Source organism: Manacus candei, unplaced genomic scaffold, assembly GCF_025592945.1.
Source record: "Manacus candei isolate 608988 ecotype Guabito, Panama unplaced genomic scaffold, ASM2559294v1 h1tg000119l, whole genome shotgun sequence".
Taxonomy (NCBI): domain Eukaryota; kingdom Metazoa; phylum Chordata; class Aves; order Passeriformes; family Pipridae; genus Manacus; species Manacus candei.
This window is the reverse complement of record NW_026138167.1, coordinates 3,432,213-3,681,986: the sequence shown is the minus strand read 5'-3', so window position 1 is coordinate 3,681,986 and position 249,774 is coordinate 3,432,213. Positions and strand designations below refer to the sequence as shown.

Genomic DNA, 249,774 nt, shown 5'->3' with positions numbered 1-249,774 from the left:
GAGTGAGTCAGTATGTGCATGTGTTAACAATAAAATGCAAAAATAAAATGTCAGAGTGATAGGAGAATGAGACATGTCTAAGAATACAGCAGCTTGGCAGGGATGCTCCATGTTGCATCACCCTTTTCCCACTCGAGGGCAGGATCTTCTCTGCTCTCCCAAACCTCCCACCAACTTAGGAAAAAGAAAGGTTACGGCTGAGCCCGCCAAACGTCTCCAAACTGGCACAAAGCTGTGCTGCAGGCACACCTGTGTCAGTACAGAGCATTGTGCCCTGTACACCAGGCAGGTACGTTTGGACTGGACTCACTTCAGGGCCAGGCAGGCAGGAACAGGGTAGGCAGTGCAGCACAGGCACTTTAGTAGAAAATCCGAAAAAAAATTACCTGCCAGGGAAACTCTGAAGCTCCTCTATGTGATGTACAAAAATCTTTAAAATGACTACAGGTACAAGAGGCGTTGAAGCAGCTCGATAGCACCATGTTTTACGAACAAGTCAATTGTTGGTTCATCTGAGGGGGGGTAAGGGAAAGCACATCATAAAATCACAGAATAAATCAGGCCAGGAGGGACCTCTGGAAAATTGCTTTCAGGTCACTTGGAACTGCTGGAAGCATTTGCTAGTCAAAGCCAAACGCAATCTCTCCTGCCACGCTGATTGCTCCGTGCTCTCCTCCACCCAGTGCTCAGCGTTCCCAATGGCTTTTGGGGCAATTCCGCTTGGCTTTGGTGCGAGAGCTGGCAGGGGCTGCCTGGCCAGGGCCTGCTAACGGCACTTCCTGCTCTCCACACGGCAGCTCTGCCTTATGCTCCCAAAGAGAAATGCAAGTTCCTCTAGAAAGGGGAAACGGTAACAATTTTTTTGTTTGCAGCAGATTGCAAAGGCAGTAAATGCTGATTCTTTCAGAGCCAGCCATGGATTAAGTCCATTATAAAATTAAAACAGATGGAACGCAATTTCACTTACATTACAAAAAAGGACAGGAACCATCTGCAATAAGATTTAGCATTGCAAAGCTATTGTTATCATGTTACCATTAAAACCTTTGATGAAGGGTTTTCTTTCTTTCATAAACTTGTTCGCATGAAACAAATGTTTTATTTATCCATCTTCCTAAGATAATCATATTTTATTTAAAAAGATGACATCTCTCAAAAAAACCAGCTCTTAGTTCTAATAGAATATGGAAAAACAAAGAAATGTTGTAAAACTCCAACGTTGAACCACTGGGGGCTTCGATGGGGTGGCTGCAGCACAAGGAGAATTCCCTATGCATTTTCCTTGAAAAAACATTTCCTTGTGTTTGGGCACAATGTCTGATACTGAAAATAGATAATTAATGAGATAATGGGATACTGCATGTCACCTCCTGTCCAATGGGATTATCTGATGGCTAATTATGGACAGATTGTGATTAATGTGATTATGGATTGGATATTAATCTGATTCTGGATTGATCTAGTTATGTTTTAGTCTGCTCCAAATGGTTAATTGGATCTGAGATAATAGAAATGCAGCTTGCACCAGATTTTGCCACATCAGTTGATGAAGTATCTTTTGATCTGGGTGGGTTGCGAACAATAAATTATTTACAGCTGTTGAGAAAATGACTCTTCCTTAGAATGTAGTCATTCATTTTATTTTCAAGAGCCTTTGAAAACAAAATCAATATCCTTTCTAAAAGGAGATGTTGACAAAAGAAAGGCACGTACATAACTCACAAACAAATGTGACGAAATTAAACAGTGGTTAACCCGGTGGCCTAATGTCTGGTGATGCATTTGAATTGCTATGTGGAGCTTTGGGCTCAATTCTTCTGAGACCAGCAGGGGTTGGGAGCATTGCAGGGGAACAGGGCCCAGCGCTGGGGAAAGTGGTGTTGCACAAGAGCTACTGCCAGCCCTGCTAGTGATTAAGAATCAGCCATGGTAACATGGCAAAGGGAGCCTTTGCCATTTTTCCCCTCCGGATAAGAAGGGTTCTGAAAGTTCATGGGTGCAGAAAGGACTCATTGGCCCATTTCCTCTGGCCTCCTTCATATCAGACCATGCAATTGGACCCAGTATTATTATTATTATTTTTTTCCCTCACAGTGAGCCTGTTAATTTATGGTTTACCTCAGTCATGTCTCCCAGAGATGCATCTGGTATTGATGTCGCCTGCCAGTGCGGGAGAGACTGCTCTACTCCCCTCATTCCTGCTTGTTAACTACTTTCACTGAAAAGGCAAACTAAGTGTATAGTTTCGGTTCAGCCCTCAGACACTGGATCTTGTTATGCCATTATCTGCAGGATTAAAGGCAATGGTTAAGTTGTAGACTTTGCAGACTTCATCTTAGACTTTGTGGCGGGGCAAGCAGGAGGCACATTAGTCTTTGTCACCAGGTACCCTAAGCTGCAGGTAACTTCTCCAGGAGGTGCTCCTCTCTAACAGCCTTTGCAACGTCAAAAATCAAGAAGGTCCCAAAACACTGAAAACGAGGCCTAGTGCAGCTGCTGTGCTTACACCGAAGTGTTAGTGAGTGAGGTGAAATGGAAAGAAAAAAGGAGACAGCAACTTTCCCTGAAAAGTGCTTGAAGGCGTGGAAAGGGCTGTTCCCCTGGGGTGATTTCGTGGGGTGGCTCTTCCTGCTACTGCAGGAATGGCTTGGGCTGGCATAGTGGGAACACAGTGGCATCTGGGTTCCTTTCCAGCAGTATAATGGGCAGAAAAAGCAGCTACCTGTTTAAAAAATAATGCTGCTACAACCTGGCAGAGAATTTTACACAGATCTGCCATTAGTGACCAGGCGAGCTGTGTGCAGGAGGAGGGTGGCAGATCACAAAACACCCACTGCAGGTGTCTGCACTGGGAGGGGACCAGAGCTCTCCCCACCAGCATCACGTCCCTTGTCCTGTGCACAAACTGCCACCACTCCTGGGCAGGACAAGCTGCCTTCCAAGGTAACCTGAGCCTTTGCTTTCAGGAGGTTATGAGGGTCTCTTTTCGCCTGTGACCTCGGCAGGAAAGGGTTTCTTGAACTCCTCTGGTGATCTTGTTCTCTAGGAATATGCAGCAAATGGGATGAGATGTGGTGTGATGTCGCTCCCTAACTCCCTTGTCACTTGACTGGCACATGGAAATGATTAGCAAGTGAGAGGAGTTTATAAGAAAGGGAAAACACCTACCTGTGGTGGTTTTGTAGGCTCAGTATAAGGAGGAGGATTGTTTCTGCTATGGGGTGGATTTGGGGTAGCTCTTTTCTCTGTACCCCACTTTGTAAGTAGGACTTGTGGCATTCTCCCCTTCCAGAGGTGGCTGTAAGGCCTCATGAAGACCAGCTGCTGCTCTGAGACATGCGGGTGAGTGGTTGTAAGGTGATCTGGGCAGAGCATTAGGTACATCTGTGGTGGTGTTCTGTTATAAAGGAACTCCAGTGTCAGACATGTTCAGGTGATTTTTTGTGCCAGTGATGAGGAGGGGCAGAGAGTAGGACTCTGTGGAGACATGTCCCACCTTGTGTACAACCTGTGGCTGTGGGGAAGGGGGTGTGTGGGGGACTGGCAATGTCCTGGGGTGGCTGAACCAGGACATGTGAGCTCACAGCACTTAACACAGAATATTTCAGCAGCAGAGATCTCTCCTGCTGCTCCTTCTGAGGTGGGTTTTTGTCCCATCCAGTGCTGGGCCGTTGGGTCCCTGGGTCCTGCCCGTTGGCTCGGGAGCCCTGCTGAGCTGTAAGCAGGTTGCAGTTGCTTTAACATTATTGGATTTTGACAGATTAGGAGGCGAATCCTTTCGTGTGTTGGGGAAGCTTCCCAAATGAAGCTCTTTTAATTTATCTGAGTCAGCTATCCCCAGAGTGATTGCAGGAGGAGTAAGCTAGGGATGACCCATGACAGAGGGGACCATCATAGCACTAATAAAAAAAATTCCTGCTCTTCTCTAAATCCCTTAGTCATGAGGCTGTATTAGCTGGATTCCATATGTTTTAATTAGGAATTATGTATTTTAAGAGAACCAATATCTGATTCTAGTGAAGACATGATTATGTATTTGTAATGGTCCTTGTTTCATTTGGCTTTTGTAGAGATACCAATACAGGTACCTGCCCTTGTTTGCAACCGTATTTTTAAAAGTTTGAGTAATCTGTATTATTATTTTTTCTTTCCCCCTCAATAGTGTGAAAAAATGTAATTCTCTTTCCAATGCAGAAATTGGGTCAACAGATCCTAATGAAATAATCCTGGATAACAATGCACAATACGAAGATCTGCTTCCACTAATTAATGAGTATTTTTTCTTTTAAAATATGACGTACTATCCTCTGCCTGCGGTGGAAAGTGACTCCACCTTCGGTGGCACCTGTTTGTTGCATGTTTTACCATTTTTATTATTGTCATGCCCTAGGTGGGAAGGTCAAACAGAAAAAAAGCTTTTTGCCATGGTTCAGCTAGTATGGATCATGCTGATATAATCCCCACCTGATTACAGTTATAAGCTCCTAAAACACTGGCCATAAGTGATAAAGACTTCCTTTGTGCTTCAGGCTGTAATCCGCATCAAGCCAGTTTCAATAAGGATTATGTGCATCTGAAGTGTTGCTGAGGTTTTGAATCAAAATTATAAACAGAAAATATAATAAAAAACTGTCACATCTCTGAATTGGTGACGCCACACCTTAAAATGTGACCTAAAGAGTGGTGATGTCACTCTGCTTATGAAAATATGATGCATGCTGTTATGCCAGATACACAGTGAAAGGATCAATTCATTCTGAGCTGTGATGCAATTAGGTCAATTTTGATAGTAGCTCACTTTTGTTTTAGTCTGAGGTACTAAAAAACAAATTTGAATGAGATCACTTTGTTTATTTTTGTGGTTTGGGTTTTTTAGGTGTGCATGTGTTGTTTCTTTTTGCTAAAGATTTCATCCCCATGAGACATGCATGTTGGAAGCTTAGTTTTGGAGCCTAAAATAGGATTATGAAATTACATGCCACGCTTTTAATGAGTAAAACACCCCAATTAAAAAGACATAATGGGCAAATTAAGGATGCCCAGGACATTCTTATTTGGCGACAAAGAGCTGCTTCAATTACTTATCCTCTTTTCAAACTCATCTCAGGGTACTGTGACTTCAGCAAAACCATTCTCCCCTCATCTTCATGAAAACATTTGGGATTTTTTCACCTGGTCATTTGTTCAACTCAGACAATGCACAGGCAGGTCCAAACACTCATTTTGCTTCCTTCCTTTTTTTGGGACTGGCTGAAGGCTGGAGCCAGACCGGGCAGAAGGTAGAGCAGCCATGGAGCTACTTTAAACTGTGTAATCAGACACAGGCCCCAGAGGAGCTTTGTCACCTCCTTTAGCTCTTCCCTTCACAGCTCTCCTTTGGGGCCTGAGGAGTTAAAGTAGTGCTTGGGGCCAGGAAGCTGGAATATGCAGTGCAGCTGCTTTTTTTCTGTTACAGAGACTTTTGAGATTTGAGACAAAGTAAATTGTCCATTTAGATTCTTGAGTTGCTGGACCTGGTTAGCTTTTGCTGTAAAGCAGTACTTTTTGGCATCCGATGTGAAAATCATGTGGCAGAATAAATTTTAGAGGTGATCCTGTGCCAAGGCTGTGGCAAAGTGGAAGAGCCTTTTTGATCAATTTGCTTTTTGCTTTCCTGTAGAGCTCCTCAGCAATGCAGAACGAATCACTGACAAGCTGCAGATCACCGCTGATTCTCGGAGGAACAGTCCAATGGCCATAATTGTTCAGGGGTTTTTGTGTTTGGGTTTTGTTGTTGGTTTTTTTTTTTTTCCTCCTCTAAACGACTTCAGGATGGGAAAGAAGAAACTGCATTCATGGCTCGCTATCTTGTGATTTCTGGGATGGGATTTCCATCATCAGTATCCCAAATCCAGGAGTGCTTGGGGCTCCTGGGCTGGCAGGACTAATTGCTCCAGTGTGAGAGCTCCTGCCAGCTTCTCCAGGACACCAGGTTTTCAGAGAACCACAGCACATATTTTAGCAGTGAATTTGACCTGAAACATTTTACTTCATTGATTTTTAAATCCCTCTCCTTGCCACCCAGAAAAAAATCCAGAGGTATGGAGAAAAACGGCAAGTCCCAGTCTGGCCCTGGGGCACCCTGGTGCCACAGAAGTGGCAAGCACAAAATGTTTTGCGTTAGTTCTGGGAAATCAGAATAATAATAATGAAATAGATCTATAAATTATTCAGAGCTAATGAGCTCTTGCCTAATGCTGCGTGGGGCCAAGCACGGGCTGGGTGAGGCAGCAGGAAATCTGTCCCACTGAGGGGTTGCCGTCCGGGGCTGGAGGCACCGGAGCGGTTTTTGAAGCTGTCGCGTCGTTCCGACAACCGGTGGATCGTGACACTAGGGAAGCACTGTGATGTTTCGCCTCTCCTGTGTGCCACACGCTCTCCCCCCACATTGTCTCCTTCACTCTTGCTGGGTCTAGTGGTGTGGGGAGTGTGGCCGGGGGACCTGGCAGCTCACGGGCACCCCCAGGCCGGGGCATGGCCTGGGGGTTGGGGCCGGGGCCGGGAGCTGTCCGCACCGGCCATCGTCTCCGGGCTTCCGCTGGCTCCACAGCCGCAAATTAAGACTTTTCCCTTCTTTTTCTTTGCAAGGCGCATTTTCTTTGGCTTGGGATAGGATCTGGCGCGGACCGAGCATTTGCAGGCAAAACTCTTCTTTCTGTTGTTTTCTTCTCTTCCAGGTATTTAGCCCCTTGCAGAAGCAGTGTCGGGGAGCAGGGAAAAGGCGGACGGAGGAGGCTGGCGCTGGTGACGGGCGGGAAGGGGCCCGAGCTGCGGAACGGACCGGGACCCGCTCCCCTCGAGTGCTCCGATGGAGCTGGACCGGCACCGCCGCGGCAGCGGCGACTGCGCCCTGCCCTCCGGTACGGCACGGACCGGCCGGCGGGGGGACAGCGAGGGCACGGGGGGGACAGCGGGCAGTGCACATGGGCACAGCCGGGCGGGGGTCAGTGGCCGAGCGGTGGGTCAGCAGGAGGTGCGGGGGGACACAGCCGGCTGTGCGGGCGGTGGGTGCGCTGTGTGCGGGGGGACACAGTGGTGCGGTGTGTGCGGGGTCAGCGGTGTGTGCGGTGTGGCACACCATTCGCTGTGCAGTGTGTGCGGTGCGGTATGACACAGCAGTCCCTGTGCGGTGTGCGGTGTGGTGTATGCGATGAGGTGTGTGTGCGGTGCGGTGTGACAGCCCGGTCCGTGTGCCGTGTGTGCAGTGTGATACCCTGGTCCCTGTGCGGTGTGACACCCCGGTCCCGGTCCCTGTGCGGTGTGACACCCCGGTCCCGGTCCCTGTGCGGTGTGTGCGGTGTGACACCCCGGTCCCGGTCCCGGTCCCTGTGCGGTGTGTGCGGTGTGTGCGGTGTGTGCGGTGTGACACCCCGGTCCCGGTCCCTGTGCCGTCCGTGCGGTGTGTGCGGTGTGACACCCCGGTCCCGGTCCCTGTGCCGTCCGTGCGGTGTGTGCGGTGTGACACCCCGGTCCCGGTCCCTGTGCCGTCCGTGCGGTGTGTGCGGTGTGTCACCCCGGTCCCTGTGCGGTGTGACACCCCGGTCCCGGTCCCGGTCCGTCCGTGCGGTGCCGCCGCCCCGCTGTCCCCGCTCACCCGCGGGGTTCCCGCGCCGGCGCTGCCCATTGGCCGCGGGCCGGGCCAATGAGGCGGCGGGGTGGGGCGCGGCGCTGCTCTCGCGAGATCTGCGCTGAGGGCCCGACGGAACCATGTTGCGGGCGGCGGCGGCGCAGCGGCTGCGGCGGGCGGTGAGTGCGGGGCAGCGGGGAGTGCGGGACCCCCGGGCCGCGCCCCGGGCACACGGGCCGGGGCCTTCCCGCCGAGGCCTTCGCGCCGCCCTTGCCGTGTGGAGCCTGCCCAGTGGGGCAAAGGTGGCGCGGGGCGGGGCGGGGCTGAGCTCCGCCCGCCCGGCAGCGGCGGCCGAGGGGTGTCCGGGGGGGAGTGCTTGGTGCCACTGGGGCCGGACTCCCCCGCTGGACTCCTCTCCCACTCCCTGGCTGTTATCAATAAAGTTTCCGAGCGGACGCCGGGTGTTTCGGGAGCCCTCTCCGGCGGTCAGGAGTTGCGGGCTGTTGTCCCGGTGGAAAGCTGCCGGAGGCATCAGGGCAGTCGTGAGCCCCCGGGAGTCCTCCCTCACATCCACCCGCCAGCGGGGTGAGCCCAGCAACAGGGTGCTTTCCTTACCACTGGAGAAGACCCCTAAAGGTTGTTACTGCAAACCCTAAACAACACTTGAAAAATATTTGTGGCTCAAGGAGAGGCTTTCTGGGGTATTGAGGGGTTGATACAGCGTTTCTCAGTCACAGCTGTGCAGAAATGTGATTGCTTTAACTATCCCAACCTGTGGACGAAGCTAATGCGAAACACTTGTTGCTTTTCCAGTTTGACCGTCATATGGCTCAGCTGGGAGGAGTGGGGCTTTTGGAGGCCGTTTGCTGCCTGGTGTGTCATTGTGGCTGTGTTACCAAGGTCTAGGTGACCTCAAGGTTAACTGGAGTGGATGATTGATGAAATGTCTCTGAATATCTACTTGAACTCTTAGCATCCACTGAGAGATACTCCCTCCACTAAAAATGTGTGTAAATAACCCATGTACACAACTTTAAATCTTGCAAGTTTCTTTTTGAGCTCTCCAAGGCTTTTATAGGTATTGCAGTTATGTAGAGCTCTAAAAGAGGAGTTATGGATATATTAAATGGTTTCAGATAATAAGCATCTCTTATAAGAGCAGCACAGGTAGACTAGGTCAGACGTGACAAAATTAATCAGAAAGTTCTAACTGTTGTAAGCATGGACATCTCGGTTGTTAGGCTGCAGGCTTTGTGGAGCAAAGGTCTTGATGATCTCTGAAGCTCCCGGGTCATATGGTACTGCTGTGTAAATAGTACTTTACTCACATGATCACTGCTCAATTCAGTTCTGTGTAATGGAAACGTGAGGTCAGCTCCTTGGTTTTCAGCCATACACATTTAAGCTCATAACTATAAAATAAAGCCAGTAAAGCGCCCTGTGCACCTTCAGTATGTGGGTAACAGTGTAGTCTGTGAGAGAAGTGAAACAAATTGCAAGTTTGTTTCACTTTTTGAAAAGTGCAAAGTTTTTCCCTGCTGACACTGTTCAATGGTCCGTGGAGTCTGGAGAGAAGCAGGAGGTATGAACCGTAAGGAGAGGTTGGAGTTCTGCATAACTTAAAGATGGGAGGACTGAGGAGAAGTGAGACTGCAAGTGCACGAAAATTGGTGCAGGGATGGGAATAAGCCACTTAGGGAGTTTGCTGTCAGTGTTGTCTGTGTTTCAAAATAGCTTTGTTGATTTTTACTAATGGTTTGCAAGGGATATGTCTGGAGAAGTTTATTCTGTGTTACATCTTCCTACTGCTGCTTCAATTCCTTTGTAATTTTATGTCTTTATTGTGATTGCAAAATCCTTTTTACAAAGTGTTTTTTTTTCTTTCTTTTTTTTACTTTTTTCCCTTGTTCTTTGCTGCAGTTGTAGCTCCTTTTCAGTTCAGGTGCCTTTATTGTTGTTTCTGTAGTTAGTGTTTCCTGAAGTTGTCTCTTAGACCTCTTCTGTAGGCAGATCTGTAGAGAGATTCTAGAAGTACATCCTTTATTGCTGGAGTTCCCTCCTCTCCCTGAACATACCAAAACTTTTTTTTTTTTGGTTTAAAGTTTTGCAGCTTAAAGACTGTCTCTTACTAGAATTAAGCATTGCTTTCCTTATTAAGCCATTATCTTTAGTAATACCCCAATTCCTAGTTCTTGGAGTCCCCTCCTGGGAACTTTACCCAGTGTTAATGATTCTCTATGAGATACAGAATTTCTGCTAAGCAGTTTTAAAACTTTATTTCCTAGCCAGTTTGCTTTTACAGCTAAGAAAATCAGCTCTAGAGATACCTTTGTGGGTCCAGCTGTTAGATGCTTTTGCCTTGTGAATGTCTATTCTGGTTTAGGTCTTGAAACTTCCAGAGGCTCCTCTAAAGAGGTTGGGAGACAAACTGCAGTTTCCCAGGTGAAGTGTCTGGCAGCCTGCTTTGTATTCATGCATGTTTGGAGCACGGGGCCGTGTAGAATTCACCTGCTGCAGCTCCTGCATTTTCTGGATGGCTTTTTGGCTGACCCATCTTGTGTCCCTGTGCTGGCCACACGTGTTACCCACAGAGCTGATTTCCTAATTCTTGTGTTATGTGTGTCCTTGGAGCAGGCTGCAGGCACCTGGCCATGACTGTTGCTACAGGGCCATCAGTGCTGCCACCAGTCTCACCCAGCAGCAAGCAAAGATCTGCAGCACTTCTCTCAGGGCTTTTCCAGCTGTTCATGCATTGTTTTTAGCATGTGAGCAACAAATCTGTATTTAAGAAGTGCTGGACATGTGCTGTCCAGGCAGCCTGTCCATAGCAATGCTGAAAGAGCAGCCCAGTTCAGTTTGCAGGGTGTTGTGTGAGGAGCCTTGTGAAGGTGTTGTGTGCAGGTGGGTGGGGACCTGGGGTGTCCGAGGTGTGACTTTACCTGGGCAGGTGTACTGGGCATGTCCAGATTGCTCAGGTTTTACTGGGACAGTAGCAGTTATTTTGTTGTTGTTTTGTCTGAAGCCTAGAAACCCAGATATTATGCTGACATTTTTCATGTTCTGCTTGGAAAGTATTACTGAGTGTCTCAGGTGGGGAGCAAAGAGATGCTTTGGAGAAACTTGATAGATTCAGTGAATCCTTTGGTACTTTTCAAGTGGCTTAATTGACCTGTACTGCACATCTAGGTTAATCTTAGCAACTTTCAGACATCTGGAAGTCAGAGGCCAGGTTTGCTCTACAGTAAACGCTGGGGTGGAGGGGGAAGTTGGGAACTCTGGACGGTTTTCATTCACAAATGTTTATTTTGGTACAAACTGAATCAGTGTCTGGAGTTTCCACCAGAGAGGACGTGCAGATGTTTCAGCTGTGGAGGAAGTGTGGGTGCCTGGCTGTGATTTGTATCTAAACCTAGGCAAAATAGACTTCCCAGTTCTACCTGTTGCTGCCACATCATTATCTGTTGTTGTGCTGCAGGAGCTACTCAGTGGCCCAAGTCTGTAGGATGTTTATCTGTAGCTGATTTCTTTGGATAGCCTGATTTTTCCAGAGCTTGGTTTTCACCAGGAACTTTCTGTGGCACAAGCACTGAGTGCTGTTCCCTCTCAAGGCATTATTTTCAGTGGTTTAATTAGTCTGTGTGTCTTATTTCTTGTGCTTTCTTCCCTTGCTGCCAGCTGGTCAGATTTATTCTCCACTTTCCTGGTTTATCTGGGCTTCAAAGTAGACATCCTGCCCAAATGCAGAAATTATGTCAGTGAAATAACAGGCTGTTCTCACACATGTGCAGCTGGACAAGTAACTTCATCAAAATAACTACCTGTCCTCTTCATTGACTCATGGCAGGTTCTTAGTTTTCAGGACCATATGTGACTGCATGAATTACCCTCTGGTTTTACTGCAGATTCTTTATTATAACCAACAAAAGTCAGTTTGGTTTTTTTTATTGAAAAAATTATTTAATGTGTGTTAGTGTATTAAAATTCAGACTCAGAAAGGAATCTTATTTGTCATCTAGGATTTTTACCCAAGATCTATAATGTGACTTTTGGTTTATTTTAAATCTGGTCTTATCTTTATGTTCAGAAATGTCATGCATAAAGTGACCTTCTGGTATTAATGTTGTGTATATTCCCTCAAATATAAAATGTAGGATTATTGGTTTAGAAATAATACCTAATTAGTGCTAATATAATACCTAATATCCAGTCTGCTCAAGCAACATCCATTGCTCTTATTCTTTTTGGCTAAAACCCAATTATTTCTCAGTTTATTCTAGAATAGTTTGACAGAATGATAGAGCTCCTCTGGTGGTGCAGCACTTATTTAGAGAAAAGATGATAATATAGTCAGAAATAAGTGTGTTTAAAATGCATGTGGCTCCCTTTGGAAATTTGAAAACTTCAGGATCTTCCAGGAGCATGGTCCACTTTACCCTGTGACATGAGTATAAATCACTGGAGAAGTGGGCTTTTTGCCACAAAAGCATGGATTTATTCCTCAAATGGTGACTAACATTTCATAACTTTTATTGCAAATGATGTATGAAACATAATCAAAAATACAGTGTCTGATCTATATTGGCAATAAATATTTTGTTACTGGCAATTGGTTTCAAACGAGCTCAGAGTATTTAATCACAGCAAGAAACCTTGAGCATCAAAGATGAAATGCAGAGCACTTTTACAAGAATCCTCATTGTTTTAATGTAAAGGGCAAATCACAATCCAGATTCTGGAAAAACTTCTCTTTGTATTTATATTTTTGCACTGTGATGAGGTTCAGGGAAGTGCTCAGGATTTACTCTCTCTGTGTGAAGTTGAGCATGGTGCAGGCTTTGTGGGGCTGAAGTCCAGATCCAAATTTTAGCCTCTCAGATTTTCTGGAGCTTTTTTTTATTATAAGCTGTAGATAAGTGCATGTTTGGCACGAGGGGAGATGGAGTTGGAATGTGTATGTTTAAAAAAGCAGTGTTTGGCTGTGCAGTCTTCAGTGTTGTGTTAGTGTTTGTGCCTTGGTCATATTAATGAATATATTTGGTTTTCCATGTGTTCCATATTACATTGATTGTAACTTGAGTCTTCAGTTAGGCCTTATGGAGGGTAAACAAAGTCTTGAAGAATAATATTCCTGTTCCCATCCCAAATGTTTTCCCTACCCTAGTTATTAGTCTTGGAGGAATAACGCTTTTCTCGTGTTCACCTGAATATTAGAGAGGAAAGTCTGAGTTTAGAATATTCTAGTTTGGTTTCATGGCAATTCTTTGCCTCACTTTTTATCTTTTTTTTTTTCTTTCATTTTTGCTTTAGGAGTTAAAGTTTGTATGTGGATGGTGAATTGCTCAGAATTATTATTTAAGGACCGTGAAATTGTGGTGGTAGACTACGTGCTCAAGTGTCAAATGTTTTAAAGGAAAAAGGGGAAAAAATAGAACCTGATGTTTGTAAAGATTTCTATTAGTGTGTTTTCAGGCTGTGAGCCCTTACTGCTTGATTATCACGCAGCCACTGCGTGCAATTTTACCTCTGCGTGCAATTTTACCTCTGCATGTAACTAAATATAAAAGTGGGTTCTGTAGCTAGATTTTGGTTAAAAGCTGTAATAAAACACCACCAGAGAACCACCCTAAAAAAACCAAGTATTTATTTGCAACCCTTGATTTCCTTGTGTCTTAGTCTCGGTGGTCTAATCTTTGTTCTTCAGGGTACTTGGTTAAGTTGCTCAACTGAACTTGAATGTAATGTGTGAAAATGTTTTTCTTTATTTTGTTCGGTATTTTCATGTGGATGTTTTAGTTTAAACACAGCATGTTATAGATTAGCTGAAGCCAAGCAAGTTTATGCCTTTTTGTTTTTTTTTAACACCTTGTATATTCTCCTTACTTATTAAAAATTCTCTAGAATTAGCCTGTTTGGTTTGCCAGCAGTGCTTCACGGTTTGCATAGCTGAAGAATTTCTGTCAAGCAGAACTGCTCCAAGGACAGTTTTTTATTTCAAAGCTGAGTACCAAACTCCTGTCTCTCTCCCTTCCTTTCAAGGCCTCGGTGCTGCAGAGGTTTCAGAGTACACTGGTCGTAGCCGAGCACAACAACGAGTCTCTCACGCCCATTACGCTCAACTCCATCGCCGCAGCAAAGAAACTGGGAGGGGAAGTTTCATGTTTAGTAGCTGGTACCAGCTGTGACAAGGTAGGAAATGCTGTTTTCATACTAATCAGTGAAACAATACTTGGTCAGCCTGAAAAATAACCTGTAGTGCAGAGGAACTGTACCAGGAATTGCTAATCTGCCGGAAACGTCCTGCACTTGAGCTGCTTCTCTTCTGAGGAGAAAATACGGGTTTAGATTTCATTTCACAGGGCACAGTGGCAGTACCAGTTCTCACGAGCTTGAGCGAGCACATTTTTATAGGACTGAAGGACAGTTAACTTCTAAAACAAGATTTCTCTGTGAAGTTCGAAAGACAAATATTGCAGTGCTAAGAATTTGGAAAGAAGGTTGCACTTGCTCAAATGGAAACCAGCAGAAGTAAAACAGCCCAGTGACAAATTTGACTTCTGAGCAACTTGCTTTTACTAGTCAACTACTAGTTCCATAGAAAGAGTGTGTCTGCATCCTAAAATTCTGAAATTAATGCTTCTTGACTTTGTCACATATCTCACGTACGAAAAAAGTTCTTTGTATGTCGGCTGTGTATTGTTAGTGTGATTTTTTTGTGTGCAAAATTTAGAGACAATGTGGTTAGTACGTTAGTGGCACTTTTATTCCAGCAGGATTTACTCTTGTGTGAGCAGTGGAAGTGCAGAAAACTATGCCTAATATTTTACATACTGTTTATGAACTGTTATTTTGAAAGCAACAGGTAGTATCTCATGAAGGAGGCACGCTTAGGGCAGCTAATTCACTAAGAGGTGGAGAAACCTCAGTGGCTACTCAGGTGTCTGAGGTGGAGACAAAGCAAATATTTGTCTAAATCAAGAAAATTAAAAAAAAACATTGCCCGAAAAATCTGTCTTTAATTTTCCTTATTCTCTGGCACTTGCATAGTAGAAAAATGATTGTGAATGTTTTGTTTGGTTGGGTTTTCTTAATGCTAAGTATATGGTGTCTGTTTGGCAAGGTATGCTATGCTGGGAAAAAGTATTTTACAAAAAATGAAGGTTTGGGGTTTTTTTTAAGAGCCAGTGACTCAAAGGGATGTTCTGCAGCAGCTATGAGGGAGTTCTCTATTTATTTCCTTTTGTTAATTTTTGAGGGTAAACTGATACTCATCAAACTCAGTAAAACTACCCTGGTTCTGGGACAATGCATGTGGTCTCCAGACCTTGCTGTCAGTCCTCTTCTCTCTGATCTGTAATAACCCTTTTATCATTTAAACTTCACTTGTGCTAATTTAAAGGGAAAAAAAATGCATAAATATAAATTGAAAATACACATCGTGTCAGGGGCAAAAAGTCAGATGCAAATACGGGATTGCTCCTAAAATTTGGACGAAGATCATAACATTGCTGTACATTTGTATTTGCTTGTGTGGTAGACAGTGACTGATTTTAAAAGAAAGTAGGATTGGTTTCTTGCTGCTTACACTGGAATACTGAGCAATAATCCTCACTCGTGACTGTTACTGGCTGCAGGAATAACTGAGGAGATCAGTGTGTGATCCTGAAGGCAGGAGACAAGCTTTCCTCTGGTTGATTTGCTTTGTAGTTTTCTTATTCACAAGTCCATTTGCATTATCCCATAAGGCACTATGCTGTGAGTTAGGAGAGCTATATTTTATTCCATCAGGTTCGTTCTGATTTTGAAATTCATGTACTTTAGGTTCTGGTTTTAACTAATCTATAGGCTGTGAGCTCTTTGCCACGGGGATTCTCCTGTTATTTGTTTGTGGTGCCTGTTATAACACAAACTAATAATAATTCACTTGTGATCATAGGTAGCACAAGAAGTCAGCAAAGTGCAGGGTGTTGCAAAAGTTCTCGTGGCTCAGCACGATGTGTACAAGGGATTTCTGGCAGGTGAGAGTTGTTCTGACCTATTAACAAAAGAAATTGTATTTATATTTGTGCTTGAAAAGAAGATAGTTGTGAATTCTGAGCAATATATTTTTATTCTCAGAGGAGCTGACTCCCTTGATTGTGGAAACTCATAAAAAATTTAAGTACACCCACATTTGTGCTGGAGCATCTGCCTTTGGGAAGGTAAGTAGATCAAAGTCCATCCAAAAGTTCTTGTAGAAAAGAGACAGACACTGCTGTAGGTAAGAGTTGTGAATCAAAGGCGTGAGAGAAGTCAGCCATGGACACTTCTGAGTCTGCAAACAATGTTACAGCAGTTCACTTAAGAGGTCATTAGTTAGAAACACTGAGTGATGTTTGATTTTTATTATGGGCTGATGTGGACAAAAGAACAGCGTAGAAGAAATATTCCGTGGTAACAATATAGGACTGGGTACAAGAGGCAAAATAGGTTGTGATCTGAGAGCATGAAAATTGTAAAGAAAAGCACAGCAAATCAGGATGAAAAATGTATTATTTGCATATTAAAATGAAAGTGGGCAGACCTATTGGAAGCAAATTTTTTTTTGGAGGGAGAATTGCATCTGCGATCTAAGTCATGTACATTGAAATGTCTGTAAGCATATATAAATAACACAGATCTAAGTCTCAGCCAAGATGTTTTTTAATGAAAATATGATTTTTCAAAACTTGTTTTCTCAAGGAATATGTTTTTAAGTGCATGGAGAGCCTCAGTGCTAACAATCTGGGCAACATCGTGGTGCAGCAAATTAGGGAGAAAGGGTACTTGAGAAATCCTGCCGCTGTAGGATGAATAATGACATCAGCCTCCCATCTGACTACTTTCACTTCCAATCAATATCAATCTGTATACTTCTATTTTTGCTAAGAGAAATCTTTTATGTACCTTTTTTGCTAAGAGAAATCTTCTATGTGCCTTAAGTCTTAGGGGTTTGACTTTTTTTTTTATATTTGAGCTGTGGTGTCGTAGTAAAAGTTAATAGCTTTTGCTTTAAAGCTTACACTGCCATTTTTGAGTGCTTCATGTGAGTAAAGATTTCAGAACTGGGCCCCTTTGTGTTGTACCAGATTAGGAGGCAGACAAAGAGCAAGCAATCATCTTGTTATCATTGATTTGTTCATCATTTTTGCTGCTCTTTTTTTCCCTCTTTCCCACTCATAAAGGTGCTAAGTAATGTTAGGTAAATTTCAAAGCAAAAGAATATGTATTTTAATATCAAAAATAAATTTTTGTCTTTTGGAAGAAGATTGTAGGGTTTTTTTTTTTACTGCCTCTGGCAACTACCTTCCAAAAGTACCTTTTTTTTTTCTTGAAGTGCTAAGAGCTCAGCAATCCATAATTGTCAATTTTCTGAGTAAATGGCATCTATATTCAGTTTTAAACTATTTGAAGCAAATAAGCCTCCTAATTTAAGATATTGAATTAAGGGTTTACTTACAGTAAGTCTCATAAAACGTCTAATGTTATTACAGTAATGGGATTTTATTTGGCTGCTAAAGCTACATGAGAAGCCCCACGAAAATCTTAGTTCTGTGTGTCTTTTTTACTTAAAGACAGCATTATATGAAGTTAAAGTCGGGTCAGCAGGTGTTCTTTTACTGACCATGTGTATTTTAGTTAGCATTTGCTCTGCTAATTTTTCATCTCTAACTTCTAGAATCTCATTCCCAGAGTGGCTGGTAAACTTGGTGTTGCCCCTGTTTCTGACATTATTGAAATTAAGTCCCCAGACACTTTTGTGAGAACTATCTATGCAGGTGGGTAATCACAAAAGGTGTGTGGTATTTATGCAATAACAGACCCAATTCTACTAACTTTCCTACATGATCCTGTTGTTAGAACCCTGGAAAATGATAGGAATTTTCACTCTACCATCCGAAATGCTGTGGTTCATAAAAAATGAAGCCTGGGGATGGACATGATGCTCCCTGGGTGAGAAAGCAAGTAAGCCCAACAGCTTTGGGACTAGCATGTCAAACCCAGGTCTGTCACCTTCATGAATAGAATTTGGTCAGATCCTTTGTACATGTTTCTTTGTTAATGCCCTGCTGATCAGATTTTGCAGAGCGTAAGACATGAAGTTAATTGTCCAGCTGTATTTAATAGGACCAGCATTAGTTCTGATTTAAGATACCCCAGGGTTATTTTTTTCCAATTATGAAGACATTGAACAAATTATTTATAATATTTAATTGGATTAATTTGCAATTCTTTTTTCACTCTTGTTTCTCTAATGCTTGGCTGACACTGTGTTTTATTTTAGATATGAGCTCATTAGCTTGTGTTTCTTAATTTTACGGTACAGGACTGTACCACATGTACCAGCATGGTGTTACATTTTGAGTTACGTTACCAGAATGTGGTTTTTAAGTTTTTAACTTAAAATATGGTTTTTAAGTTTTTAAGTTGCTTCCCAGTAATTCGCAGTTTCAAGATGACTTCGTTTATGAATAGTTTGTTTAGAAAAATGTTGCAGCATTTTTTTTCTTTTAGTGTTCCCTGCAGCCTGCAGTGTGAAGTATTGTATTATATTATAAGAGAAACACAGTCCCACAGATACTTGGGGGAGGCCTCATTGTCTTCAGTTCTGATGAGTTCATGCAACAGGATAAAAGATCTACTTTGAATTATAGACAAAGTTGGTTTTTTTTGTCCTTTCTGAAATTTAAAAGCTCATCCATAAGAGATGATTTGAATGCTTTGTATCCTTTAAAAATAGAGCATTTGTCATTATACTTCTGAAACATGGGGCTAAAAAGTAAATTAAACTATTTGTAATCTGTATTTATTAAGTGCCAGGTTTTGGTCACCTAAAACTGCAATTTTGGGAAGTACCTTTGTGGATATTGTTCTAGTACAACAGCTAACGTGTTTTTGATATTAGGTTGTGTTGTTTTGTGGGGTTTTTTTAAGCCCAATATGTCTGATAATCATCTTTAAATTTTCAATGTGCCTTTTTTGTTAGGAAATATTCTTTGCACTGTGCAGTGTGATGAAGCAGTTAAAGTGTTCACTGTACGAGGAACTTCGTTTGAGGCTGCACCAGCAAGTGGTGGCAGTGCCAGTGTAGAAAAGTGTGAGTATTTGTTCTGGGATTCTGTTGTTTTATGTAATGGTTAGTTTTGCCCACTGCATGGTGATGTTTTGTAGAAGCATCTGTCAAAACAAACTGATTGTTGTAATGTTAGCTTTATACTTTTAGTACAGGTACTTGTGCTGTTTAGTGATGTCTGCTATGGATTATCTGCTCAGTTCCTCCCTTTTCTTTGACTTGAAAAGGAGATTGTCTCTGCTGAAATCTCTGCTTGTTGTGCTCGCTGCTTAAACTTCTGCTACTGTAATCTTGAAACTTCAAGTAAGGACAAGTTACAGCTGTTTGAATAACCAGATTGGTTTTCAAAACAAGACTGAGCAAAAATAAAAGTGGCTGGCTCTCCACAGTTTTGGTTTAATCATATTGCAATCGAGATGGGTCATTACATCACCAAGCTAAATTAGAAGCGGTTTAAATTGATTTGAGAACACCCAGTTGTTGATCAGTTTTAACTATCTCAGTTTAAATTACTATTTAATGAAGCCAGTGTAGCTTTCATAGTAGAGAGATCCAGTCACAGAATGACAAAGTAGTTGAGGTTGGAAGGGATCTCTAGACATCATAGTCCAGCCCCTGCGAGAAGTTGCCTGGGACTGTGTCTAGTCAGGCTTTGAGTATCTCCACATGTGGAGACTTCACAGCCACTCTGGGCAACCTGTTTGATCACTTCTGCTGTTTTTCACTGTGGGCCTTTTTCCTTGTGATGTAGTGCCTGCCTCTGAACCTTCCTGTATTTCTTATGTCTGTTAATGTTAGAAATGTTACTTCAGATCAGTATATTGCACTGTCAGTGCATCACCTAAGTGACTTCTTTGCCTGTCTGAGTAAGAAGCACAGGTCTTGTGCTGGGTTCCTGTCAATGTGTAGCATTTATACAACAGAACTTCATTTCAGTGCAGCTGGTAGTGAATGAGACTTGTACCCAGAGCCACAGAGCAACTACTGACAGTGGTTAAAGCTTGCAGTAGAGTTGGTTGGAGAATGAACTGTGCTTTAAGTTTAAGCTCAGATTTAAAAGGTTGAAAATACCTGCTTTCTCATTTTTCTTGTGGGTGTTTTTGTTTATCTGATGAATGCAGTGACCCCTCCACCCCCCGTTGGTCTCTCTGAATGGATTGAGCAGAAGTTGACAAAAAGCGATCGGCCGGAGCTCACCAGTGCAAAAGTGGTGGTGTCAGGGGGTGAGTTAGATAATATGGAAACTGTCTTGTGATGCATTTAAGTACCTCTTCCTAAATAGTGTCTGTAGCAGAACACTGTAATGTGATACATTTAAAAAAAAAATTATGATGTAATTCTGAAATATGCCATAGGGGCTGCTGGGAAGGCACTCAACATGTATGCTTTGTGGGGAGGGAGAACATGAGTTTAACATATGCTGGTTGGCTTTGTAAGAACATTGTCATATTTGGTGAGTCCCTTTCAAATTTTAGCAATATGAAGTGCTATTAGATGGAAATCTATCATATTTAAAATTACTGCTAATTATTACAGGCAGTCCAACCATTATTATGCAGTGACTTTAATGATTTTAAACCCCATTATGTTTGTATTCTGCTCCTCGGGTATTGAGTGATGGACTGTGATTTTTACTGTATGCCTATGGCTAAAATGATTCCTTAGTTATCCCACTACAGAATTTTGTACCTAAAGCCAGCAGAGGGAGCACAAATTAGTTGAAAAAAATGCTGTTTCCCTGATTTTGGAGGATGATGTGGACGGTGCTGTGTGCCGGAAGGAAACAAGACAGTGGTGTTGGTTTATACATATAAAATATTAATCACAAAGACAAAAGCTAAATCTCCAAGTATTACATACTGGTTAGTAATGCATCCAAAAATACCCTGTGCAGGCGTGTCTTCGAGTCTTTGCAAACTCAAATATTCCTATGGAAAGTGGGCAATAAAATAAATATAGGCAATAAACATAACAAAAAATAAACATAGCAAAAAAATAAGCATAGGCAATAAGAAAATCTTAAAGCATATTATGTTCTTCTTTCTTGATCTTTTTTTTGTTCTTAACTTTTAAGGGAGGGGGATGAAGAGTGGTGAAAATTTCAAGTTATTATATGACCTTGCAGATCAACTGCATGCTGCAGGTAAACTTGTTTTTCTCTGTTTCTGTTTAACCCTGTTCATTATATTTTAAAATGTCACATTAAAAACAATGTTCATCTTGAGTCTTTTATTTTCATGTATTAAATAAACTCTTAGAATCCTCTTACTTTAGTAACAGATGAAGTTTTGTCAACTGTATTTACATGCCTGTGTAGGCAGCAAAATGCTGAACTGTAATATTCCCTGTCCTTCTCAAGTCTCCAGAACAGAAGCTTGCAGACAGAAAGTGAAGTTGTCTTAGGTCACTTTGAAGAGCTGATATTTTGTTCATACATCCTTTTATACCACTCCTTTACAGAATCCTGTTCACATTTGTTGTAGTTCGAGTGACTCTGTCCTTTTGCTGTGCTCTTGTGTGAATAGGAGCAAACCAACCATATACAGTGTTGAGCTAAGTATTTTTATGTAAAGGCTGGGGGAGAAGGAGGAACTGTTTGCTTTAACGTTTCAATTTCATTAATTTTAGCTTTCACAAGTGTATAAATTTATAGTTTTACATGACTGGCTTTGTTTTTAAATTGGTGTCTTCGTTAACTAAATGTCCATATGGCATTTTCAAGTTTACTTTGATATTTTTCTTTACCATGCCTGACTTCTGAGATTCACAGCAATTCAAGATGCCACATATGTTCTATTCAAACTTGAAGGAACATTTTGGGAAGGCATTTATGGGAAAATCCTCTTGACAAAGCAACAAGAAAAAATAATGGAAATGTGCCAGACTGAAATCCTTGGGTTTAAATATATGGCCCTTTGGTGCTGGGAGTAAGGATTTCCTGTTGCTTATGAAGTGCATTAGCACTCAGTATTTGGAAGTTTTTAGCTAGTGGTATAGAGAAGGATTACCATAAGAGCTTTTAAGAGGGAAGTTTCTAAATACGTGCCCTTAGAGTGTGGGACTCTTCAGTAAAACCCATGTGCTTTTATGGTGATAGAAATTTGGCTCGCTAATATTTAAAAAAAAAAACCCATTGGAAATATTTTCTTTCAACTAGTTGGAGCTTCCCGTGCAGCTGTTGACGCTGGCTTTGTTCCTAATGACTTGCAAGTCGGACAGACGGGCAAAATAGTAGCACCAGTAAGTATGGAAATGTCTCTCATAACAGAGCTGTGATGTTTTCTAGTGTGCATTTTCCTTCAGAGCACGCACTGAGAGGTGAGCTGAGCCTTGGTACTGAGCCTGACAGGAAAATCTGAGTGTGCCCAGTGTGATACTTGCCCACGCGTTCCCAGAGCGACAGAAGCAGGCTGTGATGGAGATCTCTCCCAGGGGTCAATCAGATGTGTCCTGCCAGGGGTTTTGCACTATGGACTTTTTCACAGTTGCCTGTGCTGAACATTTTCTAGCTTTCTAGCAGCCAACATTGATACACTAAAAGATGGCGTTACCAACAGAAACTTGAAATTATATTGATCAGGGCTTGATCTCTGGCAATTGTGCGTTCTAGGTTTTTACAGGTGATGGTTTTTTAAAAACTTCTTGTAACTGGATGATGGCAGTACAGTCTAAGCAAAATTTTTGTAAGATATGAAAGTGCAAGAAGTTTAAGAGATAAATAATCTGCAGGTTGGCAGCCATACTCTAATGAGTGTCTTAATATTGGGTCACAACCTGCTGCACATCTTTTTCTGCTATTTTTGCATCGTGCTGTCACTGGCAACTGATTTCTGTGTCTTTTTGTATCTGTGCAGGGCTTTCTGTCCTGTAGGGGTCTGAGACTACTTTCATTGTTGTTTGTGGCCTGAGGAGATGAGAGGAAAGCAGTGGACAGATAAAGCACTTGAGTGTTTGTAAATAAGAAGGTACAGCTGTAGCTCGTCTGAGTGTGGGGCAGGGTGTGCAGTACGGTCTGAGCTGTGATGATCATGGCCATGAGCAGGGAATTGTGACCAAGGACACGGGCAGGTGTGGCCATCTGTCAGGGGTATCTGAGCTACAGAGTGCAGTAAAGGTTTAGCCTCTCAGTAAGCAGTTCTTTGTGTATGGCAACAGAAGGCACTGAGGAACAACTTTTTACTTGAGACCAGAAAGGAAGAATGAGCTGGAACTTACTAGAGAAACTTTTCATATGTCAACTGCTGCATTAACTGATTTGTAATAATTTAAATAATACTAAAAAGCTGTCCAAAACCTTGCTAAGATCTGAAAAGTTTTGCCTTTCTATCATTATGAGCTGCAAATTCAAGAAATTCAAACCCTGTCCATTATTTTGCTCGTGATTCATCTGTCAAGACAGAGCAATACTTGGGTATCAAAGACAGGAACTTGTGATTCCTGGAGTCTGTTGTCAGTTCTGCCTACTGTGTTTTCTTGAACAAGATGCTTTGTGCTCCTGATTCCTTTTGTCTTGAATTGTGGATAAGGATGTTTGCTGCTTTTCTCAAAGTCCTCATCAGAGGCCATCTGAGGGATAGCCCTGTGGGGCTGAGTGGAGCTATTTCTAGGCATGCTAATGTAAATAACCTGTAAATCTATATGGTAACCAACTTCTACAAAAAATAGCTTCTGAGAAGTAGGCCTATTGATAAGACAAGGTCTGCCTGTTTGCAGAGTGTGTCCTTCTACAGTATTGATAGCAATATTAAACTCTGTGCAAGGAAATTGTGAGGCTCTGCAGATTATAAATGCAACCCTAACTCTTTCTGCTTACCAGGGTGTAAGCCAAGTGTCATTTAACTGTGTCTTTTGAAAGGACATGAGATGAGGCTGACCATCCTTAGTTCTCCACTACCCAAATATCCATTAATGAGGTGGAGAATACTAATTTGAAGACAGCTCAGCTCTGGTTTATGTGTCTCAAGGCTCAACAATGAGCATTCTTTCCAGAGTCAAGGGCATATAAACAATTATGTTGAAACAAAAAAGGCTACTTTTTGATGAAGATACAATGCCATTTTTTGCCACAGATGGCCCATAGCGACATGTGAAAGTCATAAGAACATACAACCACAGCACAGGGTCACATCAGTGTTGTCATTGTCATCTTCTGGAGGTTGTTGGAACAGCCATTAGTCGGGACTGACGAATGAATGTGTCAATAAATGATCCGAACTGGCACAATTGTGTGGTGCTGCATCTGTTTGTCAGCAGGGCTGATGCATTTTTCTCTCATCTCCCTTCTTAACAAATAGTTATTAAACAGTGAGTTCTGCAGAGTGCTGAAAATTATATGTCCCTTCTTTGAAATCGTTCAGATCTTTCATCAGAATCTTGAAATACGTGCAAGGACAACCTACGGTGGTTTAAAAGTATGGAAAATATTATATGTTAACTGTAATGAAAGTGCAAGTTGAATTGAGACTAAGCCCACAAAGCTGCTGACTAGAACTAATTTTTCAGTGTGCTGGATAGGTATCTTAAATATGAGGCAATTGAAAGCTGCAAATTCTTAATTTAACATTCCTAATTCTATTTCACTGTGTTTTTGGTACTTTAGTGAGAAAATTATTCTGTGCAGTGGAAGATAGAGTTGACTTGGAGGAGTAGAACTGAGCTTTTTTGATCAGATCAGGATGACACTGGCTGTTTTAACAGTTCTCAAGATGCTGCTTTTCTCCTGTATATGCTTGGTACCAGCAGTTCAGGGAGAGCTTGTGATGTTCTACCTGGAGAATTGCAGAGCAGGTTTGTCCTTTGGTCAGTTATATTTGCTGAGACCCAAGGTTTGTGTGCAGTTTTGGGCTCCAGTTGACACGGTGCCCTTGTGGGTGTGTGGGTTTTAAGGAGGGGAAGAGTCTGGGATATGGAAAACTGTTGTAGTTGGAGACCCGACTGCTCTCCCGTGCAGCTGCTCCTTCCTGATGGGAAAGTGTCTCAGTGCCTGCTCTTACCCTTCTATTAATAGTCTCTTGCCCGGTCTCAGTGGAGGATTGGAATGCATTGTTTTTAAAGGACTCTGGAATTGGGTCATTTTTGAGCCTGCAGAGGGAAAAGGGTTAGTTACAAGCTCAGGAAGAGGGGAGGTGCTTCTGCTGCTTTTTCTGTGTGACTGCTGTGGAGTATTTCTGTGCTCATCACTGGGTAAGAAGAGAATAGTCTAAAAGGTCTGCTTAATTCTTCCACTTGTCTTTGACTGTAGATCTGGGGGAAGGAGGGGTAATTTTCAACATTGGTCCTTCAGTAGTTCTGTGACTGGCTTCAGTTTTTAAGATGCAGCCCAGCCAGTGCATCACAGGACACAAGAACCTCAGAGCCACAGCAGCTTTCCCAAAATCCCCAGGTATTAATGCAACACACAGAACAGTTAATACTCACAGAACAGTTGGAGTTCATTTTGCTTAGGTGATGGAAGAATGCAGTTAATTAAGGAGTACAGATTTCACCTTCTTTCTGTCTGAGACTTGATTCTACCTCTCTCTTCCAGAATAGCCTTGGATCACTCAGCTTCAAGGTTTTGTTCATGTTGGTAGTCATGCAGATTGTTGGGGTTTCTTTGGTAATTTTTCTCTTGTACAATTTTATTCCAGTGAAAGTATTCAGTGTATTATTTTTGCTTCTGTTTGTAGCTTTTTTTACCTATTGATTTCAAGTGATTGCAGCTCCTATTTGAACATTCTGTCTTATGAAAGAGAAGGCTGATTTGTATTATATGATGAGATGGAAGGAAGGAAGTTTTTAGGCATAAGTGGATATATTAAAATATAAAATGTTGCCTTCCTAATGAAAAAAGCAGTTCAGTATATTCAGTGTCTTTAATCAGTGACAACTATTTTAGCATATTTTTTAAAATTAGAAGCCAGTTGTTTTCCACTATTTCTTATATGCAGGTGTTCTGCAGAGAAATGAAATTCAGTTCTCAGATTTTAAGCACTGTGTGTAGTTTCTGTTTAAGAAAAAAACCCTTGTAAGGATGCTCAAATTATCTGATTTTGGATGAAAATATCCTTCCCATGAGTGTCTACTATTAAATATTAGTTAAGTATGTCCAGTTAGAAAATACTGAATTCCCTACACAAATCAAGCCTCCCACCACTACCCCAGAGCAACTGCTATTTTTAGATAAGAAATTTAAGATAGTCAGGGGTGTTAGTTTTCACAGTAAAAATCTTTCTAGTTCTCTGTCTCATGTTCACAAAAAAAGAAAGAAACAAGAACAAAAAGGAGGACGAGAAGAAAGTAAAAAATGTTTTTTTAGTTATTTAAAACTTTTGTAAATGGAACATGAATGCTTCATTTATTAGTTCAGTATTAGCTTTCCCAATTATGGTGTAATTAGTGACTTTTCTAACATGCAAAGTAGTAGGTAATCTTTCTCAGGAACTTGTGTAATTTGTCTGATATTTAAGCAAAAAAAGTTCTGATCCAGGTGGGAAATCCTGCACTCTCTGCAATTCCAAGAAGTGCCTGTCTTTGGACACCCGAAATGTTCCCGTGGTTTCCCAGGTTTTCCCTTGTGTCCTATTCTAATTAATTATATTCTCCCTTCAGCTTTGGAAGGGAGATGGGGCTGTGCTGGGATCATCTCGCTCTCAACTCCTTGCCTCTAAAAACCAGCCAAAACCTCAATGGCACTGAGAGTTGCTTTTTTTGGCAAGTGTGTGTGAATTTAGGCTGTTTATTTAGTTATCCTCTGACCTTGGGGAGGATCTGCTGCTGCTTGATAGACATCTTTCTGGTTTAATCTCTTCAGAGTTTAGATGTTCACTCTTTTGAAATTTATTTTCCTCTGAAGTCTCTGTTCTTTCAAGGTCTAGTTCTGTCACTGTCTTAGTTTTCCTTGTAGGTTTTCCTAGCTGGCAGAATGCCTTTTTTTTTTTTTTTAGGTGCTCAGTTGCTGCTGTCTTGTTACTTTGAACACTGGGCACAGGACTCTCAACAGATGACAAGAATGAGATGGAAAACTCAGGAAGGCACAAGTTAGGAAATATGTGATGTAGCAATAATTGACACTGGATTAAATGATTGTGCTAGAAATGTGATATGATTGCACTGAAGGCAGGTGTGTGTGCTGAGAAACCTCGGGTGGGGAAGGCAGATGGGAATTCAGTGTAGTTCTGATATGATTGCCAGGAGTAAACTGCTTGGCTTCCCTGCTTGAGCTTCACTTTCCTACTGGAGGCTCTCTCTGGCTCTACAGATTGCAGGAACTTCAGAAGGGAGGCAGATTCACAACTGTCAGGAATTGACAGGAATAATGAGGGAAAAAGAGGCATGTTAGAGGTGCAGCAGCTTCAGGTGAGATGCTGAGGAGTGAGATGTTGGCTCAGTTAAAAGGCACCAAAGCAGTGGAATTATTGTTGCTCCACCTCTTCTGCAAGAGGATGGGATGCTTTCTGAGCTTCTCTGTACCTCAGTATTTTACCAGGCATCCCTTTCACTCCAGTGAGTGGCATTTTTGCACTAAGTAGTCATCACCTTGCTTTGAGAGTGGCACAGTATCAAATCATTTACATAATTCCTGTATTTTGTATTTCTTTGTATTTGGTGGCAAAGCAAACACTCCACCAAGCCTGGGTTTTTTTTCTAAAATTCCTGGGTGACTCCTGGTTTCTTTGCATAGTAAATGGGTGCTAACTGCTCTTGAGTGTTACTTCCCATCACTTTCTTAGGGATCCTTTGCTTGCTCAGGTTTGCTTATCTGTTTTTTCCTTTCACTCTTTTGTAAGGAAGTGTAGGGAAAGTGAAACAAAGCATATTTTATTCCAGTATTTTTGTTCTTATTTTGTTCTCTGCCTCTTATCTAAAATTACTGACAATGAACTAATTAAATTCTCTTACCTTCATGAGGAGTGTCACTCCTCTCATCTTGATTGTACTCACTTTAAAAATGTTCTACTCCTTGCTTATCAGTGAGAAGATCCTAATTACATCCTCATTTGTTACACATACAAGGGAATATTGAGATGCCAGAGTTTCTCTCTTCAAAACCATGGTACATAATTTCATAATTTCTCCTACCCTGCGCTGTAGGAATGTGTTATTTGGACATTAGGTTTGCACTGTAGAAATGGCTGAGGCTGTTAGGCAGCCAGCAGATGGGAATAGCACTGGGAAAACTGACCATGCCTGGGAAATTGTTTTTGGAATATCTCCTCTGATAATTCACTATTGTTGAAAAGTAGCTTTATAGTGGCAAACTTTAGAGAGCTGTTTGTATGCAGCTGGGACTGAATTTACAGACTGTGTTTCTCTGACTTGCTAAAAAGCTGAGGATTGACAACCCCTTTCATCCTGCATTATCCAGCGTAGCTTTTAACTCCAAGAAAACTATGTTCACAAATTGATGCTCTGCTCCTCTGGGGTTGGTGCAGAAACATTAAATTGTACTAAAATATTCATATGTGAGTGCATTTAGCTGAAAGCAATTGATGTGCTTTTCCCTGGAGAGAGGAAAAAAAAATTGCTGTATGGCCCTGCACTCCAGCAGACACCCTAACCACGCTTAAGAGTAATTACACAGCTTGGCTGATCAAAGGTTCTTAAAGTGAAAAAGAAACTGTAGCTGGGCTGCAGTTTAGTGATGTGTGCTCCTTGAATGGAACAACTGCATCAAAGCAGTACATACTGGAGGATTGTTTGATATACAGTGTAATACAGATGAACCAGTGTCAAGGCAGAAAATATTTTATTGGGTTAATAGCTTGTAATTGGAAGGAATCTCTTGTACAAAGCAATTTTCGTCACAAAGATTTCTTTCTAATTTCATTGTCCTTTCACTCTTGCAAAGAAAATAAAATATCTGAGCTGCCTTTAAAAAGAGTATGTGTGCCAGAGGGGTTTATTAAACTGGCCTGTTTAAAAGCATGCCACTGGTAGGATGATAAATTGATGTGTGCTGAAGGTTTTCAGCATAATTCAGAAATTGGCATAAAAATCAATAGGAGCTGACGACATGCTTGCAAAGTAGCTGCCTCAGCTTGGGGTGCACCTGTGGCTGCTCTGAGCTCTGTCACAGCAGCCTCCAAAGGCACTGGGAGTTGCAGTAAAAACTGTTCTTGTACTTCTCTTGAGTCCCTTAACTGCCCCAAGACAGCCTAAGACATATTTAAATATTCTCATAAGCATAAATGAAGTAATATCATATGCCACGAATTATTCTATAAGTAATTGGAAGAGTCTGTGTGCACAGGAAAATAACTGCACTGGTAGATTGGTAATTATAATCACCCCCATATAGCTCTCTTGTGCATTTATCCAAACTGGCTGCATGGATTCTGGAGCCAGGAGTGCAGATTGCTGCACATGAAGTCTCATGGACTTGCAGTAGATGCCAATATGTAAATTGGGTATGTTTGAAGCAGAAATAGAGTTTAGGGAATGGCTGAGGAGGATTTTTTCATTTTCATGATTAGCGTGCAATGACTCTGTAAGACACACAGTTTTTCAACAAAAATGACAATGGTAAGGCTAGATGAATACTTTAACTAGCAACAGAGAAGCTGGATTCTTGACTTGGAATCTTGTCTTTGAATAGGATAAATCTGGGAGTTGGAGTTGTGTTTCTTTTTAGGGTGGTTGGGATGCAAATCTCTGCTTACAAACTCGGAGGTCTCTGTCAGGGTTCTGGCTGCCACTGTGGGATATTGTGTGGCCACATTAAAGCACTTCTGGCCTTTGTGCCAGTCTGCTGGCAGAATCACCTTGGGCTGCTGCTGTAGTCACTGTGAGAAGCCTCATCTTCCCACTGCTGGCCAAGCCCTTCCTGCAGCAGCACATCTGGAGTGTTGGTGCCTCCTGATGGTGCCTCCTTCCCCTCTGCTCCTGGGCTCTTTGGTCCATTCAGCTTCTTGTGCTGTGTTACTGCACTGTGCTCTTCCCTGCTGGCAGCTCTCTTCTCTGGTGTCCCTTCCCCTGTGCTGATGTCTGCCAGCCACTTCATAAAAAAGTTGTGGCATGACTGTGACACGTGTACACCAATTATTTCCTATGTGAAATGAAGTTACTGCAAGGCAAGGCAATTGTCTAACCTGATGCCATGCCCTTTATATCACCAAAACTTTCTCTTTCCTTGACTTCAGTTGCTTTTGGAAGTTCATTTGTATCAGGCAGTGCAGTGAGCCCCTTGGTGTGGAACCTCTGTGCTGTTTTGTTTTCCATTCTCCTGTGGCACAGTGCTGGCAGCAGCCCTTCAGTGAAAACCTGCCTGTGCACAGCACCAGGGAGCTGAGAAACACCACTCCATGTCCTAGACTTAGATGTAAGTGCCTGTAACTGTGGGCTGTGGATCAGCTGCCTGACAGCAGTAATCAGAGCAGCTTCCAGGGTTCCAGAAAAGCTGGAACTTGAAGTTGGTGTAAAGCCATGTTTGGCCCCTGAGAGGTGCGATCCAGACTCTGATTCGTGCTGTTTGTGCCTCATCTCCTGCACAGATGAGCTCTCAAGGACTGAGGGCTCCTTCCAGACCTCGTGTGCTCTCTGTGAGGGCAGATGTGTCACACTGTGCAGTTGGAAGGGACACTGCTCTGTGGGACCCATCTGCTTCCTCCATCCCTCCCTCACTCTCTCCATGTTGCTTGGGGCCACAGTCCCGACTCAGGCTGTGAGCACTAACAAAGGAGGGATGATAGGACTCGGCAGAAGGCTTGGCAGAAGTTAGTGATTTCAGGGAAAACATCAAAGCAAGGGTATGACTCTGAAAATAACTTAGAAATTTGAATTTCTCAGTCCTTTATGACATCCCTGGATGACTTTCTGAATTTGCTCCTCAGAGAACACTGATCAGACCTGAATCTTTGTCATTCAGACCTTGTGGGTCCTTTGTGTCCCTCCTGCTGAACTGTAGATTAGAACTAGTATTTAAGCAGTCAAGTCTCTTTACAGCACAGAACTGTTGATAAGAACTGTCCCTGTGTTATCTGCCTGAGAACATTGCTGAGGTGATCTCCCATCAGTGTTAGAGCCAACAGAAGGGACCAGTTGTCTGGACCAGGGAGCCAAAGGCACATAACCTAGAAGGGCATGGCTTAGATGCATAATAAATGATTTTTAGACAAGCCTGGTGATTTACAAATGTCCTTTTAATGAAACATCCTTGTCTTTCCTAAATGTTTTAATAGAATATATTCATAGGCATCTGGCTCCTGGTTAGCTGGATTCTTTCCAAAGGCTGAACTTCACAATGTTAAGCAGACTGATAAGAGTATCTGGTAGTCTGGATGACTGGTACTTAATGAATTGCTCTGAAAAAAATCAAATTACAGTAATGTGTCTTTATAAAGAACTTGTATTTAAAGACAGTATGATGTTAGAATAATTTCTTCTGTAACATCTGTTCTTTTATTTGGTATAATTAAAATATTGCATTCTTACCATGAGTTCTTATATGGACATATTATGTTACCTTGCAGCTGTGGTTAAAATGGATTGACCTCCAATATTAATCCACTCGGTAAAAACCTACAGAGGCTGAGGAGTTTGAGTGTGTTCAACAGCTGTGTGGTTTTGTGGAAATGCATGGGCTAAATTCTGTGTTTCAATTTCAAAGGAAGCCTTTTTAATAGGAAATACTTTGTTCCTGCTCTGTTTTCCCTCCCTTTCGGTTTTTACAGGAGAGAGTGTTCGTGTTAAAGCATAGAAGAAGTCATAGCTTTTATTTATCTATTCCTATTTAAAAAAACAATAATAACAGGTGAAATCTGTAGCTGTAGAAACATCAGCAAGCAATCACCTTTCTTTCTTTAATTGCTGTAATGACTCTCAGGCCTGCGTGGTCTGTACTGGAACACCTTAGTTTGCAGCCCCCTCTGTGGGTCTGTGCTGTCCCCCAGCTGTGCTTGGCTCTGCCATGTTAAAGCCACCTCACTGCAATGCACACCTTCAGTTGCACAGCAATAAGATGATTTTTTTTTTTTTTGACCCCCTTACCCTCCCTGGCCCCCAGAATAATTTCTTGAATTGGACTTGTATGTTCTTAAATATGGACTAGCCTTGGTATTTTTAAAGGAGAAATTGTTATTATTGGAGGTTGTGTCTTTTCTAATCATGTGGGAAGTACCACCTTTTAGTTGGTCTAGACAGATGAGCCATTAATTAATTTTGTGTGTGAGTTTTCTGTTGTTGAATGAGTTGGTGAAAAGTACTTTCTTTGGTTTTCTTCTGTAACATTAGTTAGCTGAACTGCACAGCTGTGACTGCTGCCTGCACTGGTGGTGGTGGGAAAACTGTCAGGGAACTCAAATACTCTTGGTTTTGGATAGATTACAGAATGGATGGTTTTCAGCATGAGGGGAAGTAATACCTTTGTGCTGTGACTAACCCAGTCAGTACAGATCTATGTGCCTGTACATTTTAATCTGTTTTGAATGTAAGACTCTGGATGTGAACTGGGAGCCCTGAGGTGCAAAGCTGTTGGTGTACCTGGGAAGCACTTCTGTGCTCCTGTGTGGGAGTGGGCAGTGCCTGGGAGAAGAAAAGTTTCAGGGCATGTGGTCATGGAAGGTTGGGGTAAAGAACAGAACCTACAAGTGTATAATGCACCAGCCCACTTTGGCACCTGAAATGTTTTATCCTGCCGTTTTCACCTTTTAAAGGTGTAAACACCTGAATTTCAGCATTGAATGTTCTGTCTTGGTGAAAGGCTCTGAGAGACTCCAAACAAAAGCCTTGGTTTGCTCTTCAGGCCCTGCATTATCCATTTGGAGGTTACCTTAACACTTGCATTGGGAATCTGCAGGGTAACACTGCCCTGTCCCCTGCTGAGCAGTGCTGGATGGTTTTCAGGCAGACTTCTTCAATTTGTTTTTTCTCTCGTGTGTCTTTGCCAGATGCTCCTTTGGGATTCTCCTTTTGTAGTTACGTTGCATCCCCAGGTCAGGAAGGGAACCAGTTGTCAGCTGCCTTCAGTATTGAAAACTACTGTAAAAACTGCTGCACGTGATAGATTCTGAGCAGGGTGTGTGAGGGGTTACTGAAACTGTGTTGTGGGTACCAAAAATGCCTCTCTCTTGTTTCCTTCTAGGAACTTTATATTGCCGTGGGAATATCTGGAGCAATCCAACACTTGGCTGGAATGAAAGACAGCAAGGTAAATAAAGGTGGAGGTGCTAGAAGAGATTTTTGAGGAAGGAAATGAGTTGACTTCCTTGCTTTTGCATCAGCGCTTCAGATGGTTTTCCACCTTTTTTTAATGTTAAAATTGCCCATTTCTCTGCTGCTTTAAAACACACTTGGACAGAAAAAAATATACTGTGGCAAAACATCTCACATAGTAGGAAAACATTTGCACTACAACCCAAAGTGATAAGTTGAAGCAGCTAATTGACTTTGTTTAAAAAAAACCCCAACCCAAACCACGTATGCCTGAATTCTATACAATAGTTCCATTTGCCTTTATTCCAGAGTATGACATATTAATTCATGCATAACAATGTGCAATTTGAATTATGAACTTACTATTCCATAAAGTAAAAGATGTCTCTGACATTCCTGCATTTAGCCATTCAAATGGAAACCTATTATAAAATGGCAGTAAAACTTTAAAAGGTTTAACTCGTTACTTGCCAAAGCAAATAATCCAAAATTGGAATTGCCAGTTTGGTCTACAGTGCAGTGTTTGGAAAGAGGAGCAGAGTTACCTGCTGATTTATACTATCCAATGTCAGACATCAAAAACTGGAGGTTGTCCTGCCTCCCCACAGGAATTTTAAAAAGAGGATATAATTTTTTTTTTCTATTTCCAGTGAATGAAATTAGCCAAGCCAGAACTTTGATTAGCTTATAAAGCTGAGGAAAAGGGTTGCAAAACTTTACAGGTAGTTTCTTGTGTTCAACCAGTGACAGACCAGTGAGTTTGTGACTGACAACTGTCCTCACAAACCAACCTGTGTGGTAGGATGATCTCTGCTTTCCTAAAATTTTTTTGCCATGTATTACTGAAATATTTTGGAGGGAAAGTCAAGTAAGCTGCATTTGGGGCCTCAGCCTTGTAGGAGCAGAGACTCAGGTGGTGTTTGCATTAGTTTTATAGTGGAGAAAAACCCACCAAACGTGGAACTGTGATGGTGAATGCTGGGCAGGGATGAGGTGCTCTGAGGGTGTGGGTGGCAGTGTCTGTGCTCTCAGCAGAGCAGGGTCACTGTGCTGTGTCCTGCTCTCAGAGCAGGAACCAGGGGCTTTGTCTCCAGCTGTTCAGTCTCCAGCCATGGGCAGGTGGGATGAGGAGCAGCTGAGAACTGGGTATTTAAAGCTGCTTCAGACTTGTTCTGACCCTGTTTGTGTTTCTCTCCTGCCTTATCTCAGTTCAGACTGCCAGCAACACTGGGAACTTCTTACTTGAAGTGCTAGAATTTCCTTTGATATATATTGAGCAGTAATATTGTCCTGAACTGTAACAGCAAAACTAGATTTTTTTGGCTTTTCCAATGCTATGTTTGATATTTTGAGATGTTTTCTTATAGGAAATAAGAACAGATTAAATTTGCTGATATGAGATGCATACTTAACACTTCCATTTCTCCCATATCTCATAAACAAATGTGTTTTAAAATTCAGATTCAGTTACTTGTGTTTGGAATGCATTCTGCCTTCCTTTTAGCTGAAGGATATAGATGGAGTAGTTATGGAAAAGATCCAGTTTTCACAAACAAAGCATTATGCAGCCTGGGAGCTCTGGAGTGTCCCCCATCCTCCCTCAGCACTCTGAATTATCTGGCATTGTGAACTTGTACACTTCAGGATACGTTTTCCAAAGCAGTCAGATGCTTTCTACCAAGTGAAATGTATAATTTATTTGTTCTTTACAGCAAGGTAGGAAATGCAGCTTTTGAGGAGACCTGGAGAATCGTTGGTGCTTTCTTTCCTTATTTCCAATTCCCTCGGGAGACAGTTACTGTATCTGTTCTTTCTGAGAGATTTAACTCACAAAGTTCTGTTGTGAGCGAGGTGATGCTCTTGCTGCTTAAAGTCTGAGTTAGTAATGAGGTAGGGAACCAAATCTTACTAAAAGGTTGCCCAGGATGCCCAACTAAAGCTTCAGATAGGTTTGCAAGCAGTGGGTGTTGTGCCAGGAGCAGAGCTGGCAGCTCCTGTGGTGGCACTGACTGCTGGCCTCGGCCAGCCCTCAGCACTGGCCCCTGTAGGTGGTTCTGCAAGACATGGCAGGGCCTCAGTAGGGTCAGAGAAGAGTCTTGACTGACAGAATCCTCGGGGATCACAGCCTGGATTTGCTTCCTGCACTGCAGCTTGTCAGGGGAGGTTTGCATTTGCAAACAGTCACTGAAATAAAACCAATCAGCTGTGGGACAAACACTGAAGGGCAGCGTTGCTGCAGGACCTGCAGGGCCTCGGCAGGGGCAGCACTGCTGTGGGCACTGCCTGCTGCCAGGTAGGATGGGGTCCCTTACAGGGTACAGCCACCTGTGAAGAAACAACAGTTCTGTGGGCCTGGAATCACAGGATTTGCAAACTTTCCTGCCAGTACACCTGAGGCAGTGATTTTGCTGGACAAGTACTTTCCGTGGAGCAGTAAAACAGTGACAGGTGAAGTGCTGCTCTCTGGGCGTGGCCCGTGAGCTCCTCAGCTGCCTGTTGGGTTGGAGCTGTCCTGGATGGAGAGGTTGGTGCCTCGAGTCAGTGTTTAGGTGGGCAGGCAGGACCAGAGTGCTGTGGTTTGGGCCCTGCTTGGTGTAAGGCTCCTTCTATGAGCTGCTGGGTTTTGTTTAAAATTCTTTTCCCTTCCTTTATGAGTGTTCCCCATCCTGTTGTAGATTTTGATGTGGACACCCACCATGCTTATTTTGCTGAAAGCTGTCACAGTTACAGGATGATTTACTTGTATGGCACAGTTTAAATCAAGACATTTTCTGGATCATTGTGCTGGGATTTGTCACATGCCATTTTCTATGGTCTGACAAACTAAATGCTATGTCCTACAGTAAGTACAGAAGCCTTTGGGCAGGGCTTTATTGTGCTTGTTGCAACTGCTGCCCTTTGAGTTAGTTCTGCAACGGAATGGCTTAGAATGCACAGATAATCCTTTGTAGTAATTGTTTTTTCTAGGCTTTTCAACAGGGAAGGAGAGCCAAGATGAGCAGGGAAGGGAGCGTTGTTTTTTTGGGGTGTGGTGGTGGGGTCTTTGTTTTTGAGATGGAAAGGAAAAATGTTAAATGCTCTGATCCATATCTTCTGCTTCTGGGGGGCTTGGAAAGACTAAAGCCCATGTTTCCTGGATAAGACATGGCACTGTAATCCAGCCCCAGATATTAATCAATATATAGATTCACGTGGTGCTTTACCTTTGCTTGCAGACCATTGTTGCTATTAACAAGGATCCAGAAGCTCCAATTTTCCAAGTGGCAGATTATGGACTGGTGGCAGACTTATTTCAGGTGAGGCTAAACTTGATGTGCAGGATGACTTTGGGAGAGCGGACAGCAGCTTGCGTAATATAATCTAATGAGTGTTAACGATGTCTGTGTGTGTTTGCTTTGGTTGTTGTTAAAGAATTTGTTTTCTAAATTTATTTGCACACTCAAAATTCAATCCCTGCAAGTGGAAGTGTGTTGGGGGCAGGGGTGTCACTGCCAGCCTGCCTTGATTCTGGTTTCCTGAATATGAACCACTTTGGAAATAACTGCACAGAGGCGCTTGCCTCTGTTTTTAACCTTCAGAAAGTTTGGAAGCAGAGAGTTGGCAGGAGAGTGCTTATTGCTGCCTGGGCTTGCTGCCTCACTGACTGATGCCCAGGAGGAGCTTGCAGTTCCCTCTGGAACAGGGAGCCATGAGCCAGCCCCTGTCCAAGTGCCTGCAGCTCACATGTGTGACTCCGTGTGCGTGGCCACACGTGTGACTGGCGGGGCACGGGCAGAGCCTGTGCCAGCACTTAATGCCATTCCTGAAATGCTGCCCGCTGGCTCCACAGTGAGCACGGGCCTCTTTGTGAGCCACAGACAAAGTCACATTCTGAAGAAACACCATGTAGACAATTTCCTTAATAAATTTTGTACGAATGCATTATTTCCACCTAATGGAAATGTAGCTCTCTTAAATAATTAAGAGGCTTTATTCAGCAGGAGAGAAGTGGGGAGTGCTGTGAGCTGGGGTGACCCACAGCCCCTGGAGTGGTGTGGTGGGTGGGGAGTGTAACTGCGGGGTTTGGTACTGCCCAGGGTGAGTCTGGGGGGGTCACAGGGGAAGATGCACTACCCTGGCACTGGTGTTTGCAGGCGGTGCCAGAGATGACGGAGCTCCTGAAGAAGAAGTGACTGCTGGTGATGGACCCTGTACTGTGGAGTAAGGACAAATAAAGGATTGTACTGGAAAGAGGTGGGGTCACTGGTGTTGGGGTTTTGTGGGTTTTTTTGGTTTTTTTTTTTTTTTGATGGTCAGTTGGATGGCACGTGGAGTGGTGGGGTGTAAGAAAGGAAGACGGAAGGCAGGTAAGAGAAGAAAGGAAGGGAAGAATGAAAAAGGAATGGAAGAGGGATAGAAGGCAGGAGGCAGCATGGATTTGTCAGTATTTATTCCCATCTCCTCACCCCTCCCAGCCATGCTCAGCCCCTGGGTAGGGTCAGGCCAGGGGGCCAGGCTGGGCCCAGGCTGTCCAGCAGCTCTGTCTGTGGGGCTGTGCTGGCCCTGGACTGGTGGCAGTTCCATGGTGTTCCCAGGCATAGTTTGTTTGCCCCCCCAGGCACTGTGGGTCCATGTCAGCCCAAGTCTGCTGGAAGGTCCTTTGTGCCCAGACAGTCACCACAGGTCCCAGCTGGCCCAGAGCTGGTGGCAGGGCAGGTGGATCATGTGCCACGGACGCTGGTGAGCAGAGGTGGCACTGGCCTCGCCCTGGTGGCCACTGCAGGAGATGCCACAGGTTGCCTTCGGCGCTGCCACGTCACCCGTGGCAGCCTCGTGACCCAGCGCGGTGAGCGTGTCCCCGCAGGAGTCCCCATTCCCCCAGGCTGTCCCTATGCCTCGGGAACCCTGCCCAGCCGTGGCTCTGGGGGCCCCAGCGCTCCATATTTCTCCTCAATCATCGGGGCGCTCGGTGGGCAGTCGATGAGTGGCTTGAGCTGGAAGACGTCGAGGCTCTCCTGGTTCCTGCGGTTGTAGACGCTGAGCCGGTGGCCCAGGTCGGGGCTGGCCCCCACCGAGCCCGCGGGGCTGGGCAGCTTCAGGTTGACGGGATCCAGCCCCTTCTGCGCCAGACACGCCTCTTCCGACAGGGACGAGAGCAGCTCCTGCACCACGGCGTGGGTCACCCGCTGCCGGGCGGGCGCCGGGGCCGCCGGGGCGGGCTCCTCGCAGGCCGTGCTGCAGTCCGGGGAGGAGCCCAGCGTGTGGCTGCTCTCGCTGCAGGCCTGGGTGCCCGAGCTGACGGTGGAGCGCGAGGCGCTGCCCGACGTGATGCTGGCCGAGGTCCCGGTGCTGCCCAGGCGCAGCGGCACCTCCACCGTGAACAGCTCCGAGGAGATGTTGGGCCGGTGCACGTCGATGGCGGCCGTGGTGACCACGCAGATGGCGGCCTCGGGGACACCGCTGTCTGCAGGGAACAGAGCACACACTCAGACCGTGGCAGGAGGTGCCTATGCAGTGCCTACAGAGGGGTGAATATACCTGTGGTACACTACAGCTGGGTGCACAAAGGCAGGTGGGACACACACACTATAGCACAGTCCCCCTTTAACACACAGCACTGCCTGTCTGTCTCAAAGGGAATAGTAACACAATTGAAGCCTTTTTCTGTACAAAATGTATCTATATATGTTTGTATATAGGGGGAGCAGATGTAGAGGGATACACAGCTACAACTAATACTGTATACCTATATGTGTGTGTATAGGTCACACACAAACATCTCTAGTTTTATCATGTAGATAGATAAAGGGCAGGTATGTATAGATGTGTAATATATATGTATAATATAGACACACCTATAATCCATTCTACCTGCATATCTACACAGTCAGTCAATAGATACTTATTGGCCACAGCCCCTCCCTTTAAATACTCGTAATTAGCTACTGTTAAAACAGAATGCAAACACACCCACACTCCTACTTGTCTTTATATATATATATGTGTGTGTGTGTGTGTATCTATAGGGGTATACATATATATATATATATATATACACACACACATTATACCTATAGGTGAACACCCCCCACTATATGCAGACAGTCTTTAAATTTTGCATGCACACATATGGATACATAAAAGGTGTGTGTGGCTCCTTATTTGTATGCTGGGGGTGTCTTTACAGGGATACACAGCTGTACATAATGCCATTTACCTGCATAGCTATGTGAACACACACTACATACACTACAAAGGTGTATATATGTAGTGTCTCACACATCCAATCATCATCTTTTTATATAGACATGAGGAATTGTGTCTGTGTGAGCCCCAGATAGTGTACATTATACACACGATATGTAGTGCCCTGCACAACCCTCATGTTTCTCTGTATCTGTATTTATGGGACAGATATGTATGTAACAGATTACACCTATGCATGAACACGTCCTGCTACATTTATGTAGCTGTTCATACACAGGTAGGGACAGTCTTTATACCCAGTACCATTCTATAATGGGGATGAACATAGATAGCTCTGTAATATATACACCTCTATAAGCAATGCCATATACCAACCTGCCTCTGTCTCTATATACATTGCACATTTTCTACAATGTAGGTATGTCTATATAGTCTCCTGTCACACACACATATATATGTAATACATATATATAGATTTATCTTTAAGACCCATATATAACACAGTGTATATACATATGACAGACTATGTAATACAGGGTCCCCCCTTAAATACATTTAATTACCTATAAATAGAACACACATGTTCTCACACACCTGTACTTACCTTTATGTATAAGTACATGTGTTTTTCATTGTGTGTGTATAGCTGGGGAATGTATGTACAGGGATACAGAGAATACACTGTACCTATACAGGAACACCCCCTCTTTACAGACTTTAAGTGTGTGTGTGTGTGTGTGTGTGTGTGTGTGTGTGTATATGTATATATATATATAAATTTTATATATATATACATACACACACATACACATGTACCTTTTTATAGCCTTCCAAGTATGTTATGGGGATGTATACAGAGGGAAACACATCTCTATATAATACCACATAACCTCTCTATACATGTGTGTGCACACATACGTGTAATAGTTATATACACAGTCTCTTGCCCACCTTATTTTATATACACATAATTTTTATATATAGATTTAACCATATAGATGTGGGAAGAGCTGTTGCTATGTGTATACATACAACTAAAGTAATACATTAGACCTATACACGGATACATGCAGATAGTATATATACAGAGAGAGAGAGAGAGTACATAGTTGTCATCCCCCCCCTTTGAAAACATAATTATCACTCTTTATAAATAGAGTATATACACTTATACACAGGTACACTTATCTTTGTGTATAAATATTTACATATTATGGTCTGTATATGTGAATCTGGAATGTATATACAGGAATATACATATATAACATGTATCAAATAACATATACATATTATAAATAACACATTATATATGACACCTCCAACCTTTATACATCTTTTAAATTGTATACATACACCGTCTTATATATAGCCAAGTTTACTATGGGGATATATATACAGCAATGTACCATATATAATACAACATATACCTATAAACGTGTGCACAAATGTACACATGGGTGTTTGATAAATAAAATACTCCCTTTAAATACATAAATTTTTTTGTCTTTAACTAGAATACACCCCCCATATACTTTATGTAGAAATATATATATGTGTGTGTGTGTGTGCATACATACACAGGGAATGCCTATATAGAAATCTACATATATATATATATATATAATACATTATACTTAATCACAGCCACATCCACGTTACACTTAACACCTGTTAGACATATAAAATTATATGTACCCCCCTTTTAATGTCTCTTGATGTATATTATGGGCATATACATCTATAAATTATACCATATACCTGTATCTGTGTGTATATATAAATATATATATATATATACACACATACATATGTTATATACAGTGTCTCTCACAGACCTATTTTTATATATACATAATCTTTTATATATACATAATCTTTACACATACATTTATCCATATAGCTAGGGGGAATAGTTGTGTATATACTTGCCCCGTATATGGTACATAATGCATGTATATATATGATGCTTACATATTTATATGTCTGTATCTCTGTATATAGGTGTGGAACGTATATACAGGGATGTATGAGAACACACACACATATAATGTTATGTATACAGGTACACAGACATGGTCCCTCACACCTCTTCCTCCTTTTCTTAGCCATACATACACCTAAACCTATGTAGAGATTCATCCATCTTTATATGTATAGTCCTGTATAGACTGGGGATGTATATAGAGGGAGATACACAAATAAAGACAATACTTTATACCTCCTACATGTGTGCATGTACATTTTTTAAAAAGGTATGTATCATTTACGTGTGTATGGATACAGAGGTTTTCTCTCACACACACACAGATTTTATTTACCCCCATACACAACTTCCTATAGACACATCCATATTTATAGAGGGAACATCTCTAAGTTTCCCCTTCACAATATATCTACATATGTACATGCATTTTATGTATTATAATATATGTCTCTATATACACTGAAGTATTTTCTCTTTTATATACACTATATATGTATGTAAAGAGGCTCTCACATACCTACCCATATCTATATCTTTACATATATTTATACATATATAAAATACCTATGTAGGTCCACACAGATCTTGATCTGCATTTTTATCTGTCTGCATACACACACATAAACTGCTTTATTTATACACACATAGTTCAGATATAAAATATATCCATAATACAGATTACAAAGACATGTATATGCAGTCTCACACCTTTCTAAATATCTATATAATTGTGCTTTAGAATAAGATATATGCACACACATACACCTACAGATATATCCATGCTATAGGTAAAATATACATATTAAAAATACATGTATATAGTCACACACCTTTTTTTTGTTTTATATATATATATAAAATCTAAAATATGTATATACAGTTTCTGTCATACATATCTATATGTATTTATTCCCATATATATAGGACAGACATATATACACACATCCCCCACTTTATGTATCTTTATATAGACTAATACATGTATCCACACATAGCCATGTCTTTATATGTAAGTACATATATCCATGTATGTATGTGCATAGATACATGATACATTACAGCTGTATATGCACACACATTCATGTATGTACAGACACAGTCATGCACAAACACCTTTAGAGATCTTTAAATCTATAGAAACACATGCAGCCATACTCATATACACATACACATAGCTTAGTCTGTAAATAGCTGTAGGGAAGCTCTCTTTAGCAAGCACCTGTATCTCCCCATGTGTATCAGTGTGGGGATGTATCTACACATATACACAATATACAGATACCACAGAAGCACCTTCAGAATCACCTCGGTCCCCCCTGCCACGGGCAGGGACACCTTCCACTACACCAGGCTGCTCCAAGCCCCATCCACCCTGGCCTTGGGCACTTCCAGAAATGGGGCAGCCCGTGCCAGGGCCTCCCCACCCTGCCAGCTCTCCCAGCCTGGCTCCAGAGCAGAGGGGCTCCAGCCCTTGGAGCAGCTCCGTGGCCTCCTCTGGACTCGCTCCAGCAGCTCCACATCCTTGTACTGTGGGGCCCAGAGCTGAGGCAGCTCTGCAGGGGGGTCTCACCTGAGCAGAGCAGGGGCATGGCCAGGTCACATCGAGCTGCTCATCCCTGACACTGCCGGGTCCTTGTCCTTGTCCTTGTGCTCAGGCTGCTCTCGATCCCTTCAGCCCCCAGCCTGTGCCTGTGCTTGGATTGCCTGGCCCTGATGAATTCCAGGAGGTTTGGCTCCTGGATGCCATCCCTGTTTACAGCCACACACGCTTCTATTTATGCTTCAGTTACATACACAACTACATCTGTCTCCATGGGTGTGGATGTGTACATGGGAATAGAAATATATAATACATTATACATAGATACACATTTTTATTTCTGTAATTATATACACATGTATTCAGACCATCTCTCCTCTCAAACCTCCCACTCCTTTACATAGATCTTTATGTATTTTATATATCTAATATATGGAGTTTAATAAAATATCTGTGTATGTACACAGACACAGCCTCTCACACATCTTTATCTGTGTAAAGATATATATATGTATATCTTGATCTATATAGAAAAGGCACACCTACATATATATGTATATAAATCCGCTCACATATACACACATGTATGTTTGTATGTGTTGTGTGTGTTTGGAGACATGTACCTCATACATCTCACACACAAACACACACATATATATATTTACATACATCTTTATATATGTATGTGTATCCAGGTTTGTGTGCCTATATGGGATATATAATACATTATAGATTTATATGCATACACATATACACACATTTTATATATAACACATATATACAAAGACACATCCTTATATAGATATCTCTATATAGATATATCTATAGATATCTATATATGCCTATATTTCACTGTATGCATACTATATATATGGATGAATATGAGATAAACACATGTAATACATTATAATCATATATATATACACACACACTCATATGTGTGTATATATATATAAATACCCACTTGTATATATGTACATGTATATGCAGGCACACACATCTTTTTTTTTTTCCCTATATATGGGGACGTGTATATGGAGATATACATTTATAACACACTATACTTCAAACATTTTCTAATATATGTACAACATTTTAGGTACATAAGGGGAGTGTGCACCCCTGTGCCTGCGGGACTCCTGCCAGGGGACATCCATTTGAAGGCTGCCCTGGGGTCACAGACCCTGCTAGCTGCTGAGGTTTCTTACCATTCAGTTTAACCTTTCTGAAAGGTTCCCAGCATGGTGCTGGGCTAAGCTGCCTCCCCACTGCTTTTCTCTTCATTTATTTTGTCCATGCTTTTCATTCTTGGGTCCATTTGAACTGCTCTGGGGGCTGGACAGCCTGGCTTAGGGGGAATTAACCTCTCCCAGATCTCCAAACTATTCTGAGTGCCTTCAGCAGGAGCAAACTTGGGGCCCTTCAACCTTCAGAGAACTGCTGACACACACTTCATGGAGCAAACCAAGAGACTCTATGGTAGGTTTCCTTTCCAGGACAGATCTACGTCCCTGCTCAGTCTCTCCTGGCTTACAGCACACAGTGCAATGCAAACACAGAGTTCATGTTTGTGTTTTCAAGCAAAACTTACCAGTGCTGGGCTCGTTGTAGTATCGACTGATGTAATTGTTCATGTCATCCTCTGAAAGGATAAAAAGGCAGCTGTTAGAAGACAGTTTGTGTCATTAAATGAACTGCATCCCATGGAAGGCTCTCCTCAGCCCTGCACACCCAGAGCACCACCTGTTCTGTGTCTTAGGCCACAAGACCTCAATGCACTAAAGCCCCCATCCCATCCATGCTGTGGCTACAAGCCAACATAGGGTTGGACTATCATTTGTCACAGTTCTTCACGGCACCACACTGGGAATGAGGCATTCTGGGTTCCAAAGGAAACGTGCTCTGTGGTCTTTCCAGAGACTGGCACGGGGCTGACCAGTTCCCCAGGCCCAGCCCCTCACTGTTGTAAAGACAAGTCTAACACTGGTTTTTCCCTGGGCAGCAGGGCCCTCCCCTCCTGCACAGGGCACACGGAGAAACCTGGTATTTATCCTGACCCAAGGGCACTGGCACAGACAGACCCACTCCTGCTGTACATTGACACCTCCGAGTTACCTCCTTCCCCATGGTGACACCTCAGAAAAGGAGGCACCATGTACCAGTTTAATGTGTAATTCTCTACTTCTAAGATAAAGTCTTTTTTTTTCATTTTGAATGAATGGAGAGTTATTTTGGTGTATATAACACATACATACAAAATATACAGCATAATGTTAACATTACATTCTAACCTACTAAAAAGAATTGTACAAATCAAGGGTGTAGTACATACACAAGAGCTACAGCTGTACTTCAGTAACAGCAAGTTACAGACGATGATGTGACCACAGAAGGGAAAGAAGCAGCCCTACTGCATGTACAGATTTTAGATGCTGCAGATGACACTGGGATTTTGTGTTATTTTACAGAAAAGCAGAACATTTTACTGTTGTGGAAAAAGCAAATAACAAACTCCTCTTGTTGCAGTTCTGAGCAGAAGGCAAACAGCATTGGCAGTCCAGGAGAATGTCAAGCTTACAAGCAACCTGACCTGCCCAATTTGCGGTGTATCTGCGCTCTAAAAGCATTCTCTCCTTTTAAGTGCTCTTTTTGATACCATGTTTCAGAAACCCATGCTCATCCCTTTGAGCCAGATTTCCTTCGTCCCCCTGGGTCTCTGTGGCTACAGTCCTGCCTCATCACAGCACATTGCGGTTTGCAGGTGAAAGAAACAGATGTTTTCTGGGGAACACTTTCCTCACACAACAAGACCCAAACCACCAAGCACTCTGTACCTGAAATAGCTGCACTCATAAGAAGGCAATCTAACCTGACACTGAAAGGCAATGTGGTTGTTTTCCTGGTTTCATTGGATCTTAAAAGCTTTTTCGGCCCTTGTTGATCTTTAAATGCCTGCAGTCAGAGGTGTGCTTTGTGCTAATGTCTGAGTTTAAAAAAGAGGCCTCAGAGTAGCTCAAGGCAATGCCGCTGAATTAGGAGTACATTGCGAGGCTTTCCAGCTATCTGCTGCTAAAATACACTTCATTTCAATCATGCATAATTGATACTCTCAGTGCCACCAAACCTTCCAGCCGTACAGACACAGGTTCGAGTTCAGGCATGGAGCCTTCACTACATCAGGAAATACCTGTGTGGATGTACTTCTGGCAGGGTACTTTCAGCATATTTAACTTGGAGTCCAATTCTAAGCAGCCAAACAAGGAAAACAGCACTGCAGTGTGGCTGGATGAGGGCACGCTCTGTGTGCAGGGTCACCCTCCTTGTCACCTGGCAAGAGCCACGAAAGGGTTCCTCTGGCTCCCACTACAGTCTGCCCCAAATGCCAAGATGCTTTGCACCAAAGACAGAAAACAACTTGGAAAAGTTACTCACCTGCTTTTCAAGCCTTAAGACAAGGCTCAAATCAAGTCCTCTTTAGGACTGCACACGTTTACTGGCCACCTGTCTGTCAACTAAACAATGTACCAGGGCACTATTTCCAAAGAGATCAGTTGTGTTCAAACCAAAGAGGATCCAACTGGTCCTTATGTCAGCAATGCCAAGGCCCTGGGAAGGAAATCCAGTAATGCACTGCCTCAGCTCCCTTTGAGTGCTGAGGAGAATCACCACTGTCCTGACCCTGCATGTGACCACTTGCACACAAGGCTGGGGGAGCTGCCCAGCTGCCACTGTTACATTACTATGTGATGGCCTTATTAATGCAATTGCTTATCATTGCTTATCTATTTAGATACAAATAAAATATATATGCATAAATAGACTGCATGTGTATATAAAATATAAAACATACACATTTTTTAACCTTGAATAGTTTCTTATTAATAAAACCCAATAAAGAGTAATGGAATAACAACAGCAGAATAAATATTTCAACAACAGATTAAGTTTCTGAATCATTACATTAAAGCAAACTGACAATTAACAAACTCAGCTGAGCCATATGGGAGTCTCAACTGCTTTGGGCATTGAAGGCTATAAACAATTCCAGTTACCTCCCATTATATTCTACATTGCTGAAAAAAAGGAGCTCAAAACAATGCAACAAATATACAACTGAAAGCACCTACTTGTGCATATGAAATGTATACACAAAGCCAGAGTACAGTAGTGCACATTCCCATGGGACACTGCTGAAGTGTTCCTGGTGATTCCAAGGAGATGAAGACCCTGCTGCTTGGTGTGAGTCTCATGGGGTCAGGAGTGCAGCTGGTGGCACACGGGAAGTTTGTAGGAGCAAGCAGGGGAGACCAGTTTTTACAAGAGGGGCAGATGACTTCTATTATTTAAATTCTACACAGTGTTTTCTGCTGTTGGTCTATTTTAGTTTCAGCTCCAGAAAGGGAGTTGTCTTAAGATGTAGTTCATTCTTCATAGTTACCCTGTTTGCTTAAAGCTTTTTTTTATTTCTACCACCTTAGAATTTTCAAGATCCAGAAAATTTAATTTTTCTCCTTTCCTAGAAAGAAGTCCATCTCCTCCAATACACAGAAATGTTACCTGCACTTCCTTTTCCAAAGACAAACTTTGCATCCTTAGCCATAAGGATGCCCTAATGATATTTATAGTAAATTAAAGGACTGGCAGTAAGTAGAAAGGAAAAGCATTTTCCTCTTAATTCCCCTGAAAACGGCAATCTTAGGAAAATGTCTATGGATGGTGATTGGGATCCTCTTGTTGTACCAAGAGGAATCACAGAAACATTTCTGTTGGAAAAGGCCTTTAAGATCGAGTCCAACAGTAAATCTAACACTGCCAAGCCCTCTGTGCCACATCTGCCCAGCATGAGTGACCCCCAGGAAATCTGTGTGACAGGAAATGTGGTGACAAGTCCGGTGATGAAGATCTAGAAGTTGTGAGCGGAGAGGGCAGAAGGGCAAGAGTGAGGCAGCTCTTCCCTGTTGTGAACACGGATGGTTCTACAATCTTCCCTGGAAAGGGGAGTGATGGGAAGCAGCACTGTGGAGGAATTCAGCTGAGAGATTCTGCTGAGCAGGGTCAGGAGGGAGCAGAACAGGCTGCTCTCTGTGGTCCACGAGCAGCAGTTGCTCAAGCTGTGTGGGGTGACAACTGTAAGGGGTGAGGCAGCCGCGTAAGGCGGGACCACAAACGGGTGGTGGGGCTGACTCCAGCATGATCAGGACTTGCACTAGACAGAAGGGAATGTCTGGTTGGGAAGGTGTCTCAGACTCTGACTTACCTCACACAAAACCAGCCTCCCCTGACACTGTAACCAACCCCCTCTGCAAGGCTGTGAAGTGCAGTGAAGTGAAGTCCCATCTCAGCCTGCTGTCCAAAATCTCTGTTATTGAAAAAACGTGTGGTTCTTGGTCAGGATCTGTCTGACAGCCACTGGATTTTGTCTGATGAAGGTTTCCAAGTTATCTGCTTGTACTTTTCCTGCAGGACTCAAAACACACACTGCAATGGTTCAGGGAGTAATAAACTATTTAGAGTACAGTGCCATATAATCTCATCTGACCCAAGAGACAACATTGCAATCTCTCTCTCTTGGCCCTATAAAAACCTAATAAATTTGGTGAAACACATAAATGACATTCCACCCAAGGCAGATATCTTCCAGTTCTATAATGCCTCAATAGTGATCTTTAATTGTTTCATCAATGCCTTTAGTGAATGATCTGCAACTCCCCTGCATACAATAAATACCATTTACACATCTTTCAGATTAGAGGTCTTAAAAATGGGGATTTATTTTGAAATATTTCATTATTATTTTATTGCCACTGATTGTGCTGCCTTCTGTTTCTCCAAGCTGAATTTTCTGAACTGGAAGGTTATTTTTGCTGCTGTGTAGCCTCCCCCTGAGGTAGTAATGTCTTACCCCAACTTCCCTCCAGAAAGCAATCTTTGCTAGGAGGTTTCTAAAGAAGCAGATCTTTCATCTGTTTGTGCCAAAAGGAACCAGGAGTAGCCAGCTGGCACTTTCCAGGAGACTTCCCTTGCTTCTGGTTTTAAGGCAGGTTGCCACATCAGTGCAGGCTGCAGTACTGAACAACTGTTAATTCACACCGATATCCAGTCCCTGCAGGGGCTGGATGGATGCCTGAGCACATGGATAATCCATCTCGAGAGGAACTGTAAACTCAGCGTGCACAGAAAACAGAGCAACAGATTCAGCCTGGTTCTAAGTAAGAAATCAACCTGAGATGGAAGTCACTGTGCAAAGGGAAATCCTGGGATTTGGAACTGGGTCTGTTATCAGCAGATGCTGCTGGGACAGAAAACCAAAATCCAAAGGCCCTTGCTTCAGCAGATCATGCAGCAAGAACACCACGTGCTGACCTGAGCAGGGCTGAGGTGCAGCACAGCTGTGCCAGCGTGGCTGGTGGCTGTGGGTACAGGGTGGCCTGGGGGACCTCTCACTGCTCTTTTCAACCTTGTTCTCTATGAATAGGGATCAGCAGATCCACATCTGAGTTGGCTCATTACAGACAGCCCAAAGCATTCAGAGGAACTTGAGTCTGTCTCTGAAACAGCCACATTTGTTGAGTTTAAAACACAAAGGTTGAGAAAGGACATGGCTACCATCAAAACAATTATCTGCTGGGTAATCATCAGGGAAAGAGAAGAATAAATTAAGCAGAAGGATTCAAGAACAAATTGTTGTAAACTGGCAACAAATAAATGTACTCTGAGAATTAGGAAAAGAGTTCCAATACTTTAGAAAATGAGCTGGTGGAACTGCTCTGATGGTGGAGGAGGGCAGAACACATCCCTGTTGTCACATGGAGCACCATCTGCTTATGAAAGGGGCTGCACACTTGGACAGTGGAAAACATTCCAGTTCTGTGTTCCTTTACCTGTCAGCAATGTCTTCACACCTCTTCACATTAATGATGAGAGACAACTCCAGCCTCACATGCGTGACTGTGCACTCACCACTTCTGGAAGTGAGGAGTTTCTACTCCACCCATTTGGTGAATATGGAATGCAAGAGCCAAACTTCACTAACTGCACACACATTTATGTAAGTGTTGCTTAAGGTTTACTTCCTTTGATTCCTGCCTGGATGCTCAGTGCACAGAGAACCACAAAGCCTGAAGGAGGCACCTAGAGAGAAGCCAAATTGAAGGGGAGTGCACTTAGGATACAACTATTTCCAGGACTAGGCTTCAAAGTAGATACATTTCAACATTTGAAAATAACCATAAACTATTTTTTATCTATTGTTTTGCACTAGCAGGACTCTCTCAGAGCACTAACAGATGATCACCAAAGAAACTGGCTTAGAGTTTAAAAGCATCCAACCAGCTCAGACTGCCTTGCAAGGAACAACTGACACAATCCTGACAAAAAAAGTGCCCTGCTTTGCCTTCTCAAACAGCTTATGAATAATCTTAGGAGAAGCCCTCTGAAGCTCCAGAATTTTTCACGCTCCCCTCCCAATATCCTACTTTCTTCACTTACAAAACATGGGTATCTACAGGGAGAGTAAGCTTTACTTTTCTCTAAAGCATGATCATAAATTGCAGCAGTCCCCCAAAGCAAAAGACTTAGTGCTAACCCCATAAAAATGGAAATTTGACTCAGAACAGTTAAAATAAGCTTTTGGCGATGTGAAGTCCCAGTTCTTGCTCAAAGGAATAGAAGGGTGGCATATTAATCTTACACTATGGCAGTACTGTAGAATTTCAAAAACTGAAATGATATATGCAGGAAAATGAGGAATTTCCACTAGGGACTCTAATTCATATATTATGGGAGAGATTAAAGAATAATAAATTTTGGAAGGAAGTATTAATGGCTAGATGGGGCACTGTGAACCTGGCATTCCCTGAAGCCTGGAACTTTGTATACCAAACACTAAAAATGATTTGTGCAGGACCAGAAAACATTAGTTGTTATTCTGACCATGACCAGTTACATACTGTATGAGGTAAGAAGTCCTTTATAATTTAGAACTTCCTTTATAATTTAGAGATTAATAGATAGGATAATATTTGCCATTATGTCAAATGGCAACCATGTCTGGGAAGAAGAAAGGAGCACTTAGGATACTTCCCTTGCTCTTAGAGAAAGGCTGACCACAATGAAAATCATTAGTGATGCTGCATTCACATGCAGCAGCTCTCAGCCCAAGCTCTTCACAAACAGAGGCAGGGAAGGTAAAGTGCTCCCAGTGCAGCAAATGTCAGAGCTCTGCCCTGGGCCTGCAGCTCCTCAAGCCCTGCCCTTCTCTTGGGTCTGTCATCCTTCCTGGTGTCGATACTGGTACCTTTTGACTTGCAGGCTGAAGCCTGTGTTTCAGCCTTCACCTTTGTCTGCTCTGGAGATCAAGTTTTTGGCAAGAGAAATAAAATGTCAATTCGAAGCAAGTTAAAGGTGAAAAAAATTCCTGCTTCTTAACTAAATTAATTAGGAAATACCCTATATTCATATATTTTCCACAGAGTTATTCCTGCTATGTCAGGAGGTCTCTTGTGAACTGCTGTGGGGAGACAGAAGCGTGTGAGGCAGCACCCAGCTCACTGTTCACAGAATTAGCACAGAGACATCTTGCAGCTGTATGGCCTCAAGACATGATCCCTCAAAAGGAGGCATGAAATGTTTGCTGGGGAGTTATGGGAGGGCCCACTGTCCATCTGACCAGAGCTCTTGCTTCTCCTGGTCTGGTACCTGCAATTAGGGCACTTTAAAGTAAGAGATCTGCAGAAGGAAAAGCAAGGTGAAAACAGACACTGAAAGTTCCCAAATCAGCCAGAACAGCTCTCCTGGTGCAGGTCACAGTGGGTGTCTCTGCACAAATTCCCTGAGGTGCTACATGTACCACGTGATATTGGGGTAACCTGACTTACTTTACTGAATGCTGTCATAAATGGTTGCACAAAATCCAGTGTAAATACCAGAGTACAAGCTACAGTTGCCCCTGAGGAGCTTTAACTTATGCACTATCCCATAAAACTTCCAGGTAGGGAAATGTGTAAAAAGTCTCAATGCTTTCTTACTCCATAAGTATGGAGTGGTGAGGTATTCTGCACTGAATGTTTCCATTGTTCCATACAGATGGGGGAAATAAGATTAGCCTGAGATGGAATATCCCATCTTCTCATGCAGTATGTTCTCTAGCCAACTTTAAGCTTGCTGCTTTGGCAGCATTCAGTGCTCTCAGAAGACAGTGATTTTTTGAAGGCTGACAAAGTTACGTTTGGCAAAAACACATGCATTCCATTCCATCCCCGAGCCTCAGGTGTTATATGTAGGGCTAATGTTCTGCCAGAGCGTAAAAGAACAGCACATCAGAGCCTGTTCTGCCAAACAGCTGAATCGTGGCTTTGAACTGTTGCTTTTCTTTTGACAGTATTAGTGACTTGGTCCCTTATTTCTCCTCTAACTAATCAGTGCAACAGGCAACTGCAGATATGTTTCAAAGCTCACAAGTGCCATGTGGCACACAGGATGATTAACTGCAGCCATCACTCTGGATTCTTTTAAGGAGGAAAAACACAGCTTCGAGAAAATGGATGCAAAGCAATCCCTAATGTGGTCTGACACAGAGGGTAACTTGCAAAACGTAACACTTGACCCAAAAGTCAGGAGTTAAAACATTGGTGGCTGAATTCCCAGGCAGAGCAAGTGGTGTGGAAAGCCCTGAAGACAGCCCAGCCAGTGTAACTGCAGCACGGGAGAATGGGAGGGTACAGGAACTGTCTGGATGGTCTGTGCTCCGCAAAGCCACGTCTCAGGAGTACTGCACATGCCTCAGCAGGGGGGGAGATGGAAGATCCTACACCAGCTGGATATCCCCTTCCCACAGAGTGCACACAGAGGCACCTTCTGCCAAAGCCATGCCCTTCTTCCATCCCACACACCACTGGCAGCTTTGGCTAATATATGGTCAGAATGGCCATGGTGAAGAAGATACTGGTAGCAAAGTGATGATGGTGAAAGCTGCTGTAGCAACTGCCAGAATATTACTGGGAGTAGAAGTTGGTGCTGGGAGAGCAAGCCCCAGCTGAGGTGGGGAGGGAGAAAAATGAGGCAGGACTGGCTCATGATCCTTCCTCCCCAGAGGTAACTGCCTTCTCAAGCTGTGAGGTGAGGTTTCAAAGTTACACAGAAGCACTGCTAGTGCAGGATTCAGAGCCTGGATAGCTTACTACTTCTTTCTTTGCAAAACAGTCCAGGAAATTACATGCAAAATCCTCTATCTCAATTGCCTGTTACCTGGATTATGAACTAAAGCACTGAATGCTACTGCTGAGTGTGTGGTTTCTTATGCAGAACTGGGCCCCTTCTCAGCAGCTCAGTGTGATGGCAGAGACCACAGACTGCTGTCCCTTGCTAGAGGAACACAGGGAAATTTTTTCTGTCCAACTCCTGCCTCATTCAACATAAACCTATTAAAATTGTTAAAACAGAGTCACCCTAATTTAGGTTGCAATAAGACAAGCACCCAATGCATCTACAAAGACTTTGTATGTAATATATGATACAATGCACCAGATAAATGTCCTCTGGTACTTTCAGATGATTTCTGGGAATCAGAAATTAATTCTGCCTACTCAGTATAAATATAACCCAAACATAACATAACTGCACCTCACCCAATCTATAAAGTAATGCATGTTTTCTTATTTGCTGAATATCTTTTTTCAGTGAAAAGTATGAGTCTCTCTCATCAAGCAACCTAACTCAATGCAGAAATCAATCTTGAAGATCGTGTGTCTACTTTGTTGCAAGTGTGGGCAGAATTTTACAGGGAGACACAAATAATGAGTAACCATGTTAATCTGGACGTTAATCTGGACGTTAATCTGGACGTTAATCTGGAATAAATACCTTGGACAGAAGAATTTTTAGATGATCTCCACAGCACTAAAATTTCAGCAAGCCTCCTTACAATGTGAGCAACACTTCATTTCCAAATGTAACCCTCAAGGAACACATACATAAATTATAATATATCCACTGGGAAAACCTCTGAAATACTACAAAAAAGGGGGAAATGCATTTTAGGGGGCAGTCTGCTCAACTGTCTGCTTTTAAATACAATTTCATATCAGGAATAATTAATGGCTTCACTGTGGTTAGTACTTAGATATTATAAAGAGAAAAAAACAAAACAATTTCTACATGCTTTCATTACTCTGTAGAGAAAGGAAAGGATGATAATTTGAAAATGTCTGGTGTGCTTTTTCTCTTACAGATTTTGATTGAAGTATCTGTGCCTTGAATTTTAAGGAGTTTGACTGATGTAAAGATAACATGCAAACCTCTAATTCCAACATATTCACATACTGCTCATCTACCAAAATAATCAAGCTAAGATGTCCAAGGAAGACTAACATACCACTAAGGTAAACAGGGTTGTCTCCTCTGGAATATTACATTAAATGTTACCAAAAGCAGGACACATCCTGCACTCCATTGTAAGGGCTGCAGGATCACAGGAAAAAGAGCTATGTCTTGTGCAGAAAAAACTTCAGGTCTAATACTTATATAATAAAAACTGATCCAAGCAAATATAACTCTTGGTATTTCCCTGAACCACACATCTACAGACACCAGAGTGCTCCTCACCACAGCCACACGGCACTCAGACATGAGATGCCTACGCTGCACATCCCTCCTTCCCTGGCACCACAGCTGCCTGTCCAACACTGGCAGTTTTAAGCAGCCTGGTGAGAGCAAAGCCTCCAGGCAAGGCAAGCCCCACAGCTTGGGTCCTCTCCAAACCACAGAAATGCAAGTGGCCAAAGACCAAAACTGTTTTTCAGTGTTCTTCTCCATTTCCCTGCTTTTACCTCTGAGTGATTATCCTTTGGCCAATTCTCATTTGGCTTCTGCTTCTTTAGTGTTTGATGGATCTAATCATGAGGACACCGGGAAGGTACATCATAGTCATTTTCTTCCCGAGGCATTTCTTTGGCTCTGTTTAGAACCTGCTCACAAATACAACAACAGCTCCTGCCACTTTGGAGCAGATGTGGCCTCTCTGTAAGGGTGGGAAACTGCAGTCCCCAGCGACGAAATCAATTCCCCGCCACAGTGGAGGTGTTTAGAGGGCTCAGTAACTCCCTGTAAGGGCTCAGCTGTGCAGCACTCACCTCGGGGAGGTCGCAGCTCCGTGATGTTCTCGGTGGCTTCGTCGTCCGAATCGTCCGTCGCCACCACCTTGTACCTCTTGCTGCTCTGCTTGTTCAGGACGTGTGGGACCTGCAGCGCGGCCTCTCTCTCTGCAGCGAGGTCCAGATCCTGCTGAGCAAGGTGGGCCCTCAGCTGCCTGATTTCAAACTAGAGCGAAAAACAACACCACATACTGATGTCATATGAGCATGGCCAGAGGTTTATATTCTACAGGTGGGGACCTATTACTCATTTGATCACTAAACCACTACAGTCTGGTGAAACAGATACAGTGTGGTTGGGCCAGGACACGAGTCCAGGCTGCTCCCCCAGAGCCCATAGGAGTGGGACCACTGCTCACACAATCTAAAGGTAAGGACTGTCTCATGCTGGTCTTCTATTTTGTACAGCTACCTCCTGAAGATAAGATTTTGGCCAATTTTTAACAAATCTAACTGCTAAATCAAATGTAACCTTTATACAAAAAGACCACTCTTAACAGGCATTTAGAGATTTAGGTTCATGACAAATACCCCTAACACACTAGACTTCGTAATGAGGGTTTCAGTGGAGGGGAGGTTCTCTGAGCAGCACCTGGAATGGTCCTCTCTCACTAACTGGGCAAGGAGAGGGACACCACAGTCCTCTTCTGTCTTGAAATCTTCTGTACTCAACAGTGTGCAGGAAACCCTGAGGAAGGTTACCACTTTTCTGGCCACGCCTCTCAAATATGTGAGCCATGGCAGTTGAACACTTTCTGCAACCAGAATGGGATTTGCCTCACGACTGGTGTTATAAAGCAGACACCTGACAAAAAGACAGAAGCTACCAGGTACCATCTGACTGATGGACACAGCACATTTCTCTTGTATTTGACAACCACACGTCTTCCACCAGGCAAAAAGAAAAACAGTTTTTCTGGAGAGGCTGCAGAGACCCTTTAAACCTTTATGTAAGCACTATAAAATCCCCGCTGCCACGCAGCACAGCTATAGAGATGCAAGGCAGAGTTTCTCTTTTCTAAACTCTTTTTAAGATCGGCAGTACAGCAGTGATCAAATCATGTGTAATTACAGCGAGTCTGAGAGGGAAAAGCAAATGAGGCAAGTAATAGGCTCAGGCATTCAAAATCCAGCATTGCTGGGCCTCCCCTAGTTCAGGGCCTGAGGATCCTTTACCGAGCATGATGCTGTGTCGAGCCTCGCTGCACCTGCCACTGCACATTCACAGCACAGATGGGATTAGCACCTCCACGCCTGAAAACTGGTGTGCAACAGCATGTAGGCTAAATGAACCCGCTTCTGGCTCTCCCCTCTCAGATGCTGACTCAAATCTACTCTGCTGTCAGATTTTGGAACCCATCAGCAGACCCAGCCTGTTCAGACAGGGCGCAAACACCAGACATGCTGCAGAGCACCAGTAGCTCCTCCAAGCTGTGTAAGCAACTGCAGGGGAAACAAGACAGAGTTTCCACAGATTTTGGAAAGAAAAAAAGGATTCCAGTTTGCCACACCTAGAGACTATCTGCTTTCCAGAGCATACAGGAAGAAACTACAACTGGAAGGCCCACTGCAGGACACAAATCTAGAAAGCAAAGGGGCAGTTCAAACTTTCCAGGTCACATTCAAACCACCTAATACAGGGATCTAACAAAGCACACAGCTTTTCCTCTGTCTTTAAATCTGCGAACAGAGGCCTGGCAGCTGCAAACAGCTGGCTGCATGGAATGCTCATTGCTCTTAACCAAAGGTCTGCAGTGGCAGTCAGGAGTCAGGTGGAATCAGCAAATGTCAAAACACAGCCCTGCCCCTTGATTTCCTGCTGGTGGGTTTGTGTTAACCTATTAGCTAGGAGGAATTAGCAAACTGGTACTGCTAACTCTGTTCCCAGCCAGCCCAAAGCTCCCTGAGGATTAAGGTGCTTGTGCCATACCCAGAAGTGCCAGTATGGACATAGGGAATTTCAGGTTTCATCCTTGACTTGAAAAAAAAAAAAAAAGGAATGACAAAAGAGCTTACATTCCACCTTTGAAGGGAAAAAGATACCCCTTCAGACACTCCTTTGGTTTAATGGAAATAATGCACTTAAACATGAGAAGCAAAAAACACATCTGGAGATTTTTTCTTTATGCTGCCTAGCTCAAACCAAAAGGCAGTAAGAATTAGGGATAATTTCTGTTTTTCTACATTTCATGCTTCATCCTTCAAAAACATTCCTGTGTGTCAGAAAAAGAAATACTGCTACTAAAATGCTTAATTCTGGCCTAGAAGCAGGATACGATTTCCTATTTTCAGGGAACACAAAAAAATTGGCAGGTATCTTTTAACACCAATGGATAGAACTAGCCAGGAGTCAGCTCAATAACTATTTCTGCATCCTACCCAATTTAAGGAGCTTAAGTATTTACAAAGATTGGCTGAAGATGGTAACAATCAAAAGCCTGGAGGGCATCACTGCGTTATAGAGATGTGAAAGGGAACCATCTCAAGTGATCTTTCCTGCTACTGGGAGCCCACAGCAGGAACGGGGGAGAGAGCACACTCCTCCTGCCCACTCCCATGTCCCAGTGGATAAAGCCAACATTTCCAAATATCTACAGGTTATTTCCAGTCCTTAAACTCTCCGTGCCGGGTGCCCAGGCAGTTTTTATGAGCGGTTTTATTGTTGATCGCGGCTCTGTTCGACCTCCAGCCGTGAGGGGCCCGCGCGAGGCCGCGGGACGGGCTCTGCTGCCCCCTGCCGGGGGCGGCGGGAACGGCACGGACCGCGGGCCTGAGGGAGCCATGGCAGCGGGCAGGGACACTGCGGGGACAGGGGGAGCCATGGCAGGGACACTGAGGGGACAGGGGGAGCCATGGCAGCCGGCAGGGACACTGGGGGACAGGGGGAGCCATGGCAGGGACACTGAGGGGACAGGGGGAGCCATGGCAGCCGGCAGGGACACTGAGGGGACAGGGGGAGCCATGGCAGCCGGCAGGGACACTGAGGGGCCTGAGGGAGCCATGGCAGCCGGCAGGGACACTGAGGGGCCTGAGGGAGCCATGGCAGCCGGCAGGGACACTGCGGGGACAGGGACACTGCGGGGACAGGGACATCTCAGTGACAGGGACATCACAGGGACAGGGACATCTCAGTGACAGGGACACCGCAGGGGCAGGGACACCGCAGTGACAGGGACACCGCAGTGACAGGGACACCGGGACTGGCCACTAATGGCCCCCTGACAGGGACACTGCCCCGACAGGGAAACCACACTGACAGGGACATCACCCTGACAGGGACACAGTGACAGGGACACCGGGACCGGGCACCGATAGCACCCTGACAGAGACATCACAGTGACAGGGACACTGGGACCGGGCACTGATGACACCCTGACACAGACACCGCCCTGACACAGACATCATCTTGACAAAGACACTGGGACCAGGCACCAATGGCACCCTGACAGTGATACTGAGACCAGGCACTAATGCCACACTGTCAGTGACACTGGAAACTGGGGACTAATGTCACCCTGTCAGTCACACTGGGACTGGGCACTGATGTCACACTATCAGTGACGCTGGGACCCAGCCTGGAAAATGTGGCACTACTGTAACACTGCCACAGACGTTGGAACCTGGGCTGGATACCTTGGCACTAATGTCACACTCTGTCACAGACACTGGGACCTGGGCCTTGGCTCATGCACTGCTGAGGGTGAGAGGTGCATGCAGCACTTGCAACTTTTTAGTTGGTCTGTGATCCCTCCATTCCTGAGCTGCAAACACAACCCACGTCCTTGTCTCTTTTTCAGCTTTTAACACTGAGCTCTTTCAGCTGGTCTCAAATCCAGAACTGAACAGGAGACTGTCAAAAGCAGATAGGAGGATCAAATTCCTGGGCACAATAAAGCAGCCTAGTGCTCTGGACTTTGGCATCAAGTGCAAGGTAACAGCACACAGATGTTCCAAGGTAACAGCAGAGACTGATGTTGCCTACAAACCCACGCAGCTGCAGCTGGTTAACACAGGCTCTCCCTTCCACTTTTCCATTACCTCAGATGCTGAGCTTCCAGATCCCATTCATGTTTGCCCTGAAGTCTATGTGGTCATTTAAACAGTGGAAAGCTGGAATTAAATAGTTGTGTGTGTAACTGTCATTTTTTATATTGACAGAGAAGAGGGTATTCATTGTACAAATGGTGGTGTCTCACTCCCACACTGACCATTCCTCCTGCAAAGTGCTCCACACAACATGTTGCACAGAGATGCAGAACCCTGACTCTGTCACAAACACACAGCTCTTGCCTGTTCAAAAAAGGACTCTATGGGATAGAAAATCCCTGTTTACCACAAAGACTGATTTAATAAAATGAAAGACATTCAATAAAGTTAAACAAAGACCAGATTTTTGTTCATAAAAGGCACAGATCTACTTAGGATATCAGTTCTATGTTAATTGTTTCTTGACAGTTATCCCAAGATCTGCAGAAGCTGGAATACACTTTTAGCCACTAAAACCAAACCCCTACAAACAAAGGTTAAATCTAAGGGAGTGTTTCTTATGGGTGAAACGCAACGAGAGGCTGAATGAGCAAATTAGGTTGGAGGTGCTTATATCTATTGAACATTAGATTGAACACTGACCTCAGGCAGTTCTAATGCGTAAAAGAGCTAATGAGATTGCTCTGACTGCATGTCAGGCAGTCCAGGGCAGCTTAAATCAATCATTAAAAGGTATAAAATATAACAGTCTTTTTAAGTAAAAAATTCTGGGCCAAGTTAAACACATGAAATTTCTATTTGCAGTAGGAGCTGATGTAGCTCTCTGAGTGTACACCTGGGCCCCTCCAACACCAAGTCCTGCAGGAGTCCTCCTGGACTGAGGAGACCCTGGTTCCTCTTTTCAGATGGACAGACCATCCCTCCCTCAGCCTGTAAGGCAGGATGCATTTTATGCATATCATGAGGGGACAAAAAAAAAAGGGAAAAAAGGCATATAAACATATATACATGGTTTGATACCAGCTCTGTGTAAGAACCTTGTAAATCTCACAGAGAGCCAGTGAGCAAAAAATGCTGTTGTGTGGAAGATACTCTGTTGTGATCAAGGAGACTAAGGTAAACCATCTCCTGACTCCTGATAATTACAAACAGAGCACTGGCCCAGTTGAGGTTGCTACTGACTCTATTTATCAGGACACCTGTGACATTCATCATCTTTAATTACATATACTTCAGTGGGTATTTCTCAGTAAGTTCCAACATACTTTGCAATGGAAAAAATATATTTGAAGACTTCATAGAATCACAGCTGAAATGGACCCGTGAGGGTCATCTAGTCCAACACCCTGCTCAAAGCCAGTCCATTTAGCTCAGGTTGCTAAAAGCCCGTCCTCTCAAATTTTGACTATCTCCAAGGCTGTATGCATGTGGCACAGCCTCCCTGGCAATCTGCTCCAGTGCTTGACCGTTCCCATAGGGAAAATGTTTGTTGTTATATTTAATAGGAATTTTGCACATTCCATGCTTGTGTACAGTCACTGTGCACCTCTGAGAACTGCCTGGGTACACCCTGCCAGGAGGGAGCTGAGGACAGCAATAAAGGTGTCATACACGTGGCTAATGTGCAAATACACTTATTACCAAGAAAAAGGGAGAAATAGACTGTCTCATAGGAGAATGAGTAACCAGACTGACAGACATGAAGAGGAAGTTCATCAATGGTAAATTTACTGTACCATTTTCAAGAAACAAACCAGAAAGAATGATGGGCACTCCTGTGCACTTCCTCACCCCAATAATGCATTAGTGATTATTTCTAAGCAGGTAAATTGACAGACCTACCCAGAGCTCTAGAAAACATCTCAGTTTACATACCTGGTTTTACAAAGTGTGCCACCCATCCTATCTGATATTTCACAGCATGCATGGAAGACTCAGAAAGGGACTTAGCAGTGAATCATACTGTACTTCCCTTTAATGGTCTAGCAACAGAGTATGATTGACATAGTTTCAGAGAGATCAATGAACATTTTAGCCAGAAGCTTACTTGTGTCTAATGCAGGAGCAATAACTTTGCTCAATTCTATTAGTGCTGTCTGTACAGAATGCCCTGCCCTAAAACTCATCTGCCACTGGGATACAATCCAATGTTTATTTCCATTAGTTTAGCCATTGTTGGTAACAATAAAAATCAGGAGACAGTTGCAAACTAATGATTTACGGGCAGAATGAAACACGGGATGACCTTGGCTGCCTTCCATCCACCAAGAAAATGACTGGTAGTTAGAAATAAATTAAAATTATTGCAAAAGGATAACATAAGTTATTTCTCCGATAGGTAATTTTACCAGCTAAATAGCCCTGTCATTAAACTAGCAGCTGTTGTACAAATTATATTCCAAGATAAAAAAAAGAAATTACAGCTTCCATGGTTGTTGCAGCTTTAAGAATGATGAAAAACCCAATTCTATAGGAGTCGACAGAAAAGGAGCTCTTGTGATAAGGCTGAACACAGAGTCTTGGCTGGACTGTGCTCAGCTGAATTACTCTTAGGAAAGTTAAGCAGAAAAGATCAAGTAAGTAGATCTATTATCAGAAATGAAATTCCTTTACAGGTGATTCCAGAGGAAAAAACCAATCTTCCCTGACTGGGATTTGTAGTTAATGAAACTTCAGAACTTTGTTTTGCAATTTATGTTACTCTGATAAAACAAAACCATATACTCTGTGCATAATTTTTGATAGTGACTGCACTGAGACTTCTTTTCCTTTTACCTTTACCCATTTTAGACAATTCTTGTTACTGTGGTTGTTAATGTTTCTCATATTTTGTGATGTCCTGTACCACTTTTCAGTATTTTTTGCCTTGACTGCCCTCATGCTCCACTCCTGTTTAATGACCTCTTTTTTGGTCAATGGAGAATAAATAAAAAGGCAATCTATTCAAACAGTTGCAGTGGGGTACTACAGAGAACAAAGTGGTGGTCCGTGCAACTATGATTTATAAAATATATTCTGGTTTTCAGATGTATGGCCAGCCAAAAATCCACATCTGGAAAGAGTTTTCACATTTGCAAAAGTACATCTCCAATGTCAGTCAGGAATGGAAATGTACTTATAGTTGTGATACCCTGTCACTGGTCAAAATATACAACTGACAAAAGAAATTCAAAAAGATGAGGGGAGGTTGCATCTTTCCTGCTTTTTCCACGAACAAGCAATCCTTTAAAAAGGTCAAGGAAGATGATCAAACGAAAAAGCAAAAAGCTGGCAGAATTTTAGACATTAAATACCATTAGGAGCCATTTCTCCCATCAGATGCTGTACACAATGTTAATGTGAATATTATAATGCTGACAACTTGTTCTTGACTGAATTATGAAGCTAATAATTCACAAATAAAGAATGCAGCACTTGTGTCAATGTCTACTGTTGCTAACTGTAGTGAATCAGTACATTTACCTGATATTATACAGCTGAGGCATTTGTTTGGCAGCAAGTCAGGCCAGAAAGAAGGATTAGCATGCTGTCATTTTTCTACACACCATATTTTTCCATAGCTGATGACACTTGAAAGCTACAAGAGAACCTGCCCTGTTTTGTCAGATTTACTCCTCTCCCAGTGCAGTATTTCTTTGTGTTTGATGCACAGGTTGCTGTAACCATCAGAGCTCAGATATTTGGCAAGCCAGGCTCAGAATGGAGAGCAGCAAGGGCAGCTCCTGAACCTCACCTGGGATAACGAGCCCACCTCTACTATGAAATAATAACACCACAAATTGTTTAGAGAGTGTTGTCTGGCTGTATAACACAGTTCCTAAAAATTAATGTTTTAAAATTTATGATTGTAAAGAACTTCAGTATGGTCTGACAGACAAATTACTGTACTGGGACTCAAGAAATCACTGATTTGCTTAACATGTTTGGCCAAAGGATAATCTCTCCCCTTTAAAATGGGGTATATACCATTTACCTGGTAATTTCACAATTAGACAGAACCCTGAATCACTAAATATCATTGTGCAAAGGTGTCAAGAAGAGAACTGCAGTTTTGCCACTGAAGACACACAGTTGGAAGTAACTAATTTTCGGTAATTTTGTCAAGCCTAAGGTTTAGAAATTTGTTATGCTTAACGTGAGAGACTCAAAAATGATACACTGTCAACAGGTCTTCATAATTTTTCACACAGACAGGGCAACTCACCACCACACCAAGAGTTCATTGCAGAATCTTAGGCTGAGATCCAGGAGACCTCGAACTAAATCTAAAAAGACAATTGGGGACCTGAATACTGACTGATGGTTTGACAAGAACTTTAGGGTTCCTCTGGAAAAGATGGGCATCTTAATCTCTGCTTCAGATTATGCCCCTTTTGGGGGAGTTGGTCTGTTCTGGGACAAGCTGCTTCTCCTGTCTGCACAGGCCCTTCAGCTTTTTGACTGCCTGAGCCGTTCAGACTTACAGGTCTCCCCATTTTGTATTTGAAAGGTACCTACCACAAGCCAGGCGTGGGAGTTGAAGCTAGAAATCTCCAGGATTTATTTGAACATCTATCTCATAGTTACCCCTACAACTGAAACAAGAAGTAAATCCCCTGGGGGGCTCACTGTGTTGTGGTTTGATGGTCACCTGAACACTTGCTTATCCTGAGCCTCAACATCCATCCCCGGCTCCTACTTTAACACAAGTTAGTCAAGAACTCGTTTGCATGAGACAAACTGCAAAAACTCCTGGCTCATTGCCCAAACAATGGTTTTACACCTTTTTCATGTAGATATATTTGAGATATTTTAAGCTTCACCTTTCCTTACCTCATAACTGAATCACTGAACATTTAGGGGCCTGGGAAGAGTCTTAAATCTTGACTCGTTTCCAGGAACTAGAAGCTTCTCTTGCAACATTTTGAGCTTGCCAAGAGTCTCTGACTAACCTACAGGGAAGCTGCCTTCTGCATTTAAAACAGGGAGATTCATTAGTTTTTAACTGCATATAATTTTCCTAGGAATACAGCCTTAATGCAGCTGCAGTCTCCAACAATGGCAGTGCCTTTTGCACGTTCTCAGTACTGTGTCAAGCTAGCTGCACTCACTCAATAAATTACACACTGGAACCGTTCATTTGCTGTTCCTCATATTTGTTTCCCTCACCTTAAAGAACACAAGCCCAGCAGCAGAGGCAGCCACTGCTGTTTGACAAACACCATGCTGACAAGATCCTGGCTGCAGCCACTGCCTCCTTAGCACCGAGACCTGTCACCCTACAACAGAAGTCCCAGTGGTACTTCTCAAACCAGCAGTACATGAACTGTTTGATTTGCCTTGACAAGCTATGTGTAAATAAAGACATAACTGAACTTTACCCCTTGTTCTTGGCAGATCTGGGTTAGTCTTTCCAGCTGCTCATCTTGAATAACCTTTGCCTTCTCATATTGCTGAATCATCATCTCCATCTCCACTTTCACTGGAAGGACATACGCTGGAAAACACAAACAACACTTAAAGCAATCCAGCTGTGATTCGTTTTTTTATCAGAGAGAAAACCTTTACAGGCCAAAGAACATCACCCTTCTCCCTTGCATCCAGACAACTAGAGTATTTCTAATAGAAACAGCATGAGGGTACTTTTTCCAGGGATGGATTTCTAACAGGGGAAATGCAAGGACTAGATCTTGTTTAGTCAGATCTCCCTTTGCCTGGACGAGCTGAAATAGATGCTGCATGCTCTTCCCAGCTTCTGTGGCACTAACATAGATCTTTCCCAGTGTTTACCACAGATTTCCTGAATTGCTGGGTAGGAGGATTTTCTCTTTAGAGTCAAGACCCATCCCCTCTAAACCTGAACAGCATGGCTCCCTCAGGAAAAGAACTATTCCAGAGCCCTAAGCATTTAATTCCTAGACTTTGCGGTAAGAAATAAATCCTTAATGGAAACACCAGACTAAGAAGGGTATTTTTAAAAAACAAAAAAGGCATTTATCTTCTATTGCTTTGCAATCTACAGACCAGTTTTCAATAGATCTTCTGAATGCCTCTAGAAATTTTGCTCCTGTCTTAACTATGGCAAACTCAGACTGAACAGAATAACTGTTCAATACATGCTGCAATCCTTGATGCTCTCTGAAGTCACACAAGATCCTGAACTTTTCTTGTATGCTTCAATCAGAGGCTATGACCTGTACTCAACTCTGAATACAAAGTTTCCCGGGCATTTAAACCCAAAATAATAACTTGACTTTGATCTTTCACACATGAGCAAAGTGACCCTTCATTTATTCCCTTTCCACCTCTTTTCCCTGACACAAAGCACCAAAGTCCTTCCTTCCAGGCACAGCCACAGACTCTGCTCTCTGCAACCTTGACTTGCTGGGGCTTTATCGTCTTCCCTGGTGCTTCCCCACAGAGGTCTGTGCAAAACACCACCAATACACACTTCATTATCATGCTGTAGAGCACACCAGCACTGCAGAGAGCACCTTCAGCTGGGAACCCCCATGGTAAGAAAATGCTGCTGGAATCTGACCTGAAACTTGGAAAAGAAAGTCTCAAGATGGAGCTGGCTGTATGGTTATGGGGAGGGTGCAGCAAATATCAGAAAAGCAATTATATCAGGAAGCAATTATTTTGCAGAATCAGGAATGATATCTGGTGGCAAGAGGCATGAAGCAGGACAGGGCATCTGGTTTACAGGACAGGGGATGGGATGGTGCCTAACAGCAAAACAAACCCCTGGATTATACAGGCTCCCAGGGAGCAGGAGATGCAGCCATGATCTTGGGACCTACTCTCCTTCATGGGAATTGTAACTCTCTTCTGTTCAGTGCTAGCAAAATGTAAGAGAAAGGAGAACGACAGAAACAGTGGTGGCAAGCAATCTTTCTGTATTTTTAAAATCTCTTTTCCCAGCCTGCCAGGTAATGCTTGGAGTCACAAACTGAGTCACCACTCACCATCAATGATCCTCTTCACTCTCCATATCCGCAGGGTGATAATTAGGCTGATAGCATCCCATGGGCTGCTGGGGCCATTAGCCACTGTTGAGGCCACCATTGGTGCCAAGGACAAGATTATGACAGCACCATCAAACACCTAGAGAGAAATCACTTTTTTTCAAACCTTTCCTTAAAATCATATCCCTGCCATTCCTCCTTGGAATCTTGAAGGACTCCCTCTTTGCCCAAAAGAAATGCAATTATGGCACGTATTTGAAAGGCATATGAGAGGTGGCCAAGACCCAGCCAGGCTGCATCCTGTTTAGGTAGCACAACAGAATTCCTCACTGCTTTTTATGAGGTGAGGAGAGATAAACTGTTGTTAGCAGGGCAAGGAGAGAGAAAGGTATTTGGAAATACTGGCCAAGATCCCCAAGGAGAAGTGGTAGCCTAAATGCTATTACAGCCAAAGAGTTTTATCATCATTGGTATTTATTACCTGTTACTTGGCATAATGTCATCCAAAAAAAAAAAAAGGATGCAGTCCCTGTCCATAGATCTTACTGTCTAAATGAAGAGATCAAGAAGACAAGTAGAAAAAGATGGAGCAAAGAGACTTGATGGCTCTTGGCCACATCCTGACTACACAACACGTGTGCATCTAGACAGAAAGACTGCCTGCTCTCACTTTTATAGGGCAGAGAGGTTTTCAAGGATTCTGACAACTGGGACCATTCAGAATGATTTATATGACATTGGTTACATTGGGATTAGATCAGAAAAAGCAATTGTGCAAAGCATTAGACAGAAATGAGCTAGTAAATACATTTCAGAGCAAACTGGCAATAGAGTTGTGTCTGTCCCACACTGGCCTAGCAGGGTAGAAGAGAATTCCATGTTCCCATTCCTACTGAGAACCCTTCCCTGCTGCCAAAGACCACTGATTAATGGTTTGCATAAGGAGGCAGGACATAGATTTTTATAAGAATTATGTATTTGGAATTGTGCATAACAATTCATGTGTATTGAAAAGAAACACTCCTTACTGCTGCCACTTGATGGGCAGTAAACAGTATCACTCTATTCCAAATTATCAAAATGAATTATCAGAAACTGCTGCATTCAGCCTTAATAAGAAGAGTCTCTGAATCAACATTTAAGTTTCACTTCAGTTTTTTAGCAAAACAATTTAAAAGGTTTACAACTTTATTACAAAAATGTGCAAGCCTCTAGACTTGCTTAAGCTCCAAGAACACCCAGATTTTCTTCTGGTACATCCTGTACAGTATTATTTTATCAGACAGTATCAAGAAGGAGGTTTTAATTCTCCTGATCTCCAGATTTGTGCTCAAGATTATGTGTTACTTATAACACATGCATTTCCTTATCTGTCTATGCACATTCTACCTAATTTTTAATTTGAGGTACAAATTAGTGTTTATCATAATTCAATTTAATTAAAAGAAATTTCACAATAAAAATAGGGGGTTTGCCAAACCAGTACTTTCTATCAGAAAACCACATACAATTTTTCAGCCAGTTCTAATTTCACTGATCACAGGAACAGGGACACACAACTCACGTGACAATTTTTATTCCTATTGCTCATTATCCCAGGGCAGCAGTATCACCAGATTAGCACAGCTCAAGAACAAAATAAATACACACAAAGAGCAAGAATGCCACAATCCCTCCCTTCATAAAATATTTTCAAATATTGCACTCTCCTGAGTCTCTCACAGAAAAAGGGACTCCATCACACAAACTAGGGATACTTGCATATAAGATGAATGTGTGTATTTATCTGGTTAAAAGACATTGTATTGCATCAGGTTAATAACAAAGCCACCCAAAGCAGTTCTTCATAGTCTTACTGGGTCTGCCTGGAAAACAGCACCAAGAGTCAGAGTTCTTACCTCTATTTTGTTTTCAATGTAATCCCATATGCCAAGGACCACAATCCTCAAAATAGTCTAGTAAAATAGATTAGGGGGAAAAAAGATGATGAATGTTATTGTAATTTTAGATAAACATTTAAGCCCTTTATTCATTCAGGGAATCATTTTTTGTCTTATTTAAGCATTATGCATTTCTTATAAATAATAATGAGGCCCTAGAAATAGCTCCACTTCTGTATTATACAAGCAGGCATTGTTTTCCAACCACTATATTGACTCAGTGAAACCTCCATGAACAAGCTCCAAGTTGAAACGTTCATCAGTCTTTCCCATCCTCCTAAAAATCTGCTTTCAGATCTGTGTGATTTCGATTACCAGCCCTCCCCACACTGCCCCCTTGACCCAAGCCTACATAAGATCAACTGTGGGGCCTCCTCAGTTAGAATGGGGGAAGATTCTCTTTTCTGGCCATCTTTGATACACCAGTGACTACTTATTTTCTAAGAGAAGAGACACTGTCCTCTCCTGATGCCTTAAAATACTAACATGTCATCAGTCTGAAGAGCAGATGCTCTTATCTGGAGTACAGGACATTTGTCTTATTATAAGATCCCAGAAAGTCACAGGGTAAGGGAGAAAAATATCTCTGTGATCCTCCTCTATGAAGCAAAACAGCTATAAGTAGCCTCAATAGCCAGAAAAGAGGAATAAAGAAAGAACACAGAATGAACCAATGGTGAATTCCCATTAAAAAAAAAATCCAATGGCACCTTTCCTTATTTTTAACCTGGCTTTCAGAAGACACAATAAACGAAAAAATCAGTCAACTCATGATTGAAATGGAACTCACATAAAAGCATAACTGGTAGGGATGTTTTCTGCCAACAGCAACACAGAGGTCAGATTTTGATAGACATGACAGACATGATGAGTCCACCTGCAGATGTGAGCCTTGCAAAGATCACCAAAATGCCACTTTCTCCCTTAAAGAACAGCATAAGGACTGAGGGCTCAGCAGGCCTATGTTTGAGGGGTAACCATGCCAAGAACTGTGCAGAAAAAAGTGACTCCTCTTCATTACAAATACAAATCCCAAGCAACTGAATTTATGCCAAACATACCAGCACTAACTAATTGCAGAACAACACTGAATTTCTCAGTGATGTTCCAATGCATGGTTTTGCCAAACCCCATGAGTCCAATTGCCTCATTTGGCCTGGGATGACTGTGCTGAGTTCTCTCTTGGCACTCCAAACCTGTGTAACAGCACTTAATTCTGTTTTGCAGAGGGAGACATTGCTGTGGGGAATATGGTGCTTCCAGAGCCCAGCCTCCTACCATCAGCAAGCAAGAAAATGAACCAGGCAACACTTAGTCAGAAATGGTGTATGCAAAAGCACTGGCCAAGTCTGGTTGAGAAAGAGGGTCACCAGCCAGAAGAAAAAATGCAGCTCTCTCTTTTCTCTACAAAAAATTATGAGACTCTACGTAGACAGCAAGAACTGCCAATGCTTGCTCCTCCTAAAACCAACATTTTACTTCCAAAGCATTTTACAAATGCAGCATAGGAATAAGGCTGACATCCCTTTCCCTGTTAACGTCTGCTCTCGAGGTTTATTTGCTTTGTGGAGGGAGAGATGCACAACAGCAGCTGCTCAAATCCCTTAATGACCCCAAACTGGCCAGCATGATGTGATGGCATGTAGGTGTAAGTGCACGTGCTGCTGACCAGCCAAGGCACTCCTGCAGCCCCAAACTCGAGGCTGAACACTGCCAGACAAAGCATCCCTGCTCCTCTGTCAGCACCTCCCTCACTCCCCACTGAGAAGCTGCACAAAATAGTCAAGTCCAAGTTAGCCATGAACCTGTAAGTTCAGCTGTATTAGTTAATCAGGGATACACCACAGCAAGGCAGCCCTGGGGAGACACATGAGGAAAAGCAGAGCCTTTTATAAAGCTTGGGATGCCACCCTTCCTACAGCCACACTGCTGAGGGCACAGGGAGATCTGGCTCATTCTCTGCCAGGCTTAGGCAGGGTTTATGAAGTGCTAGGTGGGTGAGTAACTAACTACAGGATGGCTGAACACTTAACACCTTCAAAGAAACTGAGGGTGAAAATCTTCCTTTGGACAGGTGTGCACAAAGGGATTTTCACTGAAATAAGGCATATCTGCACAAAGGAAACAGAAACACCATCTCACAACCCTAAATATGATTTAATATGGGACTGTTGAGGGAACATAAAATCGGATTTGCCTTTCTGCCTTTTTAGTTCCTCACTGCAGTGTTTAAATCAGACTGTGCTACTGTCGCATCACCGGGTCTGAGCAGCTCCAAGGGCTGGCAGTTGGCACAAATATTGTCATTTGCAGTCTGCTGCTGAGAGTCAGCACACGTCAGCAGTGACTGGAAGTCCACTTGGCAGTCATTTAATGCAGGATTGGTTGTTGGTGCTACCTCTGGAAGAGAGGTCTCCTCCTCCCAACACATGCCTTGCTGATTAGCACCTTGGCTCCCACCTAGAGCAGACACACTGCAGGAAGGTGAGTGTAAGGGTGGAACGAGCCCAGCTCCCCATCCCAGAGAGACTCTGCAGAACAAGCTGGGCACAACTTGGGGGGGAGCTGAGAAAACATTTGTTCTGTATGGGAGGTCTCAAAGCCACTCTTAAAAGCCCTCCCATCACCAGTGAAGTGACAAAAGCCACGAGAGGCAGCCTGTCCTTGGTTCCCTGAGAAAGCCCCATGAGTGAGTCCCACAGGTGCCCCAGGGTGGCTGTCCCTGCCCACCCTGCACCAGCACAGCTCCAAACCAGCCCTGGCTGTCCCCACGCTGCCTCTCTGTGCACAAGCTACTAAATGACACCCACTGCTGCTGCCACAACTCTTACCCAGAGCAGGCTGAATCAAGCAAATCTGGGCATATCCCTGATTGCTCAGTATAATAAACACTTTGACTGCAACGAAAACATTGGTACTACTTATATACAACATTTTCGTGTTTTTCCAAAAGCAATCAAAAATATGTTTCAAACAAATAAATATAGTGCATTTGCTTGTATACTGTCTCTGTACAGAACTTAAAAAAATGAGAACCTGTAGCAGAATCTGAAAAAAACAGAGACAGAAATTAATAATCCAGGAAACTTCCTATGCACTGTACAAGGACCAAACTGAAAAAAGCATATGAATTAAAAGAGAATTGCAAGTGTAACATCCATCACAGACAAAACAAATGTTACTTACGACTCTACCATTTGTAGGCACAAGAATCTACAAGAAATAGGGAAAAAATGAAGCAGCACTGCTGTTTCCTACTGATGTGCAGGCATTTTTCAGCACTGTAGCAAATGCACACACATAGTTTTGCATTGCACTACAGGCATTCTGCATTTTTGAACACACAGATTGGAAAAAAAGCCATTAAGTATCAATGTGAGCACTTTTCTGTTAAAGGCCACTGCCAGCTTGTTTTTTTGTCCTTGAAAAAGAAGGCTTTAACATTTTTAGACTGGAAATCTTTTAATTAGAAAGTCCTTAACACACACATTTTTTAGTTGTATCAGAAATGCATTGTTTGGTTTCTGCTAAAAGCTAAATTACTACGTAAGAGTCTGTCCAGTGCACTAATAAAAGGTAAATGATTGAACAGTTCTATTTATTTATTTAAGTTGGAGTAAATCCAGGTAAAATTTTAAACCATTTTTCAGACAGAAATGCAGTTTCAGAATTGACAGTGTCTCTTGGTGACACACAGTCATTTGCATGACATTAACTGTCTGCAGCAAAGTTGGGATGGGACTGTGTGATGCTGCAGGTTTTCTCTCTAATTTTGTAGGGAAGCTTGGCCAAGTCCTTTGCTGAGCCAGCAGTGTGAACTCCCACAATCTGCACGAGTTTGCTACATTTGTCAGCTGACTGCATGGTACATTAGGTAATTTTAAGTACTTTTCTGCTTGCACAGTTAATATACAACTTACTACTCAGTGAGTCACTGTGTCAGATTCACCTGTAGAGTGAAGAAATCAGAAATCACAAGGTGGCAGCACAGGAGGAGAAGCTGGTCCAGCAGGGTTTGGCAAAGGAGAGCAACTCTGCATTTTGAGATGGGGTAGTGATTGTACAAGAGAGAGACAGGATGGAGACGGGTGGAAAGGATGCTCCTTCCACTGCCACAAAACTAATCTATCTGCTACAGAGGTTCCAGAAACTCCGCAGATTAAGCTTCTGCTTTTGGATATATCTCATAAGACCAAATATTTATTGAAAGCTTTTCCAGAACAGGGTGTACCCAATCTGTAATTTACAACTCCCCCTTATTTGGGTCACTCCACAGAGGCCTTAGTTCACCCACTCATTAAAAGAATCTTCTTTTGCCATCTTCTGGTGTGCCTGTCCTGAGCCACAGCATTAGCTGTCCCAGCACACGCTGCCCCCAGGCCAGCAGAGCCCAGGGGAACGTGCTGGCACATTTAAACCAACACAGTCCTTGTGTTTGCAGGGCACAGGCACCCTCCTCACACGGCTTCTCTTCCACCAGGGCTCTGAAATGAAATGTGGACCTGCTGACCTCACCTCACCATCACCCAGCACAAACCATTCCCTGTGCCTGTGCTCTGTAGCTGCTGGGCTCTATCAGCACACGTGGTCACACAGAAAGAATTAAGTGCCAAGGCTTGGTGGCACTAACAGACACAAACCCAGTTTATTCTCTCATTAAACCACCAGGATATCATGTAGTATCCAAATGCACCTTTGCACAAACACTGCAGTTCTATTTGTTCTTTTGTTCTCCCATAATATTCCTTCTTCAAATATGAAGAAAAACAGGGAGTTTTCAACTGACAATTCTGTACAGATGTATTTTCAGGAAAAAAAATGGCTTCCCAGAGACTCAACAGACTACCACAGATGGAGGCTGGGCAGAGAACTGGCCTTGCAACACAAGTTCCCTCTGGGTACAGTCACACCAGCACTGATGCTTATCTCTGAAACACAGGTGTAGGAGGTGCTGCAGGGCCACTGTCAAGAGATGAAAGCACAGATGAAGCACTGATAGAGCACACCCTAAGTCAGGTACACCCTTGAAAATTAAATGGGCAGACTAGTGTTTCAGGCAGATGTCTAGCTAGATTCCTGGAACTCTATAGAACCACTTTCCCTGGTAATTATTTGTTTGAGAAGCAAGAAAAGTGGTTAGGAAAGAAATTTCCCAGTATATTAAATATTTTTTTAACACACTAGCAAAGAAGGAAGCTTAAATTTACCTTTATAAATTATATTAATACATAAAATCCCTATCTTTGTTCCTAGCCCCCACTAATCAACCCATTTAAAAACCAAAACATACACAACCAGCAGTACAGTGCATTTATGCACCATGAGAAAAGTTGTGGACATGGAATAAAAATAAATATCCAGAAGAGAAGCCACAGTTTCTAGAAGAATTATAGAATTAACAGAAGATTATCTTTCTGCTCAGCTCTTTCAATCTCACAAAAAATGTAACAAAAGTAACATAACTATTTTCTCTAACATAAAATAATGAATTTGTTATAGGAAAGACATTTACTTAGTTCTGTCATTTGGAATGTTTTTCCTTTTTAACAGAACCCTCACAGCAGAGCTTTCCTTCAGAAGCTTTACTCCTTTCAAGGGTTGGTGTTAACAAGCAGCAAAGTGCTAGGATACTATGAACACTTCCTTTTATCATGCAGGATGAGGAAAGCCTTGGAGTTTTTTCCTCCTAAAAGCAAAAAATCTAAAATGCACCTGTGAGCCACAGCTAATGAAACAGATTGTTTATGAGCTCAGATCCCAGACTTTACTCCATTTGAGAGCTCGTTTCTTGGACACGGGTGCAGGACAAAAGCCGTGATTCTGTGCTGGCCTAACTTTCAGCACATCAAGGCTTGGTTACTGCCAGGGAAACACTCAAGTGCTGAAAGCAAGCAGAATGCCTGAGTGCTTGGCTGACTGAAGCACATAGAGAGCAATGCAAACAACTAATACCAAGGAACTCAATTCTTGCACGCAAACAGTCTCATCGATCCGAGTGGAGAAGCAGAACTGAACAACAGCTACAGAGTCACGTATTTGTGGCAATGGGAGAAGACTATTAAAACACAAGCAGACTCCAATCCACTTACCAAAACACTGTGACATTCCCCATCTTCCTTTTCTCAGCCAATTATTACCAAGGCTGAATTTGCCCTCTTGATAGGGTGTAACCCCGGCCTTGCCTTGCTGTTGATACTGGGATTTCCCCCCCAGTGTCTTTCTCTTCTCTTCTGTCTTAACATCTGGGTAACATTTCGTGCACAGACAAATCATAGTGATGTATGTAAACAGAGACAAACATACACAATCATCACCACTAGTAAACCCTGTTCAAATACTCGGAAAAAAGCAAACAGAGCTGATGTGCACTTCACTTGAATAAGGATATTTTAATGCTGGAAAGTCACAGACAGTGACAGGGAATATAAAATTAACTGAGTGCCTCTAAGGCTTGTGGCTATAACACAAGCACAGGGAGAGCAGGAAGATGCTGTGAAAGTAGCTACTCAATTTTTTTGGCAGCTGTTCTGGTGGCATTTGCCAGCTGCTGGCATGTTTGTGCCCTTCATTTTAACCAAGCAGAAAGGCAGTGCCTGTTTAACTCCAACACGATTGGAATGCAATTACTTGCAGTGCTGTGAGAGCACCTCCTTCAATCAGTTGTATTCTTCCAAAACATTCAGATTTTGTGCTGAAAGTTTTCTGGTTTTTAACAAGTCTTTTACAAGTTTGTATTGTTTGTTCTCTGAAGAATTGTGTACCCACACGTACAACTAATGGGAACCAAAGCACAGAATAAACAATAAACATCCAAACTTGGGACATGGTACTTGCTATGGAAACCTTTTCTGAACACCAGAAACCCTGAATCCTTGCCTAGGAAAAAAAGCACTGTCTGAAGGACTAATCAATCCCCAGCAGTTGCCTGTTATATCCAGGCAAACTAATTAAACCTGCTCATCTCTGGAAAATCATCCTGGCACGAACAGTCAAATTCTCACTGTAACACATGATCTTCTCAACAAATGATCCCAAAGACAGCTGACTTTGTTAGGGGAATCAGAGAGAAAAAAAATCCACTGAAGGGACCAAAGAAGTAAATAAAATTAAGGTGGATGGGGAAAAAAAAGTGACTTGCATTTTTCGCAGTTATTTTGTAACCTCTCGGAAAAAAAAAAAGTTTTTTATTTGGATGACAGAAAATTAAATCTGTTTTCCCTCTCCTCAGACACAATTCAACATGAACAGATGTGGTATTGCTTATTAAACCAAGGCACAAGGCCAACCCCAGCAAACCCAGTAGGAAAGGTACATCTGAGCTACCTTCCAGATTGGTGGTCTCTGAAGCACATCCAGTTGCTCTGTGGAGCCACCTCTGTTGTTTTAACCCAGGACTCTGAGCCACAAAATGAACCCAGCTCCAAAAATCTACCCTCCTCTGTTCACCTCAATGGCTGCCTTGTGGCCTCCTTTTTCTTTGCTCTAAATTCAAACCATAATCAAATAGGTGAAAGAAGATACTTCGGAAGACAGAAACAGATAATAAACTGAGTGATAAGAGGTTTATAATAAATGAGAACAGCAAGTAGACAAAGCAGTTCCAAATACCTAACAGAGAGAGGAGAAAAGCCAACACAGCTCCAAAATGAGGATGGTGAGTCAGGGAACCTGTTTTGGCTCTGTGAAGTATTTCTGTTACTGTTTTCCCGTAAAATACTTCGGAACCAGTTCATCCACTTATAAGGGCACTCTGTCTCAGCAGAACTGAAACAACTAATCCCTCCTTGAGACAGATGAGTACAGGCCTTGAGGATCTGCCTACACTGCCACAAACAGGCAAACAACAGCTGAACTCTGGAAGGGATCCGGGAGCAGGGCACTGCATCAAGGTGTGAGCAGAGTGGCTGGTGGTGGAAGGGAATGAAAACAGAACCTGAGACTACACAGCAAGGGAATTGAGGATCCCAGGAGAAGCTTTTGGTGAAACAAGCTCCAGAAAGCAAAGCAAAGCAGGTGAGTGTGGTTGTGCAGCCCCACTCTAGCAGCAGTCACAAGCTGGTCCTGCTGGGAAGCTCAGGATTACAGGGAGCTCCAGGGTGCTAATGCTGGGGGAGAAAGTATTTCTTTGCAGGGAATGGACACCATCTAACAAACCTGAGTCTTTGGGAATTAGGATGTGTAACTCACAAAGGAAAGACTGCAAAAAAATTGAGATTCTTTTCAGAGAGTTTACATGGAACCTACAACCCACAATCACCACCAGAGGGTGGGGACAGTAATGGCACCTATCTGGGTAACTGCAGCACCAGAAGGCTCAGATGAAGAGCAGCCAGAGACCCCTGCCTGCTATCAAACAATCCTTTCAGAAAGCACCCACTGACAACACCAGCTAAAAAAAAAACCCTGGGTAGAAATACAAGGACATATGTAAATAAATGCATTTCATTAAGAGCACCATGGAAATAAGCAATGCATGAATTCAACACAAGTGATCCAACAAATCATTTGCAGATATCACAGATTTTTGGGTTTTGATTTTTTTTTTGTAACCTTCATCTAAATTTACCATTTAGTAAAGACTTTCACATCTGTCTGGATGATAATATTTTCTAATATGGAACTAGAAAAAATATTTTTAAATATTTAAGTCCAAGCTGTCTTCCAACTTAACAAACATAAAACTTGTTTTTGTAACAAGTAACATATTATGACCTGAAAAATAGCCATAAAAGCATTTTGGAGTATTTCAGGAGCAGTCTATAAGTCTCAATACCAATGACTTCCTTTTGGAATAAAGTTGAAAACTCTAACAGATCATCCCAGTTTGGTCATTTGTTACATCATACAACACATACATCCATACACATTTTGGCCCAGAAATTCACCATTTGTTTCATTCTCTTACTGGGTCTGTATGCAGCAACCTGGAACACCTAAACTACCTAGATAAATTGTGAGAGGGGATAATGCCACTCTCAAAACAGAACTCTTTGTAGAAAAACTCCTGTGGTTCTTTATTCTCAAAGAACATGTCTTAATCCTATGCCTTATACCCAGTGACACTGATAACAAATGGATGAAACTAGTTCTGTCCAGTGCCTCTAGTGAGTCTAATTATTTCTTTCTGCAGCTTTCCAATTATAATTTGTAAGACAGTATCTTCCACATTTCCTTACCAATTCCAGGCAAATGACAAACAGTGCTAATCTATATTGCATTTTTTAGTTTGTTGCATAGGAACACAACAGTACATTATTTTGTTGTTTTTTTTTCTTAAAACACACCGTGCTACATTTATTTACAGTCAAATTACTGTTAAAACTCTTGCTAATTCCACTGACAACATAAAAATAACTTTGAAGTTCTGTATGTGGTGAAAGACTGGTTATACATACCTCTGAAAAGAAAACAGAGAGGATGACTAGGCTGATCCAGTGAATTACTCCTGCAAACTGTGAAGCACTTGAAACTGCAATTAACACAATACAATGAAGGGTCATTATAGTAGCAAAGTGCAACTCAGGTTTAATATAATTAGAACTTCCACAACTTACACATGGTAAAGTTTGCTTTCTTAAATTTTGTAATGGAAGTACCAGAAGGAGGATGGGATGCAATGGGACATGGAACTCCAGCCCTGCCAGCTGCTCATCCTAATTCAGGCAGCTCGTTGGCAGCTGCAGCAGCTCTTCACTGGAGCATTTACAGGTAACTCTGCTGGTAAGCAAGGACACACTCAGGCCTTGGCTGCTCTGTCACCTGTCCATGCTCTCACCCCATGCGCTGCTTTAGCTCGGAATGTGTGACTAAATCCTGTACACCTAAAAATCCAGAGTTAGGATTCAGTAAGGAAACAGAATGCTCCACTATTGCCACATTACTCCTTGTATTCAGTCTTTGACAATTCAGCTCAGATGGTCAGTATTTGTCTGGAACAGGTGCTTAAAAACTAGTGCTCAGAATGGGCTCCAAATACATTTCATGCTGACAGAAAAGCACAGAAAGCTGACAGGGTCCCGTATCTGAACTGCTGGCAGCTCCTACTCCCAAGTCTGGAAGAAGGGAATGAAGAGAAAACATCCTCTCCTTACTTCAGGGTATTTGTGAGTCTGCCATCTCCACAGCAGACAGACCAACCCAGCCTGTGTGGTTTGCAGTGCCAAAGAACGGCTGTGTGACAGCCGAGGGTAAGGCAGTCGATGGCTGTGTGCACAGAGGTGCAAGGCTGTGGGTCGTGTCCCAAGAACACACAGGGGACACGCTAAATAAAGCATTTGATTTTTAAATCAAAATCGATTAAAATGGGAAGCAGAGGAGAGGGATGTAGGAGGAAATCAGGATAGAAATAAAACTGTGAGTACGGGCTGCCACTGGAACTCTCACTGCTGAGGTTCTTCTGGGGCTCGATGAGAGAATGTTTGCTGTGGTGCAGCACAGAAACTACTTGATGAAACAAATGGGCAAAATATAACATATTTAACTTTCCCAAGGCAGTGGAAACCGTTTGGATGCTGTTTTTCCAGCAGTGTCGATTGACCTACAAGGCTCCAGCTGCCCCCCGGTGGAAAAAAAAGATACAGCAACCAGAATTTGGGGAGAAAACCCATTTCTGATGCCACAGTAACTGAGCACTAGCTGTGCTGTACGCCCTGCCAGACAGGGGGCAATTAAATTGCCAGTAAAACAGTAAACCTGAAAAAGCCTTCCAAACAAGCAGCTTTTGCACAGGAATTGAATCAGCAGCCCATACACGGAATCTGGATGTTTGCCTCTTCCAAAACACTCCCTTTAAAAAATGCTGTGAAAAGCTACAAAACCAGAAGGGGCTTTACAAGAGGTGCTCATTCCTGCCCTGTGGTGGTTTGGGTACATCACTGGGATTCAGTTTGAGGCAAATCACCTATGCTATTCAGCTTTTACTTTAATCTGGAACCCAGTTTCACATTTGCTGAACTTCTAACTTTTTTTTCCCCCTAAAAGCCAAAAAGTTTTGCTTTGCTTCACATTTTTCTTGTCTGGTGCTATAGGGAAGAAGTGAATGCAAATCCAGGCGCTTTTTAGTCATGAAGAAGGATAAAGAATAAATCGATATAAAATGCAGAGTACAGCCAAACTCAGTTCACCTCCTCCCCCTTTCCCTCACTTTCACATCTCCTCAAAACGTATATCCAGAGGTGAGGGATGAAGGATACACCCTGACAAACCCTAAGTGACCACCACAGAAGCTTGTACTACCAGCACCTGCTTTCAGTGGCTGTTCCTGAGGGTGGTTTCCTGGCAGACACTCACTGCAGGGAGTCGGGAGCCCTGAAGCCCCTCTTTCTGAGGCGCTGCTGCACCAGCCCCTGTGTTTCCTTTGGCAGCTCTGCAGGCACTCAGCCAGGAACCAGATCCAGCAGCCAAACTGACAGGAGTGGAGCTTCTCAGTTTCAGGGCCTTCAGGGAGGCCTGTTACAGATCCACCTGCTGCAGCTCATTGCAGGAGGAGGGCAATATAAGATCATTTCCTGAGTTGCTTTCCCCTTCTGAGGTGTTAGGGTTGGAAACTGCCACAATCCTCTTTTTTTTTTTTTTTTTTTAAATGAGGTGCAAGTGAGTTAATATACATCTATTTCTGCATTTGCAGAACATCACTGTTGAGATGTTATTTTGTTAATGCTTGTGAGCAGCTTTGAAGACAGAACTTAAAAAGCAGATTGTAGGACAGAGACTCATCATAAATAAGACCTATTATGTGTCCCCTGCTTTCTGAGGTTTCTAATTCTGGTATGAATATGCTTTGTGATAAAATACCCTACAAGGTCTCTGTACTTTTCATGTGTGTGACCCCCAGTTTGCAAATGTGGTGTCCATCTCTGCAACCGGCAGCTTTGTGCACTGTGCAACCAAAGATTGCACTGAAACCATGGAGGAAAATGATGCTCTAAAAATGTCACAGCTAAAGAAAACACCAGGGTTTCTTTTGTTGCATTTTTTTTTTAATAAAGGGAGGCTTCCTAAGGAATTACAGTCTATAATGTGGATTAGCAGTTGTCATTACAAACAAAATCAGCAGTGATGTGCTGTGACATACCCTAATGTACTGGTTGATTTTATATAGAACAAGGAATCCTTTAAAACTGTAATTACATTTTTGAAAAACATAATTATGGGCTAATGGCTTTTCAAAACCTTAATGTAAGCGACACATATAGCACAACTGCAATACTTATAACATCAGCCCCACCAAGACAGCCTTTATCTGATTTAAAACAAGATAGAAGGTATTGAAACAAGGCAAAGACAAAAGGCCTGATGGGAAGATTCATTAGTTAAAATGTAAAGTAGCAACACAAGTGGAATGGGTCCTTCCTCAGGTGCTGAGAAAATCCACACAGGCAGGGGCCACCTCTGAACAAGGAAGTCACCTGGCCCAGCCAAACACCTACAGCTCATGCACACGGTGTAAGCTGCAGAGCTTTTAAGAGTGTCACATGCACCAGACACACAGAGGAGGAATGAGTCCTAAAATAAAGCCTTCTTCAGAAAATGCTTCAGAAAATAAACAGTAAGAAAACAGGTGCTTCCAGAGGAGAGTGTCCAAAACTGTCAAAACTCTATGAGAAATGAACAAAAACAATTTTTAAACTCTCTGGCTCTACAGGGAGTGATAATTCCTACATCGACAGAAAGATGTGACATCTCAATAAATATTGTTGAAAGCCTCTTCCTCATTCATTTCTTAAGGACTTACACCCGTAATTAGCATTCCTGACTTTTTTGAAAGCAGCAGACTTGTCCAAATGCTGGGCTTCCTCATCCAAAATGGGAAGTGACCAGAGACTACAGAAAATAACAACTGGAACGGAGTGGCCATGTCAGAACAGCGTGTGCAGCATGGACAGACAGGTGTAAATGGTGAGCAACAGTGGGGGGTGACAGCTCAGCCATTTATTCATCTCACAGAGTGTATGAAATGGCTGCAATTATCAACAAAGTCCCCTAAAATAATCTTAATACATTTGCAATACCTAAGTCTTTGCTCCACTACAATTGGTTGACAAATCACAACAGTAAAAGGACTTTAAAAATTTGGTTTGTTCAGTTTAAAGTTGCCATGGAAGAAGACACCAGGCCACGACTCTTTTGTGCTACGTGTTCTTGCATTTAAGGGATTGTCTGAACCCCAACTGCCATTTCAGCACATTTGAGATTGTATGGAGATGGGAGAGGCTGCTCCTCAACACTTAGCAGAGGCAAAAGTGTAGCTGATATTTGTGTTCATGTCAACTTTGTATCATAAAAGAAAAAAGGGGAAAAAAAAAGAAGAAAAAACGGGTGGAATGGAGGAAAAGAGCAGAAGGGGAAAAAAGAAGATGAATTAGGAAGCAAAACAGAAGCATTAAAATTTCCACTGTGGAACCTGTGCAGAGTGAATTCAGATAAAGCGAAACTCCATTTAAGCTATTATTTGACTCACAGTGCATCAGCAAAGTAGAATGAAAATCTGTATCATTTCAGTGCATTACAAGCTAGAAAACTGTAATTTCAATTCCTATCCACCTCAGTAGAAGTAAATTAATAATAGAAGTAGCACCAAAACGCCTGGTATGTTCATCACTTCTGTCTACCCATATGTGATAAGCATCAGAGATTAATGAGGCACAGGTTTTTTTTCTGTGCATATGTAGCATGTCTGTAAAAGACAGACCTTTTCAAGTACTAATGACAGCACATGTGAACCTCTGCATGTACACTCTGCTTGTAGCCTTTGAAAATTTGTCCTATACTGAATTTGTTAGTTGACCTGAATTTGGTCAGCAAAATAAGGAAGAGACTGACTTCACTGTACCAGGGTTCCACAAAAACACATTTCTTACCTAACCTAGTAATAATTTAAATGGTAGGAAAAAAAATCCCCACCATCCTCCCCCCTTCAAAAACCTCCCAGCAAGTTAAGCCTTTATTTTATCAAAATTAAAAAAAAAAAAGAAAGAGAAAAAAAAAGAAAAAGAAAAAAAAATCCTCCTACTCACACTGGAGAAGCTTTATATCTATTAGGAGTTCCAGAGTCAGAAGAATCACCACCAATACTACACAGGCTACCAGGAAACTGTTGAGACTTGCACTGAGCAAAAATACCTGCCACACAGCTGCTCGTCTCCCACAGCACGGTTTTAGCCAGTTAGATCTAAAGAAATAAAATTAGGGGAAAAACAAGAAAAGAAAAGAAAAGAAGAAGAAGTGAAAAAGGAAAAGAGCTAAAGAGCAGTGAACTCAAAATTACAAGTTCTGCTGTTATGGATACACTCAGCAATAATGCACAAAGACTTTGCAAAATTCACTTTCACTGGTTTCCTGACCAAGAAAAACACATAAAAAACCCCTTTCCCCTGGGGATTTTGTGTGTCCCCCCAGCTGTGCAGTGCACTGGTGTTCAAGTGCCTTCAGTGCATGGAGTGATGCAGCCCTAATTATCACACACACACTTCTACTTTCTTCCTGTCTGCCCCTTTTCCACGTGCTCTCACTTTGACAGACACGCTGCATTCCCTTCTCTGGGAGCACCAAGGCACAGCAGGGCTCTGCTATTCATAAGTCAATGATGCTTTTTTTTAAGAATTTCTCTGCTGTTGAATTTTATGGTCATTCCCCTTTATCCCTGCTCTGCTATGAGACGGATCTGACAAGGGCTGCCAAATTTAGTTTGCAACAATCAGTCCACGACCTCGTGGAAAGGAGCAATAGGAATGTGGAAAACACCAAAGAATGATTCCATAGCTACACCTGCAGTAGCAAAGGCACACACCTGGCTAAGTGTCAAACCTCTGACCAAGGCTCTCTCACTTGCCTATCTGTCTAACTCTCACCACTCTGCTCGTGGATCAGGCCAAAAATTACTTTCCTGGAGTTTGGGGTAACACAGTTTTGGGGACAACATGCACCAGGGACTGCTCCCAAACCTAGTTTAGATGACATCACCTTGTTTTAGAGGAAAAATAAGGTTTAGGCAGGATGCAGTTAGGAGGAGGCTCCGAGGACCAGAACTCTGGACAGAGGTTGATGGATCTGCAAAGGTTGCACTAATGCAGATACAAAATTACAAGGGGGCTGCTAAAAAATAATTTTTTTTTCTTTTGAGAGTATTGGTAATGACAATACCAGTAGCATGGACTTCAGAAGCATAAAGCACATCCTGATACTTTTTTCCTCCTAAACCACCCCCACACCCCTCCAGTTTCACTTTGATACATATAATTTCTCATCAGAGTGCTCTCAGTGTTCCTGTCCTGGCTCACCTCAGGAAGTTCTGGTGGGGTATTGCCTGACACTTCAGATTTTCCAAGCACTGTAAATACACTTTAGGTAATGAAAAGCTGACATGATTTATTGACTAGGCTTAAAAAGCTGCAAGCACACGAGTGTGGTGCAGTAACCCCACCGAACTAAAATGACAATACACAGAAACCATTGGTACAGAAGAAGATATGATGGTACTGATCAATTCCAAATAAACAGCTCTAGACTCAATAACTCCTGTTATAATCAAACACTTGGAAAAACATCACAAAATGTTCTCTGACGTACCCACACTCAGAGATGGGGGAGAAAGTGATGCCAAGCAGTGCTCAGAGACTTGACACTTTCAAGCAGCTTCTCAGAATTAAGCACATCAACACTTGCCTCAGATTGCCTGATTACCTGACTGTGAGAGACCTCCTCAACTGACTCTTAAAACTTCAGAGAAGATTTGACAAGTGTTACTATCAGGAACTTGCCCTTACGTTAAACTTGGTTATGCTTCAAGCCTGAATACAGAATGCACTACGTTTTAAACAGGTAGTTTTAAAACATAAGGCAAAATAAAAAAGGCATTGGGATAGGGCCTTTTTTCCAATTTGATCTTTTAATGGATTTTATTTTACATCACCTCAAAATAGGTCAACTTGTTTTTAACGCAACTACGATTTTGGGCTTGGGGTTTTTTTTTTTAGATTTTCTAAAACAACGAGGGGGCATGGCCCTGTTTAAACAGAACAAACTTTAGTTTGATTCTCCACTTACATTTATCTTCCCTATTCCAACAGTCCCGTTATCCAGCATTTTAATGTTGCAGGGCAGCTTTTCCTATTCTCAGAATGATCAGTAGAGGGCCCAAGTACAATCCTTTAAAAGCTCTACAGAGTCAAGATTTTCAAATATACAAACTGTACCAGTAAAAATAAACCAAAAGTTTATTATATAAACAATTACATATAGCCATGATAATCATTACTCAAGCTATTAATTACTTACAGAATCCTAAAGCACACAGAGTTATTCTCTCTGTTCAGTGTTATCATTCAGTATCAACAACATTGATTCTAAAAAGCTCCTGAATGAAACTGTGAGCTTACAATTGCAAAAAGCAATCAGCTTAAGAGGTCAATGGCAGCTCATCTGCATGTTTACACCCATATTTCACTCTAAAAAGGGCCCTGTGTGGTTTTTTTCCTGGGTGCTGCTTAGCTACTTCTTACTCCTGCTACTTCTCTTCCCTGCTACTTCTACACTCCTGTACAGTCCAGTCCTGATCTTGTCTTGAATTGCTGGTTTTTTTTATTTTTACTTCTTACCTCTTGCAAAGGATGGACATAAATAACAAAAGGAACTATAATCCAACTAGAAATATATTTTAGATCAACCTGATGACCTGCTAACCACACTGACTCCTAATACCCAAATCTCCTCATCTCTTCAACCCTGTAACCTGTTTAGTAGAGTAGCACTAATTTCTCCCTTCTGAGGTGGAAGGGCTCATCCATTCAACAGATGAAAAATCCAGTTTTGGAGAAAAACAGATCCCTACTAGAATTAGTGTGGGTTTAAACTTACCTTCCAAATTCTGGCTAATTCTGTGACCCTGCAAAGCTGCACTTAAATTTAAAGCTCAGATTAGAAATGTAGCTACACAGACTTTTCAAAAAAAACACCAAAACCCCCAGAACTCACAGAGCTCTTCATAAATTTATGAGATTACACACTAGCCACAGACAAGGAAAACATCTTTTTCCCTCACTTCCGACAGAAATGAGAAAAAAAACCCAATTTCCCCCATCCTCCAAAAAACCAAACCAAACCAAACCAAACCAAAAAAACCACACCATCAAAAAACCTCAAACCAATAAAATAGTCCTCAATTTTGTTCAGAGAACAAGCACACATTCTCCTGGTGTCCTGACTGTGTTTGCTTGAATCCACAGACAAGTATGACTTAGGAGAACTTTCCTGTGTGAAAGTTCAAACATGTTCATCAGGTACCTCAGCTACTTCATCTCTAAAACAGGAATATTATTGACCTTTCTTGCAATTAATGGATGAATTAAATAACTGCACTAGCACAGGAATTTTGTGGTTGATGGTGACACAGGGCTGTAAAGTTTTGTTCTGAGACATTAAAATATATTTAGTGGAATTTTACCAGGGGTAATTCTTTTTAAAGATACTTTCACACATGGCTTTGTGCAAAACCAATCTGTCATCATCACTGCTAGTCTTATTAATAAACAGCTTGGAAAAAAAGAACATAAGGCAAAACTGGGAAAGGTTGAACATATTTATTTGGTAAGGAATCACTACAAACAATTTCTTCAAGCTGTTAACAGCTGTCATTGTTTCTATTTTCTGTTCTTGTAAACAAATACCCCCAAATCTGCATTATACCTGACCCTGTTTTTTGTTTTTCTTTTGGCTAAACAGCAAGTGTTTGCATCTCACAAGATGGCTAGGATCAGACAACAGAAGGATGGAGGAGATCCAAATCCCTATCTGAAGAGTAGAAAGGCCATGGTCAGGAAGTGACAGGAACACAGAAAGGCTAAATAACAATACAAAATCTGGCTGAGAAGCACAGACAGCAGAACCTCACAGCAGGCAAGAGGAGCTGGAGGCCTCGAGCAACTCACTCCAAGGAACAGACAGAGCTCTGCACCCCTTTCCCAGACTTCTCCTACAAGCTTGGTTTAACTACTGACAACACCCTCATCTTTTTTTCCCTAAAACTTTTACTATTCCAAACCCCACAACGCTTCTTGTAAGACTGCAGCAAAACTGCTGCTAAAAGGGTAGGAAAGATTGCCCCAGTTTTCTCCCTAAACTCACCCATGGCCAGTTTACACACACTTGTTCTTGTGCCAACATTATTCTTTAGCTTGATTAGTTCTCTTCCCTTGCTGGCATTTTGTCTGTGATGCATTTCCACACAGTAATGGCAGCCACTCATGTAATTCAATTAAAGCCCACGCTTTTTGTAGAACAGACACTCAGGCTCAGTAACTATCCTGGTGGCCTCTTCTGCATGTGAATACAGACTACTGGAGCAGTGCATAATATTTTGGAATAGGTTTAATTAATTACATGAATGCTTCCCAGCTCTATTTGAAGCACTTTATGCTTTCTAGGATCATTTGTGCCTTCTTTATAGGTGTGTAACACACCATTTGCCCACAGATAACCTGTGATTACCTGGCCTATTACTTCTCTCACTTGAAAATTGCTTATTAGGCTTTTTCTTTTTATGCTAAAATCTTTAGTGAAGTATCCACATCAGGCTGAAAAACTACCTTTAAGAAACATAAGAACAGCTGTACTAAGCCAGAACAAAGGCTTGGCATCCTGTCTCCAACAGTGGCCATGAGCAGATGTCTCAAGATGAGTAAGAACATAGCAAACATATAAATACTTCCCCTTAACATTCTCACAGCATCCAACTATTTTCAATTTGGTGACTTCCTGAGATAGATGTGTTTTCTCAGACTGTACTTAGCAACCTTCAATGAATTTCTCTTCCACAAACTTGTCCAACCTCCCCTTAGGGAGATGAGTTATTAGCAGCCACACAGCCTTTAGAAAGTAGCTCCAGGCATCTACTGCCCCCTGTGCAAAGAGCAACCTCTTTTTGCTTCTTTGGAACCCGGCCTTAATCTATTAATGTACCCTAGAGACTGTGCTGGGAGAGGGGAGTGTGGGTGTCTAACCTTATTTTAACCTCTCTGTGTCACAGACTTTGTAATGTCAATCAAATCTCACATCAACCTTCTCTTCTCCAGACTGAAGAGTCCTAGTTTACATAGTCATCTCCAGTGAGATGTTGTATCACACCTTTGATCACTGTTTGCCTTTGATTCTTTTCCAGTTCTTTTATATCTACCATATCCTTTTTGACAGGGACCAGAACTACACTCATGTTCAAGATGTGGGCAAAACCTGGATATCTACAGAGGCACAACAACGGCCTCTCTTTTATTCTCTGCTCCTTTTCCTTAGCAATGCTAAGATCTGATTTGCTTTCATAGTGCTGCTCAGTATTTAGCTGATTTTTTTTACAGTTTTGCCTTCCAGACAAATATTCATCTTTTCCACATTTCCCCCTTGTCCCATTGCTTATCCACATTTCCATTTTTGCACCAAGTCATATCTTCTCCAACTCAGACAACTAATTCCAGTATCAAGCCAGACAAATTAGATCCATTTCATTCCCAGTCTCCAAGGAAGCACTTTGCTAACAGTGGTCTGTGGGCTACAATTATTACACTTCTACCCACAAAAAGTATGTGGGAAAAGTAAGTTTGCTGGAAAAATACAGCAAGATCTCCAAAGCAAAAAAGTCTGAAAATCACTGAGCTAGAAAATTAATTCTTTGTCTTACTTCTAGCAGTGCTCCCTCTACCAAGTGATAAGATGTTGGAGGGATCCACTCAAAGGATTTAGGTACAAGGATAAACACAGTAATGAGCTATTCTGGAAACCAAAACTTACAAAGATAAACACTTAAAAGGCTTAAAAATTCTAAATCACCGAACGTCCCCATAACATAGCCCAAAATTTCATGTAGTCTCTAGTGAAGAGCTGGGCACCTCACAGGTTCTGTGGTGCTGAATGCTCATTTTCTGCTGCAGTGCAGGTCTCAGTTTTGGACCACAGCACTGAGAGCAGCAGTGATATAGTACTGCCCAAAGAACAAATCAGCACTACAGTCTCATTTCACTGTATCCTGATGTTAGGATTTTGCACCATCTTTCTGGATTCAGACTATGACTGGCAGCTAAAAATAAATTACAAGTCACTTTTGTAAATACAAGGAGCTCGCTCGCTATGTGAAATACTTCTGCCCTCCAAAACCTTTGCAATTTATCTTGAGCTTAAACCTCATTATTCACCATGTATCAACATCATGCATTCCAGGATCTGCACGAGGTGCACAGAACTTTTGAGAAAAGGGACTATTTCTTATTATGCTGCCAGATAAAGACCAGAAAAGCAGAAAGCAAGAGAAATGTAAGAACTCGATCAAGTTCTTTTAGTTAAAGCAACTTTAAGTAAAATACCTCAACAAGATCAAATATCTGAAAGATAAATACGAAGACCAAAATAAGTGCATCTACTCGGTGCAATTACAGAAGACAGTGAAGGGACAGACATCTTTTTCTCCCAGGATGAGTGAATTTATTCACCAGCAAAGTCTTGCAACCAATTTAAAAAGAAGAGCTCACGACTCTTCCCTGTGTTAATTCTGCACCTCTGTAAATCTCCGTTCAGTTTTGGTTACCCTTCCTTTCTCTCTCTCTCTCTCTCCCTGCAGTTTTCTTTTTTTCAGATATTCCTACTGTTTAATGCACTTTCTAGCTGATACCAAACAAATCTGAAGCTATGAACAGATGATTATTAAATTCCAACTGTTTACAGCTAATGTCAAATGAGTCACATTAACTGCGTGAAATCCCAAACTTTACCTCTTTTTATGTAAAACACAGTATTTTGAAAGCACCATCATGTTTCAAACTTCTTTAATATATAAAAAACTCAAGAGCTGCAATTTAAAGCAAATAGAACAAATAATTTAAAGTCGGTGTATATCTCTCCCCCCTCGATTCACAACCCCCAGGAAACACAGATCTTCATCAAGAGAGGCTCACTGTCTATCTGTATGGTCACACAACATTAAAATGCAGCCTGTTGTGCAACTATCTGTGAATTCCTTCCTAAATGATTGTGATAGATACCTCCTAACTGGAACTTCAGGAAAATACAGGAAGGAGAAGATTTCCCTATCCCTGCACATGTCCCATTTTCTGCAGGTTGTCAATTTTCCGGTTATTCTCCAGCACTTTTATTGGTCATTGATGCAAAAAGCAGAAGAGAGAAAATAGTTTTTGGAAAACAGAATACTTGACTGGAAAAAAAGAAATCAAGAGTGGCACTTAAAGTTCATGTTAACATTTAAAAGTCTGGGTGATTAGTCTCCTTAAAGAAATGTTTGCATACTCTTTTCATGCAAACTGAGTCCAGTGCAGACATAACCTCCCCAGTACATTCACAGACACAAAGCAAACTGGCAACTCTGCTGCTGCAAGTTGTGCTTTTGTACCTGAGCATCACCCAATTTGCTACAGATATGTTAGAGGTGTGCACCAGGTGTGCTCCTTGGTATTCAAGGCACATTTTCAGGATGAGTTCAATTCTCATGTGTGTGTCTCAGCCATCTCTGCAATGTCTGAGCAGTGCACAGCAGTGATCTCTAAGGATGAGTCCAACCAGGGAACTGCAGGGCAGATCAGTGGGGCCATTAACTGAGGAACATCACACTCATATTGGTTCTTGTTTCTTCCAACAGTAAGAAGATAAAGTAGCTTCTTCCCACGGTAAGGAAGAGATTACCTTTATAAAGAGACTGCTACAGTCACATAAAACTCCAAATGTTTTAGTCACATACTGTTGGCATTTTCCAGAAAACCTCCTTTTTCTGAAGAGTAAAGGCACATCAGTCTAGGAAGCAAGGCAGATGCAGGAATCCCTCCTATCCTACTCAGGGAAGCCTCACACACCTTATTCCTCATCAGTGCAAGGCAATGGCAATGCCAGCCCACCCAAGTGACCTGTAATGAGTATTTGTAATGCAGATTCTGTCCAACTTAACCAACTTCCATCATGCAAATCTTTGTACTTTCCCTAAGTGAGAAGTCTACAGAGGGAGAAGAATAGATGCTCAGCCCACATTAGAAGACAACACATTTTGTGATGTGTTTGAGGGTTTCTGGGAGTGCAGAAAGGTTTTTCTTGCCTGATTACCCTTTCACCACTTACAGGTGTATTTCAGGGCCAGGCTTAATGCACCATCTAATCTGCAGTGCTTTCTTTTTTGCTTAGCACAGGAATCAGTACTGTCATCCAAACTTCTGACAAAACAGCTCAAACTGTCCACAAAATTCCTTCAACAGACAGGAACTGACTGCCCTGAGAATTTGATATAAAAAAGGAAAGATCCATCAAACTACACAAAATAAGATCTTTATTCCAGTATTAAAGCCATAGGAATGTCAGCTTACACACTGTCTGTCTGACAAGTTAAAGACAGACCACAATTTTCTTTTTTTTAATTTTTCCTTTCGTTTTTTCATTTCTTGTGGAGGGGTAGCTAATCTGATGCCATCTGAGAGTTTCCAAGCACACAAAGAGGGCTGAGCTATTCCTGAGCTATCCACCTATTCCTGATTGCCCATTAATACTGGCTTTATTAAGAGAAACATTCTCTCAGATGAAACAAAAAGCTCCCCTCGTTAGCAACCAGGTTAAATTTGTGCTTGGACCCTGAACACCTTCTGGCCTTAAAGAAGGAAGATTAGAGGAAAACCTTAGGATGCACCATTAAATCAGAAGACTCCTTTCTTGCCCTCTCATTCTTCTCTAGTCTGATGTCCCTCTTGCTGCTCCATGCATGGAAATGGAACCTTACTGGTGACTGTCCACTGATCTGACCCTCCCCATCTCCTTCTCAGTCAGGCTGAAGCCAGTCACATCTTACAAGGCCATGGGAAAGAAATCACACCCCATTCATAAAACCAGACATATTCCCCACCAAGCCAGAAGGTGGCACGGGGACAGTATTTCAAGTCTGCTGCTGGGCTTCTGGAGCTCAGCTCTGCTCCTAAATTTCTCAGGGCATCAGTTGTCAGGAGAGCTTCTGAAAGGAAGAGGCCACCACCCCCACACGGGAGATGCAGTCCCAGGACTCAGCCAAAATGCACTGAGATGTACAAACTAAAGCTCTGAATTTTCTTCAGAGAATGCAATCTACAGCTGGGAGGTCTGGATGGCCCCTGCTTACTTCCATGCAGCCTGACAAAGCCACAAAAGAAGTCTGTGTGAAGGAAGGGATCTCTGCTGAGGAAAAGAATGACAGGCCTATTTCCATGCTTAAGACTGCAAAGCTGCTCAAATGGTTACAATGAGAGATCTGTGCCCTTTGGCATAGTGAAAAATTGAGTTGCAGATCATAAAAATCTATAAAAATGCATACTTGAACTAAACTGGTATTGACTCAGCACCAAAATAGCCTGAGGGTTACACCTGCATACTCAAATTAATTTTCAAGTGCCTCTTTTGCTATGCAGGGTATTTTATGTTACAGTTGTACCGTGCTTATATAACCTACTCAAAATGTATTTCCCCTTGTTTGGAGTAACAACTTTCTGGAGATGTCTCATAAAGTCCAATTTGGAAAGAAATTAAAAGCAAGAGCCTTCCCCACATATTGCTTCCTGACTTCCACACAGAATACCTGCTGGGCTGAGATCAAGCAGGTCTCTGTTGATTACAGAGCACAGGTTAAAACTCATTGAGTTGTTAATAAATGGAGGCTTATATAAAACCCTTTATTAATGTCTTCATCAGCAAGCATTCTACATGGCTTACTGGGAAGTGCTTTTGTATGGATCCCACTGGCAGTGGAGCAGACATGTTCAGTGTGACACACGGTGGAACAGCAATCACAGAACCAGCAGGGCTGGGCACCTGTGCTCACCTCACCTCTGTCCCAAGGGATGTTAAACTATAGTGTTATCATTCCTGACAAATACACCTTCCTGACTACAGTACCTCAGTTCCCCTCCTTCCCCCACACACCAGCCATTTACCCCAGCCCTTCCCTGCCGTCACTGTTCTCTGCTGCAATACCAGCTTCTTACTTCTTGTCCCAAACACCACAGAGATCAATAACAGGCTGTTCCCTTCCTCACTGAAGTCTCTTAGAAGCTCCCCTCAAAGTCTCTTCTTCATGTTATTTCAATCAGTACTCCATGGCAGGTTTTCTGAGCCTCTAATCATTCTCACTGCCTTCCTCTGGATTCTCTCCAGTTGACCCAAATCTTTCACAAAGGATTTAGTACAGCAGTCCACCTACAGCCACTTCAAGCCTGAACCAGGCATAAGGATGACTTCTAATGTCCTGTAGGACAACAATGCTACATAATCTGACACTGGGTTATGTTTGAGCAAATGCTATGAACTGGTTAAGATCTTTTATTTCAATAAAACTGGAATCATTGTTCTATGAAAACAGGAGCAGTATGTATGTACTATATACATTATCAAAGGCAACATTCACACATGATCAAACTACACAATTCAAATCACTGGGTGAAAAGTACACTATCTGTCCAGGAATCAGCAGTACTGTGCCATTACCTCTGTCAGGAGATGCACAACTACATACAAGAATCTCAGCAGCCAACTCTCTGTCATCCTGAAACCCTCCTGAAACTCCTTTGCAAAGAACTTTCACCAGGCCATTCTGCTTTTCTGATGGGCTATAGATCTTTTGTCCAGTTTTTCCTGGGACAAGGCTTCCAAACTGTGGTCAAACAGCAGAATTATAAAGAGCCCCAAACCAGCCCAGTTTAGCTGTATTAGAAAAGGTCACTTCCATTCTGTGACAATGGTTTTAAAAAGAGTTTGAGGACAACTGGCTGCACTTCTCCAGCTTAAGGTGTCCTATTTTACAGGTCCTGAAATCACTATAATCTAAAACCATAAACCAAAATTCTGTCCTTTGTACTTACCCCTCTCTTTGGTACTCCTCATCCAAATTTGACAAAAGCTGGGACCCAGCCACAGACAGATCAAGTGCAGCTAAAGGCAGATCTCGATAAGCAAAGTTAACAAGCTGTACAGGAGCAATGCTTTTGGTCTCTTCTTCTACTTGTTGTGAAATTATCTCAACTTCTGAAACACCACCTTCAATTGTAGGCCTGAAAACATAATAAACACACATACACACATAAAAGATATAAATATATAAATAAGCAAACAAGCAAAAAGTAAGTTAGAGACAAGAACTTCATGGAATCATAAAGAGCCAGCAACTTAAAAGGCCTCTGCAAGGTCATTGAGGGAGGTGTTGTCATTGAGGAGACCAAATCTCTCCAAACTTGTCTTTCGTAGATCTCACTGTGATCAACAGAAACCTCACAAAGGAGAACAGCATTTCACCCTGCTGAATCTGCTTCAAAGGCACTAAATATAAATGGATGTGCTATAAACAAACAAACACAGAAAAAATGCATGAACCCAAAAGCAAAATATTCATGCAAAACAGAAAGAAGATGTGAAACTGTGCCAACTAAAAGCTCACTGCTTTGTAAGTTCCATCAGTGAGCAACAAATAGCTAAGCTTATTAATCATTGTATACAAATCAACTGTTAATTAATGGTGCAGTTTGACCCCTCTTCCACTGTGGATCTGAATATTGATTCAAATAGTTCTGATGGATGGCAGCTTTGTTCCATTTAACTAGAAAAGATCATTGTGTTATCACAAAATAGTTCTGAAAGGAGAACAATGATTCAGAAGAATTATGGACTCCTCCATAAAGATTACCTAAACTGTCCTTATGCACAGTTACTTAATCTGATGGTGTATTCTTACACCAGCCCACTAACACTAATGGAATCTCCATGCAGTTAAAACCAGTGTGACAATGTGCATGTCTTTCACATTTATAACAAGATACTCCTGCTCTAGAAACTTAGGGAGTGTATTATCGAGTGCATGTGAGGGATGACTCCACTGTAGGACAGTCTGCATGGCCAGGGTGATCCTCTGCAGCACCAGCCAAAGCTCTTGCTCTGTTTGATCCACAGCAGGTGCAAGCACAAACTCCTCCAGCTTTCTTCCAGGGGGGCCTGTTAACTTCTGAAAAAATCTCAGGCTACTGTCAAAGGTTTGCAACACCAGGTGAGAAGATACTCCTTTTCCACGGGGATATAGGTAAAAAGTTCTTAGCACCCAACTTCACTCTGATATTTGACTGCAAAAATTGCACTGGTGATTTTGTTTTAAAGAAGCTTATTAAAATCTTCCAGCAATTTAAGCAACCTGATTAACAGTTCCTTTTTTTTTCCCCAGAAGTAATGAGTTTAGAAGAGTACTTAACTGTTATATTTTGTATAAGGATATAATCTATGGAGGCGAGTGAGGGAACCAAAATTCTGTGTGAAGGTTTCTATTGGTCAGAGCCTCACATTAGACTAACCCTTTCAGATGGAGGACATTATTCCTAAATTAAATGGAGCTAGCTGCTGCCAGCATTACATAAGAAAGTAACTTAAAAAAAAACCAGAAAATGCTGTTATATCTCCAGTATTTGGCAGGGAAAGGCTGTAGCTGTGTCATACTATGGCAGTGAGCAGAGGTAAAAGGAAGTACTATTTGAACAACCTAAAGGCCTTTATTTTATTCATGTGTAACTAATAACGGAAAGTAATGAGATTCTTTGATTTCCAAACGAACTGTATTCTTCTGTAAACAATCTGAAATCAGAAACCCAGAGGTAGGAACTAATTTTAGCAAGAATTTTCTTTGATTTTCACCTTTAGTGCCATCCTGTGGACATTTACCTTTATAGGACCAAGCGGGTTCAGTTTTACATGAAAGAGCACACGATGATCCCATTTCCAGTATTATAAAGGAAAAAGGAGAGGAGTTGGTGCTGCCTTCCCTCTCCCAACAGTACTTAGCTTCTGTATTCTTAGACAGACTAAATCACAGACATAATCTGATTTGACTGAAAACAAAACCAAAAAAACAGACTAGTGCTGGCAGACAGGCTTGGGACAGGTTTGGTGGCAGGGAAAAAAAAAAGGACAAACAGACCTGAAAATAATATAACATACCAGTTTTCAGCCACTGCTGTTAGTAATACATCAGACATGCTTACAGCATTCATGTTTTTTCTGCTAATTCACACTCTTTAGACAACTTCAGAACCTTTTTGATGTCACAACATCGTTCTCCTACAGGCAGCAACCTGTCCCTTTCATTCAAAATCAATTATAATTATATCAGATGGTACTTACTGAGGATTGGTCATGTTGGAGGATGCAACCAAACCAGCAGTAGTTCCAATATTTAACTAATTCCAGCTGCTCTGCATACAAGTTCTAGCCTTGCAAGATTAGGTCTCTGTGAGAAGCAAAACAAAGTTATACAAAACACAGCTGAAAGAAATCCAAAGGGCTACACTGACTTTTGTTGTGAATTTGAAAGTCTGTCTAATAATTTTATTTCCCCTGTGATTGTTTTTTGAAGTATTTTTATTCCAGGTTAATTCTTCCATATTATTGAGGCTGTAAAGTTACAGTGCATTCACTCATACACACAGACATGTATATACTGCCATAGGAACACAAGTCTTGTTTTAAACCACTGCATTGTTGAGAAAGATAATCAAGGTCAGAGGGAGAAGTGGATTTTCAAAGCAAGCTCATGGCTTCAGGAAAGCAAATTCTACTTGAAGCCAAGTGATTTTTTACAATTTAACATACATTAAAGAGATGAGCATTAGCTTTGTCGATGAAGGTCAGGGATTTGTTCTCCATTTCCCAGTTCGAACTGTGTTCCTGACTCCACTCGCTGCTTTAGAAAGTCTCTTTCAAGAATTAATTCATGTTGTCAAACATTCTAGATGGGCTGTTACCAGGAGAGTATTTTGATCAACAAAACCCAGTAACACCTTTGGAAAACGTGCCACATTTGCCTGTGGCAAAGCCTCTGCTTGTACCGTGCCTGGACCAATGCACTGCAACCAGAATGTTGAGTCTGTGAGAATGAAACCTACTGATACACAGGTTTGGGAAGCAGGAAAAACAGAGAACATCACAAACCAAACAAAAAATTCTTAGAGAAAGATACAATGAGAGACTTCGTAAAGCTACTGTAAAGTTTATATGCTAAATAATTTTTAAAAGCAAGATCAAAACAAACTCTTATTTTAATTAAACAGAAATAAACATCGGCAAATCAGAATGTTACTGACAGTAACACCCATGATCATGAGAAATGCTTGTTATACTAAACTTTATAGGAGAGCCACTTACAGGCTGAGCTGTTGGTCAAGTATTTACAGTGGAGACATAAAAATGTAGCTACTGTAAGACCCTTAACAATCACCTGATATCAAACAATAAAATTGAACTTACGTCTTTGGTAGAGCCATTTCCAAGGCCTTATTTCATGTTTTGTAACCTTACAAAAACCGTAAAATATAGCCAATGGATTCTCACATCTTCCAGATAATGTGCCTGGGTGTGCAAAAAGAAAGGGTATACATTGTGATCGCCCTCCTCAAGTAGATAAGTCAGCCAAAAGCAATTTAATTATCCATATGAAGAAACATGGACAACTTCAAAACCAAAGACTGCACACATTTTAGAAAGATACACACTATTTATTTATAACCTTGTAATACTTCTAAAGATAGAATAAGAAGCAAACTTTTTTCAGATAAAGCTTTGCTAATACAGCAGAAATTTGATTTGACATCCATTCAATACCAATGGGAGCCTCTTCCCTGGCCTTTGTCATCCTGAAATTATTTTATTTACTATATCCCTAAGACAGCAAAATACTAGAGCATTTGCCTAAAATTATGCATGTTTAAATCACACAGAGCTTTATGATAGCAATTGTTACATGTACCAGCACAACAAAACTAAAATATTAGAATTAGCCTTGGTTTGCGAGCAAACATCTCCTTTAGGTTGATGTTTTCATAACACAAAAAAACCCAAACAATTCTGAATGAAAAATTTTACCCAGACCAATTGTTCTAAGCACTCAGCCTGAGAAAAACCTAAAGGCACGAGGCACTGTGCACCTGGTCTTGTGAGACTGAGGAAAATGAGACTCCTGCTGGAAATGCATTTGCAGGTCTGGAGGATAGAAGGTACACAGGGATACAGCTGACTTAGGAAATGGGAATAAAACTGATGGAAACTGGCCTCAGAGGACAGGCAGGCAAATGTATATGTGGGAGTTTCTAAACCTAGTAAAAAACTCACCATTTATCCCTGAGACAGCACAGTGTTAATATCCCCAATCTCTCTCCCAAACAGGGCTTAGGAAACAAAACAGTGACAAAAAATGTATAGCTAGATTTTTAAAAAGTCTTATTTTTTAGATTAATCTCAAGATTTTGAGGGAACTGAAGTCATAACAGGGGGGGCAGCAACACTGCAGTTCCTTCACACAAGACACGAACATTAAATATTTGCCTCTCCAGAATACAGAGTCTCCTTTTCTCCTGAAAGCTGGAAATGCATGCACAGTCATACAGAATTTTGCTTTACAACTGAACCAGGTCTCTGAACCGGACCTGACTGGTGGCAACACCCCTAAGCCAGAGCAGCTCCCTCCTCCTGGAGTTGGCAGCCCCACAGGTAAAGTTTGCTCACCAGCAGGACCAGAGGAGCAGCTCTGCCGACAGTGCCGGTGGCTCTGCAGGGAGCAGAGTCCAGCTCGCTGAGCCCAAGGGATCTACCATGACACAAGGTGCTCACAAAGGTGGGACGAGGAACCTGGAGACACACCTGGAAGGAGAAACAGGGAGTCAAGTTTCCAAAGGACTCAGTGGAGCCTTCCTGAGAGAAAAAGTGGCCAAAAGTGAGTAATTTCTGGTGCAAATGACTAATGTATTCGCTGATTTAATGAACTGAAAGGACAAGGAGTTAGCAAGGACAATAAGAGGACAAAAAAGATGCAATAGGTTGTTGTATATCTATATCCTAAATGGATTGCTGTGATTCATGCTTCTTTCCAGACTTTATGCAAGCAACAGAAATGTCTTAACATATACTGATATTTTGCAGAAAGGTATTTTTTACCATCCACCCCACCTCATCTATCTGTTTTTAGCTTCCTTAAAAAACCCCACCTTTTATAGCAACATAAAACACTTGCAACTTCCACAGGAAATTTCTGTGCAACTGAGTGGTGTTTAAAGGCAACAAGGATCAGCAGGGAGATTCTATTCTTCTGCACTTATCTCTCTCCTGCATTCCTATAGGATATAGTGTGGGCAAAGAGGAATGATGTAGCTCTCCTCCCTACCAACTGAGCAGAGATAGGCAGAGGGCAACTTTTGGGTATTCCATCTATAACCTGAGTGAAAATTTTTCCATGCAGCCCCTTCCCCACCTGACACACTCAATTTATTCAGTAGACAAAAAACCCTTGTCTCTTATAGTCTGGTCTGACAGAACTAGTTAACAGGTCCAGGGTTTTTGGCTTTTTTTCCTCACTTTATAGAATTGAGACCAGGCAGCACCCAGTACATGCTGAGCTGCCACTCAGTGTGAGTATGGGCACTGCCCAATCTGCTTGTTCTGTAGTGTGTTTTCAAGGTGAGATGGCTGCAGGAGAGCACAGTTTCCAAAGTTTAACAGAAATAGTTTAAAAAGGAGATATAACAGACAGGAAAGAATTGTCCCATGAGTTTCTACTGCAAGCTTTTAGTGGTATAACAACCCAAAACATTCACTGGACTAAATGACTGACACATTTGTATGTACCAAAAGCACAGTGCAACCTGATGGGAAGCATGTAAGTTTGTACACAAGTAGCCCAGCTTAAAATGTGTGGGATCACAGTACAAACCTCAGCCCAGCTGACTCAGCTCTTCACCCCTCTGCAGCAGGCGAAGGAAGTCGTACCCGTTCACTGAGCTCTTTCTGAGGCAAGATCTTCCCAGGGTTTAAAAGTGCTGGGCTTGCCTTCCAAGCCCTTCAGCTTTCCTGTTCTCTGCACAGGTACTGCACATGCCAGTGCTCCTCAACCTGTGGGATGATTCTGCTTTCTTCCCCCCCTCCTCTGCAGGGGCACCTGCTTCAGCTCCTGGGCTGGGCAGTGGGGTCACTGCACTGAGCAAAGGTTCCCGCTGCTGTCCTTGCCCAGCACACATCCCGCCTCAGTTAATTCGTTAATGTTTACAGCAACCTCCTATTGTCAGCAACCACACCCTGGCTGGAGCTTGCTAATAGGAGATAAAGTCCAGCTGAAACAACACAAAGCACAGGACAGAGTTTGGAACCACAGCTTTTAGCATTGATTTAAGCACAGTCTTACAAAATATGTGTCACAGTGTAGTGGGCCCAATTGGGGGTGGGGAGTAGGAAGATGGTTTAATTTAAGCCTTTTGCACCAAAGTCCCTACTAACTCATACCCTGTGTTCAGCTGAGCTGAAGTCAAGACAATGTGATTCAGAGCTGTTTGCTGTCCTTGCTCACGTTCTGAGGGGTATTATCACAAAGCTGTAAGCTCCTGCACAAAATTCAGATGTTATCTGAAACACCTGAGTTCGTGCCCTTATGAGGTAGCTACACAATCAAATTCTGACATGTTCTTCTAACTAAAGATTCTGCCACACAGTCCCCCAACAGCAGCTTAAGACACATGGACAGGTTTGCATTCAAAGGAAATGCCACAGGCCACACTTGAGGAGACCCCATTGTTGGCTGTAATGTGGGGTTTAGGTGCCCTTGCCCAGCTTCAGCTCCTTCCTCTGCCCATGGTCCTGTGGGACCAGGAATCTCATTTGGCATTTCACTCAAAAACAACAAAACTATCTTTCTTTTCCTGAACTTTTTTGAAATTAAAAAAAAAAAAAAAAAAAGCAGGATGGCTTCCCTTATACAGGTCATAGTACAGCTCCAAAAACAGTTATGTCAGCAGAACTGAAAGTGTAGGGCAGGGCATTGTGCATGGAGACAACAGCACAGAGAAACACTTTAGATTAGAAACAGTCAAATCAAAGCTGACTGCAGAGCCCTGGCCATTGGCAACATTCAGCTGGAGCAAATACCCAACCTGAAAACACTGAAGAGACTGAGGAAGGGGTGCCAATCTGTGGGGGGGTTTCCTCTTTCTGTGTCACACTGGAGCTTTTTACTCTGCATCTAGTCCAGATCAGGAAATGGAATTTTGCTTCCTCTGTGTGAACAAGCTGAGTCCTTATTTCAGTCTACAAATTAGAAGCCTTGTACAATCTAAAGCTCAAATGCAAATGGTGGCTATTCAGGTGCCAACTGGGCAATCCTAAGAAGGTCTGGGAACTATACAGAAAAACAGGAAGAAAGGGAATAATCTGAAATAGGAGTAGAGGAAACACCTAGACTACCCCAAAAGCTTTCAAAGAGAAAAGGGAAGTGTAATTTAGGGGTAACTACGTTTAGCTCTTGTGAATTAGCCCAGCCAAATTTCTTTTTTTTGTGATTAACACCATGGATATCATCCTGAGGATCAGCATGAACCTGATGTGATCACTCATCTCTATTACTGCAAGTCACATTTCTCCAAGAACTGAAATTAGGTTCCCTGGGATCACAACAACTGGTTTTTTTCCTGAGAGTTTTAACCAGCTCCATTCATCTGCATTTAGAAAGTTTTACTGGTCAGGTATGCCAAAACTGCTTCCTTCAGGAATCCAGCAACTTGTACTTCTGAAGGGGAAACCCTGAAAATCTGCAGGAGTGCTCCCTACACTTCCTTGCTTTGCTTCAGGTTTAAAAAAATGTTGCTTTTTTTTCTCCAGTGGGAAAAATCACAGGTTATTATATTTTAAAAAGTAATTATTTTTATTAAACTGCCCCTCCCTAATGCCTTATTTGACACAAGAGTTTGATAGAGTATTTGTTTATATGGCTCTGTATAGGTGGATAAGGAGCATCTCCTTAATTTGTTTTAAAAAACCCCCACATCTAGATTTGTCAAAAAATTATGGATGCAGAATGCCACACAGAAAACAAACAGCAAATTAACTTCCTTAAACTTTAACATGCCCATGCGTGTCCAAAAGGAAAGAGGCACCAGAGATGGGGCTTTTTATTTCAAGTGAAAAGGAACATTTTTTGCATCTTTTCTATTTAAAAACAATAAAGTTTTCAAATATATCACATTAAAAAAAAAAAAAAAAAAAAGGAAAAAACCCTCCATTGCAGGAAAGGTATTTAGATTGGAAAAAAGAGTCAGGCATTCACAAATTACGAAATGGCAGATTTGAACTTGCTCATGCAGACATAATTCTATTCCCTTGTGGGATCATCCTGTATGTTGAAATTAGGTAGAATGTTGTTTGAGGAAAAATGAGCATGTAATCATGTCACTAAAGACTCTCATTATTCGTAAGTGTAAGTCATACTTCCTGGAGAGAAGTTTAGATGGGCCATAACAGAGAAAAATGATCTCATGAACAATTATAACAATCTCTTCATAAACCCAACACGATCATTGGTCGAATCCTGAACATTTCAGTACTGCAAACCTTGGACTACAGGACTACAGGACAAGTAAGGGTAGCTAGAAAAAAGCCTTTAGAGGAGGACTAATCCAGTACAAAGCTACTAAAAGAGGACTAATCCAGTACAAACTCTGAGGAGAGCCCGGCCAAGCCCCCCCTCCAAGGAGCTTGCAGGTCTGCAGTACATGGTGCTTCCAGACTGCAAGGAACAGCAGGAGCTGCTCTGTTTGGGAAGGTTATGAAAAGACTCTGCTCCTATTCCTTCCTTCTGCTTTCAGTTCCCCCCCAGACTGGGGAGGGAGGGCAGGGGCTGGGCAGCAGGTCTACAGACAGGGTTCTGTGACATGCAAACACTCCGCACTTTCTGCACAAACCAGAGCTGCCCCGACAGCTCCTTTGGGCTCTTGTTCCAGCTCATGCTACACAGTGTGTACTGGCACTGTTGGTTTGCTCTGAGCTCCTCAATAAACAGCAGGCATTCATTCAGCCAGAAGATTATTCATTTGATCTCTTCCTCTGGAGTAACTCCAAGCATGCCATTTCCCTTAGCACCTCACAAACCACCCTCATTCAGCTGTAACAAGCTGACATCCCAACACTTACCTACACCTTCTGTATGTGGTGAAAGTGGAAGAGAAAGCACACACCACAGGGCCTCAGTCCAGAGAACAAACAAAAGAGAGCAATCATTTAGTTAGAAGGTCCCTTTACACATCTGTCCAGCCTTCAAAGCTTGAGCCTAACTTAATAAAATAAGGGAGAGCCCCGAGGCAGGCTCGGTGTTTGCCCTCAGGATCAGGCACAGGGCTGGTAGCTCACCCCATGTCACTGCCCTGGGAAGGTGCCCTGCCCTGCTGGGGTGGCACCTTGGCTGGAGTGAGGGCACAGCACACACAGAGAGCAGCACTGGGACCAGACCCGGCTCCCAGGGAGGTGATCCCCCCTTACAGCACAGTGCAGGGATCCCAGCAGGGACACGGGGTTGGACGTGGCTCCGGCAGCACTGTGCTGACCCTGCTGCTGGGCTCGCAGTTGGGAAGCTCAGCATTAGCTGGCTGTTGCCATGTGCCACTGCACATGTTGATAGGAACGAGCCTGGCATCAACAGCTCCACTGGACTGAAAACATCTGGTTTTTTCCGGTCTGGGAAACTAAATGACTCTGTCATAAAGGGCTCAGTCAGCATATAGTTAGAAGATCCTTTGGACAAATTTCATAACACAGGCACTCCCCCCACAACACGAGATTTTTTTTGTGTCACAAATTCTGGTTCTCAAAAGAAAAAAACCAAACCCAAACCAACCAAACAAATCAACCCAAAAAAACTCCCTCAAATCCCCCTTGGACTAAATATTAAAATATTCAATTTGAAACCCAAGCAAGGTTGGGTTTGTATTTGCTTGGCTAACAACAACTCTATTTCTGAATTTTAAATGTTTGGGGATGACACTAACCTAGTTGACTCATATTATGCCAAATTATTACCATTGAAAGCAAATCAAGTACCAATTTAGTTTCAAAGAAGTTTGGTTTTCTTGTGTCCATCAAAAGTCAACTCTTAGATTTTGCTTTTAGCTCTCTTCTTACTCCCTGGAACTGCAGTGAAAAGGTACAACCAGAAACCTGCAGCCACATCTTTTTGTTTTCAAACCAAGTAAGATCAGTCTACCCACCCTTTAGAATAGCCAAAAAAAACCCCAATTTGCACTTTTGAACATGCTAGAATGAATGGGTTTAGGTCTATATAGATACCTGGCAGGTCATCTCTGATTAGATTGGAATTTGCACTTAATTTTTGCACTCTGTTGATGGCTTTTGAGGTAAAAGTCCATCTGAATCCAACAGCAAAATTTATTTGGACAGAGCTGAAATTTCACTCAGGCTTTTAATAATAGCAGCACAGTAACACAAATACTTGAGACAACCTCCCTTGAGTCACCCTGAGTATGATGGATGCCTCAATTCAGGGGGGTGACACTGTCAGTCTGTCTTACAGGACACTGTCTTAGTCATGGGAAAGTACCAGGGTCACCACCTGTCATGAAAATGGTTAAAACTCACTACATTTTAGTTTTCATCCACAATACCTGCTGCCCATCTTACTTGGAGGTTAACCTTCCAATAAATACAAGCTTGAGTTTCTGCACATACCCTTAGATTACTGTAACTTTCAGACTGCCTTTCAGCCATTAGACTTCAACTTTTAAGACTCCTCCTCAAGCTATTAATTCTAATTTTCTTTAGATCCTGGGCCTAATGGATTTTGAATTGAAAGGCTTTTAGAAATTTTTAAAGTATTCTCTAGTTTTCTAGAGGAGCTAATGTCAACCAAAATACAAAAGATTCACACTACAATAAGAATGAGGGAAAGTACAGAGAAAAACCTCATAAGAAATTCCTGGCATTTATTTAATCTCTTGAAGCTGAGGATTTCAATGCATCTCACCAATTATAGCTCTGTGAGGCCTGCAAATATTATATTTCTGTAGAAGAAGGAGTCTGAGAAGTAAGTTCTTTCTGTCTTTTCTTCTGTCTCTCACATAATCAACAATACAGAATCAAAACAAACCTAAGTAGACTGGTACTAAATCCAGTTCTTAGACAAGACAAAAACAGCATTTGGAAGTAAAGATTTCATTCTAAGAATCAACTATATTACAAATGTATTTTTGAGAAATATCTATGTTCTGTCATTCCTGGAAAGTAGTATGGGCAACCTTCCAGACAAAATGCAATAAATTTATATGAATTTATGGCTTTACTCTGTATCTTAAAAGCAAGTATATAATAATTAGTCCATTGATGTGAAATATATTGCTCTTCTCTCAAACAGTGCTATGCTTTGTAATTCAGCTCTTGGAAGCAAATAGCCCAGGTGTTTTGAATGTAAATTTACAAACAATTGCAGTATTTAATCCTGGTGACACACGCAGGGTAAACTCCACTCTGCAAGAGCACACAGATACTATAATTCTTGAATTCATGTCTGTCTTGTACTTCAGAGGCAAGTTATGTCACACAGGCATGCAGACACAACAGCTGTACTGTGTGTGGCTTGGGAAGGTCCTCAGTGATCACTGGGAGCCTAAAAGGCAAGATTGAACTGCCTTGTACATGCAGTGTACTGAGAGCCATGACTTTAATAGATGGCCAGTGCATTTAACTGTGTCACCCCCCAGCAGGAGATGGAATGCACTTACCACATCTCACAGGCCAGGTTTCTGCCACAAAATGCTGATGGGGAGGGACTCAGGCCAAGCTGTCAGCAGGCCCAGCCCCGACAGGCCGATGGACCATCTGGAGGATGCAGCCCTGTCAACTGGCCAGTAACTTCCACATGTAGGAGCAAAGTGTGCACTTTCCCCCCTCCCTTCTGATGGGGGTCTGGAGGGTCTCACAGGGAAGACACACATGGCCAGCCTGTGTTTGGAGTCTGCCTAGACCATCCACTGCAAACTGCACAGCAAAGAGAGCAGTTCTTCCCACTGCACCTGGAAACAGGATGGGAAGTGATTGCTCTTTTTTAACTAGAGGTAATTGATTCTTAGTTATTTTGTGTGGAAATACAAGAAGGATCACTGAAGTATGCAAGAGCAGTACTTTCTGACAATGTTAAAATGTGTTTGGTCTGCACAGGCATGCAGCATTTTTTCTTTAGAATGAAGCTATTTGCTTATTCATATAAAGACATATTAAAATGCATTCAGCTGGTAATTTACCATATTAGTAAAAATGCCAAATTTATCTTTTCCTCCTTCAACATCACCATCTCTGCCCAGCCCTCATCCCTTTTAAACGCTGCAAGAACAGAGAGGACTGATGCTCTTGTCACATGAGTAAATGGAGAGCATCACAAGCTACAGAATAAATTCCAAAGAAGAGTGCAGGAACACCCACCCATGAACTCCCTCTGATTTACAGGGGAGAACTGTCAGCTTGTGCTCTTCCACTGATAGCGTCAGCATCAGGATAAACTTGAGATTAACTTCTCAATTGCTAAAGGCTCACAAAGGAAATTAGTCTTACTGTGATTTAACACTGTGAGCCAAGAACCAGTTTTTCCTGTGGCACACTAATTTGGTGCTGCTGCTAACACACTAAGAAATCCATGTTGCAAAGCAGTGAGGATGGCACTCTGGGATTCAGATTTAAAATTTACTTCAGTGTTCCTTCAGGCTTCTCTACTGCACTTGGAACCAGGGCCTTAAAGACACCCAGTAAAAGGGAGCACATCTGACCAAGCTCAGCAACCACGGCCCCTGCAGAACACGAGGGAGGGAGAGGCACAGAGCAGTGAGAACAACACCTGGATACCTTAGAGACAGATAAAACATGTGCTATGGTTCAAACAGAAGTGTTAATGCTGTGATGCTGCTTCAGCTGCTTGGACTTCAGTGACTGAAGGCCACTTCAGGTGCCTTCACAGGACTACACTGTGGCTTCCCGGAGAACAGTTCTTCCTTCAGGGAGGAGGGGAAGAAAGGGGGGAAAAAAAACACAAGAGAAAGTATTTCCCTGCCTTAGAGAAGTTTTGGTCACAAACTTAAAGGAACTGCAGTGATAAGACACAATGACAAGGGAAAGCAAGTGATGAACCTAACAAAGGCGCAGAGGATCCCCACCTTGGAGCTGCTCTTCCTGAAGTAGCCCCTAAACCCCAGAGGTGCTGCACAGCCCAGTGAAGCTCCTGCTGTCACTCACAAAGCTGCAAGAAAGTACAGGACAGGGACCTGGCTTCAGCTTCTCTGGCAACTCCAAAAGTAACCTTTGCAGGAATTGTTCTACTCAATACTTACCAAATCGTAGTAAATGGGAAGAAACAAATAGCATATAAAAACCTCACATGCATTTTCAATTAGAAGTCATGCCATGTTAATTCCTAGGCTGCTCTTCAAAGATAGAAGCCATAGTAGTTCATTTGCAGATGAAAAAAGCTAGGGAGATGAACTGATGGAAGAAACTTATTCCCATTTAAAATGCCTGGCACTAACTCCAAATCAGACACAGTGGCTTTTGCCTGTGTATTAAATAATTATAACAAATGTATTAAAGGAGGTACAATGCCTTTCTGTGAACACCTATATCACACATGACAGTGTCTGCTGGAGAAATGCAGTACAATAGACAAGTTTATACAACAAACTCCTTTACCCTGGAGTTCAGTCCAGAGAATACATAACACAGATGTGTTTGAAAAAGCTTTGTTTGGTCACTATTTTCTTTAAAACAGAAGATCATAAAGAAAACAGGAAAACCCAACCACACTGCCCCACAGAAAAATCTTTGTTACCCATCACAGACAGAAAAGCTTTGGCTGCTGCTGTGTGACCCTACATAGCAGTCGACCTGCCACCCTCCACAGCTCTATTTTAGCAGTATCTTATTTAGTACTTCAAGTCCCATGACCCATATCCAATAAGGAGGTTCTGCCTAATACACTGAGCAGATAAAAGGATGTTTTTCAAGCAAAGGTTATGCAAGGGATCCATACTGCAGTGCAAGACCCAGAACAGTAAACAAATACAAAGATCTAAATAAAACATATTTTTGTTCTTCAACCCATATCCCATACCAGTCACCTGCTTGTAACTGAACCATGCCTGTTTAAGCTGCAAGCACAGATTTTTGTTAAGATTTATCCATTCACCTTTTTTGAAATTAAAGAAAAAACTTTACCAGTCTAGTCATTACACATTCCTAGGAGGCAGGAAACTCAGAAAAACATATCCAAAGACAGACAGATGAGAGCAAAGAAGCTACATCTGTATCAGCTTCTGGATGAAAAACATGAAGAGCTGGTGAAACAGCTGGAAAATTTTCAGAAATATTTTATGTATCAACATTGCACTAACCCCTCCAAGCCAACCACTTTCTGCTAAACAATCTATGAATCTCAGCTAAAAACTCACTAGCACTTTCAATAGAATTTAAGTAAACTAATGAGTACATACTGCCTAACTAAACCCAAAGTCCAAGACCACATAGGAAACAGATGCCAAAATCTGGATTAGTACTCAAGTTTTTGACTTCTGGTATGGCACTCACTTAGTGAAAAATGCCACTTTCCAATAGAAAAACCTCCAGTATTATACATGTAGGTTGTTGGGGTTTTTTAAAATATACATGAAAATATTCCACAAATAAAATTAATTGTGTTTTAAAGTCTGTTCTGAGTGAGAGCTGTCAAAGGAATCCACTGCAAACTTCCCTGTGAGACCAACATGGGAAAGACATCAAAAGCACAATCAGAATCCTACGATTTTTAAGGTCCTAGAATTGAACTGTCTTTCAGACAAGAAAGTTGTCCCATACTTTAGTTATTCTCATGCTATTTAGAGACATCATTTAGGTGATTTAGAAGGCAGTTTTTGAAGTGATATAACCCCTGCTCCAAAGTACTTAATCTAATTTGAGACAATGATTGCAGTAATAAGATCACACAGTTTTGAACAAAGTGTAGATTAATATAGCTTGGTTTAATGGACTTATCATACTTATTGTGATACTGAACATAGGATCTTTTAGGATAAATTGCAGGATAGATAGCATAAGAAACAGGGAATGCTTCAGGATAGAAAAACTTCTGTCTTGAATCCAAAATGAACAAGGTTTTGAAGAAATATTCCATTAACAAGTCATTTCAACAGCTGGTAATATTGGAAATGCTCTTCTACAAAGCACAAAACAGACAGGTGTCCAAACCAAGTGTCCTGAGCTTCAAAGAACACTCAATAGTGGTGCAAGGCAGCATCTAAAGGCTAGAAAAATGATCCATCCCATACAGGCAGGCCAAAACCCAGTGCACCCTCATCCAAGAGCAGAACCTGTCCAACTGCTATGGGCAGATGAAATCAGCTCAGGGAGGTGAAATCAGCTCAGGCAGCTGCACACTTTAAATGCATTTCACCACTAACTGGTGCCCTGGTGCAGCTGCAGGCAGAGCACACAGGTACAGCAGAATTCCTCTCTCCTGCTTTCAACAGCAGTGAGCTCCATTTAGGAAGTGCCAAGGAACACCCGTGCTCCAGTGTGCCATGTAACTGCAGCATGCATCCCAAATTCACTCGTACAAGGAGCCAGCCCATTCCTTTTCCATTCAGTTACTTGGCCTCCCTTTGTTCTTGTAAAAAACCCGTGGTGAGCCATAAAAATTAAACAGACGCATATTTTTCCCATCTCTGCTTTTAGAGGCCATGGCTTACTGAAAGAAAAGATTGCTTTACTGTGTCCAGCCCAACAGTTTTCCCCTCTGGATTAGCAAGCAGGATTATCACAGCCCATGCTGAGCCAGCACTGCTGCAGCTGGACTTTGGTACCAGTTGCCAAGCTGCCCAGTTTAAAGCTAACTCAGGTAGAGCTGTACAAACTGCAGTCTGCAATGCAGCACCAAATTAACTATTTAACTCAAACCCAAATCCGTTTTCCCTACTTACTGAAAAACAGCAGCTGACAAAGTATGGATCTGGCATTCTCTCACATGCAATAAGATTTGCTGCAAGTATCTAAAAATACACTCGCTGGCTGACAGCCCAAGGAACCGATCAATGAAAGTTCAAGAGGTGCATTTCACAGTCCAGATGTTCTCAAACTGTGCTCCATCAACAACTTACAGAGATGGCTGGTCACATTGTGCTGACTTTTCTCCCCTTTACTGCACCAGTTTGTGTCCAAAAGGCGAAAAGCACATTTACAATTCTTAAAATATTTTTCCTTTTGCTACAGTTTGCATAAAAATATCACAGCAAATCAATAGGATGAGAGGCCGTCCCAGAGACAACCTGGTGGAAAGTATGAATCAAACCTGAAGTGCTGGAGCAGGATAACCTTAATGAGAGTTCCAAAGGCACAAAAATTACGGGATCCACATGTACACACACACATTCTGGAAAACGACAAAACATCCACATGGTAAAAATGTTGTTCCTAACCTGACCTACACAGTTTGTCAGTAGATACAGTGTCAAAACTTGTGGAAATCGGGGAAGGGCAAGAGAGTTCACTTGTTTATTTAAGGAAAAACCTAGTAGGGTTTTCTAGGCAAATGAATTGCAACAGTGAACGGTGTTACTAGATCATATTTTATTAAATACTCGTGCTTGAATTATTTCCTCCAACACTTCAGTTATAAACGATTATAAAAATGTAAAATATACTTTGGAGAAAAGATGAAAACTCATTTAAACATACACTTATCCTTGCACCAAAACAAACACAAAACTATCCAAACCGAGCAGAATCTAAGCTTGAATACAACACACCTTGCACAGGGGATACACATCCTCTAGCTACAGACACACACTCTGTCATCCACCTTTTCATTTGGATGTTACATTAACAATTAGCAACTCGAACACCACTGACACCACTTGCCACGACAGGCAAGGAGGGAAGCAGCTGAGTCCAGCAGGTAGAGCCAGGAGCTGCTGCTGCTACATGTGTATCTGTCCTTGCTCAAATCACAAAACCACCTTATAGTTCAGTCCTTCGGGGGAAAAGGAAGAGAATGTTTTTAGCTTGATAAGAGGAAAGTCATTAGAAATTACATACCATGTAGCTTTATTGCCCATAGCAGAGACCTGAAAAGCAGGTCATGTATGGCATCTTTATATATCACTTTTTATTTTGATCTTGGCTTGCAAGTCCTTCCTTTCTCCTTTCCTTGCAAAGGCACATACTTCTCATAGGAGCACAAATCCATAAGCATACTCAGAGCAGCCTCTGAGGCTCTTTTGCTGCATTTCCCAGAGAGCAGCCTTAATTTTGCCAAGTCAGAAGAATCACCAATCCATCATCTTTGCTACATGTTATAAAGCAGAAGACTAAAGCAAAATTCAAATATTCAGCGCTTTTCCACGAAAAAAGTGCTCTGCAACTTCAGTCTGCTCCATCTTTCCTTCCCTAAATAGAACTTTTGCCCTTGGTCTTATGTCTCTGCTCCATTCTCAGGGCTGCTTGATAAAAGGAGAACATGCATTACTTTTGTCAAACCTAAATAATCCAGACAAACTCCCTGCTTTTATCAAAACACCCGTGTGTGCTTGGACGCCAACGTTTCAAACTTTTGCCTGTCATTTCACTTGATTTTCAAGTAATCATTTTTAATGTAAGCCACAGCATTCTGTACTCAATTTCTGGTGTGGGCAAGGATTTGTTTTCACCTGGAGGTTCGTGTCTCTGCAGCACAGGTCAACAGCTTCACGCACAGACCACTCACTACACGAGCCTTTCAGCCAATATTCTGCTGGCAGATTCCTTTACAGACATGCTTCTAAACCAGCCCAACTCAAAATACTGCTGTGGGTAAATATGGGGCTTGGGTGAGAAGTGGGGAAGTGTTTTCCTCAGTTCCCCACCAGTCTCTCTGTCTGAGGGGTTACGGGATCACGGGCGCTGCCGCCGCCCTCTCTGTTTTTCACAAGTCTTTTGGCAGATACACATAGCAAGACAGATTCCTTTCTGTATGATAAATGCTACAATCACTGCCATCTCCTTAGGGAAGGCAGAGTGCTGATCACAGCTCAAATGGGCATTCAGCTCCCATGGAAAATACAACTTGTCTACTGCAAGGCAGGCTGATCTTCTGCAGGCTGAACAGTCACAGACAGAGAACATGTGTTTTGATTAACTGAGCGTGCTGCACTTGACACAATAAAACCATTGCTTTGAGTGGGTTTCATCACTTTTGTTGTCCTTAAAGGCAATAATTTTATCACCTTACTGCTTTTCTTTTAAACTCTGGCTTGGGAAAAAGAAAGTAAGATGAAATCTAGATGAAAAAGGTCTGTTCATCATCACTTCTCCCCAGCCTGTGTAAAACAAAGTACTGAAGCAGTGGGGATTCTAACAAGCTCACAGTTACCTCCAAGCATAAACTCACATAAATGAGTGCCCAGAGGAACCTGCAAACTTACCCTAGATCATATTCTGACATACTTTCAAAAATTATCAGCTATTGACACTGCAGTCAATAATTTCCTATTCCACACTGGGATCTTAAAGCATTAAAAAGCCTAAATAAATATTCATAAGGTAGAAATACTTTCTCTTCTATAGATAAGCAACATAAGGTGTGGTGTGTGACACAGAGAGACATGCCATTTCTCTCATAAATCCTATTTGCCTGTCTTAATCACACACTTGTTCTCCTTCACTGTTTATTTTCCTCCCCTTCTGCCCTCAAGCAGTTTGGGAAGCTTCTAAACTGTTTTATTCTTCAGGGCATTTTCTGTTTGGTTTGGTATCTAATACAGTCTATGTTTAAACAGTCTATATGGACCCAAGCATTGCTGCAAACACCCATACAAAATTAAATTCAATAAACAGAAAAACCTCTCAGACCCCTTCAGAACTGCAGGTATCACACAGTAAATGTGACAGGCACAGTCTGCCATCAGAAAAGCTTCCACTGAACTCCCTTCTGTTTAGTTCTTACATCAGCTGGATAACAGATGATTAAAAATACAAATAATCTATGGCATATACTTCAAACCTAGGCTCTGAGTGCAAACAGTGCCATTATCTGCTTAACAAAGACCAATTATTCAGTGAATAATCAAGCTACTGTGCAAGTTCTGAATGCCTATAATATGTTATTTGATAATATGGTGTCTTCTGACCTAGACAGAGCTGCCTACAGCATATAATTAAAGGTTTCAGATACATTATGCTCCTCTCCTGCCAAAAGCTGTTCATGCAGTATGCTTTATATACTCAGTGAAAGTAAGAGAAAAACAGTCTCTTTCAGACTCAAGGGCTTTGCTAAACCATTTAAATACAACCAGTAAAAGCCCCAAGATCAGATGTCTTTCTAGGGAAGGAAAGTACCACCACCTGTTTTTCTTCCAATACCGAATCCTCCATTTTATAATTTAATATTTTGAACACTGATCTTCCCTTTTTCCATGATAAAACACTTGGCATTGGTTTATGATAGCACTACAACCAAGATAAGTATTTCATTACATTAGACATTACCTGGAGAGAAAGCTCCTGCCCCACACAGCCAACGACAAAAAGTGAGGATGTTTTAAAGTGATTTTTAAAGCTTGTGAAAGACACAGGCACTAGGGCATGAAGCCCTCCCCCTCCTGACAAAATGAACTGTGCAAGCCTGTATTTCCCAGTCAATTTGTCCCATGTACCTTAATCCTTATCTGGAGGCATGAAGCAGAAGAAAGCTGGCTCACTTCACACGTTCACTCAGCCCATGAAATCTCTCTACCAAGGCAGTCTGTGGAAGTTAACAGTGCTCTCAGATGAGGATGTGGATACACTTCCCTCCTTTAACCCAGCACACATCCATCAGATCCCAGCTGATGCCAGTCACCCGGGCACTCCGAGGACTGGCTGCACTTCCAAATGCGTCAAACAAATAACCAATTAGTCTTTGTTTGCTAGTTCACTGTATCCACTGCTTTCATACTCAGGCCTTGGCAGCCGACCAGCTCCTTCGACTGCAGTCCCTTCCCTTCCCCCCAAAAAAGGGAAATCATCTTATGCTGAAAGAAGTTCTTCAAAAGCAACCAGCCCACCTAAGCTTCAGAATGAAGCAATGCATTCAGATTGGGTAAAACATCCAGCTGCTAACAGAAAAAGGACCAGGTTTTTTTTCCATTGCTCCCAAATTCCAGAAAAGTACAAGGGAGCTGCTAATGAGCATTTTCAGAGAGAAAAAAAACAAGAATGTAATTAAAAAATAACCCAAATATCACCCTTACAACTGGACAGTATGTACCTCAGGATTCAAAGGGTTGTAATAGTCCCTGAAATCCTCTTCCTTGGGCTGTTGAGGGAATCCTTTGCCTGGCACTCCAGGCCTTCCCAGCATTTCAAAGAATACCTTCATTTACACATCAAAACTCCTGCCTTCTGGCAGGATATGAAGGCTGGGTACCAGCCTAAAAGCAGCACTTCAAAATAACTGTTATAGTCTCTTGCTTAGCTAGAACCATGTTACATCATCTGCACATCGACTTCTTTTTCTACAGTAGAATAATAGATGCAAGAAGATGATCAGTATCTTTAAATGAAAACCTTCAGTACCTTTAACTTAGTATAATCTTTTTCTAATATGAGTCTCGAGTCACTATGGTGATCCTGACTCCTAAGACCATAGAGAAACTGCCTTCCCAGTTATTTCTGCCTCATGAGAAGCAAACTACTACGGGAATTCTTCTCATTTTCACATTAAAAACAAGAGTGGGGAGTCAAGTTTGGTGAAGACACCCATGAAACTCCCAAATAAAATATATTTCAGAAGACTTCAATACAAGTCATACAACAGTGTGCATTTTAAAAAACCCAGGTACTATTCCCTAAGCAGTCTCCAAAGTTCTCTGAGCAGGCTAAAAGAAAACCTTTGGGGTTTCCTGTGCCACCCCCTGCTTTTTTTTTTTCTTCTTCTTTTGAACTGGAAAAAAATTCCACAGAACAAAAGTCATTCACCAAAGTACAGCAAGGTGCAGCTCAGCAGTGATTGAACAGACCCTGCCAGTCAGTCTCAGACAGCAGAGCTGCCTGCCCTCAGCGCTGCTGCTGCCACAGATATTGGCTATAGATCACCAGCAGATAAGCCACAGCTCTCATGAGACTGTAATAGAAGCCATTAAATATTTCCTTCTCCCAAAACCTACTCAGTATTCCCACTGTCAGCCCAGTTTCCCAGCTGTGTACTGAGGGTTGAATTCTCATTTTAAAGTACTTGGAAGACATACTAATGCACAGAATATCTGGTCAAAAACAGCTCCTTCAGAGCAAGTCTCAAACTCAGGATTTTTTTGGAAAACTTAAAATAACCTTTTCTCATTGCCCGTTTCAGTACATGATAAAAGTTCTTCAGAAAGCTATTTGCAGTCTTTTAAATAGGTTATTGCAGGGAAAAAAGGCAAAATATCTCAATGCTTACAATATTTAATACTTATTAAGATTATCAAGTTAAAAACTTGACTGCACTTCTGTTCAAAACAAAACGAGAACTTTAAAGAATGCAGTGAACAAACTCCAGCCACTCTCCTCCACAAAGACAAAACTCTTCTTTCCAGTCCACAGGCACCTTCATGTCACATATCCCAGTGGGGTCAGGGCAGCAGTCCTACATAACAAACATGCACGTAGCAGTCAGAAGTGAGGATCCCTGACTTAAACGGCAAGGAAGGTTGTTTCAGATCAATTAATTACCTGCATCTGACTTATTTTCTAGTTGTATAGCCACCTGTTCCCATTGAAAAAAAATACAGATTTTTTCCATGTGGCTACACGAAAAACAAACTCTTGACTTACAAAACAGAAAACGTACAAAAGTTAACTTTCCTAAGTATAAAATAAATAGAATTTAAAAATTACTTTTGCAGGTACTCTTGTCTGCAGGTAAAACATTGAATATAATACTGTAAATATCACCTAATTTTTTTTTTCCAGTGGTACTCCCTTTTTAAAGGTAGGAGAAAGCTAAGTTATTACTATTTCAATGTTTGCAATGTGAAATGTGACGACAACAAAAATGTACACATGCTCATGGTGCCAAAGACAATAAGACTTCTCTTTGCCAGTGTTGATCCTTGATATGCAGGTAAACAGAAATACCTGGATAGACCCAAAATGCACAAGACCTGAATTAACATCTGCTATGCATTACAGAGGCTGTGACAAGCTTGTGCTGGGAGGCAAAACTGCCAACGGAATTTTTTTTATGACACACATCCAGTATTATCTATATAACTAAGGCTTTCCTAAGCATCTATCACCATTCACAATGTTCTTATTAAAATGTATTTAGATTGCAAATCCTCTGGGACAGGACTTGTCTTTTATCCGTACTTGAACAGTCTACTGCTCACAATGAGGATCCCAGTCTGTTTTGCTTTAAATACTAGACTAGCACAAGTATTTTGTTAATGTAGAAGACTGAAAATATTCAGAAAGCACCATTTGTGTTCGTTCTGTGCTTAATTCCCATTTACAGTGCAGAATAAGCACTTCAGCTGTCATTCTAGTAACAGTTTTACCTACCTAAGAAACTCAAGATGGGGCCAAATAGTGATTTCACAGTAAGTGGCAACCAGATGGACAGCACACTGCCATATGCTCCCCTGTGCTCAGAGGTGGAAAAGTGAGCAAATGTGAATCAGAAAAAAAAAACAGAGAGCAGGGAGAAAAATCTCTCTGCAGCGTGCCCATTAATTCCTGCACACACCCTTTCCTATCGGGAGCACGCTCCAACTTCCCCGCTCCTCGCACCTTCGGAGCCGAATTCCCGGAGGCAATGATGAGGGGCAGCTGGGGAGCAGCTGCTGTCTCCAGCACAGTCCCTGCCAGGCAGGTCCCTTGCTGTGCCACAGCCAGCAGTGTTGCTTTCCTAAGGAGAGCCATTGTACAAGCAGGAGGAGAAGAACCAGCATCACCTCGGCCCTGACACAGTGATGGGAACACCATCCCTGTGCAGGGCCAGCCCCTCTGGAAGCTGGAACTCTCCCCAGTGCAGCCCAGAGGCTCAGAAACTCTGCCCACTCTGCAGCCTCCTCTCCATTTTTCTTTTTTGGCCCAGAGATAACACATGTCAAAAACTTTTAAGCAAACCTTGATGCTGCCCACGTCCTGTGTTGCTCTTTAGCTGGAGCGATCTGGCCATACTATAATGTCTCCAAGGAGTACCTGCCCTTTTGAGCCAGTCCTAAAAATAACACCTTTCCAAGTTAAACATATCTATCCAATTACACTACTGCCCCTGCTCTGAAAGTCCTTCTTCTTACGAAAAAAAGAAAAAACCAAAACGAAAAGAGCATTCAGATTTCTGGAGGTGGCAGCTGGTAACAAGAAAAACAGCAGATATGTGCAAGGAAAATCTTTGAGATTGATTTTTTTTTATACACTTGTGCAAGTAACGTGTGTACCTTGACCCATATCTCACTTTCCCCTTTAAAAGTTGTTTTCAAAGCTGTCTAGTTTTATCATTCCAGATAAGAATGTAATTATTTACTCTATGTGGGTTGTAAAATTCAGGCAGCTATTATATACAGAGAAAAATTATGGACTGCTTGCTGAGACACACCACACGCCTCATGTTTACATCCTGTATGTTTGCTAACTTTAATTATTACAGACAGGAGCTCTTTAGTTCATTTTAATAAGGGCTTTCTTTACATTTGTGCCATCAGCTAAATTGACTGGTAGTCCAAATGGTGTGCTTTTCTGTAAGAAATTATTTGATAGACTTGAACAAAAGCATTGAAGGCAAAATGACAAAATAATTCAATAGCAAAAGTCTCACCAACTTCAATAAAAGTTGCATTTTGCTATTTTTAGACATGAATTTTCATTTTCTATTAGTGGAAAAAGCTGGTAGGCACACTTAGATATCAGACACATAACACTTTCCACTACAAAGACTTTCACAACTTTTTTGAGAAGCTCTGACACTTGCCTCATCTGCAGGCAGCCTTTGAAGTTCCCTGGAATAGCAGAGATGCTCTTTGTCTCATGGCAATCCATTCAAGTTAAACTGAATGTTTTCCTATGCCTGCTTGCTTTTTTTAATCAAGTGTTTGGTGGCCTCTCAAAAAAAACAAAAAAGAACCCAAATGGGCATGAACTCCCTGTCCACAAAGGCTGAGCACCTGTACCTTGGAGAGAACAGAGGCAGGCAGGGTGCTGAAGCTGAAAAGCAGAGTGGCAGGACAGAAAGAAGGATGGAACAGGTCACACTTCACCCTTTATTTCCCCAGACAGAACACACAACCCAGAAGTCCTTCCCTCATTCATCAAATAACAACCTTACCAAGTAAGGCAATTACCTGAATTAGAAATCACCACTGAAGGCTCAAATCCCATTTAAGGATTTTTTTAAGGTCAACAGGGGAAGTTTATACCTCCAGGTAACATCATTAAAAAGAAAAAGCAAAATAACAAAAAAAAAAAAAGGGGACTAAACCTCACAATACCAAGAGGTTCTGTGGGAGAAACTAATTTGCAAGAAGGTTACTTGGGTTGAAATCAAAGCTCTTGAAAATTAGGAAGCAGCACGCTTAGAACAGCACATGCCTTTTGCTCCATTTGCATTAATCCTCTTCTTAACTGTTAGGATCACATACTATTTTTCCTGAAAACTGTTGGCTCTCTGATACCAGGGTGGCTCACAACACAGAACTGTATCTGCAGAACCCTTAATCAAACATCTGCTGACTTACAAGTCTGACTTTGCACCAGTATATTTGAACATACATTTCAAATGTAGTTTCATTTGTGTGTAATGCCACAGGGGCACGTGGGGCTTTACAGGATGCAAAGAAAGATACAATAATTGCCACAAAGAAATTGTAGTTGAAGCACATCAAAGAAACAATGAACCCTAGACAAGATAAAATGAAAGAATGAAAATGAGACAGGGAGAACCTGTTCATGCTGAAAATATTATTATTTTGAATAAAGCAAGGGATAAGCTGATACCGTATTCTATAATGCTTAGTCAAAGACAAAAGTATGATTAGAAAACCTCCATTGCTGCTTGAGTTTACAAGAAGACCTGTCTTCACTCTCCTCATGCAAAACCAGCAATTTCAACAGGATTGTATGGAGGTAACAGCTCATTGGGAACTCATAACTAAATTAAGAATTAAACCCTAATACATCCCACCTGTCACACCAAATCCTAAGCCCAGCAAACAGGTGGGCTGAACTATTCCAGAGGCTGAAGCAACCCTGCCACCTTCAGCCAGCTGCTGCCCACAGTGCACCACCCAGGAATTTGGTGGAAGAAAGGCTTTGATTCACCTTGGGCAGGAACCTCTAGAGCCAAAGAACGAACAACAGCCACGTTCTACCCCACAGAAACCAACTTTAACCATTTTTCTCTTAAGACAGCATTTCAACAAGTATGCTCATGTCCACCTATACTACAAAGATACTCCCAAAAGTACTGTCACAGAGTTCAGAAATTTTTTCCAAGTCAAAAAATCCCAAACTCTCCATTTTCCAACACGGCAGATTCCAGACTTAGCCCTCATATTATGAAAGCCAAAATGAGCCTGGCAAACATGTTTCACCAGCACACAGTATCACTCTAGAACCAGTGAAGAGAGGAAAAGTAGGAATCAAATCTCAGTCTTCCTCTCATATACCAACTAGCAATGATGATTCTTCAAATAGCATATACTTGACACTTCTGATGATAATACATGCAGCAGAAAGGACTCCAGCTCACTCTCCTATGTCAATATTGGTTCTGCAGTGTTCGTAAGGATTAAGTATTTTGACTGTTAGGTAATCCCATTGTCCAGGAAGCAGATTAGCTCAGCACCACTATATAGAAATAACACCTCGTTTGTTGCTCTGATAGAGTATGCAGATAGTTTTATACTGCATAGCACAATTCAATTAATTGTTGTGCTATTGCCAGGTAATGCAACTAATTTAAACAGATACTGATGATATAGGTAAATTTTAGTCATGTCAGGATCTCGAAGGGCAGTGCAGTTCCTCCTCCTGACTGGGACATAATCCCGTGTTCCAACACTGGAACCACGGACTTCATCGTGCTGGGGGTTTTGTGAGTCCTGTCCCTCTGTGCCCAAAGTGATCTGTGATGCAACATCACTGCAGAGTCAGCCTCCGCAGCACAGAGACCACGAGAGGAACAGCAGCTGCCAGGGACCCAGAGTTTGGGGAGTCACCACTGAGCCCAAGCTGCAGTAACAGCACAGCAGTACTGGGGGCCAGGAGAGGGGAAGTGTAGTGAGCATCTTGGACAGGGCACCTTCAGAGCTGTAATCATGCCTACACCCAACTAACCTTTGGGAACAGACACAGTGACAGGGAAAACAGCTACACTGCGTGCTATGTTCTGCACTTATGCTGTCAGTCACACTCTGAAAATATCTGAGCGGAGCAGCTTGCACTGGTACTCACATTGCAAGCATACAGAGCTCACATCTTAATTTTCTTACTGACCTTTTCATACACCAGTTGGAGTCAAGATCTTTATCTCACCTACTGCTCCAGTTCTGAAGCTGAAATAGCTGATGTGTACTCTTGCTACTTGTTCTCTTTGTCCACTGCTGTCTTTAGCACAATTACCACCTGCTAACCACATCTAACTTTGGGTGCAACTTCCACCTCTTTTCGCCCTTCAGGCAAAATCCCCACCTTGCACTGAACCAGTCAGTTTTGCAATCCAATGGGTAGCATCAGGACAGAGCTGCAAAAACTCCACTTTGCTCAGAAACAGAGGAATGAGTACGAACTGCTTCGGGAATGGGCTCTTGGTTCACACAGCCCCTTCCCTGACTGCAAGCACACTCTTCCTGCATTTAGGAACCATAACACGTTTGAAGAAGGACACACTTGCTTCTTATTCCACATCCTCTGTAACCGAGAAGTATTCCCCCCCTTCTCTGCACAGAGGAGACTGCCCCACAATACAGACATTGTTCTCTACATCGAGGAATGCCTTTTCCCGTATAAGATACTTGCTGCACAATGTTAATCGTGGTATCTTGTTGCAGAGCATTTATGTGCTACTATTGCATGGTCTAATATATAATCCCTACCTAATGTGACTGTGTTAGTAATAATCCTTTTACAAGTGTCCTGCAGGAACTTGCAGTATCTTCACAGGAGCTACCAAAAAATAACTATCAGTATTGTCTCACCCGATCCACACTTGGGTAATAATGTTACACAGCACATTAAAAGAACACAGTTTGCTTACCTTTCTTTGTGCAAATTCCAGTAATAAGTCTTGCAAAAAGAGTAGGATTCCTAACAGTCACTCCACAAAGCAGCAATTTCTGACTGTGTGCCTATGACAGCAGCCCTGTGTTCAGACAAATGAGCCTTCTCTGCTGTGGCAGAGAATGAGCATTCACAGCTGTAGACACCCCTACATCGTTACTCACTTTACTTCTTTTACATGTACCATCTTTGGCAGCTGTTACAATGGTGCCAGGTGTGCGCTCTGTTTAACACAGACCTTGTAGATCGGTTTGCTCTCAAACCCACATGTAAGAACCAAGAAATTCTGATGGAGACACATTTAGCAGAACCTTGTCCTGTACGTTCAGCAAGCTAACAAGCGTAGAAACCAAGCATACCCATGGACTATTCTCCTTAAGAAAAGTTACTGTGACATGCTGTCTTGTTACAGCTCATCAATCCTCACGATTTAGATTTCACCTCTACAAATATAACAAAAAAGGCCTATCACATTTATTACATTTTTATGCAAGGTAAACCAAAAAATCCCTGAGCACTCTAAATGGATTTCAACTTCAGAGAAGAAACTACAGTTCCTTTTCTGGTTGGGGCAAGCAGTGATGCTGCTCCGGGACGGGGGATTTCCAAGAAGTGCTGCAGCACCTTTACAGACCTGGAGCGCTCTCGGGGAAGGCACTGCTGAGGCACCACACGTTGGGTGGGTTTGCCCGCACGGAGAATAAAAGCGACTTTCACGCTGAGGCATCGTCCGTACCCGGGAGCCGCACGGCACAAGTTGTGCGGGGCGCGGGGGCCCTGCGAGCGGCGGTGCCGGGGGGCTGCGGAGCGGGAGGTGCCCCAGAGCCCCCTCGGCCCCTCGGCCCCCTCCCCTGAGGGGGTAACGCCGCTCCGGCCGCGACCCTCAGCCCGCCCGCGACCCTCAGCCCGCCCGGCCCGGCGGACCCCGCGCAGGGTCCCGAGCGCCCCCGGCCCCACCGCCGACAAACTTTGTCCCGCGCGGAGCGGCTGCCCCGGCACCGCCGGCGCGGGGGGCCCGCCGGGCCGCCCTGCCCGGCCCCGGGGGCGCGGGGAACCCGCGGCGGGCACGGCCGCGCCGGGACACGGCCCCGACCCGCCGCCCGCACCGGAGCACGGCACGGCCCCGCTTCCCGGGCACGGCACCGACCCGCTTCCCCGGCACGGCACTGCCCGCACCGGAGCACGGCACGGCCCCGCTGCTCGGGCAGAGCGCAGACCCGCTGCCCGGGCACGGCACGGCCCCGCGGCCGGAGCACGGCCCGCACCGGGGCTCCCCTCACGCCGCCGGGGCTCCCCCCGCACGTACCTGCTCTGCCCGCGCCACCGGCGTCCTGCGCGCGCCCCACGCGGGGACGGGGAGGGACCCGGGGCCGCCCGCGCGCGGCCCCGCGCGCGCCGCCCGCGCCCGTTCCCTTGGCGACGCTGGGCCGGCGCGCGCGCGCGCGGGTCGCTCCGCGGGAGCGCGGGTGGGGGGGGGGGCGCGCGCGTGTCACGCGCGCGGCGCGGGGCCAATGGCGGCGGCGGGCGGCGCGCGCTGGAGTACTACGGGCACGGCCCCGCCCCCCGCGCGCGACCCCCGCGCGGGCACCGGAGCGGCGACACAGCGCGACACAGCGCGACAGACCGCGGGACACACCGCGGGACACACCGCCGGACACAGCGGGACACACCGCCGGACACAGCGGGACCCGCATCGCCGCCCCGCGCGGCGCCGCCGGGGCCGGGATTGCATAACGGCGCCGGAGCGAGCAGCTGCGGGATTGCACCCTGCGGATTAGGGATTACGTTGATTCAGCAGATTGCCCCGTGCATGTCTGAGAAAGATTACAGCAGCAGAGTTAAGAATACCCCTGTGCTGCGGTAAGCCGTGGTTTAAGTAGAGCAAATTAACTCAATACAAAATTAAATGCACCAAAAAAAAAAAAAAAAAAGAGAGAGAGAGAGAAAAAAAAAAGGAGGTAAACCAACCCAAGGTTATGAATGTGCTTTAAATGGACAAAATAAATGGGACTGGAATTCAGGTTTTGAGTTATCCACCCTATGCTGTAATAGCAACCAGCTCTCTGGATAAATCTTAAAAAATCTAAATCAGTATAATGAACACTAGTTACATTTGATTCCTGATGACTACCATGTAAAAGTAAATATCTAAACTCTCACGATAAACATTTTGTATTAACTCAAAATTATTTAAGAGGCACCAGTCAATTTGATTCTGTCACCATGTGCTAAACTGTCTTCTTGTACAGAGTTTGTAACAGGGATTTTTAGAGTTCTGATCACTGGATCTGAGGTTACTGACACTGGGGAGCTGACATTGTGGGGTCACTACATCTGCCACTGAGGTATGAGTAAAAATTAACCACGCAGTGAGAACCTTTAAATTGCATTAATTTCAGTCGATTTCTTACAAGAGTTGATGAAACTTGGAACCAAAAGTGCCACAGAAGAAATCATCAAGCACACAGAATGAAAGAATAGTGTTGTGGGGTTTTTTTCCCAAGCTTGGCAGTGATTTTTTTTAATGCGTCTTGCAGAATTTATTAATTCCCCCCACATAAGCACACACAGGCTCGAGACTGGAATCTCTATCTCAAAATTACGAATTTGTAGTTATATTTGACAGAAGCTCAACTTTGTAGCTTTGCCAATGTCTGTATGAATATCTCATACAGTAGAACCGGGGTTTCTGATGGAAATCTGCAGTTGGTTGCAAACTGCTTGGGAAATTTTAGGAATGGAAAGTGTCCCCTTAAAGTCACTGTAACGTCTCAAATTGCAATTTCAACACCATGACAAGAGTTTTAGGCTGCTGTTGTAGTACATAATTAGTCCTAGGTGTACTTCAGTGGATAAAATCAAAACCTAAACCTAAATTTTTGCTGTAGGCATTTCTAAGACAAGAGGACTCAGTAATTTGTTGTCATCTCAGAAAACTGTAATGGAAAGAATTTTAAACAACTGTAGTCAAAAAAATTAACCTGTAAGACAAAGCACACTGAGATTTGTGAGCTATTTGTGACCTGCCTTTGCTTCTGCCTTTTGTTAGAATTCCCTGACATTGTGGCTGTCCCATCCTAAAAGAAACTTTCAGGGTGTAAATTTGAGTAACACATTGTCCTTATACAGATTTGTTGTAACATCTCACCTTGAATTCTTCCTTAGAGGGATCCTCATTTGTTTCAGGCAGTTCGATGGATTTTTTTTCTGACACCTGATGATTTTCTGTGCTCGGATCAGTTATGAGCTTCAGATGGGGAGGGGATGAGAAGTTACACCTAGGTGAGAAAAAACAGACTCCTTTTAACAAGACTTCAGGACAGGTCCTGGCTCTTGGAGGAAATAAGAGGTGTAGGTTACTAACTGCTTGACAGATACCAAGGACATATCTCAGAAGGAAAGTTATATTTAATTAGCTCACTAAGCAATTTTTGAAACCTTTTCTGTTCACCGTTTTCACAACACAAATATTTGAGCTCAATATTGGGGCAGAATGAGATTTTACTTTTTTTTTTTTTATTTTTAAAAAGAATACATAATGCAGTAAAATCTCATACTTTATGATGGCTGTAAGATGCAAAACTTAATCTAAATGTGTATTTGAAATAGCCACATGACCAAAATGATCTTTAATTTGTGGGAGTGTTTACATAGAGATTAATTTTAAGAATATTTGAATAACAAAGAACCATAAAACAAAGCCCAAATCACTATTCAGGGCTTGCTTTTTCTCTGCCTGTGCTCACTAAGACTTACAGTTACATTCTTTGAGGGGATACAGCATCTCATGGATGCTTGGGCCAGCTAACCAGTAAAAGTACCCAAACTCAAGAGGCAAAGCAGATTCTGATTTAAATATGTGGGGAGTAAAGCACACAGGTTCGTTTAAAGACAAACCCAGCGAGTTCAAAACATTTGTTCCAATATATCTCAGTATGCACAGGTGACTTAAATGTCTAAACTGTAACATTTCCAACAACATACAGCTGTTGTTAGTGCCAGTTCAGATGGCAAAGATGTGGGGGAAAGGATAGAACTGATCTGAAGCTTTTTTTTCAACGAGCTGGCACAGAGCAAAATAGGCTGTATTTTAAATTTCAGGTTAAAATGCTCCAACTGGATACACAGAGTAACTTTTCAGGAGCTCCCAAGATGCATGCAAGATACACAATTGAGCACTAATACAATTGGATCTGTGGTTTCTGTGAGCATAGGCTACATCTGCCTCTTAAGAGGAGACAGTTTGGAAAGTGGAAGGTAGAAGCACAAATGATCTTTGTGTTTCTAGTATGAACTCAGTGCACAGATAGGTTTAGGCAAGTTGGAATAGAGTTTAGCAACAATTTCTGTGGTAGTATTTCCTTTTCTTTAAATATATCATCCCATTTCTAATGAGATAGGGACTCCAATCTGTTCTTTTTAGGACACTTATACATACTCGAACCTCTTTTCAGAGTGCAGCACCCCAGAGAAAAACTCATAAATACATGACTACCTAATGATTTATTTCCTCTTCAGTCTTAAAAAAGAGAAAATAGAGAACTAGTGGTCCCATGGCCTTCCTCAGGCTGCCTTGTTGTCTGCAGTCAGCCTATAAACCACGTGTAGTACCCGTCACAATGAGAACTAGTCCAAACAGTGATGAGTGGCACAGCACACCCCTGTAACACACTGATGCAGCAGAAAACCTCAGCTTCCCCATGGGATTTTCTGCCAGATCACTGGATTTAAGCATCTCCTGAAAAAGTTCAGCTTACCCCCGGAGCAGCAGCAGAGACAGTGAGGTGCATACTGATAGTAAGATGAAGGAAAGGAGATGAGAGATCTCCTTTTTGCAGTAGCAAAACTAAAGTTATTCTGTCAATTCAAGGACTCATATCCTAATTAAATCTGGTACAGGAGCTAGTCTGAAATTTAGGTGATATATCCTGTTTATATTTTCTGTTATGAGAGCTATTGGATATCTACTGTTTTGTGGAACTTCCTGTGAAAAGGGAGACTAAATTAACAAGGACTGCTTGCCCCAATTAGATACAAATTTAAATCAGATTTTTGACTGCTGTGTAAAATATATTTATGATGCAATTTGTGTGAGTTAGACTATGTGAATATTTTGAATTCAGCAATAAACTGTAGTGCTGGTAACCATAGAAAAACATGCAAGTGATTCTGTGAGCATAATGGGGTGTTCCCCTATTCTGTGCTTTGCCTCTGCAAGGATGTTTGTCTTTGCTGTAACCTCACCCACATTGCACTGTATGTAAATGTGAAGCCTTTTTCCACAGCACATAAAATCCAGATCTGGACTGCAGGAGAAACCTATCTGCAGGATGATTTATTTCTTTTAAAGCCAGGATTTAAGTTCTGAAGCGACTCCTGTTCATCTGTCTCTTTGTGCAATGTTAATTGTTCTCGTTGTGCACACAAAGGTTGTGTATCTGAGGCAGCTCAAGAGGACGCCTTTGGGTGGGGACCTTGCTGTTACAGCCCAGTGTGACAGGCAACTGCCATTTCAGATTCTCCTGTATGGACAGGACACTTGAAAACTAGAGAAGCCACCTGAGGTCCCATGAAAACCAGAACTGTCTGCTCATAAAGTAAGTACAAATGCATTATACCTTCTGAAATGGGCCTCTGCAGAAAGTTGGTTTTCTGTTACTGAAAGCTGAAGGATAGGCAATTATTCCTCTAAAGCTGAGACTTTATTTTATTTGATCATTTAATGGGAAAAAGATTCTTCCTTCCAATATAGAGCAGTTTGCTTAAATAATTGCTTTACGTACACTTTAAAGTATAATTAAGAAAAAAGAGCAAACATGAAAAAATAGGATGATCTATTGCATTAGGCTTAAACATAACCTATTTGGTACAGTAAACCTTGACTATACCTAACAGGAAAACAGAATATAGCAAGGCTAGCTGGTTATAGAGTTGGCATATCTACAGAATAAGTTTCTTTTAGCATTGTCAAGTGAAGATTGGTTTCTGTCCAGGCAGAGTGTTTCTATTCCAGATTTTAAAGATCATTGTACAAGCCTTGACCTTGCTGAGTTCTGATAAATTCACAGCCTGTATTACTAATTCCACCTGACATCCAGACATGAGAAACACTCAACTGGAACACACAGACTCTCAGTGAGAAATGACAAATTGGGAAGTTCTTGTTTGTGGAATACAAGAATTCTACCACCAAGACCTTACCTGACTGAATAATCAGCAGTCTGAGGACTGGGGCAGTTGTGTGCACTGTCTTTCAAGGTGCAAACACCAATCTAATGAGTTGGCCAGACACAATCAATTAGATTGCCTAAATGCACAGGTATGGTGATTCTGAATAAGCATGGCAGTTTGAAAAAAGCATTCATTGTTTCAATATGCTTTAGTGTGAATTTGGTTTTACTCTGCCTTTAGGGATTCACTGAACTGGATAGCAGACCTGAATGTTTGCCATTAACTGTGAGTTAATGGAGCTCACATCTGACAGAACCTCACTGTCACAGTGCAGCAGACTCTTAGCAGCAACACTAAGTTGCATTCCAATAGCTGTCTCTTCAGGGGAAAAAGTCATCAGCTTTAAAAATGACATGCTCAACTTCCATGTTTGTCTTCAGGTGCTGTTTTAGAAGAGTAGCCTCTGACCAAGAATAAAGATTGTTGTCGGAATAATATGCGAACAGGTAATTTCTTCCAAGTCTTTACCTGGATACACATACATGTATAATTAGAATTCATTAATATTGCCTTGAATTTGGGAGCTGCCCCTGGGATTGTCACAACTGCTCTGTAGAGCTGCCATCCCTTACTAGAGTTCACCTGCTGATGGTACAAATTCTGTAAGGGCATGTTTGCTTTGATCAATCCTAACGTTTCACACTTTGTGACTGATTAGCATACAGTCCAAAGTTGCTTGTAAGTGAGGAAGCATCAGCCCCCTTTTATCTTCTGTCAACATTTCCCACTCCCCCCCCTTTCCTTTTTTGTGTTAGCAGACTTCAGGATTAGACAGTCTAGTATTTTAGCCTCTGGACTAGGCAAGACAGCTGAGTCAACATGTGGATTATCTAGGCTGGCTTGGCTCTTGGAGAGTTAAGGTGGTGTTGAGCCTGAATTTGTTTTTTTAATAGCTAGGACAGTCAGGTTACAACAGTTTAAATGCAAACAGACGAGATAGTTTAGGGACACAGCACTGTACCAGCTACCAGGAAGAAAATTAACTCTGTCCCAGCTGAAACCAGGACATGTGCATGTCCTCAAAAAGAATAATTAAAAATAAGTGTATTTAGAGCTTGCTATTACCCCAGCCAGTTTTAAGTATTGATAGTCTAGCATTAAGAAAGAACAACCTTGTTTTATTCCTCTTTGCTTCTCCTTCCACCAAATTCAACTTTTTTTAAAAATAACTTTGTGTCCTGTTTTCTCTTTAATCTCTCACATAGGATGTATCAAAATACATACATATATATTATGTACAACATACAGAGAGCTCTGTTAATTTAAAAGCTAAATCTTTTGTATTTTTTTAATCTCCAATCATCACTTGACTTGTTAAACTTTTCTATCTTGATTATGGAGTCTGAATGTAATATACATTTGACTTTCAAAGCACACAATTTGCATTTTTAGATTAATATAATGTATTGACCTACCTCATGAAAAATCATAACACATTCACCAATGCTAATGTAATTGGGTTTTGGCTTGTACTGAACCCCTTCTGATTCTCCAGTATACTCTTTTGCATCATTGACTATAAATTTAGAGGGATAAACTGGTGCTTTCACACCTTCCTATCTATAAATACAGAACTGTGGCTCTGAAATTTGCTGCAAGCTACTCTATTTCAGTACAGTAGGTATGAAGTACAATAATATCTATTTTTGTGTTACGATTTTCTAGTAATGATGTTTTATAGTGTTGAGCATCCTGAATTTTCTTTTATTGCCTTTTATAATTCTGACACCTACTTTATACTGTTTTACTCTGATAATTTCACTAAGTAGTAGCAAAGTATTGATAAACAAAATAGAACTAATGAAAAGCACAACAGGATGGAAAGAGGGGCACCTGATCTAGATGGACATAGAGGCTTCTTTGAGTTTCTCATCACTGGTAAAATTAAGGTTACCATTTTTCCCTCAGGACTGGAAAAAGTCTATCTCTGGAAGGAAATAGCCTATAGAAAAATTGTCTGTAATTACAATCAAAAAGGTTTCAAAGGCTCCCTGGGCACTTTTTGTTCTCTCTCTCTGCCTCTCTCACATTCTCTAATAGGCCTAAGACAGAGTGCCTGAGGTATTTTGCCAGAACAGAAATGCCTGGTTGTGCTGCAGAGCTGGTCCTTAGTACAGAGATCACACCTGAACAGGGATCATCCTCCCAGATGTCCCGAGGCCTGGGTGACTGGAGGCACTGAGGTTTCCTCAGGACTCTGCCACTGTGCCAGTGTGAGACAGGTCCATTTCTGCCTAAAGATGAAGAAAAGAAATAGAACCTTAAGGCAGGATTTTAAGGAGGTTAACAAATTCTCATTAATTCTCACGAGAACTTCTTTGCAACCTTTCCATGAGCTGTGTAAAAGAATTTTTTTGGGGGCCCACCTTCTATCATCTTGCTTTTCCATCTGGTAGAATTTCAACAGTTAACTCCCTCAGACACTTGATAGAGTTGAGAGCACGTTGAGAGTTTTGTTTTTCTCAGCTGTTTCTTATAATTGTGTGGATATCCTGATACACTGTTCATGTGTTCAGTACCCTCTCTTCATTTGTCAGAGGATTCAATTGAATGACACTCTCACAGAAGGCCCACTGTTAGGTTTGAATAGACTAAAATCAAATAATTTGTAGTTCTTGTTTAAAAACCTCCTTGTTTTTCTTCTGTGCCCATTTTATTCCTATTGCAATTGTACTGTTAGTCTTCTAATAGTGAACTTGCAGGAAATGAATTGCCAGTAGACAAGCACAGAAAGCTTCGGAGTTAAAATAAATTTCCATTTAACTTCCTACAAGGTAGGGCAGAACACACATTTCTGTGCAACAAGGTCAAACATGAACAATCTTTCCAGCCTTTCTTCTCCCTCCTCCAGCTCCCTCATTTATCTGCACACAGGCAAAAAGGTCCAGTTCCCATTTGGATGCACTTGGATAAGAGGAACATGGCACTGAATTCCTGTTGGGCGCTGGGGTTTAACTTCACCTTAAAATAACAGAAGGACTTGACTCACACTCCTACACCAGTATGCCATCACAGAAATGGAAGAATATGTGGAAAAAAAGGGAGAATGGAATTGCTGGAGATTGTCTAGAGGATAGCAGGATGCACAATGGTTTTGTTGCAGAGTTAGAAGTAGCTAAGCCTCTCTGCTACTCATAGAAAAGTCAGTTTTATTTTACATACAGAGCTGTAGAAACTCCCTCTAGGGTAGGATTTCTTATGGCCACACTTCTCACTTTTTTCTGCAGGAATAAAGGGGAACCCTAACTCTTTTTCCTGAAGGACAAATAAGAAAACTAAAATCTTGATTAGTCTTACACTGTATTTTGTATAGAACATGTCTTCTATACATAAATAGTGAGACAGCAGAGTTCTTATTTTCAGAGCTTCTGGGAGAAATAACAGCAAGAACACTTAAAGTGTGAGGTAACACATGATCCTCACCCTTGTGATGTCAGAAGACTGCTCTATTTTTGTTTTGATTGAGATACTGTGGTTTCATAAGATGGAAGAAATATATAAAAATATATATATGCATATATATATATAAAATGAATTACTGATGCATTAAATGTGTCATAAATATATGCAGTCCAGCTTCCAAATTTAGACTGCTTTCAGAAAGAGTGAAGTGGTACAGTTAAATATGCTTTTTAAGCATAAAATGGTCAACTGCTGCTACGAGTGCCAACATTAGTGTCCTGTATGGGGGTGTTATTAGAATTCCTAATTATGTTTAACACACTAGCAATTCATCCAAGAAGCCTATTGAGTCAGGAAAAAGCCTTTCTGAGGTCTGTGGAAATTACATTGTACCACATAAGTGACCCTTGGCAGGCTGTCTCCTCCTCTGCTCATTAAGAACTGGGGTGGGAAAACCTGACGGTGCCCAAGTGGGCTGTGATTCAGCTCTTAACACAGCCCTGAGCAGTCTCAGAATGTGCTGGCCCACACCTGTGACTATTCTGGGTGCATCTGTACTGGCTCTCACAGAAGGTAGTTAAGCTAAAGATAGTTTGTGCCAGTGGAACAGGACAAACCAGACTCCCCACAGGTCATCGTGTGGTCACTGTGCTCGGCACGGCCAAGGAAGGAACGGAGAGTTCAGAAGTTCCTCTCAGTGCCAGAGAAAGTTTGATTTATTTATCTAATTTAGGTGTTTCTCATGTGATATGGTGATAAATTAGTGATCTTTTCCACATATTGTTACATGAAACAGTTGTGCAAGACAGTGCTGTGTGCTGCTGGCCTGGAGGGCAAGGCCGACACCTTTTCTGTTCATAGAGTGGTTTTGTTTGTGTGAGGGTTTGTTTTGGTGTTTTTCTGGTTTTGAAGTCTCTATTTTTCTCAGTGTTTTTTTGGTCTTATTTTTAAGATCATGAAGAACTCTGTGGCACCAGTTATGGATCTTTTTGTCTAAATGGAGGGATTTGTTATATGATTCCTACTGTATCCAGTCCATTCTGCAGGTCAGTGAAACTGAAGTTTGTGTGTCTAAGTATTGGACAGTAGCTGTCTAAAGACTGTGTCTCCATTTTGTTTCTTTAGGAAATCACTGTTAAAATGTTATCTAAAAGAAAATATCTATTACCTATTACTTTCCAAGCTTGTAGAGCCGTGACAATATGAGACAAATAATTGTGTATACTTGGTTTATACTTGCTTGGCAGGTGCAACAGCACTCAGTTACGTATGCATTCAGGATGATGTCTATATTTAGAGCCACGTCTCTTCCCTCATTACAATACAGAAAGAACGAAATACCCTTTGCCTCATAGAATATAGACTGTAGGAAAGGCATTCAGAAAGGCAAAGCACATTCCCAGTCTTTCTTACAGAGGAATGATATTACAAATATTTTTGTAACATAAAATGGCCTACCGTGAACAAAACAAGGAGGCACAAAAAATAATATGAACTTTTAAGGGGGTAACAAAAAAAGACTGTAATTCAAGACTTACTGTGTTCTCTGAATCTTGCTGAAATACTCAGCTTTCCAGTGACAGCCAAAGACTACCTGAAAAAGAAACATGAAGGCAGCAAATACAGATACTTCCTACATAATTCCATAGCAGAACCATTCTTCTCTCTGAAGCCCATTTAGCACACTGGAAAAGTAGCAGTTCCTGGTTTTGCATGTGGATACATTTCCTGCATGAACACAGCCCTATCTTTTTATTTTCTCATTTACCAAGACATAAGATGCTAAATGAAATTCTCATTTTTCATGGTTCATTTACTAATTCTGAGTTATCATTCATCAAAATAAATTATGATTGATTTAACGGGTTTGCTTAACAAAATAATAGGCATTCAGACAAATATTACATACACTTAAGGATATTACCTTTTTTGCTTCTATGGCAACTTCTGCTCCCTCTTCCATCTTGAGCTATAACTAATGATAACTGGATAAAACAGTTGAAGAAGGGAACAAAATCTGTTCCCAGATGCCTAATTAAAATATCTCTTTGTTTTGTTTGGGACAGTTCAATTTAAACACTTAAGCTCAAGCATGTAAACTCATTTAGTTAGGTGAGGAGAAAAGAGACAGTTTTGTGATAAATGCTCATTGAAAAATATACACAGCAGATCACTGTCATTGTCCAGTGTCACAATGAATCACATCCAGAAGGGAGACTAGAGCTCCAAAGTGCTGGATGATGGTGATTTATTCTCTGCTAAACCTTGCAAGCTTGTGTGATAGAAAATGAATACCACACACACAAAAAGTGAAACATTTTGAAATACATGCTGGTTTTTTCTTTCTAGAAGGAGTCCCATATTACTGATATTAAAATACCTAAATGAAAAATGAATGGTTAAACTAAACAGCATCAGTTACACAATTTCAAAGCCCCTTCTCAACTATTGCTAGACTGCATAACAAGGAAGATGTATTTGATGCAATAACTATAAATATGAAGTAACAAATCCCCAGAACAATTCATCCTTCAGGAGCACAAACTAGTCAGCATAGATAATTTCCACTTTAACAGCTCCAAATGAAGTCATTTGCAGTTCAGGTGCTATAGGATTTTATAATCTGCTGAAGCAGAAAAGTAACATCTTAAGAGCATTTCTGTTATACTCAGGCAATCTTACTGCATTTAAATTATCAACTATTTTTTTTCCTGTATCTAGCGATTGATTATGAAGTTAGATGGTTTAAATAGCAGCATTCTATTTAAGCATGTCCTCATTCTAAGCATGTTCCTTAATCAGTCAGAGAAGGCTAATTATAGATGAGAAAGGTTTTGTTTACACACAGATATCTTAGTAATCAGCAGTGATGTGAATAGAAACAACAGAAAAAATGCATCACGATTCAGCAGAATTCAGGAAATATTTGGTGCTTTGGAACTTCAAGACTGGCACCATCACATGGTTGCACAAAGTTTCTTTGATGGAGGTTTCTGCCAAATCCCACCCAAAGCTCCCAAGTGTTCTCAAATGGTCATCTCCCACCAAAAGAAAACTCAAATCACTTTTAGACTCAAAGGCTGGATGATTGATAGTTAAAAGGGGAAATGGAGAAAGAACAGCCTAACAAACTGTAAAAATACCTTGAAACACATTTGCCTTGACGTGCTACTTAGTTACACCAATGTGTTGTGCTAAACACAGTCCAGATTACCAATGCAACATCATTGGAAGTAATTTCACCACAAAACTAAGGAAAATGCAACAGTCATTAGAAATATGTGGTTTTATGCATGCTAACAAATTAAGAGCCACCGTTTACCTTTGGAATTTAAGTTATTTTAATCATTCAGAAATGGACATAGACAAGGTAGAGATTTAATAGAAACAAGCATTAATTGACCTCCCCCTTCCTGTGCAACATTAGCAGATTTTTAAATACAGCTGCTGTGTGCTGAAACATGAAGTTGCTCAGCTGCCACCTTCCCTCACTGCTTTCCTAACAATGAGTTAATGTTCTCAGCAGCAAAAGGCACACCTGGCACCATAAACCAGATGAGCTTCAAACCCAGGAACACTTAAATGTACTAAATAAACAGGCAGCAGGACAGAGAAGGATGGAAAAGCAGCTGCCTCAGGTGTCTCAGGAACCACAAGGCTGAAAGCATTTGCCTCAGCACCTGATGGCAGCTGTCCCAGAAGCATTAATTAATGCAGGGCAGAACAAGGTGAAGATTTTGGTTTCTGAGGGGGAGCTCTGGTACTTCCATCTTTTTTCTTACACTTGGCAGATTTCTGAGAGCATTCTTCTGTGTTTCAAACAAAATACAGATGGCATAAGACCACACAAACATAGCTCCTCTGCTTCGGAGGGCAGTACACACAAAATCAACAGTGAATGCTCTCCTTATGTCTTTGAAAACTATTAGCAATCAGAACTACAGCTGGAGATATGGCAAATCTTGCCACATAAACACATAGTTAAGGGAGTTCTAGGGAAAAATAATCAATTCTTTCAACTTCTCTCCACTAGGAGCATTTTCTTTTACTCTCTTTGTATATGAAGTCATCTTCAGAGTAACAGTTTTGAAACTCCCTTAGATGCAAAAGTGTTTAAAAACCTGCTTAGGGCTTCCAGTTAACTTTGCTATTGTTTATTCACTTTGGCTTGAAATTCTTTTTCATACTTACTAGATGTCCTTACAGTGTATGGATTAAGACAACTTTTAGGAGCCTGCTACAGACTGAAGATTATGGTGATTTTGAAGCTCTCAGCCATGTAATCTGAGTTACATTGACAAGCAGATAATTTTTCAGCTTTTTCTGCTTAGACCTTTGTATTTCCTTGCAAGTAATTTTGATACCAAGAAGCACCCAGGATTTTTCTGACTAAAGGAAGACTAAACGAAAACTAAAGTCAACACCCTTACAGTGTAATGCAGTGCAATGAGAATCCAGGTGCATATTTGACCCAAACTCTGCTTCCATTTTTAAAGTCTGTCAGATACTTCCTTATGTTGCCCACCTGGGAGTCTGGCAGAGAAAGAAACCTCTCCTTGTTACTATATCCCACAGGCAGAGGACCCCTTGCACAGCCCCATAAAAGAGACAGCAGTAGTGCCTCCTGTTATTGCAAGACCTTCATGCTTCTGTTTTAGTTACTAATCAGATTTTAGGGGAGCAATAGAATTGCAGACCCACCCAATGCAGTCTATTTACTTCCACTTTGTACTGATGCTGACACGGGTGGCTTGGATTAATATCCTATGCTGAAAGACTCTCTGGATTTCTTTACCTCTGCTAGTGTTTTGTCTGTAGCACAGCTCCTGTAGTATGTTTGTATACAACAGTTTCAGGCTGGCTCATCTCGTCTGACAGGAGGCGTGGGTGTGTGTGCATGTGTGTGCAGGCACCTAGGAGAGCACAAATCTGGATGCTTTCTGAAAATGGGAGGTTTCAGTCACAGATTTCCCTCAGACATCGAAGGCTGCTGTATTTCCACTCTGATTGAATTAGAAATTCTAATTTTTTAGAGGGGGGAAAAGACCTCTTTTCCATTTTAAAAATCAAGTTTGGGATGCTACATAGTAGGACCATTTAGGCAACACAGAGCAGGTGCTGAGGCAGCAGGCTCACAGCATGGAGGTGATGTTCTGCAGCAGCTACACCTTGCCTAGGGAGCACAAGACTTAATGAGTCTTATGCTCTTAGTCCAGCCTAGAACCAGGCTGCTCTGGTTTTGCCCCAGTTTATTCAAGTGCAGATGCACCAGTGCCTGCCCTATTAACAGCTGCTCCTAACCTGGGCTCTACTTTTAGGCATCTGTTATAAACAAGATAAACTAGGAGTTTATCTTAAAAGCTGCTGGCTTTTAAGGCTGTGTTAGGAAGCCTGACTACCTCTAGAAGGCATGAGATAGATACCATGGATTATGTTCATGGCCCACATGCTTGACAGACACTGTGTTTCTGACTTGCTTGCAGTCATTGCATAAGTAACTCCACTGAAATTATTAGAGCTCTGCTACAGGATAAGCAGATCTTTTGAGTGAGTTCCACTGCTAATTATAGAAGTCTGCTTAGTTTCTCACCAATTTTAAGAAAGGACTTGCAGAAGAAACCTTTCCTAGTTGTCTTAAAGCACCAGTTGCCTTCACCTCTGTGTACATCAGGACAGGTAACTTCATAAAAGCTTGTGAAAGCCAATATTTGAACATTTGGATTTTCAGAAATGCCCTGGCTGTAGCACAGTTTGTTGCTAAGGTCACATTAGCTATAATTTTGTTTATTTATATGTAACCCAGAGGTACCTCATCGCAATTTTCCTGTTTCTATGAAAACCTACATAATTTTTAGGTTTTATGGCAGCAATTTTTACATAGCTTGGAATCACTTTGAGCAAGTGTGTCAACAGCTCAGCCTAGTTTGTAATCCCTAATCCACTTCATACAGTTAAACAGATACTATCAAACTAGCCAGTCATGAAAAACATGTTTCTCCAACTTGTTTTTGTTACATCCATGCAGAAGAGGTTCAGCATTCAGGGTGTTTAAGTTTTGCATGTGCTTTTTTTAGTGCAGGGATTTTTCCTGTTGCTCTAACCCTGCATTCATATTGCTGTAGTTTTCCCCTCAGAGTCTTAGGCCTTCAAGCTCCTTTCCCTCCTAAAGGCTTGTGACTACCTCAAGCATCTGGTTGTGTTTTCTATTTAGTAGGAAGTGCTACAATCTCGGTGAGCTTTTTTCTAGGCTGTCATCACATTCCCAATTTTTTTTCCTGTGGTCTTTTGCAGCACATGAATACAACTTCTATGCACTGATATGTCACCTCTACTTCTCACAACAGTTCACTAACCCTCACCTTTTACCTGATCCTGTGTGCAACTCTCTGCAGCAGGACTGTCTTTTCTTCCTCCTGCTTCATTTGACTCTTTAGGTTACTGACTTACTTCCTTTACACTCATTCTTTAGAACTTTTCCATGAGCCTTAATTTGATGCCAAAACCTATTTATTTTTTTTCCTTCCTGTATCATTTTAGCCTTGCATTATTCTCCAGTTTCCATTGGTATTCAAGAATACTTCTATGAATTTCATATTCCATTTTCTATCCCTGTGACTCTATTCAGCTCTCCAAAGCATTTCTCTCTCACTTGCTAGAGAACAATGCCCCACTCAAACTACACTTCTATCCTTAAAGTATTCTACAGTATTTCAGAAATAGGCCACTGAAAAGCCACTACACTTAGAGTAAATATCTGGAACATTATCTCAGGCAATCAGAGCAGTCTGCCTGCCCTTGCTTCTCCCAGCAGTGACACATCATAACTTTGAAAAGTCTCCCATTGTCCTTGGCAGTTCGATCAGCTGCACAGCTTTAATATATGATGATAATTAAACAGATTTTTTTTTTTAGTGTCTAAATCTTCCATTATATTTCCAAAGACAAAGAATTAAAAGAAAGGGTAGTAATTCTTTGTGGCTGAGACCAGCAGTACTGAAATACTGTCCATAACATACAGAAAGTGGAGTCACATCGAGCCTCCACGTTGGAAAGCTCACAGGGATCCTTTTGTCTTAGTTCCATGTCCCAGACATTTCTCCTATTTGGCAGTTCCTCCCCACTCCCCCTTCTTATCCCTCATCTGAAATTATACCTTGCAGCTGCCAATGGCAGTGGAGAACTTCAAGTGTGCTACAGAGTTCAGCCCATTTCTCTCAGCTGGAGCCTCAAATTGCTTATGTCACAGATTATTATGACTTCAGTGCCAGAAATAGCAAGAAGGAGCAAGATCTTTAGTAATACAAATAGAGGGAAGCAAATTTACATATATCAAAAATACATGCAGAGTGTAGATACTGAAAGAAGTGCTTTCCATTTTCTGTACTGCAAAAGAAAACTTAGCAGAGTAAGTGCAAAATACAAGACAAATGAAGATTAGTTTAGCTTCAACCTATCTATTTTTGACCGAATGTGAATTACTAAGCCATTATTTCTATTTATTTTTAATAAAATATACCATTTTACCGTGGTAAAATGCCATATCCATTTTAATCCTTTCTTCAGAAGAAGTTTTCAGAGGCTCAATACATAAAATAAGCATAGTAGAGAAGACTTACCTAGGTCTCTCCAGGAGAGGGTTATTCACCAAGCACGTAACATGTTCTGGCATGAATTATTACACTGCATAAACTACTTCTGCAATTTAAGGTGTACCGTGTCTCAATGAATTCCCATTTCCTGGATCTATTTACCTGACAGCTCTTCAACAAAGGAAGCTAAAAGTTACATGAAAGGGAGAAAAGAAAGCATGGCTACTGTGTGAGAATCAGTGGGATGACACGGTTAACACTAAAGAGGTAGATTTAATTAATTAAATCTGTCAGTAATGAATATATTAAATTTAATATATGAAAGCAGTATGGATCAGAATGTAAACTTGATGCCCAATGTGCCCAATTCCCTTTGTTCCAAAAATACAAGGTGAGAGGAAATTCCCTAAGAAGAGTTGCTGCCCAGCAAATACAAACTTTGAATTATGTCATAACAGTTCTCTCCCCACTTAAGAGCAAAAGAAGCCTTTGACAAGTTACCATCTAATCCAAATACCACTTGGTTTCCCAGGTGTATTGAGCATTACACAGGAGCCCGTTGTGAGGAAGTTTTGCTGCCCAGCATCAAGTCCCAAACAAAAGGTGACCTGTTTGCAGCTTTCTTGGCTTCACTTCTTCTTCTAGGAGTTCTTGTAATTGGAGCATTCTACTTCCTTTGCAGGTAAAAGTGCTTCATAAGGCTGAAGCTGTTTAATCAAGTAGAAATTTCTTCTGGTAATCATGTACTAATTATCTGAATGTAAAAGCATGTAATGAATTATCCATAAGGTTGTATGGTTATTCAACATAATGAATGTGGGTGTCTCAACTTGTTGCTTGTAATATTTCATTTCCTGGCTTAAAGTTTTCTCAGTGTCTTTTCTAAGCTATTACTTATAGTTGCTTTGTAAAAAATGCAGGTAGTACACCCCTGTTTGAGATCCACAGTCTACCCAGAGTTAGTGCTAACCTTTAAAAACTTTGTTATCTGAAGATTGAGAAGTAGAAGCAAATTGATGAAGTGCTTAGGGAACAAAAACTGTTCCCACTGAGCTGGCAGCCAAAGCAACTGGTGCCATTAGCTCCTAATTCCTCTACAGCTCCTGATCTAAAAAGGAAAACTAAGGAAAGAATGAAAGTGAAGAATAATCCCAGGCAGATATTTCCTAACTAACATTTTGAACAAAACAGAGGGCTAACTAATTTGTCCAGGATGATCCATGTTAGAGTAGCAGGAACATGTCAGTGCTAGACAGCAAGTGCTGCAGGTTTGGTTTTTGCAGCATTTTAGGCATATCAGGACTTGGGATGAAAACACACAAGCAGTTATTGGGATTAAAGCAGCTATTTGATGCTGTACGTGTCAGTACACTTAGACCAAACCCAAACAAATTTACTGTTTTCACTTACTCTCTGCATTTATAATGCAAGTCAACCTTCTTTATTTTTAGAATACAGCACTTTTTATAAGAGCTTATTTTGTCACACACCATTAATATGTGTTTATGCCTTTATGAGGCAACTTACATGAGTCCCTGTAATTCTTGGCCACCACAGACTTGCAGCCTCTTCCCCTTTCTCCTGTACTGCATTTCTCCTTGGCTGTGATAACCAAAGGTTCTTGCAATGCTGTTCTTTGCTCTCCCATAATCACATTGCCAAATCAACCTCTCTGATCAGTGCCTTTCAATGAGCGACCTTTGGAATAGCTGGGCTACTTTTACCTCAGCTGCTGTCATGGAAACCCACTGAATGCCAGTTTTTCCCACAGCTGAATGTATTTAGAAGAGATAGAGAGCATTTGATACAACAGTTTGTATAAAAACCCCCTTGTTGTAAAGCATACCCCCCACCTGAGTAATTTTAGTTAAATTACTCCTGCTTAGCCATGGAATGCCACAGCAGTTCTTCACTAAAGAACATTTGAAGATTACCAAAAAGTTATTAGAATACAGCTTTAACTAACTTGAGAAAAATTCATTCAAGTGTCATACAGGCAGTATTTCTTCAGAAATAAAATTGTCTCCAAGAAGAGAGCAATCTGTTAAAAGATCCCTTTCCTCTTGCATAGAGCAAAATTAGGGGAAAGCTGGAGACAGAGTCTATTGAGTGTCATGGTCAAAGTACAGAATCTTAGAGTGACAGCAATGACAGGTCTGTGCAAGTTCTTTTATTAGACAGTTGGAAGATGAACCTCACCTACTCTTCACTCAAGCTCTGCCTAACTGGCAGAACAAGTAGTAATGCCTCCTTATTAGAAAAATAACTCAGTCTTAACATAGTTGCCCTTGAACTTATCTTACATACCAGACTAGCTTGAGAAATCTCATATAATCATTATCAACTTCTTTAGTACAGATAAAAGAACCTAACTGGCTCAAAATTATCTTACCTTTACACTTGTGAGGCTGATGTAGGATGATCATCTGCTAGAGAACTCATCTATGCAAGAAACACTTCACATCTGTAAGTCCTTATGTCTTGACTGAAATGACCAACATGTGAGGAGTCTCAAGTGGATACTTTAATCTACTGCTCTCTTTTCAGCTGTGTGAATGAGGATTATTGCCAGCAGCTGTCATTAATCTGCACTTTTTTCCCCTCAAATTTGATCTATCACCTGTATCCTATCTTAGAAGAGGGTGGAATTAGGGTTTGTAAGGGTTAGCTGAGAGTTGCATCATCTTTGGCTTGTCCTTGACAGGATATGTTAAGTTTAAAATGTTAAGGAAAGATACTGTTTCCACTGTTATACTTTAATAACAAAGATGTTTGATCCACAATCAGAAAGCAGAGTTTTTTCCCCACTATTGTGTTTTATTAAGCATTTCCATGGCCCTTTCAGCAGAGGGTTCTAGTGGGGTTTTAATATAAACAGTAATGCAACCTGGAGGGATGCAGAAGAGGAGATACTACTGGAAGTTCAGCACAAGGAAAAGGAATCCCTAAAATTACACATTAAATCTTTTAGAATTTAGGAAATCAGTTTTGCTTTGTTTTCTTGTTTGTATCATCACTTATACCTCCCTTCCTTTCCAAGTTGTCTTTCTCTGAGGCTACTTGGGACAGATCTGAGGACCAAGCATATGCAAGTGCATTTAATGCTCCCTAGAAACAAATCCATTCAGCCATACAAGGGTGGAGAGAAAAGGGTTGCAGTGCTCTGCTTATAAAACTAAGTCATAACTAACAGTGAAAGAAACCCATAAAAGAATAGGGTTGCATAGGAAAGCTCTGGGTGAGCAGTGGGAAATAATTCTTTTTACATTTAGCTGAGTCATCACATTTTTATCAGCTGATGATTTATTTTTTTCAGTCTGCAGAGTGCAAATCCAGATGCAGGTATTCTCCACCTTGAAACAAACACCCCTCCAACAAACAGACTCATAAAGTCTGTCTTTCTGACATGGAAAACAGGAAAGTCTGCAAAAATCCCTGCTATTACACTGGTACTGGGTAACAAATGGCATATTTTGCTTCCAGCAAGTCACCTGTCAGACCACATCCATCTGGCCTTCTTCCTCCAGAAACATATTGTCCAAGGGTTGCTGGAAGAAGAATAAGAAAGGTGGCTGATGACTATAGATGGCACATAAGCCAGCTTTTATTTAAAAGCAATACAGAAGCCTAAATGCCACACACAGAGCTTAGAGGAACAGAACAAAGCCTAGGGAAAACTAAAATAAATCTGCAATTCATTTCTATATTTCACTGTAAGTCCATGTTGAAATGCCAAATTACCTGTAAGGTAAGTGCAATGTTGATGAATGGGATCTCAGCCAGCCAAAACTACAGAGTCTGGGAATAAAGCCACCTGAGCTGTCCAAGACAACAGACTTTGTGGAGGAGTTACATCACCACAGGACACAAACTGGACAGAACAGAGAAGAGCTCATGACTCTTCTCAAGAGAGCAGATGTCTGATTACTATTAAAAGAAAGGGAACAAGACAGCAAGAGGTCTTTACAAATCTTTACAAGATTTGTGTCTCCTCAACAAAGCGTGGAGAATTTCACATAATTTCCAAACAGCAAGAGAATTAATAATAAATTATTTTGTGCTGTCTACTAATTGCTTAAATAAAGAGCTGAGAAATCAGACAAACAGGAACATTAGGAGAGAAGCCACGTAGTTCTGAGTGCTCTACTGGCCTCTGATCTCTGTCCTTCTCCCTCCAATACAGGCTTCTCACAAACACTGAGTATTAATTAGACAGGAATCACAGGAGATCCGTGTCACTTTTTTCAGTGGACATCATTCAATTAATTTGTCTCCTCCCTGACAACTTTTTTCACTCTGTGTGTATTTTTTTCCTCTCTCTGTTGTCTGGTTTTTGTTTCTTTTGGTCAGAAAAGTTTCCATTCCAAGGACAAGTTCCTCAGAGTGTGGTGCCAACCTAGTTGAACCTACAAGCAGCAATGGCTGCAACAGTGAGTGCAATTTAAAGTTAAATGACTGGACTCCACGAGGAAAGTGGGGGAGGAAGTTTTCCTTAATTAAAGGTATGTGTTTTGTTTATTTTTCAGAAATAACAACAGCATAAAGCAATTAAGTGGAAGAATGGTGGGAAAACAACATGCAGAGCAACCCTAAGAACACAAGTTGTAGAGGATGATGTGGTGAGCAAGATGAGAGAAGAAAGCAAACTGAAATAGGAGGCTTATGTGTTGGAGAACACTGCAACTGAGACATAAACAGTTGCACTTAATGGCATTTGTATGTATTTTTCAAGGTGCATCAATTATACAGAAATCACTATAACTTGTTTGAATTTTTTGTGAGATTGTTTTATGACAAGTTACAGTTTTCAGTAATGCCCAGGTAGACACATGAGAACTTTGGGGTTTACTACATGGGAAATGTATGAAATATATTCAATATTTTTTTTCACTGCACAGAGAATATGAGATAATAACAGGGGTTTAGCATGACATAATACTATGGAATTTTGATAAGGGAATTTTGTTTGACTGTCTTGATTCAATAGTTTCAAAATTTGTACTACTGATACATGTCCAGAATTTGGCTTGTTTCAGACACCCTTAACAGATGTAGGGGGGAAAAAAGTACCATTCTGCCAGCTAATACTCTTTCTCTATTTTTCTTTTTAATCATAAGACAACATGAGGATGAGGTACCACTGCTAGTGTATTGGATTTGAATTTGAATGAAAAGAAAAGAGATAGGTAGTGGTTAAAAGAAGTTTAGGCAGAGAATTTATGCTTTGTTTGCTCTACATCCCTAATATTAAGCAAGACATTTTCCTTGATGGGTTTATTTTTGTCTTGCTTTCTTCTGAAAATCTCACTGCTGAGGGAAATTTAAACCTCGCCTTAAATTTTCCAGTTGATACTCAGATAGCAGAAGCCAGGAATTTTATTCATCAGGTGAATTCCTGACACAAAATATCCAGACAGGTGTCTTGGCTGAAAAAGTGCTGCCCTCTCTAAAGATTTATTTCTTTTATTCACATAACCATTTGTTGATCACACCAGTACCTCATATATCACACTCTGGTTCCTTACAGGATTCTCTCAGACAAAGAGAGGCCAAATGACATGGTCCCTGTCCCTTTTTGCCTTGACAACACAAAGAGAATGGTCTGGTTAGTCAGAGGTGTAGAAAATGTGAAATGAGCAGCTTTCTTTTCAAGTTTTTTCTAGCACTGGGGGTTGAAACCAGCAAAAATCAGATATGTTTCCATTTTTGCACATTACCCAGCAGGTCATTATATGGGATTTTTAAGGTTGTATTGAGGGGAAGATTAACTGAGAAAACTTCACGAATTGAAAGGAGAGAAAATGTAGAACAGAGATTTCTTATCTCTGAAATAAACAACCTGGAGTTGTGTAAAATCACAGGTGCAAAGAAAATGCTGAGTAAGCTCCTATTTCTGGGATGCTTTACTACACGCTCTGGTGTACTCTGTATCAGTGTAGACAAGAGTCCAGTGGGGCAGAGAAGGAAAGCCCTGTTATAGGGTGTGAGGTGAGGAGTCAAAGGGAAAACTGTGCTATGATAACTACTAGAACACAAACCACAAAAATTCATTACCTTCCAAGGACTCATGTCAGAGAAGTCAGAGTCCCAGTTAATGCTCAGCATCTGAAGGGAGAATCTGAGGGCACCAAATCAAGTACAGGACCTGATCCAGAGATTAGGTTATATAAAGCACTAAAAGATCACTTTCTCCCCAAATTAACCAATCTTATATGTTATTTTCTGGACTTCAAACCTTTTGCAGATAAGCTGAAGGAAGCTGGGAATATTGTCTTAAAGGCTAAGAAAGAGAAAAGTGATTTTTCATCACACAGGGACATGCCACTGTTGTAGAGAGAGCTCAGGGGATGTGTGGCAGTACTGAGAGCTCCATCAGAATCACTGTCACCTGAACTTTGCACAGCCTCAGGGAAAACTAATCAGAGACAGCTGCTCTCAGATAACTTCAATATGTTACTGATCCTGAGACAGTCAGACTTACAGTTTGGGATACCATCTCCACTGAAAATGGAAAAGGCTTGTGGTCATCTTAAGTGGAAATTCAGGAAGGAGATATTAATAGAAGATGTAAGAAATAAATGGGCTGAAGTTGTACTGTATAAACTCTTAGAATCCCCTCAGCTTTCTAGACAGATATGGAAGAGTTATTCACTGTTACCAAGTGTGTTTGCATTATTTGGGAAACAGTTTGTACAAAAAGTGAGGCTGAATAAACCAAACCCATGTTTAAATGCAAACAAGGTGATTTATGGAACAGTGTGAAGGAAATGCTATTAGCAGTTCAGACTGCCTCAAACCCATTGCACCTGAGAACATTCCAGCTTCCAAAATTAATGGGTTCAGTTCACAAGCTTTGTGACTGTGACATTCAGATCAAAATGAGATCAGGCTACAAATTCATTTTAAGGTGGTCAAATGCCACAGAAAGTACAGGGTAGCCAACATTATATGTAATTTCATAAAATAGTGCAGCACTTTGTAGCAGTGTTTGCTTACAAAATTAAGTAGCCCTGTGAGCAATAAAGCTAAAGAAACACCAGTTCCAGTGGATCAGATATTGTGGTTGGAGTCACTGGGGCATAAAATTACATGTTTATGGAGGGGTCAGTAATAAGGGCTTTCTCTTGTCTGTTTGACTCCCATTTCCAGGAAACACAAGATCTCATGTCTTTAAAATTACCTCTCCACCAGCTGGAAGGTTATGAGGGAAGAAAAGTAGAAAAGGCTAATTTCCTAAGAAACTCCACTACTATGATTACACCACAATTTTTTATAGTGTTATGGCAAAAATTCTTTTATACCTGAGGATCACATCTTCCTTTCAGAATCTTGTAGTAAAAGTCTCTTCATAAGGTGTTGCAAAAACCTTTTGATCACTTGCAGAACAAACTGACAGCTATTAGCAGGAAGTCTCTTTATAGACCTAAGGAAGAGGTTGCTTATATGTTACAGTATATAATTGTTCTTCATTAGCAGCCCAAACAAACTCTGGAGTAAAGTACAGTTAAAGGAGAACGTGAAATGGCTTTTCAAAGAAAACAAGAGGATTTTCTCTGTGCAAGTCTTTTGATTTATAATGTTAGATATTAAGCAGGAAGACCAACAGAAAGTCCATTTGGTAACACTTCCCATTTTAAAGGTACCTTCAATGTTGTGCAACTCCTTCAAAATTTACTGCACTAAAAAAAAACCTTTTTCCTTCTGGCCCTGCATTTTTGAACAGCTGGGGAGGGTCTCTGACTGTGTGACTCTCTTTCCTTTGGTATTTAGCATCCTTTTATTTAAAGGACATCAAGCTATTTCCAGCAAAAACTGAAAAGACTGGATAAGTTTAAACCCAGGGGTTTTTTCCATTTACTTTCACTTTTACTATGACTATATTCAAACCCAAGGATATTCATGAAGATTTATCAGTATAAGTTTGGGAAAAAAAAATGGAAGTAAGTTGTGTTATGATTCCCTGGCAATATAATTTAGATGATCAGGATGCAGGTCATCACTGTGCCTCTCAGTCACAATGTCTGTTGACATCTATGTACTTTAATGAAGAGATAGAATATTCCTGTATCTCAGATTATATGGAATAATCAAAAGAATCCAGACATAATTTGTTTGGGTTTTGTGGTTAAGATTAATGAAAAAAGGGATTCTTCATTTAAAGGACTGCAGTATTTCTTGCACTTTGGGGGAAATGAGCAAAGAAAAAAACCCCTAAACCTGTGTATGCCTAAAGATGTTATAAAAACCCCCATAACCCAAAACCTTCTTCATTATTCTATGTAACATTATCTGCTTATGCTTATTCAAAGTCTGTTCTTGCTCTCCTTCTGACTGTAACCTGTTCAACATCATCTATAAGTAAGGCATGAAGTCAGTTCCTTGGCAGCAGAGCACCAAATACAAATTTTGTCAAATACCCATAGTCAGGCTGCTGCTCAGTTCCATCTTTGGGACTGACACTCCACAAAACCTTTCACCAGGAATCATTTCTAGAGCGAGATAAGGGATGTAAATAGAACCTACAGCTGCAGAACCTGAAATAACAAGAAGATATTGCTGTTTTCATCCCCCAAATTAAAGCTACAACCAATTTTTAACTCTTCTCGATGCACCTCTGTGTTTGTGTAACATTTGAACAGTCTTTTTCAGTGTTCATTTTAAAAGAGATTGTTTTCAAATTACCTTCTCAATGCAAGTAATGATATTTCATCTAAAACTTTGTGCAGGCACATGATGGGCTGTAAAAAGGTAGCTGAGCATCCACTGGTGGCAGTTTGTAACAGGGCTGGGTGATTTGAATCTATGTTGTTCATTCTCCATCACAGAAATTGCTGCTGTTTCAAACCATTCAGTCATTTTCACCAGTTCTGGAGATTCTCAGAGAGTTCCTTTTGAGGGGATTAGTGTTTGCTCTCCCTGCTGCCATATTGACAACTCAGCTAAAATGAGCTTATTTTAAAAATAGCTGTTTCTAATTCTTATAGCTGTGAAAATTTATTGTGCAAAGGTGACATGACCTGCCACTATCAGTGATGTGAATCACCAAAACATTTATTTTAAGAATTTTGTGCTACCTGCTAATCTCACTGAAGATCTACCTGTGAAATGTAATGAGGACAATTTATACATTGTTTTTTTAAAAGCATTTAAAAGGACAAATCCCAATGATTTGGGAATAAATTTGTTCTCTTAAGTTATCAAAACACTTGGGAAAATATTCCAATTAGCTATTTCTCTGCTAATAATTCTAATGTAAGTATCCAGGTGATACCACTTCTAAAGAATCCAAACCTATCTTATGCATTTCCTTTGAGTTTCCAGTTTCTCACTGCAGCTGTTTGTTCTGTTTATAAAAACACCCTACATTGTTCTGGAGTGCTGGTGGGCAGAAAACAGTCAGTACAAGGGCCCTACAATGCTTGAACTTGTATTGTTTGACCTAAACCAGTGGTACAGGACCCCCACCAGCAGTGAGCTTGGTTTACCTTCCAGCCTGTAGTTCAGAACACCCTCAGGGCTCCTCTGGAGTCCTTCTGGAACAGCCTCTTCTGGAGTCTGCATCTGGCTGAGAAATGGGCTTAGCAACAGCAAAAGATCTTATAAAACACCACTTAACTGCACATTTACTATCTTTGTAACTTCTCACTGTGCAAACCTCTAGACCTCAAATATTATTTTTCTGTATCATTCCACTGAGTAAAACAGAAGTAGGCATCTGAATGAGAAATGTTTTTTCTGGTTCTCTCACTGGGCCAGACATGAGGCATTCAGAACACTTAGGTTTGTTCCAGAGATAGTGTCTGATATGAAAACTAACAACCAACACCACAGAGATACTTCTAGGAGAAAGAAGTTCTCCATTTTTAGAATGAAAAATATAAACTAAGAGGGGGTAATGACACTGAGTGAGTTTGGAGGGAGACTTAACAAAATTAATTCAGAATCATATGTAACTACTTGTTCATAATTTGACTCCTCTTTATCAAATTATTCTTGTTTTCTTACAACTGCACATCACAGAAATATCCTGTAATGAGAAGACTTTTGGATAGTAACTTGAAAATAAAAGTTACAGTAATAGCTTTATGTTTGGCAGTTGCTATTTTGGTTGTGCAAGTATGAGATTATACATCACACCACTTGCCTATTATTTCTTATATTTTTAAAACTTAGAGATAATTGAACAATGCATTAAGAACAAATGTGCAGCAAAACATTATTCATATTCAAAAGATGGGGAAAAACAATGCCTTTACCTTTCATCAGCAAAACTGTCACTCCTCCCTGTCTTGTGCCTCTGCAAGTTTTCTTTTTTTCATAACAAAACCAAAATCCAGTTGTGGTCACTTAGGAATTCTGTTCTCTTGTTGGAAACAGATTAGCATCAGCACTGTAACTGCAGATAAACTTTAGGTATCTTTATGCTATTCACATTTGCCTCAGTTGCTGAATACTCATTTATCTAACTTTGCTCACTTTAAAACCCTGTGGTTACTTTTTGAGTGAAAGAGGTATAAATTCTGGCACTGCAAAACTTTCTATCAATTCAGAACAAGCTCTGTCTTTTGGTACCTGCACCTTTTAAGCAAATATATTTTGGTTTCTCTGAGGAGTTGTAGTTGAAGAGCAAATGGCAGCATGGAGGCAAAATGAATTTGGATAGCAAAACACTTTAATCACAGATGTTGCAGTTTTGTCACATCACTTCCCTGTCACATGGAAAGCATGATGCAGGCTGGGAGAGAGTGCAGTGGTTCCAGCCATGGGTATGGTTCTGGGATCCCGTGGGCTCATCCCCACTCCCTGAGGCCAGAAAGAGGATCCTGGACTCTGGTGCAGGCTCTTGAGGTCACCCCCAGCATCTCACCTGTACTATGTTTACCTCAGAAGTTTCCTCAGCTCCAGGACCCTGCTGATGAGCAGCCCCTTCAGAGCACCCTCTGGTTCTGGTTTTGCTGCACCATCACTGAGCTCACCAGCTGCTTCCTCGGACACTGGACACGGCTGCACTGTCATCCAGGAACAGCCAGCAGTGGAACAGTCAGGTGTACTCAGCATGGCCAGCAGGCACAGGAATCTGGGTTACAGAAGGACACATTTCCTTTCCCTCCCGTTCCAGGTGCAGCTCAGGCAGGCACAGAGGGCTGAGCACAACACTGTGGTTACCTCAAAAACCACGGAGCCGCCTCCCACCGAGGGGCTGCTCTGACAACTCAACCCCATTCCCAGATTCCTTCCCCCTTAATGCAGTGACTGAACGTTGTCCCAGTCACACCCACACTTCCTGATCTCCCACTGGGAGTTCACAGCACCTAATTAAAAAAACCCATCATCAATAAAGCCATGGGGAAGTGCTGGGTGTGCTCAGCACAAACTGAAACCAACAGTTAACTCTCAGAACAGATACACCTCTACCTCAGCTCCTTAGGCCAAGTTCAGGAAAAGTTTTAACTAGATATAAGCAAAAAGTTGCCAATGAAGACTTGCTTGGTACATTTAAAGCAAAAAATGTTATTTTGTTGTACAACAACAGCTAAGTGTTTTCTTTTTACTACACTGAAAATGGGCCAGCTGCCTGATTTGGCATTTAGAAGTCTGGTGAAATGGTGGAAAATTAATCTTATTTTCTTGTCCTTCTATTACTAAGTGAAAACAAAAGGGAGGAAAAAAATTTAGAAAGCAGCAAATATATTATTAGCTATACTGAGACTATGCTGAATTTACTTACTTGAACAATACTGCATGCCAGCTGCAGCAACCAAAACAGGTGACTGATGTAAAAAGCACAGGAAAATCATGCAAAAGCACAAGTCTTGTTTAAAGTCTCTCTATAAATATAACCAGATCCTGTGTGCCCCACAATTCCAAATTAAAGAGCAAAAAAAACTTTTTAAAGAAACTTAAAAGATACCAGGTAGCCTTATTTTTTTAGGACTCTGGATTTAAGTTTGTAATCAAGCTACAAGAAGATCCAAAAGAAAAAAACCACCACTACATTCTAAACCAGACAGTTAAGACAAGTGAAATTCAGTTCAAGGTGGTGAACCAAGCTGACCTCGTAGCTGGACAACATCTCTTTAAATCAGAGCCTTTTCTCTAATAGAAGGCAAAGTACTTTGACACACTTTCATCTTTATTTAACGAGCAGGTTGTTACTTTTAAGATTTTCATTCATTTTATCTAGTAAAACCATTCAGTTTTGTAAATAGAACTCTGGGAAGGTTGTGCATCTCTCTAATACTAAAATCCAGGAAATGTATTTTTCCATGGACTGCTTTACATCCATAAATAGAGCACATTTCTTTCTACATGTTGGTATTTGGGTTTGCTGACAACACGAAACTGGGAGGAGCTTCAACTCCCTGAAGGGCAGAGAGGCCCTGCAGAGAGACCTCCACAAATCAGAGGTGGGCCATCATCAACCATGGCATGTTTAACCAGGACAGGTGCTGGACTCTGCCCCTGGGGTGGGGCAGCCCTGGCTGTGTGTATGGACTGCAGAGCAGCTGTGGGAAGGGCCCTGGGGGTCCTGGTCAGTGGCCACTTGGCCATGAGTCAGCAGTGCCCTGGCAGCCAGGAGGGACATCCTTGTCCTGGGGCATCAGGGAGGGGATTGTCCCACTCTGCTCTGACCTGGGGCGGCCTCTGCTCAATATTGGGGCAGTTGGGGGGACACAATGTAAGGGAGATATTGAGCCATTAGAGAGTGTCCAAAGGAGAGCAATGAAGATGAAGGGCCTTGAGGGGAAGCCATGTGAGGACACTGAGGGCACTTTGTGTGTTCAGCTGGAGAACAGGAGACAGAGAGGAGACATCATTAGGATCTTCAACATCCTCCCGAGGGGCAGGTACTGATCTCTTCGCTCCTGTGACAGTGACAGGACTCAAGGAAACAGCATGAAGCTGAGTCAGGAGGTTTAGGCTGGATGTCAGGGAAAAGTTTTTCACCGGGAGTGGTTGAGCACTGGACCAGGCTCCCCAGGGAAGTGGTCACAGGACCAAGCCTGTCTGAGTTTCAGAACACTCTCAGGCACATTATGGGATTCCTGGGGATGTCCTGTACAGGGCCAGGAATTGGACTCAATGATTCAGTGGATCCCTTCCAAGTCAGCATATTCTAGGATTTGTGCAAACCATTCTCATTTTGGAAGAAAGAGGCTTTCTTCAATTGCAGAATTCCACCAAGTATAATTTCCTGCAATTCTGATGTGTACAGGGGATTACACAAAATGCAAGGCTTTCCTGTAGATAGTATATTAAACTCTATTGCAACTACAAGACTTGATAACATTACCAAAATGATGTTTACGTTTTGGAAGGGGGTTCTGACTGCAAGATGTCCACTCTTCCAGACTTCTCAGCTCTCTGGAATGAAACAAACAGCTCACTGCAGCATTAAACCTTATTTATGCTTGGCTTGCTTTAGTTGAACCAAAATGAATAAGAGTCATAACGGTGGTGTAACCATGAAGCAGGTCATCCTTAATGTCATTACATTCTCTTAATACGAAATTCCCAGTAACTATTCGATCACATCCTATTTCCCCGTGTCCAAAAAAGCCAAAGAGGGGCACGTTTGGGAAAAACTTCCTGAAGGCATCTGCTTCCATGTTCCTCTTGGTTTTGTAGTGCCGGTACCCCCTGCCCACGCAGGCGAACATGAAGCCCAGGGTGTTGTGCTCGGGGATGTTGGCGGCCTTGAGGCGCTGCACGGCCGCCTCCGCCGTCCGCTCGTCGGCCACGTCCTGGTCCAGCAGCACGGTGGCACTCTGGATCTGGGGCCCGCTGAAGGCCAGCCCCACCACCCCGCAGGCGTCCCCGGGCTGCGCCTGGGCACTGCAAGGACACGGGCAGCGGGTTAGAGGGCGCTCCAGGAGACCACTGCCCACCCCCTGAACTGCTGCTGCACCAGGGGGGTTCAAAGGAGCCACCACCCAGGGGATTCTGACACCACCCACAGCTGAAAAACAGACCAAAGCCTTCGCATTTTAGCAATTTTTTTTTTTTAGCAACCTTTCCCAAGGAAAAGGTTCCACATCCATTATTGGGGATTAAGCAGAAACTTACTGTTTCATGCATGCCAAATTCAGCAGTTTGTGTATGTCACAGCTCTGCAATTCCAACTAAACTATTAGTTGAACTTAAGGCAAGCAAATACACTCATCATTTACACATCAAACCAGGGCAGCAGGCAGTAAAGGTTCCATATTCATGTTGCTTTAACTTGGTTGGCCAGGTCACACAGGTTTTAGTAGTTACATACTAATGTTTTATTATCAGTCACTTAATGTAAGGCCAGCTCTGTTATGTGCAGCTGGAAAACTGGATGCAAGAAACATGTTGGTATTAGTGTGGACTCCAGACCTACAATGGCATGAGGGGAGCCCGTAGGCATTGCCTGCATGTGCTCCACAGAATGAGGTGCTCCAAGTGTGGATGCACCAGTGGCACAAAGGGCTCTGTCTGCCTGTGCAGCAGAGCAGCTGGAGCAACTGGGCCCAGCTCTGCCCTGCAGGGTCCTGGGCAGGGAAGGGGTGTGAGCTGGATGAGATCTAGCCCAGTCCTGGGAGTGCCACATCCTTCCACAGGGCAGCTCCTGGGGCACAGCCCTGTGTGTGTGTGCAGCTCCTGCTCTGGGGTGTGAGCCAAACCCAGGCACACACACGAACATGTGGTCACATCCATGGTCTCTGCCACAGTGAGGAATCATTTATTAAACACTGACTGCAATAAACACACAAAGGGTATCTGAAGCTGGAAATCTCCTTTTCAGTGGGTTTCTCCTAGTTGAGTTTCCAGAATCCAATTGGTAACACAGCCATACAAAACTTCCAGCTTTTCTGCCTACGTCACAGTGTAGCAGTTGTGACATTTTTCTCTTAAAGAAATTACCATTTTACTCCTGTTAAAGGGCATTTCTAATACAACTACAAGGATCTGCAGTGTTTCTCCCATTTTAAATCCTTTTTATCATTTACCTTGAAAAAGATACCTACTTCTCAGAGGTCAGTGATGTGAAGCTCTCCACCTGTCCCCCAGCCAGGATGATACTTTTCTCATTCAATGGATTGACTATTTGATGAAGAAATCGAGTAGCTCCAGACTTCCAGGAGTTGTAGCCAAACAGAAGAACAACACGGAGATCTGGGTTATTCTTCAGACCTACAAACAAAACCAAACACTGATCCTCTCTTCTTTTTAAATCCCAAGCCCTGAAGCCCAACCTTCCTAGTCTCTCCTCAAATAAGAAATCACACCTTTAGTAATGGCTTTCTGTTGCAATTGGGAAGGCAAGACACAAGTTGCCCAGGCAGGAGCTGGGCTGTGTTCCCCACCTGAGAGAGAATTTCTGGAAAGAACTTTGCTAGGAAAAAAACAGACTGCATCTGCTTCCTCCAGCCTTCCACTCCTTTACCACAGCACATGAGTTTTACCACAGCACATGAGTTTTACCACAGCTCTTCAGTTTTACTTGACAGTCTTTACAGGTAAGAACCAGGCATATGAGTTATTCAAGAACCATAATACAGTGAATAGCTTTATCTGAAAATGAAATAAATTCCACACTTCAGCAATTTTCCTGTCCCAAGGTAGAACCCCCCAGGTTCCTAGAAGACTCAAGAGACCCTTCTGACATTAGTCTTCATAAATTACCTACTCTGCTGGGGACACAATGTGAAGAATATGAACTGTATTCACTGAAATATGCTGTCTTCTGCTCTGCCTTCCCTTGCTACAATACCCCACTTGGGATCCAAATGCCAAGTCATTTTGGGGAAGAAGAGAAGCAGCTCTTCCCCACTCGTTTCTAAATTGTAGTGACAGGAATAATTCCCAGTGGAATATTTTTAACCAATTAGAAGCTGCTTAAAACCTAACAACTCTCTGAACAACTCCACCTGGAACCTAACTGAGGTAATCTGAGACTGATACTCAGGATAACTTAACCTTAATGCTCCACAGATTGGGAGGAACAGAGATGCACAATTACCAGCTGCAGCCCTACAGAGCCAGGGGGCTCTTGGAGCCAGCACAGAAGCTGCTGGTTCCACACATCACTCCAGACTGGCACCTCAAAGAGCAGCACAATACTTCACAAAAGCCCAAGTGAAGGAGAGAAAAAGGACATACCTGCTTCAGCAAATTTATTTTCATCAAAGACCCTGTTCTTCACATCTTTAGAAAAATGGAAGGTGTGAATTTTCACCCCATCCATTTTGGGAAACAACAGAGCAAACCCAGCTTCGCCCTCTTCAATTTCTTGAGGCTGATTGCTGCTGGAACCCATGGGGGTAACTGCAAGGAAACAAAACCAGGCATCTTGTGTTCAGGGACTCTCATACTTTCATCTACACTGTAACAAGAACTGAAACAGGCTGAACAGCTCAGGGGATGTAAAACATGACAACTTATTTCCCTAACAACTTATCTAATTGAAAACTGGTGTGATTTTTTTTTAGAATCTTTTGGAAAGATGAAACACATAGAAGTCCTGCTGGCTATGGATTGTGCTGAAGTCACTTTGGATAAGGAGACATGGATATATTTGGACATTTCCCCACAGTTACACCAAACATAAAACAGTAGGAAAACAAGCACGGGTCTTCCTACCAACTTCTACAGGCACACAAACATGTTCAGGTTTTTAAGGCGTTATACAAGCATGTGATGACAGTATAAACCAAACTGACACAAATACTGGGAGTGTATTATTCATTTATGGTAGTGGTAACAATCAAATACCCTACTTACACCGTGGGGGTTGAATTTAGGGTGAGTAACTACAAAACCCCCAACTTTCTAATGATGAAAAAGGGAAGCATGAGGAAAAGCCTGCCAAGGAAGGCTGTGAATTATCCAGTTACTGCACGTGCCTCCTGCTAGACCACAGCAAACAGGTATATACCAAGGATGTCCTGTACAGTCAGTCACAATATGACTGAAATATATACATAAATCCAAGAAACATTCTGTAAGTACATCAGTGCCAGGAAAAGCTGCCTAACCGGTTAAATCAATCCTTTTAATTATGACTGCAGTACACAAAGTAAGCTCCACGTGTCAGTGAGCAGCAACACTGTGAACTCCTTAGAACTGAAGCCAGTGCTGAACAAGGTGGGAAAAGACATCTCCAAGCTGATCTCTCACAACAACCACGTTTTGCTCCTACCTACAATCCCTGGGGTGACCAGTCCAAGAACCTGACATCGCTTTGGCAACAACTTTTCAAGTGCAAGTGCTGTTTCTTTACTGTTTCTTTTCCTGGCTGTTAAAATAAGAAAAAGAGACAGGAAAACATCAGAGAGAAGTAAAAGTGCGTTCTGAGCAGAACCCCCGTCCTGTTGAGCCAATGCTGCCCATCAGCGGCCGCCCTGGTAACAGCACACAGGTCTGAGCTGTGTACGAGCACAGGGCTGCCGGCACCAGGGACTCCGTGTCCTCCAGAGAAGGGAAAGGATCCGCGCACAGTAACACACACCTGCAGGCTACTTCACATCACAAAGGCAGGACTAGGGGGTCGTGCTTTTTGCAAAAGATTTACTTCCCACTGAAATTCGCACCAGGCAAATTCCCTTTCAGCCGACGCTGCTCCACCTACACCCCGAGCACTCCCGGAAAGGGCAGCGAGTCAAGGGCAGGTGTTACCTTTCTTCTGCTCGTGACACTCCTCGTGCCCGCTGAACGTCTCGGCATCGGCGATGTAGAGCACGGTCTGGGGCAGCACATGCACCTTCTGCAGAGACACGGGACAAGGAGTGCGGGGACAGGGAGGGAGGGAGGGAGAGACAGAGCGGCGGCACGAACCGAGGAGACACCGCTCCGAGGGGACACGGCCCCGGCCCGAGCTCCCGTCAGACAACAGGACACCTCCCGCAGCCTCAGCACTGCCCGCACTGATCTAATGAAGGGGCAGCACGGGCACAGAACCGACCCAGGCCCTACACGAGCGAGGACAGCTCTGCAGCCTGGCCCCCTGACTGCTCGTTTTAACGCTGTCTAAACTCCTTCCAGTCCTGGCTGTCGGCTTTGGTTTAACACTCATCTGTTGAGGTCTCTGTTTAGAGCTTAACAACTTGACAGGAATCTTTCTGTGGTGAAGATCTAGCACTAGTGAACACTGGAAAAGAATCCTGCCAGAAAAATCCTTCAGTGTCGCCTGTGTCTCCGGGCTAAAAAGGGTTTATCTCTTAACGAGATCGCCGAGATGAAGAGACGCGCCCTGACCTGGAAACCCGCGGCGTTTCCATCAGTGTATTAACTAACACACAGCACCGAACTGTCCAAACCGCTCACAACCTGCGTCGGGCCCCTGGGAGGAGCGGGCGGAGCGTTCAGGGGCGGCACGAAGGCGCTGACAGACACACACCCGCACCCCCCTCACACACACCCCTCCCGCCCCTCACCTCGAGCTCGCGGCCCAGCGCCCGCACCAGCGCGTGGCTGTCGGCGGGGCCCGGCTCCAGCGCCGACACCCAGGCGATGCGCTGCCGCGCCCGCAGCGTCCGCCGGGCGCACTCCCTCCACAGCCGGCACACACTGCAACACAGCACAGACACCCCGCGTCGGCCGCGCCGCCCCCGGCAACCGGGGCCGGCCGCCGCCTCGCCCTCCCCCCCGCGGCCTCGGGCCTTACCAGGCGGCGCGCAGCAGCGCCTTGGTGGGCAGGAAACCGAGGACGCGCTCCACCACCTCGGCCAGGTTGGCGAGCACGAAGCCGCCCTTGGCCTCCATGGCCCCGCCGCCTCACGGCCCCGCCGCCTCACGGCCCCGCCGCCTCACGGCCCCGCCGCCTCACGGCCCCGCCGCCTCACGGCCCCGCCGCCTCACGGCCCCGCCGCCCCGCGCCACAGACACCGCTTCCGCTCGGCACGGCCGGGCCGCCGCAAGGGCGCCCCCTAGCGGCGCGGAGGACCCGCCCCGCCCTCACACGCCCCACCCCCGTCCCCCCCCCCTTCAGCCCCCGGGCCCCAGCACGGACACAACGCTTCGTAAAATGCTTTTTATTTATAAACTTGATGCAAGTTTACAAAGTACTGTACATTGCCAAGGAACTCTGCCAGGAGAAGTGGAACCCACACCGAAGCATGCGCCGAGGGCGGGGGCGGGCGGCGGCCGGGGCCGGGTCTGTCCCTCACCCCCCGCCCACGGGAAGCGGTGCCAAACCTCGCCCATCGCTTCTTTCGAGCTAAAAACTGGATCTAGAAGCAAATGCACAAGGACCCGCGGGTGCCTGATAGAGAGAAGAGCACAAGTTTGATAGTCAACTAAAAAAAAAAAAAAAAACATAACAAAAACATGCTTCTGCACTTGTGGAAGTGCTTAATCCACGGAACACACCCTTAGCTTGGCCCCAGCGGTGCGAAGGCCTAACGACTAAAACTACAACCAAAATAGAGTCGATTTCTGTAAGGCAATGAAATTGTGTAAGTTCACAGACCCAGGTCCGTCTCCTAATAAAGAACAAACAGTTCCCATTAGTCTCTCAATAACAAAACCACTGTCATGACTATGGCAACATCTCTTATGCCTCTGAAGCGGATGACATGTTCTTGTACTTTATTGTAGCTTTTATATAAAAATTTTTCATTCAAGGACTTTCATCTCGATTTGTGCCAATTACTTTATAAGTTCATTAGTTTACAAATGATTGCAACAACCCGTTAATAAAATGGAACACCTAGAAAGGTTTTTAGTATTTTAAATAACTTCAAGCTTCATACTGCGGCTCTTCTTGTTAAGGAGGTTGAGCCAACAAGTAGCAGGAACAGCCCAGCAAGTTCTGATGCCCCAGTGGAAGTGACTAGTTACAAGGTTTTATTGGCACAGCCTTGCTCTGCATAAAAACAAACAAACAAAAAAAAAAAAAAAAGGGAAAAACCCCCAAACCTAAACAAAAAATTAACATAATCTAAACAAAGAGCATCTTTTCCAATAAACAGTTCATATTCTCATACAGCCATGAAAAATGTTTAATGACTTAACATACATGTGTTTTTCCTATATCATTAATTTGGAAATACTACAAACGCTGTCATTTTAGACCAGAAAAAACTACTGTGATTTGCAAGACCTGACATTTCCTAAAACAGTATTAAACAATGTATTAAACTTCTTGGCTTTAAATGAAACAATACAACGCAAGTTCTCTGCAGTCTGCATTTTGCAAAAGGTAAGAAATACACAAAAGTGTGTGAACAACTCACTCCTACTGAATGATCTTTAGTAAGTTTGTAGCCTGCTGTAGGGAGAGCTTATGCTTTCAAATAAAAAAAACAAGGAGAAGGGAGGGCATGGCCCAAATATGCTTAATCCATAAGAACAAATGTGGTAAAGGCCCAAACTGCTCAGTCCAGATACCTACGGAGAGCGGAATGGTAAGGCTGTAACTTATACTGTATGTGTCAGTTGACAGATTATCCACTAACTTATCTAATAGCTAAAGTCCTCAGTACAGCTGTTATAGGGGCACTCATAGCTTGAGTCTGTGTGTTGGAAAACATAAAAAAAGAGCTTGTTTTATTGACATTGGTCCAGGTAGACAATAGTCCTCAGCGTTAGCCATCTTCTTTTGGAGGAGTGTACCAGCCTGTGGAGAACAGAGACATGTTAGGGACTGACACTGCTGGTCCAGACCATCTTACCCTCTCATCTGTGGGAGAAGGAAGCCTAACCTGGCTCCTCCCTTCCCTCTTAATGTAGGCCAGCTCAGTGAGACCCAGTTCCCTAAATGCTACTGGTCAGCAGTGGGACATGAAGCATGTGTAAAGGATCAGACCCAGTCCCTGAGAGTGCAAATTAAATATATCCAAGTTTGGGGGGGTTTGTGGCAGCAGCTATCCTGGACAAACTGGACACCGACAAAGGAAGCTGCTGAAGGAGGAACACTGCTGACAAAACTTAGTGGAACAGAGGTAAACCTCCCAAGCCTTCAAGCCACTTAATGCACAGACATACAAACACAACTACACTGGGACACTTATATAAATCCCATTTTGTGTACTGTGGAGTTAGGCATGCACAAGCAGTTGAACAGTTTATCCTTTTTCTGCAAATCTTCCTGGAGGAATAAGCTCTGAAATGTCAGTTGAATAACTGGTCTCCTGACACAATTTGGAATGTTTAGTAGGCTGAATCATACCTGATCAAGAGTGCACAGCTTCTTCTAGCCACCTCCACAGCTCCAATCTTAACTCTCCCAGCCCCTATAGCAAAACTTCCTCTAAATGTGTATACACCCACTATGGAGCCTATTAATGCCATCCCAGAGAGCAGGCAGCAGGTCTAAGCTAAAGACACCTTTCCCAGCAGCATTAGGTGCTGTGAGTGCTTTGTGTACAGCTCTTGATGCAGGAGTGATCACTAGCCTAGGCCAGCACACAGCCAGAAGTAAACAGACAGCCATGCTGGCCTTTGTAGGGAACTAAAATAGCAAAAGGCTGTTCATGGCAAGATCAAACTATCATAACATTGGAAAGCACATTAAAGTCATTATCTTTGACCTTCCTCCCAACAGCAGAGAAGGTGTTATGTTCCATTTTAGCTGCAGGGAAACTGAGGCTCTGACTGCAGTCACACTGAAACGCTCCCTTGTGTTCACAGCAACACGAACTCCCAGAGGACACTGCATCCAACCCAGATCAGAGAACGTCACAGAAGAGGTAACTGGACTAACTCCTGAATCACAAGACCAGATACCAATTCTGCTGACTACCTTTACATAACCTGTAAGCTACTTAAAGCTTTTAAAGCCTCAGGTCATTTATTGTCTTCTCATACTGGCACAAGTAAATGCAATTACACCTGAAGCAGTTTTTTATGCAGCAGAGAGACTACTGCAGAGGGTAAAAACAGGGTAAAAAAAAAAAACCAAACCAAAAACACAGGTGTCTCCCTATTCTGTTGTACAGTTTTCCATCCAGGACATCTCACTTGGACTTCTTGTATTTTTTTAGTCTCAGGTCTTTCTTTCCATTTTATCTCTTCCATAATGATTACTGCACTAAGGTCTTGCCACGTTGAAACAAAGCCTTTCAAGGAAGGGACAAGCTCCCAGTAGATATTTCAGTAATAAATAAGTCCCTTTTAAAGCTACAGTAACAACAAAGTTCCTAGACCAACTGGCTGAAAACAAAATGGAGCTGCCTTTCAAGAAACAGTAGAAACACGTGGAAACATTTCATGCAAACTGGAGAAGCTGCAATGATTGCAGTCAAGTTCCTTTAAGCACTCTTGTTTTCCTAGTGCAAGAGGAGAAGGAAACACCATTTATGGTCTTCCCAAGCCAACATAAGACACTGTCACTTCCAGTCTCTCTGTGGTCAAACACCAGTTCCCAGGGTGCTCTGCAGACAAGGACAAAGTCACAAGAATATACATACCATTTTTCTCATGGATTTGTACTAGTGACTTATAGGACTGCTGTGCTCTTGCTAGATTATATTGATTCTGAAAGGAGAAAAAAAACCAACATAAAAACCTGCATCTAGACATGGAAGACTTAAGAACAGTTCTTCTACAAGGAAACTCTACAGCGGGCTTACAAATAAAACCCATGCACAATGTTGGAACGTTTCTGGCTTTCCAGTACAAGGTTGTCAAGACAAATATCCTATTTTCTCATTTCTCCTCTGTCATAATGACAGTATTTTGTAGAGCCCTGCTGCTGGGAAGGTCTCTCCTGTCAGAAGGTTCAGACCCTGGGGTGAGTCAGAAGCATGTGTGAGCAGAACAGAAGGCTTCAGGCAATCCCTGCCATAACTCTGTCCTGTTCAGCTGGGTTAGTCAGAATTGTGATCATAAACTTTTACATCTTACCTGAACTGGTACTTAACAGACACCCAAGTGACAATTTTGCTGTCTTAAAAATTAAAACAATTCGAAAGCAGCATTTAATTCTTCACAATCTTTTAAGTTATGGTCTGTTACCAGCATGCACACTTGAACTGAATTGTGCTTTCAATTAATGCTGAATGGTGAGCTCTGAAGTATTTGCATGTTATTATTTTTCCCTCTCTCATAAAACTTTGCAGGTGTCTCCAGCAAGAGGAGAACTTCTTACCATGAATGTATGTAATCCTGGCTGTCATCTACAGCCCTTCTCAGAGCCAGAACATCCAAATCCTCCTAATTCTGATCCTCCTTCCCTCCCTCCCTTGCCAATGCAAGGATAGTAAAGTCTAACTACTTAAAACCCCTGCCCATCCCAAGGTTTTATCTAACTCATATGCTCATAATTACATAACAAACTCTTAATTGCCTCTAAAATACTCATACACATGCACGAGACATCAAGACAACTCAAAATGCAAATATATTTGCAATGACAATTCTGTCATTAAACATCTGTGCAAGTCAACAAAGAAATGGAAGCCTAACAGTGATTTGTGTAATTGATAAACAGCACATTTACCTTATTGGCTCCAAACTGTACTCTGGCTTTTCCTTTGACTAAAGTGGCATTGATCTGCATGATGACTGATTCTATTGAGTAGGCACTGCTCCAGCCCTGGAGGAGGAAGGGAATTTTAACATGTAACATGTACTTGTTTCTTGTGCTCACACTGTAAATCTATTTTGGAATGTGTGCTTTGGGATTATTTTTTTTCCTGAACTCCAGTTTTACTTTTAACTACTTGTTTTCAGTTAACTTTTATTTTCCACAGAAAATCTGTAAAATGATACACAGTATGAGTACTAAGAACTTGTAAGGAAAATGAAAAGGTTGAATCACACATTTCCAAAATACAGCAAGACAGAAACAAAAAAGCTCCATTCCTACAGCACTTACACATTTTCAGCAACATCACAACAGAAATTACAACTTCTTGTTCCAAGAAGCAGAAAAGACTGATATCTAATGAAGTAATTCATTGAGCTGTGAGAATTTTGCTCCCACAACTACTATTGCTCATCCCTGCCATTGCTCTACCTTCCAGTGCTCACAAGAGCTTCTGCCAGAGCCTGCAGAGAGTTACTTCATTCATTTATTTAAAATCAGTCTGTCTACACAAGAATAACCTATGCCTAGAATCTCCTGTATTCCTCCCTTCTCCAGAACTGACTCTGTGCAGTTGAAGAGACTTCTGGAAAAGAAAACAATGTGTCTTGTTCCCCAGAACTCCCTCTTCACACTGGCTTCCTCACAGAAATTCTGAGAATGCAAAGGTGATGTGCTCTCACTTCTTCTGCCTCTTCCTCAGATCTCCTGTAAGCCATCCAAGGTAGAAAAGAAGATCTCACACAAGATCTGCAAGGCAAATCTTGTGGGACTGAGGTTTATTCCACCATGCTCCCTTTGGAGTAATTTATTCCACACAGGAATTCTTCAACTCAGGGAAAACACCTATTTTTATTATTTTAAAGCATGTTTTGTTATTATCCAGATAACAGAGCCTGTATTCACCTGTTTAGTAAGAAGTTCCATGCATAATGCACCTCCACCTAGGACATACCTAGAAACAAAGGTGAAAGAAAATATATTTGACATCAGCAGTTAGTAAAAAGATGCAACTGCTCACTGCACTTTAAGCTCTTGCCAGCTCGTTTGTTAAATTCCTTGTTCATAAAGTTGAAACGCCCTTTAACCAGAAATATATTGTAACTAGTGAGCCATGTTATACTCTTAAGCAAAGAAGATTAGCATTATGAGACAAAAAAAAAATTGTTTGCTAACTAGACTTGGTTAAAACCAGTGACTAATCTAGTGTGCACAACTGCTCAGAGACACTGGAAAAAAGAAAAGTTGCTTTTTATGGCTACGCTACATAGGACTGATGAGTAGCTTAAAAAAGCCAACAACAGTCAATTCTGTAAAGAAATTTAACACAATTTCCAACAATATGGGTGCACCTATAAATCAAATGAGATAAAGCAGATCTTTGCTTGCTCTTTCCCTATAAACTCCTTTCTAATTTCAATAACACTTCATCATGCATTGTGCTGACTGGGACTCAGCAGAAGACCTGAGCACCACAAAACCTGGACCAAGGGAGTAGAACTGACCACTCCCAAAATGTGGTCTGCTCTAGGGTCAAGGCATTCAAACCATTCAGAGGGAAATGACTGCTGAAAAGCTATTCTTTGTTTCATTCTACAAAGTCCAAGTAGAACAAAACGAGAATCCAAAGAGTGTTTTCTGGTGTTTGGCTCTGCTTGTTTAGTTTAGAGACAGCAGCACCCCTCATGAATGCTATTTAACTGCACTAACCATGGCTTGAATTCAAAAAAGACACACAGCAATTAAAATCAAATCAGGATCAGCTATCACAGACTGCATTTTCAAATGCAGGTATCATTTTCTGTCACCAGAAGATGCATAAAAGCCTTGGAAGGTGAATTTAATCTTCTCTCCATGCATATATAAAAGTTTCTGTGCCACAGACAGCACTTCAAACATGCTTTAGATGACATTTGGAGCATGGTGTCCATTAAATGTAGTGGGCTTGGATTAGCATTAAAGGATTTTTACACAAAATCTTTATGGCAGTGTTACAGCAAGAGAGAACCAGTTAGGACTACACAGCAAATTTAAGGCAACACAGGGATCAAGACCCATTCAAAGCACCAACTCAACCATCCACAAAGAGGCCAGTTCTGGAACAGTAGGGCAGGCACAGAGTTTTTCAAGTTGTGATACTTTTACCACCAAGTACAATTTCTGTAGGGCAACTCAAACCTACCCTCCTGTGAGCACAGGAGACACCACTCGCACAAAGGGAGGATCAAAAGGGAAGTTATCCTGAAAAGAATAATAAAAAAAAAAAAACACAACAGGTTAAGAAATTATTTCCTAAGCAGAAAGTATTTCAATAGCCTTATCTGGCAAATCAGATTTGAAATAGTGCAATTTTTCAGTTCTGTCAAAAATCACTTTTCCACAGTACTGGAAAAAAAGAAGCATTTTCTGGGAAGCTTTAGTGCAGTATCCTTCCCCCCCCTTTTTTATGCTACAGATCCATTTTTACCCAAGTAACAGCTGAGGGTCACTTCACTCACTTTCCACAGTAAATCTCAAATTTAACCACAGCATTTCTTCCCCCAGACACATACCTTAAAAGAGAAGTTGAGTAAAATGTACTCTACACCTTCTTTTTCTTTTAAGAACTGAAGATCACTATGCAGTGGGCTATCAGGGTCAACCCTGTAAGAGAAGCAGGGGGGAGATCCTGGATGTAGTTAACATTTTCACTACCTGTAAACAGGAATTCTTCTCAAAGACTTCCTTTATGTAATTACAGTTTACAAACTGAAATCTAAGGTGAACTCTAGAAAATTCTTGCTTCTTTTACAAAGTCAACACTTTGCCATGAGGTCAGCCTGAAAGCTTGCTGCAATGCACTACATTCCCAATGCTATCAAGTGTTATTTAAACACAGCACAAAATAAGCTGTTTATTTGAAGAGAGCACTTTTAATTCTCTTCAGTTCACTGGAAATCTATGTTCAAAAAAAGAGGGGAAAAAAAATTAACAGGAGAACTGTAGTCATCTAGTTTTCAGCACACAGTTAGTGAACCCTTTATGGAATATGTAATTGTAGTTCTGCATCAGCTGTTAAAAGTAATTTGCATCAGCAGAAATACTAAATCCAGCAGCTTCTGCTCAGCAGAATTTCAACAACTGGTTATGGCAAAATGCTGCTGATGAGCAACCTGACCATTAATTCAGTCACTACTGGGTCAATCCCACCCAAGCTCTGACACCCCATCAGCTTTTAAGAGAGACTAGTCAAAAAACACCTGCAGGAAGCCCAAAGTACACATTAAAGGGACTGACAGGCTATTAAAGCCAATCCTCTGCTACAGGTGGAATCACAAAGTTATGAGATCCCATTCCAGAATTACTTGGGCAGTTTATCCCCATCCTTCCAGTCTGAAGTTGTTCAGAAGAAAAACCTTCAGTGCTTAGAAACCTCTCGTTTCCAGCCATAGCTTGTCAGTGTGACTTGTTCTAGTTATAGTGCTGCTCCTCACTCCAGTGGGCTCTTTTATCTGACATTTACCCCCTTGGCCAGGCTGCACAGTTTGTTTGTTTTCAGACACTTTTTGCCGTGATGAACAAACACAACACTTATTCTCTTAGTCATTCTGGAAAGCATTTGCTGCATCCAGCCCATTTTCTCTTTCTTGAAGGCAGAAAATGAGGCCTGTTCACAGCACTCCAACAGAGGTTTCCAACCACTGCACAGTGGTTTGAGCACTTTGTTAGAGGTGCTCGACAGAAAAGGCCTCCTGTTACATGACACAGATTTTTCTGACACGTCATTCCTGCCATTTTCAGCTCCAAAACATTCACAAGCCCCTGATTACGCTGAGGAGGAAAAAAACCTGTGTTTCAGCAGCTGGTGGCCCAGCTGTACAAGTCCCACCCCTAGGACAAAGCAGCAACTCTACAGGCAGGTCACCACTGTGCTGGGACAGCCACATCCTCGTCCTGATTCACCAGGACAGACCTCAACTGAGGAAAGTTCTTTCATCCACTGCCATCTTTGGCAGCCCCCCAGCATGGTTTGGGGAGGCTCCTCCTTTCTACAGGGTACCTTGTGTGATGGCAGATGGTCTTCCTACCAGGAATAATTTCAATATAACACCCCTAGGATTACAGTTACTGGACTATGGACACAACAAGATGAGTTATGTACTGCTTTTCATTGTGTGTACGAGGAGATGAGAGAAGACAAATTATATATAATTATGTAACTCACATTTGTGTGATATCTAAAAGTTTCAGTCCTATGTCTGTTCAACTGTAGAAATAAAGAACTAATGACACTAAGACAGTTCTGTTCCTTCTTACATCTTGAATGAAACTAAAAATTGCATTTTCTTGACATTAAAAACAACTAAAAATAAAACCATCTAAAAACTCCAGAAAAAAAAACGTTCATCATTTAAGGTTTCATATTTTGGAGCAGTTTTAGAGAACTGAACAGTAATGACAGTTACTGGATTACACACTGTGTTGGCAGTGCAAAGAGGGTTTGTCTTTTTGCCAGCTCAGTTACTACAGTTCCATATGTACACATTCCTGTATATCAGAATTAGAGCCACTATTTAGTGGTTATAGTTACCATTACTACTTTTACTACTGTAACACACTATTTTATATGCTCTGGCTAGAGACTCTCATTTATCTAAAGTAAGAATCTCTGCAGCAATAATAAAACAGATTGTTCAGAATATGAAAAAACTTGAATAACTTACTTGAGAAGCTTAACATGCCATTCATACAAGCTGTCATTTACCAGTTCCACTGAATATATCCCTGTAGAAATATTAATGGGATTAATTATGCACTAAAAGTATTACAAGGTAAAACACAGCAAAACCATTCTTTGCATTTAAGTACAAATACTGTCAGTAGATGTAAGCAATGGGTAAGATACTGTCACTGCAGCACACTCTTCCTCTACTACAAATAACAGAAGCACTTCTGAGCAACTACAAGGAAAAAAGTCTTTTCACTTCCATAAAAAAAAAATTAATCAAAATGGTTTTTTGACACCTAACCATTTCCCCTTCAGACTTTCCACAAGTCCAGCTTGCTTTTTACTCAGTCTATTTTACACCCAGTACAGGACCAACATGCTTTTAAGACAATTAACACACAGTCTGAGTATGCAGCACTGGATTTCACAGGCTCTCATCTGCACTGGCACACCAGGACAGGACACTGGACAGGGTATGGAGCAGAAACCCAGAAGATACTTCATGGGATGGAGCACATTCCCAACAGCTGACTGAAGGAACCAGAGAGGTGCACTGAGGGAACTGCTCTCTGTGGGAGCCAGCTGCTGATTTCCAGTGGTCTGTTTGTTTTAGGGATGTTCCACAATAGTTGTGCATTCCACTCACAGGGAAGGAGGGAAGTTATCTGCCATTTGCTTGCATATTCAAGCTTCCTCTCTGCATAAACTCACAAGCAGCCCAGGAAAAAGCCATAAATCTTTACCCATTAGACAAGATTTAGAACATAGTATCAGTCATGTTCTAAAGTCTAATCTCATCCCTCACAGACTATTCATGTATATACACTAAACCATTAGGATTAAAACTTGTTACCTGGCCTAATATTTAACAGCATCTCTGCTGCTGATGTAATTATTTGGAAAACATATGCAAATCAGGAACCTGCCAAGGATTTCTGAAGGCACTACAACCACCACAGTGCAGTCACCACATTCCCTCCAAGGAATGGCATTATCTATTTCTGAGTTTTATTACTCCAGAATAGAGATCATCTTGCAGTCGAAACTTAGAAGCGTTGGTGCTTGGAGTACAGATGACATTTCAAACTGTCCAGACACCCTTATTTCTAAAGCATTTCAAAACTCAGTAAATGAGGTAAAGAACTCGTGCCTGTTTCTCCTTACTGAGTGGACAAGGTAGCACAGCCAAGAGCATTGCTGCAAAGTTTTCTATGTCTAGAACAACAACTCAGGCCTGAACACTCACTCAGCGTCCTCTCCATGTCCCTTGTAATCAGCAGCTGGTTCAGAGACACAACATTTCTGTTCCAGGATGAACTGAAGGAGCTATTAAGGCCTTTTTCCAATTCCCCAGACCCAAGGACACTATTTTCTGACTGACCTTCATGTAAGTGGAAGTCGGGAATTATAAGAATTTCAATTTGTTCTGCTCTGATGTAACAACGAGAGGGTTGACATTCAGAACTCTGCTCATTGTCAACTGCCATCCATGATGAATCTATTCCACTGTTGTATCCAGAATATTTTCTTCCACCTGCATCCAAATGGGAGTAAAGGCTGGAAGAAGCAGCCTCTCAGTATTCCAGCTTTGGCACCAGCATAAGTATAAAATACTTATGTTGGAACAATGGAACGAGTTACAGTGAGGATCCTGACACTACCCTAAACAACAGATCCCAAGAGAACTTCAGTAGCTTGTTCATTCACTAAAGCCTCCAGCCCTACTCCTTTCCATTCCTCCCATCACCCCTGAAGTTCATGGACTGATCCTTCAGCTCCAAGGAAGGAAAAAAGTTTCTGTCAAGAAGTATTTATCTGATTAACATCAGTTTCTGAGGGGTCCTTCAGGTAGGAAAGGAATCAAGGTAGGTTCCTCTCAAACACACACTTTCCCCGTGCTTAAAGAGGTTTTTTTTTGTTTTATTCCTCTAAGAGGCCATCTGTAGAGGTGATCAAATAAAAACAAGCACATAGAACCATGCAAGCAAAAAATTAAGTAATTAAAAGGGAAGAAAAACAATTCATTCCAAAATAGAGGCATTATTTATGACAGCTTTACTACATCTAGAAGTAACTCCTGTACAGTCTTTGGATAAAAGCAGTGAGTGGACATCACTACATATGAACAACACAGCTGCTAAAGGTATAAAAAGATTTCATTTGATAGCTCTAAATTCTTTGTTCCTCCCCTTCCTTTCCCAATCTCCCAAATTACATTAAGACCCTTGTGAATCTCCAACTTCATATTTGGAACTTGGCAAGACTTGCATTACCTAAACAGGTTAATGAAACTGTCTAATTCACAGCAGAATAAATTTGCTGGAGTGCTTTTTGCTTCTGTTAGCTCATATGAAGATTATTTTTGGTTTCTTTAAGGGCAGTCCCTCACCTAGACTGCCCAGGTATAAGGAACTTTGCTGTTCAGAGCAAGCTTGTCATCTTTTGCCTTAACTCCAACAGTATTATTTCAATTGATAAAGGAACTTGAGTTCTAAAATGGATACTACCCTCAAGACACTTCTGCTGTTGAAGACCTCACTGTGTGTTTTAATACTATTTTTTTTATAAAACATTTTAACAGAAAATAAAAAATGTAAAGGACTATTGCTACAAATATTATTCCCTTCAGAACTCCCAGTATAGTCCTACTGTCAGTCCTAAAAACATGTAACCTCACACAGACTAAATAAAGTGATTCTTTCCCAACTAAAAATCAGGCTTAGACTTTCTGCCTTGTGTTATGAAAAATGAAAGGAGTGTTAAATTCCTTTGCAACTATTACCAGAACCTTTAAGTTTCATAATGGTTTCTTTTGTGTGTTTAATTTTGGAAGAAATTAAATTAAGGTAAAAATGGTCCATGGAACAAGTAGTCAGAACAAAAATGACATTAAAAAAAGCCAGTTACCTACCATACCCATGGTGACAGTTATCTCACAAGAGGCAGAACTAGGCTATAAAAGGTTTTGTGCACAGCAAAGAACCCATCCTTAAATTGCTCAAGGTCAAAGGCTAAGTGAAGCCATAAGGAGTGAATGTAGGTAAGTTTTATAACAAACAGTACCATTTACTGGCAAAATTTAGTAAGTGTGTCAGTAGAACAGTGTTTCAAAGCAGGATTACCACCAGCTTTATAGTGCCAGCCTCCACCTGACACTGCTTCATTAACATGCTTTAGAGATGAACATGAGGCACCCAGCTGCAGGCTTCTGACATATTCCCAGGTCACAACCTACAATCAGTTACTACACTCACACTTTGGAACCTCAGCTTTCTGTACAGTTTAGCAAGATTTGCTTTTCCTCATAATTCAGCCTTTTGCAACTAGTTAAGAGCTGTTATTAATCCAAGGCCAAGAAATGGCATTATTAAACAGCCTAAATCCTCACCTCACACTACACCAACTGCAGGGGCTCCTGTACCACCTCGTGAGGAAGCTCCACACAACCTTTACAGGCAGGTGGGTTTGGTACAGCCAACCTTAGCTCTGATCACAAAAACAACCCTGAGGAACACAAATGGGCAGGAAAGGATCCCTCATGACTTAATACAGATCTATTTCCAGGCTCTTCCCCAGACCCACTAATCCATTCCTCAGCGGATGGCTGGTGATTAGGGCACCCTGGCAAGCACTCAGCTGCAATAAAGCCTAAAAGAAGTAGGCTGTGTTAGATCAACACCAGGTACACTGGGTTACCTACTCAAACTTCTACTTTGGACATTTTACCACTGTCTGCAGGTACTTCAGCACATAAAACAATTTACTAGGAGTTAAATATGACAAATCAAAGCAGGAGCCTATAGGCTCTTCACCTCTGTCCTTATACACAAGATTGAAATGCTGTTGCCAAGGGAGATTTAAGTCCACTAGAAATAAATCTGGGGAGAAGTTCAGAAGAGTAAAAGATGATTAAAGTTTAGATTGACTCTCTAATGGGGCATTTTGGCAGGCCTAAAGAAATAAAAGTTGCCCAAAATCTATGTAATTTCTACTTCTTGCATGGTAGTACTCAGACAATTCAATAAGCTGATGCCTTTGCTGAGCTGGTTTAGATACAGGCCCTACAGGGAACAAATGGAACAGGCAACCACCTACCTAAAGATAATCACTGTTCATTGTTCTACCAAATTTAAAATGCAAGCTTGTTTTCTACTGTCATTTGTATAATTGTTCCAAGGAATACATGGAGCTTAGGATCAGATTAACACCACCACAAAATAACAGAAGTAACAGCAGCATAATTAAGGTTAAGTCATACATAATAAGTAAATCTGATGCTGTTGAACACAAATCCCTCTACAGCAAACCCTCCAGGAGAGGTTTAAGTCTCTGCCCTACACACCTTTCAGGTTGTTCTGAAAACTCAAGTCCCACAGGAGTAATCTTGAGTTCTTTGTAGTCATCCACCCCAAGAGCACTCTCATAATTACACCAATCCTACTGATTCTCATACAAGACTTTATGTAACAAAAAGAAAGAACATTTTACAGGATATGTATACCCTGACTTCTTTTCTCCACAAATGCAGTACTTTATGTAATGAGATTATATCTAATTTATCTATGTATTTTTATATATGTGCACACACAGATATATACACACACACACACATATATAGACAACAAAACACAGAAGGATTAGCAGAAGTATTTGCCAAGAGAATTCTATTAAAGTGTATTTCAAGAAGGGCAATCTGAGGCATTTTACCTGTTTTATAACTCTGTGATCTATATATATCCCTGAGTTCTTTCATAAGTCGATCTGAAGCCTGAACTGACCCAGAGACTGCACCCTGAAACAAAGAAACAAACAAACAAAAGACTCCAAGTAAGTGCAAAGTCATATTTACAAACAGCTTTATTTACATACAAAGTTACACTAACTAGAAGGTATTAACAATATATTCATTTCTGTATGGGAATTAGGTTTTTTGAAAAGTTAAACATTCTAATGAGTAGATTACTCAAAAGAAACAAGGCACTCCCTCTAAAGCAGTACATTAATATATACTACAATATGGTATAGGTAATACAAACTTTTAAGGTACAACAGGTCTTTTCCTGTAAAGGAGCTAAATCTCTCTGGCCTTTTAATTTCCAAGATGGATCCACAGTACATTTCTAACAGCAAAACATTTTGTTTTGCCTTGTGCTTTTATGCAACGGAGAAGCAAGACCAACCAGTATATTTGGAAAATGTGAACAAAAGCAATATTTATTTGCAATACATGAAAAAAATCAACACCTCCACAGAGGAAGACCAAGGTAAGTAAACCTCAAAATACTTTTTGTGATTTGTCACAGGCCAGAAACGTCTTTTTTTTTTTTTTAGAGCTCACTTCTGTATACTCAGCACCTTGAAGTGACAGAAAACCTAGCACCCAGTTTCTGAACCCAGTATTTCAGCCTGAGATACAGTGCTAAAGGGAAAGAAAAATATGGGATAAAAGAAAAAAAAAAAAAAAAGGAGACCAACTTTAAGTGGTATGCATATAAAATATATGATTGGCTCTAAAATCCCCCAGCTACTGACAAACTAATGAACACAGCAGCTACCCAGTAACTGATGTCTCCTTCCAGCAGCTGCACTAGGTGTGTTCTGCACACATCACCAGTGCTCACATTTCCATGACCCTGGTATTCAATTTTGCCTCAAATCTTCTGGGCTTTAAAGTGAGGACAGAACCTTTTCCTCATATAAAGCTGAAGGGCTTATCTTGAACAACATGATCATCAGAAGTACCTAGATTACTCTCTCCAATTCAATGCCAAAGCTAACAGGATGGATGCTGATACTAAACTTTAGATATTACCTGACTTCTCTGTTATATATTCCATCCAAAATGTCATTTTAGGTTCAAGCTTTTTGAAAAACAGAGATACAAAGTAGCATTACAAGATTTAAGATACAGAAAAGGAATGAGGACTCCAAATGAGGTAAGGTAGGTATCACCCTGAGCCCCAATGCTGTGACACTTGGGCTTTCACCAGCAAACAACCTACAGATACTTTTTGGACAGAATGTCAGAGAAGTATTTCTGGAGGAATATGAAACAGCTGTGACCATTGTCTAATACCTATACCATCATCCTATTCACCTGAAGTCATCAGTGATGTTTTATATTCTACAAGGTCTTAATTGTAGAACCAAATTATCACTTACTGATATTTAATTCTTATTAACAGTTGCTTGATGCTAAAGCCTCCACATAGTCCTGCCTTCCCTGTGCAGCAGCATCATAGAATATGCTTAGCTGCACACCAGAGTCTGCAGACTATTCTTTTAAGCCTATTCATTTTCATATTCCACTGGATAGAATTATGCAGATTACTGAAATTCCACCAGTTTTTCTTAATGGACCAATATGAAAAATGAACTTTGGAATCAAATATGCAAATAACAGGCAACTCCTTTCATGTGATTCAACAAAAGCTACATAAAGACAGTGCACCAGACCAGTCACTTCTCAGTTTACTGAAGCCCTTCTCTATAGAGCAGTATCAGATGAAGGGATTCCTCTTTCTATAACACAAGTACATGCAATTTTATGGAAAAAGCTTGTTTATATACATTATTAGCATATTACTACTATTTATGCTCACTATTTACAGAGAGATGAAAAAGAAGCATTACACAAGTTAACACAACATGTTAATCACCATTCCTTCTACAGTTGTTTGTGAGTGTCAAGGCTGAGACTCAATGTGTTGAGTCTGCAGGAAAACTTCATAGAGAAGTGTCAAGGTTCTGGTTTTCTTCTGTGCAGAGCTGTGCAATATCCTTGCCCCCTCTGCTGTGTTTCTTACTGAAAGAAGGAGTTTTCTTACATTTTTCACAGAACATCAACCTCTGCATACAGGCAATTTAAAAACAAGCTAGATGGTCAAAACCATCCTGTGGAAAACTAGTTTCCTCACTGCATCTTTATTCCATCAAGTTAAACTACTGAATTTCTACACATAATTTTGGAAGCTCATCTTGGCATATCAAAATGTGATTAACTTCTCTACTGTAGACATTTAAACGCCAAAACTTAACACACCCCCATACCCCTGACTGCCATTATAAATGCTGATAAAATGAAGTGGTATTAAAAATGAAGTTAGTGGTTTAGTTTTAGTGTGTGTAAGTAGCCTCAGTAGACCTGGTCTATAATACTGTTTTTCACCCTTTTTTCCTAGGAGCTTCTAGTTGGGCTGCCCACTCTATATAGCAGTATTAAATATAGTTACAGTTGCTACTCTAAAGAATCCATAGACTGCAAACCAGCAATCTACAATTAGGAGAAAGAGGACAGCAAGCTTAACCTCAGCAGTTTAGTACAGGAGCTTATTTTACTTGCTCTGAACTAACTCTGAACAACTTGGAGAAAGCTGGAAGAGGAAGGTAACTTATGGTAACACCAACCACCACTGCTCTAAAATACATTCTGGAATCACTTTTGGGTTTTATAGCTATTGTTAAATGCAGTTTAGAAGAAAGTACTACTTGCATCATATCATTGCATGTTATAGAGCAGGCAGGTCAAGTTTTGACTATAAAAGCACTAAAATTAAAAACTCGTTCAGTAACTCGCTGTATACAAGTTATAATTCCCAAGACTGAATTCAGATATAAATAACAGAGTATCCTTCTGGAAAAATGGGACTTGACACTCCAAGGGAGTTCAAGTTACCATTTCTGCACTTGGGAGATCAAGATTTATGGTTGCAACTGTCTTGGGAACGAGTGATCAATCATGGGATCTGACAGGTATCTGTCACATGGGGCTGATGCCATTTCATCTGAATTAGTTAACAGAGCTGCCAGACAAGACTCAGGTGATTTTTTTTTTCCTATTAAATAATCAAATAGGCACAAAAAGCCTCACTTGATCACCCTCTCCTGTACAAGCATATCTGTGGTTCTCCAGAAGAACGGGCAGGTAAGCTGGAGAAATCCCTGCTGCAGGAGGGAAACATCTTTGTGGACAACATGCCAACTGCTGAGAGCTGCAAGTACCAGAAATACCTGGTGCAGGAATTCCCACAGCCAAGACTGGGGGACAGAAATAGTATTAATGAGATGCAGCACCACAAGCTTGTCCTGTTCTCAAACTCCTCCTTTTCAGGATGTGCCTCTGCCACTGTCAGAAAGGTGACACTTGAGCAGTGCAGCAGCTGGGCCAGCACTTGCCACTGCCCAGCTCTGTCTGCACTGGGCCTCCAGAGACAGGAGGTTTTTCTCTTCCCCTTCCAGTCCTCAAAACACAACCACAGTCTGCCCCCCTCCCCAGGTTACACGAGGTAGGGGGTGCAGTTCATTGCAGTTTTAGATCCCAAGACCAGAATGTTTTCTATCTGAAAAGTACTGTCACACATCAAAGTACTACAGGAAACCATCTCACAATACATTATAGACACTAATATTATTAATAATCTGTAATATATTAATATTATAGATAATTTAGCCACAAGACCAAAAATCACCTGCTAAAACAAAACATGGAAACTTCTCCAAGATAACAAAATAAAAGTCTCAAGAGACCCAAAGAGAGCTAAAGAACACGAGATGCTCTATTGTCACAGAACTTTTGCAGTATTTGTGCAGTGTACATTATTCCTGGAAGTTACAGTAGATTCACACTTACTTCAAGGATTAGAATGAAAACAGAAATGACACCTTAGACTTCATAAAATCTGAAGACAAAAGTAGAGACATTTGAGACTTCTAAAGGAAAGTGCATAAACTCCTCAGTATGAAATGGGAAAAGCTAATAGCATTATCTAAATAAGAAAGGGATTAATCTCTAAAATGACTATGTGGGGAGAGACCTCTGAAAAGCAAGCAGCAGCAAGTTGTTAAATATTTGATGTTAATGATTCCGGTTCAAAGACCTCTTTTAACTCTAAGCAAGTGGTTCTTTAAAGTTATTACAATGTTAAGAGGAGGATTAATTCTTGCTCCAAGTTACAAACTGTACCACAAGCCAAATTTATTTCCTGATGCCAGCAAGAAGAATGGGATTAGGGATACTGCCAAGGAAGAGAACTCATTTACAAAATTAGTAGATAGACATGCTTAACTTGTATAATACAAACTCCAAAATCTCCTATGACAAAAGTCTTGAGAAGCAGAAAAACGTCTTTAACCCGTTAGAAATAAATGATGATGGGGCTGCATGCACTGCTTTCCTAAGGAAAAGCCTTTAGCACATCCATAACTTCAGCCTGTGCTGCAGCAAGGGGAGAGAGGACAACCCCTGGCTTTGGGCCAAAGAACATGTGAAGGAACTGTCAAGTCTTCTGGCTGCACTGGGCACCAGCCAAAGCCTTCCATCAGCCTTCCCATTCCCTCTTCCAACCAGCGGCACGGAAACGGCTTGGGTTCATTTTCCTGATCTCTGCTGGGGAAACAGAGAACCCCAAAACAGCTGCTGGTCTGTGTAGGGAACAGACTGTGTTTAGCCACTGCATTTAAGTTTGTGACACTCCTACTGTCCTTGAAGAAACCCACCTGTGAGGGCTGTACAGATTGAAGTTTTGCTGTATCAGGATACTGAGCAAACTTCTGCTCTCTCAGGGCACAGTTAACACCTTCTATTAAACAGAAGTCCCATGTTCTGGCAGCATGAGAGGCCACTGAAGTGCTACTAGGTGAGCTCTTTCCCAGGTCAGTAGCACAGCTATCATCTTCTGTTCCACAGCATTTAAGAGTAAACCCTCACAAGTCCTTCGAGAAATTATTTCAGCAGCGCAGCTATTTCTGGTGACCCACAAAAATACCACAGTTCCTCAGCAGCAGCTGAATACCCTGTTCCCTGTACTCAGCTGACCTTGTTTATGCACCAGCATCAACGAGAGTGTCTTGGCATGAGAAGCAGCTATTATGTAAGTTGAGTCTGCTGTTGTCAAACAGAAAACCAGCAGTGTTCATTTCAGCTCCACTAAACGTGGAAGGGGAGAAAAAGCAAAAGGAAAGGCAATATTTGCCAAATTGGAAAGAACAGACAGCAAAAGAAAATCTGCAGTTTTAAGAGGCTTCCTGCACCAAGAATGCTGACACTACAAAAACCTTCTTTCAGTTCTACCAAATTTTAGATGATGGTAAAGCAGGTCATGCCTTTCAGGCTGCAAGAGAATTTAGTTTCCTGAATAAATAAGGAGTCTTTACCACTAGATCTGAGTTATAAACACAGAAATACACAGAAATTCAACAGGTATCTTCTCAAACTGTGAACATTTAAGTTTAAACAAAAGCAATAAATGACTGTTGCATTTATGGTTAGTGAAGTCTCAAAAACAGACTACACAGCAAATGCAGTTTGGCACCTTATGCTTACCTGTTTTTAAGTAATGAAATACTGGTCAGGTTTAGGTGTTGTGGGGTTATTTGGTTGGGTTTTTTTTTTTTGGTTGGTTGATTGTTATTTTTCCCCTCAGGGGTCATCATTACTGTGCACTCCCTTCAGACCATCTGATAGGTAACTACTGAATTCACACACATATCAGAGCAGTTCCCTTTAGCCAGTTACCTCACGCTGCCATTTCTGCAGAACATAAGTCTCAGGTACTTTTGACAGGTTTGCAGTCAAGTCATATTCAAAGAGCACAGGGACAGCAGCAGAACAGTGGTAGTTGAGGAACTCAGAAGCATTTCTGCTTCATTTCCTTTCAGAAGCAGATGGCTACACACTGAAACTCTTTCCCCTGGTAAAGTGTTGGTAACCAAGAGGAAGAACTTTTTCTTCTACATTAGAAGACTCAGTAATTCATGACATGAAATAGTCAAGATTCTGCTAACTAAAGGAGCCTTTTCCCTGAATTCCTATGATAACTGGATCTATCAGGGGTGCACCCAATATTAAAAGTGGATTGGCTTGGCTAGTGGCAAGCACTTCCTATATAGTTCTCACTACAAATGAAAAGAGGTTTACAACATCAATTTTCTTGAATCTAATGTAATTCTTTAATGCATTTTAGGCTTTTTAGGAGATATTTGCTGGAAAAATCATCAAGTATAAGAACTAGAACAAAAATCCAGGTGTGTTCCTTACACACTAATCCTAAATCTTATTCCTTTCCTAAACAAATATTTCCAGGTCCCTCCCCTGCACCTCACTACTGCTCACATCTTCAGCTACTGGCTGAATGAGGAACAGTACAGATTGTGTCTGGACATGATTTACATGTCTGCTCACTTGCCAAACAGCACAGGAAAACCTCTGGGCTCACACAGTGGGAGGCACCAGTTCAGGCACTTTCTTGCTATACAAGTGACTTATAAAAATCTTAAAACCCCTTGGTTGAAATAGAAGTATTGAATTTCCTGCTTTACACATTTTAAGCCTCTATGAAACAGAAGTTTTGATTTCTTTGGGAGCCAGGTTAAATAAAATTAAGGTTGTATGACATCATCACTCCCTCCTACGTGCACTTCTGAGAAGCAGAAGTGTCTCTGGAACTTGGCACTTGTGACAAAACATTTCTAAACCTCTGGAGAACAAACTTTTTTTACAACTGCCTGCTGGCAAGATCCCTCGAAAAAACTGATAACAAAGCTGCAGAGCTGCTGAAGGCCCCTTGCTTCACATCTGGCAATAAAAAAAAAAAAAACAAAACAAAACCAAACCAACCCACCACCCCTTCAGTAACTTCCATGTGGCACAGATATTACTGAAAAATAAATTCATGCATAAAATGTATTTAAGGCATAAATTCCTGGGTCCCATGATTTCTAATGTAGTTGGTTTTAAACATGGGGTTTTTTTCTACTTTAAGGGCTCAGCAACAGAAGTCATGCTCACAGCCTCTGTGCCTCCTGCTGATTCTGCAAGGAGGATGCTGTTCACAACAAAGGCACGAGCAAGAGACAGAGGGACAACCAGAGAGATACCTCTGGAAATGACACAAGCAGTTAAAGTCAGCTACAGGTGAATTTACTTGTAGATTCATAGCAGTGGGCTGGATTTGCTGAAAACCATCTCTGTTTTAGAGTCAGAAATATTACACAGAAGTATTGCAAAGTATTCCATTGCAGTTAGGATGGAATCATTAACTCACATTTAAGTGATCTTGCCTTTGATTTTTTCTGATTTTTTCTAAGATTGCAAGGTTCTCTTTTTCAATGCCTTCATCCTCAGACTTCTTCCCATCAACTGGTTCCTCCTCCTTCATATCATAGTGATCCAGATCCTCAATGTCCTACAGGATAGAGGAAAAGTTAATTGTAAATAACTGCACTGTGCTCTTTATTCAATGAAACCCTCTCCAAGAGCACTTGGAATACAGTCACATACTGCACAGCACTACATTTTTGTGATTGTTGGGTGCCATTTCTATTTTATTCTAACTTCATTCTCAGCCAAAACTGGAAGTGTAGGGAGCCCTCACACTACAAACAAAACCCAAATTCACAACACATCTCTGGTCACAGAAACAAGCACAATAAAACCTCTGCATGAAGTCAGGACTGTAGTGCATTAGCCCACTAAAGTAGGTAGAAAACAGGGCTTGAGAATCCAAAAGTACCTGAAGCTGGGGTGGCTCCAAGATGTTTCTAAAAGCAACCTCTCTTTTCAGTTCAAATCCTATCTATTCTACACTTCTGGCACACAGTTATTAACAGATCTGGCAGGGCTGCAGCAGCCCCTAAAGAAAGTTAAATATTAGAAAACTATGTGTACTTTACTCAAGGTGAACATTTCAGCTAAAGATCAGATGTAGGAATTTTGGAATTGGGACACAAAACGCTGTGGTCAAGCATTCTTGATCACACAAGCAACATTTCAGTTCTCAGTTCTAGACTGACATTGAGAAATCCTCTGCTCTGTGCTCTGACATGGGGTCATCCTGTTGCAGAGGAGCTCTGAGCTTCAGGGAGCTCAGAGCCTGGGAGGTGACTCCAGTGCTAGTTGTGGAGAGGAGGGGAAGGATGGAGCAGCCACCCCAGCAAGCTCTGCTTACACAACTGTCAGACACACTCCGACATGCAGTGCTCTGCCACACTGGGGCTACTCTTCACACACCACCTGTCTGCATGGCAGGAAAACCTGGCCATAAACCCAAAACCAGGGATGTCCTACAGCATTAGAACCACCTCTCTGGTGCCCTTGACAACACTGTTTCCTTCCACTGCAACAGACTGAGTATTCTTCAAAATGCTCCTGTTTCTCAAAGCAAGGACAGAGCCCCAGGAATCGGCTGCTTTCCCGTTCACAACTTGGACTAGTCACAAGTTGAAGATATCACGGCCACACACAAAGCCACCTGACAGCTTATAAATAACAGGCAATTTTTTTTGGTGCAAAGTAACCCAAACAGTCTAGAAGTCTGCAAGCAACAAGAGCCTTGTGTCAGCAGGTGTTCCCACCACCTTTACAGAAACACCAGCTCCAACAAATGTGTTCTGGATCAGACTAAATATGGTGAAAACAAGGTGGCCTCAAATTAATTCCAGAACTTGGTAACATTTAGGTCATTTCTAAAGGGAGACCTTTTATTCAGAGAAAGAGTTGTTTATTCTTACTACACCTTCACTAAAAACCTAAATCTGAAGTACTCAGAACAGTTCTGCTACAGTAATGCTATTTAAAGTGGTTTAGAAAGCACTTGGAGCTATTCTAACAGGTAGCAGAAGTAAGCAAAAAGGGTAGTTCTTACTAAAAAGCTCATTAAAAGGAGCACCACGTTGCCAGACAGTGACAAAAAAAGTTCAGTGTGTCCGTTTGGATGTCCTTCCATTTCCTTCAATGTATCAGAGGTAAAAACTAGCTCACCTGTTTAATGAGTCAGCAAACTGATTTACTCAGCCAGTCTGCTTCAATTTGGGAGACACTTCCAACTGTATCAGAGCCAGTTCACATGCTGCTTGAAATAGGAGTTAACAATGCAAAAACTTACTGCTTTGGCACACAATGTTATGAATTGTTTGACTAAAGCACAAACAGATGTCCAATTCTCTGTATCCAAGTACCTCACAGCTGAGATCTAGGTTTAAGAAGAAAATTTCACTAGTTTTGTGGTTGAAGTGAAAGCTGACATTCAGGTAAACATCCAAATTTTTAAATATCTTTTCTGTTGAACTCTAGGGAGGTTACATTTTACTGTTTGGCTTAATTATTAGCCAACCAATGCAGAGCAAAATGCCAAAATTCTACTAGATTAGGACAATTTCATAAATAGACATACTTCACCCATATCTTCTTCTTCCTCCTCCTCTGATGTAACTTCTTCTGTTGTTCCATTCTGCAATACAACAATGAAGTTTCTGCATAAATTCTGCTCATGTCCCTTCCTTGCAAGAACACGAGTCTACTTTCAAAGTGAAACAGTATATGTGAAAATTACACTTATCAAGGTCTGCAAAGGACTGAAGTTTAAAGTGTAAGATGCACAAAGATGCTTTCCTGCAGTATGGCAGTGAAGAGACTTTTGCATGAAGCAAAGAAACAGAATGTCACAATTAATTCCAATTAAGTTCTAAATAGAAACTTTAAATTCAGATAAGGGATATCCTATGCTGAGACAGTGACATAAGCAGCAAACACAGCGAGTGGGTTACAATTCATGATCTCTTAACCATGAAATCAGATCATGGCTCTGACTAAAATCCATCTCCATGCTATACTCTTAAAAAGAAAAAACCCAACAAACTTTATACCTCAAACATAAAGGCTTCTTTTTCTCACTATCTACAACTTCTGTGTAGCCACTACTATCATCATGTAGCCATTGTCTTCAGATTATTTGAAAACATTCCAAACCAACATACTGAGTTAATTTTTCATGGCTTTCTATTTCAGGATATCACTTCAGGCTCAGGAAGTCTGAGCTGCAGAAATCCTCAGGAGCATTCTAATGTGCTTGTCCTGTGCTTACTTATCCTTTGGAAAAGAAGGAATCACAGAATCAGGGAATCAGCTGGGTTGGAAGGGACCTCAGAGATCATCAAGTCCAACCCTTGATCCAACCCTGCTGTGGTTCCCAGCCCATGGCACTGATGCCACATCCAATATCTTCTTAAAAACCTCCAGGGATGGAGAATCCACCACTTCCCTGGGCAGCCCATTCCAATGTCTGACCACCCTCTCTGTAAAGAAATTCTTTCTAATATCCAACCTAAACCTCCCCTGGCACAGCTCAAGACCGAGTCCTCTTGTCTTGCTGATCCTTGCCTGGGAGAAGAGACCAAACCCCCCCTGGTTCCCCCCTCCTGTCGGGGAGTTGTAGAGAGTCAGGAGGTCTCCCCTGAGCCTCCTCTTCTCCAGGCTGAACAGCCCCAGCTCCCTCAGCCTCTCCTCACAGGGCTTGTGCTCCAGTCCCTTCCCCAGCCTCGTTGCCCTTCTCTGGACCTGCTCCAGCCCCTCCATGTCCTTCCTGAGCTGAGGGCCCAGAACTGGACACAGCACTCCAGGGGTGGCCTCACCAGTGCTGAGTCCAGGGGAAGAATCACTGCCCTGGACAATGCAAGGGACTAGATGGATCTTCAGTCAGACTTAATAAGGCCACTCTTATTTAACTTGCAAACTGTGTGACATGAGTTTGTTTTTGAGCTTCAGAGCACATGCAAGACTCTTCACAAAGCTCCTTCCTAAGATCACAGGCCCACTGCCTTGCACTTGCACTGCTGTGTGGGTGTTCAAAGCAGAGACCTGTAGGATTACAATTTGGCACGTGACCAAAATTAAGCAAGTTATTTGTCATTCCTATAGTACTGTCACCACAGGAAAACCATCTGTTACACTACAGGAGCTTTTAGAAATCGTGTCATCTTAACACATACAAACAAAAGAAGATATCATAGTCTTATTAAAAATACAAAAAAGAACAGTTACTGTCAGTTACCGGTTCTGTTTTCAGCACAATACAAAACATTTTGGTTAACAAGAACATCTCACAGCCCTTCCACAACTCAATATGTCAAGTGCACAAGAAGTAAACAAGGCACCTCAGATACTCCCTACCCAAAGTAGCATATGGTCTTGAATCCCATGTCTCTGCAAGGGATCGAAGAGGAAGGAAAACATCAACAGTACTTCATCCAAGTGCACACTGTAAAACATATACACTTCAACAAAGAGCAAACATTTCAGAAAAAGTAAATTTAGGAAGCACTAGGAGTGCACAGCCATTGGCTTGAACAGTGTTTAGGAGGGAATATAGACTTGACAGCAGTGGTATCACTTACACACCTTTCAATGATACAGAAACTCCAAAGGAAATTGTGTAATATTATCACACCATTCTTAAATGGATTTTGCAAACAAAATTCAGACTGAGGACATCATAAAGCAACAGTGCTTCATATCTCAGTTCTGGCTTACACAAGGTTTAATCATTCCCACCATCTTCTTTCTTGGAGTTGGAAAAACAACTCCTTCATTGCCATAAGGAGGTGTCCACAGCTTTTTTAGTTTACCTGTCCAGCTGGCAATGGCTGATCTAACATTTCAACATCTGGATGCTGGGGAAGATTATATAATCTGCAGAGGTCACATATTAATCGCTTCAGCTGTTGAAGAAGCTATAAAAAACAAAAACATGGAAGTGGTTATAACCAAAGCACAGAGCAGGATTGAGTTTTCTTCACACATTGGTAGTGAACTTAAAGTCACTGTACAGCATTTAAATCTTCTAAGGCTGGAATTAAATGTAAAGACCCCTCTTTTCCTCTGTAATCATTGTAACCAAGTCCCCACCATGGAAACATGGCAAAGCAGAATAATGTGCCCTGACAGCATCATCCAATCCAAACACAGGTGTCTGAGCCACAAATCACTATGGAATAAGCAACTGGTAATGTTCCATAAGACAAGATGGTCCATTCCCATTTCCCAGCTTAAAAAAACCCCATGTCTTAAAAAAAAAAACCAAGGAGGAACAGTCTGAGTCTGATTTTCCATATCCTGAATTCTTTTACAGGGCACACCAGTGAGGCACTGGAGCAAGACAAACACAGTACAAGGCACAGAAGCAGGCAAGCTCTGAGCAGTCTGCCTGCCACATCTTGGGGCAGGGGGAGGCACAATCTGTTACTATCTCTGATTTCTGTTTCCACCTTGCAGCATTACACTGACATTCTGCTAACTGCAAAACACAGAACACCTTACACTCACTGTTATGCAAGCCAGAAAAATCATTTAGTTCTGCACAAACAGGCAAACATTAAGTTTGCTCACCACATTAATTAAGCTGATTTCCATAGCTGTTAAATTTCTCTAGGCAGTCTCAGATTCCTAGTTAAGGCCAAGACATGAAAGACTGTACTGCTGCATTTCCTAACTTTTCAAGGTCTTTGCACAGCTATGTCAGGAAAACAAAGAAAGGACTGCAGAATGCATCTGTAAAAGGGTCAACACCTCATTTTTTGCATCCATTTATGGACTTTTCTTCCAGACACCAAAGGGAGTTTGTCTTGCCACTTGTCAAGGGCAGTGTGTAAGACAACCAAGTCTGCACACACATCCCTCAGTACTCCTGGTAGTAACACCTGAGTGGCAACCCCCTTCCCCTGAAGCACTTCTCCATAAAGGAGGGAGACTCAGGAAATGCAGCCTCACCCAAGGTACAGCACAGACTTCTGAAATAATTATAACTCTACAACAATATTTGGTGTTTGTATACTGTATTTCTCAAAATATACAGTAAATTAAGGTAAAAAAAAAATCTATTCACTCCAAAATATTCTGCATGTCTAAAGCTATTGGACAGTTTAGATGCTCTTACCTTACCCTACCACAAGTGAAAATTCAGTCTCTCCAGAGTTAAAAACTTATTTCCACGCCCCAATCACTAGCAGTGATAAGCAAATGTTGCCTTTATGCTATCTGAAAGCTTCAGTGCTTTTCCCTTCTGCAGCAGAATTCCACATTCTGTGTAATAGGAATGTTATTCATCCACCTGAGGCCACGAACTCAGACACCAGCCTGCACTACAACTATGGCACTCCCTCCTCTCACACCACATTTGCTATTTCTGCATCATACATGACAGTCTTCCTTCACTCAAAAATAAAGCAGGTAACACCAGAAGGACTGGGGTATCAGCACCACACTTCTTATGAGCAAACACATGAGATGCGATAGTTTATGTTGCCAAAAGCTTTCTGTAACAATCACGTTTCCCATCAACTTTAAGACTCAACACTTGTTTGAAACTTCCCCAGTGTCTGAAACATCAAGGAAATCTTTTAGCAGGTAGAAATCAGGTTAATCCATCAAAAAGCTAGTTGCCAGATAGAATCAGACAGAACTAACTACTATTCTCAATATGTGCAAAAAGCTGCAAGTTGCACTGCTACACATTTTGTTGAGAAACTTTTTCTCTGCACAAACACTGCCTCATGGAGAGCTGGAGCATAAACCATACAATTTGAGGAGCTGTATTTTTTCTCACAGAGCTATGTAAAACCAGGCAATTCCACTTATTGCTACATTTTTTCCTCCACAGGAATTAATTTCATCCCCTTGATCTTTCTGCCATGGATCACCATCACTTATCCCTTATACTCTGCTCCCATATATGAAAAATCATAGGATAATTTGGGCTGAAAGGCACATCTGGAAGACATCTGACCCAGCCCCATGCCCTGAGCAGGGCCTGGCATGATTTGGTATGTGTTGGTATGTGCATGAACAGATTGTATCAAAGATTTCTGTCACATATCAATAATTTAAATGTATTTCCAGGGTAACTTCACAGGCTTGACTAATGTAAAGTGAATGCTTAACACACACACTCTGAGGTTACTGAAGAAAAGGGGCTATCAGGACACCAAGAATTTCCCTGGAATACAAACTGCCTAAAGCACAAACTAAACATAGAATGCACATCCAGAATGCACAACCCTCAGAGGATTAAAGGAGCCATGTAAGGAGCCTGCAGAGGGGAAATGCTCAAGTGACCAAATGCAGTGACACATTTATAAACTTATTACATTGATTATAATTAATACAAAAGTAACAAAAATATAAGAATTATAATACACATCCCTGTAATTTTTAATGCTTCAGGAGCTCTGAGAAGTTGGTAGTTTTTGTGGATACCATAATGCTGGTTTAGAACACAAAAACACCTCTTGGAATTCTCTGCTTCCTATGTTAACAACCTACACCTCTGAGAACAATTTAGAACAATCTTTTCCTGAAACTGAGACTACATTAGGAGGCTTTTTTATACATGAAGAGATCTTTCTAATGCAGTACAAAAGCATTAACAATTTTAGGATACCTTTGATGATATTAATACCCTGCTGGGTTCACTGGGAAACACCTTGGGTTTGGATTATCGAGAAACAGAAGTACAGTGGAAGCTACAAAGACTTCATTCTTCCACGTGTGTCTATCTACACATATACACACACTGTATCTGTGTAAAAAGAAAGGAATCAATCAGTCTTAGCCTACCACAGAAACTGCTGAAGGAGGATCCCAGTGGAAATAGGGAAGCAATAACTGTCACTTGGAGTGACCCCCATCAGCTCTCAGGCAGGCTGTGACAGCACCTGCCCTCACACACTCTGCAGCCTTGGCCAGTCCCAGGAAGTAAAGCAAAGCTTATTCCTGCATTTTGTCTCTGACTCCCAACACATGATCTGCTGCTGCTGCACTGGGAGTTTGCAAGAGACAGCATTCTTCCCTGAAATGTCTCCATGTGGGACTCACTCTGCATTATTAACACCACAGCAGCGTCCTTCAGGACAGCAGCTTATCCAAGCTGTAAACAAACTTATACCAGGAATTCTCTACTTTTGACATCTTCCATGCAAGTTTAAGGTCTAGAGAGAATTTAAGCTTCTGAATTTAAGTTCATTTCTCTATTCTCTTTAAAAACAAACCTCCAAATAGCACACAGTTATACTTAGTATGTCATGAAGGTTTGAGGCTTCAGACTTGCATTGTATAGCTTCCACCAAATTCAACTTAATAAGACAGTAGGATTTCTCTTTTGCATAGCACAACCACTAGAAGGCAGATGGCAGTTTCATACCCATCAAGTCTAATGTGATGCTGGATTTTCAGGATCTGAAAAGCAGTCCAGGAGACACTAAGGGTTGAAAGAACTGTGTAGCCCCTTCATCTGCTGACTGGAACTTGTTCAACATTGACAGTCAAGCAGCTAAAGTGTCCAAACCTAATGATATCTATGCTGATCACATTCTTAGCAACCTTTCAACAAATTTTCCTAGCAAATGCACCATGCTCATACAAGGTAACGATGCAGTTTTGGACCCACAGAAGATTTTCCAGGAAACACGTCCAGGATTTCAACATCGGAAACCAGTTTTCCTTTTACCATGTCAAATGACAAGGCTGGCTTTCCCCTGTCAAACATTTATGCCTGAAGAGCATAACTTCAGTTTCCCAAAGAGCTGATACCTGTCACAAGCAGGTAGAAAGGGCAGAGTAATACTAAAAAAAGCTAAAGCAGGGTATGTGCCAGCAGTGCTTTTAGCACATGGTTGCTGTGTCCAGTTAAGCTCCTGCAAGAGTCCAGTGCAATCTCCCATTCTAAATTTGATTGCTCCAATAACTCTGAGTTTAGAATAACATGGCACTAATGATCCTTTACTTGCAATAAGTTGAATGAAAACTGGTTTGAAACATTCTAGAAATCTAAAGTAAACTAAGTGAATTTTTAGGAGACTGTGATAAATTAGAAGCCTTTGGATTTCTACAGGTAGTTCCCAACCCCTTCCTACCCCACTCCAAAAACTGTGTGAGCTGCTCCAATGCCACTGATGGGGAAGAAGTTGCATGGAGAAAAAAACAAACTCAAACCCCACAAAGCCAAACCTTTGGAGTAAAAAAAAAAAAAAAAAAAAAAAAAGCCAGATTTTGTGGTGTTTCTATCTCTTCAACCACTCCCATCTGTCTTCATCTTGGCATAACAAGATGCAGGGTGGATTCCTGAGAAACCAATGGGCCATCCACAGGTGCCTATTACATCAACCCAGCAGCTTTTACATGGGCAAGTACAATCTTGATATCAGAAGCTGTTTTCTTACCAGGTACATAAGCAGTGTCTGTGCATATGCAATTCAGCACAGCAAGTCCCATGCATGTTTACAGCAAAGCTTTCCAGCCCAGTGCAGGCAGTCACACAGAGGAAACATCCTGCTCAGAACCCTCAGGCTGAAGCCATCAGCCACACCAGCTTCCACCTGCACAGTCTGCTGGGAAGGGTATTGAAGAAAAAGGATCATTTGGCCAGATTTTCTGATTCTATCCTGTTCTATGTCATGCTGGGCAAAAGTCACAAAGATTAAGAGATCTGTCACATTCTTCTGAATGTGGTTTAGTCTAAAGTTTAGGTTGGAGTAGAAAATACACAACTGAGACCTGTGTCTCCTGCAGTCACATCCGACATAATGCATTAAATCACTAATATTCCTCTGCAACTGTTTTTAATTATGGCAAGGCCCTCCAAGACTCTCACTCTTACTAGTGTCCTAATTATTTCTGCTAGAAGTCAAATGCATTCTAAATATTCTTTACAAAAAGGCACTTGTACATTCTTGTTTAAGGTTGGGTATGCTAGATTACCATTATGCCAGTAAACATGACAAGTAGCAGACTTTGTAAGAACATTCCCAATTTTTCCAAACCAGGCAAGAACTAAGCACACAATCCATGCAAGAAGCAGTATTTTGCAGACTGATTTGTTTTGTATGCATAAATAAAAACACAACATGTTAAAATAATCTATTAATAAAGATCACCTTTAAAGGCTATTTAATATCCATAAAGCTGAATTTGGAGTGGAAAAACAACACTCAATCACTGAATTTTCTGTATGCTGCAATACTACTCCTTGTGGAACAAACTGCATTTGTACTGACATTTATCTCCAAGCACTGTTCAAGGACACTTGAATGGGAAGTTAATTTTTATATATACACACACACAGACAAAGAGCTCCTATCACTACATGAAAAGGGTACTCAAGTAAGATATAATGTTTGAGAGGTTTCTGCAGTACAAAACAACCATTAGAATCTGTACAGAGATTTTCTTTAAGTAGCAACTGCCCAAAGTCACAACCCTGTTTAAATGTATCAGTACCTAAGGAACATTCAGATGAACCACGAGCTCTCAGGTCAAGTCTCCTTTACTGAAACTAGGAATTCTTTTTATTATACCCACATTTTGCAGAACATACATTCTCAAGAACACAAAGCTTTTGCCTTTGTAATTAATCTCTGTGCAAAGAAAATTCTACAAGAACTGGTTTTTACAGTAGTTTTACCCTTTTCATCCACTTCACTGTTTAATTATTTTCAGAGAGATTCACACTGTAATTACTGGGGCTGTAACTTTACTTAAATGCTTACTCTGTAAGAAAAGTTATCTTTTCCTACTTGCTTCAAATCTTTTGGATCACTTGTGGCTCCTTTTGGAAGAGAAAGTTGTTTTTACAAAACCTCCCAAGTGACCCCAAAACCGAGCAAACCGAACTGCTTGTTAATATTACAAAGCCAAATAAACACCCAAACCCAAGTAAATGCCCAAAAGAACCAAAAACCACTTTGCTCACCAGAGTATTGCTCTTCTTAATATCTTCTAAACGCTCTAAGACTGAAGTCAGGTTTGGGTCATCTGATTCTACAAACCATATTGGTGATGAAGAGGGATAAGACTCCTGTTAAAAAAACAAACACAAACCCCAACACATAAATAAACAAAAAAGAACCAAAGCTTTTAAAAATCATTCACCTCCAAAATTACACAACACAGTATTAATATCACCTTTTATCTTATTTTGTGCCAGGTAACACAGAAGCTTTTAACACTGCTTTTTTTTAGGCAATGCAAAAGAAGTTGAAAGAAATCCAGCCAACTGGTTCTTCTAGTATTTCATCTTATTTTAAAGTTGCTCAGATGATGGATATACATAAGAAACATTGCTGAGAAGTTTAAAACCTTGGGGGCAGGTGGAAGAGGGGGGAGAAATTTAAAAATGCAGTACAGGTGGTAATTACCACGAAACGGAACCATATGTAGCCCATGTCAAAAAATAAAACTGTATTGATGCTGATTTTTCATAAAAACACAGCTTCTTCCAAATAAAAGCTGTGAAAGTGTCCCTTCACATCACTGACGTGTCTGGATCTTATTTGTTTTGTGTGAGTTATTTAAGGCATTCTCTGTTTCTCACCCATTCAATTATATTTTTAGTAGCTAAAGACAAATTGCTGAACCTCAGTTTTATCACCCAGATATTATCTTCATATCCCCAGGTCTGAAAATTCCCTCATTATTTTGGAATTCATTTCCCTCACTGCAGTTGAAAAGGAAAAATTCCATCTTTCTCATTCCAGAGACAACAAATCATGCTTCATTCTTCCACTCTTAGAGTCAAGGTTTGAAAACTGGAGAAAAATACAACTATATTAGAGCTGGTTTTTGACAACATAAAGCCGATTTCCTTACTGACCTTCTAGGTGAGGTGCTGAACCCCACAGGAGAACCCGTGTGACTAAAGGACACCAGTTTTGGCAAAACAGACTATCACAACAATTCCCACCTGGCACCACACTCCAGCAAAGTTCCAGCTACACAGGTCTAAAATTCCCACCTGCAAACCGAAGGCTCTGCATAAACCTATTTTTTAACAGGCTCAATCCCCTTGAGTTTATTTTTTTTTCCTAAATCACAGCTAAAACCACCTTGAAAGAACACATGATATTCCCAGTATCTTTATGAAAAGACAAATTGTTCACATCTTTCATCTTCACTTCAAAGCACGCTATACACAAACACAGAGACCTCAGAATATCTCTTGATTAACTAAGGCCTAACATCTCACATGTCTATCAAGAAAGCCCAGTGCTCAGCTCACTGAGATTTCTGGCTAGGGCAGGCTCACAGATGGGCACAGGGATGTGGTTTCATCACTTTTCTCCTTTACACAACACAGCACTCAGGGAGAAGTGTATTTTCTCCTTGGTTTCACTCAACACACTCCTGAAAGACTAACCACACTCTCCGTGGGAGAAACAAGATTGAATCCCCACTGCACAGGGCTTCCAAACCATTATTTTTAGGCACTGAACTTCATTAAAGATATTCCAGGCTTTGTACTGATAACATCTCACTCATTTTTAATAACATGCAACCTACTTATAAAGTCTTCTGCAATGGTGCAATATCCTCACCTCAAGCCTTTTGCTGCACACTGATCCTGATGGACAGTGAGAAAAACCATAAAGGAAACTCTGCCAACTGTGGCCCCACTGCCTGAAGACCTGCTGGAACCAGGTATGTTTGAGACCTGAACTTCTCTCATTTAGCTCATTCAGCTGAGAGAAAGGCAGCAGAGTAAATACAACTACCACAACTTTAGATTTCCAACATTCCTGTCAGGAAATACAAAGAACAAGCAAAATGCTTCCCAAGATTCACCAAGCCACCTGTTTCTTAAAGTCCTCAGACTCATTAGAATAAAAATATTCTCCAGATACAGTCAACATTTGGACTGTGTATGCACATTCTCCTAACAGATATTTCTGGCCTTTTTCTTTTTTATTCAAGCATTTTTTAAATTATGTTAGTCCAGGTCTAAGCAAGTCTCTTAATTGCAATGATTTATAGAAGACAAACATCTGCCACCTCTCTTCTAAACCACATCTGGAATCTCAAGACTGCTTACAGAATGGAGCTCACCTCTTCACTGCCTATATTCTTCTTTTCTGACAACCTTAGTTCTCCTTTCTCCATCTGCAGGATTTCACGAACAAACCCACAGCTGGACATTTGTTATTGCAACCAGCAGCATCCCAGCCTGGGGGCCTGGAGAAAAATCTCCCAGCTCCTTGCAGCACATCTGGGATCAGGCAGGACCATGACTGACAGTGCAGACCTGATGATCAAGCACTCCCAGAGTGTGTTTGAACACATTACAGGAGCAAATTGAATGTGCTGCTGCCTCCTGCACTGGAGGACAGCCCTTACTCATGTTCTGCTCTCATTCCATTTCCTGCACTGAAAACAAGTCCTTCTGTATGTGAGAAAACTTACAGTTTGATACTGCCTGGATTATTAGCCTATAGCACATATGAATGACTGTGTCCTACAAATTATTAGCTATTCAAATTTTTAGTCTGCTTTAGCTTTTCAAACAAGAATAGGAACAATGTGCTTCTCAGAAAGGCTTTTCTTTAACATGGAGAGCTTATTTACTCAGCTGTATGAGGAAAGATTTCAAACTTCAGATTTTTGGACTATGGATATTTAATTGCACATTCCAATTTTTTCACAACAGGTGCTTAATATTAAAATACAAGTTCAAACAAACTACCATTTTGTTGCAACACTTTCTTACTCTTCAGACTTACCAATAAATATATTAACTTAAAAACAGAAATGGCATTAAATTTCTCTAGATCTGTATGCAATCCATATTTTTGGAACAGCTGATTTCCACGTGGATATGAGTCACTGTATTTTGAAATATAGAATTCACACACAAAACTTCAAACATTCTTAACTTAAGATACAAACAGGCTCAGGAGTTTGTAATGACCACAGATGCAACTTAAAACCACGCTTGTGGTTTGTGAGGCCACACAACTGCACTTCACATCAGCTAATTCTGCTGAGAGAATTAAGGCAGCTTTTTCTTTTGTACCTGCATCCTATAGAGATTGGATTTGAGCTGTTATGTCATGTAAGAAGCAGGCTTCCCAGATACAAAGACAATGCTTCATGAGAGGAAGCCTAAAATAGCAGTTATTTTAATTCTCAGTGGCTAAAAGCCCCGTTATTTTGGGCCTTTTACTATACAGCTGACAGACAGGGATTTTGTATATATAATCTATCACCCATATTAAGTGTTCCAGATCTTTTATGTAACTGCTGTAACACGACATTTTCTTGCTCTCTAAGAGTAAAAGCACAATCTCACCCCAAGAGGCTGTGGTGCTCAGACAGTGCCCAGGGCCAGCTGGGAACAGCAAGGCCAGGGCTGTGCCACACTGACATCACACCTCGCAGGAGCAGGGCCGGGACAAAGGCTGCATGTTTACAGCAGCCCAGATACAATCACAATTCATGGCATCATCACTTCTGGAGAGCCCCTGTATCAGCACCAGGACAGACTGGGAGCTTTGTCAACACAAACGCTTCTGTCACAGACCGCGGCGAAAGAATTCAGCCCACTAATAAACACGGCAAACACAAAGGGAGTAAAGCCCTGTGCTCCTGCCACGGGAACAATTCCAAACCCAATCAAATCAGTCAGGAAAACCACAGCGTATTAGAAGGATACACACGGGATCTCACTGTTCAGACATTCCATTACATCCCCTACTGAAATTTTTACTAACACTTTTGCTTACCAAAAAAAAAAAATAAAATAAAGGGGGGGCAGCAAAAAGTGACAGAAGATTCCAGGAACACACACATTAAGACAGCTTTTCCTGGGCAGGATCTGTCATCTAAGTATATCCTATCTAAGCTTTCTCATCCGTAACAATAAGGCTGTTTCCCTTGCAGTGTTATATAATCGTTATCCAGCTCTCCAAAGCCACAGCGACACAATTTCCATGTTGGTAAGAGACTTTTAAACGAGCTGTTTCTAAATGACCACAATACAGTTGAAATAGCGAGGCTGTTAAATTAAAACAAAACATCCTGCTCTCGCTCTCCTGACTGGAACAACCTGTACACACCGTTTGCCAGCAGGCAGTGGGGTAACCACGGCTGCCCCAACACAACTGAGCCGCTTCAGGAACACACATTTTAGCACAGGGCTCCTGCAGCATCATTTCAACTCACAGTTACACGGTGACAGTCCCTCATTTGCTTTAATTTCCAGATCACAGGAGATGGAAAAAGCGTGGGGGGTTTCTTTTTAAAATCCCTAGCATACTGGCTGAACAAAATTCAAAATTTCTGGTTTTAAGTTCTTGCAAAATGCCCATTGTAGATAGAACCCAGTTCTGTTCTTTTTACACCAGCTACAATTAAACTGAGCTGATTTTTGTAACAGCACTTCTCATTTTTTTTCCTTCTCAGTCCCAAAATTTTTCTTCACTTTCCCTTTACTTCCCAAAAGCAGAACATCAAACTCCCAGATCTTTTAACCAGCTTAGATATTTTGAGAAGGCTGGAACAAGACCATTCCAGATCACCCCAATCTTGGTAATGAAGTGAGTAAATCCTAATGGGACAAGACATCCCAGAGGGCTAACACAGTTCTCAAGGTGAATACATTTGCAGCTATAAACACACATCAAGTAATCGATCTGAAATCATAGATGGTTTTCCCTCAGCAGGCACCTTGATGCTACCAAGGTTGTCCATTTGAATTAAACAGCAGAACTAGATCATATATACATCCAAATGAACATCCAATAAATACTGAAGATTAAACTACACAATTAGCTACAATTTAGTACACATTATTTGCAACTGTTAGTCAACCATTCACTACTTATTTGTCACCTGTCTCAAGCTGCCTTTAGAGGGAAAAAAAAGGCACAGAGTTAATATTAACAAAAATATCAGGATTTGAGAAGATATTCTTAAAGCTAAAGTTTAGCCTGATGATCATAAAACACTAGTACTTACAGCTGCTTAAAATAGTATTAGTAGTGATTACACAACTGACAGTCTGTTTCCCATTATTAGGGGCCAAATTTTGCAAAGGCAGCTTAAAAGCAGGAAGCATTTTCTACCACTAGCTTCTCAAGTGCCAGGGAAGTGTACAGGCCTTGTAAGTCAGCAGATTGTCATCTGCCCTTTCATTTCATCCTTTATAATTTTTTTTTAAAAAAGAAAGCATGAAGGGTCACTTTCATTGAAAATAATCCAAATAAAACCATTTCCCAGAAACCTCAAGTTACTAAACCCGCCAGAATTGGTATTTTCAAACGTCCAGCCGTCACCATTTACTCTGTTGCACAGCTGTTATTGAACATGACAATATTCTATCATTTGCACTTTTATATAGAAGACATTTGTCATTTCCTTAAAAAAATCTAACTTTTCAGTGATCCAGAGTTCTAAAGGTTAAGAAAAGTGTTTGCAATGGAGGGTTTAAAAATGAAGTTTAATACTGGTGGCAGTGAGGAAGCAAAGTGAATTTTACCCACCTCTACTGAACAAGAGGAAAACTTCAACCTGCTTTTCCTTTTGAATTATAAAATACTATTAACTTGACCAATCCATATATACAGCAGGACATCATTTATTCACTAGAATTCAGTTAAATAGAGATCTTTAACTGTTTCTAAGCCACAGAAAGCAAGCTTGGAGTTGTTTTACTTTTCTTCCACTCTCCCTAAAGCCTGACATGCTCAGATCCATGAAGGCAATTGTTCCAACTGCTGTGTTTAGTCAGGCACCAAATTCAACTGTCTGAAATAAGTCTCTCTCTTCAACATACAAAATCACTGCAGTTCTACCCCAAGTTTAATGGCTGTTTGGACAGCTACAGCCTATACAAGACAATCCCAGGGGAAGCATCATGCTTTGGTTGGATCCCCAGAACTGCAAGAGCTTAATCATCATGCACCTTTGCAGGAGGAAGGTGAAAGAATCCCATAACCCTGTTCTGTGTGGGGTCTCTAACACACTCAGTGCTGCAGAAGCCCAAACCTTCAGGAGAGCATTCAACCAACACAACCAGCAGGGTCAGGCTTTGCTTCTCCCACACACACTCCAGGGAGTGGGGCAAGTGCAGCAGAGTACCTTGTTCTAGAACTGTGTATGTTATTAAATACAGCCATGCTAGAGATGGGAGAGGCAAAGGCTGTGCCTCATGGAGCAGGAAGGCCATAACAAACCACAGAGGTAAAATCCCTCTGCAACCACAGACTGTCCCAAACAAAAATACAGCTCTCTGTACAAACGAGTTCTGCTGACTGCAGAAGGCTACCATGAAGGTAACCAGGAGGAAATGTTTGTAAAGAGAACACAGAATGGTTCTAGAGACCCTTTTTGTCTTCACAACCTCCCTCTGGGCAGGGCAAAGGCACTGCCCTCCTGCCCAGTCAGGCTTCAGGCCCAGGAGCAGTGCTCTGACACTGCACCTTCTGCAGCCACTTCCTGTGCCAGTGCCCCTGGACAGCAGCACATTCCTACAGAGCTCAGGGCTCACACTGAGGAATACTGTCTGCCATATACAGATCCAGCAGCATCTGCAAGTGCCAGTCTTCATAAGATGACCACAGCACAACTAAAGTATCAACAGGGACAGTATTTCAATGGCAATTCACTTATATACAAATTATTCCAAAACCCAAGCAGTTTGTAATGGCCAGCTTCATCTGCACCAATTCACTTGTTCAACCCAAGCCTGTGGAATTCTTTTGAAATTATTATGGAATCTTTAACTTTTTTACTTTGTGTACATCCAAGATAAAAAATAATGTTTCGACTAAAAAAAAACAAACCTGAAAATTTAAGCAAATGCTGCTTTCAAACAGGCACATAGAAGAGGCAAATAATTTCAAATACTGTGAAATAATCTAAGCTGCTTTTGTGTTTTACTTCCATATCTCTCTATCCAGGTACACACATCTGCCAGTGCTCAAACATCATTACCTGAGAAGAAGTCAAAACATCTACAGCCGAAGTAGCAAAGGCACAAATCATCACTTCACATGGTCACAAACACGAATGCAGATGTGGCATCACAGTTCTTACATTTCTTATGGTCAAGCTCTTTCAGTCACGTTTTTACTGCCAGTCATTGTTCAAACTGTTTAATCTACACCAAGTGTCACAGCTGCCAGTTCAGCTCCATGAAACTGTGTGTGACCCTTGGGGATACAGGTTTATCATACTCTCCTATCAGTTGCCATGACCTCATCCTCTCCCCTTACCAAAAAAAAAGGCAGAAGGCTACTTGTCCACTGTAACATAACTAGACAAGTAAAATAGGAATTTTGAGTATAAAAGGAAGAAGAGGCACTTTTCTGATAGAACAGTTACTGATCACCACTGTGAAGCAACATTTTGCTCTCCAGGTCATCATCACAATGCAGCATGCCATCTCTCCACTCAAAGCAATTCAGAGAAAAAACAAACACTCCTAACAGTTTTGTATGGACCCAAAGTAAAAGCCCCCAAATGTTACTGTACTGCTCAAACACAACTCAGGCCCGATTTCACTAACAGCACAGCAAGTGACAATTGTTCAAGAGCAGTGTGTAGTCTCTGAAAATGTAAACTGTTGCTGAGGGCCGACCCAGCTAAGCGAGCTAAGGAACGTTGCTTTGCCAATATTAACAGCAACAAATAAACTTACAGGTCATCCACACTGAACACTGAGCAAAGCACACAGTATCACTCCAGACTAAGTGACTTGCTTGCTGGGAAGATGGCTGTGGAGCTGAGATGACACCCAGGGTATTACCATAGCACCTCACAGCAGAGGGATCAAGCTGTCCTGCTCCTCACACACAAAAACCCCACTGTGTGCTTGTCCCCTCATCTTTGCAGTTGTCAGAGGCTGGTTGTTTGGGAGCCCTCAGGCACAAGGGGTTCTCTAACACACACATTACATGTGCACTCAAGCTGGCAATGCTTTACCTAATGAGAGCTACCCACACAAACTAAAGGGAAAGGTATTTTGCAAATCTGATTCTCCAATACTCCTTCTTTAATAGCAGCACAGTGTCTTATGTGCCCAAATTCCTGCAGAAGTCTAATTAACTGAAACAAATTATCAACTCATTCTAGCCATCAAGAGTTATTAATTACCTACTTCTACAACTATACAGATGAGTACATTCTGAAAAGGTATCATCACAACATCAGTGTCACAAAGCCAGAGTAGCAAGAAATGGCTTCTAGTATGGCTAGGACTAAAGAACTGGTTAGAACTAAGTTGTGACACATCCCTCTCTCCCCAACTCAACTTGATAAAAAAAACTTCCTTGCAGACCTGCTCTTATCTTTAATCACTGCTGTTACTCCTCAGCATGCAAAGTCTGATACCACTTCTGCTGTCACCTAAAAAATCCAGGCTTCTCCTTCATTCTGTTTAACTTCAGCAATTTACATCTTTCAACTGTTCAAATCACTCAGCATCCCCTTCCGTCAGTGCCCTTTCCCCCTCTCTGAGAACAACCCTCCTCTTTTCCACCTTTTCCCTTTGCAGAATTGCAGTGCTCCAGACACACCTGCAGACACACACAGGGGTTTTTCAGGCTCACCCAGGGCCAGGAGAGGTCCTGCTGCTCTCCTGCCCTTCTACCTGACAGCAGCCCAGCCACCAAGCCCAGCCCTCCCCTCCCAGCTGCTCTGCCACAGGCCTTCACATCCGAGCCATTTACATGGAACTTTGTCCCCCACACGCAAAATTTCAGTACCACAGCATTCAACCAGTGTTTACCATTAATAAGTTGAATACCACAACTCTTACCACAGTTATTTCCTACTTCAAAAATTCAAGGAAGCCTGTGGTATCTTGTACACCACCGCTCAGGAACGCTTTGATTTTTTTCTAATGCCACTATGCAAGTTTTGACAGAGCTTATGCTCCTGCCTTTCTAAATGCACACTGAAGAAGCTGTTCCAAGATCTGCAGTTGTATTGAACTCTCTCTCAGAGGGGGCAAAAAATTACAAGGTCTGAGAGAAAGGAGAATACAGTTCATACTAAATCCTCACACATCATATATTAGCTACCCTACAGTACTTAATACACCAGGATGTCTTGTATGCAAGAGATAAAAAAGAAAACACATGTGAGGTCATTATTTTCATACCACACTTAAGAGATTACAGCTGGAAGCAAGAAATCAGTAAGACATACACTAACTGGTATGCTTGTTTCCATCAAAGATCACATTAGCTTCAAGTGCACTGCAAACAGGCAGGCTGATTGAAGATCTAAACGTTAAATAGCCTCTCCTTACTATAATCAGTCATTTAATTTTCCAATTGTCTTCTAGGAGGTGGTGAAAGGTCATTTTCGTTTCTCCTACAGAGTTTGCAGCTGAAGAAACACAGTGGAACGCATACTAAATCATCAGCTATCGTGTCTCTCCAAAACAGAACACCACCATTCATAACTTAAAGGGAAAAAACCCAACCTAATATTCAACTTCAGCCAGGAATTCAGGGTTTATAACCCTTCAAAACTACACAGAGGCAAACAACCTGACAGTACTGAACCACAGTCCACACTGAGGCATAACTAAAACAGTGCTCATTTCTGCTAGTCAGCTTCTACAAGCACTTGTGCCTACCAAGAAATTTTACCCACTCTTTTTCTTTTCTAATAATAATATGATTTAGAGAACTGTCTCCATCTTTACATCTTCCAGTCTCCTGGAAGGAATTAGATTTTACAAGTAAACAAACTACTGGCAGTTAAGTCTAGTCCAGCTGTCACAGCAACAAACAGACAGTGGTGGAGGCCCAGGGGCCCGATGTCACCTCGGGTGCTCCACCCGGGAGTGGCCCCAAGTGCCCCCGAGGGCTCGGCCGGCACCGCTGGATCCGGGCTCCGCCGGCACCGCTGGATCCGGGCTCCCCCTGTGCCCTCTGTTGTGCTGGGACAGCTGTTTGTGCAGCCACGCACTGAACCAGACTGGGACACGGTCCAGGTCAGCACTAACTCAGGAAAGAATTTTTACATGGCAGCCAGGTCCTTAATCCAGTAAACTCAATTTTGGCCACCTCACATGGCACCCAGCCTTTGTTGGGCTGCGAGCAACAGCAGCATTACAGAGTGCACAGGACACCACCACACTTTGTTCCTCCAACAACTGTGATCTCCAATTCACGCCGAGGTTATCAAGTCATCGACACACAAAGCCTCCTGAACAGTTCACATGAGGAAGCATGTTGAGTGAATTTATTCTTTCGGCAAAACTTTTAATTCTTTTCATTATCAAAGTGCACAGAGAGCTCTTTCAAGGACCACAACAGTCCCAGTTCTGAACCTACTGTATCATTAACTCACATGAGTAACCCACTGGAAATAAGCACGATCTCCTCTACACTGAAGACTCAACATGAGCCAGCCTTTCTGTTTGAAGCCCACCACTGTGACTTTCTAGGATATTTCAGAAGCACTTCATACATTGTAGAGAGGAACTGTCTGCAAAGTCCTGAAGTTTTAGTTACAGCCTTTCACACATCACACAACCAGGCTGTAATGTCAGAAAGGTCCTGTCTTCCAGATGCAAAAGACTCCTCCTACTCTTTTTTACAATATTCTTTTTCCAATTACAGTCTTGGCATAGAAGGAGAAATTAAAATCTTTGCTCTTTTAGTAATTTTTTTGTTTAATTTTGGTTTGCTAAATAAAACAACATTAAATGTCTCAATTTCTATTGCATAAGTTATGTTTGAAAATAGTTGCTTGAGTGCCTTTTTTAGATGACCACTATTGTATCTAATTCTAGCCAAAACCTACATATTATCAAGACAAATCTACATGTGCTTTTATACAGTCCTGGTATCCACATGGTGCAAAAAAAAGGTCTCAACCTCACTACAGAATGTCTAGTGATTTAAAAAAAAAAAGGTCAATTAAAAAGAGTCTGAGGTTGGAACTGAACACCTCATTCATTATGTGGTTACTTCTGCGTACCAATATATAATATTTTTAAAAGGTTACCAGGCATTACTAGGAGTGAGTTTAATATTAAAATCTTATGTCTTTGAAGACCTGTGGCATGTTCTAATACACTCACTTTCTGTATATACCCAACTTGTCAGAGCTTCACAGATAACACCTTTTCATCCATCCTGGTTTAGAAGTGAAAACAAAGTGTTCCCCCCTCGATTGCAGTAATCTGCAGACAGCAACCTCTTCAAGCCTTTCACAGCAGCTCCTAACTCCGATTTAGCAGCAGGGTGTTTTTCAGGGAAAGCAGAAGATCGTTCTTCCCAGCAGAGGCAGGAGTTCACTGAGTCAGCCACATCACCTGAACTGAATCACTGCTGTGTGAAGGGTATCGCTGCTCAGCCCAGCCCTGCATCTGTTTGGGGCAACTGCTCCCACTCACAGGGGGCACAAAATCCCTTCTACCTGCAAGTGTTACCTGAGGACACAGAATTTCAGTAGTAATTTTGTGGGGGGGAGATATTAATATCCAGTTCCTCATCTGAAGAGATGATATAAAAAATGGGAAATGTTTTACAGTAGTCCAAACCAGTGCTTTTTGTTGCCATAATAAGGAAAAGACTTGGGTGTAGAATAATTCTAACACACCCTTGGCAAAACTATGACCTAAGTCTGATAAGGTACCAAACTGAAACTAAAGACTGTATTGAAGGACACTTACCTAAAGTCATGATCAATAAACACACTCCTTTAAGTAAGGCCACAATTTTGATACTATTTCAAAAACCACACAGAACAGGACCAGGCTTATTGAACTTGATTAACTGGAATAGTCCTGTCAAATAAAAAGGAAACCTGAGAAAAACAGAAATAAAACTCCAAATGGAGACACTGCTGCTGGCATAACAAAATGGGAATGTGAAGGTACACAGCCTGAACAAGTTCAATAATTAGACAGTTCTCAGGAATAAGCAGCAATGTTTCTGACAGGGATGACTCCACCCTCAAGTGCCTCTTTTAAAATAATCTGATTAACCATGTAAGCTCCAATATGGGTCACTACCAGAAATAGTGAAGGACAGACTTGGGCAAAGTTTGGCTGCCATTCTATAAAACAGAAGAGCTATCGAATAAAATGTATCCTGCTTTAATTTCAAGCAGTGTTCAGTGTCACAGGTAGGCTATCCCTAGGATGCTGCAGCTAATACTGAACTTTGACAGTTCTACAAACTCATATTGCAGAGACAATCACCAGTGAGAAATGCCAGGGCAGACTTCTAATTAAAATGTGAATTTTAGTCTAGGAAACTTGTGGAGACCCACACAGTTCCTAAGCAGATATTCTCCCTCACCTCTCCAGGAGAATGTTCCCTCTTCCCTCTGCCTTCATTCTCTCTACTGGAAAACAGAGAGAGGTCCATTGGGAATATCAGAACAACTTAGTTATCAGATCTCTTTTCAGACTTAAATTCCTTCCCTATCAGCCATTTCTCCATCCAGTAACTTCAGCATCTCTACTCACTGCTAGACAGTTTTCATTTTAGGTGAAATACTGAGGTATCTAAACAGGACCATGAAGAAGAAAAGTGAAATTATGAAGCTTTGTGCTTACTCTTTCCCTTGACAGGATTCTTGAGAGTCGAGACACAATCCACTGTATGCTTTTGCTGAGTAAGGGAAATACCCCAGCTGGATCAGTATTGTAGGGGTTAAACTGGTTAAAAGAAGCAAACAGCTAAAGTTACATATTTGCTCTGCAAATCCAGAGCACTAAGATAGCAGCTTCTGACTCAGAAGAGTGAGTCTCCCCAAGAAAACATATTTACCAACAACTTTACAGCCTTACCAGCTTTTCCATGCTACTAGTATTTGAAGTTCTAGTTCCCACAGTACCCACAGAACCACTGAAGCACAGTAAACAAGACTTATGATTTTCTAGTTTACAGTACCTACAAAAAAACCCCAAAACCTGGAGGCAATTAGGAGTCAGAGCCAAGAGACTCCATTCAGTGGGGAGGGGGAGAAAAAAACCAATCACTTTTGCCACACTTAGAATTCTAACATTTGTGTCAAAAAACTAGGACAGAAGCCCAGAGATGAGCTTTCTCTTCTTGGCTCTGTCACCTGCTGCCCATTTGTTTCAAGGGAGCAACTTCTGTATCTCAGATTGCCCTCTGCCAGTTATTTTTAACACCTGCCTCAAAGAGCCCCAAATTAGTCAACACTGGAAAGCACCAAGTCGCTCACAGACAACTCTGAAAGAGAAGTTTCAAGAAACTCAGACATGGCCTTTCATCAAAGCAGAAGTCTCAGCTCTGAGGTTCAAAACCAGCAGTTTTCCTGTTCTTTTTGCAAGTTTATATGCCACAATTCTAATGGCACGTGAAAGACCTCCTGACCTTTGGGGCAAGTGACTGTAATAACAAATTGCAGACACTGTTCCCTCACTAATACACAAATATGACAACAGTGACCTAAGTTGTTTCTGGCTTGCTCAGACACTCCTCAACCAAAGGCCCACAGGTAAGTGGGCATTTTCTTTTCAAATTAAGAATTGTTATCAAAAGTCGTTACAACAGCAGCAGTCTCAGAAATAGAGACACAACTTCAGGTCTTACTTACTACTGGCTTCCCTGTTAGCTGTCCCTTGACAAAAAAGAAATAACCCATCAAATTCAGCTGGCAACTGAGGGTGCACAATCATCAAACCTTTCACTTCACTGTTTAGAGGGAGATTTATGAAACAGATCATGTTGTGTGGAAAGAAACAGCCAAACTTCTCAGCAACGCACCACTTCCCACTGAATAAAAAATATTCATAGGAAGTCATGCAGTCCATCATCTGATGGGTCATGTCTGAAAACAAGACCATCAAACCATCTTGTTTATTTTACCATAAAAAACATCTTACGTCTTACAAGTATCCAGTAAAACAAACACCTGTCCCACGACCGCAAAACTGACTTCTCATGACAGTTAACTGTGAAACCTGAAAGGTCTGCTTAACAAGTCCCCTTTAACTTCAAAAGTTACTTTAAGGTAAGTGAGAATCTGATCAGGATTATTACTTGATTTGCCTGGTTTGCATGCACATTTTCATCTTTCAGTACTGAAATGTTCACACTTACATGAATGTTTCTACCTCCATGCTGTTTGAAACTTTCATGCAAAGACATAAAGGTAGTATCGTCCTCAGACCCAAACATGCTGGTTTCCCCATAAGTTTTTCAGCTGAATAAGGCATATAAATTCACTTATAACTACAACCAACTCAATAAAAATGAACCTCCAGCACTTTCCTGTACATGACTCACAGACGCCAATATACTCAAGTCTTCTGGCAAGTTTAGGCCTTAAACTTCTAGAAAAACCAGAGTATTTTTACCATGTCACAACAACACCGAACGTTTTATTCTTTAAGGGAAGGAAAAAAAAAAACCAAAAAAACAAACACAGCAATGAGAAGAGCCAAAGCCCTCTGGAGGTATCAGTCCCTCAGGTTGGGGGCTGCTCGTGCCCCCTCACAATTCTGAGGGCACCGTTACGGTAACGCAGCCCCTCGGCGGCAGAGCGGGGTCGGTGTCACCCCTCAGAGGGCTCGGTGTCACCCCTCACACCCCCGCCGTCCCTGGTCCCCCGGGCCGCCCCGCCCGGCCAGGCCCGGCCGTGTGGCGCACTCGGAGCCGCGCCCGCCCCCGCCGGGGCTCGGGGGAAACGCTCCCGGCGCCCCGCGAGGGACGGGGCGGCCGCGGGGCCCGGCAGCTCTGCCCGTCACCCCCCCCGGGGCTCGGAGCCCCTTTGTTCCAGCCCCAGGCCCCGCGTCCTGCCCCCGCACCCGGATCCCCCGGAGGAGAGGCCGGGGCCGCCCGGCCGCTGTAACTTTTGTTGCGGTGGCGGCGGGGAGGGCGCTCGGAGCCCCGCGGGAGCGGCCCCGGCCCCCCCCGTGCTGAGTCACCCCCGCGGGGCTGCGCCCCCTCCCCGCGCCCCGCGGACAATGGCGAGGGCGGGCCGTGCCCGGCCCTGCCCGCCCCGCGCGGCCCCCGCACCGTGATGTTGCAGTGGATAGTGAGCGGCGGCGGCGGCTGCGGGCTGGAGCCCGGCGGCGGCGGCAGCAGCACGAACTGGCAGTGGAGCTCGTCCAGCTTCCAGGAGACGATGCGGAAGCGCTCGTGGTCCTTGTCGAAGATGGACTCGAGGAACTTCAGCTCGGCCTTGAGCCCTGACACCGACATCCTGGCCTCATCTCCGGGCCCGGGCCTGCGCTGCCGCCGCCTCCCTCCGCCTGGGCCGGCCCGACCCTGGCCCCGGCCGCGCCTGCGGGGCGGAAGATGGCGGGGCCGGGGCAGCCCCAGCCGGCGGGGCACGGCGGAGCTCCCTTTGTACCGGCCTCCCGCGCCCGCTCGCTCGCTTAAAAGGGCAACAGCGCAGCGCGTTCCCCTTCCCTCCGCTCCCTCCCGGCGGGCCGGGCCAACCGCGCCACCGCCCCGCCCTCGCCCTGCCCTCCGCCCATAGCCCGGCCCCGCGCCCGGGACACGCGCACGGGCCGCGCTCCGCCCTGGCCCCGCCTGCCCTGCCCCGGGCACCGCTCCGTCCTGCCCTCCCACCGCCCTGCCTGCCCCGGGCACCGCCCTGCCTGCCCCGGGCACCGCTCCGTCCTGCCCTCCCACCGCCCTGCCCCGGGCACCGCTCCGTCCTGCCCTCCCACCGCCCTGCCTGCCCCGGGCACCGCTCCGTCCTGCCCTCCCACCGCCCAGCCTGCCCCGGGCACCGCTCCGTCCTGCCCTCCCACCATCCTGCCCTCCCACCGCCCTGCCCTGCCCCGGGCACCGCTCCGTCCTGCCCTCCCACCGCCCAGCCTGCCCCGGGCACCGCTCCGTCCTGCTTCCTCATCGCGCTTTTATTTTGCTGAGAAAAAACCTGCAGCTTGGGTTTGCCCTTGTCATCCCGGAGCCCTGCCAGTCCTCCAGCGCTCCTCGGGGTCAGTCGACATAAGAGAGGAATTCCTGTCCTGATATTTCTGGCAGATCCATACAAATAAAATCTTGTTTTGGTCGTTGCAGGCTGGAAATCAGCAAGACAGAGGCAAGGAAAATTGTTACAGTTCCATTGAAGCTCCTCTATAATTGTTTGTACAACATTTTATCCCCATACATCATAAAGCATGAAAGTAAAGTGAATACTCGCTACATTCAGAGATCAAGAGATGCTGCCTCTTTCTCACACTGGAAACATTTCTGCACCTTTATTTGTCCCTTCCCATCTTGGTTTTGCCAATAGGTTGTTGTCAGCTCTTTGGGAACATGGATCAGCTCTCACATGGCATAAAGTGTGATACAAGCAATGGTGTTGCACTGTGTCCGTCTTGTTTCCCAACCAGCTTTTAATTAAAGAAGTACACACATAAACCTGAAATAGAGAATTGCCTTTTTTTAATTGATATTTTATATAAATCTTTAACTCCAGACAAACTGGCAGCATTTCACAAACCACAAGCTGAATCTTGTCAAGCAGTGAGAACTCTAATCTTGATCCAGAGGAACAGTTATGCACATGCCCAACTCCAAGCAGATGGAAGTCTTACTGATTTGTGGGCTTCAGATCCTATCCTTCCAGCAAAGAGAGCTGCAAAGAACACCCTTTGCTACAAAAGGAGTCAGGAAGGATTGACACTGGTTAGATGCTCTGAATGAAAGATACCAGAAAGTCCACTGGTGTTTTTTAGGTATCATTTTAAATTCCGATTATACAGTGTTTGCAACTCAGCTTTCCTAGATGGGCTGAACTGTGTGTAGCTTAGACTGTACAGCCTGCAAAGTGAAGACAGAATGGATATGGCTGTTGTCTGTCAATACATCAACAGACAGGGCCAGGAACTTTGAGGGGTAAGGGAGATTTAGCATAAGGGCAAACTACCTATAAATAAAGAGCAGAAGATGACTATACCTATTAGAAAAGGGAGGGCCTGGAAGAACCTCTCTATGGGAACACCAAACAAAGCAGACTTTGTCAGGCGTTACATGATGAGATGCATGAAACAGCAGAGGAATGAATTTGGTGACTCAGCCCTCTTTCCCTCGTACGATGGGATTTGGGCCTGGAACGCCCCACTGCAGCTTCAGGTGGGAAGGTTTAGCAAGTTCAAACTGCACCTTTTGTCATACCTTACCATGCCTCCATCACTATCCCTGGTCTTCCATCCTCCTTGGCTCCTCACCTGTCTTCCCTCTCCTCTGCCTCTCCACTGACTGTGACAGGGCATTTTTTGGCAGCTGTGCAGCTGAGAGGTGCTGGCTGAGGGGATGCCCCGCCTGCACTCGCTGGCAAGCTGGTGGAAGCCATGGGAACCTCTCTCAGCACCCACTGATCAAACAGTTTCCTGAGCAGGCCAAACAGATTGTTTGACTGGCCGAGTGTGTCCTGCAAGCCATATATTATTTACGTCTGGTCTACAACTTTCCCCAGCTCCTTCAGTCTGCCTTCTTGTTGCAGGCTTCAAGAAGCAACATGCAGCTGCACAGCCACCACTCCTCTGAATTCTGCTGCACTTCTCTGTATTTAGTAGGCATTGTGCAAGCTGCAACGTCGCCTGTGAATTAGTTTCTGTGATAAGCCCTTGAGAACACATTGGGCCTGTCTCCTCTCTGGAATTCAGAGGCACTCCAGAGGTGTAAAGAGCTGTTTGTCACGTCTGACTCATTCCTGTTTCGTTCTTCAGGGACTTGCCATGGGACTTTGACATGAATCTCACCTTGGTCATAAGATGACTCAGGAAATCCTGAGTTTCTCAAAGACCAAAATGATTGCACACAGGGGAGGACCTGACAGCTCAAGGTAATAAAGGAAATGAATCTTGGTAAAGACCCTTGGGAGCACTGTATCAGATTCCAGTAGTTACAGATGCTCTTAAGTTCCCTTAATCTATATGGCCTTTTTTTTCCTACCTTTCTTCCTGCATTTACATCTTCTGATGAGAAGATCTCTGAGCTGTAATAAAAAAACACCAGCAGATTCCTCATTGCATTCTTGGGTGGAACTGGCAAGGAACAAGGAGGCAAACAGTCTAGACCAAAGTTGTCTTTCCTATTAGCTTTTAGTGCCAGCCCTGTCTCCAGCAGATCAGGTAGGCATGTCCCTGGTGAGACACAAAGCCAGCAACAAGGGGCAAAGGGAACTGAAGGAAAGATGAGCTCAGGATGACCCACTAAGAAGGACGTGAACTGAAATGTAGGATGAATGAGCTTTGATGAATAGTTGTTAGGGGCTTAAAGAAAGGCTTCTTAAGAGCACAGATGAATATCAGTTTGTATTAGTCCTCTTCTTCCTGTGAATGCCTTTTCTAGGTTTCTGTATTTCCAGCTCTACCCCCAAGTGAAGCTCCTGTACGTTCCAGTTGAGTGTTTGTGCCTAGCAGTGGGTTGATTTGTCTCTCTGAGAATGGTTTATGGGTTTGGTTTTGACCTCACTTCTCTCATTTACAGCCTTGCCCTTAGAAAGGCTCTTTCTGTTTCTAATAGCACTTTCCAGGCACTGCCATTTCAGGAATAGGGAAGGCCCAGATCTTTTGTAACCCTAAAGCTCATCACACAGAGAAAGTAAAGGGTAAAGTTAATGAGCTGGGTGGGAGGAAGTGCAAATTGATTTTAATGATAGATGATGCAGTTTGATAATAGCTGATCCCAGAGTAGAACAGACACTTGAACTTTTTCACAGGTAGCAGCAGAACCTGAGAGTAGAAAAGACAAATAATACCTAACACCCATAAAGAGAAGGATAAGACAGGAACCTTACCTGAACCCTTGGGCAAAGGCAGAAAGATTTAAGAGGGTCCTGCTTTACCAAGATACAAGTCAAGCTGTCTTGCTTGCCAAAGCCAGGCTTTCACATCATCTTCTGAGCTCACAACACCAAAGTCATTGCTTCAATAATGAAGTCACCCTCAAAGCATTTGAGAAAAAACATACATCAGTGCATAAAAGCTGATGGAATGGCTGGACAATGCAGTTTCAAGAAGCATGGTATGCAGTGGGCATGGGATTCCTTAGTTCCTCAGCCACCTATACTTTTAAAGGCTTTAACATTTAAGGAATGGCATTTCAAAACCAATCTATCCTAGGGCAGCTTTGGACAGACAGGGATATTGTTGCCAAGATGTTCAGAGGTACGTGTCAAGGAGATGTCTGCAGGCACTCAAATACTATGGCTATGGATTTAACATTAAAAAAAAAAAAAAAAAGAAGAAATGTAGCATGATTTTACCCAGGATGGTCAGAGAGCAGTTTTCAGCCACAGTTCTCCCAAGTCCACCCCTGTGGCTGTCAGCAACTGAGTAAAGTAGGTCCCTTCTTTAGAGTGTTTTTTCGTAGCCACTGAGGAGTGTTTGTAATCCTATAAAGGAAACAGCAATAACTTGTTGGTGAAAATTTCATTACTGTTTGTGGATTTGTAGTTCTGGCTATACTTATATCTATGACTGAAAAGTGTGTATTTCTGAGCAGCCAAAAGGTGAATAGTGTCTGCAAAGTGAGGGCAAAGGTGTGTTTTTTTTCTGTATGAAGGTTGTGAGAATTAATTTATTAGAAGAAAGGTGCCACAGGAGAGCAAAGCCATGTTAATCACAGTCTTGCAATGCTGCAGGTGGGGATTAGAATCCACTCTACAAACACATCAGAAACCAAACTCCCTGTGCATACTTTAAAACGCACAATGAGGGAATATTCCTGGTGCTCTCCTTTATGGCTCACACAGATTCTTTAAACCAGATGAAAAACACATCTCTGAAAGCAATAAGGAGCCATACAGCCATATCTGAGGCACTCCATTTAATAGAATAACACAGGCTAGACAAAAAAGGAAAATGTGGTATCATTTTTTCAAACCCAGCTGGGTAAGGGAAGAGGTGACTTCATGGAGCTGTTCAGAGAGTAACAACACACCTTCCCTGGACTCTTTAGGACTTGCACCTTTCCTTGGGGTCCACAGAGTATAAGCCTTATAGGGCTCAGCAAGCTTATCTCCCCTTGCCTTCATAGAAGCTTAAAAGGGATGTACAGGAGCAGAGGTCAGGTCCAGGTTCAGTCCTGCTAAACACATTTCTGGCTGGAGGGGGAGGCAGGGAAACGGGCAGATCCTCAGGTCAAGTGCTCACAGTGCTGAGATGCAATCCTAACCACAGCTGAATGCACAGCCCCTTCATCTCCCTTCTGATTTCTTATTTGGATAGGCAGTGCAGTAGTTAACTTTGTCTATATTTAAAATATCAGCACGAGGCATCTGAGTTGGCAGGCACTGAGATGAACTGGGCAGGTCAGAGGCATTGTTTCAGGTTCTGCAAGCACAGGCAGAAATCACCACATCCCTTAGCATGGAAAACGCAAATCAAATGCATCTCAGCAACCATCCAGGGCTTCTCATTTAGTCCAATTTATCTCTTTTTGTAGGTAAGTTTAGATTTTGGGAAAGAAAGCAGTGCCTGTGACTGTACTGTCCCTGTTCAAACCCTCAACACACTCTGGTCCTGCACAAACACTAACCAGGCACAGGATCACTCCAAACCAGGCACAGGATGCAGCCTCACCTCATATGTGGGGAAAGTCAGACTGGTGAGGTAGATCAGTGGTTTTCCATCATTGGCTGATTTGGAGGTCATAAGTGTCCACAAGTCAAGATCTACCAAGCCCTGGTATGGGATTTTTTTACATGCTCTGCATCTAGTAACTTTTAAATATCAAATGCAGAAAATTGAGCTTGGTAGGTACAAGACTGGGGAAAAAGGGTGGTGAAGTACAGCTGGAAAACTAACCCATGTATCTTTATGGGTGAAAGAAGGACAGAAAATATAAGACTTTTTTTTTCCCATTATAAAGATGCATGACTTGAAGTCATCTTTTCTCAGAATGACTGAGAAGTAGTCACGGAAAACAGCAGTCTCAGACTCAAATGCAAGACCAAACCTCAGAAAAGAATGACCCCAGAAATTACCATTCTGTAAATCTGACTCTTTTCCTGCTAGAAGCAAATTCTAAGCACAAAAAGCTGCTAAAACAGATGAAGGATAACAGACTCCTTATAAACTGCAGTTTATAAGGAAGGGAACCTCCTATAGACTTACAACATCAGTGAGTAAAAGGGAAGTAACAGAACCAATATACTTGGTTTTAAACAAACATTTGAAAGACTGCATCACAAAAGTCTGAATATAACATTAATTCACACCTCTTTTGACATAACAGCACCCACATAACTTGAGAACTGGCTGAAAAATTGTGAACAAGGAATAAAAATAGGAAATTGCTGAGCAGGAAGAGGTACTTAATATGTTTAAAATGGATCATGGTAGTGCTGTGTTAGAGTTGAGATCAAGACTTTCACTGTGATTTAGAAGAGACTGTAGTTGATGAAATTATCTGATGACAGAGGCATTTTGAATAGCAGTGAGGACAAGGAAATAATCCCAAGAAGTGCAGAAAAATCAGTAAAAAAATCAACTCCCTGATCTACAAGCCACAAATCTAGTGAATCCTGGTTTCCTACAAATTGCATTTTTATTTCACCATCTCACTGTATCCCACTTGGGCTCATTCTATAATCCCCCTCACCCTTTCCCAGTTCCTCCCCATGCCTCCACACTTCTTACTTTCCACAGGATTCTCCATATTTCCACCCACATTCACCACCTGTTTTGGCCAGGGGAGACAGAGCAGATGCTGTAGATTCTGGTTTCAGAATCTACCCTGGTAGATTTTATTGTGTTCCTTACCTAGAACAACTGTGATCTTGGCAGAAAATTATCAAAAATCAGAGCAAAGTGTGGCACTCGGAGGACAGGTTTCTGACATGAGACTTAGTAGGACTAAAGAGCAGAGCTGGATTCTCAGATGCAGCCAATGTCCATTAGGATACTCCTTTACACACCCCAGTCCCAGCCCTGGCTTGCCCTCCCTTTAGCCTCAGGCACAACTCTGAGCCACCTCAGAACAACACAGAATGTGACACCTGCAAGAATGCAGAGTGTGGCAACACAGCTCACCAGGGTGATTTTTTTTTTTTTCTAGACAAGAGTCTTAACTTGTCCCCTATCTGGCTGAGGAAGATTTATCTGGCTTGAAGAACCAGTCTCATAGAAACAGTTTTAACTAAGGGGTAGTCAAATAGGAATACACTATCCTCCCACAGGGACAGGAGGAGAGGAACAGGGCTGGAGGGAAGGAGTTAATGGATCTTTATAATCCCCTCCCTGCATTAGCACATGGTTCTATCATATAACCAATAGTACCTGGGGTTGCACAGTCCTGCATCTGTGCTCTGGCTCTCCAGATCTGCAGGCTATGAGCACTAAGCACTAAGCAAGGGATCTTGCTTCAGAGGGACCTGGACAAGCTGGATCCATGGGCTGATTCCAACGGGATGAGGTCCAACAGGGTCAAGTGCCGGGTCCTGCACTTTGGCCACAACCACCCCTGGCAGCCCCACAGGCTGGGCCAGAGTGGCTGGAGAACAGCCAGGCAGGAAGGGAGCTGGGAGTGGGGATGGACAGGAAGCTGAACATGAGCCAGAGTGTGCCCAGGTGGCCAAGAAGGCCAATGGATCCTGGCCTGGCTCAGGAACAGTGTGGCAGCAGGAGGAGGGAAGGGGTTCTACCCCTGGACTCAGCACTGGTGAGGCCACCCCTGGAGTGCTGTGTCCAGTTCTGGGCCCTCAGCTCAGGAAGGACATGGAGGGGCTGGAGCAGGTGCAGAGAAGAGCAACAAGGCTGGGGAAGGGACTGGAGCACAAGTGCTGTGAGGAGAGGCTGAGGGAGCTGGGGCTGTTCAGCCTGGAGAAGAGGAGGCTCAGGGGAGACCTCCTCACTCTCTGCAACTCCCTGACAGGAGGGGGGAGCCAGGGGGGGGTTGGTCTCTTCTCCCAGGAACCAGCAGTAGGACAAGAGGACATGGTCTTGAGCTGTGCCAGGGGAGGTTTAGGTTGGATATTAGGAAAATTTTTTTACAGAGAGAGTGCTCAGCCATTGGAATGGGCTGCCCAGGGAAGTGGTGGATTCTCCATCCCTGGAGGTGTTTAAGGACAGACTGGATGTGGCATCAGTGCCATGGGCTGGGAACCACGGAGGGTTGGATCAAGGGTTGGACTTGATGATCTCAGAGGTCTTTTCCAACCCAGTTGGTTCTATGATTCTATTGTTTAGCACTGAAATAGAGAAGAAGCAAGAAAAATGAAATTAAGCCACGAAGAGGAAAACATAACCTGAATGTTGGCCCACTGTGGCAGAAGAGCCTCTAGAAATCCCTGAGGAAGCAGTGCCATAGCCCAGAAGAGCTGCCAGGAGTGGCCAACGAGCGGGGACAAGAGTGGCCCAAGGTGGGGAAGGCCAAGGGGCAAGGCTTGTGGTTTCAGGGGGGCACGGCTGGATGAGGTGATCTGGAGGGAAGAAGTGTTGATCAGAGGCTGTTTGTGAGCCGGGCCTGTCCCGGCGTGTCCGGGGTGGTCCCGCCGCAGGTGCCCCAGGTGTGTCTGCTCCTGCCCCGGGTGTCTCCTCACCTGCCCCAGGTGTGTCCTCACCTGCCCGGCCTCTCCTGAGCACAAAGCGCCCTCCGGCGCCGGGAGCGCGCCCTGCAGGACAACAAGGATTCACTGTCCCCATCCCTGCCTGTTCCCTGCCGGAATTAATTACAGTTATACAGGAATATTAACAGCTAATACGGGAAATATCCCTCCGGGGGCCTGCTGCCGCATTTATGGCTGACCATAAATTCTTATTCATTCTTCGTGTCAATCACACTATTTAATAAAACGTTTTCAGGGACGAGATTGTGTCTTTTTGTCCAGGTGCTCTGAAATCAGCAAAATCAATGGCACACCCATCAATTTATCTTTGAATTTGGACAAAGGCTTATGCCTTCCTCTCCAGGTAAGGAAATTAGCCAGGAAGGTTTTAAAATCATTTTTCCCTTCACAAAATATTAACTTTTTACAGGAAGGGCTTTTAGAAACACACAGCCATTTACCAGCTGGTGGAGCTCAGCAAACAGCAGGAAGATTTGTCCACAAGCATTCTCTGAATTGGAAGCGAATTATGACTCAGCCACCTTTATTAACCTTCTGCTTTTATTTTCACAACAGCTTATATGTTTGGGATCTTATTCCCCCCCCCTCCTGCTGGCAGAAAGCATTACAAATGCACTGAGTTCACAGTGGAGTTGCTACCACCTCCAGCTGTTGAAGTTCTGTGGGACAGGTCTCCTCAGCACAAACCCAGAGCAGATGCACATGTCTGACCTTCTAGAGCAGCTACAACAGATGTGGAGCCAGTTATCAACCGCTGAAATTAGTCAAAGCATTAACCCACATCTCTCATGACTCCAAATATGAATTATAAGCTGGGAATACATAGGCTAAACCACCTAATTCTGATAAACAGCCCACTGACCTCCAGTGGGAACCTGCCCACTGAGTCCAGCAAGCCTTGAATGAGGCCAACACGTAAAACATCACATTATCTCTCAAATGCATTTGCAACAGGAATTGGATATTCTACACTGACACCTGTTCAAATTTCACAAATCATGGACTCAGCTAAAAGAAGTTTTAAAACCCCCAGATCTTCAAACTAAAATACATGTAGTGTTTCTTAATTTGTCACCCTTTTTTTTTTTTTGGTTTTCTTAAGACATAAGGATATTTTCACACTTTTCTTATCACTTTGGGTGCCAAAACATACCTTAAAATTAAATCAGAAATTCTTAAATACTTAATCCAGGAACTGAGAAAAATACAAAATGCCTTCTGAAGAGTTATATTAAGTTGGTTATTTAATTTGAGAGCATGAATATTTCTGCTAGAAATTATGATCAAACTTCTATAATTTCTAGAGTCAGAAAAAAATTATTCTTCTCATACAGTCAAGAGAATTAAGAGCTGTCCAGTGTCCTAAGTACTGGAACAAACTATGAAAAGCATTATTCTAATGCTTTTTCAGGTTGCAGAAGCAGAGACAGTGATGGGATCTAATCAAGCATTAGTTTGCCAACATATCCTCTTAAAAACTTCTGCTTGGACTCTCTTTAGGCCATTCCTGTGCCAGTAATTTTTATGACTGTGAAACACACACACTGATTTGGCTTAACCAAAGCAACTAAAGGTTTTACTGGGCCACATCACTCTCACACAGGAAAAAAACTGACGTGTAAGCTTAGCTCCAGGCATACAAGCAGTGCCATGGAAAGAGTTGGAATTTAAGCACATACTTTATATTAAAAGCAAATGCTCAACTGTTTTGCTGGATCAAGAGCTGTAAGTCTTAGTGATGCCGTGGTTTCTATGACGACTAAGTATGATATTACATGAAGGATTATGACTTAAAGGAACACTATTACATCTGGCCTTTTCAACTGACGTGCTCCCAGTTTATCCTGTACATACCTCGTGTGCAAATCTGCTTGTCTCTGTGGAGCCACTGAGCCCAGGACCAGGTGGAATGCAAGTGAAGAACACTGCTCCACTCTCTACACCTGCAGATTTCAAGGAGAAAAACTAAATTCAGACTCAGGGCTGCACTATCCTTTCAGGCACAGCTGCAGCCCAGGAGCCTGCTGGTAGCTGAGGGGGACTGCAGCAGCAAGGCAAGGAAACAAATGCCAGGTAGGAAGTAAAGTAGCAGTGAACCCACACTCCCTCCCTGCAGAGCCCTCACAGCCCTGGCACAGTTCCCTGCACCCATAACCTGTCCTATGGGGTTGGCTCCACATCCTGTTGAAGACTGGAGCACCTGTGGAATTCCTAATTAAACTCTGGTTCAAGCAGGTCTCACCTCCACAGGCTCCTTTCCCATCCCAGCAGTGAGCTCTGCTGGTTCCCTGCTCCTCAGACCTGAACACTGCAGAAACTCCACTCCACCCTTGCTTTCTGATTAACTCATTCTCCATTTGGCTCAGCTGGGAATGTGTTTGATCTCCTGGAGATACACTCCAGCCAGCTCCATGGTCCTCAGTGATCTCTGCAAACAGGTACTTTCTTCCCTTGGGAGCAGGTGCCAAAAGCAATTCCATAAGGCTCAGTACTAAAAGCTAGCCCAGACTAGCTAATTTGGAACAGGTTAGGAAATACCCAAGAAAAAGTAAACTCTCTCACTGTCCAGGGTGTACAAAGAGCATTCTGCTTTTTAACTGAGAACGATTAAAAACCCACCCCTGCAGCCCTCCAGCAGCCAGAAGGCTGCAGCACATTCTCAGCTGCTCATGTGCTGTTGCCCACATTCATGTCGGCTGCTTGCAGCCATTTTGGGTAGGAATCTCTTCTTCTCTGTCTCCCTGTCTCATTTTCAGAGAGCAGCCTGGCTCTGGGCTGCTGTGCATTCAGGACACACCGATTCACCTGCCACTTTTACAGGCAAACGAGAGCCAGTGTTGCAAATGTGTTCAATGGCCCTTTTAAGTACATGGCTGGCTCTGTAGCAAACAGCTCCCTTTAGATTAGGATAAATGCTTTACCAGGGAGATTAGTGCCACTGCACTTGTGAAGTCATGATATTCCCTACAAATAAAATCAGTGACTATAAATAGCCAGAACATCTTCCATTCTATGAGATTATGAGTTTCTTGCTTACAAAACAGATGAGCTCATTGAGAGATAATTTCGTGATAGCCAGATAGCTTCAACATAAGATTGAGCCCATCATCATTAGTACAATTAAAGCTCCTTTTTATACCAGTAAAATAATTGATGTGCTGATAAACTGCCTCGGTTCATTGTTACTACAATATCACAGCTGCTCTGAACACATCCATATAATCAATATGGCCCACTAAAAGGTTTCTAAATGAGTTAACTCTTCCAGGAATCAGCCAGATTTCTGAGGGACTATCATGCTTTTTGTTCTGTGGGTTTTTTTTTATTTACAGAGGCATTAAGTCCAATCACGAGCTGATCACACACACTCGAGCAGAGCATAATATGAATGTCACATGCCATTATTGTAATGGAAGTTGAGCCAGGGAACCTGGCCTGGAGGCTACTTTTCCCATATTAAAAAAATACCTACCCAAACCTGCATCACTGTGACAGAACTGGGTTAGGGAGTGACTGTGTGTGCAGTCCCATTGGCAGAGCACAGCGTGCCATGAGGGACAGGAGAATGGCAGCCAAAGACAGCGAGCTCCAACTCCAAATCAGCAGCAGCCCAGAAAGCATCTCCCAGAATAGCCCCAGAAACGTGATCAAAAGGGCCTGTTTTGCCACCATGCTAAGCTGCAGGCCAGCATTTCACACAGACTGGGGCTCCAGCCTCCCTGTCCCTCTGTGGTGCCACTGTCCCCCCTCGCCGTGCTGCAGGTACAGACAGCAGCTCCCAGGGCAGCTGAGAGCTGAATTCCTGTGTAAAGGGTGTGGCTGTAGGTACAGTCATCAGGTTCCTGCCCTGGCTTTCTGGGATAGGTTAGAAACATTCTCAGGAACCACAGAAGATCTCTCTAAATGCCCAGCTTTACTGCAGAAGAAGAAACAAATCTCTGGTCAGCCTCTCCCTGCCCTGCTTCAAGGGAAGACAAGCCTACACACATTTGTCAGGGGGTTTGGAGCTTTTGTTGTTGGCTGCAATTAAAAACCCCAACTAAAACTGCAAAGCTTTGTTAACCTTCTATGAGGCAAATGTTCGAACTTCAGACTTACTCATCCACAAATCTCCTTTCTGAATCAAATACTTCCATTTCATGTACTTGCCACATTCTGGAGATAAAGGGTTTTTAGCAGCTGCAGATACCCAGGCAGAAGCACTCACTCCTTCCTGATGCCTGCAGCATTCCATGAGAACTCCACAGTGTGAAATACAACTGCCCAGTCTCCTCTCAAAGTTCCCAGCAGGCAGCCACATACCCAGCAATAATGCTGGGTGCTGCACATGCATTAGAGGAGCTACAAATAGATATCTTTTCCCACTTAAAAGTAGCCATCACGTCCATATAGGTGATCGTGGGGGCCAGGCACTGATTTCTTCTTGACCTAAACACAGCTTTACACTTGTTTGTTGCTGTCTGCTGCTGATAGAAATGCAAAATGGCCACTCTGCATTTCCCATGCTGAAACACAAACCTTTAATGAGTTCATTTTGAATTGCTCCTCAAAGACCAGGCAGAGACGGTAGTAGGATGTATAGCTTTAAATAACCTGTCAAAATCCTTTTAGGAAACAAAATAGCACACATTTTTGAGAGGTTTCCATCTGTCTGAATTTCTAATTTGTTTTTTTGCAGCTCACACAGCTCAGATGGGATTTAGCTGAGAATCCATATCCTGAAGCTGGGTTTCTGAAGTTTTCTTCACACCAGGATACCAGGATGGTACCTGCATAACCTAATTCTTAAGCTGCTGAACTGCAGCTCAGGCCTTCTGGCTCCTCTCTGCCTTCTTCAGATAAGGAGGGTCACCCAGCCCCAGATCCCAGTGCTCCCAGACAGGCTGTTCCTGACCAGGCCCTGCAGCAGTTCCTCAGTGCCAGGTACAGCAGCAGGGGAGCAGCTGGTGACAGGGACACAGCACAGGCTGTCTCTGGCTGATTGATGCCTCTGGCCACCTTAGCCCTCCACCATTCCTGGAGGTCCTGCTAAAGCTCAAAGAGGCCCTGCAGGGGCCCAGCTCTCAGCTGGCCCAGGTGGTGTTAGTTGGTTTGATTTTAAATCCCTTTGGAGATTGTTTACAAAGGCTTTGTGGTCCATGAGAAGGCCCACACCACTTTTAAGGGTGGTGTGGCCAGAGGCAGTGAATTCCTCCTTGCTTCGGTTGTAGAACTCTGCCTTACAGTTCCCATCCAGGGAAGTGAGCCAAAGACAGCTGCCTCTTCCAAAGAAAGGCCTTGTGGAGGCTGCATCACCCTCTGATGTTTTGAAATTTCCAGTGGACCACATCAGTCACTGAGAAGTGAGAAGTGGCATCTAAACTCAGCCTTTCACCAAGAAGTAGAACATCATCTGTGGCTGGGGTACCATCTTGTTTCAAAAATCCCACATCTGTCAGAATCCTTTTGGCTCCTATTAAAACACATATTGACTAAAAATAATTGCTTGTTTCCTGTTGTTTCAGTTAGTTTGCTCTGGGTACCTGGCAGCATTTTGCAGAGTTCCACTGTTTCCCCAAGGCAGTTTTCCCTGTAGTTTGTGTGGGCTCTTCACACACAACACAGAAGAGGAAAACATTAAAAAAAAAAAAAGGGAGGGGGGAAATGTGATTATAATCCACTTAAAGCAGCCAGCAGGGGGGTGTGCAGTACCCAGAACTTTTTTAAAAAGTGAATGCATTTCAAATTTACTATCCCTATTTAGCTGCAGAAGGCAGTCTCTTTCTGTAACAAAAGTTAAGAGCACAAGTTGTCAGCCCATCACCATCTCTGGCAATTTCAAAATCAGCTGAAGAAACACAGTTTCATCTCTATGGATTAAATGATGTATGGCTACATTGGTTAAATGAGCCCAAGAAGTCAGTGATCAACATAACTTCTGCCTAGTACTTACAATTTTAGAAACAGAAAAGTGTTAGTCTTTTTAGGATGGAAAAAAAAGTATGTAGTTATCAAGACAAGAAAGCCAGAACTTCTGGATTTTTTTCCCCATTAATTGATAACTAGTTCTATTATTTACAGATCTTTAGTTTTACTTCTGTTGCTTTAATCAGTTGTGAGCTTCAGCCCCCAAAGGTAAGATCTGCAGCCATCCAAAGAGGGGCATTTCTTTCAGCTTCTGTCTCCCAGCAGCTCAAGATGCTCCTCTGGACACCGGTCTGAGCCAAGGGGCTGCACCCCAGAGCTGAGGCACAGGAAGCTCCACAGCACCTCCTGTGAGCAGCGACAGAGAAGTTACCATGTTAAACTCCTCGGTGCTGATATTGGCCACCACTTACAGAAGAGCTGCTTCAGGAAAGACCACCCAGCACATGCAGAGCTTCTGTCTAGATGGGGATGGAGCTCGTAGTGTTTTCTGCGACTTTTATATCTGAGAGCAGACTTGATGTTTGATACACACAGCTTTATTCACACACTCACAGGCAAGTGCCACCCACATCACGTGTCTGCTGTTCTTCATAAGCCAGGGGAAAGCAAGAGGAACAAGAGGGAAAGAGGATGGTAATACCTTCACCACAGAGGGACACTTCATCACCTGGATTCACCTTCTGTGGGCAGCAGCCCAGGGAAGGGTTAGGAGGAGGATCTCGAAGCCAGGTCTAGTTAATCCCAGAGAGCTGACCAGAAGATGGCGAGAGAGGAACAGTTTTCGAAGCAGACGAGGCGCTGTGACCCGCTGCCTGCAGCCACCGGGCACCGACAGAGTGTCCCAGCCCCTGGGCATCTCCCTGGGAGAGGGGACGTGCCTGTCCCATTCAACGGGAGACATGGCTGGATAGCCACTTAGCTGGTTAGTCAAAGGGATAGTTTTGTTCTCCAAATCCAGTTTGCTCTGGAAATCTGACGTGTTCCAAAAACCTGTAAAACTTGAGAACAAAAAGGAAATAACATCTGCAAATCTTTTGGGGCAGGAGGGGAGACAGTAATTCTTAATATTCTTGAGATCTCACGGTTGGTTCTCAGAAGGCTGTGCAAACACTACAGTCTTTGGCAGGTATTCCCACACAAGAAGCCATTGACAATAAGGTAAACCTATTTAAATCACTACAGCTACTATGGGTCAGTATTCACCCAGAGGAGATCAAAACCCTGCACCTTCAAAGGTAATTCCTTATGTGTTGCCATGGTTATTTTCTTCTCCTACCAAGCTGAATGTGCTAGTTCAGATAATACATCCTGAACTAAACTGAACTCTTAAGTTCAAGCAAAGAGTACTATTTCTAGACAACTGTTCCTATTAATTTAGGTCACACTAATTTTCCTGTTCAACATACCACATGGTATTTCCAGTATGGGATCAAAAGTTTCTCATTATTTCACTCTACTTGAAAATCTACAACACGCTTTATTTTCTGAAAAAGTATCTAGAAATCTATTTTTCTGAGGTTCATACAGCTTTCACCTATTTGCCAATATTTGCTTTGGCTCAAACTGAAGTGGAGCAGGGAATTAACTCTGTGATAGCCAGACAGAGTTGTGATGGAGTTTTACCATCTGAGTGCAGCACAGGACAGCCTGATGTACAGCTTCCAGAACAACCAGTGGCAGTGGTTACAATTTAGTGCTGTAAAAGGAAAATATGTTCATGTTGATGTTCCAAAGCGAATCTATTCCATTTTATTAAACTCCCATGTTTTTACAGGGGAAAAACTTAGTTTGGAGAAGCAGTTCTTTCCCCTTTTAATATTCCATTTATTTCACTTTTCCCAACCCATTTTCAACTAGAATACTGGAAACTGTTCAAATTTGTCCTGATCAACCCTATGTTTCTATCTTACATATGCTAATAAATGCTCAAAATAAGAAGGGCTTTTTAGGATTCAGTGGGTTACCCAAAGTACACTTCTGCTCTTTCTGGGCCCTTTATCCATCCCTAGAGATCCAAATGGCTTCAGTGTTTGTCACAGCCCAGACCCCTGTACTCACCATCCCTCAGTTGTGCACATGAACTCCAGGGGCCACACAGGTGAAAGGGTTCCCAGTTCTGTGGAGGAACAAGTCCAACAATCACTGGAAGCTCCCTGCTCTGCACTGGCTAAATGGGATCATTCTTAACCCATCTGGCACTTTGGGATGATGCTTCCTGATTGCATGTCCTGGCAAGTCCTGCTCTGAGTAACCTTGCAAGGGTAGCTTTTGGGTCTCTTGGAAACTCGGCAGAGCCACTTCTCCTCAGGAGGAGATCATGTGGCACGTCAGGCAGTGTCACAGACTGTGTTTTCCTCTGCACATCCCATGTTGGCTCTGGTATCTGGGATCCATCTGCCACTCTCACAGCGAAGGCAACTGCTTGGCAGGCTGCTACAATGCTCTTCACATTGCCTTGATCTTAGTCTTTGGCCTTCCTGATTTAGCTGTCGATTGACTGGGGCTTCTTCTGCAGAACATGGTAAGAAACGTTGGGAAAACACCCTGCCAATGACATAACTACCTACCATTTCAAGTGGGTTTAGTCAATGCTGCCTTACTAAACAGCCTGCAAATATCCCTCCACAGGGAAACTCTTGTAACACGTGTAATTGTAGAGCAGGACCCCTGAATGACAGAGATGGAGATGGGAGACTCACGCTAGCAAAGAGTCAAAAAAGAACCTCTCTGAACACACAACGTGGGGAACCAGTGGGAGAAAAAAACTCATGATCACCTCTGAGCTACAGAGAAGGAACAAAGGCCAAGAGGAAAGACTGAACATAATCTCCAGATTGGCTTCTCTGGGGAAGTTCAAAACTCCACCCATATCAGCAGGCACCTGGGCACCTTTAAAACACGGGCTCAGAGTCTTTCACTGGTTCATCTCAATCAGCCTGTGGTTCTTCTTGGCTAGATTTAGCCATCAGGTTTTTCACAGCTCTGCTGTTGCTGCTCAGTGGTTTCCATTAATCCTTCACAGCCACCAGCCATCCCCTGCCACCCTCTCCTGGCACTCTCCCCAATAAACCTTGCAAGTGTTGTAAGGCAGGAGTGGGAGACAATCCTGTGGGGTTTTCTGTTGTCTGCAGGGACAAGGCAGCAGGGCCAGAGGTCTGTGGTGTGCCAGGCTCACTAAGGCACATGGCCTGTCCCAGGGTGACAGCTGCCTGTGCCTCCACTGGGTTCTGCCCTTTGACAGCTCCTCTTCCCTAAGTTCACACGGAGGAACAGTTGGCTAGGAGGCAGCTATGAATATTTGACCAGGGGAGCAAACACTGAGGCAGCTGAATAGCACCTGCCCACAAGAAGTTCAGGAAAAGAGAAGTACAGATGCATCCTCCAGCAGAGAAAATACACATTCAGCAACCTGAGAACTAATACAACCTGTGGAGGCTGCAGTGAAAATTCTCTAGTATAGCTGATAATCTCTTCAGCTTATTTGAGTGGGAAAGCCTTAAATTTCCTGATAAGCAGAAGGTGATTTCAACTCCACCTATTCCCTGCACAGCATCTCTTTGCCACAAGAGTGCATCCTTGCAGCTTGAACTGGCCACATCCCCTCTTACTGCAGCATCAAGGTAACAATACCTGAGTTGTCTTGTACCAGCTGCTTTTAGCACAGGTTCTGATAAGTAGTTATTTTCAAATGCTTGGTTTGATATAAGATCTGGTTTATAGCATCCCAAATCAATGGGATGGTAACAAAATGCCTTTTAACTAGATATAAGATAGGCATTGTGTGTTATTAGCACACTTACAAAACACTGCTAGAAAAACAGTATGCAAAGCCAGAAACAGTATTTCTTTCTGGCCAGCTTTCTTAGGTTTCCTTGCCACACTACCCTTTTCCCTATCATACTGACAAGAAAGGAATAACCACCTTAGTAGTTTAACCCACATTTCCTTACCAGGTACTGGCTACGTTTTTGTCAGCATACAAAAAAGGTTTTTTTGTAAATTAAACTTCTCAGCAGATAATCCCCACAAATGTCTCTAGGAGTGGGAATGTAGGGGAATAGAAATAACACAATATCTGAAGTGTACATTTGCTATACACAAAGTCTCATAAAACCAAGGCTTTGAGACTTGTGTGTAAACCGGGCAAAGGGAAAGCTGATGGAAACAGAAGCCTCCTTGGGTTCCCCTTTCTTAAAGGAGCTGTTCCATCTTTTTGTGGATTTTGACTTTCCCAGCTGGGCTTGTTCTGTCCTGTGTTTGCCCTGCATAGCTGGGTACAGAGTTGGGAACCTGAAGAGAGTGTTGATCCCAGTATTTCCTACTTTGGCCAACGAACATTCCTGCTGAGACCCTATGAATTAACAGGAGCTGATCTCAGACAGGCTATTTCATTGCCACAGGCATCTTTCTGGAACTTCACTGCTGCCTTCCCAGAAACTACTCCCTCTGAGAATAATCTTGTACTTTATAGAAGCAGATGCATCACTTCTGGTATTTCCACAATTTCTCAATCATGGCTGTCCTTTAAAGAAGCCACTATAAATCCTTAGCAATCCCATTTCAGACACAAAGGCTCTACAGATTATACCCTTATCCCTGATAATTTTTCATGGACTGATAAACAGTTGCACTGTTTTGATTTACAGCCACCCTGCACTGTCAGACTCTTTGTGAGGTCTGACCACCTGATACTTTGGGAGATGGCTGGTCTAGAAGATGTGCCAAAGTGACAGGACCCAGACAGCTGGATCATCCCCCTGCTTTGTCACAGGCCCTGCACGTGGGACCTCACAACTGCCACAGGAGGTCAAGCAAGTCCCAGCCTGCTGGTGCCTCTGCTACGTTGGCACCTGCCATCTGTCTCAGCTCTTCAGGCTCTGAGCTCTGCTCGACAAGGGTTCTTCTTACAACAAACACATTCAAGATCACAGGTGTGGTCTCTGGGCACAACTGCAACACAAGAGTGAGCACAAAAGCAGAGCTGAGCTGTTCTGCAAGACTGGCCCCAGCACTGGGCTGGGGAGGCCCAGGAAGTGCTGTCAGAAGGGCAGAATTCATGATGAATAAGATTGTTTATCTGAATGTCTAAAAGCAGATGAGTGTGCATATTACAGTCATTAAATTCACTTAAGAGGCAGACAACTAACATTATACACACTCTGTTGTGGATAAAGAACAGGCAGTGTAGTCACTGAAATGACCTAACTAATAAATATTGGAGTCTGTTCTAAGTTTCTCAATGACCTACAAGGATTTTTATTTTCAACTTCTCAAAAGGGAAGGAAGAAAATTTTCTTGCAGAAGAAAGGAGGATTAAACAGGGAGATGTCTTACCAATGGCCTTGGTTGAGCAGATGCATGTCAGAGAAAAATACATATTGTGATGAGTGGTGGTTATAAATATGGAACAGTCTGGGATGTGAAAACAGAGGAAGGATGTTGTGCAAAGTGGTGGCATTCCTACTGGCAAAAAGACAATAGTTTCTGGATAAAAAAAAACAAAATAGAGCATCAGAGAACAGCACTTTAAAAAAAAAACAAACCAAAACAAAAACCACTACAAAAACCCCAAACCTCTCATAGGTTGTAGAGGCCACTAGTAGAAAATGTGAACAAGAATCTGATCCCAAAATAGACAGATATAAATATGTCCCAAATCTCACATAAGCAACTGATTAGTAACAGCCCCGGACAGGCAGGGACTTGTCACCAGAAAAGAAAGTTAAACCTGAATATAAGGCTGGCCCTGGGCTGGAGAAGACAGTGGGGCAGCAGGCCTTAGGCTGGCCAGGAAAGGCCAAGGTGCAGTAGGTTTAATAAATGTTTTAACTGAGCATCTCAGCTAAAAACTCATGAAACTGTGGCTTTTCATTCATCAGCTGACAGGTTCTCCACCAGTAAAACAGCCAAAGCAGCCATGGAGGATGAGGAGGTACTCTAAGTTTAGAGGATTCTGATTAGGAAAAGCAGGATCTGGTGCACCTCAGCAATTAAGAATCAGCTGCTACAGTCGTACCTGCCAGTTACTGGGTTTGGACTTTCAGGAATTTTCTTCCACTTTGAAAGCTTTGAAAGTATCTTAATCAATGTATGCCAATGACTCAAATATCATTTATGTAACTAAACCTACCCTCACTACACAGTCTGTACACTGCCTGATGAACTGCCACATCCTCCTAAATACTGCTTTTCTGTCACACAGTAAAAGAACAGGCTATGTCCTGGACCTGGTGCTCTTTGCAGTTTTACCTTTTACTGCAGAATAAACTCTGAGAGTTATTTATTTAAACAGCAGCTTCAATGAGCAAGAAAAAGGCCGAAGCACCTACATAAGAAATTAAATCATGCAGCTCTTGGCTTCCTTTTGACTGTTCTAAGTGTGGTCTCTCAGTGCCAGGACACTGCAAACATTAGACAGACTCATTTTTCTTTACTTTTATCTCACATCACTGCACAAATCAGTTAATTCAGAACAACTTCTGGTTGTGTGCCTGAACAAACACTCTCAGATGGGAAGTTCACAGCACCACTGAAGCCGATCCCTTTGTTTCAAAGAAAACTTCCCTACTACAAGAAAACACGAAGCAGCACAGTTATGTTCTCCCAGCATCAGGCATTGTTTACCATCTCTCTTCAAGAATTTCAGGCAATAGGTCAGATCTTGCTTTCAGGCTTATGGGATTAGCAGGGGATCAAATTCATCACAGGTGAAAACACAGCTATGACAACCAGGTCAATGGATTGTGCCCACATCTGTCTTTGGAAGTCCAAACACGAGTAAAATTGTTTGCAAAGTATTGCCTTAGTTCTCCTGTACTTCTAAGAAGCTGAAGCATAGTCTGCTAAGCTATTTTCCACAATTTACAGTGCCCTACCTGTGGGAGAAAATGGCATCCAAACAGAGGGACAGGTGTCATTTTTCTACTCTCCTCTGGGCTCCAAACAGTTCTGAGAAGAGCTTGACCAGTCCCACTCACTTTCTGCTTGTTTGTGAGCAAAGACAGACACCCAGCAACAGGCAGGCAAAGGACACTGGTGCGTGAAAGGGGGACCACTGTGGACTGTTCCTTGGTCTTGGCATCCTGCAACACCATTCTAATGCTACAACAGAATTTGGTTTTATAGCTGCTGCCAAGAAGCTCTGAGCTGCCCCTGACACTGGACAGTGGAACTGGCACGAACTCTGGCAGTGACATTACCTGTGGAAATGTCAGCTGGAAACAGCTCCTGGTTTTCTGCCTCTCCATGCTGGGGGAGGAAACTGAGGACATCACATTTGACTATTCTGGGCTTGGCCAAATGGACAGATGCTGGGACAAAGCATCAGGTTTTTGCCAGTGCCACTGCCAATCCACACAGAGCAGCTGGGTGTCTGGGTCAGTGATTCCCGGGCTTTCCCTTGGCAGGACAGCTCTGTCCCAGCACTCTGCTGGCCTTTTGTGCACAGGGAAACCCTTGGGACAGGTCTGGAGACCCTTGTATCAACTGTCACCTTCCTGCTTCCCTGGTTTCCAGGAGAGCCAAGGAAGACAAATCACTCGTGGGTCAAGATCTGTTGCCAAACAATACAGAAAGACAGAATTTGTCCACCTTGTCCATGCTACCTCTATCAGTAACTGCTGCTGGTATCTTTTATATCCAGGTAGATAAGGAATGACCCAGCAGCAGGGAGAGCTCAGAACCTGGTTTTAACTTGCAATGCAGGTTTAAGAGACTGCCCAGTCCTCCTCCAACCCCTGCAGCAGGTGCTTAAAGCAGACAGCAAGTGATGAGTCATAGCACTAAGAGCAGAAGAATTGTATTCATTATTTACCAGTCTCTGGGGTTCCTGTGCTGCTTGGAGACAGCCCACATCTCCCATCAATCATTTAACACGTTCCAGTTCAGAGTAGTTACAGCTCAGAGCACGGACCTTCTCTGGAAGAATCTCTCAGTTAATGCAGCGCAACCTCCCCCAAGTCTCATGTACCTTCACCAGCCTTAAAACATCTTGGCAATGGTTCATCTCTTCCTCACTTGAAAAATTAATATGGTGTTCACAGAAGGTGCTGAAGTGCCAGCACTCAGAACTGCAGCCTGATGTTCCCCTGCAGAGCAGGAACCACCCCAGCACCAGGAGACTGTGTGGTGTGACACTGACCTGATGACCCTTTTCCCCAGGGGCAGTCTTTGGAGATCAGTTAGTTACATTTACAAACTCATTCATTTCTCACCTTCTAGCTGAGAACATGTGAGGTCCAGCCATACAGAGCTGGACTGAGTATCCCTCTGGGCCCAGTATCCTGGCTCTCCCAGTGACCAACTAGATGCACAGGGAAGGAAGCAAGAGGGGAAGTACCAGTCCCAAATACCCTTCTATCGATCCCAGCTCAGAGGCTTCCTGGGTTTGAGGTATTTAGTTGTCCTAGATAGTATGAATGTCTCTTCCACAGACTTGTTCATGGAAGTCTTTGGTATCTGCAATCCTACAGCAGTAATCCCACAGTTTATCCACATCTTGCAATAACCCTCACTCCCTTTTCCCTGTTGTGAACCTCCCACATGCTACTAGACCAGAGAAGATACTGATTCTTGTTGCCTCATCTGCCAATGACCTACCACAGGACACAGGACAGAAACACAGCATATCTCTGCAACTCTGCTTTACCTGGTCCAGAACAGGAGTTCAGACAAGCAGGCTGCTCTGGAGATGGCTGGACATCCCTGGGTGAAGAGCTCTGTAAGGTGCATTTTTGCTGTGAGGTAGATGATGGTTACAGCCCAACAGACAGGCAAGCACGAGGTCAAACCACCAGGTCATTAAATGGTAACTTTTGCATCACAGCTAATCCTGAACAAATACAAAACACACCCTCAGAAATGAGCCTGGAGCTCCTTTCTGATCCTCTGTATTGATCCAAGAGTAACTGTAACACAGCAGTGCTCCTACGCCGGGATCATCCCGCAGGGAAACACGAAAAACCCTCTGGTGTCCCCAGTCAGCATTTCTGGAGGGAAGGTGTACACTGAATATTTACAGTGGCAGCTTAAGAAGCAGTGCAAGATGGAAAGGATTTAGAAGTACTCAAAATTAAAGGCAGCTGGAGAAAAGTTTCTGTTAAATGTTTTCCAAACGTAAACAAGGTTTCCTGTGAAATGGTTTGAGCTTTCACTGCAAACCAGAGTTGCCTAAGGCAAAATTGTAAATATGAGATTTCAGAGTGTTTTCCCTTTCCATTTTTGACAGAAATGTGACTGAATTCATAGAAAGCTTTTTTTTTTAAAGTTAAATAAATCTTTGGCAAAACTAATCTTTCCTAAAACGACTCTTCTTAAAAATCTTTAACACATGGAAATGCAAACAGGTGACAAAAGAGAGAGACAAATAAAAATGAAATTTTTGGCATCGAGAAGACTTGGTGAGTTACAGAGAATATGGAAAATTAAATGGCAGAGAGAAGGAAATTGGAAGAATTTTTAAGGTAAAATCCTATAGGAGATCCAATGTCATCCACCAGATTTCAAAGGTACATCTATGTGACTGAGCATCTTGGCATTGATTTATGTTTACAAGTAAAGTAGCTGTTGCTCTTTCTCCTGGTGTAATTCCAAATTGCTTAAATTGGAAAGCTTCCATTGGTTAAGTTTTATCCAGCCAGGGCAGAGCAAGCTGACAGTGAGTGTAGTGGACAAAGCCAAAGTCCTTTAGTCCTTTAGTCTGCATGAGAACCAGGGAATACATACTTCGTAGGTTATGACTTTGGAAGAGTTGTCTCAAAAAAGACAAACATAGAATACCCCCATGGAAATACTGAGTATTTCACAACCACAGCAAGCCTCAACAGCTATTTCCTTAACTCATTTCTACCACAAAACACAGCAATGCACTTCAGACAACACCATGGGGTGGTGTTTGCCTGGACCAAGTCTGTTAATCCGAGTTTAAGCACTAACAAGTGTTACTACATGTGCCAACTTTCTACTCAAGTATTTTAAAGAATTCTTGGGATGCTGGCCTGTATCTTTTGGAATACATTATGAAAAGGGAGCATTTTTCTGAGAGCTTTGCCATATTTCTCCACACTACCAATCGCGACAAGAACTTTCAGTTGTCTCCCAGACTTTTTCACCACTTATTTATGTGCAGCTATTCTTAAGTCAGTGCATTCCTCATGATTACACAGGAGACAGGCTGGCAAATATCCTCTCTGAAGTCATCAGGAGCAGTGACTGTGCTCTTAATGCAACATGACAGCTCTTCGCTCAGCGACTTTGCAAAAGAAGCTCTGGTATTTAGAACTGTTATTTTTATTTTTATTTTGAGCTTACACAGTAAGAGATTAAGCCTGAATTGTCCTCAGGCTAAATGAACACAAAGGCTCTGTGCAGTTAGAGTATATGAAACCTTGTTTGGTTCTGTTTTCCTCTGGGTGGAGTGGGAATGACACCTACCAGCCAATGGCATCCAGCTTGAGCAAGGTAAAATCTCTCAAGGTTTTAACCAACTTTAAATTATAAATATACAGAGGACAGAATCATAGGTTCAGAGGATAGTTTGGGTTGGAAGGGACCTTAAAGATCATCTAGATCCAACCCCTGCCATGGGCAGGGACACCTTCCACTAGACCAGGTTGCTCCAAGCCTCATCCAACCTGGCCTTGAACAGTTCCAGGGATGGGGCAGCCACAGCTTCTTTTATTCAAACCATGAACACGAAAAGCTTTATTGTCTTGGGTCCAAAAATACACCACCTTGTTCCACATGCAAAAATATCAATTTTGACCTGTGCTGTAGGAAATAGATACGTAGATATCTTTGGCACAACAAAAGGTGGGGGGAGATTAAACAGAATGAACAAGAGCAAAACACTAAAGCAACTGAAAGGGAGGCATGAGTCTCACTGCACTGAATACTTGTGGTAAATGCAAGATCTGAATGCAGAAAGAAAACACCCTGCCACAAAAGGCTCAAACTGAGCTGCATCTGCAGAGCTGTGAATGAGCTTCATGTTAAATCCAGCAAGAGTCACACTGCACTTTTTGTTCCACATCATTTCTTCAGGAGCAGCAGAGTGACAATACTCATCATCTTTATGCTTATTCACAGCTTTTTACATGCACCTGCCTGCTCTCATAGGACTGCCCCAGATCAGCACACTGTTAATTCCTACAGATGGAAGAGCACACAGAAGTTTGGATGTACCCACACTGAAACTTTGCTTCTCAGTGGTCTCTGCTGCCTCTTTGACTCCTCAGAAACTTCTCCCAGAGCTGCCCCATCCAGTGCTGTTTCTGCTGGCTGCCCACTTTGCCACCCACCATTCAACATTCATGCCTGGTTTGATGTTCCCCTGAGGAGAGCCCCCTCTTTTTCCACATCTTGCTGAGGCCCCTCTGTGCTCTCCTGCAGCACCAGGCTGCAGTACAAACAGGGTTGGACCTGCAATCTCCAGGGGACCTCCTGCACAGACACTGTCACTCAGCCTCTCCAGCACTGAGCAAGAAGGGAACTCAGCAGACTTCCTAAAACAGCATTCCATGTTTGGAGATCTGACAGGAGCTGATGGTTCCATCAGCAAGCCAGCATTTGCCTGACTGACAGCTGAACTGGAATTCATGCAGCTCCATGGTTTAGGCTGCAGGAATGTGAAAGAAAACCATGAATATTAATACACTTTATGGAATCTGAGTGCGTGAACCAACTTCACTTTTATGACTCATCTGTGACACTATTTAAACAGTCTAAAGAGTGAGAAGATAGTATTGCATTGAACAATGCACAGATGGCCTACTTCACATTGGAAAGAGATTCATATTTTCATCCTTCATGGCAGCAGTTAGAGATTCAGTGAAGCACTGTAATGGATAAGCTGGGAGTGCTGACATTTGCAAGCAGTTAAATGGCTCAGTATCTAGAGCTGCAGGCATAAGCTCTGCCTGACAAAACAGTTTCTCCCAAGTTTATTGGGAGGTTAATACAGGATGGGTTGTGGCAAAAATGGTTTTCAGGTTCAGCCCTTTGTGGAAAGGTCAAGACACAAGAACAAACATCCTACAGACCCCACGTGTTGCCAGAGCCACTGCAATTTAGCAGCAATGATAATTACAATTTTGTATCTTTGCAAGAGAAGTAGGGGTCACAGGTAAAACAGTCTCTCCTGATTTCTTGCTGAACATGCTCTTTGTTCTTACCTAAGTCAGGCTTAAAAGAAGCACAGAATGCAGCCAGGCAGGCATATGCACAGTGCACAGGTGGATGTGACCTGGATCTTTTTGGTGATTTTGGGTTGGTTTGTTTGTTTGTTTGTTTTTAATAAAATGCACCTGAGAAATATTAGCTACAAATATTATTCAGGCCTTTATTTACCTAAAATATTATTCAGGTCTTTATTTACCTAAAATATTGAGTAGAATGTTTGTTAGCTTTAATTGGAAGAGGATTTCATGATAGCCAAAAGAAAGAAAAAAAGTCTTTTAACTTCTCTCCAAAGAAAAAAATCTTGTTCCAATCCCCAGGTACTTATATTTTCCTAATTCTTACTCTTTCTTGATTCTTCCAGTCAGAATCTTAAATAATAAGCATTTATTTTAATAAATGTTATATATTGTATGTGTAATTAACACCACATGGAGGTAAAGATATGTAGCCCCAATGGATTTTACCTGTTCTAATCCCACAGAAAAAGCAAGGTGAGACTTCAGAAACCTGGACCTTCGATTCTGAATCCTTTGGTTTAGGTGGATTCTGAAATGTTCTACAAATTTACTGATAGATCCCTCCCCTTTAGTCAGTCCTGAAATGGAAAACCAGATTATGAACACAGCAAGGCAGTCAGTTTATCTGTTACACTCATTCAAATCATCATTTTTATTTAAAAAGTAGTTGCTCAGACTGGGAAACTGAGATTAAACATCTGCTCTTAAAACACTAAGGTCTTAAGCCCAAACTTCTCATGATTGAAAATTAATGTTCTAGTTATTGCTTGCTTTTACAGTAATTTCTGTCTTGTGCCTGAAAAATTTCCTGACAGATTTTGACCAAACTGACATGTTTCTAGGCAGATGCAGCTGTAGTATTTTGCAGTGAGAAAGTTTTTATTAAAACACTCACAGCCAGCTGTCCTTTTAACATGATTTTTCAGTTAGTGATCAAGCTCTTCTGGTAAATCCAGAAGCAAAGACTGACTGAAAGGCCCAGCCACACTCAGACTGTTCCTGCCTTTCCTTCCCACCTGCAGCCACAGTTCTAGAGCTGTGTCCAGAGAGTGGCTCAAGAAGACACCAGGTCCAGGGCAGGTCCTGGAAACAACCTGCTTTGGGGGAGTGGGGCAGAAGCATCCTGGCATCACAGGTATTCAGGCTCAGGGACAAGGGTTGTCTGTTAGCCCTGATACAAAAAAGCAACGGGACAACAGTCACACCACAGGCCCACTCAAAGAACACAAGGTTTCTCATTTCTTTTGGAGGTGCTGCCTTGAAGAAACACAAAAATGAATACATCCATTCTCTTCCAACCCTCTGACACAGGAAATCTCCATTCAAGTAGCTGCAAACACAGAAGGAGGAACAACATCACAAAAACAACACCGAGAGAAGAATTATATGCACCTATTAGAGTGTACAACATTGTACTAACACACAGAACCTTCTGCACTCTCCAAGATTCACACCCTAAAAAAGGCTCTGAGAGATGTTCCACACAGCAGTGTGTGGCTTCTGTCCAGCAGCACTGCAGAACTAACCTCAGGGAGCTGCCCAGTTTGGTCTGGGCACCTCCTCAGCTGGGCACGTTCCTGGCAACACAAATCTGAGCAGAAGGGTGGACATTTGGAAGGCTGTGCTCTTGTGCTGACTAAGCTAAAGGCGCTGTGGCTCAGCACTGTGAGGACAGTGAACTAAGTACTAAGGGCACTGTAGGACACTGGCAGAGTACTGAGATGGAAAGGAAAGAAAGACATAAGGACCACAGGAACACAGAGTGCAGGGCAGAAAAGCTGGGGAAGAGGAAAGCGTGGCTAAAGCTGTGTCAAAAGTTTGTTGGGCCACTCACAAAAGTGCCCAGGAGTGATATTACTATAAATCTAATTTCCAGACTCAGAGCCCTTGTTCAGCCATTTTGAGTGCCTACACCTTCTCACCACATCCCAAATTGGAATTTGAGTAAAAGCTACCTAGAAAACTGGAGCTTGGCCCTGTGACTCAGAACACAGCAGCATTTGGGATGAGGGAGCTTGCTAAGGCAGAGGTGATGGTGAAAATGCAAAGGCAAACCTCTGCACAACAGTACAGAAAATAGATACATGAAGAATAAAGAACGGGTTGTGACAACTTGCCAAGGAAATGGAAATTGTAATTCTACATCTTGAAGAGCTGACAGCCTGAGAGATGAGCATTTAACAGCAAAGTTTAGGGTATTTACTGGCCAGGCTTCAGCAAGCATGGGGCCAACAGCACTGGAGAGAGAAGGAGGAACCAGCAATTCTCCTATGAGTTTTAAGCACACAATAAATAGAAAGATTTGAGCCAAGATAAAAATATCACCTCTGAAGTCCTTGGCATAGGGAGAAGCAGAAGAAACAAATCCCCTGGAAATCCTTCGAACTGTGGGAAAGTCAAATGATGCTGGAACTAAAGAAAGAACAATTTATCTTGCACCTGAATAGCCTTCCAAAACCAGAGAGCATTAGCAGTTGCTATTCTCAGCCACTGGGAGTCAAAGCTGGATAAATGGAAGGAGAAGAGAGGGGAAAAAAGCCCCAAACTTCACAGCAGTTAGCACTGGACTTCCAGGGAGAAGGAATGCACAGCTTTCACATCAAAATGGCTATAGGGAGTTTCTTTTGAAATTGAAGGTAAAGAATTTAAAGTAATTACCTTAAAAAATTTAAGGTGAAGAATCACTTAATGTGATTCTTTAACGCATGGAGGTCACATGATTCTTTAACCATATGATTCTTTAATCACATTGTGTGATGTGAGAGCTCCTTACAGAAATGATGAATCAGAGAAGGCATAAACTAGACTAGAGAATTACCCACCTCACAGTATGTAGGAGGAGTTGGCCCCTATATATGCCAGAAAAACATCATCTTTAGCTACATCCAGGCACATCCAGCACTGATATTCTAAAACCTGTAGCTTAGCACACTTGCACTAGTCATTCCTAGTGGTCTCTAGCCACTGTCATTTTCCTAAAAATTCTTCTGCCTATGCTTACCTCCAACCCCTTCCAACCCCTTACCCTTGTACTTGCCCTAAAAACACCAAGGTAGGGCCAAATCTGGATGATTGGTCTGTATCAGAGACAGATCTTCCCCATGGGAAAATGTCTTTCATCAAATTTTAATGCTTGCAGCATTAAACCCTGCAGCTTCAGCCATGGAGCACAGGAGATAAAATTAAACTCCATCATCGTTAAGTGTAAAATCTTGAAAGTTCAAGAGTGGCCATCAGTCCATTTGGATTTCCATTTAGGATTAGAGTACTGTTCCACAAATCACACTGCCTATCAAATACACAGCTTTTGTGAAGTGACACTAAATCCAGTTTCCTAGTAATGCCTCAGTGATCTCATGTTGTCACTACAAGCACACAGACACCACATTACCAGAGAGAAACAGGGAACTTTCCCAAACCCTCTTGATGATTCCATTATGCTGCTCCTTCACTGAAAAACATCATAAATTTGAGAAACAAACAATTTGCATCCTGGATGTCTATTAGCCAAGTCATTATTATCCCATTATAATATAAAATTACAACGGAAAACAACTTCAGTGCAACGCAGCAGAGACCCAGTGATGATCCCTCATCATGAAATCATAACAGGCTTCCTCTGAAGGCAAAGCCACAAAGAAAATTGGACAGCTTTAACACAGCTTCTGCAGCTTTTCGAAACAACATAAGGAATTAAAGACTGTATTGAAATTAATACTGCTTTATAGCCCATTAGTTCTGCATTTGATTGTTTTTGGCCTGCCCAGTGTTACCATCCCCATGTCTGTTATGCAGTAGCTGATGCCATCTGGGCAAAGCACATCCCGTTTGTGTGAGGGCTGGGTGTGAGTGAGGTCCCTGTGCCGTGACACTGCAGTGCAGCCACAGGGGTGCAGCACAGAAACGCTGCAAAGGGCGGGCAGGGCAAAGCAGCCGTGGGAAAGGATGCTCTGCAAGGCACCCAGAGGTCTACACCCCAGTTCAACGAACCTTCCAAACAGATGGTTTGTTCTAAGCACGTGTCCAAATTTCAGCACTTCTCTAAAAGGGGGTGGACGTTTGCACCAGGTCCTAACACAGGAGGAATAAATGCTATATTTGCAAATTACTTCAATCTGAGTGGGCAAATAACGTTTGGGTGATTTAACCGAGGCAAGATTGTTCTTGAGGAAATGTGTTTCTTAGCCCTTTTGAAATAACCCAATCGATAGTCCTTCCATTTCCTCTCTGTCCCACTGGACTGCAAGAGCAAGATTATTTTTTCCCATTATTCATCCTAGTTTTCCATTAGCTTAATCTTCATCCTTTGACTAATCCTCGAAATAATCTACTCTCCTCTTCAGTGCTAGGATCCTCTAAAATGATTACATGATAAAGCACACTCTATATCTGTTGTTTATATATTGTGGATTGTATCTTTTTAGAAAATAAACCCATGCAAAAGCCTAGATATTGCCACTGCTGAGGGCAGGGTTAGATGTACAGAGCTCAAAACAAAGCTAATTCCTATCTCTCTTTTTGGTCTCAATCCAGCCTCCAATTAATGCATCAGGACCCTGCACTGGCCCAAAATAGAGCAGAATTGGGATAGCTGTTATTTAAAATGCTACAAAGGGGTGGAGTTGGTAACACAGAGCAGTAAAACTGTAAGAGCTGCATTCACTCCACTGATTACAGAGAGAGAGAAGATTTGCTGGAAATGATGAATGCCCAGATAAAAATCTTCCATCCAACCATAAAAAGCAGCTTATGCCCAGATGCAGCACTATCAATAAAGATAAAGAACATCAGCAGAGGTCTGAAAGGACAGCACCGTGAATGTCGCCAGGAAAACGCTTTGTGCATTTTCAGATAAAACATCTGCAGCAGGTACATAAATAGAAAACACAACTGAAGCTTGACTGATTATTCCAGAACTATGATTTGCTCTTCCAAACTATTTCTGAGAGAAATTGCTCTATGAATATAATATATGTGCTATCTACACACCCAATAAGGTATGCAAGAACGAGTTCAGCTTCATATGAGGATCCAGACAGATGCTTCAAACAGACCACAGACTTCCACAACTTACTGCATCGGGGCTTGTCAAGAAATCCCTTAAAATTGTTTGGAAGGAAACAGTTATTTGCACCCCTGTGACTTGGTAACACATAAAAAGGGCTGTGTGCTACCACTGGGGGACTGAGAGCAGGAGTCAAACCACTGAAGTCAGGTGGGACCTGTAGCCTCCCATAGGAGAGAATTTCCCTCTGTGCCCCCCAAAGCAAGGTGCTTGGAGGAGGCAGGTGTGCACAGGGGATCACCAGGAAGGCCAGAGGAGCGTTGGGAGCACAGCAAAGCCCAAGCTTTGTGCACAGGTGGCTGCACAGCTAACACAGATGACTAAATCCTGCACTCCCTGGTTGATAAGGTCACTCCAGCACAGCCCTTTGTCACCAATCCTGCAAGTCATCACATCCAGTGCTACCTTCTAGACATCCCAGACAGCTTCAGGCACCAGCTCTGAGCTTCCCAAGCACTGTTTCATTAATTTAAAAAAAGGTTAAAATTGCAAATCATTTCATAGCTGAATATTTTACTGAGATGGTCAGCTGGAATGCTGAAATTCAGCTCCAAATCATCACATAAAAGTGACAAAAATCACAAATGTGTCCCTTTCAGCTGCCAGCAGTTTCAGCTGGCACTGCACATCTTGGTCACAGGACAAAAATCCGTGGTATGGGAAGTGCTGACAGTGCAGCACAGCCAAAGTAATAATAATATCTATCAGTATCACAGGTCTAGCAATCTGCAGAGTAAGTGGTACTTCTTTTCAAACCCTCATCCTCAATCTCAGATCCTGATCACTAGAGCCCGGGCCAGAAGAAGGTTAGAAAAAATATTGTTCAATACAGAAATGTCTCCAGGTAGTTTGGAGTTACAAGGAGTGTCATGGATGTATCATAATTTCCTATAAAGCACCCTGTACTCAAGATTAGGCTGTGTAACAGTTGCTATATCCTTATGCTCCACTCAGGTTTAAGGTCTCAGTCCTACATGATTTATTCCCATGTTTGTCCTTATCTCTGTGATCAGGCCAGGCAAGTTCCATAGACCTGTTTGCATCCACACCCCAGAACACACAGGAATCTCAGCAGAACCAAAGGACAAGTTGTTGTACTGTTATTGGTAACCCATGTTTTTTTAAAACTGATTCTGGCCCAGAGCTAAGGAAAAAAAACCCCACATTTGAATAATGTTTTCGGTGTCACACCTCTGTCCCTCCTCAGTGCTGGGAATCCATGGAGACTGAGACACATGTGGCTTGGCAGCACCATCATAAATTCCTGTTACCACATTAAACTAATTGACTTTGAAGAAGGAAAGAGAATTAGGAAAAAGAGAATTCACATGGTAGGAAAACACATAGAATTAATGAGAAATGCTACTTATTGCTCATACTCCTGCCTGTCTCTCTTTGATTCACAAGTGCTCTATTGTACACTAGCTGGAACTGCTACATAAAAACATAAGAATGAAAACCCACCTTCTTTAACTTCTATCAGATTATTCAGACTATACTGAAGGTGTCCCAGCAAACTCCTCTCCCTTGTACAGGACTCTCTGCTTTTGGACTAATGGGTCTTAAAAATACCTGACTCTTTCCCTAATATATGGCAGGCACATGAGTTTAAGTGCTTGGGAGTTTCCCATTTTGATGTGAGAAAGGGAGGGAAAGCAGGACAAGGAGGAAAAGGAGTTGTAAGAACTGCTGGGGCCACGGAGAAGCACCTCAGGACACACTGGGCTGACGTGGCCACAGCTCACCCCCCTGAAAATGCTGTCAGTGCTATTTTCCCTGAAGGTTATGGCCAAAGGGAGATTTTGATACAATAGAACAAGAGAGATTGTGGAAGAAAGAGATTACAGAGACCATTCCTGCCCTGTGTGCACAGTGAGCCCAACAGGAGCATTTTTGTTGACTTTGGTCCAAGTGGGATCATCACACTGCAGTTCAGATGAAGACAAAGGGGGGATCAGGTGGGAGGGAGAACATGCACACATTACAGAATTTCCACTCAAGCACAAGACTTATCCATGTCCCTTTTTCTACCCTGTAGAGAGCTTATGGAGCAAAATAGGAAAGACCACATTAGATGCAGCTGACAGACTAATAAAATATGCAATAATTACAAAGGCACTTCCTTAGCTAGGCAGGCAAAAAATGAATCCAGGATTTTCTTTGGGTAACTGAATAAATTTTTAAGTGAAATCTCACTCCAGGCATGCAAAACCCATCTTCTGCTTACATAATGTCTACAGCAAAAACAGCAAAACAGAAAATTATCTTTGGAATAAAAAAGCTCCCTAAAAGAAGACACTGCTAATCTGAGCTGTTGTTGGAACAAAGGGCAGATTTAGAAGTACAGGGCATGGAAACAATGACAGAGTAACCTCAAAGCAGTGATAGATTGATTCTTCCCTGTCCTGTCCCAATGACACAAGAAGAGTAGAAACTACATTTCCCAGGAGACAGGTATCCAGCTGCTTGCTACTCCAAAGTGTTTGAAAAGCAGTATCTCCTGGGACAATTAGAATGACATGAACTGCTCTGCTACTCTTTCCCCTCTTCCATGAGCAGCTGGATGCCAGTGAACTGCTGGCAGCTGCTCTCCAAGGCTTGCTGGACTGGAAGAAACTACAGGCAGTGTCCAGACCTCGCTCACCAAGACAGCCTTGAACTTCCAGCCAGGAGGGACCTGGTGTGAACCAAGATCAGAAATGCCATCGGGGGAAGCGTTGCTGAGGAAGATGTGGCAGCACTCAGAAGGGCCCCAGGGAGGACAGGAGCTCCCACTGCAGCCACACCACCCCAGCCACACCACCCCAACACCAACAGCCTGCAGGCTGTTCCCATGCCTTGAGCTTTAAAACCTTGCCAGAAAGAGAGACAGCTGTTGCAGGGTAAATCCAAGAGGCCTCATTTTCATCTCACCGGCTCTCTTTCCATTCGAGTGAAGTTTTGGATTTAAACCAGTAGCAGGAAGAGCATAATCTGCCTGAGAACAACTATTTCCACTGGATGAGCCAACAGGAACCGTTCCAGTCACTCCTGGCCCATCTGGGACCTTCAGTGCTTTTTGGTCTCCAACAGTTTCTCTCCCAAATGTGCTAGGAAACCTTTCTAGGACCTGTCATCTACTGAGATAAAACCTTCCAGCACTCCCTGAGGCTCAGTTAAACTGGGTACAGAACTGGACACAGATTTTTAAATGGCTCATAAACTCTTCAGACCTTTAGTATTATTCTTGCTGGTGGATGGCTTTATAACATGATTCAGGACCTCATGAGGAACTGCTCAAAACCCTACAAGATATTATTAGCATGTGTCATAGCTGGAAACCTCCTTTTACTGTGCCATTTTTTAAAATGTGAGATTCTTCACTGTTGCTCTATTTTCAAGAGAGCAGAGTTTTTGAGGGATCTTGGAAAATCTCAGTATTTGACAGGAAACACATTTGTCCAGAATATTTTTTCCCCCAAAGAAGTAAAGCACACAAATTCACTTCCCAGCATAACTCTCCTTCCATTTCAGAAAAGTTTCAAGATTCCTATAAAAAAACCACAGGGGTATACAGACAAAGAGCAACCTAAAGTACAATTCATCACCATAAACCAGACACCAAGAAATCACTCTGACAGCTCTAAAAGCAAATAAATTTATCTTGGTAGAAGCAACTTTCACTGGCAAGGCAAACTGTTTTCCTATTGGTCTTTGGAGATCTTTGATAAGCAGTATGTACTCTTTTAAAATCCTCTTACACTGTTAACATACATTTCATAAGGCCAACAAGGCAAAAAGAAAACCATAAAATGTAATCAGAGCATTGCTAGAAGCTCTGCAGATACAAAATCTGCAAGCCTTGCATATCCAGGCACAACACAATCAGCTCCCTTCTTTCTGTTTACTGGGGAAAAAAGTGAATTCCTGTTGTTTCTGGATTATAAGGGCCCAAGGAAACAAAAAACCAGGGCACCAAATAAAACCCCACCCATTTTCTGGACACAGAAATCAAAATGGGATTCATTTCAAGATGGTGCAGTGGTTGGACACACTGATTAAATATATGGTTTTATATTAGAGGTTTCCTTGATGTGCCTTTGTTTCTGACTGCTCTGAAAGAAGGTTCCACAGACATGGCAATGAAATTAGTCCTTAAAGACAGTATAAACTGAATACAAATTAAACAAAGAGCAGTGGAAGGAAATGCTGTTCAGCTGACAAGAGGGTTTGCACTGTGCAGGTTGCAGTTGCTGGTTTAGAGCAGCCACAGAACAATTACAGTCCTGCCTGGAGCTGTGCATATGTGAGGGGCTGTGCCAGGCTGCTGGCACCACCAGCACCGCTCCCTGCCAGCTTATTCAAGGTCCTTGCTGTGCTGCAGACACAGCTGGGACTGAGAGAGGGACACCTCCTGCCCACCATGGTACCCACACTGTGCCCACACTCCCTGGTCAGCCCTGGGAAGCAGCAGGGATGGACATTTCAGGCTGTCTCTGCAGCTCTCCCGGAGCTTTCCGCGCTTGGCTTGGACTGGCACCTCTTGCTTGGAGAATTTAACTTCAGTTTGGAAGGATCACTCGGTTTCCTCCTTCCAAAGTTAAGTTTGCCCACATGGATCTTTCCCTCCCCTCAAAGGCAGCTGGGAGAAATCAATGTGTGAAGGGAAGGCATCACCCCACACAACCTGCAGAGCTGTGGCAGCCCTTTCTCTTCGGATTGTGCCTCTGAGCCCTGTTCAGCTCAGTGCACATATCTGCAGACACCCAACACACACCATATCCCTCCCTGGAGATTTAGCTTTTACTTTGCCTTTATTGTTAACTTAGTGAGACTAAAAGCTTACTCTTTTTGTTCTGTGTAAAGGGAAGCTGTATAAACTTCATTTTGCTCTGAAACTACATCAACTTTTCCGTGCAGCCTCTTTACCCTAATAAAAATATTAATGAAGCTCAGTTCACCATCCGTGTTTGACTCTCTCACTTTGTCACAGCTGACATATTTTTTCTAAACTCATCCTTTTCTGTCTCTTCATAAAAGAATAGGGTTCCTACGAGAGCCGTGCATCGTAAAATATAACAGTTTTCTGATTTACTTCTGTTTCAGCAGATGAGCTGGTTTGTTTGGGTTTTTTTCTTGTTTTTACCTCAGTGCCTTTAGACAACAAACCTGAGAGGAAAAGAAAGGCTGTGGGGATCTATGTAAGAACTACCTGATTAGCTACACTGCTATTAAAGATAAAAGAAGAACCTTCAGAATGGAGTGTGAGTGTTTTTCACACATAGGAGCTTTGGCATTTTAGCTATCCTTGTTGATACACAGGTAACTGTCCCCGATGTGTAAGCACAGGATTAAACCAGAAAAGCTTATTTCTGCACAGGAAACCAATTTGATAAATGGCAATCTGATTCTATTTTAATTAGACAAATCATGAATTGCAGAACTATCAGTTTATCAGACAAATGTATTTGAAAAAACACAAACCAACAATTTTTCTCCCCCAGTACACAGACTTTGTTCTACTGGTACAAAACCCTGTGCCTGCAGAGTCTGGAAGTGCTGTTCTGAGAGGAAGGATCTATTCAGTTCCCAAATTATCCCCTACCACTATCAGGCTTGGAAGTTTTGCTTATCCACATTTTCAAATTGCACCTGTCATCCTCATGAACACTTTTCTCCTTGCATGTGAGGATACACAATTTCAGCAGCTCACAGTCACCCTGGGATTGGCATATGGTGTTACAGGAATAGATGGATCTGGGAACAGTCCTGTTCGTGTGGCCACGGGAATCTCACACGAACTGCTGCCTTTCAAGTTGCACAAGTTCCAGCATAAGGATCACACAGAACTGTTTTCATAAAATCAGAAGGAAAGAATTAGAGCAGCCTTACTGATATAAAAGCTGATGGTGACATGTCCTCCAGGTGCAGGGAGCAAAGCAGTGCTGACTTGAGAGAACACTTCACTCGACAGCAAAGGCTCAGAAAGAAATAAGCAATCTTTTCTCCCCTCCATCAAAAATTAAACAGCTGAGAGTTTTTGTGAAGAAAAGAAGGCAGTGGAAACTCTTCCTCTGTTTGTTCCCAAGACAGGGCAACAAGATGCTGCTTCCCTTGCCTTTGAACCTCCCAACACAGACACATCCCCCTTGGGCTGTGAGCAATCCTGTCTTTCAGCTTTGCTCTTTGGCCTTAATGCCAAAGGGACACAAACACCCCTGTGTTTGCCACAGGGAAGAATTTGATGTGGGCTGTGCACCACACCCAAATCACTGTCGGGCAATACTGAGCCCCACAGGCACTTTGAACTAGATTATAACCCCAGTAAAGAAAAACAAACCAACACCAGTTCAGCATTTGAAGAACAGATTCTGAAAAACTTCTTGCCTTGGGAGAGAACCACAGCACACAGAGTTAGATAAAGAAAGCAGAAACATTTGAACATCCTGAATACCTGAAATGTTAGGAATAACCTTATGGGAGTCAAATTGTTATATTTGGAGGCACTATCGCTCTCCTCAAACCTGCAGGGACAGTTATTTTGTAGCATCTTCACTTCATAACTGCTTCATATATTCCCTCCCTGGAGACCATCTCCCCATTTCTCACTTTCCCTGGGCTCATAACAGAATGTACCAGGTAGAGAGAACCAGTAACCAGATTTGCCCACAGGACCCAAGCCTGCTCTTCACAGGAACGGAAAAGAAACAGGACACTGGGAGAAGGAGGAGCTGCAGGGAAGTTCAAGGAGAAACAGGAATTAATTTTCTTTTCAACCCAATGTAGAAGACACACAAACCTTCTCTGCTCCTCAGTCTTCCTCAGTATCCAGAAAAAAAAAAAGGGATGCAAACTACAATTCTGCAATTGTCAATCAGAAGACAAAAGCAACAGCTTTTAAGTTCTCACTCAGCACAGCACAGTGTGCAGGCAGTGAGGAATTGTCCAGCCTTGAGCCCACACTTGCTCTGCAGTTTGGATGTACCCTGCTGACAGCCCTGAGTCACCACTGTCATTGCATCTTCATTTAATTTATACCAGCTCCCCTAGACTCTGCTGTAGAGCTGTCAATCAAAATGACAATTGGCCCACTAAGGCTGCCACCAGCCACATGCAATTTTGGATAACTCAGAGGAGGTGAACTCACTCACTGACAAATTGGCTATCACCTCATTCCTTCCTTTTTTTATTTTTTTTTTTAAAGTCACCATGTGAGCTGTTTCTTGCATTTCTAGTAATCCTATTAACTTTCAAAGTGATGCAGCATGGGAGCCCAGTCAATCAGCCAGTGAGAATTAATGGCCAGTGGAAAGGTTGCCTGTGATAGATTGAGCTTTCATGCAAAGAAAATTGGAAATGCAAGTGAAAGAGTCAATGGAGTGAGCCGCAGTAGCCTGGGGCTCTGCCAGCAACCGAGTGAAAAATATCTGCAAAACACACTGTACAGCTCACTGCAGCACCCTGACCCTCAGATCATGTGCCAAGCAGATTGCTCAGGCCACAGAAAAATAAGGTCTGATGTCAACACATTTTTAGCGACCTCAGGTGGAGCTGCTAACTCATCATGGAGGGAAGAAGAAGCTGAGGCACTGTGTTTTGGAGAAGATCCAAACCATCTCCAAGCCTTTTATGTAAATGGGTGGATGAGGCTTGTGAAGGCCACAGAACAGAGTCACTCTGTGGCTGCTCACCTCTATGTCAGCTGATAGAAGTTCAAGGCAGCTTTTCCAGCAGAACACACTGGAGGTAAATGGATATTGTTTCCCTCCTTTTGGCAGCAAAGCAGTGTTTCATCATCCAGGATCTGAGATGGGACTTCAAGGCCTCAGTCAGACTGAAAGGCTAAGACAGCTTGGTTGTAAATCTCTACTCCTCTGCATTTGAAGCAAAAATCTCCTAGGTTTGGCTGCTTGGTGCATTCTGCTTCTATAAAATTTTTCCAATAGAAAAGTAAAAAATCTCCAGATCTGATAGGTGGTCAAGACAACCCTCCCTCCAACAGGAGTAATGGGGACAAACCTAACCAGTTCAGATGTACAAGCCCACACAGGAATACTTGAAAGCCAAGATTTGGTTATCTGCAGCAACAGAGGATAAGGCTCATTGACTTCCTAGGGTCACATGTAGGCAGATCACAGTCATACAAAAGCTTTTACTGTCACATAAAAGCAAAGAGAAATGCAACTGGCCTCATTCTGAACCCTCAACACTGTTTTTTATAATTTATGGTGCTTGAAACTCTGTGCATTAAACAGCGCATATATGACCAAGAGCACAAGGATGAACTCTTATCACCTCCTCACAAATAAGACTTCCTTGGTCCTGTAACAAAGAAGCAGCAGATAAAGATGACTTGTGATGCTCTTTAGTCCCATGTACCACCTGCATGATCCAGATGTCACACAAACTGCTCACTTGTGTCAAAACACACCTGGGAAAAAATTATCACTCTCACAGTCCCATATGCTGAGATTCTGTAAACCAAATGTACAGGGGTGTCTCCTCACTCAGTTACTTCTGGAGAGATGCACCCGTATCCAAGGAAGAGTTTTCACCACAAAACAAGCTGGCCAGTAATAAACAGGCACTTCTTTTCGTTCCAACTGATTTTGAGCAAGTGATGCAAATATTCCACTTCTGGAGTCTAATTTCTGTAGGACTGAATCAAATTACCTTTTGGAAAAGTGACTTCTGGCTAGCACTCTACCTAATTCATTCTGTCAGCCTGTGCTTTAGTGCTCTCTGTGTGGGAGACTGACTTGGTCCAAAACTGATGCTCTCTGCTCTATAAATTGAATCCACTGATGCATAATTGAGCCCTTGACTATATCAAGCATTTACTTCCACCAGACCCTCTTCTTGCTTACTTGCTCTGTGAAAAATACGCTCTTTTCATTCTGGGGAATGAAAAATTGAAACCTGAAACTAAGAGGTGCTGAGCATTCTTGGAGCCCTGCAGAAGTAGGTAACATTTCATACACATCAGGTGACAACTTTTATTTCCACTGTTTTGCTACTGCTTTGGGTTTTTGCATGTTTTTAAGCAAATTTTGCTGGAAGCAGAAAGCAGCGTTTATGTTGAAACAGGAACCGTTCTGGTTTTGGAAAGACAAGAACCAGGCTCACTTCCTATCCTCCTGGAAATCTGTGTATGTCAGCAGACTTACAAGGCTGCTCTTGGGAAGAAACCCAGCAGTCTGGAGCCTTTTGGCAGAGTCCACCCAGCACTGTGTGGTGCCCATGGGTTGTACCCCAGCCGAGGACAGGCCCTCTCACAGACTCCAGAGGCTTTTTCTGCAAAACGAGGTGACACATTCATCACCTGATGAATAAAGCCTCCTGGGGAGGGCAGTTTCCTTTTCCCTCTGTCGGTGCTAAATAACAGCACCTGGAGATTGGGGTTTAGTCGTTCAGAGAGAAACATAGAACAGCAGGAGTGCCATTTGAAGAGCCATTTGTCTCTCTGTTACCGAACTTCCAGGCTTTGTTCCAAAGGGATTTGGAAGATGTTGGGAAGCAGCTGCTCACAGCTAATGTTGTCTGACAGGCACAAGTGCCTGAGAATCAGCCTGAGCCAGGTGTAAGCAGGCACAGCACAGAGCCCTACCCCACCCTCCCTGTGTGTGCCCTGGGAGTGCTGCTGCAGGCCTGGCCTGCACCTGGCTGGAATTCCAGGATCTGCTGGATCTGAGCTTTGGGAAAGCTTGCCTGCCTTCCTGTGTGTGGTGAAATGTGGAAAGGCACCAAAGTACCACCAGCACCGTGCAAAATGGATGAGATAACAAGACAGGAGGAAGCAAAAGTCAGGTTTTAGTCAACACACCTACTTGGACAAGCATATCTGTGACCAAACATCACCAAACCTATTGACAGAGGGGTTTGTGTGTGGGCCAAGAGGACAGAACAGCTTGAAGTGGTGGTACAGGAAAGTAATGATATATTGTATACATACATTATAGATATTTCATATATATATATATAATATATATATATTAGTGCAAAGATTGCTTGTAAAACTCCTTAGACTCTTTTTCCTGTAACCTGTGTGACCATGTTAGCCTGGAACAGAAAAGCTTATTCCACAAGCATAACATAATTACACCTTGCTCAGATACACTGGAATTCTGCTGAAACTTTTGATGACATTGTTAGTCTTCATTGGCTTTGTTTACAACAGTTATGGAGAATTTCAAATCTGATGTTTGAGACAGAGGGCAGTGCTGAGGTTACCAACTCTGATGCAGTTCAACAGCTCAACTAAAAACTGCATTTGCCCCAGACTTCCTACATAATCTGCTCCCTGCCCATCTTGCAGAGAGAGAAGAATACTCTTGTCCTCACCATTTGGAGATGATCCATGTGGGACAGAACAAATGGACACTCCTTGGAGCAGGGATGATGTCCCAAAGTACACGGCAGCACTCAGAGCAACAGGGCTCTGGTTTTAATCCATTCCCAACACTGGGCCATTGTCTGTATAACAACAATCACCTCTGCACAGGTGGGTTTCCTATCTGACAAATCTCTGCTTATCAGCAGCACTAATCTCCACCAGAAGACATGATTAGAACCTTTGCACAGGAAATAAAAGAAGTCATAATAAAGAAAATGGAACAATAAGTAAAAACAATTTCAAGTAAAACAACCCACAGCTAAACTTCTGGAATAACTGTGCCTGGAATTCTACATTGCACATGCAGAAGTTTGCCACCATTGTACATTTTTAGGTTTCCTTTGTCAGGTTTTGTCAAGAATGGATCTGTGGTATTTTTACCACACTGATGCCACTGGCACATGGAAGCTGTCTCATGATTGTCATCCATAACAAAAGGGGGACAGCTTGTTACAAGTTTGACTTTCTCTGGAAGCCCCTGGGTCTCTGGGCACCAGTGAGGCAGATAGCTTTTGACATGTGGGCAGCACAGATGCCAGTCACAGAGCAGCCTCAAAGCAGCCTCTGTCTCCCCTCCAGCTGTAGAGGTCACTGCACAACAAGGATTAGACTCAGCCAGGATCCAGAGCTTCTGGCTTATCCACAGCTGTGGTGTCACAGGGCAGGGCCCCCATCCTTATGTTTTTAGTTCTCCCTACGTGTGTAATTAATATCACATCCTGCGCCTGGGTTTATGTTATTCCTCAAATAAAGCATATTCAGGTGGCATCCAAATGAGGGATGCTATAAAAAATAGTAAGAATACTACAGGATAATACCAAGTTTTTAATTTTCTGAATTTTTTGAAAGTAGTAGTATATAAAATTTAATTTGAGGAACTTCATATATTAAGGGCTCAGAGTGCTATACCATCTTTTAAAGAGCTAGAATTACATGCACAACAAATGCTCAAGCAATGTATATTTATTACAAAAGTTTTGGACTGACTGACCATTCAAGTGAGGGAGGCTGCTGGCTGAACACATTTATACTGAGCTGCTCAGTTGATATCTGCACAACTGCACTTTTTTCTGCAGGTGAACAAAAATCTTTTGGTTTTCTAGTGATTTTATTTTATATAATTCATTAAACTTTAAAATCAAGTAGTAACTGAAAAATCTAGAAAGCTTATTTTCTTCTCCTAAACCCAGTCTAAAATACAGGTAAGGGAGGCAAAAACATACTAGTTCTAAATCCCCTGAGACCTAATAACTGAGTAACCAGATCAATTCACTCAATTATTACAAGTCATACTTGCTGTGGAAGTCAGTTGGTCTTAAATGGAAAATATTTTTACCAAACTTTTTTTTTTCTAAAACCTTCAGCACATTTAATAGGTATCAACACCCCCCATCCAAATTAACAGATGCATCTCTGTATTTTTAAGCAGAGTTCTATTTGTAGCATGCAGATGTACCAGAAAGCACCAACTCCATGGGATGTTCCCCCAGAGGAATCTTTTACATGGATCACTTTCTCCAGTTGTTTTATACACAAACATATACACATATATTGGTATACACACGTCTGTGTTTTCTTCAGTAATTTGCACTTTCTCACAGCAACTCTACGAAGGTTCCCTGCAAGAAACTCCCAGTTGCAGAGCAACTGAGAACCTCACTGGGAAAACTAACAGATGAATTAATGGTGTGACCAACACAAAGGTGCTGCATGACATTATAAGCTGAAAGTTCAGGTGAAGAAAGTACATCACGTTACACAACATTTGAAAGGAGTCCAAAAATCCTACTGTGAAGGGACAGGGCTATATATTCAAGAAGTTAAAATTTTGCAAATGACACAAAAGGAAAAAAGGTATGGAATTTTTTTTTGTTGTTGTTGGGTTTTTTTGTTTGGTTGAGTTTTGTTTTGTTTTGTTTTAAATTAGATTAATGTAGATAAGCTTTCTGCAGGTATAAACTGTCCTCCCTGGAATAACTGTAGATCAATAGGTACTGCAGCAGGACCCTAGGATGTGATTGCCAAGTTCTGGAACCACAAAGGAGTAAATTCTTTGCAAATATATTGTGTAAAATCCAGTTGAATTACACTGCAGAAAATCTCTTTCAAACTCTTAAAAGTCCAGTAAAGATCCTTACAGCTGATTTAATACCATCCTTTGCTTACCCTGTTTTCACCTTACAGAACTGCACAGGAATCAACACAGTAACAGTAGGTGGGTGAAATCAGACTCCACCTTTCCTAAGAAGGCTGAGACATAACCAGCTCCATTCCCCATGTTCCAAAGTACTGGTGAACATGACACCCCACCTGAATGACTGCATACACATAAAAAACCCCACACATTCATGTGAGTCTCAGAAGCATTTGGGAAGATCCAGAGCAAAAACATGCAAGTTTACAGTCTCCTCAAGTATCTTTCTGCTGTGTCTGCTCTGATGGAGATGGACAGTCCTGATACATTATTTACAATGCAGTTGGGAATGCCCCAGAGCCAAAAGGAAGCATATTGTAGGCAAAGACTAATGCAAGAGAATTGCTACTGCAGAGCCTGTCTTTTGGAAACCCAGGGGCTGGCCATGGCCTCCCACAGCACAGCAAGGCTTTTGGGTGGTAACAGATTGGTTCTTGCTGACAAGGATCTCACAGTCATGAAGCAAGATATTTTCCAAAGGCACAAAGAAGCATAAAGGCTCAGCTCCCTCCTTTAACAGTTCTAATTTTCTGTGTTTATTTATTTTGTGAGCCATATGTTAATTATGGCCCCTTTTCTTCTGCAAAAGCCTCTCCTCTGAGCCCCTTCTCTGACCAGTCTTTCCTCTCCAGTTTTCTTCCAAAGTTGTCCTCTTATCATTCACTTCCTTCCACACTCCATGCACCAGCTCTCACCTCTTTGCTCAAATCCAGCATTACTCTCTCTTCCTTCAAATCCACCAGATACCTCACAGGAAAACACTTTCAGATCAGCCCCAAGTAAAAAAGCAAACTAATGTCATGCCCATAAGTTGTCTTTTCCTCAGACTCTTCCAACGCATTAGCATCCTGTTGCTTAGCAAGGATCAGATGCTGCAATAGTGTTTGCTGCCAGTGTGACTACAACAAAGAACTGAAAGCATCAGCAAAGTCTGTACAGCTCTCAGAGGTGGCACTGAGATTTGAAACTCAAGACAACAGGAAACATCCACCTCCCTCTGGCACTGGCATCAAGAAATCTGCTGGTGCTTGACAGATCAAATGCAGTAACAACAGCAGCAGCAAATTCATCAGCAGGGACCTGCCTGGGCTTCTGTGCCTCTTTGTGCCTTCCCAGTGCCTGAGGACTTGCTGGGAGACAAACCTTGAGGCAGCATCACAAACTGTGAGCAAAGAGAACTTTGTCCCTGTGTGAGTCCAGCCTGGCACAGGGGCATTGGAGTCTCAGCTGGGGCAGCTACAAACAGTGCAGAGGAGAACACTCCTGCCTGTGCCCAAAGGTTTCCAGCCTTGGGCTATTGAGGGAAGACTCCTTTCTGCTCCTGTGTTCCCCTACTTAATGAACCACCTATTTTCAGGTGGCTGTTCTGAGCTGTGGTGCCTTGGTAAATATATCAATATAAAATATTGCAGTAGGACATTGCAAGGAATGAATGACAGAACGATAACTCATGGCTGGTACACAGTTACCTCTCAGCCATGGCCCCAGAAGAAAAGCTGGCACAAATCACAGCACTGTAACTCATGCTGTCAAACTACTGTGGACTGACTACACATTGAAAGTAGTTGTTACCAATGGACTGATATTTTAATGTCAGTAGCCAATCCAGATGTATTTACTATCCAATTATTTGTGGCCTTTTCTGTGCAGGTCTGTGAGAAGCTGGTGTAGAGCTGCAGGTTATTTTGAAACTGGAAATTTTATCAAACCTATCTATTTGGTTTCTGAGGTTTTTTAATTGGGATTTTGACATCAAGGAAATATTTGAATCCATGAGCAGAATTCTTTTTTTTCCAAGACATACTTTCCATTTAGTAAGCAACTAAATGTGATCAAAAGTGACAGTAGATGAGATTCAAAGCCTCCCAGAGTGTAATGGAGACCTCACTTTTACCAATTGTTTTAAAAAAAAAAAGAGAGAGAAAAATTAATTCCCATAAATCACCTCAGCATGTGGATTCAGAGCTCACTGAGAGCAGACTGCAAAATACTCTGAAACTCTGGGAGGAAGGAGACTCTGAAAGCATTGCCTGTTTTCCTGGTGTGTTTCTGTGATTGTGAATTTCCTGAGAAACAGGAATGACAACTGTTTTCCCTAAAACCTCTGTCTGAACCAGATTTCTCTTCCACAGGTGATGGAGCTTCACCAAGAGTCTCCCAGGGGGCTGGACCAAGGGACTGTGGCTTCTCAGGAAGCACCTCACCTGGTCCATGACATCTTTTGCAGACACCCTTCTGCTCCTCTTCTTACTTTGATTCAAACACCTGCCTCTCTGAGACCTTTGGTGGCAGAAACCAGGAGCAATGAAGCTGAATTCCATGTCACATGTGAAATGAGCACAAAACCAAGGCACACATACAGTTAGCACAGGGGAAAACCTCAAAAACTCAGTTACACTTACACAAGATCCACATGCAAATCATGGGGATCTAATTCAGGGGTGCTACAAACAAGGGAGACTGAAAAAGGGTCATTATTTGGTGCACAGGGAAACAAGTGCTGTCCGGTACAAAAACTACAAAAATAAGTGTAATACACAAGAAAACTGCCCCAATGACAGACACTGCAGGACAGAGACAGCAAATTAACTCCCAGTGCATCAACCTGTTTGATGAGCACTGGGATTTCAGGAACCATTCTGCCTGACAAAGCCAGGGACAAAGGTGTCTCACTGTGCCCACCCCAGCACCACCATTCTGGACAAGCCCACGGGGCCATGGACCGGGCAGAACTCAGATGTTCAGCATCCCCTTCACAAGCCACACTATCACTGTCCTGCCAAGCTCTGGAATATTGGTTAAAGCTTTATTAACATCCCACTCTATACATGGAGTGGGATGACAGACTTGTTAAATGTCCTCACTGATTTACATTTTAAAATAGAACGTGCAAATAAAT

The 249,774-nt window shown here is 42.5% G+C and overlaps 5 protein-coding genes and 1 long non-coding RNA gene across 13 annotated transcripts; 2 read left to right on the top strand and 4 right to left on the bottom strand.

Moving 5' to 3' along the window:
• Positions 1–7,680: 7,680 nt before the first annotated feature.
• On the top strand, positions 7,681–37,055 carry ETFA (electron transfer flavoprotein subunit alpha). The gene is made up of 12 exons (XM_051770381.1): positions 7,681–7,785; positions 13,643–13,792; positions 15,540–15,621; positions 15,722–15,804; positions 17,301–17,400; positions 18,609–18,719; positions 19,817–19,918; positions 20,770–20,838; positions 21,853–21,935; positions 32,755–32,820; positions 36,041–36,121; positions 36,959–37,055. Exons 1-12 carry the CDS (start codon positions 7,747–7,749, stop codon positions 36,995–36,997), a joined length of 1,005 nt encoding a protein of 334 aa, XP_051626341.1. The 5' UTR covers positions 7,681–7,746; the 3' UTR covers positions 36,998–37,055.
• A 14-nt stretch (positions 37,056–37,069) lies between these two features.
• Positions 37,070–97,211, bottom strand: TMEM266 (transmembrane protein 266). Of its 2 annotated transcripts, XM_051770361.1 has the most exons (12): positions 97,085–97,211; positions 95,831–95,932; positions 94,709–94,814; positions 92,413–92,601; positions 81,574–81,728; positions 76,954–77,027; positions 67,517–67,573; positions 65,619–65,757; positions 64,032–64,147; positions 54,664–54,850; positions 44,127–44,177; positions 37,070–38,268 (listed from the first exon to the last, which is right to left on the bottom strand). In XM_051770361.1, the coding sequence occupies exons 3-12, from the start codon at positions 94,720–94,722 to the stop codon at positions 37,694–37,696; spliced, it is 1,557 nt and encodes a 518-aa protein (XP_051626321.1). In that variant the 5' UTR covers positions 94,723–94,814; positions 95,831–95,932; positions 97,085–97,211; the 3' UTR covers positions 37,070–37,693. The 2 variants fall into 2 exon arrangements, with proteins under 2 accessions (XP_051626321.1, XP_051626322.1); XM_051770362.1 differs by lacking the exon at positions 67,517–67,573.
• On the top strand, positions 97,133–141,630 carry NRG4 (neuregulin 4). 5 transcript variants are annotated; one of them, XM_051770385.1, is made up of 7 exons: positions 97,138–97,292; positions 125,077–125,244; positions 126,259–126,324; positions 130,233–130,326; positions 137,402–137,551; positions 141,220–141,299; positions 141,396–141,630. In XM_051770385.1, exons 3-7 carry the CDS (start codon positions 126,315–126,317, stop codon positions 141,410–141,412), a joined length of 351 nt encoding a protein of 116 aa, XP_051626345.1. In that variant the 5' UTR covers positions 97,138–97,292; positions 125,077–125,244; positions 126,259–126,314; the 3' UTR covers positions 141,413–141,630. The 5 variants fall into 5 exon arrangements, with proteins under 5 accessions (XP_051626349.1, XP_051626345.1, XP_051626348.1 ...); XM_051770388.1 differs by having other exon boundaries at positions 97,144–97,292; positions 125,164–125,244; XM_051770387.1 differs by lacking the exon at positions 97,138–97,292 and adding an exon at positions 121,223–121,507 and having other exon boundaries at positions 125,164–125,244.
• Positions 141,631–148,981: 7,351 nt separating this feature from the next.
• Positions 148,982–155,662, bottom strand: FBXO22 (F-box protein 22). Its single transcript, XM_051770372.1, has 7 exons — positions 155,504–155,662; positions 155,274–155,406; positions 154,516–154,603; positions 154,040–154,135; positions 153,001–153,165; positions 151,866–152,031; positions 148,982–150,705 (listed from the first exon to the last, which is right to left on the bottom strand). Exons 1-7 carry the CDS (start codon positions 155,599–155,601, stop codon positions 150,276–150,278), a joined length of 1,176 nt encoding a protein of 391 aa, XP_051626332.1. The 5' UTR covers positions 155,602–155,662; the 3' UTR covers positions 148,982–150,275.
• A 193-nt stretch (positions 155,663–155,855) lies between these two features.
• UBE2Q2 (ubiquitin conjugating enzyme E2 Q2) lies at positions 155,856–203,026 on the bottom strand. Of its 3 annotated transcripts, XM_051770374.1 has the most exons (14): positions 201,711–202,154; positions 200,195–200,296; positions 187,589–187,693; positions 181,473–181,577; positions 179,243–179,299; positions 177,116–177,256; positions 169,782–169,866; positions 165,070–165,130; positions 162,919–163,009; positions 162,549–162,607; positions 161,273–161,321; positions 160,280–160,375; positions 159,249–159,315; positions 155,856–157,456 (listed from the first exon to the last, which is right to left on the bottom strand). In XM_051770374.1, the coding sequence occupies exons 1-14, from the start codon at positions 201,786–201,788 to the stop codon at positions 157,425–157,427; spliced, it is 1,128 nt and encodes a 375-aa protein (XP_051626334.1). In that variant the 5' UTR covers positions 201,789–202,154; the 3' UTR covers positions 155,856–157,424. The 3 variants fall into 3 exon arrangements, with proteins under 3 accessions (XP_051626334.1, XP_051626333.1, XP_051626335.1); XM_051770373.1 differs by lacking the exons at positions 200,195–200,296; positions 201,711–202,154 and adding an exon at positions 202,629–203,026; XM_051770375.1 differs by lacking the exon at positions 200,195–200,296 and having other exon boundaries at positions 201,711–202,150.
• Positions 203,027–203,402: 376 nt separating this feature from the next.
• LOC127462073 (uncharacterized) lies at positions 203,403–213,228 on the bottom strand. Its single transcript, XR_007900284.1, has 3 exons — positions 212,998–213,228; positions 206,839–206,967; positions 203,403–206,517 (listed from the first exon to the last, which is right to left on the bottom strand). It is a non-coding gene; the product is annotated as an uncharacterized LOC127462073 (long non-coding RNA).
• Between the last annotated feature and the right edge of the window lie 36,546 nt (positions 213,229–249,774).

Coding starts and splice junctions, on each gene's coding strand:
- ETFA (XM_051770381.1), top strand. CDS start 7,747: ATGTTGCGGGCGGCGGCGGCGCAGCGGCTGCGGCGGGCG. Junction 17,401..18,608: donor TGTGAGAACTATCTATGCAG/GTGGGTAATCAC, acceptor CTTTTTTGTTAG/GAAATATTCTTTGCACTGTG. Junction 20,839..21,852: donor AGATCAACTGCATGCTGCAG/GTAAACTTGTTT, acceptor TCTTTCAACTAG/TTGGAGCTTCCCGTGCAGCT.
- TMEM266 (XM_051770361.1), bottom strand. Junction 81,729..92,412: donor GAGGAGTACCAAAGAGAGGG/GTAAGTACAAAG, acceptor TTATTTCTTTAG/ATCTAACTGGCTAAAACCGT. Junction 77,028..81,573: donor AGATATAAAGCTTCTCCAGT/GTGAGTAGGAGG, acceptor TGTTAATTGCAG/TTTCAAGTGCTTCACAGTTT.
- NRG4 (XM_051770385.1), top strand. Junction 130,327..137,401: donor GTATCCAGTCCATTCTGCAG/GTCAGTGAAACT, acceptor TTGGTTTCCCAG/GTGTATTGAGCATTACACAG. Junction 137,552..141,219: donor GCATTCTACTTCCTTTGCAG/GTAAAAGTGCTT, acceptor TCTTTTGGTCAG/AAAAGTTTCCATTCCAAGGA.
- FBXO22 (XM_051770372.1), bottom strand. CDS start 155,601: ATGGAGGCCAAGGGCGGCTTCGTGCTCGCCAACCTGGCCGAGGTGGTG. Junction 154,604..155,273: donor CGCTGGGCCGCGAGCTCGAG/GTGAGGGGCGGG, acceptor GTGTCTCTGCAG/AAGGTGCATGTGCTGCCCCA. Junction 153,166..154,039: donor GGTCACCCCAGGGATTGTAG/GTAGGAGCAAAA, acceptor GTTTCCTTGCAG/TTACCCCCATGGGTTCCAGC.
- UBE2Q2 (XM_051770373.1), bottom strand. CDS start 202,814: ATGTCGGTGTCAGGGCTCAAGGCCGAGCTGAAGTTCCTCGAGTCCATC. Junction 169,867..177,115: donor AAAGGCAAGATCACTTAAAT/GTGAGTTAATGA, acceptor TCTTTGTTTCAG/GGTGCAGTCTCTGGGTCAGT. Junction 157,457..159,248: donor ACAAATCCATGAGAAAAATG/GTATGTATATTC, acceptor TGTTCTCCACAG/GCTGGTACACTCCTCCAAAA.